This window comes from Pseudonaja textilis, chromosome 1 (genome assembly GCF_049901715.1).
Source record: "Pseudonaja textilis isolate UNSWEBS1 chromosome 1, rPseTex1.2, whole genome shotgun sequence".
In the NCBI taxonomy this organism is placed as follows: domain Eukaryota; kingdom Metazoa; phylum Chordata; class Lepidosauria; order Squamata; family Elapidae; genus Pseudonaja; species Pseudonaja textilis.
The window spans coordinates 113,938,898-114,227,255 of record NC_141990.1 but is presented as its reverse complement, the minus strand read 5'-3'; the positions used below and the strand labels follow the sequence as shown (position 1 = coordinate 114,227,255).

Sequence of the window (288,358 nt, the reverse complement as noted above, 5' to 3'; positions counted from 1 at the left end):
TCTGTCTTCTGCTGATCAATTACAACTATTATCTATCTTAATTTTTTCTGTTACTGTGCATGAGGGAACTATTAAAAATTAAGTGTAAAACCTCTGAAGCTAGTTGCTCTCTTAATTTCATCTTATATCATCTATGTCCCTGCTCTAACAATTCTACATAAGTTAACCATTTTTCTTTACTAACTGTAGCATGTTTTTTTATGCAGAGACCCATAAAAATATTATCAGGTATAGTCTGGGTTTGTCTATTCCATATTGTCAATATGGCAGTTCTAATATAATAATTCTTAAAATCTACATTAACTTTAACTTTATTGTATTATAGAAAACCATGCCAGCCAAACCTCAGATTGTATTCTTCTTATTCTAAAATTCTGTTGTTTCTCAATAGAACCCATCTATACAAGAAGGCTGTTGTTGTTTTAGTATGTGAAAATAATGAATCTCAACCAAGAGAAGGTGTATTTTATATATACATACATATTTGTATATTTTTATTTGTATGCAAATATATTTGTGTATATCTATTTGTGTGCAAATAATTCTATGTAATCCTATAGGTTAATCCTGGGCTGAAATCAACTTTTCTGAAAGTCTTCATCCTGACAAAAAATAGACTCTACCTCACCACCTCTTCTCAAGATGGTTTTATAATTCCTTTCATATTTGAAAACTGTATGCATTGGGAGACAGAGTAGGATGCTGGGATTATTAATTTTCTCTTCCTTATCCTCCAACTTTATTTTCCATATTCTGTGGGCCATCCATATGCTTCATTCAAAAAATAACTCCTGGAAGGAGATCCCTTAAGATATCTCTTCTTGGGATTTAATTGTTTTTGCAGAACATATTAGTCAATTAATTCAAAAACATTCCAGAAGTTTCCTTGAAAAGGGAACATGTTTTGTGAAACAAATCAAACCAGATAAAAACATTTTACTGACACTAGAGAATCCTCTCTCTCCCCCTTGTTTAATGTTAAAATTGTTAAGAGGTGGTCTGAAAATTAAATTGCTTGGGAAGGTCATGGACATTTTCCAACCTGCCTCACTTTTACAGTCCACTATAGATGTTTCCAAAACATCTCCCAGGAGCCACCATCTGGCCAGGAATGGGAGAAAGGAGTCATTTTAAGTCCTAGTCACAGTTATCAACAAACTGTAAAACATCCAAATAAATCTCAGAAGAGATGCTAGAGGCCATTTTATTTCTCCTAAGCTTCCCTCTGGAATTTCCATTTTAGCTGTGACAAATAATTTGGAACATTTATGCATGCAGTGTGGGAACAACATATTTTCAAAGAGAGAATGAAAACATGGATTGGATTAAACAGGTTATTGAATCAAAAAAACATTACTTTTCTGAAAAGCTCCGAACTCTTGCAGAGTTGAAATTGTGTAGAAATAAATAGGTTAATACAGGTAGTCCTCAACTTATGACCACAATTGAATCCAAAATTTATGTTGTTAACTGAAACATTTGTTGTGAATTTTGCCCCACTTTACGACCTTTCTTGCCTCAGTCGTTAAGTGAATCACTGCAATTGGATAGGTTAGGAACACGATTGTTGAGTGAATCTGGCTTCTCCATTGACTTTGCTCATCAGAAGGCCACAAAAAGTGATCACATGACCTTGGGACAGAGCAACGGTCATAAATATGAACCAGTTGCCAAGCATTTGAATTTTGATCATGTGACCATTTTGATCATGTGACTATGGGGATGCCTCAATGGTTATAAGTGTGAACAACAGTCATAAATCACTTTTTTAAATGCTATTGTAATTTTGAACAGTCACTGAACAAGCTGTTGTAAGTCAACTGAAGCAGACAACAGAAATAAAAGATGTGATATAAATACAGGTAATCCTTGACTTAAAACAGTTCATTTAGTTCAAAGTTACAACGGCACTGAAAAATGTATCTTATTTTCATTTTTCACAGTTACAACCTTTGCGGCGTCCCATGGTCATGTGATCAAAATTCAGTTGCTTGGCAACAGGTTCATATCTATGACCGTTGCTGTGTCCCAAGGTCATGTGATCCCCTTTTGCGACCTTCTGGCAAGCAAAGCCAATGGGGAAGCCAGATTCACTGAACAACTAGGTTACTAACTTATAATTGCAGTGATTCACAATTATGGCAAGAAAAGAAAATTGGTCAAAATTCACTTAACAAATGTCTCATGTAAAAACAGAAATTTTGGACTCAGTTGTGGTCATACGTTGAGGACTACCCATTTATGGAAACTGAAGTGTTTTCCCTATTGCAACACACATTCGCCATTCTTGTAAAAATACACTCAGAATATTCTCAAAAGATGTAAGAAAAGTCTCCTAATTTCAACGGAAGTGTCAGCGTTCCAACTAACCAACTCCAAACCAACTATGAAATCCTCCCTCCCAAATTCCCAGGCACTGAATGTGGCAACCTCGAAGTTCCCAAGTAAAAAATGGCTTCCAAGGCTGACATGAAATTTCTGGCTCTTATGTCAATATCGACAACAAACAGACTGTCAACTCATAAAATATTTCTATGGTCTTTTTAGAGTTACCAACAGAAAGGGACGGGGGGAACAGTGCGGCAGCTTGCAAACTGAAAGTGCCTTCCATAAATAGTTTTCAAAGATAGTAAAAGATAGTAACTAGATGACTGAAGTTTCTGCCGCACAAAATTCTAACTGGAGAGCATGATTGATGACTCTTGGCTATGGATGTGTCCCATTGGAGAATATGAATTACAATACACCCAGGGAGTGGGGGAAAACCTGGGTCAAGGGTGACAATGAATTATGTGTCTCAGAGTTGGCTACACCTAGACAGTGCCAGACATTTTAACTCCCAATAAATCCTTTTGAAGTTTTGGAAGTTTGGCTCAAGACTCATGATTTAAATAGGGGTAACTTCCAGAATCCTGACACAGACCTTGTTTAAACACTACATCAGGTAAGACCTAGTGGCCATGGGTAAATGGAACCTCAGGATCTGGAAGCGTAATAGCTGTAGTTCCGCATGGCCCCACCCACTCTGACAGAAGAGACGTGCTGAGGATCCTGTTGGCCGAGAAACTTTGGCTGGTGGGGTTCAGATTCAGAAGAAGTCCTTTTTATGCCATGGCTCCCATGCTCTGGAACATTATGCTACTCAAGGTGAGATCTGCCCTCCAGTTTCTTGGCCTTCTGAATGGTGCTGAAAATATAGTTTTGCCAATTGGCCTGAGATCCTGATAAGGGTGTCACTGTCACACTCTGGAGATAGTCAGTAGGCTAAGAAGAACATCACATCTCCAATTCACTAGTGTAATGGTTCCTATCTTACACCGTTTTTGTTAACTTTTTAATGTTTAATGTTTTAAAAATGTTTTATATTGCTGTTTTAATGATGTTGTAAGTTACCTAGAGTCCTTTGACAATGAGATGGGCTGCATATAAATTTGAGAAATAAATGCCTTCTAGCATTCACTGATATTCATATTCTGCATTCACATTATGAACTTTTTTAAAGGGAATGTTCTGCTTCTTAATTACTTAGTTGAAGACTCCATCAATGACACGAAGGAGCCATCTAGTGTGCTGGAATAGATAGATCACTAGTTATTTCTAACTTGCACCTGGCCCATCATAAATTCTTTCAGCTTAGATTTTCTTACTTAATAAATGTCAATGAAAATTATGTTATTGGGAGAAAGTAAATCATTTTTTTTTCACTTTCCTGTGAAGACAGAGATACGGTTTCACCATCACCAGTTTCCAGGGTCAGTTTTTCCTTTGGGCAGGAAATCCAACTGTTGGAGAGGAGGTGGAGGTGGAAGAAGAAGAAGATGGAAGAAGAACATAGAAAATAGAAGACAGAAGGGAGGAGGAGAAGGAGAAGGAGAAGAAGCAGAGAGGGAGGAGGAGGAGGAGGAGGAGGAGGAGGAGGAGGAGGAGGAGGAGGAGGAGGAGGAGGAGGAGGAGGAGGAGGAGGAGGAGGAGGAGGAGGAGGAGGAGGAGGAGGAGAAGAAGAAAACTGTAAATGTCAAGCTTTGGTTGTAGAAATAGCTTGATATTGATACTGGACTACATTTACCGGTACCTCTTCTTGATAAATTCTGTTCCGTCTCCCCTTCTGAAATAATAAAAACAGAAAACAAACCACAACTATTTTAACCTTTTCCCAATCACTTGAGTTAGAAAGGGAAAATGGCAGAAAGCTATTCAGATTTCACTGTTAAAAAAATTAAAGATAGGTGTGCCTTTTCAGTGTTCCTGTTCTATCAATTATAATATTTTTTTAAAAAATATAGCCTTTCCCTTTTTCTTACTTCATCCATGAACATATTATCAAATGCCCCGCTTTTTATTGTTTCATTGGTGAATTTGTAAATTAAAAAATGGTCGCGGAAACCACAGCATGAGGGAACCTATGAGGAGAACTGTAGAGCTATTTGTCCACAAGGTTTGAAGGAACAGCAGGCAAACCAGCAAACACTGCTTGAATCAGAAAATGCTACTTTGCTGTGAGGCAGCCAAAGATGAATGGTGGCTGCCTTCTTAGAGCAGGGGTCTCCAACCTTGGCAACTTTAAGACAAAGCTGGCTGAGGAATTCTGGAAGTTGAAGTCCACAAGTCTTAAAGTTGCTAAGGTTGGAGATCACTATCTTAGAGGATTGGGGACAAGTAGAGGAAGCAGAGGTGGTATTCAGCAGATTCTGACTAGTTCTGGAGAACCAGTAGTGGAAATTTTGAGTAGTTTGGAGAACTGGCAAATACCACCTCTGACTGGAGATTTTGCAGTATCCTTCCCCTGCCACGCCCACTAAGCCACGCTCACAGAACCGGTAGTAAAAAAAAATTGAATCCCACCACTGATATTTTTTTGCCTTTGAGAAGTGGTCCATCTATGGCCAAGACCTGTGTGGCATAGTCCTATCTGTCATGCTTTATCAGCCATATTATTATATTCCCTATTGTCTGTCATATCTATACTAACTACAGCAAAATCTTTGCAATCTTGTCTTCAGGTCATCTCTTAAGACCAATGTATTTCTTTGGGGTAACAATTTCTGAAATCTGAACTTTTTTGAAAACAACAGATGTCCCTCTGTTCATCTGTTTTCATGTAAGCTTTGTGTGCGTGTGTGTGTGTTAATTGTGGGATATTCTTGATGATCAGAGTCTTTAATCTGAGTATTAGCTTCTTTGAATGTAAATTATAGAAAAGTGGGCCATAATTAGATTTAAATATTTGTGGCATTGCCTGGAGGGAAAAGGAGAAATGAACATATTTTTGCTTAATTGCTCTTTGCATCACTGGTAGCACACTGATATTTAACAAGCAATAAGCTCTTGGGTATGGTAAGAATACTGGGGGGGGGGGGGGAGGAAATAAGGAAAATCCATTTGCAGAATTTTACAAATATCTAATGTTAAATCTCAGCATTGAAGTATGAAGGAATATTAGCTATTAGAGGGTGATACCCATGGCAATGTAGGTACAGTAGATACCCACAAGTGCAATGGGACTTCTCTTCCTCTCCTCTCCTCCACCTGCTTAGAAAAGTCCTTCAATTTCCTGGATGTTTTACAAAATCACACCAGGGTCTGCAGGAGAAAAGGTGCATTCCTACAGTCAAAATTTCCATTTTATGGCTGCCCCAAAGCCTGGTTTTCACTTATGAGAGATCATCCCATCCTGAATAAGAGAAGCTGCTTATTCAATCACCTGAAACATTTGTAGCAAATTATGTTGTTAGGAAGGCAGCAACATTAATTACATAAACAGACAACCAAGGTCAGCGCTGCTTGGATCTCCCTCATTAACTGCTAATTGCCAACAGGAAGAGCAGTATCGTTCCATGGTGACTTCAGGCAATCAAATACATCTCTTTGTGGCTGCATAATTGAAAGCAGAGTAGGGGTTTTTTTCCCTTTATAGATAAAAAGTGTTCATTCTTTTTATAAGGTAATTCTTTCCCCACTTTGGCAAATGCATTGAAGTCTAGATTTAAGCTCAGTTGAAAACTTTCATAGTTTAGTGATAAGTATGGGATCCAATAGAATAAAATTGACAGAGCAACAATTATCCATCACCCTCTGAGTGCTATCATCCCTTGAGATATTTTAATACATGTCCTCCCAAATTTCTTCAATTATAACTTTTTAAGTTATTCTTCTCATCTTTGTTATCAGTAGTTAGATATCTAAATATGCAAGCGAGGCTTTGTTCCACAATCACTCTGACTATCTAGAGAATGTAATCCCATTATAAATTCATCATTGCCATGGAGTTTGCCTTTTACTGGAGTTTGCATTGTTTGGCACAATGAAAGGTTGACTTCCAAAATAGACACGTTTCCCACACCCATCGACCCAATCCCTTCTCCCAGTTGCCAAGTGTCAACAATCAAAAAAAAAAAAAAAGAGGAGCAAATCCAGTCATGAATAAAAGCATATTGTTATGCATCATTTTATCAATGGGCTGCTCCTTTCAAGCTTTTCTTTGAGCCCATTTCTGCTACCTGAAGGATGGAGCCCTTAATTATGATTTTGTCATTTCCATTGTCTGAGGCAAATGACTAAGTGGCTTATTAAGGCAATTAAATTTGCCTCCACTCTAACTAATCTCTCACAGAGCACGATATCCTATTAGGCAGCCCGAGGGGAGGGGAGAGGCAGAGGTTATCTTTGAAACCTTACAATAATAGTGGGAAGCTTGTTAATTAATTATCTCTGATCATTCAGGCAGTTTGAAGCACGACTCCTCCTACTCTCTTTCTCTTTGTTCCCAGGTGAGAGGAAACCTTTCCAACAGGCAACACTGACATGAAGGAGAACAATTAAAATCACCCCTCCTTGCAACATTGCTCTTGTGAAGCTGCTCTGCACAACCTGTGTAACTATTATAATCATCTGTTAACTATGCCAAGAGTTATCCCCAATCATTTCCTTTCAGTCACTTTAGTGTAGTGGTTAAGGTACTAGGCTTAGAAACCAGGAGACTGAGTTCTAGTCCCCACCTTAAATACATACAGCATATGCAGTAGGAATTTTTGGCCAAATGGCAAACCACTTCTGCAATCCCCTTTGAACGACCACATAATCCCATGCAGGGTGGAGTTTGGGCAACTGAATGGAACTGAGTGTTTACTGGCCAGATGCCCTTCTTGTTGCCAATGTGGAGTGTTTTTTCAGCAGACATATTCTCAGTGTGCCCAGGGAGAGAAATATCTGCCTCTACCTAGGATCGAACTCACAGCCTCCTGATTGTAAGGCAAGAGCTCCACCTCTAGGCCACCGCACCACTCGCAAACCACTTTTGCAATGTTACCAAGAAAATGGCAGGGACTCGTCCAGGCAGTTTTCAAGAGTGAAGATTTCCTCAAAGACACACAACTGCACAAGACATTCTTTCTTGACCAAACAGCAGCACATAGTGGAACGTTCCTTGTAATTATGTGGGAGATTTGTGTTGTTGGAGAGCAATTCCTCATTCTGTCATGTTCTTTTCTGCCTGTCCCTTTCTCTCCTCTCTTCCTGCAGCAATCTTCTTCTGGTAGCTGGGTGGAAACCGCAAGCGTTGCTTGCTTCCTTTGACGGGACTTAATAAAACATACTTAGGAGATGGATGAACCTGAAACAGACGGATGCTTTGCGTCCTGGAGGAGCTCCCTATGCCCAGGAAAGCACTGTTACATCCGTGACTCTGAAAAGCACAGCATACTAAGCACCACACATTTAGATTATCAATGCTGCTGTATTTCAATCAACATTTTTAGAACCATCTGGATGTTTCACAGTTCCCTTCCTGTGGCTCTTGTCATTATGTACAAAATCATATCTACAGCATGCCAAAAATAATAATAATTCCAAGTAATCCCATCTGGAGCCCTGGTCAGCAGAGGAATAGATGCTCTCAGGAGGTGGAGAGCTCTTGTGGTTAGGCTGCCATCTGTCCTGGACACTGTAGTTTCATTTTACATTGCAGGTCTTAAACTGGGCTGGGGACTGAACTGAATGAATTCCACATTCCTTTTTTTTATGCCATTATTACATGCTGCCACCAGTAATCCCTAGAAAGAGACGGATAGTTGCCAACAAAATAACTCTGGATATGGTAGCATGTAGTTGAAGTTTTAAGTGACATATTTATTTAGCGTATGGTATATCATAAATGGACTAGCAATATATATTAACATTTCACCTAGGGGGCGGTGCTCATCTCTGTTACAAAGCCAAAGAGCCAGCGCTGTCCAAAGACGTCTCTGTGGTCATGTGGACGGTATAACTAAACACCAAAGGCGCATGGAATGCTGTTACCTTCCCACCAAAGTGGTCCCTATTTTTCTACTTGCATTTTTACATGCTTTCAAACTGCTAAGTTGGCAAAATCTGGGACAAGTAACGGGAACTCACTCCATTATGCGGCGCTAGGATTCAAACCGCCAAACTGCTGACCTTTCTGATCGACAAGCTCAGCATCATAGCAGCTGAGCCACTGTGTCCCACTAGATTAGTAGAATGCATCAAAACATAAATGTTGAAAAGATTTATGATCAAATACCAATGTCTAAAGTGACATAATACACATCTTGATATAATATAACCTATTCGTAGTTGTATGAATTAAATCAACGATCTGGAAAGCTTTGGGATTGCACAGGACCAAGTTCCACTAAATTCTCCAAACGGATGCATGAATTGGACTGAAGTCTTTATTTATTATGTTTTTAGAAATTACTTTGCAGCGTTGGAAACTTTGCCTGCAAGAAAAAAGATGTGTGAAAAATTTAGTCTCATTCAAGCAGAATTGATCTTTCAGAGAATAATGTTTTCAGAGGAAATAATCTGTTTCAAGATCAATGAAGAGAACACTACAGTGAAGTGGCTACTGCCTACCTCTCTTGCTTCTTTCAGATTTAATGGCCCCAGCTGGAAACAAAGTGAAAGGCCCAAATGCACCTTGCTGCTCTTGTTGTGTCATAAGAAGAACATGATCCTTCTAAGTAGAAAATCTATTTACAATTCACAATCAGTTGTGAGATTGGAAAAAAAAAAGAACCATCAAGACTTCCTAACAATAAAAATTGGGAATGAAGGAGAAGAAAATTAGGTAAAACAGAAGAACAAATGAAATCAAGTTTTCTTGGTTGGGGAAAGCATTAGTTGATGAAAGTGGGGAAAATTTTTCAAATAAGGGGGAGAAATACCAGACACATTTTCCAAATTCTTCACATCTGTTTCTATAAAAGACTGAAACTATGTAGTCCACAAATGAGAAAGACTATTCTCCATTGCCAATATTTTTAGTTAGGAAATATTCTATGCCTGAACTCCATTTTCACTTCCCAAGTCTTTGATGCAGTATTAGAGACATCGGGGTCCTGAGGGCAGAATTAGCAAGAAAGAAATATAACATTTCCTGGCATTAACATCAGCCCTCTCTATAGATGTGCTTCCTTAAAGAGTAAACACTCTTGATATATTATTTCTTTATGTGCTGCCCCACTCACTCAAACACACACACACACACACACGTAACTATGGTTTAGTGACTTTATTAATACTCCCCTGCAATTCCCTTCACTAAGACTCAGAACCAGTTAACAACCGGTTTCTGACCTAATGATTTCTTCCAACAACCAGTTCACCAAACTGCTCAGAAAGTTAACAACCAGTTCTCCCAAACTGGTGTGAACTGGCTGAATCCCACCACTGCTCAGAACTGTCCCAATTAAGTCCAGTCACAAGCAGGCCAAGATTAGTCCACAAAGCAATGGCCCAATAGTCCACAAAGCAATTGAAAGTTGCTCAAACAACTCCACCAAACAAATTTAAATCCACACACAGAGAGCTCATGAGGTAAGAGAATTCCAGAGTCTACAAAGCACGAATCAGTTCCAAACATGGTGTCCATCCAGAGGGAAGCAGAAAACACGGTGACCAAAAACATACAGATAGAAAACAAACACGTTGTTCCCAACAATACCCCACTCTGTCTGCTGTGATAAATAGTCAGCTTTCCAGTACAGCCCATCAAGTAGTCTGGCTGACGTCCGTTGCTCCTGCCTTTTCTCTGCCATGCATGCTTTTGGATCAGTCCAGAAGTCAGTTCCTCCTCCTCTTCACTGGCTGTCTCCCATTGCAAGCTTACCCCAACAGAAGCATCCTCTAAATCTCTTCCAGCCAGCCATTCAGAGCCATCAATCAACTCAGTTCCTGATGTGCCAGGAATGGGCTGAGCTGATATCTGAGGAATCTGGGGAGTCATCCAAGGGAGACATCACACTTTGAAAGGAAAGAGTAAGCTAAATGGGCATGGGATAGTCTGATTTCTAGACAAAATCCAGTTGACCAGGCTTATGTTTTGCCTTCCTTACAAGTTGCTAGACACCTGGGATTTTTCCTAGATAATGAAGTGGTGATGAAAAACACTCTTTTCTCTGCTTCCACTCAAAGAGAGACAATGAAGAAGTGTTGAAGAAATGTATTGCAGACTTCGGCAGCATTTTTTAAAAAGTCTCGATGGTTATTGACTTTGTCTGACAAATCTTGCCTGGATAAATATGGAGCCTAGAATCACCAGCTGATATTGGATACTAACAAGGGCTTAATGAAGTATGGACAAAAACATTAATTCCTCTTCCTGGCAAATTATTAGAGTCTGTTTTTCATTTCTGAATTAATAGTAGTACAATGCATCATTAGTGTTCCTTTATTCAGTTAAAAAAATTACTGATAGCTATGAGTATGAGAACAACTATTACTAATAAAAAGATCTGATTCAACACATTGGGTGTTTACATGGTGCAAGCTTAGAAAAGGGGCCCACAATCTGCAAAGCCATGAAGGGAGCCTCTATGGCTAAGACTAGACTAGGACGTGAGTCAATCCAATACCAGTCCAACCAATGAGCCACACTGGATGTCCTGTCCCAGTCCATAGACACAAAACTTGGAGCTTTAAAGACTTTATTGAGATGCCACATTGTCTTGGATGAAAGTTGTCCCCAGGTCCCATTCACACCAACTACAAAGTTCTTACTGAGTCCAGGTCTGCTCAGCCTAGGCATAAAGTTGCGAAGTCCATAGGCAAAGGCACAAATCTGCAAATACTTATGCATGCCCACACACGCACGCACGCACGCACACACACACACACACACACACACACAGAGTCTGAAATCCAGACATGATTCAGAGTCCACACATGATAAGTCCAAGCCAAGGTACACGTCCAATGTTTGAGAAGCAGGTCTGAAATCCAAACACAAGTTCACCAGAAGCACAGGTCCGAAGTCGTGAGAACAGGAGTCATGGATTTGGAACACACACAAGGCAGAGAAAATGGGTGCTTGTGTCCAACATCACATTGTTCCATACGTTGGGCTAAATAGCTGCGCACTGGTGTAACTCATTAGGGGTGGCGAGGCTGTCTCCTTGCCCTTCCCTCCATTCATTCCTATGCATCCTGGGATCTGATGGAGGAGGCAACTCCTTCTCATCCATGCTAACGAGCTGCAGCTATCCACCCAACACTTCTGACTGGGTCTCCAAGCCCTCCAGCTGTAGCTGCATCTCTCCCCTTTCTTCTCCACCCATGGGCTCATCCAGTCATTCCCCTGATGATCCCTCCGAGGTTCCCACCCCTACTTCTTCCTCCATCCCCGGAACACTTGGCTCAGGGGTCTTAGCATCTTCCTTGTGCTCCTTCTCGCTCCCCTCCAAAGTCCCCAGAGCTGGTCCTTCCTTCTCATCCAAGCTGGCATCAGAAGAAGCCATCACGCTGAATCTCAATTATTATCAGAATGGATTAATCAAGGTTACTCTTGCCAGACTAATAGTGTCTTATTTTTAAAAAAAACCAGGTGGCTTCCTTAATAAGCCCTGGGAATGCCATCATCCTCTCTTGATTTAATAAAGCACTCTATGGCAACCTGATTAGCAAGCTGGTTAAGTGCAGGCTGGATGTCTTAGCAATTAATAAGCTTAAAAAATATTTCAATGGCTCTTCTTCAATGGCTCCTTATGAAAGAGGAGTCGGTTGTCAAGTGTCATAAAATTCAATTCTGGGTTTTGTACTTTTCATCATTTTTATTCATGCCTTGGATGAAGAGGTGGGGCAATACTGATCACATTTGCAGATCATGAATGAAATAGTTAACAACCTAGAAATCAGATGCAAAGTTTCAAAGAGTCCCATTAGAAAAATGGCTGGAAATAACAGAGTGGAATTTGTCAGAGACATACGCAGAGGGTTGTGAGTTTTTTTCCACATTACTACTATTGCTACAAAGATGCTTTTTCAAGAGGCAACTGGACTTTCTGGTTTTTCTTTGAAGACATATCACTTCTCATTCAAGAAGCTTCTTCAGCTCTGATTGGATTGCCTGGACTGGAGAATCTCCATAGACATACTACTACTTTGTAAGCAACGAAGCACTTCCAGATTGAAAGGATTGATAGATGAAATCACCAATGCCTGGGGGATGCCCAGTTGGGAGCTCCTTTCATGTCCCCATTAAGTTGCCCACTGAAGTTTATTTACTCACAGTCACCCAATTTCAAACTGCTTGGTCGGCAGGAGCTGGAGCGAATGATGGGAGCTCAGCCGATTCTGCAGCAACAACCGGGTCTCAAATGTGAGCCTGCCTATCATCAGCCCAGCATCCTAACCTCATGAGTCACCATGCTTCTTTACCCCGTTTAGGAAATAGAAATCAAATGCACCAGCATAAGAAGGAAACATCTGATTTAATAATCAGGTTTGTTGACTGGAAATGAAACGTGAATCAATGTTATAATGTGGTTGCAAAAAAGACAAATGAAATTTTATCAGAATGCTTTACCAACTTGCATGAATTAATATTTAAAGTGAGTCTGATCATTCAGACACCTCTTCAAAGATTGCATTCATTGTCAAGTATCATATTTTAATCATTTCTTTTGTTTGTTTTTATTTTTCTTATATGTATCATGTATTCATAGCTATGTTTTTACTTATACCTATTATCTTGTAAGCAACTGACAAATAAAAATAAATAAATAAAACATGAAGCGGTTCAGAGAAAAAGGATGAAGATGATCAACAGACTGGAAACTCAGCCTTAGGAGATTGGGGGGAGGGGGGAACAGAATGCCAATTTTGAGAAAAGGCTGATATTATATATAAGAATTTAACAGTCAAGATATATTCTCCATTTAACTTCCAGGAACATGACACAGAATAATAGATTTAAGTTACACGAAGCAGATACCTTAATTTGGACTCTTGCATTGAGCAGGAAAGTTGTCTCATAGTTTAAATAGTCCCTTCCAATTCTATAGATCAAGGAGTTAAAAATAACGTGCCTTGGGGTGATACATGAAAAGATACAACTTCAAAATTTGGAGAAATTTTATTTGAAAAGTCTCTTTGTATTTCATTTATAAAAATTCATGAATCCTTCAGGGAGACGAAATCCAAAGCTAGATTCTTTTTACCAAGCTACCCATAGTCCGCCACGCTGAAATAAATCAAATCAAATAACATAGTCTGTTCCACTGAAATAAATCAAACAAAACTTATAGTTTGTTATGCAAGCAAAATAAGGGGCAAAAATCTGTATGTTATGCAAGCAAAATAAGGGGAAAACATCATGTATGTTTGCAATCTGAATTGAACTATGCCCAATTATAGTACACTCCATAGTTATGTAGTACATTTAAGTACAAATACTTACTAAGATTCCTCCTCTAATCTAGAAGTGGGATTCAGCAGGTTCTGACCAGTTCTAGAGAACCAGTAGCGGAAATTTTGAGTAGTTTGGAGAACTGGCAAATACCACCTCTCACTGGAGATTTTACAGTATCCTTTCCCTGCCACGCCCACCAAGCCACATCCACAGAACTGGTAGTAAAAACAATTTGAATCCCACCACTGCTCTAGTCATTTCTTAAGGACTGAATGTTTGTATCAAATTTCTGCAATTGTTCCCCCACCTCTAATATACCTTTCCATTTTTTTTTTCCTTTGGGAGAACCCTATCCTTTTACATTACTTTAAATAATCCAGATAGTTGTGTTAGAAATTGGCGTAATCATTAAATGTAGTTAAAACTTGATTCAGCCTAGTAGGAATTTCCCAGGGTAAATGTAAACTTAAAATGTGGTTACTCCCGAGTATATAAATTGCTGCATTCTGGACTCTCTTTGAGGGCCGCTTCATATAAAATACATTGCAGTGGTCCAGTCAGCTTCATTGATTCTCTTTTTCTGCAGCTGTTTGCATCCTATTAAATTCTGCTCTCAAAGACCAAAGGACAATCTTGCGTAGGTTTTCTCAAAACATGAAAAGCTGGAGGGGAAACCCTTCCTTCTCTTGCTAAATTAAGCATTTTTTGCGCTCTGTGCATACAGAGCACAAAAAAGATGTGCACACAGAACGTGCATACGGAATCATAAAGAAACTGCCTGAACTAGCAATTTAGATCTCCTGCTATGGAGGTCAGATTGTCTTGTCCCTGTTCTCTGTAATAATTATGATATCATCATCAGTGAATTGTAAAGTAATAACAACACTCTCTAAATTTTGTACAGTGGCTATTCAAAGAAAATTAAGTCAAACATCACATAGATTTTTGTGACTATCCTGGGATTAACCGAGTAAAATCCCGACAATAGGTAAATCTAGTTTTGTAACCTGTAAGTATTCCTAGAGAATTGGACTGAACACACGTCGTAATCTATATTAAGAACACAGGGTGCAATGTTTTCATGCATGGCAATCAATTATTGATCCCCAATGATTAAATTTGAACAGGGGTTGAATTTGCTGGATTTTTTTTTAACTAGCTCTACTAATGATTCAACAACAATTGAAGGCTTCTTGGTGTTCTCTGAGCTTGGTTGTTTTCTTGCAGACGTTTCATTACCCAAATTAGGTAACGTCATCAGTGCTATCCCAAAGGTGCTTTTTAAGAGGCAACTGGACTGTCTGGTTTTTCTTTGAAGTTGTTTTGCTTCTTCAGCTCAACTTCTGGAGGCAAGTTGTTCTACTGCTTAATTGTTCTGTCAGGAAACGTCTCCTTAGTTTTGCTTCTCTCCTTGTTTAGTTTCCACCCATTGCTTCTTGTCTTGCCCTCAGGTGCTTTGGAGAATAGCTTGAACCCCTCATATTTGTGGCAGCCCCTGAGATATTGGAACACTGCTATCATGTCACTCCTAGTCCTTCTTTTCATCAGACTAGACATACCCAATTCCAGCAACTGTTCTTTATATGTTTTAGCAATAGCAATAGCAATAGCACTTATGTATCGCTTTATAGTACTTTACAGCCCTCTCTCAGCAGTTTACAGAGTCGGCCTATTGCCCTCAACAATTTGGGTCCTCATTTTACCCACCTCAGAAGGCTGAGTCAACCTTGAGCCTGGTGGGATTTGAACTGCCAAATTGTAGGCAGCTGGTTGCAGAAGTAGCTTGTAGTACTGCACTCTAACCACTGCGCCACAGAGGCTCATATTTTAGCCCCCTGATCATCTCTGTTGTTCTTCTCTGTACTCTTTCTAGAGTCTCAACATCTTTTTTACACCTCCATAGATCATCAGTGCTAGTGATGATGTTACCAAGTTTTGGTAATGAAACTTGTCTTCAGGAAAATAAGCAAGCTCAGAGAGCACCAAAGACCCCCTAATTTCAATCCTGAGCTAAAAATAGTCTCCTTTATGGGTCAGCCATGTTTATTACCCAGTTTGGGATATGGACTACCATAACAGTTCTCCATTGGTGACTGTGAGTCCACACTGGTCTTTGAACAGATTAGATCATTTGTTGATTTATTTCTTTATAAGTTTAATAAAATTCCTGCTTTTGCTATACATGCTGCAATAGACTTCATAAGGACAATTTAGGTTGTAAACTTAATTTTCTGCTCTTTTATTATTGCAATTTCTTACATTTTAATTTTAACCTGTTTCATGCTAAAATTGAGTGTGATACTTGCATTTTGAATTTGATTATGACCTATGGCAGAAACACATAAAAGCCAAACAAACCGAAATTAAGGAAATGAAGCAATATCTTTGTCTTGGCTACTTCCCATCTAGCACAGGACTCTTCCTCACTGTCACATTAAAGATGCCATTGAACATTAGTTGTGGTTTCAAATCATAGCATACATTAACATAATGTTAGAAGTAAAGATAATAAAAGGCTTTAATGTGATGTTCAATTAAATTCCTAAATCTGGAATTCGTCATTTTATGAAGAGTTTTGTCTCTGCCAAGTTTGGAGCTTGGCAAAGAATATAACTGTATTTACATAAATGGAAGAAAACGTATTCTGCTGACATTAAGGAACGGATTCAGGATATGAGTCTTTTCTCTATTTTAGAAAACTATGTTCTAAAATTGAGAAATGAAGCAATGTGTTTCTATATATTTCATGGCAGACTTAAGAACTGTATTAATTCCACATTGATACAAAATGGAAATCATATGGATTTTTATTAGATTTTTATTTTTTTTGCTGTTGTTCAGTTTATTTCAAGCACTGTCGTATTTCTATTTAACCCCTAATGCTTTTGCAGAAGTGGTGATGATGGTAGCATTGCAGTGGTTTGTATTTCTCCATTAATAAATTAAGATTGGAGCCATGTTATTGTCATGGGTTCTTATTTTCTGTTACACATTTTTCCATTTGTCAATATTTAATATGTCATAAATACAGGTAGTCCTTGATCTATGACCACAACTGAGCCCAAAATTTCCGTTTCTAAGCAAGGCAGTTGTTAAATGAGCTGTGCCCCATTTTATGATCTTTTCTGCTACAGTTGCGAATCACTTCAGTTGTTAAATGAATGACTGCAGTTGTTAAGGAAATCTGGCTTTCCCCACTGACTTTGCTTGTTGGAATCAGAGGTGGGTATTCAGCAGGTTCTGACCAGTTCTGGAGAACCGGTAGTGGAAATTTTGAGTAGTTCAGAGAATCGTCAAATACCACCTCTGACTGGAGATGTTACAGTATCCTTTCCCCTGCCATGCCCATAAAGACATTCCCACAGAACCATTAGTAAAAAATTTTGAATCCCACCACTAGTTGGAAGCCAGCTGGGAAGGTTACGAATGGTAGTAATCACACAATCCCAGGACAGTGCAACTGTCATAAGTACAAGCCAGTTGCCAAGTGCTGAAATTTTGATCTGACCATGAGGATGCTGTGACAGTCATAAGTGTGAACACTGGCCTAAGTCACTTTTTTCAGTGCTGTTGTCAATTTGATCAGTCACTAAACGAACGGTTGTAAGTTGAGAACTACTAATTATGAGGGAAGTAGAATTCTAATAAAGCTAAATTATGTTCCCATGTTAAGTGAAGTTCTTAAACCCATAATATGTTGTTTTGTCTACCTTGTACTTGCTTAAATTCTTGTGGGAAATCATTTTGTGATCTCATCCAACAAGTTTACTTCTTACAGTTTTAACTTTGACAAAAGCTATTTATTCAAATTTTTGTCAATTAGAAATGGGATCCCCTCACTTCTCCCCCATCTATCCTTTTGCATCCAGGGATTCCTCAGAGGATATATATGAAAGCAGATGATACATAAGGCATCTGGGTCCCCCATCATTGTCAGGCGAAAGCAATCAGAACCATTTGCTAATTAGGGCATACAAAACCTTTGCCAGACCAATTCTTGAATACAGCTCATCCACCTGGAACCCACACTATATATCGGACATTAACACGATTGACCAGGTTCAGAGGTATTTCTCAACAAGAGTACTCCACTCCTCTACTCACAATAGTATTCCCTGTGCCTCCAGGCTTGAAACTTTGGGCCTGGACAATCTGGAACTGCACTGCCTGCGGTCCAATCTAAGCATAGTTCACAAAATTGTCTCTATAATATCCTGCCAATCAATGAATTCTTCAGCTTCAACCACAATAATACATGGGCAAACAACCGATACAAACTCAAGGCAACAGAGTGGTCGATGCCTGGAATGTCTTACCTGACTCCGTTGTCACAGCCTCAACCCCTCACATCTTCAACCTCAAATTGGACCTCACCCCATTAAAAGGGGCATGCATAAGTGCACCAGAGTGCTTATCGTCCCTGTCTAACTGTCCCCATTTATCTGTATTTACTTCCTTTGTTCTTGTTTATGTTTATACTTATACTTGTTATCTTGTACATGTTTGACAAATAAATAAATAAATAAATAAATAAAATTTGTGAATGGTCTCAAAGAAATGTTTTATTGCTAGTCCACTATGTTAACAAGAATCTTACCGGATGACTGCATTCCCTTGGAAAGAGTCAGATAAGGCTTCAAGGATTCAGGGGAAGTTCAAACCTGTGCCGTTTTCCTGCAGTGCAAAGACTCTAAACACACACACACACACCTTAATACTTCCCTCCAGTTTACCTGGAGATTCCACCATGCACATTATCGATTGCTCCCATCAACCACTTCCAACCAGCATTCAGTTCAGAGTTTGCCTTTGTCTTTGACCTCTGTATCATTTTTCAGCATCACCATTTTAGCCAATTTCCTCTGCCTTCATATACGGCTCATCCGTATATGAAGGCATACAACACGACGATGAGCTCTTCATGATTAATTTCCATTTAGTGCAGAGCTTACATATCACAATTAATTTTCATGATATGTATAGAACATTTAAATGAACGTGGCTAATTTATGTCATTCATGTCTTTAGCCCAGGGTGGCTTGCTGAAATCTTAACATTCCACCATGGAATAATCTGGAAACAAATATGCATATCAGGCCACCTGCTGATAAGAGAAGTTCCCCCATTAATATTAACCAGTTATCAGAGGAAGCATAAATAATGTTTGCTACTAGCTAGTCGTTTTGAAATATTCATACACGACCAATTGTTATCTAGAGGGTTCATCATTATATATAGCTTCAATGCTCTCACAGCTTTAGCAGCACTCATTGCTTATCAAACCAAGAGAAGAAACTGTTGAGAAATTAAATATGAATCCATATTTAATCCATATTCACAGGAGGAGCATTCATAGCATTTGTGATGCCTTGATTAAACTCCTCCATCCATGCAGAAGATGATGGATATGCTATGGCTTTAGAGAAAACCTAACTAAAGCAACTTCAGAATGCAGAAAGTACAAAATACTAGAGGCCCAGTTTGGTGTTCGGTGGTTGAAGGCGCTGTGAGATTGACTCCTGCTTTAGGCATAGCATCTGATTGGGTGACTTTGTAGCAGACGTTCTCAGCCCTAGGAAGAAACTCTAGCCCGTTTCTGAAAAAGGCTGCCAAGAAAACTACATGCAGTATGCCTCCTATTCATGAGTAATCTCCCTGATTTTTTTTTAAGAAACATGGAGAATTTTATACAGATAGTCCTCAACTTACAACAGTTCATTTAGAGACAGTTCAAAGTTACAGCAGCGTTGAAAAATGTGGCTTTGACTCTTTTTCACAGTTACGAACATTGCAGCATCCCCCTGGTCACATGATCAAAGTTCAGACTCTTGGCAACTGGCTCTTATATTTATAATGGTATCCCAGGGGTCATGTGATAGCAGTAGCAATAGCACTTAGACCTATATACCGCTTCACAGTGCTTTACAGCCCTCTCTAAGCAATTTACAGAGTGAGCCTATTGCCCTCAACAATCTGGGTCCTCATTTTACCGACCTCAAAAGGATGGAAGGCTGAGTCAACCGGTAACAATCGAACTGCCAAACTGCTGGCAGCCGGAAGTCGACAGAAGTAGCCTGCAGTACCACATTCTAACCGCTGAGCCACCATGGCTCATTATCCCCTTTTGTAACCTTCTGACAAGCAAAGTTAATGGGAAAGCCAGATCTGCTTAACAATCATTACTAATTTAACAACTGCAGTGATTCACTTAACAACTGTGGCAAAAAAAGCCATAAAATGGGCAAAATTCCCTTAACAAATATCTCACTTAACAACAGAAATGTTGGGGTCAATTGTGGTCATAAATTGAGGACTGCCTGTACTGATTTGATCGAGGAAATGGCACAGGGGAAAATCCTTAACTGTTTCCTCTAAATAATTTTCCTGATCAAAATCACCCCTTCACTGCCCTTTGCTTTTTAATAGGAATGGATCAAACAGCAGTTTAAGAAAATGTAGATCTAGAAAATAGCAGCATTCGATACTCTATGGCAGCGGTCACCAATGGGTGGTCCATGAACCACTGGTGGTCTGTGTGAAAATTTTGATAGTCCACAGAAAAAATATTTGCATTTTTTATATTGCACTAAATCAGGGATCCTAAAACTACAGCCCCTGGGCAGGCCAGCTGTGTGCAGTGAATGTTTGTGTTGCTGCAGAAAGTCTCCCCCCTCGGGGTCTTTTTGTGTGGGTCAGAGGGGGCAGAAATTCTGACTTGGGGTCTGCTTCATCTTCCTTGGGTGGGGCCTTGGGCAAAGGCTGGAGGGAAGCACCACTGAAGGCCAAGAGCCGGAGGGCCTTGTTCCAGTGGGACTGCATCATGGCCTGGAACTGGCTGACCACCTCAGCCTGCTGAACTTCTAGGTGATGGTATCTCACCTGGCACTTCTGCAGATCTTCCCTCTGCTTGGGAAGTTTATGCTTGTAGGTGAGGTGCTTCTGCTGAATCTCCTTCTTGATCCAATCCAATTTGAACTGAGACAGCTGTTTGGCCAACTGTTTCTCGTGGTGGCTCCGACAACTGCTTCCTGTTGGGGCCCTAAGGAGCCCAGGGCAGGCAAGGGAGGAGTGGGCTGGGAGGGAGGGGCGAGAAGAGGCCAGCAAGGTGCTCTCAACTTGAATGACATAGAGTTGGCCATGCCCACCCAAACACATGACCACCTAGCCAGAGGTGGGCTTCAAAAATTTTAGCAAGGGGTTCTTTGCCCAGTTGCTGCACCCAGCTTGGTCTAGACGGCCTCCTGCACCACCGTGGGGGGGGTCATTTTTGCCCTCCCCTGGCCCCGGAGGCTTTTCTTGAGTCTCCAGGAGGGTGAAAACTGCCTCCCCGAGCTCTGGAGACTCTCTCGAAGCCGGAAACAGACCTCCTCAAACTTCCGTGAGGCCTGTTTTTCACCCTCCCCAAGCCTCCGTGCACGCCCTGTGCTTGCCTACATCTAAAACGGGCCATGTGGGGGCTCCTGGAAGAGGCATGGTGGATGGATGAGGCCAGCCAGGAGTGGGATTTGGGGGTTCTCTGAACTGCACAGACTAGGGGCTTTCCTGAACCCCTGTGAAACCCTAGCAGCACACCCCTACACTTAGCCACGCCCACCCAGCCAGTCATTAGGCAGATCATAGGAGTGGTCCGCAAGATTTAAAATTATGATTGTTTTGGTCCCTGAGGTCCGAAAGGTTGGTGACCCCTACTCTATGGCTTCCCCACCAAATTAACTCCACCATTACACACTAAATGACAACTGCAACTCATCATACATTTAAATATCAGTACTATATTTAATAATCAGTTGCAGATCCCTGAGCAAATATATGCATGTTAAGAAGGTCTTTATTTTTAAAAGTGTTCCAGATGCAAGGTGTCGTAATTTTTCTTTCTTAATATTAAATAGCTTGCTTCATCACAGTAAATCAAAGCCCAAGAAAGCTAATTTGTATTTATATTTCAACACAGGAAAGTGATACATTTTTATTCCACAATGGTGCAGAGACCTTGGTGTGGAATCAAAAGAAAAAAGTCAAAAGTGCAGAGAATATATTGATTTTTGCATCAATAAGCCCTTGAAAATGCATAGAGTATCCTCTCTAAATGTGTAAAACATATTGTATTGGCAGTTCTAGAGTCTTCTTTAGTTTTTCACTCATAAGAAATTCATTCACTGAATAATTCTGTTTTCCTTTATCAAATGGTCCATAGCTAATCTTTAAAAGAAATTCAACATTTGAAATTTTTCCTAAATGTGACCCTATACTTTTGAGAGCAGAAAAATGTTAGTTATTAGTCTTTTATTCTGGTAGGGCCAATCAACCAGTATAGCAAACTAACACTTTACTCTGCTACATTAACTGGGAAGACATCCAACTAAGACTGAATTGAGTAATTTATTCTTATTTATTCCTACTTCATTCAGTGCAACTTGCTTTCCTGCCTTAACAATATGCATGCATAAAAAGTAAGACCTTGGAACATATATTCTTCAAACAATATTTCCCTCAACTGGTTGACTATAATAGTATGAATAAAATGCAGGTGCACATAAATTTGCTGTTAGATGGAGATCTTATACAGAGCTATTTGTAGACCATACTGATGTTAACATTTTTCTCAAATGTCTGCCTAGGAGAATTTTTCCATGCATAAGATAAATACATCAAATTCTTTGTTTCATAAAAAAAATATTAGAAGGTATTACTAGAATCAATCCTGGGTAGAGCTATTAAAAAGCTGTATTTTCCCTCTCTCTTCTGCTTTCTTGAGACTTCCAACTTATGCAATATATGCTATACTGAACCATGCTATATGCTATATATTAAGGTCAGTTAGAGTATATATAGAAATTAGTTCTTCTAACGGAATGAAGCACGTGAAAGCATTAGGGAAATTAAGATGTAATCAAAGATATTCAAAAAGCTCATGACCTTCCTTACCTCTGCCCTCTGCGTTTAATTCCTCTGCATTGAGATTGGAATGAGAATATGGATCAGCAGGTTCTGACCAGTTCTGGAGAGCCAATAGCAGAAATTTTGAGTAGTTCGGAGAACTGGCAAATACCACCTCTGACTGGCCCCACCCCCATCTATTCTCTGCCTCCTGAGTCCCAGCTGATTGGCTGGGTCTTCTTTTGTTGCCCTGCACAGGAGAACAGAGCTGAAAAGCAGGTTTGTGGGGTGGGGAGGGAATTGAGATTTTGCAGTATCCTTCCCCTGCCATGCCCACCAAGCCACACCATGCCCACCAAGCAGGGTGGGATTCAAATTTTTTAACAACCGGTTCTGTGGGCGTGGCTTAGGTGTTGGGCATGGCTTGTGGTCATGTGACTGGGTGGACATGGCTTGGTAGTCATGTTATTGGCTGGGTATGGCCAACTCAATATCACTCACATCAAGGCACACATCTCCTCTCATGACTATGGGGATGGTGCAACAGTCATAAGTGTGTAAAATGGTCATAAGTCACTTTTTTCAGTGCCATTGTAACTTTGAATGGTCACTCCACACAAGCAAAGTACCAGCAAATGAGGGGAAAGAAACTCCAGAGACGTTCCTGAGACAGGAAGTCTAGTCCTGACAAGAATGTAATAAGGATTAAGGGAGAGGCAGTTTCTGTAAGCAACACCAGAATGTTTCCTTCCTGCCTTCCTTACAGGATTAGACCAGTAATTTCTTCAAACAACCAGTTCTCCAAATTGCTTAGAATGTTAACAACCAGTTCTAGTGAATAGGTGTGAACTGGTAGAATCCCACCCCTGGCACCAAACCATGCCTACAGAACTGGTAGTAAAAAACTTTGAATCCTATCACTGATATGGATACTCCATCCTTTTTCCTAATTAGTCAATACAGCCTGCTTTCCTGGTCTTGCCAGCAGTGATCACGTTTAAGGTACCGGATAGAAACCAGGAAAGCATGAGTTTTGGTCCTGCCATGAGTGTGAAGGCAGCTGCTGACTTTGTGCCAACCTTTCTCTCTCAGCCCTGGGAAAGAGGTAAGGGCAAATCGCTTCCAAAATACCTTGCTGAGAAAACTACAAGGATTAATCCAGGTGGTGGCAAAGAGTGACTCAAAGTGGCACACATACCTATGCACACTCACGCACACAAGAAGGATATAATAAAGAGATGACTCCTTCTAATTATACTGCTCCAGACTGGAAACGGTTTCATAACTTGTCATTCTCTAGATCAGGGCTGTCAAACTCAATTTCATGGGGAGCAGCATCCGGGTTGTGTTTGACCTTGGCAGGGAGTGGCCAGCTCGATGTCACTCATCGAGGCTCTATTTTTGGCCACATCAGCCCTTACAGGCTCCGTATTTGGTCACAAAGGCCTCCTGCAGCCCCCTGCCAGTGAAAATGGAGCTCAGGGAGGCCACAGATGTCCCTGCCCCAAGCTCCCTTTTCACTGGCAGAGGCACTGTGGGCCGGTCCTTTGCTGTTTCCAGGGTGGGCCCGCAAGCCAGATCTAAGCACTCCGCAGGCCGGATCCAGTCCCCTGGGCCTTGAGTTTGACATCCCTGCTCCAGATTGACAGTCGATGACAAGTTGATAAAAAAAAAATAGCCATGAAAATCACACTTGTGGTTGCCCTCACAGTCAAAGAAAGATTGAAGGGCAAGAGAACAGATCTTGACACTGGATGGAAGGGAGCAGCAACTATACAGGAACCTGGCAGAACCAATTGGAGCCTCAGGTATGCTAACCTGGAACAATTTCGAGCTACTTCCCCCATTGCATCACCATGCCTTGCATTGTTTACAAGTAAAAGGATAAATCTACTTCTAAACTCAGCACCTTAAACCTGGGAGTGGATTATGGAACAAATCCCTGAAAAGAGCAAGGGGGCTCCTTGAGATAGTAACTTGAAATAGATAGTTTCTTGCTACGTGCTGACTTGTTTTATTTTATTTTAATATTTAACTTTTATGCTGGTCTGTGAATATAATAAAGATTGATTGAGATTGATTGATTGATTGATTGATTGATTGATTGATTGCAAGTGGACCACCCTTGCACCAGGGCAAAGAGATTGTCCTGAGTCACCTTCTACATTATCACCTGGCTCCAAGGTTGTGATTTTTTTGTCAATTTATTCAAGAATCCTCTCTTTTCACTTTCATTTATTAAATTTGGCTGCATTGTATATTGTATATGTCTCATGGAGAAAAAATACTGGGGTTACGAGTAAAGGAATATGCAATAATGCATATTGAAGAAATTAGTCTTAATGAAATAGGACAGGTGTTTTTAATTTGGATGTGTATTGTTTTAACTGAAAAGCATCATTCTGTGGTTAGCTAAAATGAGTCCATAACTGAGGCACATGTCCCACACACAGATTAAAACACCTTGTACAGCTTGCTATCTTCCCACAAAGGAGAAGTACTCTCTTTCTTTCAATAGGCCTTTAGACAAGATGCAAGAAATAGACCATTACACATCTTGAGCATTTTCAAAGATTTTTTTAGACAGCCCACTTATACCTACTCATTCATAATAACACTACAAAGTAAATAAAAAGATAACTAGTTACCCAAGGGGGGTAAGGGAATCTATTGTTTTATGGTATCTTATTATCACACTGTTTCTCAACCATGGCAATTATAGAATAGAATAGAATAGAATAGAATAGAATAGAATAGAATAGAATAGAATAGCTTTATTGGCCAAGTGTGATTGGACACACAAGGAAATTGCCTTGGTGAAAATACTCTCAGTCTACATAAAAGAAAAGATACTGTTATGTATATGTGAATAACGTAGTTGGGTTGACAATATATAAACTACAAATATATATGTTTGTAGCTTTAAGGGAAAATACTGTAATGTATTATGCTGTGTTCTGGTTGGTTAATTACACTACAAGTTGCCATAAGAGGGAGCTATAGATCATGGTTTAATTCTCTTTCTCTTTTTCACTGATGATCTCTTGATATTGATACTGACTACGGACTGATACTGACTAATCCTGTTTATTTTGATATTCTGTTGATATCGAAAGTTATTTGTTGCATTATGGTTTGATATTTGTCTGCTCTAAAAGACGTGAAACCGGTAAGAAGACTTTATAACTGGATATTTCTAGACTGTTTAAAACGTGTATGACTTGGACTGTTTATTGGACTGTGTTATTTCTTCAAGTAAACATTAATACAATTTGTTCAACTCTGTGTGGCTGTATATTTCTTCATAATTGTTCTCATAAACCATTTTCCATGTGCATATCCTTTTTATACAAGGGTTACTCTGCATATATCCTAACATTGGTTATGGGCCCAGAGAGATATTGAGAACCAGTGTGAATATACAGTTTCATATTCAGACAGCTAATTGTGGTTTATTGTTACAACGGCACAAGAACAGTCAACTAGTCTATGATAACCCAGTTGGATGGAACAAACTATGTTTCCTGGTCTATGAAGTGCAGCCCTCTTTTTGACTCGTGCAGTATACAGGTCCTTGATGGAAGGGAGGTTGGTAGTAATTGTTTTTTCTGCAGTCCTAATTATCCTCTGAAGTTTGTGTCTGTCCTGTTGGGTTGCAGAACCAAACCAGACAGCTATAGAGGTGCAGATGATAGACTCAATAATTCCTCAGTAGAACTGTATCAGCAGCTCTTTGGGCAGTTTGAACTTTAAGAGGAGTGGACTTCAGCTCCCAGAATTTCCCAGAATTAGAATGTTGATAAGATTGAGAAACACCGTTTATCAGAATCAGCCCAAAAATCATCAAGTAGATTTTACATTCTCTATTTTGATCAGTGGTCTCCATCTTCAGATTCAGTCAAAATGAAGCTAATGCTTGCACCATGGTCACATCGGCCAATCACTTCATGCTTTATTCAGAGCAATCAGTTGAAATGCAAATACAGAGTCTCTAGATCAGCCATATCTTCTAGGAATCCTTTTGGCTCATCTTTTGGTTAAGGATAATCTTGAATCATATTTATGAGGACAAGGGACAGAAGCTACCACATTTTCAAGTATTCCCATCTGGTCTCTAAACCTGCTTCTACTCCTTACATGAATACAATGAGAGATAAATACTGGTATTTTTAGAAAATCCATGGGGGGGCGGGGTGTTCACACTTGTTTGTTTTTTTCTTAATTTCAAGTTACAAAAAAAGAAGCATATATTAGAACAAGATAGGCAGGAAATCTGTGCTCCAAACGTTTGGCACGATTGCATACAACACAGAAGACAATCACATATTTCATCAAAATACTTATTATGAGTCATGGAATACTTGGAAAGCCTTTGGGTGTTGTAACAAATTTGGGTTAACTGCAAATGCTTTCCTGCTTCTAATACAAAAAAATGTGACAGACAGTAAGTAGGTAGAAAAGATAAACACACAATGGTTGGCAATCTTCATGGCTGGCATTTTGTTGAGTGGGCAAACTGTATCATAGAATGGATTCTCCTTCTTTCCTGGGAAGAAAGTTTCCCTCTGTAAAAAAAATCAGCAGCACCAATAATGGCTGAATCTGCTTTTATTGCTCTTCTATTTGAATGTCTAAACCCGCTTTGAAATTTTCTTCCCTTACCTTCCCTTTTCCCAAATAAAGTTGCAATAGTTGTTGACTAACTTACTCACCAGTCACTTAACAACAGTTTGAAGTCATAACAGACCTCCCCGAAGCTTCTTGTGACCTGATTATGAAGTGACAATGGCCACAGACAGTCACAGCCCACATTCACATGATTGCATTTTGAACGCTTGGCAATCAGCTCATCATAAGAGCTGAGGTGGCACAGTGGTTAGAATGCAATATTGCAGGCTAATTCTGTCGACTGCCAGCAATTTGATTCTCATTGGCTTCATCCATCTTTCTGAGGTCATAAGTGGGGACCCAGATTGTTGGAGGCACTACGCTGTGTTCTATATCAGCATACTCCAAATAGTGAACACTGATTGGTCCACACGGACCGCAACCCAATTGGTCAACTGAATGGCCGTGATTGGTGCGCTAAGAATCAACCGTGATTGGCCGAGCCAATCACGGGAGATTCAAAGCCCTATCATTGGCTGCCGAGCCGCGAGCAAGCCCTATATGAAGGGCTGCTGCAGCTCCAAGATCTTGTACAGGACTTAACATTGAAATAAAGAGCTGAAGGTACACTTTCGGTCTCGCGTCTCTGTGGGAACCGATCTACCCGATCTAACACACTGACTCTGTAAACTACTCAGAGAAGGCTGTAAAGCACTGTGAAGCAGTATATACCTGTAAGTCTAAGTGCTATTGCTATCTTTACAGCAGTTTGCAGTGTCCTGTGGTCAGTTTGCAGCATCCTGTGGTTATTTTTCAAAGTTTTAAGTTGGTTTCTGATATTTATTTCTGATTTCCAGCAAAACCTGCCCATTGCTTAATACTTAACAACTGCTATGTTTGCTTAATATGGCATTTGCTTAACAATCACAAAGAAAAAAAATCTGAAACATCGGTTCCAATTATCTGATACCTCAGCTTATGAGCACAACAAACTGCTAGCAAAATTTTTGGTTCTACTGTGGTAATCAGTTGAGGATTAGCTATACTTTCCAAAAGCAGCTTTAAAAACAATTTTAAAATGTGTTCCATAATTATAGCATTATTACTATTTTTAATTTTTTATATTATTTCTTGAAGTTTACAAATACAAAGATAAAGTACTAATACTAAAAATAACAGGAATATAAAAAGTAAAAAGTGCATAGAACAGAAATAGAAATAGAAAATGCAAAAATAACAAAGAAAAAAGATAAATGAATTCTCTCGCAATCAAAACAAGGACAAACCATTTCAGTAACATATCACCCTCTCTAATATGTCAATAAATTATCTCTTCTTCCCATACCTCTTGCCCTTGTCATTCAGTCCCCATCAGCAAAAGCTTATTAAGACTTAGCAGAAATTATACATGCATACCCTCACAGAGAGAGGATATAGAAATAGAAATAGAAAGATAGATACAAGATATAGAAATAGAGATAAACTTTAATCAAATAAATCAGTCTTATATTCCTTTGCACCTTCTCTAAAACATAGGAAAATATCTTCTTCTCTTCTCTTATATCTTATGTATAAACAAATCTTTAAAGCATTGTCATTTGGACCTACTCAAGAAAAATCCATTGAGAGCTATCTGTTAAGTCTGGGCGGTGGGTCCCAAGGAGAGACGAGACTCGAAATAGTGACAACAGCTCTTTATTAGGAAACCAGATACTGAGACAAGACTCCCAGCTGAGGCAACTCCTTTTATAGAGCTGGCTGCGGCTAGGCAGCCTATGACATGCATTTGAGCTTGCCGTGCTTGATTTTACCCAATCGCGGCAGCCGAATAAGAACCAATCAGAACGCTTAGTTCTGTCCAATCACAGCCCGGCTTTTCCGGACCAATAGGAATACAGGCCTACAAGCCTGCTAGTATGGAACACTATCAGAAACCACAACATACATATTTTTAACCTTGATGGAACAAATTCACTTAGTATTCCTTTCATTTACTCTTAAGAATCTTGATCTTTAACCCTTCAAATAGTGTCCCACAAGCTGATTTCTTATCATTTTGTCTTTATCTCCTCTCAGGTTTAAATTGTTTAAATTATATCTCCTTCACAAGTTTAAATTGTCTGATTTGTAAATCCCAAGATCATTGTTATTCTTCTGATTTATTATTTGATGTCCCCTTTATTTATTTCATCAGTCACTTTCAAATTTTGCTAGCCTTTGAGACTGTAAAGCCAAAGTGCTTTCCTTTTTATATTTCTTTGCCCTGATGAGATGGCTCCCTTATGATAGGGCTTAAAAAATCCCAAATGTTCCTGAACAGCTTAAAGTATTCAGATGAAGATCAACCTCTCCTAATTCTTGAGGGTGAACTGCTAAGAAACAAATGGAATTTGCCAATAAAATAAAACTTCCTCTCCTAAATTCATCCAGTCCTCTCCCCCACCCCCAAAATGGGCCAATGAGCTTCAAAACTATGTGTGCTTGCATAAAAAAAATAGCTAAAAATAACACTTGAAAAGAAAGTCTATCTTCTCAAGTCTTAAAATCCACCATTAAATCTCATAGTATCTCTGAAGGTGGATCGAATTGTTGGGAGAATGTATCCAGAGTTTGTTGGATGGTGCTCCAATTATGTCACATTTGCAGCCAGACAAATAATGTTTTCAGACAACTAATGTTTCAAAACAACTTCTGTTTTAGGGTTGTATTGTATCATTTATTTATTTGTTTATTTGTCAGACAATTTTATAGCCACCCATGTACCAGAGATAACTCTGGGCAGTGTACAGACTAAAAACACAGGACCCTAAAAAATTAATAAATAAAAATACAAAACCATTTAAAATAATAAGCAATAATAAAACAATATTGAGCCCTCAATAAAATTCACATTCATTTAAGAACCACATCTATTCATTTACCACCGAGCATTAGTTTGCAAAAGTCTCTTGAATGATCAGCTTGTGAAGTCCTCAATCTCATGATTAAGATAGTTAATTACATTTTTAAAAAAAACCAGGGCATTAAACTGCAGGTTAATTGCCTTGATTTGTGGAGATCTAGGAGCCAATTAAAGTTCTTCCAATTACCCACTGAGATTCAATGATTGTGCTTGGACAAATTTATGAGCAGATATAAGAAGTCATTCTATTTTGGGAATATGATGAAAAGGATCGAGTGCTTTATGTCTTCAAAAATGATAGCTTTCAACTTCAGCTGACATTTCTGGAAGATGCATTTGAAGCCTTGAATATGAAACGTCAATAAACAAATCCTTCCTTTCTTCCTTTCTCCCTTCCTTCCTTTCTTTTTCTTTTACTTCCTTTCTCTCTTCTTTCTTTCTTTCTTTCTTTCTTTCTTTCTTTCTTTCTTTCTTTCTTTCTTTCTGTCTGTCTGTCTTTCTGTCTTTCTTTCTTTCTGTCTTTCTTTCTTTCTTTCGGAGTCCCCATGATTCCCGTTGGCAAGCTTTCATTTAAAATGAACATATTCACATAATAAGAAATAAACACGATGTCTTCTTTCTCATGACTTTGTTCTCATGATTTTCCTTGTGTGGGTCTTAACCAGCCCACATCTCTACGAAATAAATAGCCCAAACTGAGACTCATAGAAAAGCTTCTGTACTTGAAGCAACGGTTAGCTGTGTGGCTTTCTTAAGGGATACTCTAGTAATAATCAGCCCCAAAGGGTGGGGATTAAGAAGAGGAGGGTTGTGAGCCCTTTGAATCTGACAGGGTGCACCGTTATTATCAAGGAAACTTCCATCGATTTGTCTGGGAAATCATTAGAACTGAGCTTTTCTACAATCTTTATTACAAGATTGGTAGGAAATGCAAAGAACGATAAGACAGCATATCATACGAAAATTTATGCCAGCAGCTTTGCCAGACAGAAATAATATCAGTATCTATTCCAACAGCACAACTTCCATAAGGTAACAGATGGCTTTTAAGGAGTGGTGTGGGGAAATGGTCTCATTGGCATTTAGAATTCTTTGCTAAAGCATTTATTTTATCATTCTTTGCTCAAAGTCTCTTTCCAAACAAGAACGGAAGGGTTTATATTATCAAAACATATTCCATCTGCACTTGTTGGTTTAATTGGCTGTTTTATTTGGCGTGGTTTTATTTCCACTTATTTGGGCTGAACACAGAATTAAAACTCCATTTTATAAAGCTAACAATTGCATGGTGCATTGTAAATAATTAAGTTCTTCCCTTCCTCCCATTTCTCCCTCACCCCCTTCCACAGAATGGTTTAAATACTATTAGGCGATACCTGACATTGTTTTCCCTACTTAAACCATATTACTAAGAACACTTCTGAGGCCTGAGGCCTTGCTAGGAAAAATGACCCCGGTTATATCATTCCTTTTTTAGAACCTAGTGCTTGTTATTCTTAGGGGTTTGCTTGAAGGAGTTTTACTGGTTTGCCTTAAGGTGAGATAAAAAGGAAGTTTATTGTTTGAACAAGATATAAGACAGAGAGACTCTCTTTCTCCCCCTGCCTCTATCTCCTCACCCCCAGTAATACTAGAGTTTTTGCACAAAGTCACATGTCTGCCCTCCTTTCTCTCTTGTCCTGCCATACGCTAAATAAATAAATAAATATCTTTGTCCCCAAATAGTCACTCTGAGCATAGATAGAGAGGGCAGTTCCCTGCTGAATGCAAATGCTCTTCTTTTCTTCTTTCTCTCTCATCTTCTCTCCCCTCACCTTCCCTTCTTTGTCTACCTGCCTGCCGCACCCAAAACTCAGGTGTGAAATGGGTTTCCAGTGTGTTCACTCCCCTCCCATTGCCTGATTTTGTGGGATCGTTAAATTATAACCTGGACCCAGCATCTCTAGGCTGAACCACTTCCCATCATTCTCCAAAAATCTGCGCTGTTTCTCTGTTTGCTTGGTAGCTTCTAAATAGCCCAGCTACTTAATGCACAACTCTAACCTTTTCACACAGAGACACACAATCACAAACTATGGCAAATTTCTATGCATAATGTGATAGAGCCATGCTTTGTTGTAATGTATGTGCAGGAGGGACGTGTATGCTATAACTCAGGGTTGTCAAACTCAAGGGCCAGGGATCGGATCTGACTCATGGGGTGCTTAGATCTGGCCTGAAGAGCCGCCCTGGAAACAGCGAAGGACTGGCCTGTGGTGCCTCTGCCAGCGAAAATGGAGCTCGGGAGCCTGTTTTTACTGACAGAGCATTTGGGCCACCAAAGGCACTCCTTACACGAGTGACATCGAGCTGGCCATGCCCACCCTAGCCACGCCCCCTCACCCCCGAGGTCAAACACAATCCTGATGAGGCCCTCAGTGAAATTGAGTAAGATATCCTTATTATAACTAATAACTACATGTAAAAGGGGACAATGAATAAGATATTAAGCTTACATCCTGCTTAAAAGATAAAACTAGCCAAATATGTTCAACTGAATGAGTTCAATTCCAGCTAGCAATAAGACAGGTGAGCCCAAAACAGGAGATGATGGACAACTGATTTTCAAGCAGTTTTTCATCTCAATGGGTTTTGAGTCAGTGGATGTCTTATCAATTCATCCCACCTCTTGGTTTAGAAGGAGCTGGGGGTCTCCCTTTTTCCAAAGATTCAGGAGCTCAAAAGGCCTTTTGCTATATGAAAAATAGGGATAGAACAAAGAGGATTTTGACACTAGCTGTCTCAATCTTTGGTTACCTGATATTTTTCCAGATCAATTTAATATAGTAGTAGGATTTGGTAAGCATATATAGATGGGTATTAAGAGTGCAGTTCCATGTTCTTGTCCTTGTGGTGAGCTGAGGCAAATCAATTCAACTAATAAGGAAAGTTGACGCATTATAAATTGATATGGATGCTAAAATATGTCATTTTAGTTTCAGATGATGAAATTTTGTTTGGATGCCAACACTCATTAACCATAGCCAGTATAATCTTAGGTCAGAAACTGGGAGAAGCAATCCAATAAAAGTTTATAAAATCTTCATTTCTGGTTTAAACATTTCCTTTTGGAAGGAACAAAATGTTAAATTGCAATTCCTACACGGACAAAAGAAGCAATATTAAGAGCATTTATTTCTTTAATGGAATTTAGTATTGTACTATACTTTTTAAATAATGTGCCTGAGATGTGTGTTCATTTTCCTCTATAATCTTAAAGTACTGTAGTTCCATTTTACCTCTTTGTTGCTTCTTAAAGCTTTTTTCTCTTCACTTATATTTTCTTCCACCACCAAAACAAAGCAAAATAAACACCAATTAAAACTCAATACAACTATTCATCGATGTTTGCTTTATTGGTTTCACCTAATTAAAATGCTCTTTTAAGATGTAAAGATAATTGCTTTTTTACGCATTAGAATATTAAAATAACATGCAGACAAACACACACACACACACACATATATGAAAATATCAAGAAAAAACAAAAGGTGCAAGAAAAAATGTTGAACAAAAATAGAAAGAAAATTAATATATCCTGTGCAGAAGAATCCCATTAGACTTTTAATATCATCTCTCTCCGAATCTATTTTCACAGACCATAAACCTTTTATAATGTGTTAAAATAATGTTAGGATTGAACCTGCAAACCACAGACGTTCTCTTTGAGGCACTGAGGCATCTGCAATATTGACAGTTCGATTGCCAATGAAAGAATCTCAGGGCTTGTGTCCTCAGTATTTCATTAGCAACAAAACACTGGTCAAATCATGCAGAAACTAGCTTTGCAATAGCTGTCAACATATGGCAGTACTTAAATGTTACAAACCTTGCAAAAAATGATTTGTTAAGACAGCTGACAATTTTTTTAGAAAATGCTAAACATTATGAGGACCGTCTGATCTCTTAGCTTTGTTTTCCCCAGTTTGTGCAATATTGTCTTATTCTTTTTTAATTCATCATAATGAAAACCATGGGTAATATCCAATTTCAGAGGTGGTATTCAGCAGGTTCTGACCAATTCTGGAGAACCAGTAGCGGAAATTTTGAGTAGTTCAGAGAAAATACCACCTCTGACTGGCCCTGCCCCCATCTATTCTCTGCCTCCCAAGTCCCAGCTGATCTTCTTTTGTTGCCCTGCACAGGACAATGGGGCTGGAAAGCAGGTTAGTGGGGTGGGGAGGGAATGGGGATTTTGCAGTAATCTTCCCTCAGGAGTGGGGAGGGAATGGAGATTTTGAAATATCCTTCCCCCAGGAGTGGGGAGGGAATGGGGATTTTACTATATTCTTTTGCCACGCCCACCAAGTCACACCCACCAAGTCATGCCACGCCCACCAAGCCACGCCCACAAAACCGGGAGTAAAAAAAATTGAATCACACCACTGTCCAGTTTCCTTTGTATCCAGTATATTCCCTGTCAATCCAACTCAGATCAAGCATATAGACCACTCAATTTAACTGGCAAAAAAGTTTAATGATTATTATTGTTTTGATTATGTATTTATTTATTAAGCATCATCAATTCTCAAAAATATTTAACTGGCACCACATGACAAAAGGCAGGCAAATTTAGGGAAAGAGAGAGGTGAACAGTGGGAGGAAATGTAAATTATGTAGCAAAAGGCATAAGACTTTTCAAAGCCATTCTGCCAGAGGGAGAGAGGGCTGCCTTTGGTTAATCCAAATGTAATCATTTTACATAATGGCAGCAGAATAGGATGGAAAGTGGGTGATCCCTCTTCTCTTCTGCACCATGGAGGAAACAACTGTAGATTGCCCACCTACATTGTAATAAACAATTTTGATATACCATACATTTCAATAAAATGAATATCCTAATAGCAGGGGTGTCAAACTCAATTTCATTGAGGGCCATATCAAGGTTGTGTTTGACCTCGGGTGGCCGGGGTGGAACTGGCCAGGGTGAGCCTAGCCAGTTCAATGTCACTCATGTTGGGCGCACCTCTGGTGGCTTGAGCACTCTGCCAAAAAAAAATGGGCTCCCGAGCTCTGTTTTTGGCTGAAATGGCCTCCTGCAACATTCTGCCAGCAAAAACAGAGCTCAGGAGGGCCATGCACAGTCCTCCCGAGCTCCATTTTCGCAGTCACAGGCACCGTGGGCTGGTCCTTCACTGATTCCAAGATAGCCCTGCAGGCCAGATCTCAGCACCCCGTAGGCCAGATCCGCGGACCTTGAGTTTGACACCCCTGCTAATAGAGTAATATGGGGAAATAATTCCAAAAGGCAAAATTAGTACTTTTTAAAATTAAATACTATAATAAGTTTTCAGTATTAGGTATTTTAAAAGCCCTTTATGGAAATGAATTCCAGAGGAATGGGGGCCACAACCAAAAAAGCCCTGCTCCACGCTCCCATCATTTTCTGAGACATCTTCCTCTCCTGATCTGAAAGAACTGGAGAGGTTCAGCTCATGAGGTTGCAGGATAAGGGTTCAAGCTCTATGTATTTTTTCCATCAGTGAATGGACTTCTGGGTTTTTGCAGGCAAGATCTGGTAGTCCTAGACCAGCCTATCAGGAGATCCTGTCAATTTCTCACCCTGCCTTGTCTACCAAAGCACAGCTGGAGAAAACAGGGAGAACGTTATGATTATGCTTCTCAAGACAGATTGCTTTCCTTCTTTTCCTTTTTCAAAACAGAGTCTTACATTGAGCATTTTTAGCATAATTTCCAACGTCGTCTTCATCTGCTCATCTTGAAGTATTTTTTTTTTAATGATGATGAATATTTGGGATAGTTTCATCATTTACAAAAGTCTGTTTTTATTCATATGAATGTAAGCGAGGTTAGTCTGATGTTATCACAAATATGGCATGGAAAAGCTGAAGTGTATGTAACTTAATTATTTTGTGTTTTCCAACTTCACCTTTCCCGGAGGCAGCTCTTGGCTTATCTGTACTCTGGTCAGCTCCTTTTAAAAATGGTCAGGAAATGTCAGAGTGCTACGCATTCGGTTTGTTAATTTTCCATTCTCCCATCAGATAACCCAGAGCCATATCTGAAAACTCAACCGCTAAGTGAGATAAATTTGGCTGAGAATGGAATCGCTGGACTCACACAGCACATGAAACTGAAATGTGCTGTATTGGTTTACACTTAGTGTAGAACTATAGATGCAATAATTCAAGGTTCAGTGTACTGTGTCTATGCAGCTAATTGTGCCTTGTTCAATAAATTTTGATTAATAGCCCTTAGCTAAGTGTAACATGTGAATCCGTGCACTGAGTTGGTTCAAAATTATTTGCTTCTGTCCAAAGAAGTTCCTGGGCGCAGGCTGAAGCTAATAGAAGCTTATAGGCTTTGAAAGCTCTCAGTACAAAAAAAGCTCTCAGTACAACACAAAAAATAATGGATTGTGTGGAACTGGATAAATTCACAATGAAATTAAGCGGCAAAGATGATTCGGACTATTATGCAGTTTGGGATAGGTGGTACAAATGGGTGGAGGATACAAATAAGAGCTGATGTTTATGTATAAAAGGAGAGGTATGTATTAATAATGACACAAACACTGTTAATGTTGAATAGAGATTTGTATTTTTGTTTTTAAAAAATAAAATATTAAAATAAGAGAGCTCTCAGTATACAAAAATGGTACAATTGGATCGAATTAAGACAGATAGAAAATGAAGGAATTTAAGATAAGCAATTTATAGATTAAATGTATGTATTCGTATAAAATTGTATATATTTGTAAATATGCACAAAAGATAGAAATGTATGAGATTGATGTCACAGAACTGTTAACGTTATGATTATTTTTTTGTTTTTTTAAAAGACACAAAAGACTAATAAAGTTTATTAAAGAAACAAAGAAGGCTCTCAGTATACATCCAACCCATTTGTAAATACAATGCAATGATGCTCAAATCTCCAATGGAAACGTTTAGCAAATGAGACTAACTCTGTTTTAATATAGCTAAGTATGAATCACTCTTTTTGACTTTAAAACATTATTATAAGAGAAAGGCTGTCATTAAAGAAGAGATGTCCAATATTTCATTCAAGTCTTTGACGTCTCTCTTAACTTCATTCCAGGAGAACCATCACTCAGTAGACAAGACTGAGTTTGGTGGCTTGATTGAGAGGCTAATTGTTAACACTACAACCAGCATGTGATGGTAGTGTTTGGGCTTAGGTCAATGTATGAAGCCTTTAGTTCCTAAAATCGTCTATTTATTCACCATGGCTTATTCGGACAGAATTAAAGCAAACCTTAGCGTGAAATAGCATGAAATGTGAATTCTGTCTCTCTAGAGCAGGGGTGTCAAACTTGTGGCATCATGGTGGTGTCACATGATGTATCAGGACATTTTCCCCCTTCGCTAAACCGGGTGTGGGTGTAGCAAGCGTGTGATGCATCCGACCCGTGGGCCATAAAATTTGACAGCCCTGCTCTAGAGCACTCATTTCAAATAAAGGAAAATGCTGTGACTCCTCTCCGTATAAGTAGAAACCAACTTCTGTGCGTGGCTTATAATATGGTTGCTGGGTGCATTGATTGGGCAGTTAAAAGGCAGATTTGTTTTTGTTTTTTTATAATTAATTCTTTGTCAAAACGAGAGGTACCTAAAATTGGTCATTAATTAAGCCACACTATGTTCAGAACAAAATCAAGGGCCTTATTTTCTCACCAAAGAATTAGGTTCAGGATCTGTTCTGCACTACCCTTAATTGGAGATCACCTGTGAATTGTAATGGAAACACTACTGCTTGTTGTGGCACAGCAGCCCTTAGCTTCTCCATTTCTAAATGCCTGCTGAAAAAGACTGTTCTCCCCAAATGACTTTTAAAAAATTATATTCTGAAGAACTGCTCTTTTAAAAAGAAAATAGTCTGGACATATTGAAGAAAGTCTGATGGCTTGATTTGGTGATTATGGAAATAGTTCATGTGCCATTCCTATTTTGTGCAAGGCAAACAAAAAAAATGGCGTAAGCCTTTTGGTAAATGGCTAAGATTCAGTACCTTTTCTGTTTGTTTTTTGCTTGTTTGCTTGCTCTGTTTGAATAAGGGTGCAGTCATGAAAACCAAGATATTTGAGAGAAGACTGTGTGGTAAATGACAAAATAAAGGTAGCAATTCAATTGATTGGTGTAAAAGTTGGATTATTATCCAATCTACTCTGTTGATACGAGGACAGCTTTCCCCAGTGCTTCCCTAGTGAGAACATCACAACATGGTTATGAGCAGCATGTGGTCTCTAGCCTAAGTCCACCATTTCATCTAACCACACCCTCCCACTCATAGCCCACAGACCTGCCAAAAATTCTACCCGTCCTTATTCTGATGGAACAGAGAGACACGCAATTTTGTTGTTCTCTCCTACCCTATGTCTTTCCACTTTCGAGTTCCTCTCAGAACTGTATTAGTTCAACCTGCCTGTCAAAAATTACTGTCTTAAATTTGGTACATGCAAGATACAATTTTTGGCTAGATGGCGCAACTTGGTCTATCACAATCCCTTATCAACTATAGTGAGCTGTCAGAGTCTCAAAAGAGGGTAAATATAAGTCATTCTGAATTTTTTTATTAATTGGTTAGAATTCAGATTCAAAGGAAAAAAATGTATCTGTTCTTATATTTACAAGCAGCCACTCTAAATGTGGAGAATTATCAATTATCAAAGGAAAGTGAATCCTTTAAACGAATGTGTCATATGGATGCCAGGACATTTTTCAAATTAGTATGGCCTCTGCCTTAGATATCTAGCATATGTGACCTCCTCAAATATTTTGGGCTTCTGCTGACAGGACTAAAGTGTACCCATTAAATCATGTCAATTATTTTGTCAAAAATTTGAAAACAGGTCTTAAAAAGTATTCAATAAAGTAACTGAAAAACAAATTATCTTAACAATCTCTTTCTTTCTTCTCTTCTGGGGAACACAATACAATGTGTGACTCATGCAGCTACTGTAGGAATAAGCAAATTATCAATTATTAACAACTTTGCAGTATGAAAAATTGCAGCAAGTGTTATGTTCCTGCTAATGAAACTAGTATAATTAAATTGCATAATCCTTTTAGAGAGAGACTCCAGAAACCTTTTGGATATATACTCGTATTTGGTAATATGATCTGTTGCTATGACTAATAAAAACTCTGCAACATAGGCTGCTGTTCTGCATTGGAAAATAGAAGAGGAGAACTTAATAATATACCTTAATAAGTCAAAATGACATCTGCAACTGTGCAATCAAACCTTCAGCCCTTTGCTATGTGCATTGCAAGGCATGTGCAAAAGGATGAGGGCTTTGATTAGACAGTCATGGCTGCCATCTTTGCTTTTTGCACCCCACTTGGAGATGTTCTACAATAAGCTCATCAGCTTTCAATTCAGTCCTTGTTCTGTGTTCTTAATATTTATTAGGTGCTTTGTGTCTGACAAGGATCAGGCTTGCATCATTATTCTGTTTACACTAACCTGATCATAGCTTATACTCCCAAATAAGACCTAATTAAGACCCAACCCATGCCAACTTCATGTATCTCAGTTGTATAACCACAGGTCATTTGTTATAGTTAGCGGCAATTACTGGGTTTCTGATTTTGTCTGAAGGCCTTCTCCTCACTGAATTAATGCATGTACAGTATTTATATGCTGCCTTGTTTTTTTACAAATAACTTGAGGCAGAGAACATACATAATTCTCCTCCCTCCTATTTTTACCAAAACAACAACCCTGTGAGGTGGATTGGGCTGAGACAAAGTGACTGGCTCAGGGTCACCCTGCCAGCTTTCATTGCTAAGGTAGGATTAGATCTCACAATTTCCTGGCTTGGCCAACGTCTTCACCATTAGTCCATCCTTGAAAAGGTTGACCCTACTTCTATGGTCCCTGTTTTAAATCACTGTTAGATGGGGATGTCCTGATCATTCACAAGCCTTGTGTGAAAGGAAAGTGATTGGTTCAATCCTATTTTCCATCCTCCCTGCTTCACTTGTTGGTGAGGAAAACATTCACCAATCACCACGCCGGATGGTGGGAGGCTAACTGCAGCACTCTTGTCTCTCTCATCTCTATGTTCAGCCCAAAACCCTTCCTTACATTACTGTCATCTCTGAGTTGAACAAAAATTAAACACCAGATTGAGCAAATGGGGAACTGTGGCATTGTCCTATCACAGTTGGGCTCTTTCAGGTTCTTATTAAATCAAAGAAGGCCGTAGTGTGAAAATGCTCAGATACTAATTCTGACCGACCTCTCTTGCCAATTTACTAGCTGCTTGCTGTTTCCTCCATTCCATAGTGGAAATGCAGTGGTGAGAACTTTAGCTCATGTGGAGATGTAGGACAGATATATGTCTTAGGGCAAGGAACCATTAACAGACTGCTAGAGCAAGGCTGCCAGAGCACTATGCTGAGAAATTCAGCTGTAGCTCTTTGGCACACATGGAGGAACAGCACTGTATCCTAGCCTTGAGGGAAACAAGAACAGAACGGCAGCAGATTGGACTGTTGAAGGATGGTTAAGCCTGCTTCCTTCACTGAGGGGAGATTTGGCATGGAAAAACAAAGATGTCAGAAGGTGGGTTTGTTACCATGCTCAGATGCCAGCAGAGAAAAGTCTTGAGGCAGGAGGATTTGCAAATACTTTGCTATGCCCTGCTGCCTTCCTGTTAGAAGAATACATCTTACAGCCTTTCACTTGTTCCCTGAGACACTGCAGAAGACAAAGAGGTGTTGAGAGTTGTATACTTGATCAAATGGAAAACAGTACTTTGCTCCACAGCCGTGAATCAAAACTCCCTCTTGGCATAGAACAGAACATTTGCAAAATATGGGCAACTTCATTGAAATGGTTTATTCCCTATTGGTTTATTCCCTTAAAAGCAAAGAGTAAAAGGATGACTAAAGCTAAATAGAAAAGTTTCAAACCCACCATATTTTAATTTTGGCTGAAGTAAATGGAATATATATATAGAGAGAGATATAGATCTGCAGAGGTCTTTGGCTTACATATATAAGTTCCTGTTGTCTTGTCTTTACTGTGCCACAATAATTACAAAAACCTGCAGCCTATTTAATTTCCTTAACTAGATGGATCATCACTGCAGGATCCTGCTCTATGCTAAATTCGTGGGCTATTCAATCAAACCTCTAGGCTTTTAACCACTTTGGCTATAGCACAAACAAGCATCAAAGCCTATATGCCCTTCTTGTTCAAGAGATTTACAAGCAATTACAGCTAGATTAAAATTGGAAAATGGCTCTGCCATTACTGAGTACCCAAAAATTTAGTTTAATTGTTGATGCAATAGGATCAACAATTCGCGTTACTCAGTTCAAGCATCATGGAAAATGTAGTACTGAACGTACCACAGAAACCTGTCACAATGGAGAGAGGAGAGTAATTATATTTCTTTTAATCTTGCTTTTATTGGTTCACTGCTTCTGCACTATATGTGATTGTATTATGGCTTTATTGTACATTTGCTACTTTTCCCTCATTTTGAAACCATAGCTAATTAAACATTTTTTAATTAAAAAAAATGTGTATTTCTAATTTATGAATTTGAATACAGCAATGAAAAAATAAAGGTGAAACTCCAGACTGCTTATTGGTTTGAAATGGATTTTGTTACTGGATTGAGAATTGTATCATCACTGAGCATTACTGAAAGAAAACAGGTCTTTGAATGATTTGCAATAAATCTGCAAAAAAAAAATTTTACTTCCAGAGTTTAACATCAGTTCCAAAAAAAGGGATTCCCTATTTTAAGTTATACAAGAGTTAGATTTATTTATTTATTTAATTATTATTTATTTATTTTGATTTGTCAATCGCTTACAAAACAATAGGCATAAGTATATACAGTTATGAATACATGCAATGGGTACATATAAGAAAATAAAAGAAACAATAGGACAGGGATGGTAGGCACATTGGTGTGCTTATGCACGCCCCCTACAGACCTCTGAGGAAAGGGGTGAGGTCAATAGTAGACAGTCTAAGGTTAAAGTTTTTGGGGTTTGGGGAAGAAACCACAGAGTCAGGTAGAGTATTCCAGACATTGACCACTCTGTTGCTGAAGTCGTATTTCCTGCAATCAAGTTTGGTGCGGTTAACCTTGAGTGTATCTATTGTGTGCTTGTGTTGTTATGGTTGAAGCTGAAGTATTCATTGACAGGTAAGTCATTGCAATGTATAATTTTATATACCATACTTAGATCAGACCGAAGACAGCGTAATTCAAGGTTTTCTAGATCTAGAATTTCAAATCTGGTGGCATAAGGTATTCTACAATGAGTAGAGGAGTGAACTCTTCTTGTGAAATATTTTTGGACTTTCTCAACTGTGCTAATATCAGATATGTAATGTGGGTTCCAGACTGATGAGCTGTATTCGACTATTGGTCTAGCAAATGTTTTGTATGCTCTAGTTAGTAGTGTGATATTACCAGAGAAAAAGCTACATAGGATTAGGTTAACAACTCTTAATGCCTTTTTGGCTATGTAGTTACAGTGGGCTCTAGCACTTAGATCATTAGAGATGAGTATTCCAAGGTCCTTTACAGAGCTTGGATTATCAACAAGATCTTGACTATTCAGCTTGTATTTTATTTTCTGATTTTTTTTGCCAATATGTAAGACAGAGCATTTATTTGTTGAGATTTGAAGTTGCCATTTGTTTGACCATTCTGATACATAGTCAAGATCTTTTTGAAGGGTAGCAGTATTGTCTGTGGTATTGAACAGTTTTACATCATCAGCGAAGAGAACGTAGTTGCTCTTAATATGATCACAGAGGTCATTTATGTAGAGTATGAAGAGAGTTGGTCCTAGAACACTGCCTTGGGGGATACCACTATTGACAGGTACAGAATTTGATAGGACATTCCCAATTTTGACCATTTGTTGTCTGTTTGACAAGAATGCTTCTATCCAGTTATGCAGGTGTCCATAGATACCATAAGATTTTAGTTTTAGGAGTAGTTTGTCGTGTACCACTGAATCAAAGCCTTTACAGAAGTCTATGTAGATTGTGTCTATTGATTTGCCCTTATCGAGTTGTGTAGTCCATATGTTTTTGCAGTGTAAGAGTTGCAGATTACAGGGTAGTTTTTTTTCTGAAACCAAATTGTTTATTGGAGAGTAGGTTGTTTGTCTCTAAGTGGAGGAAAATGGATTGGTTAATAATTGATTCCATGACTTTACAGGTAACGCAGCACAAGGAGATTGGTCTGTAATTTTCAACTAGGCTGGGGTCTCCCTTTTTGCAGATGGGATGACTGTGGCTTGTGACCATAGTTTTGGCAAGGAACTGGTCCTGAAAGATTTTTCAAAGATTATACTTAGAGGTTCTGCTATGGCAGTGGATAGCTTTTTTAAGAAGTAGGCACATATTCCGTCCGGTCCAATAGATAGAGATGTTTTTAGATTGCATAGTGCTTTTTCAACATTGTCTTCTGTAAAATCGATATGTATTAGATCACTGTAGTTTTCTGTGGTTCAGCTAGGAAATACTGGGCATGATCCATTGCTGTTTACAAATACTGAGCCAAAGAATGTGTTAAAGATGTTGGCTTTTATGATGTCGTCGTTGCATTCTTTACCATTAGGCCCTATCAGCAGTGGGATGGATCTTGAGTCTTTTAGTTTGTCGTTTACAAAATTGTAAAAAGCGTGGGTGGAATTGGTGCATAGAAGGTTTTCCTCTTGTTTAATGTGATAATTGGTGCATTCAGTCTTTATCTGGTGGCATAAATTTTTGTATTGGCTTTTGAAATTGGCAACATGACCAGATTTGTTTTTCCACCAGAGTGATCTCTTTTTGGATTGAAGTTTCCTTATTGTTATGGGTACTCTGTTTTTTGTTTGTTTGTTTGTTTGTTTTGGGAGTTGTTGATGGTACATATAGTTTGATGACTCTTTTGACTTCAAGTAAAAATATGTTGTAATGGCCTTCAACAGTATTGCATCCAGTGAATAGAGATTGGCAATCAAGGGATGAGAGATCGTTGTCTATAAGATCATAGTTGCCTTTTTTGAAGTTATAATTGGGGATTACGTCATTGTGATAATTTTTGTGTGGGCATATGTTGAGACAAAAGTCAATGATATTGTGGTCACTGTTGGAAAAGGGTTCTTTAGTTTGTATTCCGTAAATTAAATTCAAACTATTGCAGAAGACGAGATCGAGGCAGTTGTTAAGTCTAGTATTATTGGTTGCTAGTTGTTCCAGTCCCAGATTTGTAACAGCATTGTAGAAGGTTGCATGTATGGGTTCAGTTGTACATTCATTTAGGGTCCAGTTAATATGAGGTAGATTGAAGTCACCAAGAAAGATAAAAGCGTGTGGGCAGGATGTTACCCCTGTTAGTAGTGATTTAGCTTGTTTACATGTTCGATGTCATAATCTGGTGCTCTGTAACATAGTAAGAATCGAAATGTGATATTTAAGGATAGTTCACAGATGATGGTCTTAGGAAGAGCAAGCTCCTGGGTAACTGTGATGTTTTTTAGATGTAAGGACTTTTTATAGAAGATAGCAACCCCACCTCTTCTACGAATTTCACAATCTGATCGGTAAACATGATAGCCTCTTACTGTAGTAATGGAGTCAGGGAGAGATGCGTTGAGTCATGTTTCACAGACAAATATGATGTCGAATTTAGCCATATTTAGTAAGAGGAGAAATTCAGGTATTTTATTCACAAGGCTTCTTACATTGAGTAGCTTGCATTTAAGGCCAGCAGTAGTTGGAATTGAGGTAGATAGGGGCATGCGTGCCTAGTCTTGGGTGATGGTGGATTGGTTGAGGTAGGGTTGTGGTTGAAGGTTAAAGCTGAGTTGCGGGTTGTGCGACCTATTTTTGATACAGTCAGCACGGTAGTCAATGTACAGGTCCTTCTCTCCATTGTCTTGACGTTTTTTGAGTTCAGTGTGGAGTACACGGGAGCGGGCACGTTGCTGTATGGTTAGGTCAGGGTGAGAACGGAGGTTCTTATAGTTTGTGTTGCTTTTGCCAAGTGAATTTATAGAATAAATGAATTTACGTTTGCTTGATTCATTTTTACAAATGACCCTGCAGAAGCGTGGGGCCACAGAGCCATCTCCGTTTTTGAGCTCTCGGCCAATGCGGGAAATGTCAAGTATTTCATCAGGGGAGATGGTTGATGCTTGATAATCACTGATGATGTTTCAGACAGTTGTGATGTCATCATTGTCATTGATGTTCTCTAGACCAAATAAGATGGTGTCTGGACATTTCCGTTCATGCTCAATAGCTTCTCTGATGAGGATTGGGATATCATTATTTGTCTGATTTATGTTTTTTTGTGGATTGGGTTGTGGATTGGGTTGTGGTTGTTGGGTAGAGATGTGGTTTGTAGCTATTGGATGTTCAGGTTTTTGCATTGTGTGTTTTTTTTCAAGGTTGGATAATCTTTCTTTTAAAGTGTCCAAGGATGCTACTATGGTGTCAAGGGATGTTATTCATGATTCTATGGTATCAACTCTTTCAAACAGATCCAGTTTGGGTCTGCATGATTTGCAGAGATATGGAAACTCATTGGATGATTCTAGGTATTGAATCATTTGCTCGGGTAATCCCAAGCAGTCATGATGAGAGTATTTGTTACATAGAGAACATTTGATGGAATTTTCATTATCCTTTAGAGTTTTATAGCATTTAAGGCATGTGCAGGAGTCTTGTGGTTCATTGGTGGGGATAGATAGATAGATAGATAGATAGATAGATAGATAGATAGATAGATAGATAGATAATGGATGGATAGATGAATAGATAGAGAGGGAGAGTGGGAGAGAGACAGACAAACAGAGACAGAGACAGAGACAGATAGAGGCAGGCAGACAGAGGCAGGCAGACGGAGACAGACAGACAGAGAGACAGAGAAAGAGAGACAGAGAGAGGGAGAGAGTTGTCAAATAATTTTTAATGACCACATAGATAACCATGTAGAAATGTTTGCCATGAGATCTGTACCCAGCCTGGTCTTCCAGATCTTCTAACTGTATATCCATCACCACTATAACTGAATTAATCTGGCTTGCTGCTGCTTGTCCTCATCTCTTTCATTCCACCTTTCCCAGCATTAGAGCCTTCTTCAGAAAGCTGGGTCTTTGCATAATGTGTCTCAAGTAATATAATTTGAACCTGGTCATTTGTGTCTCGAGTGAGAACTCTGGATTGATTTGTTCAATTATCTATTTTGTTGTTTTCTTGGTTGCTATTTTTCAAAAATACACAAATAACAGAATAACAGAGTTGGAAGGGACCTTGGAGGTCTTCTAGTCTAACCTCCTGCTCAGGCAGGAAACCCTACACCATTTCAGGCAACTGCTATCCAATCTCTTCTTTAAAACCTTCGGTGTTGGAACACCCACATCTTCTGGAGTCCAATCATCCCTGTTTCTTCCATCTACTGAAATAAGAAAATGTAAATTTACCAGAAATGACTTAAATGAAATATCACGTTCCTGGACTTAGAATTCTAAATAAAATCTTCACACCGGGCTCTCATTGATGGATCTTAGTGTGCCAGTCAGCCGTTAAATCTTTTCTGCAAGCTTGAAGTCTTCCTAGGTGTGATATAGGAGTGTTAATGGTCAATGATATTTGGAGGGCTTCTCTGAGTGAGTTACTTGAACACTTTGAAATTTTTGAACAAGAAAAAGCAATCAGAGCAGGAACATTGGGGGGCATACCTCTTGTTCTTTACTAAAATAATTTACCATGGATGTATGTGTGGAAAGAATGGGGAGTAACTGTAGTGTGAAGTTTGGTAAACAAAGAGATAAACAGTTGTGTTTTGGGGGGTATATTAGTTAACAACTTGAGGAATTTCCATTGCTGAAATCTTATATGACCAGGGAATGAACTGTCTGTTTCAGTGTCTTCCTTACTGCTATACCAATATATTGGTAACTTAACTATTATAAAATACCATCAGTCTCCAATTATCTTTTTGCAAAGGAAACAAAATCCAGATAAGCTTTGCACCACTAGAGCTTCTCACCACACAGAGAAGAGAGACAAGTATCAGAATATATTACTATTTTAATAGATTTTTCTCCCCAAAGGCCTTCATCGGGATTCGGAGGAAATCAATCAAAGGGAGAGGCTTAAATAATTTATCCTCACAAGAACAAATTACTATTTCAAAACCCAACTTTTACAGAAGTGTCAGAATGGGGGAGGGGGAGAAGGAGAGGGAAGAAAATCCTTTTCTGTCTTCCTTGGATAGAAAAGGCAAAACCTTGCATGATGAATTGCAATATTTACCATATGTTGAAGGGCTTCATTACTGTTTCTTCTTGCAATGGTGTAGAGTTTCAAGAGAGATGATGGAATGACATGCTGTAATGAGTGTACTTAAATTCATTAATGAGAAACAGTGATGAGGAATGAACAAGTAAAAAGATATGACAAGGCAATCAATCATAAGAAGAGGGGATGGCAAAAGAGAGAGAGAGAGAGAGAGAGGAACTGGAAGTGATGGAGAGCAAACTAACAGGATAATGTTAAACATGCTGGTTGGGTGGACAGCCTTCATCTTGTCCACTCATCTTGGACCAGAAGCAAAGAATTAAGTTGTTATATTTGAATTCACAAAGAAAGAAACTTTGCAAAATGTTGTATCTCTACAGTGAGACAGACAAGAGTAGTATCCATTGTTGTTTCCACAGATACTTTAGCACAAACAGTTACTCTGGTGCAAGGACAAAAATAATGACATTTAGGATACTTTGGGCATACTGCTGTCTACTGGCCCTGCTGTAGTGATACTGAGTTTCCCTTTGTTGTCTCCATAGTCTCTCTCTATTCTTCACCCTTCCCAATATTTCTTTGCTATTTTACCCCTAAGCTACTGCTTCCCCTGTCTGTTGAAGTGGAAGCATTCTGTGCTTCCATTGTGTATTCCTGAAACCTGGAATCTGGCCTGAACAATGATTAGTGAGTCCAGTACTTATCATTATACCAGAAAGAATATATATGTGCAGGAAATGTATTCTAGGTTAGGCAAAGCCAAGCATTGACATAGCTACAGTATAGCCTATCAAGACAAACGAACTCTCTTTCTCTCTCTCTCTCTCCCCCCCTCTCCTTCTCCCCCCTCCCCTCCCTCCTGAGAGAGAGAGAGAGAGAGAGAGAGAGAGAGAGAGCAGAAGGCAGCAGTCTCAGATTAGCAATCTTTGGGACAAAGAGGACATTTAAGTGTGGGAAAGGGAATATGGAATGAATCCATAACTCTGTATCAACACTTTGCTGCCCCCTTGTCATTAGGTCATGAGGCACAGAAGAGTAGGTGCCATTGGACTTACATGCTAGCCTTTCATGTACAGCAGTTCAAAGCTGTTCAATAGCCCTTTAGCAGAAGTCAAACCGGTGCTCAAAATCAACCTTATCTGTCATCCTGGATTTCCTGACATGTTCTTTGTATTCTTTTTGAAGCAAAACTTTTGCTTCCTAGAGACCTTTATAATCATTTATTTGGGATTCCTAGATTGTATTTTAATTATGTTTTAGCTTTTAATAAATATATTTTTATATTATTTTTCATATTGTGGCCTTATTATTGTGACCCTGTTTGATGGAATCGCCCAGAGAATTTATTGTACGGCAGCTATATTCATCTAGCTGTGTTTTGAAATGGCACTGGTTTTAAAGCTGTTTCTGACTATTCTGTTTTCTTCAGAAGCTTCTGAAAAATTCCTTAACTAGAAGACCAGTAACAGTAGAAAACCTTGCCTGAAAAGCAGAAGGCACTTCAGAATTCCTGAGCCACATATGGACTCTGGACAAGATAAGTCTCACACTCAAACTATACAAGGTCAATAAATCCAGTTGTCGAGGTAGCTGGCACATCACAATGTCATCGTACATTTTAGAGTACCTTCTGCACTATGCACACTTGGCAACAAAACGCTGGATAGGAAAACATTTAAAAACCATTTTTGTAAAACCATGTAAAAGAAAGCTACCAGTAATCCTGGATCGTAGCCACCCAAGCTTTATTTCTCTGCCATTCTGTGCTTGAGTAGCTGCTGTCAAATCCTCTCCAAGGGGACAGATCAAGCAATATTATCAAGAAAGTATATTGGACAGGAGCTCAGCCGAAGGCTTCTAATACTTTCATGTTTTAATCTCAGCACTGAGGCTGGGAAGAAAAAACTGAAGGAAATAGATGGATTTTCCTCTCAGTGCCTGAAGCGAGGGAGCCATCTGCTGGTGATATCTTGTTCTGGCTATGGACCGAAACCACTAAATGAAGAATAAAAGATCCCTTTATATAGTTCAGCTTTTTTCAGTGGCAATTTTCCATGGCTGTGTTTTTCTCTTTTCATTTAGCCTTAATGCATTTGTTAATTAAATTGCAGTATTTTGTTCAGATTATATCTCCTTTGCAGTCAAACAAATCAGATAATTGCAGCAATTGGCAGGACACTCCCTGGCCCAGCATTTTGACTCATGGATTATGGTTAAGAGCCTTTTTGCTGGCCTGGGGAGCTTTCAATATGTTCCACAAGTAGCTTCAGTCTTGTCATTTCCGGGGTTATCACAGCAGAAAATGTCTTACCTTTATTATTGCATGTTGTCAAACACAAATTAGGACATGAAACCATTGTCTTTGTAAAGTTGCTTTTTTAAAAAAATGTCTACAGGTATTCCTCAACATATGACCACAAATATCAAATGTCTTACATTAAGATGAGAAAGTGGATGCAGAAGATACCTTCCGATTTGAACCTCCTGATCTATTATTTTAGGATGATCATACATTTTTGTTATGATGCATCTTGCACAAACCTCCACAAAATTACTATGTTTCACCTGAAAATAAACATTTGAGCTGTAGAACTCATATCTGCATATCAGATAAAGCTACAGAAGCAAAAACTTTAAGCAAAAACTTTGGGGAAGGAGAATTAGTGCAAGTTCTACGCAACTTTACAAGTTCAATGCACAGTGGCACACATGTGTCCCACTACAGACACCTGCATCTAAAAATATAATTCTTTTTCAAAGATATTGCATATATAAGAAATACCTAAATATAGTAAAGTGTGAAAAAAGTAAAAGGAAACAAAGAGACAAAGAAAAAAATATTGACGAATGTCAATAACAACCTTTCTCATAAGTCAGTTTGTCCATCTCAGCAATTCTGTCAATTCCATCAACCATGGATGGATGATATAACTCTTTCCATCTTTGTGCATTAATTATTTTGCCACAACAATCATATTGAAATAATGTTTTATAGCTCTTTTCTAAATGTTTATCCATTCATCCTAAAGAAAGAGGGGGGGCGGAATCTGGCTTCAGTTGAATACTAATCTTTAAACTCTTCTGTATCAATGTGTGATGGAATCTCCAGGAGACATGGGGTGCATTCCAGAGGAATAAGAGACAATTCAGTCCAAATATCGTGAGAGAAAAAGAGGGTGTAGACAGCCCCTGCATAATAGTTCTCAAAATAGATGATGGATGCAGATAGCAGAGTGCTCAGTCTAGCAAGATTTTGTCTGTAGGCATGCAAGCAATAAAGAACTCAGTTTCGAAGAATCACCATGTGTCATTCTTGGGTTTTGGACTTGATATCCATCATGCCAGACTAGGCAGTCCACTGCCTACTTCTATCACATACTCTGAGAAATTCTTTTTTCACTACTTCTTGCAACAAGTACTGTTTCCTTTTGCAACAACCATCTCATACAATCTTCATCTGAAAGAGCCATTTGCCCTTATAACAGTTAAAGTCAATGGGTTTGATTGGAAAGTCCTTGATAATAGCTCTGATGATTAATTGATTGATTTTGATTTGATTTATCCCGTCTCTGTTATTTTTACAAATAACCCAAGGTGGCATTAGTAGGAAAATATTAGAGATACAAATTGTATCTCTTATGGGAAAAGATCTATGTATTTCAGAAAAATAAGGCTTTCTTTGTATAACTGTTTTTTATATTTCTTTGTATAACTATTTTTTATATTTTCTATATTTCTACTTCAAGTTCCAAATTGTCCCTTAAATGAAAGAAAAACTTTACTAGTTTCCCTTGTGCATTTTTAAATATTTTTCTCGGAAGTCCACTAGGACACTGAGATTCCACTCCCAGGTTCTGCTCTTGAGCCAAATCCTACAATTCTATACCTCTGCCGGTGGTTTTGCTGTGGTCCACAAAAAAACTCCTAAAGAGAACCTGGCAATGTCTCTTTCAGTGTTTTCTTTACTAAAATATGCACTACATGCATACATTATTAGTCAAACATGCAATTTGTATAACTCTACCTATATTATAGAACATTTGTAAAATACATATGCTATGCAAAATTATGTATAAAACACTAATTAAATAAAATGCACTTTCTTTGCGGGAAATGGCACAAACGAAATTTAAGCGAAGAAATCTGAGAAAATAAATTTGGCTTCTTTTAAATACAACATTTGCTAAGGATTGCCAGCTGGAGTGAATATGATATTTTGCTTTAAATCTCTCTTCATACTTAATCGCTTACTGCTTTAGATTATTTTTAAAATTAATCATAGCTGAATTTCACTTCGGGTCTAACACTTGATTAAGAAATAATTACCATTAAAAAATAAAATTACCAAATGCAAGCTTAAACAAATATGTGAATTCTCACTGGTTAGTCCTTTCTCATTAGCTGAAGAAAAGAACCCATAACATCTTTTTGTTATAAAGATTGCAATCTCAATTTTGCGAAAGGAGACTATTTTTCTATCCTGGGTCTACTTACCCAGATAGGTTTGTAAAACCTGTCTTGGTTCAATATGGGATTCACCAGGGATTTCCAAGCTTTAATTGGTGGAAAACTGCTATATGATACTGGCAAAGCTACTTTGGGCTCAGTAGATCACAAAGTGAGCAATTGAAGCCTGAATGGGGCCTGAGATCCACCGGTAAGAAGAAAGTAGCGATAAATCTACAAATCCAAATACACCTGTATTTCTTTCAATTCCACCTTTTCCCCACTTCTACTTATATTCTGAACTACCTGGGGAACATAGATATCTTCTCAGTTGGGTCAAATAGCTTCCTACATTCTGATAATATTCAATTAAATGCAAGCTCTGAGTGAATTGGACAGTTTAGAAATAGAAATCATAAATAAACAAAAAAAGCTAAAACAGAAACAAGACTCATTTGTTATCAGCAGCTAGCTGGGGTAACATCGCACATGAGAGATATCATTAAGTAGTGATAGATAAGAGTCACATTTTTATTGCCATAGTTCCCACAGTATTAATCAAGGGATGCATTCAAATATATCCCAACCTATTTAACCAAGCACAAATGCACCCACAAACAAGTTATTTCATTCCTTCCCCCAACCAAAAAAAATCAGCCAAGAAATTCCTGGTTCTGCTTTGCCATTAGCAATAGGAGACCCAAGTACTGGACTTCACCAGCAAGCTGATCAGATGACTGAAATGTATTTGAATATAAATATGACTGCTATAAGAAGGAGGCAGATTTGATGTCTATGTAGTTAGCTATTCAGACTGCCTGTGGGAAGCAGATTGTTGTTCTCCTGCTGCTAATAGCAAACCAGCAAGCAGTTTACTCATGAGGCAATTCTTCATGCTGCTCAGTTGTCTAGTTTAGTGAGAAAATAAGTAGAGCCTTATATGGGTTCATCCACTACTGTTCTAGAACAGGGGTCTCCAAACTTGGCAGCTTTAAGACTTGTGGACTTCAACTCCCAGAATTCCTCAGCTAGTTATGCTGGGAGTTGAAGTCCACAAATCTTAAAATTGCCAAGTTTGGAGGCCCCTGTTCTAGAATATCAATGGTTCTTCTTTCTCTTTAGGTTTCCATGCATAAATTTGTAAGATAAAGAAACATTAGGAATATGGGATGGTGGCATCTATCAAACGAATAAAGTTCTGCTTGAAATGGGAGCTGCTTCCAATCTATTTGTTGACAGAGTAAGAGCATACATGCTCTGAGCTACAGCCCTTTCTCATTAGCCTTTTTCTTACTTTAACTCCATTCATGTCTCCTTCTTGCTGTGTTGTCATTCTGAAATGTCTACGCATGATGGATTTCATTATCATTTCTTAGCAGCTCCATATAACATCTTGCCTCCAAGCCTTCCACTCAATTTTCAATTTTCTCTCTTGATTGATTGGTATTTTTAATTTCCTACATAAGCAACCGCTCTCTGATCAAAACTATGATATAAAAATGTTTCTTCTTGCCCTACACAGCGTTTACCTATGAGAATACCTACAGCCCTTGGCTTAAAAGTCCTATAACTATATTGGCTAAGTCAGTGGTGGGATTCAAATATTTTTGCCACCGATTCAGTGGATGTGGCTTGGTGGGCACACTTTGTGCAAATACACACACTTTGCATGCATGCACGTGCCAAATGCACACTTTGCGCAGACGTAGAGGCGTTTGCACAGGTGCAGAGGCATTCTAACTTGCCTCCTGCAAGCTTGCACAATACCGGTCACTTCAGCAGCTGCCATGTAACACTATTCTGTGCCGCGCAAAGCAGCTGTACTTCAAATTTAGAGGATAAAGGTGAGTATGGGAGCCCGGGTCGCTGGGTGGGCCCAACAGCAGAATGGCGGAGAGAATCGGTTCGGTCTCCGCTGCTCATCACTGCTACTGGCTCGCCAGAACCAGCCCAAACTGGTAGAATACCACCACTGGGCTAAGTGGAAGGGAAGGAAAAGATAACACAATAAAGGAAAAGGAAATGTAATGGGGGGGAATCATTTAAGAGCTAGTTGACAACATTATTGAATAAATTTCATGTTAATGTTAAAATATTTCTCATTTTACAAGTGCAGATCTGAAATTACTAGTTTCAGAACGTAGTCTTCTCATCTGTTTTCTGCACAAAGCTTAAATTGAAACTTGTAGCTTAAATTTTATTGCATTGTTTATGAAGCCCAAGGTCTGTCTAGCCCTTTGTAAGGATTGCCTCTCCTCCTAACTCAAGAAAGTGAAAACTCTTGAAATGAAGTATTTCAAAAGGGGCCTTTTATTGAGCAGAAGTGATAGCAAGACATTCAAAGCAGAGTGTGAATTCCTTTAGGCAAGACAATTAGAATTAAGGCAGTAGAGACCCCTCCCTCCAGCCAGATGCAGATTCAGCCAATCCACAGGTGTGAAGATGTTATTGTACCAGCTGCTCTGAGAAATAGATAAGCAGGTATTCCCATGGTCATCTTCTCTGGCTTTCAAAGTGAAACAGCCCACATGGCCCTCCCCCCTAATACATTCCGCAAGAGGTGAGAAAATCTCAGGGCACTCTGGCACAAGGATACAAGTTATAAAATAGTAGTTGTTACAGGCAATAGTAATGAATCAAATTAAAGCCCGCCCCACTTCTCCCAATTGAATGACAGTATTGGTTTAGGGATCTAACACCCTTATTCAGTGGGAGGTGTGTTTTTGCTATGTAGACACAAACATTAAAAGCAGTCATGCTTTTTTGTTTTGAAGATTATGTTCTATCAAATGTAATGAGCATATATAAAAAGCAGTCATCAAAAGTTTTGCCAGAAGCACACTTTGTAATTTAATCATATTTGGCAGTGTTGCAAAACAGACAATAAATGGGAGCTGTAATTCTGCCTGCACTGGTGGGCTTAAATATTGTCTTGGAGTTCCCTGAGAAATTTTCCCCCTCCTCTAGAAGCTAAGGAAACCCATTGCTATCCAGATGGAGTGATCTATATGCCATAAATTGTTGCTTTAAGTCACAGCTGACATAAATGGAGCTCAATATCTGTTCATTGCAATCAATTTTTACAGCAATCCCATTTTATGGGTAGAAATTTTCACTGGAAAAAGAGAATATTGAAACATCGCTTTTATTTTGGGAAAGACAGGAAACATTCTTGTGTTGAAGTGAAGAAGATATATTGGACTGTGCAGAAATGGGCAGACTTACATTGAATAGTAAACAGAAAGAAGACACAGAATATTACCAAATGTGGAATTTATTTTATCAATGGCTGGAAAAAAGGGGTAAAAATTAGGAATATAATTTGTATTGTTAAGCAAACAAAATAACCCAAACAATACAATGTTTATTAAGCACTAATTAAATGTAATAAAACTTTATAAAAATAAAAAATAATACTTCCTAGTTATAATTTAAAGTGGCTTAATCATTTTTCTTGTATCTGAAACTGTTTGCATTCATCCCTGGTGTTCTAGCATAAAAACTTGAATGCTTTGTATGAGCTCATAGGTGTCGATTCTCTGCCATACATTGTAGGAGTATGCTGTAAAACATTGCCAATATGTTCCCTGTCAAAAGAGGTATACTGTAGTCCAGTAGTCACCAACCAGTGGGCTGGGGACCACTGGTGGTCTGTGAGAAAATGTTGGTGGTCTGCAGAGAAATGTCACCCCCAAAGCACTCCCCAAAGCAATTAATCCAGGCTGTGTGGAAACACAAGGCTGTGCCGCCCACATGGCCCGCGAGAACACAATGCGTCACTTGCATTGCGAACAATATGAGGTAGTGAAGGGAGGGGGGAAAGGGTGGAGGGGGATAAGTTGCCCCACACACCTTGCCTGGCCACCTTTCCTCTTCTTTCTTATGCTTTTGGCTGCACGCAAGGAAAGCAACAAAAGCAGAGATGGTATTCAGCAGGTTCTGACCAGTTCTGGAGAACCGGAAATGGAAATTTTGAGTGGTTCAGAGAACCGGCAAATACAACCTCTGACTGGAGATTTTACAGTATCTTTCACCTGCCACACCCACCAAGCCACACCCACAGAACCGTAGTAAAAAAATTTGAATCCCACCACTGAGCAAAAGTCTTTTTCTCCCCCAAACTCCACCAGAAATGAGTCTTTGGGACCCTGTAAGGCATCCTGCTCCAAGAGGCTGCACTGGCACAACAAGTCTCACAAAGACTCATTTCTGGCAGAGTTTGGGGGAGAGAAAGAAAGACTTCTGCTGCTTTCCTTCTCTCTCTCTCTCTCTCTCCCCCTGAGAACAGAGCTGGAGATGGTAACCTGCGATCCCAAATAAAGAAAGATCGATCAGTAGGAAAATGGGGTGGGGAATTTTCCTGCAGACTTTTTTGGGATTTTTCTCAGGGTCTCTGATCTGTGGGATTTAAAATTATGAGTTTGGTGGTCCCTGAGGTCCAAAAGGTTGGCAGGCCCTGCTGTAGTCTGTAGTTGCTATCAGACTATAGTAGAAATGTTGATTGATCCAGCAGTAGGCTAAAGCCAGAGATGTTCAGAGAAATGTCTACGGCTGATGAAAATATGAAGAATGCTATCTGATGGTAGATTTACAACATTCTTCATGGATGCTCTTGGAAAAAAGAACAAGGGAATTCTAATTAGGCGGATAATGTTATAGGGAAATTCAACTATTATAGCTTGTATAAGGTTATACTGTATTTTGTATATTTGCTGGTAATGTGTATAACAGAAATCTTTATTATTTTGAAAGTTTTTAAAAAATATATTGATATGAATATTGGAAGAAGGTTCAAGTTAGATATGTGCAAATTAATACAAACATTTTATGAAAATTGGGGGACACTGAACTCCAAAGAATAAAATTTTAGGGCAAGTAGAGGAACTGAGAACTAGGCCTTTTAAAATACTGCAAGGATTCTTTTAGCTGACCAGCAAAATTGTGAAAAGAAAAAACAGAACTACTTATTTCATAGGCTCGGGAGAGATCAGTTCCAAAGAATTTTATGCTATGATTATCCCATAGATTTTAACAAGCTGAATGATGGGTGTAGAAACCATTTAAATTGATATTAAACAATAATTTGAGCCAATTGAACTGGCGTATGTAATAAGTGTATTTACAAGATTTTTGTCACACAGTGAAAATGGCTGTAAATTGTTGTAAAAAACAGATACTGTTACAGAAAAGCAGGAAAGGAACTGAGAACAGAGAAAGTGACCGAGCATAGCTGAAGTGGAATGTGAAGGATATACACCAGGATTGACCAAAGAATCTGAACATTATTTAAATACATGTCTTATCATCCAATGTGAAAATAATACTTTTAAATTCATGGAGCTCAATCAGCCAAAACCAATTTATAGTAGTAGTTTTATAGAACAACCAAGAATGGTCAAATACTGCCGCCTAGTGGGAGAAATCCAGCAGTACTTGTATGAAACTTAAAGAAGCAGGATGCTTGGTAAATTCTAGATAAAACATCCAAAATGAGGAACCGTGAGAATCAAAGCTATATATGAAGTATAAGTCCAGAATGTTTTGGACAGATTAGTTCTTTTTTTTAAAAAAAATTTTTTTTATTGATTTTATAATTAAAACAAACCGACAACACATAAATAAATGAAAGACAGAAAAAGAAGAAAGGGAGAAGAAAATCGAAAGAAAAAAATAGAAAACAATTAAAAACATTCTCATCTTCAACAGTTTGTAAGACCTCTTTTTTACCCTTATTTTATGCCATATACACACACCTAATCCTTACATATATCTGTGTATCACTACTATGGATTTATCCTATCCTCTTTTGCCTTTTAGTGTGAAGTCTATCTTTGGTCTATCCATTTGTACCAGCAGTTCCAGCTGTTGTAGTATATTGAAGTGTCTTTATTTTTTAATGCCAAAGTTAATTTGTCCATTTCTGCACAACTTGAAATTCCTACATATATTTCAGACGATCCCAATCAAAGTACATAAATTTTTTTTGAAGAACTTAATAAAATAACTGTAAAATTTATCTGGCAAGGGAAAAAACCTAGAATAAATTTAAAGGCAATGCAGGATATGAAGAGCAGGGGAGGGCTCGCACTTCCAAATTGGGAGTTGTATTATAGTGCAGCCTCTTTAGTATGGTTGAAGGAATGGGTGAATTTAATCAATAAGAGAATATTATTCTTAGAAGGCCATGACTTGCAAAGGGGGTGGCATGGTTTTTTATGGGATGTAGGGAAAACTAGCCAAAAATATTTTCACAGACACCTAATCAGAGACTCATTATTAACTAATTGGAAGAAAATACGGAAAAAACACTATTTAAAAATACCAATTTGGATTTCAACAATGGAAGCAATGATTCACCCAAATAATCTGGATATCACTAAAATGATTAAATATAAGGATCTATTGGATACGCAAGGAAATTTGAAATCATGGCAAGAACTTCAAGAGCAGGGACTAAAAATTGATCAGTGGGCATATCTTCAAATTCAGAGTAGATATAAACAGGACAAGAAAGAATTTGGAATTAATAATAAACTCCAGCAATTAGATAAAATTTTATTAGGATCAGACAAAAAAAATATAACAAAATTTTATAATTATTTATTAGAAGTAGAATTAGAAGAAGAAATTGTAAAAGGGAACATGATAGCCTAGAGTAGGAATATAGGACGTAGCGTCACCATTACAAAATGGGAAAAGGTCTGGGGTAGAAATAATAAAATTACAAAATTGGTAGCTTACAAAGAAAATGCCTATAAAATGTTTTATAGATGGCACCTTCCTCCTTTGAGATTAGAGAAGATGCACCCCAATATGAGTCCGAATTGCTGGAAATGCAAAAAAAAAGAGGGAACTTTTTTCCATATGTGGTGGTCCTGTACAGAAGCTCAAAAATATTGGCAGAAAATTAGAAATTGGCTGGAAGAAATGACAAGAGAACAGATCGAATTCAAACCAGAGTCCTTTCTGTTAGGGATTTTTGATAAACAAATATCAAAAAAAGTGAAATATATAATAATACCCATTTTGACAGCGGCCAGATTGGCTTTTGCACAATGTTGGAAGCAGCCTCATGTTCCATCAGAGGAGATGATCATTCAAAAAATTTCAAGATGGACAGATTAGTTCTTGGACAGAGTTCTTCAGAGTATTTTGACAACCCATTCAATTATACAGATGTTCTTTCCCAAAAAGTTGAAACGAACACCGGGCCGTCTGACATATTCACCTGAGTTGTGGGGAGGGAAATGTGCAAGCTGAGCTGTGTGCTATGAATCTCTGCATGCCTGAGTATAGTTCAGTCCCGCCTGGCACATCAAAATGCAAACCATACTATGTGCTCATCACAGGTTGCTGGGATTCAATGCTTTTCAGTCACAAAGTACAACTTTTGGCAGAAAGCTGGATAATATGCTTTTTTTTCCTCATGGAAATGCATCTTCATAATCTGTAAAGGACATCAATATGTTATCTATGCTGTGCTTGTGATCCCTCTAGGAGGCTGGCTTTTATCTGCCTCAACATTTCTTTTCATTGGCAATAACTGTGAGAAAGTTCTGGTGTTCATTTCTATTATAGCTCTGTAAAGAAATGGGTCTTACTGCAATTTGATATAATTATTCACTTTCTCAACATGCTAGTACTGTAATTTTATGTAATGAATTCAAGCCTTTAAGTAAACTTGATGGAACATATTTTGGAGTAAACCTTTCTAGGATTCTGTAGTTAGATTTTGTGTGCAATAAGTCTTTTGATTAGGTTCATCAGTGATGTTACTCTCTCTAATATCTTAGTGTCATCCAGCCTTGCTGAAGTGATATAAATACAGTATTCATGAGTAACTGTGTGGCTCCACAGCAGAGGTGGTATTCAGCAGGTTCTGACCAGTTCTGGAGAACCAATAGCAGAAATTTTGAGTAGTTTGGAGAACCGGCAAATACCACCTCTGACTGGAGATTTTATAGTATCCTTCCCCTGCCATGCCCACCAAGCCATGCCCACAGAACCAGTGGTAAAAAAATTGAATCCCACCACTGCTCCACAGCTGTTCCTGGATCACACAAATCCTGCTGTGAATTAACTTCTAACCAAGACTGGACAGGTGGCTGTCCAGTCTTTTCTTAAAAACCTCCAGTGATGAAGCGCCTACAACTGCTGAAGGCAAGATGTTCCATTGGTTAATTGTCCTCACTGTTGGAAAATTTCTTTTTAATTGCAGGTTGCTTCTCTCCTTGATTATTTTCCATCCATTGTTTCTTGCCTTGCCTTTTGGTGCTTTGTAAAATAAGTTGATCCCCTCTTCTTTATGGCAGTCCCTCAAATACTGGAATACTGCTATCATGTCATTAGAGAAAATATTTTTCTCTAGACTGGCCATACCCAATTCCTGCAACCATTCTTTGTCGGTAAACATAAACTCAACATACAAATAGTTTGTCATGAAAGCGACTGTCTACGAAGGCTCCTGGATTGAGGCTGAAAGACAAAAGCCAAAGCAATATGCTCTGTCCCATAATTGGGTAGACCAGGTTGCCCTGATAGACCGGTGCCACCAGAAAAAACACTGACCAAGTATATTTTGAAAGAGATGTGAAATAGGGATGCAAATGTATTTCAGTATCAATCCATAAGAAACAATATTTTCCAGCTCCCTGACTTAAAATTCACCACTTATCAAGGTCTTTCCATGAATTCTTTCTTGGTCAAATATCCTACCCATAAGAAATACCTATTCATCCTATGAATTTGAACAGTTCCCTGGTTTTCTACTTCCTGTTTCTGAACTTTACTTTACAGTATTTGCATACCGAGGTCACCCCCACACACACACCAAACAAATCTTTGTAGTTTTAATTACTTGCAGATTTCAAATGTATGAATTTCAAAATTTGAATTTCAAAATGTTCTGCTTTGCTTTGATTTTATTTCCATACTGGGAACACTGAGGATTTTATCTGTCATGTAGCTTTCATCTCTCATTCTGTGCAGCTTTTATCTGTCATCTAGGGTTATTTTTCTCCTGTTATATAGCTACTTCATGTTCAGAAAACTCAGTTGGCTTCCAAGAATTCTTAAATCAGTCCTATTCTATAATTATCGGAATTACCACTCAGTTTGTTCCTACTCTTGAGAACAATACATTTTTATATTAAAGATTCAGAATAACAGAGAGAGAAAAATAACACTGTAGAACTTACATGTATTCACAGTTCTTCAGGTATGAACAAATACCATAGCTGTTTATAATCCACAAATTATATACATAATCAAGCACCAAAGCATAAGGCATACTTTAAAAATTAATTATGGAAAGCTCTGGCAAGAATTAATTTCCTTTTTATTTGCAACTTTATGACAACGGGGTAGACAAATTGACTGTTTTTCTACTTTCAAATAATCCAGGTTGAAATATTACTCCTGGTTCTCACTGTTTCCAGCTTTTGTGATGAAAAGCTTAAAAGCTTGGTAATAAATGAATAGTTAATGCCATTAATTTATTTAAAGACTTTAACAGTGATAACTTGAAAATATGAACATGTGAGTATTGATGATGAAAGTTGCCATAAGCTTAAAATTATCCTGACTAATTTACAAGTTATTTTCCACAAAACACTTTTGCCCAAGAGTATGGTTCAGAAGGAATTCAGTGTATTCTTATCGATCTTTTGAAAATCCCATTATCTGAATATTTGACATAAAATAAATTGCAGATGTTACTGGCTAATACTGGGAATTATAAAATTATAAAGGGATTAATTTGTATGATGTTTGGTAAAGCTGAGAACTGAAATCAGCCATCATTCAGGATCTTCCTCATCATACATATCATACTGACCTTGGCTTGTCCTAAAAAGTGGTCTCAGTCATAAACAAATAATGTAAGATCTAAAATAGAGTTGTTCCCTGTAAACAACATCTAATATTCATTATTTATATGTTTTTAGAAGACAGTGGTCTTTGGGGCATTAGGAGACATTAAAGTGTTGAATACTAATGAATCAAGAAGTCTGAGGGAATATAGGTAATATCCAATATAGGGTCTCTCCCTAGTTAATAAATCTAGTAGAAAAAATGTTAAGTGAACTTTGCCCCATTTAACAACTTTTCTTGCCACAGGTGTTAATGAATCACCTCAGCTGTTAATAACATGGTTAAGTGAATCTGACTTTCTCAATTATTTTGCTTGTCAGAAGCTCACAAAATAGCAATAGCTATAGCACTTAGATTTATATATACCACTTCACAGTGCTTTACGCCTTCTCTAAGCAGTTTACAGAGTCAGCATATTGCCTCCAACAATCTGGGTCCTCATTTTATCGACCTCAGAAGGATGGAAGGCTGAGTCAACCTTGAGCTGGTGAAAATCAAACTGCTGGCAGTTGGTAGAATTAGTCTGCAATACTGCATTTTAACCACTAGGTCACCATGGTTTCATGACTAGAATAAGCTTGCGTACAGATAATTCAAATAATCATGGAGTGAGGTTTATTCATTTTATGCAATTTCTTCCCATCAATTTTTACTAATGGCACCTAAGTGATGTGTGCACATAAACCCTACTTGGTTAGGGTAATATCATTCCACCCAGCTAGGAATATCCACTTTAGATCATGCTCTAAACACTGCGCCACCGTGGCTCAAAAGTTGATCACATGACCCTGTGACACTGCAACTGTTATAAATACATGCTAATTGCCAAGGTTCCAATTTTTGATCATGCGACAGCGGGGATGATGTAACTCTTGTGTGAAAAATTGATCATTAGTCACTTTTTTCAGTGCCACTGTAACTTCAAAGGTCACTAAATGAACTGTTATAAATTGAGCACTATCTGTGCTTCTTAATCCAAATCCAATTCTAATCCTCACTACAGTCAAAGGAAGGAGGCAGGAGGAGAAATGCTGCAGAAAGAGGAGAAACTAATGGCTACTTGGATTTTCAGAGAATTTAAAAGACATACTAACTTGATGTTCAAGTTATGTACAGGGGGCCAGAAAAAGATGATCAAATTCCATTAAAGAGGGTTAATAATTACAATTTTAGCTCTTCTTCTCTCCCTGGTCTTTTGTATAGCTGGTTGGAGCAACTCATAGGAACATAGTTTCACATCAAATATCCACATTTATACTTGAACTATAACTTTTGTTCTTCATTTAATGTATTGTACCGCGTAAAAATAAAAGTTAAAAAAAAAAAAACCCTTTGTGAGAAGGTTGTAAGGTAGCAATTGATTTAAAATTGGCAAATTCTGAGGGCTGAGTCAAGCCTACATGGATATAAAACAGAATCATATTTAAAAAAAGAACAGGTGCAGGGAATTTAAAATATCTCCAGGAAAGAAAAATGTGATAGTTATACACAAAAGAAACTTGCATTTATAACCATCTGTCTTCCTACCTCCCCTCCATTTTTGGATTATGCAGGATGATTCCTCTGCGCTATTCAGTGCCTATTTCCAATTAGGAGCATGGTCATTTTAAAATCTGATCTACTTATATGTCATTCAGGGCCAAGGTAGAATTTGAAGAGAGTCTAATACCAATGCATAAGAGCCTTTGTGGTGTACCAGTTAGAATGCAGTATTGCAGGCTGCCCACAGCTTGGAGTTCAGTCCTGACTGGCTCAAGGTTGACTCAACCTTCCACCCTTCTGAGGTCGGTGAAATGAAGACCCAGATCCAAAAAAAAAATCTTGACAGACTTGAACAATAGCACCTATCCAACAACTCGAAATTTAATGTGGAGAAAAGCAAGCTTTTACACCTAGGTAGGAAAAACCAAAGGTATTAGTAGAGATTGAGCTAAATAAACCTGGCTCAAAAACAGTAACTGTGAGAGGGACTTTGGAGTCCTAGTATACGATCACTTAAACATAAGCCAGCAGTGTGTGGCAGCAGCCCCCCAAAAAATCATACAATCCTTGGTTGTGTAAACAGAGGCATAGAATCAAAATCACGTGAAGTATTTGTACCATTTTATAAATCCTTATTAAGACCGCACCTGAAATGCTGAATTTGGTCACCTCATTATAAAAAGATGTTGAGATTTTGGAAAAAGTGTAAAGAATAGCAACTAAGATGGTTAAGGGCCTGGAGACAAAAACATATGAAGAATGGTTACAAGAATTGGGTAGGGCCAGTCTAGAGAAAAGGATTAGGAGTGACATGATCGCAGTGTTCCAGTGTTTGAGGGGCTGACACAAAGAAGATGAGATCAACTTATTTTCCAAAGCACCAGGCAAGGCAAGAAACCGTGGATGGAAACTAATCAAGGAGAGAAGGACTGGACAGCCACCTGTCTGAAATGGTATAGGATCTCCTGCTTGGGCAGGGGATTGGACTAGAAGATCTCCAAGGTCTATTCTGATTGATTGATTGATTGATTGAGAGCAATATGCTGACTGTGTAAACCACTTATAGAGTTGTAAAGTACTATGAAATGGTCTTATTGCTATTGCTATTTACTTGCATTCACAAACACACAGCAAATCCCCCCGAAAAATTCTACAGGTTCTGCTTTCACTCTGACATTAAAGATCAAACACCCTCAAATTGATCTCATTTCAGGGATGCACACAAGGTGTGGTCAAAAAAGTCAAGATGGAAGCCACAACAGTATGATCAAAGTTATGGCTGTTTGTGTTTATATGGAATGCATATAACATCTTTGACAGTATTCTGTGGACACCCGGATGTTTCAATCAGACCTTTTTTTTCACATCATGTCTATCTCTCATACTGCATTTTTCTTCTATTATATTACTACGACGATGACTACTACTTTCCCCACCCACACCTGTTTTCATTTGATATACTATCCAGTATGGAAAAAGAGTCCTGGAAAAATTGCTATTTTGAAACTTCTTTGCTAGTCCTTTTAACTAAGCAGTAGAAGACTACTGAGATGATTACAGTCATTCACCTCCTTCTCTTTGAGTCCCTTTGCACCCAATCATTATTTCATAGGGAGGAGATTCACACACACACACTTCTGTTGATGGAAGCAAAGCAGTTTTATCAGCAGAATGTCTTCACTAGGATTTTGTAATAGTAAGGAATACTCACCTTGGTTTTGTTCACCTTCTTTCCTAGTTAGTATAAAGCCCAATTGTACAATTGAATTCAATGGTAGAACTGCTTTATTGGTTTTAAAAACCACAGTTCCTTGTGCTATCAGTGCAATGCATACCAACCTGACATACTCTATATCTTAACCTTTAGCAGGCTCTCTGTTTTCAAGGAGAACTTAAACCAGCAACTAATCATTCAATAACTTCAGAACAAAGGGAAGGAGAAAGGCCATTCATATCACATAGATCTAAAGCTTTGTTGCTTTCCAGGAAAAGTTCTTAATAAGCCCTGCAGTCTCCTTTTTCCCACCAGTTCCCATAATATCTGCTGTTGGGAGTCTATGGTTCAAGATCTCCACCCAGCTTCTTCTTTCAAACTCTCTCTTTTTTGTTCAGTCACTGACCATCATAGAATTCAAAAGTATTAAAATGCTACATTCATCACATTTATGTTGAGTATTCTAATTAATGCGGCTGACAAATTCTTATTGCGGTTTGTCTTAATACAAAAACTGGAAACGTACAGTATGCCTGTATATGTTTAGAGAAGGAAAGTAGAGTGTTAAAACCTTTGGGGGCGGGGGGACTTTTTAAAGAGGTTTCCTGTGGTAAAATGCATATGCATACAAATAGAAACCCTGTTAATGAGGCCTAATATTAGTTACAATCCTCACTGAATCCTCACTGGAAGTCTTGGGGTTGATCAATATTCAATTGTGTTTGACAGAAACCGTCTATCCACATCTGTTCTTGGGGAATCAAAAATCCTCTACTCTCTAGAGCTGAAAGAACAAGTTGACTAGATACTGGACAATCTTCCTTTGAAGTTAACACTCTGAAGATTCTTCCCCATGATGATATTTATGTGTGATGCTCCAGTCCTTGATTGCAATGCTTGATGCATTCTGCTTTGGGCATGAGGCTGGTGTTGTCTTTACAGTTTAAATCAGGGGTGGGATTCTACCAGTTCGCACCTATTTGCTAGAACCAGTTGTTAACATTCTAAGCAGTTTGGAGAACCGGTTGTTAGAAGAAATTACTGGAAGGAAACATTCTGGTGTTGCTTATAGAAACTGCCTCTCCGTTAACCCTTATTACATTCTTGGCAGGACTAGACTTCCTGTCTCAGGAACTTCTCTGGAGGTTTTTCCCCCTCCTTTGCTGGTACTTTGCTTGTGTGGAGTGACCATTCAAAGTTACAATGGCACTCAAAAAAGTGACATGACCATTTTTCACACTTACAACTGTTGCAGCATCCCCACAGTCACGAGAGGCCAGGCGAGGAGATGTGTGCCTCTATGTGAGTGATATTGAATTGGCCACGCCCAGCCAATAACATGACCACCAAGCCATGTTCACCCAGTCACATGATCACCAAGCCACGCCCATCACCTAAGCCATACCCACAGAACCAGTTGTTAGAAATTTTGAATCCCACCCCTGGTTTAAATGCAGGATAAGTTATAGAAATAATGTGTAGGTCTGTTTGCTTTATCTCTTCTTCCCCCCCCACCCTCCACTGAGCATATGATAAAATTGAGATAATTTATCCAAGCGCCCAGATAGTGCATTCAACCATGTTTTGAGTTGGTCAAGTTTAGCTCCACACCTAATTTTTAGCACAATTCTAATGCCCTTTTGAAAAAAATCATTAAATCCATGTGTTTATAAATAAAAATAAAAGTAACTGGCTGGCAGGCAACAATGGAGAAGGCACACGGAGTGAATCAGGAGATAATTCTTCCACAGGATCAAGAAAGCTCCCTCCCCTAAATCTCAAAAGATTCCAGTGTCAACATTTATAAAACTATCAGTGGCTGCCACATTTAAATAAATGGTTGGGTTAAGTAAGTGGAGTTAAAGCAGACTCAAGTGCAACAGGGCAATTTGTCAGGAGGATTTAGCTATTGTTACAAGTAGTTGCTAAAGCCACAAAAAGGGGCAACAGCAAAATGACTACTAAGAGTTTTGGAGGGTTTTTTTAAGTTGAAGAGATATGGAGAGTCAGTGAAATAGTTTTGAGGAGCTGGGCCAAAGAGTTGGACTTGAAAAGGGTAGTATCAGATTATTGTCATGATTCTTTGAAACTCTCATTAATGTAGTCGAAATAGTAAAATGGAGTGATTGATTATAATCATCAAGTTGTTTTCAATTCTTAGTCATCACATAGATTTTCTCCGTAGTGATCTATCTCTTAACTTGTTCAAGTTTCTCAATGTTACGCACATTGCTACTGTAATTGAATCCATCCACCTTGCTTTTAATCATCCTCTTCTTTTTTCCTCCATCTTTCCCAGCATTAGAGCCCTTTCTAGAGAGCTATTAGGACTTTGTATGATGTATCTGAGGTAGAATAAGATCAACCTGGTCATTTGTGCCTTGGCTAGGAACTCTGGCTTCATTTATTCAATGACCCATCCGTTTGTTTTCTTGGCTGTACACTGTATTCTCCGGAGTTTTCTCCAACACCAAAGTTCAAAGGCATCAATACTCTTGCTGTGCCTGAGCCCATGTCATCAGATTCCTATGAGGCATCTGGAGACTGCTCTTGTCAGTTTTATAACTAGCAGCACCAATCCTGTTGCCCTTTTCAGTCCACTTTAAGAGGATCCCAAAGCCCCATTTCAGAATCATTTCCTGTCAGTGGATTCCAGTCAAATAGGCTTGGGGTTCATAAAAGATAGGATGATGGCTGATCAACTGAACCATAATCAGAGGAAACGAAGGTTGTGTTGGTGGAAAGTCAAAAGATACCAAACAAGTGGGTAGGATCAGATATTTGGGGTGGGCTTGCCTTCTTCTCTAAGAGATTACAATTTATGTGTGGGAATCATTAACAGATTAACAGAGTTGGAAGGGACCTTGTAGGTCTTCTAGTCCAACCCGCACCACCGAAGCAGGAGACCCTACACCTTTTCTGACGGATGGCAGTCCAGTCACTTCTGGAAATCTCCCAGTGATGAAGTTCCCACAACTTCTGAAGGCAAGCTGTTCCACTGTTTGATTGTTCTCACTGTTGGAAAATTTCTTCTTATTTCTAGGATGTATCTCTCCTTGATCTGTTTCCATCCATTATTCCTTGTCTGGCCTTCAGGTGCTTTAGAAAATAACTTGACTCACTCCTCTCTATGGCAGCCCCTCAAATATTGGAACACTGCTATCAGCTGTACTGTTGCCATTTGCAGTCACAGATTCATTGGTTTGTTGTGCTGAAATGCTAGATCTGATTCTCATTTTGAGACATCCAAGTGGTGTTACTTGCACTTTTTGTAAGCTTAAGCTAGCCAGGGGTTTTGGGGCTCTAGTAGACTAGAAAAACACAATGCATTTTCCTGAAAGTTGATGGAAGCTCCCACACTCCCATTCAGTAAAATGCACTGTATTTCAAGACTGATGTCTTTGAAAATCACAGAAAAATCAGAATACAGTACATAGTTGATTTGAGATCCACTCAGGAAGCTCAATTAAGCATCAGTGGCATTGCTGGACACTCACTATTATACAAGAGCCTAACAAGCTTCTGCTGTGATGACACAAAGCCTCAGTACCATAGTAACAGGCATTGCAGTAGAAAGAGCCAATTCTGTGCCAGTATTCTTATGCCAGGTTTCCTAGGGCTAAGCACTCAGTTTTCCTTGTGAATAAATATGGATACAAATGCCCTCTGTATTATTTTCAAATAAACATGAATGAGGGCACTAAACATTTTCTCCAAGAATGAATTTAACAGTATACAGTATTTCCTGTGGTAATTGTGGATACTGTCCAGCTCTGATTATTGTAGGTTTTTAACATGCTAAATGGGCAAAGGTCACTAGCTGACTTTGGCAAAACTGGGAGATTTGGATGGGGAACTGCCTGGGGAATCAAAGGTGTTGGCTAGAATGGGAAGGGAGGAAAGCAATCTGGGAGAAGACAATTGAAAAGCATCTCTAACACTGCCAAGAAAAGAATGTGTTAAACAAATGTCAAGCATGATTTGAGGGTATCTTGACCTTTTAAAAAAAACATTTGCTGTGCAAACCACATCTATAGTCCTGCTGGACAGTAGTACAAAATGTGAGTTGCCAAGAGTTGCTTTTGATTGCAGTTGTATGCAAATGGGTTTAATGAATAAATGCAATAAAATCTAGTGTCTCCAATTCTGGACTTTCGGGCTCCTTATTCACTAAGTCATATACATGTCCACCAAAATGTACCGCTCTGCCAATGTACCGAAACAGCTCTGTGGTTGTGATGATGGCTGAAAGTCCTATAAAATGCTTTCTGTGCCAATGTTGATCCACTGCAATTTTCCAATTCAGATCCTTAATGTGTCAGCTCAATTCTCACCTATTGAGGGGTATGATTTCTTAATATATGGAAACAATATTTCCCAATTCTTGGATGTGAACTGGTTTTGGACTGATTTTAAATTAAAAGATGTGCAGAAGGCAAATACTGGCTAACTGCATAATCCAAGAAGGAATAGCTCAGTACTTCTTTCTATGGCTAGCTTGTACAATCCCCATCCATTCATTCAATGTCACATCTTCCTGTTCCAGGTGATCTTCAGAGTAGCTCAGAAGATTGAGAAAATAAAGGCTGAGCATCTTGGTACATAGACCAACTGAACACAATTTAACTTCGGCATTGAATGCAAACTTTCCTTAGGTCTGCTATGCTACACAGTCTGACAATCTTTTGTAATAGATGTAAACATTATTTCTAAGTAGTCTTTTTTAATCCCTTTCAGTAAATACCTGTATAATAGCAGAATATTTTAACATTTGAAGCCCTTTACACCTTCAAATTCTGTATAATGATATACTGTAGTCTCTTGGTATGTGGTGTCAAGAGCAGTTCATAGTGCAATCAATTCCCCAGAGGTTAAGGTTTCCTTTTCACTAGAGGTGTTCAGACACAGCACATCTCATTGCACTAAGAAGGAGTTGGATTCCACAGCCTCTCCCAGCTTTATAATTCTGTCACTCCAGAAGCAGCCAAGACAGCGGTTGCATGGAGATTCACCCTAGTGGCTCATTTAGTTTAGCTTTTAATGCCCTAACAGCCTAATAAGACTGCAGCACAAACACAGAAATAGACACAAACCCTTAGACTGACTTCAAAGTTCCATTCTGTTTCAGAAGACTTGAATGCTTTTCATGTTTACACATTTATTATTATTTTGCAGTTCAGATGCAGGAACATAGCTCTATCTCCCAAATGTTAATTAGCGATGCATAAACATGATGCATACCAACAACTGGTTTGTAGGTGGGCAGATATACGAAATGAATGAATAAATGAATGAAGTCCAAGCAATTTCAGTTTATTCATGCTTGTAAATTATTATTTTTAGGTTCATAAATATCAGGTGGGGTCCCGTAACCCACTGAGTGAACACCATGATCAACTGTAATTCTGGAGTCAATTACATTCATAAATCATAGGCTACCTGTATTACAATGAACATCAACATAACACAGAGCATAGTTTTTATGGCCATTTCTGGTTGCAATCCTCATCCTATACCTGATGGGTTTATTGAATAAACTGTTTTATTGAACAAATCGTTATTCTCAATGTTTTGTCGAATAAACTCCGTTTTTCTGACGACATCACTAGGAATTCCGTTTATGTACACTGAGAGTATTTACACCAAGACAAATTCCTTGTGTGTCCAATCACACTTGGCCAATAAAGTATTCTATTCTATTCTATTCTATTCTATTCTATTCTATTCTATTCTATTCTATTCTTTGTTCTGTTCTATTCCATTCCGTTCTATTCTATTCTGCTAGGTCATAAATCACGATTTAGAAACTGCTAGCTAGGGTCATCCCGCCGCCACAAGAGCGAGACAGCATCCAACTTAACACTATGCGAATGATAGAAGACGCTGCAGATCCCGCCCCTCTTCAGTTCGGGGCGGCGCTGCGGCCTCCACGCGATTTTCCTCGTCAGAACTACAAGGACCATCACGCCTTGGGCGCGAGGGCTCGCGGCGTCGCCTCCGTTGCTAGGATCTCCAAAGGGCCCCTTTCCTTTCCTTTCCCAGCCAAATGCCGTTGCCGCCAACGCCGCTCTCTCCGGCGCGGGTGTTCGCTGAGTTGGTGTCCTCGCCCAAAGACGATGAGCCGCCCAGAGCCGCCGAAGGAGGGCCGTTTGGGAGGGAAGTTCACGTGAACGGCAGCGCGGAACTCAGCGCCGGACCAGATCGGGCCAAAGTCACGGTTTATTTGAGAAGCAGGAAAGGAGAAGCTGGCGCAGCGCGCGGCAGCGTCACTCGCAGACTTGATTACGTCACCCAGACAGTTCGTCAGCGCGGCGGCATCTCGGTGGGTGAGAATAAAAAGGCCCCCCTCCCCCCGCGCGTGCGCAGCCGCAGTAGGTCTCCCGCCGTTTGTCAGCGTGCTCAATTCGTTGGGTCTTAAATCCACAAGTCTTAAAGTTGCCAAGTTTGGGGACCCCTGATTTAATCCCACCGTTCCCAGTAGAGGAGCCGCGTCTTAGCTAGGGAGACCGGTTAAGTAGCTTTCGGAGAATTTTGGTGCCGCCGTCCACCAAAAACCATCCCCTGTGCTTCATGCCCACCTGGTTTTAGTCTAGCTTAGCATGGAAAACCCAAAGGTAGTTTTTTTTTTCAAGGGGCAACTGGACTTTTCTGTTTTTTCTTTGAAGATGTTTCGCTTCTCATCCAAGAAGAGAGAAGTTTCACTTCTCATCTGAAGAGCTGAAGAAGCTTCTTGGATGAGAAGCAAAGTGTCTTCAAAGAAAAACAAAGTCCAGCTGCCTCTTGGAAAAAAAAAAAAACACTTTGGGGACAAACATCACCTGGATGACTGAGAATCTCCATAGACATCTAGCGTGGGGGAACGCCTAGCCGTTCTGCCTACTGGCTGAATTCGGATAAAATACGCTTTCTGCTCATGGGTGGCTGTGTGCTGTACGCATAGAAATACTTGGATAAAGGGATCATCTGGATCAGGGGTCTCCAACCTTGGCAACTTTAAGACTTGTGGACTTCAAGTCTTAAAGTTGTCAAGGTTGGAGACCTCTGATCTGGACAGTCCCCGATCCATTCCAGAGGTAGGCGGTCGTAAATTGTTTTTATAATGCCGTGTAGCTGCAGCTGCTAGTAGTTGATCTCAACTTATTTTGATTTTAATCTCACTTGTCAGTCAGGAGCCTGGTTTGGGTGAATGAATATATAAACCTAGGTTTAAGTGTTTGCAGCTTTAAGCACAAAAACTGCAATGTAATTTGATAATTAAGGGTGCGGTTGCAAGCAGCAGTAATAAGGCAGTGAGAGAGATGTAACACTTCCTGGTTGCTGATTCCTGGTCTGGTTCCTGGTGTTACTGGTCGCTGGTCTGCTGGTCTCTCTGATCTCTGCTGCCTGCTGTTTTACTCCTGTATGAGACGTCTGCTTGTTGGCTACTGTGCCAGATATCGTTTCTACTGAACAAAAGGACTGTTTACTTGGTGAGCTGTGCATACTCAGCGTTGTCTTTGAGAGAAAGGTATCGGGAGGAGAAGATTTACAAGCAGATAAAGACATTGTATTTACTAGTTAATGGACTAGGTTACTGGATGGATATATTGGATACTGACATATGGACTGAATGACACTTCTTAATCTCTGTGTGAATTAAATAACTATTTTAAAAACTACAAACAGTGTTTTTGTCTCCAGTGTGTGTATACTCTTGGGCCCAGCCTCTCTCTCATTTGGCTGCCTGGCTTGACTGCTGCTGTGCACTCTGCTTTGGGGGTTTGTCCCCAAACACTAACATTGGTTATGGGCCCAGTGAGCACAGTCTAACTAACCAGGTTATAGCAGTTAGAGGTGGGGTGAGTTGCACATTACTGTAAATACAAACTGTTTGTTGAATAGTTATTTATCTGAAGAGCAATGGCACAAGTAAATTTGCCAAGTCTGTCCATGATATCCAGATTAGATGGAACAAACTATGTTTCATGGTCAATGAAATGTAGTTTACTTCTACGAAGAGAAGGTTTGTGGGACATAATAACAAACCCACCAGATGTATCTAATTTAGATCCTAATGATGAAGAGGATGCCAAAAAGATACAAGACTATGAACGAAAGAATGAGCAGGCTTTGTGCATCATAGGACTCACTCTCTCAGACCAGCAACTCATTCATATCCATGGAGAGCAAAATGCTGCTAACTGCTGGGAGAATCTCAAGAAGATTTATGTTCGAGACAGTGTAGGAGCTCATATCAATCTTACACGGAAGCTGTTTAGAACACATCTTGAGAAAAATGGAGACATGTTAACTCATTTAAACTGTATGAAAAGCATTTTTCAAGAACTACAAGAAAAAGAGCTTATATTTAATGAGTTGCAACAAGTATACATCATACTGTCTTCTTTGAATCGAAGCTATGATGATTTTGTGACTGCTTTAGAAGTATTGCCAAAAGACAGTTTATCAGTAACTGAGATTACCGGCAGGCTATTAGAAGAAGCCAGAAGAAGGTATGAACGTGACCAGCTGAGGGAAGATAAACCTAAGAAAGAAGAGAAATTATCTTCAAAGCTTGAAAGAAACCAGCTATGTAAAGTAAAGCACCCGGAGGAAGAGAATTTATCTTCGACGGCATACACAATTAAAAAGTGTTTTAATTGTCCTCTGCCTCCACAATTAAAAAGTGTTTTAATTGTGGAGGCAGAGGACATTTGGCAAGATTCTGCAGAAAAAGAAAAAGCCAGAATGTAAAAATGCCAAAGAAATCCTTTGAACTAGCCACGTTCAGCAACTGTGATGTGAAGAGTGATTTATGGGTGGTGGACAGTGGAGCATCCCACTGCATCACGAGAGATAAGACAAAATTTATAAAAATGTCTACAAGCTCTCAGCATATATCACTCGCGAATGGCTGGCACCTCAAGGCCAAGGGTGAAGGTATTGCATATTGTCCATGTTTAAACCAGAATATAAAAATGTTGTATGTACCACAGTTAAAGATGAACTTACTTTCTGTAAGAGTATTAGATAAACTAGGTTATGTAATTACATTTAAGAATAATAATTGCATAATTGAAAAAGATAACAAAAAGGTAACTGCAGCTTTAAATGGAACATTGTATGTCTTACATGATAGTAAGAAAGGGGAGGCACAGACTGTATTTAACAATATCAAGCCTCATAATGAATGTATCCATTTATTGCATAGGCGTTTGGGGCATGTAAATTTTAAAATGCTAAAACGTACAGTAGAGTTATCTGAAGGAATAAGGTTAAAACCTTGTGAGAAATATTTGCGTTGTAATGTCTGCTGTGAAGATAAGAGTAAAATATTGCCTGCAAATAGGCTAAATGGTTTCAAAACTAAAGAACCTTTAGAAGTAGTATTTGCAGACATTATAGGTCCAAAGAAACCCAGTATGGGGGGTGCTCGATATATACTGAGCATTATGGACCATTACTCTAGATATGGGTTTTTGCTACCTAATGAAAAGCAAAACTGAAACATATCAACATTTCTTCAACTGGTTAAAGTTTGCAGAAAGAAAGACTAAACGGCAACTGATAACCTTGGTGACAGATAATGGTACGGAATTTGTTAACAGCAAATTCCAGAATAGATTAAAGGCAGCTGGAATAGAGCACAAGAAATCTGCACCATACAGACCACAACACAACGCATTTATAGAAAGAAGAGGCCAAACACTACAGGCAATGGTTAGATCAATGTTAACTGATTCTGGATTACCTGATTTTGTGTGGGGGGAGGCTGCAATGTGTGCTAATAACATATTGAACAACGTTGTTAACTCAACTACTGGTGAAATACCATTCACCATGTGGCATGGCAGGAAGCCTGATCTGAGTTACCTGCACACATTTGGTGCACCAGCATGGGTGCATATCCCTACACAACTCAGGCATAAAGGGCAACACAGAGCTAAACAATTTTTCTTCGTTGGTTACCAAGCTAACCATAGGGCATATAGATTTTGGGAGAAAGGCACATCTAAGGTGTTAAGTAGTGCCAATGCCCAATTTCTAGAGCACGTAGGATGGGATAAGTTAGAACAGGATAACAATAAAGAGGTAATTATTGAATCCTACAGAAATCCCATTAAGTATCCCTGTAACTTTAAGAATAAAGTAAAAAGAGAAGTACAGGAAGAGATAGTGCCCATAGAAGAAGAAATAGAACCAATAGCTGATCAAGATGAGGAACAGGAACAAGTAGTAACTCAAAAAAGTCCTCATACAAGCCCTGTAATTCCCAGAAGAACTACACGTATATCTAGACCGCCTGATAGATACCAGGCTAACACAGTGTGCCAGGAAAATAGAGTTCCATCTACTGTGGATGAGATAAAAAAGTATCCTTCTAAAGATCAGGAAAGTTGGTATGCAGCAATGAATAAGGAATTGAAATCCTTGAAGGATATGAAAGTATATGAAAATATGAGATTACCTGTAAATATAAAACCCATTGGCTGCAAATGGATTTTTAAGATAAAAACTGATAAGGATGGAAAAATAATCCATAAGGCAAGATTAGTAGCCCAAGGTTTTAGACAAAGTGCAAATGACTATGATGAAGTATTTGCACCTAGTCTTAAAGCAGCAACATTAAGGGCAGCTTTAGTGTGGGCAGCAAGCAAGAAATATATAGTTAACCATTTAGATGTGGAAACTGCTTACTTGCACGCTCCACTAAGACATACTGTATATATGAAAAAGCCTATTGGATTCAAAGGTGAAAATAATAATGATTGTTGGTTGTTAAAAAAGAGCCTCTATGGTCTTAAACAATCTGGCTATGAATGGAACCAGTATATTGTAAAAGAACTGAACAATATAGGGTTTAAAGCTGGTTTAGCCGACCCATGTCTGTTTAAAAGGGAGACAAATGGGAAAATATCATTATTATTATTGTTCACTGATGATATTGCCTTGATTACTGAGACTAATGATGAAGCAAATAAAATTATAGCATCATTAGAAAAGAAAATAAAAATCAAGCAATTAGGGGAGATAAAGAAATATCTAGGTCTGAATATACTGAAAACACAGAAAGGTTATAAGATATCTCAGGAAGATAAGATATCTAAATTGCTAATAGATTATAAGATGGAACTTTGTAAGCCTGCAAAGACTCCAATGAGTCAGGATATTTGCAAAATGGATACTCAAAGTCCCAAGTTTGATAAGGCAATATATCAATCTTTGATTGGTAGCTTATCATACATTAGCAATTGGTCAAGGCCAGATATTGCTTATAGTATTAATCAGCTGGCACGACATAATAATGATCCGCTTCAATGTCATTGGAATGCATTGAAGAGAATCTTAAGATATCTTAAAGGAACATTACACCATGCACTGTATTTAGAACCAAAAGGTGATCTCATATTGAGTGCTTATGCAGGTGCTAGTTTTGCATCAGAAAGAGACACAAGAAAGTCGACTTCAGGAACAGCCATAATGCTGGGTAATACATTAATAGGTTGGAAGTCAATAAGACAACAGCATATAAGTTTGTCTACTATGGAGGCAGAATTCTCCTGTTTATCACTATTATGTACTGAGTTAATTATGTATAAACAAATGTTGAATGATATGGGTATAACTGTAAATTATCCAATAATTGTACATGAAGATAATCAGGCAGCAATTCAAATGGCCACAAACATTGCAGTAAAAACTAGGAGCAAGCATACAGATTTAAGGTATCTAAACGTTAGACAATCTGTAAAGAGTAAAATGATACAGCTGGAGTACTGCATGTCAGAGGACAATATAGCTGATAATTTTACTAAAGCCCAAGGTGCCATTAAGCACCTAGAGAGTTGTGAAAAATATGGGTTTAGAATGTAAGGGTATTATATATTTATATCACCCAAAAGGGGAGAATGTTGGGTATATGGATACACCAACTGGTTTGGGTGAATGAATATATAAACCTAGGTTTAAGTGTTTGCAGCTTAAAGCACAAAAACTGCAATGTAATTTGATAATTAAGGGTGCGGTTGCAAGCAGCAGTAATAAGGCAGTGAGAGAGACGTAACACTTCCTGGTTGCTGATTCCTGGTCTGGTTCCTGGTGTTACTGGTCGCTGGTCTGCTGTTTTACTCCTGTATGAGACGTCTGCTTGTTGGCTACTGTGCCAGATACCGTTTCTACTGAACAAAAGGACTGTTTACTTGGTGAGCTGTGCATACTCAGCGTTGTCTTTGAGAGAAAGGTATCGGGAGGAGAAGATTTACAAGCAGATAAAGACATTGTATTTACTAGTTAATGGACTAGGTTACTGGATGGATATATTGGATACTGACATATGGACTGAATGACACTTCTTAATCTCTGTGTGAATTAAATAACTATTTTAAAAACTACAAACAGTGTTTTTGTCTCCAGTGTGTGTATACTCTTGGGCCCAGCCTCTCTCTCATTTGGCTGCCTGGCTTGACTGCTGCTGTGCACTCTGCTTTGGGGGTTTGTCCCCAAACACTAACAGAGCCCATGGCAGTGGATGTAGCATACAATTTTTAACTGCAGCAAGCAAGGCTGTGAAGTAGTTTGAGTTTAGGGAGGTTCATTGGCTCAGAATCACCAGGGAGCTGGTGTTGGACTAGAAAGTGAATCTTCTTGCTTGCTAGTCATTTCAATACCAAAGGTGCTTTTTCAAGAGAAAACTGGACTTTTTGGTTTTTCTTTGAAGAAGTTTCTCTTCTCATCCAAGAAGCTTCTTCAGCTGTTCTTCAGAGCTGAAGAAGCTTCTTGGATGAGAAGAGAAACATCTTCAAAGAAAAAACCAGAAAGTCCAATTGACAAAGCACTTTGGGGAAACCATGACTTGGATGACTAAGAATCCCCATAGACATTTAGTCGTCCAGTACCTTTATCATTAGGGTGCTGTTGCTTGAAAGCCATCTATCAGTGGTAATATACCTTTCTTATTTATCCTGCCAGATCAGATACAGAGCTGTGGTTCATACCTTCCTAACTAAAGACTTTCCACTCCACCATTGTGTCATGCTTTCCCAATCCACCGTCCCAAAGGAGGGGTTATTTCCTATAATCATATATATTACTTAGCCATCATGAAGGAGTGTCATTGGGCAACTAGCAACAGAGTTATATACTGATCTAAAAGTCATAATTTTTCCTGAGTTCATATGGATGTAATTCCAACCTGTTTCAGACCTCACTCAGCTATGAAACTTACTGAGTTCCTCTGGATTAGTAATAGTTATGATAACTATTACATCTAACCTAGAAATAAGATATAACACTGTTTGTGGAAACAATTTTGAAGGAAAAAGCACACAAATAAAATAGAAAATATATGTGGCCTTCAAGTAAATCAGAACTCTTGGTCACCTCATCATCAAATTCATGCAATTTTTAGGGCGCTTTCATTTTCAGAGGCGCTTTTTCATTGCCTTCGTTCTAGGGCTGATAAGGTGATATCCTAAAGTCAGCCAATTGATGCTAGCATTTTTATGCTAGTATTTTTATTTTAGTTTACATCAATCACAGTTCTTAATATAGTTCAAAAAAATCTTTGAGAATAATTTTGTTTCTTTTGAATAGTTTGTTATGCTATGAGTAACACACTTAATTACTGTCCTATGCATAACAGGTACCAGGTAATTTATTTATTAAATTTATATTTGCTGCCCATTCGCTCATGGCGACTCAAGCTGGCTTACAGAATTTAGGATATTCCTGATGTTGCAAATCTTTCAAAGCATAATTTATTAAGTATTTTTGGAAATTGTTCACTCGGTCATGCTTATTAGGATTGTTCAGCCCTTTGAATTTCAAGGCAAAAATATTTTTTACATGATTCCAGGAAGGGGCACAACTGCTTTAAAAAAATTGCAAAAAGGTTTACCCTTCTACTTTGAAGCACTTTTTTACTTTTGATTCAAATAAATGGTTAAATGTTTTCATGGTAAAGTATGGGTTAAAACATTGCTTAAGAAAGGGTGTTAAGTTTGGGTCTGGACTTGATCCTTATTAATATAACTTTGTTAATTTTAGTGAGTCTGCCCAGCTCCAACTCACTTTTACTGTTTTGAAATACATTGCCTTATTCTGTTTTTTAGTGTGCCTAAAAGAACATTGATTTTAAGTAGTGGACTTAAAATTATCATTTTTCTTCCCCAAGGAAAATGATGTGACTGTGACAAAAAACTTCAGTAGAATAGACAATGCGTATAAGATGGAAGCTGAGGCAAGTATCTTAAATAAAAGCACCGTTAGTCTCAAATATGTTTGTTTTGATTTGATAAAACTTTTAAAAGTCTCTAGATTTGAATTGTTAATTTTATTAAATTCACTCATTTGCTTTTTCATTTAGCATTGTATCATGTTAAAGCTAATTTAGAATTTTAATGGGAAACTTAATGGAAATATTCTGAAATATGTCATTAATTGCTGTGGTATCTTAGGACAAATGTCTCTTCTACATATCTAGTATTTTGATATATTAAAAATGGGTAGTTTTTTTCAAATAGTAAAATGAAGTGAGTATTGAAGAGATGTGTTGCTAAACTGTAGCATAGATTCATATTTGAAAGTGCATATTTAAATTATGGCTTATCTAATGAAAATCTCTCTCTGTAGATTACCATGGCCCTAATCTAATAGTAAATACTAGCAAATGGTTTAAAATAGGGTATTTTAAAAGTATTTCAACACCTTAAATGATGTTCAAAAAATAATAATTTTAAAAATAAATCATATTGAAAAATATTTTTCTCTTCATCACTTAAGTTGTTGAAGTATTTCTCTATTTTTAATATTCACAATTTTCAACCGCTTGCATAGTTCTCACTGACCTGAACTTTTAGTGTTAAAAGTTAATGTTTGTTCAGGGTCGCCCCACAGCACTGTAAATCATTTTATAAGTTTATCCATTTTTAGTATTTTGTTTAATATAATTAAAAGAAAAATAAGCTATGTGTTTACTTGACTACACTTTGCAGCCCTATTAATTAAAGCCCAACCTTTAATATTTATATATATATATATATATAAAACATTGCTTTCCAATGCTCCAAGATTGGATTTACTGCATTGGAATACCAGCTAGTTGCATCAGTTGTATCTTTTCAGATAATACCCTAGCCAGTAATTGATTTTTAATTCACTATACTTGGTTTATTTTGCAGATTTTGAGCCAGCTTTATAATAGTAAACAGTGTGAGAAAGTAAATAAAAAAGTGAGAGGCTAGAAAAGATCCATATATATCCTGCGATCTTTTGTTTTGGTCATCTTGCAATTAAACCATTGAAAAAAGGCTTTTATATTTTTATATTCACTTACAGGTCTGCATTATATTTACTGATTTTGGGAAAATGCAAGATACGTGTAATCACCTTGTTGAGAAACTAGATAAATCTGTTATCATCAGCTCACCACACTTTTACCACACGATGGAGGCTGTAGATACCCTTCGGTAAGTTTCTCAATACATTTCTCAAAAAGATGTATATTTCTGGCTTGCTTATTTCACTGTGAATGTGTGTTCCAAGCAACACAAGTAAAAATACTATTTTCTTGCTCAACTTGAAGAGAACTGACAGTGCCATATATAGAGATTTCAGCTTTAATAGCTAGGGCCAGGGTTGTCAGACCTAAAACTGATCATCTGGTTCCTACCAGCATTTCCACATAGCTGCAAGAGGAATGCAATCACTACTATGTTACTAATAAAAAGACTGGAGTCACTATGGGAGGTTACTACTGTAATGTGTATTTCTTTCCTATCAAGTCTTGGAGGCAGGAGAGGTTGGGAAATACTGTAGAATGTCAGAATGAAATACTGAATTAGATTCAGACAAGTTGGACACATTTTTCATCTCCCCAACCTTCCTCCATAATTTAAGAAAGAGAATAATATTAAAAAAGCAATATTGAAACAAATAAGGTTATTTTTATTACTATTGTCATTCTTTTCATTATAACCCATTTTTATTTTTTGTACTACTGAAGTTGGGTAATGTTGTCTCCTATTTTCCCCACAAGAAGAAACTTGTGAAGTGGGTTGGGCTGAAAAAAAGTGAGTGGCCCAAGTCACCAATCTAATCTCTAGAATGCTTTCTAGTATTGTAGCACGCACCTAAATTAGGGAAGCAATCAGAATAAACCAATAATTTTTTTAAAATGGGGTTGTATATATTTGAAGTATTTTTAATTTGCTCTTCATATTTCCAGGATTGTGTGTACGGAACAGTGGTAAAGCAGACTTGCCCTCAACTATACAATTACCACTGAGTCTTGAAAGCACATGGTTAGAATGCAGTTACTGCATGCTACTTCTGCTGACTGCCAGCTGACTGTAATTTGGCAGTTCGAATCCCACCAGACTCAAGGTTGACTCAGCCTTCCATCTTTCTGAGATCAGTAAAATGAGGACCCAAATTGTTGGAGGCAATAGGCTGACTCTAAACCACTTAGAGAGGGCTGTAAAGCACCGTGAAGCTGTATATAAGACTAATAACTGAATGCTATCATAGTTTACAAAGAAAAGGGAATAAATAAGAAAAAAGGCAAGTTTAGTTCTTAAAAATTACTTCAGCTTTCTTTCAGAAAAGAACAGATCTTTAAACATACACTATTAAGGGAAAACTTGTAATTATGTGGAAGTATGTGTAATTATGTACCTAGATGTGCAGTTATGTGATACTGAAGTGAGTTATTATGTATCCTGAGGCTTCACTTTACCTAAAAAGAAATGTCATCAAATTCTGAGTTTGACAAGCATAAAACTGCAATTAAAATAAGAACCGATTAACTAAGTCTTGCCGCTCTTTCTTTTCAGGCGGCAGGTATGCGTTTCTGCTGTTAGAAGTGCTCAGCAAAAAGCTCAAGAAGTTTGTCAATTGTTTGGACACTCCGTAGGGAAACCCCTGCTAATCAAGGAAGAGGAGGTAAAGGAGTCAGAAGGTCATCTTGAAGATCATACAGACAATTCTTCAGGTTTATTCAGTTTTCAACAGAAACTCCAAAGTGCCACTATCCACATTTCTTCAAGGGTATTTGCTATTTTTGAAATAAAGGGAGAGAAGAGGAAGAAGGCTGCTCTGATAAAAGGGAACTAATTAACCTCTGAAACCATTAATTAGACTTTGTTTTTCCTTTATGAGGAAGAATGTACTCAGGAAGCTCAACTTGATTTTCCATAGTCTTAAATTTAAAATTATAGTTGAAGTAGAAACTCCTTCTATTGAATGGGATGAAAAATGTGGATCCCTGCCAGTGTTTTTAAAAAGTCATTGCTATTCAGATGTATCTAAAATTAAGGGAAAGTCTATCTTACAATTATTATTAGCAAGTCATACAATTCAGGAAAAAGCTCATTGAGCATGATTTTGAAGCAATTACTGAATCATTCTGTTGCTCAGCAAGGCAAACAGGTAGGTGTGCCTTTCAGTCCACCTCCCCTTGTCAGTGGGTTACGCAAACTGGTTTATCTAAAAAACATACAGCAGCCAGTAGACCTAAAAATTTATTCTGTTATTCATGCAGCAGTACACATATTTGGTTTGGTCCAGAGCAATCTATTGAAATAAAATATTTGTACAACAGCTTCATTGTGGCTTTCTTACTGTTAAGTTGAAAATGGTTTACAATTAGGCTTTTGTTCAAGACAGTATTAAGGAGATTGTTTTTCTCAATGCTTTATAAACAAAACAAATTAGTGCAGTACTTTGTACTGGGCCACCAAATTGTGCTTACCACTGAATAGGGAGAAGAAAAAGGAACACACATTAATAAATAATAGACGTTGCAGTTGGTTCACTAAAAAACAACTTATGGATTAATTTGCATATATTATGGTAGTTTCCTTAAGTAACTTCTTACCATAATCCAAAAAATCGCGTTCTATTTGCAAAATTTGAGAGGATTCCCTGGAATATTTTGGCTTTCAGAAATGATTATTTACTGTTAAATATGATAGATGATTTATTCCATATAAAAATATAGGATCTAAAGCAGATAAAAGAAAATACATATTAAAATACGTATGTGGTAAAGAATCAACATTCAGATAAATACATTGCATTTACAGGATACCCCAATCTGCTCAAAATTAACAGGTTCTTTGCTCATCTTCCTTAACTATAAATTTAGCAATTCTGCTCACAAAGTTATACATTTGCCCAGAAGGACGTAGGACTATGCAATTTAGATCCCAGTGGGCTGTTCTTTCAAGTAGGGATCTAAGCCTAAGAGTGGATATAAAGGACTGTATATTGGATGTAAGTCATTTACAGTCATTGAATGCCTGAAGTCTGGAACCCATAGACACGATGATATGCTAAGTCTTCTTTGAGATGCTTTGCCATGCCTTTACTGTAGCTGCCTTCAGCCATTGCTTGTTTGTGGTTCTTTTTGCCTTCAGTCTTGTCTTCAGTAAGTGGATAGCATACTTTATTGGGTTATGATCAGGTCACTGACTTGTCCAATGAGGAACGTCTCAATTCTTTGCCTTGAGAAACTCTTGAAGTGCTTTTGCTATATGTTTTGGGTTGTTATCTATCCTCAATATGAAGCCACATCCTATCAGTTTTGTAGCATTTGGCTGAAACTGAAATGAGTATAGCCCAGAATTCATCCTGCTACTTTTATCAGCAATCAGGTCATCAATAAACACCATGACCTAGTTCCACTGGCAGCCATCCAGACCTATGTCATAACACTGCCTCCACCATAATTGACTTATGAGTTAGGCTTCAGATAATGAGCTGTTCCTTTCCTTCTCCATATTTTTTTCTTTCCATCATTCTGGTACAAGTTAATCTTGCTATGGTGTCATTAGTCCAAAGAATCTTATTTCAGAATTGAGTAGCCTTTTTAAAGATATTTTCTGGCAAAATCTAATCTTTCTGTTCTTGAGCATTATCAGTGGTTTCATTGTGAAGCCTTAGTATTTACATTCATGCAGCTGTCTCTTAACTGTAGACTATGACAATAACACTCCTACCTTCTCAAGAATGTTCTTGATTTGGCTAGCTGTTGTGAAAGGGGTTTTCTTTATCAATGATCTGACCACCAATTCTGTGGTTTGTTTTCCGTGGTCTACCAGCCTTTGGTGTTGCTGAACCTACCAGTTAATTTCTTCTTTTTAAGAACATTCTAAACTATTGCTTTGGCCATTTCTCCCCCCCCCCTTTTTTTTTTTTGCTATCTCTAATGGGATTGTTTTTTCAACCCAATAATGGTTTTTTTCACTTGCATAGATACCTTTTGGATCTTACGGTGAATGTTCCAGTGAATACATCAAATGCAAATATAATACTCATAACCAACTCCAGTTCTTTATCCGCTTGATTTGTCATGGACTAACAAGAGAACAAGCCACACCTGGCCATGAAACTGTCAGCCATTTGTCCTATCATTTATGAGCTACCAAAATTGGGGGTCGTGTATTCAAATGGCTGTAATTCTTCTTAATGTCACACTTCTGTCAAGCCCCTTGAATATTAAAGTTGAAAATCTTCACTTTGTCACATCTTAACTGTTTCATTTCAAATTCAATGTTGTGATGTACAAAGGCCAAATGCCACAAAACCTATCATTGTCATAATATATACAAACCTGACTGTATACATCCTCTCACGATTATTGCAGGTAGCAGAAGCACCCACATTTGGCCAAGGAATCCAACTACTCAAATCTTGTTCTAGAATAGGCCATTAGATATAAATTTATCTGTAGTTGGGAACAACTAAAGTAGCAAAAATGACAGGGATTTTTTTAGAATAGCCTTAGTCTGAAAAATAATGTTGAGCAAGAGCATTATGTCTGATGTAGCAAACCATGTTTTGAGTATTTTGGCTCAACTTGGGTAAACCTATAGTGCCTGATGAAAGAAACATTGCTCCACTACTTCTCCAAGTAAGACGTACCGCAGAATATATAATTTGTGGCTCACAGATGAAGATTCTGCTCAAACTGGGAAATTTTATATTTTTCCACTGATTTCAAGAGGAAGAACTGTCTTGTGGTAGGAGCAAGATAATGCAATCAGTTGGAAACCTTGAATAATCAAATTCTTTCACATCCATTTTCCATTTTGAATTAATGTCCACCAATTTTAATGAAAAAAGGTAATCTTGGGTAGGTTAATTTTGTTCAATTTTGATTCTTCCACTCGTAGAAATATTTCCTGTAGGATTTCTAAGATTTTTCAGATGAAAGCGTTTAGGTACCCACATAGGTATGATATGACTTCCAGTTCTGCTAAAATGGAAAACAATCTTCATACATACTGAATGTACAGGTGCATATGGAAGATCCTGAACCTCAGGACATATTGCAGGTATGACGTGCTCCTTAACATATTTCCAGTGCATCTAGTTCAGAAAAATATCTGAACATGGCTATGGTATACTTTGCACCAAGCCAAAAGTTAATTTGGAAGCTCAGCCGCTGTGCTTTAGAGAAGTAACCCACCCACCCACCCCCAAAAAAGGTTTCAACATAAAACTCCTGAAACAGCCTAATGAAGAATTGGAATATTTTTAGCAGTTATGCTAATGTGGAGTTTAATAGGAAAATTTTGATCCATATTCCACAGCCAATAATACTTTCATAACTCACCTGGCAGCCAAGTTATAATTTCTTGAAAGTATATTGGCTCTTGGATTATTAACATCAATCTTTATCATCTATCCATTATGCTAGAACGATACTATAGAAGAATATCACACAAAATAAAACTGAAAAAAATCTGGAAACAAAAGTTACACTGAATTGTAATTATGAGAAATCCTGAATCTTTCAAACTAATTGCAGGAGAAAATAAATACAAATATAATAGCAGACAACGTACATTGTTGCCAAGAAAACAATGTGAGTATGCCACTCTGTAATCATACATTATTTTCTTGGCAATATAATTTTTCCTCCTTTTCTGTTTGGGTGGAATTTCCCATTTGTTTTTTCCCTGTGTTACTAAATCCAGCATAATAAAATTCTGCAAACCTATAGGAACAAATGCATTTGAAGTTTTCCATTTCTAATTTCCTACAGCTGGATTATTTAGTAATGAAATATTGCATTAACATTTCTTTGAAAAGCAATATGTCTACCAATACACAGCCTTTTATATAAAAAAATCAGAAATAACCAAGATTGGACCCACATTTGTCCCTCCAGAGAATGCTCAGCAGAATTGAGATAAAGCAGAGTAACAATAATTCATTTCATTTTTCTATTCAACCTAATACTCAGCATTTCCACTCACATTGTTTGGTGGGAATCTCCCATTCAAGGGCTCCATGGGGAGCGGGTAAATAAACCAAGATGATGACAGTGATCAAATCTCACTTAAAAAGTATACTACCCACATGACAGATATTGAAAAGTAGTTGACTATCAGTGTTACCATCTTTATTGTTTTATATCCTCTGGATGTTGCTCCATTCCATTAAAGTAGATGAGATCTGCAGCATGGATTTTTTTTTAAAAAAAAATGATTCTTCCATTATCCGTGCAATTGTTTTTGCAAAATCTTCATTATATTCCTCCTGCAAGAACTTCATTAATGATAGAAATCAACACAACTTAGAAAAACGAGTTTTCTATTTATTTAAAAATAGGTTTGTTACTACATTGCAGTGACAGTAATTCTTACACTTACATTCTAGTTTGTATAAAAGGATTCCAAGTATTATTCATCAAAACCAACATAAGTGTTTCACATAACAATAAAAGTTTCAATCAATATATACAAAAAGAAAGGGCACTGTTCATCCAGGTGAGAGACTGCACTTTATAGTATAATTAAGATTTCTAGGGAAATTAATCTTGAAAAAACCTAAAAGTATTATAAAACATATTTGGGATTTACATATTGTACAAAACAAGTATAGCTTTAAATGTGTCAATTTTAAAACTAAATGTTCCAAGACAATTTCCTTATATTGTTCTATTTTATATATTTCACATTTTAAGTGACAAATGTTTTACTTAAAAATAAAGTCATGTGAACCGATTATTCAGATTTAACGAATTTTTCAGATTTTTTGCAGTGATGGTCCAAAAATGTAACAAATAATGTGTGACAACATTTCTTTAGGTGTATGTCTGATACATATGTTAAATGCCATCTGTGCAAGTGTACAAATTCTGTGCAAATATTTCATAAGTAATTTCTACAGCAAGCATTTTGTCAACAATTTATTTTCTATCACAGCACAGTTTCTTGATGTGTTTAATTGTACTTTAAAAAATGTATTTTCTAAAAACTCAGTATTTCATATCTATGCAAAATAAGTCATTGTTTAATTTCTTTTTGTTTAACAGAAATATTTCCTAAAATTATACATTTTAGAACAGACTTGAGGCTTGTTTCTGGTAATTCCACAAATAATGCCATTAGTGTCTTCATTCCACCCTATTCCTTTTAGATTTTTAAAAATCTTATATTGAGTTGAATCCCATTATATCCCTCCAGAAATTAGACTTTTCTTCTAGTGGGAACTGTTCTGAAACATACATAACAGGCAAATTCAATATCTTAGTTGCCCTTGCACAACAAAAACCACTAATAAACCAACATCAGCACTTTCAAAAGTTTACAATAACGTTAGATTTTATCTTTCATCTTTCTGAAATTAAAGTGTTCTCTTCAAAGAGCTCTGAGCTGAAAACAAAAACAAAAATGTTTTTCTATAGCCAATTGTAACTTAAATACAAATTGTGTACAGATAACACCTTAAAAATGCAATACCAGTGATTTATATTAGAAATGATATTCAGACTTGGCCATCATATATGAAATGTACATCTTTTTAAAAATATAAACATATGTACATTATTTACAGTAGAAACTGAGCAGCCCTTTTATCAGATGACTCCTTAGATCCAATTATATGAAGTGCAAGATTAACAGATACATGAAAATGTAGAATAAAATCCCGATCCAGTCGGTTCCTTACATTTATGCAGGATTCCCACAACTGAACTGTTCACCTGAGGGGGTTTTGCAGATTGCGGGGAGGGGTCAAAGCATAACTTCTCTGTGTGCCTCTTGACACAAAGTGGAAATGCAAAATGGATTCAATTGTGCCCTAAAACTTCATTAGATGTAATACATCAATGGGAAGAGTTTATGTCAGAGCAGAGGTGACAATCTTTAGCTCACTGGGCCAACTCTCTTTACAGAAAGCAAAACTCAAGACCCTTGATAAGGGGACTTTGATGGTTCCTTTGTAAAGTTATTTAAGACTATTAAAGCTTGTGAAACTGAAATCCTAAATTGGTACTTCAAGAACATTTGTATTATAGCATGTGAGATCTTTGTGTGTACAAATATACATGCCCATTTAAAAGCTGGTATGTAATACTCTTGCATGACTCTTATAGAATGTTTAACAAAGTTATTTTAAAATAATATTCACTGATAAAATTGACAATATGGTACAAATCATACTATTAATTGCTCTTAGGGGCAAATGTACCTTAAAGCAATCAATTCAATATAGGAAGACAATTCTTTCCACACTTCATTACTTCTCACTAACAAAAATGATCATTGTTTGATATCCACTATTAGGCTGGTGATTATTATAACTGCTAGGAAACAAAACTCAAGCCTGCTAGTTTTATTATTAAATTTGGAATTTTTTAATTTTTAAAGTGAAAAACTGTTGTTTTGAAATGAATGTGGAATGCTTTTCTATCAGACCACAGCATATTAACCATACTTAACAATGAAATAATGGAGTAGCATTTTGAAACAAATAGTCCATGCTGTACCAGAATTCTTTTTAGGTTATGTTAAATTTGCTTTTATGACTGTCAAGTTTGTAAGATAATAACTTGAATGAATATCAGTAAGTACCAAGAGATGATATGTACATAAATATTTATGCAAATGTGCAAAGAAATGTATTTTTCTAAAGATAGTATAATATAATCCATAATATATTTTATTATAGATCATCACAAATTACCGAACCATGAATTATTGCTTATCTAGGTTCTAAATGAAAATTGTTTTTGTTGGTACAGCAAGAATCTTGCAAATCTTGTTAAACCAAATCAAAGAAATTTAAATCAAGTCAAGCTTAATCTTATTTAAGGAAAGTAGCATAGCTACAGTGTTATACTGTATTGTTTGAAGAAAATTGCCAAATAATATTAGGAAAAAGATAGTCAGTAGGGCCTCTTAGTACTAAATAAATTCTTCAGGAAAAGGAAAGTGTTACAAAGACTTTAAATTTTTGTCATTTTTTCAGGTCCTATAATGGTCGTGTATATTATTCTTTGTTCCAAAATTATACCAATATTAGCATGCCAAGTGGGACATGATAAATGCAGTAGGACTACAACGATAATTTCCTATTTGGTTTGAACTTTCTATTATACGCCAGTATAGATAATATGAGGAAACCAGGTAATTTAAACTTCCTACCTTCTGCAACAAAATCTTAAAGTGTATAATTTAATGTTTTTCACTGTAAGTTGTAAAACAAGTTTTCTTTGTACACAACTTGTCATCTTTTCACGGCAATGCCTCCAATGTTACCAAGAATATACATTAAAAAAAACATGTAGAAAAGTCCATTCCCCTTAAGAATCAGTATTAAAATATGCATGTGCAATTCTTTAAAATATTAAAGAAAATAAACATATTTTCATAATCATATTATACTGTGCCAGTATAATATGAAGATTGCCCAAACATCACAATGTGGAAATATGAAGTGCTATGGAACTTTTTAAGAATGCCATATGATGATGACATTACTTTTTAAGTTAGGGAAACAAGTTCTTACATGATGCACATTTTCTTATAAAGGTGGTTAGCTTAAAAAAATGTGAAAAAACTACACTTTTAAGTTCTATGGTTAAACCACAAATATACTTTAAAGTTGGGTTGCCACATAATTGGCTGGAGTTCAAAATGAATATTAAATATATTTGCATTCCAAGCAATCAATTTTCCTGCATCTGTGCTGAACTCTATTCAATTGAAATTTCCTTTGCACGGATTTGGCTGTGGTGACTAAAACTACCTACAATTCTCCAACTGTGTGTAAGATCAAGTAGCTGATCAATACCACAATCTTTGGTAGTGCCAATAATCTATTTGGAGGAATGAAACACTGAATTCAGTGAAAACATAGAAGCTTAAGATTCAGATCCTTACTCTTCAAACTGCACTGTCAAAATTAATCATACCAAGCATCTTTGGAACAGGCAACACACTGCTGTACATCTGCATTTTTAGATAATGTATTTCCAAATAAAATCAAACAAAATTAAATTGCCATCTTCTGCACATGTCCCATTTCCTGCAAGAATGTTAAAGTAAAAGTGTGGTTACATTTTTGTACCATACAACTGTTTACTCTGCATTTTTAAATGGACTATGATTTTAAACAATAAACATTGTATTAAGATTTTAAAAGGGATAAAATAAGTAAATGTACCATAAACAAATAAATAACTGTTTTCCCCCATAGCAGTACATACAGCAATACATTCCCCTAAGTCATACAGTCATCATTTACAATAGACAACTTAAGGTTACTAAAGATGCACAAAATAATAGAATACAAGGCACAATCATAAAGTGGAAATTTCCTTTAGGATGGATATATTGACTGATGTCAGCTTGGTTAAGTATACTGTAAAAAGTGCAGAAAAACAATGTGCAATGAGAACACTGTATAAAATATGATTGCATAAAAAGTGATTTGGCCTTTTTATTTTTAATAATGGAAAACAACCAATCTTCCCCCTAAAGTTTGACATTTAAAATTTTTAATATTGTAGAGCAATCTAAAAAATCCTGGAAAAAATTATACCTGGGTAATTTTATGTTTATGTGCTCGTGTATATACTCAATACATACATACACGTCAACTTCTTTTGAAAATAATTTTAGTCAGTTTAACACAATTCATAGAAGCAATCTGATCATAACATAAACATCAGTCTCACACTTTTCCTGCAGCTTAACTGAACCCTTTAATCAAATTATATTTTGTTTCAATATCTCTCAAAAGTTCCTACCACTGCATAAACTGCTCTTATTACAATGTACCAGTAGAGGTAATATTCCAGAATAATGTATACTTTGAACATGGAGTGATAAATATAATTGAAAATATGTCGCACTCATAGTAAAAGTTTTTCTCTATTCTGGTTCTCAGTCTTTGGCACAATAAACAGAGATATGATTGGTAGAAGAATGAAGGTCTGAAAAATTAGACGTATTAGTCAAACTTTTTCCAATGTGGATATATACATATATGTATATATATCTATATCTATATATGTGATCTCTCTCTCTCTCTCTGGCAGAACTTAGATAAAATGATCTGCCCTGTGTTTGTATAAAACTGTGCCCAATCACTATTGAATTAATGGTAACTAATTAGCAAATTTGGTAATTTTGTTTTGTTCTCAATGGCATTTAGTGCCATACTCTATGATCTTGCAAATACAGTTTCTACAATCTATACAAATGTACTGTACCTTGCTCATTCAAAAATAGGAGTTCTGTTTTCAATCTTTACATTAAAAATTCTACTATTCAAATAGAGGTTTATGTACTGCTCAAAATTACAGTAACATTTCTGGAAATCAAGGATTTCATTTATACCAACTGAACATACTGAATTGAAATGCATAACCTATTTGGAGAACAATAAATAGCAATTGTTTAAAATACATACTTCTTTCAAGAAATTTTCAATTTGTTTTTGCTATTATTTTATCATATTAGAACATATTCTCATCCGTAAATAGCAGCAGAAAGCAGATACCCTTAGGTCTATGAATTCCTCAACTGTACCTATTTATTAGCATTTTTAAATGCCAAAATTACCAACCAATCAGATTAGCCTTTGCTTTTTCAGTCAACTTTCGGACTCTGCCTCTGCTAGATGTTCCAAAAGTCAAAGAAGTGTCCTCAAACAACAGCTGTCTTTGTTCTTCTTCTGAATCATCTTCATTATAAAAGGCTGTCCTCCTACCTTGGTTTCTAGTTCTCATATGAGGTTCAGAATCTTTAAATTCCTCAGTCTCTTCTTCAACAGGCTCATCTATCTTTTTCCTCCTGCTTCTTGTCTGAATTTTAGGATCAGGAGTAAAAGTAAGTTCAAATGCTGGCTGATCTTCCTGGAGTTTTCTTTTAGGCTTTCTCCCACCACGCCCTTTTCTTTGTAACAAGTCTTCCTTCACATTGTTTTCAGAGACAGAATTGCATGCAGTAGAAACAGAGGCTTCTTCTTTTGTCAAATCTTTCATAGTCTGGTTTCTGTGCACCTCTGAATGTTTCTGTTCAGCAAGTAACAGGGTTTTGGGTTTTCTGCCTCTTTTCTTGTGCACCACTTCACATGTATTGTTGGTCTCAATCTTGGGTTTCCGTCCAGGGCCTCTCTTAAATACAGGTTTTGAAGATTGCTCCCCATGTCCATTTACTTGGATGCTTCCCAAGGCCAAAGCCATTGCATTATTCTTGCAATCTGCTATAACAACAAAGTAATGTGTAAGTGACTCGTCACAGCAGCCATTTTTAACAGCACAAACTTAAATTTACAGATTAAAATGTAGAATTGGAGTTATCAATCTGCTGAATCTATTATCTATTTTTCAACATCATATGCCACCAACTAATTATAGCGAATACAGCCCTTTAAGGGATGTAAGAATTGTGAAAGACCCATATCTAACAGAGAGGAAAAGAGGGAAGATATTCAATGAGGAGCCCATTAGGTAGAGGCTGGTTCCTTGATGAGGAATTAAGTCAGGACACAAATGGCAGTATGATCCTGGATATCTTGGTGGCCTTTAATATTACTGATCATATATATCCTTCTGGATCATCTGCAAAGGATCATCTGGAAGAAGGAAGCACCATTTTGTAGTGTTTCTCCTTTTTAGTCAGGTTGTTGCATTTTGTTACTATGTTTTTAATAGATGTTATAGATATTACAAATAAGCAATGAACAAACCAATGAAACTTACCTTGTGGATTGACCATAGCTGATTTTGGTTTACGTTTAATTAGTTTATCTTTTTCTAAATTTTCTCTTGCAGTATTATTCCTAGTGTTATGGATATAATTGGTTTGATTAGGGACTGGCAAAACATTCTGGTTCTTGGAATGCTTGGTAGAATTTTCTAGTACTATTAGACAAAAAAAGAGGGTAAGTTTTCATTAGAATCTAATAGAAATCTGCTCATTAATAATTTAATATTTTCAATATGGAATACATATAAAGTGCATACAAAGTAAGATGCTGTTCTTCATCCTCTTTTCATAAGATTTATTAAAGCTTTACTGTTTACACAATTACACTTTTATATTTCTGTAGAATGTAGTTATTTAGATCAAAATAAGCAAAGGTGCTTCAAATCCAGCATTCTTGCCATACCTGTCCTGAGCTCATACAGCATATGCAGATTCAGGAAATTATTTGACTTCAGGAGATATTACAGAGGCAGGGGCAGGTTGTTAGTGCCTCCTTAATTCAAATATACAAACTCAGGAAAATACCTCCTTTAAGAAACTGACAATGGGTATACAGTGAGGTTGCCCATTAAGAAATAATTAGTAACAACAATAATAGAAGGTCTAGTGTAGGCAAATAAATTTCCCAACCAACAAAACTATTTAAAAAGATCCTGAGAAGCTTCTCTAAGAAAGTTACCATCTCTTAAGAAAAATTCCCTTGTAACTGAACATTGTGAATACAACCATACGCTACAAATTCTGATTCTATAACAGAAATCGTAAGAAGGCAAATTTAGAATTAAAATTTTATCAACTAGTTCACCTGTTTTTCCTGATGTAGCAGCACTATTAGGTTTCAAAGTTACAGGCTTTGCACCTGAAGAAGTAGAAGGTTGTTCACTGATGGTTGTTTCATTTATCACCCTGGTACTTCTTGTTCGGACCAAACTCGCAGAGTCAACTACTTTCCCATTCATCTGAGCTGCTATGTTTCTCAATAAGGTTGGGCGCGCAGGCGCAGAAGAAGGTGTAGTGACGAGCTCAGCTTTCAGCTGCGGTTTTATTAATCTTCGTTTCCTATCCGGACTAAAAATAGATGACAAGTCCAATAACTGATGCTATTTTATAGAGTAAAATAAAAACAATATTTATTTATTAATAATATGTTTTGGTCATCAACCAATTTAATCCATGAGCAATTCCAGTGGAGATTTAATTCAGATGTCATCTACTTTAGAACTTAGAATAACTAGAATAACCTTACTCTTTCTTTATATTTTCCCTATAATTCAAAATGCTCTCAAATATCCAAAAGGCTCAAATCCAACTATATAAAGAACTACACGATATCTGGCTTACAAGTAAGTTTGTCTTTCACCCCTATCCCCACTTCCCAAAAAGCTATTCTAATTAAATAGTTGGAAGATAGCTAACAGCAATTAGAAAAAATCATCTGCACTGCTGTTCCCTGTCTCTAGAATGTTCCACTTAAGGAGGGTTCCCAGGAATGTAATTCACAAGCTTAAGATGTTAAACTTTCCATTATAAAGCCTTTTATCCTTCCAATGCTGCTGAGATTGAACATATTTTTTATCACTTGGGACAATTTCAGAACAATTCCATCTTCTCACTGAACTCTGCCACTCAAATATCTTAAAATGTATTTACAACAATGTATTTTGAGTTTTGGCTAGTCAATGGTCAGAAATGATAGTTATGATATGAAAGTCTAGTAATTAAGGCATCAGGCTAGAAACCAGGAAACTGAGTTCTAGTCCAACCTTAGGCATGAAAGCTGATTGGGTGACTTTGGTCCAGTCACACACTCTCTCAGCCCAACTCACAGGGTTGTGGGGAAAACAGGAGGAAGGAGTGCTAGGGTTCACTATATTATTTTATAAGTTATTCATAAAAATAATAAGCACAGGATAAAAAATAAATAAAAAATCATTGCTAAGGAAAAAGATCCCCTTCTACCTCTCAAAATCTCTACTATTATAGTGGTACCTAAATAAATAGAAAGTGGGCTGGACCTGAATCTACTCAAGGAAATAAAATGGCATCACATTTTTGAAACATTATATAGGGCTTATAGAAAGTAGCATTAAAATACTGATACAACTCAGATACAATTGAAAGAACTGTATCATACCTTGATGCAGCACTACTTGAAAGAGAACTGCTTCTACTTCTTTTACTCCTTTTCTTTTGAACTGTACTTCTTTTATGAAAGCGTAAGGCAGATTTGTAGTCAGATAAAATTGAACTAATGTGTTCCTCAAAGAAAGCAGACAGGCGTAGGCTCATACTATAAATCTATTTAAAAATTAAACAAGAAATTATGATATAAATGTTGAATGGATACATAAAATTTTAATTACTGCCTACAAAATTCATATATATGAAAGAGACAGAGAGAGAGACAACTTCCATGAACATGCTGATGTTATTAATATGTGATATCCTCAAGAGACCCTTACAAACATCCTTACTTTACAATTCAATGCAATATATGGTGTCAGAATGTTTTCAGTGATGAAAATGTGGGATAGAAAGTTCATAAATAAAGCACATACTAAGCCTTGCCCTATTTTCTAATTTAATTGTTTATATTTGTCAGCGCCACATGAAACACTAATATAAATTAAAAACCTACAGTATTCCAGTATATAGAATAATTTTGTATAAAGGAATTAATATAACATGATTCATGTAGCCATTAATAATTATGTGCAATATGTTTTCAAGGTCAAACATTCTCACCCTTAACACTCCTAATTATGAGCCCTGGTGGCGCAGTGGTTAGAGTGCAGTACTGCAGGCTACTTCTGCTGACTGCCGGCTGCCTGTAATTTGGCAGTTCAAATCTTGGCAGGCTCAAGGTTGACTCAGCCTTCCATCCTTCTGAGGTTGGTAAAATGAAGACCCAGAGTGTTGGGGGCAATATGCTGACTCTGTAAACCACTTAGAGAGGGCCATAAAAGCACTGTGAAGCAGTATATAAGTGCTATTGCTATTAAAACAAGAAAGTGTTCAAATTTAATTGACAGTGCCAGAAGAAGCCAAGCAGGACCATCCTGACTTATTTTACAGTTGCAGTAACTCATTTGAGTTTGGATAATTTTTGATAGAGTTAACTATCACCAAAGAACAAAACAGCATGTCAGGGCCTTAACATTTCAATGTGAAACATTCCTGCATACTTCAATATTTTGACCTAAACCTGTTCTAGAGCAATGATGGAGAACCTTTTTGGCACCGAGTGCTGAAAGCACGCATTTGCGCACATAGCCAAAATGCAACACGTGCGCACACCCTGAGCATACCCAAAATGCAACATGCATGCACACCCTGCACATGCACCCTGTCCCCCATCATGAGCAGCAGAGACACAAAGACCAGTTGGCTGGTGGGAGGTGCGCACGCATGCACAGCAGAGCTGAGGCAATGGCGCACATGCCCAGAGGGCTCTGTGTGCCACCTGTGGCATATGTGCCATAGGTTCACCACTGTTCTAGAATGCGCAAAAAAAATAAGCTAATAAAATAAATACTCTTGTCCACATTGAAAAATGAAGTGAAGGAAGTTAATTATTTTTAAATCTTTCCTATTTGCCCAATATTCATCTCTAAATAATCATAAATTCACATCATCAAGAAAAAAGCTAAAATGCAATAGGAGTATATTTGCTTTATTATAAGAGAAAAGGAAGTATTTTGGACTGGTCTTGGCCATCTTGGGTCAACCCAACCACAGTATCTTGAAAGATGAAAATGCTTTTGGGTCTGGAGTTCTTAATTTTTTTTATATCATTTGGTCCATGTGATATTTTATCATTCGGTTCATGTGATGTTCCATGTGGTATCATTTTGAGCAGTCACACAATTCTTTTTACTGTATTATGAATTAAGCGGCTGACCCAAGCTAATCACATTTTTAAAAAAATTTTGTGATGTCTAATTCAGAAGTAACTTCATACATATTAATTACTCCAATTTAAATAAATTCAACATTGAAGTTAAAGATAATGAAGCAATGTAGTTTCAGAAAATAAGTGTATGTAAACAGAAAGTTTCTATCTCTGAAATTAATGTGTACAAACTCACAAAAAAGGCTCAGAAACTTTCATTATCAAATTTAGGACTATCTGAGCAGAATCTTTTTCCAGATTCTGGAAAAAGATTATTATAATAAACCTTTACAAGAAGGAAAACATTTCCAATTTAATTATCAGAGGTGACTCTTATGAAAAGTTGCTTTTATTGGACTCTATTAATATGGTCTTTTGGTTTTTCACATTTGGTAAGTGACTGCCCATGCTTCTTCTGAAAGTAATTTTGGCAGAAGCACTCAGCTACAGGCAAAACATCATGTAATATTATTCATAACTTTCATAATACCATGTTCATCAATATTTAATAAAAAGACAATTCACCAAAAAATCAGATCTATAATATTCGGAAGGGCCACATCATTCTATATCAATATCCATCCCCCCCACACCCATGTAAAATTTTCCCTCCACAATCATTAGTACCGCAACATTGCACATGCCATCAAAATATATGGCAAAACAAAGTATCAGAGATTTCAAAAGAAACTGATTTTTAAAGTTAGTTGATGACAATGCCTTGAACTAATTTCTATAGAATTTTATCCATACTTCATCTCTTGTCTCTTAACTTTTTGAAATATTTTTCCTCTGTTAGATTATTATGAAAAGGAAGTTTTATTTTTCAAAATCTTGGTCTAGAACCAGGTACCAAGTCAAATCCAAACTGGATTGCAGAACTTCTCTATACTTCTGTTAGCCATATCAAACATAACAAATATAATTAACATTCAGAGGAATAAACACACCCCATGGTGTAATATTAATACATTTTAGATATAAACGGTGAAGCCATACCCTTGATCTTTTGCATGGTGTATAAACTTTGGAATTACTGAAGATAAGTCTGACATCCTTACATAACTCCGATGGTGATTCATAGTTTCCTGCTTCTAAGGTTTCTCGCACTGTTGCAAAATCCATTGGTGTATCAATAATGTCTCGGTAATCCTTTTAAAAACCACAAATGTCAATAATTAACATTAAAAAATAAGGTAATAAGAATAGTGCAGCCACACTGTTATTTAAAAGCTTTTTAAACATCACAAATCTTTAATCAAACCTTGAAAGTCCAAGAGCAAAATCCACATGTAAAACACCTGATAAATCTTCAAATTTAAATATTTGTTGATTACTTTAAAAAATAGGATAGTCATTCTTCTACATTTTTTAAGAGGAATGTTTCAGTAAAATGCTAACTTTTTTCAGTACTCACTGGATACTCAATAAGATCCACTGGTTGGCGAAATGGTTCAGAATCTTCACACTGAAAAATCAGATTTAGCAATTCCTGACACTGCCTCTTCCATGCCTGAATATCATATGACTGAGCTCTGTTACGCAGCCTTCTCTTTGGCTGATGCTCCTGTAATGGCAATTTTACACAGCTTTTATTATGTTTTTGTTACTATCTTTTATTACATATTTCCTTGCTGAAATTCCAACTCATAATTATCCAAGTTATCCTATAACAATTAGTTTTATAATTATTAAACACATAAATATGTGGTATTAAAAAACATATATACATAGATGGGGAGTAGCAGGCATGTCATGCAGACTCAAAATCTGAGCTGACTCGACCAATTAAATCAGAAGAGATTTGATTTAGCCTAAAATTAACTCAGCCATATTTATAGTTAGTAAAAGCCTCTCCGTGTGATGTGACAGTTAACTGTTCCTTCTAAATGACACAGATTCTTTGGAGATACCATAAAAATATACACCTTTGAGTTTCAGACACTGAGTGAATGAAAAATATCTCCACTGTGATACTGACTTAGCACATAATTTTTATTTAAAGAGAAGGCCTCACAACTTCCTTTGTAGCAGTTGGAAGGATTAAAATCTTGGTTGTTGGAACACTTGATGGACATCTTGGTCATGACTACAAAGTACTTGTAAGTAGCTCCATATCAGATGTGGGCATAGGGAAGAACTTATTTATTACATTTATATGACCTGTCTCATTCTGAAAAATGACTCTGGCCAGCTGTTCTAAGAACCATGCTTTTAAACATGTTATTAAAGAATTAAATGACAACATTCAGGGGTTGAGTATTAAATCCACAGATGACATAACACCGTAAGGATCAAATTAACATTTTATAATAGAGAGAACATTTTTAAAAAGCCAGCTTGAATATTGGACTAAAACAGGAAGAAAAGTCTTGCATTTGGAGAGAAAGGAAATCAAAGGCAGAAATAAAGCATAGTTACAAACTGTCCCACTGTACCATTCCTTAGTTATATCTCTTTTGAGATATTGTGTCAAGTTCTGTACAAAAAAGACATCAATACCCCTGAGCAAGTTTATGAAGAAACTAGAAACCAAATCCTAGGAAGGATGATTAAATGAATTGAATATCATTCAGTCTAAGAAAGACACAGAGATGCATACTATTTTCTATTGCCCTAGAGGGCAGAACCAGAACTAATGGATTGAAACTAGAAAAATATATTGACTATAAGACCCAAAGGTGCTTTTTCAAGAGGCAAATGGACTTCTTGTGTTGTTGTTTTTTAAAGTTGCCTCTTGGAAAAGCACCTTTGGGACAACCATGACCTGGATGACTGAGAACCTCCATAGATACTTGACTGTAAGAGTTATAAACCAGTGGAAAAATTTGCCTTCCTGGGCACTTTCGAAGAGAAATATCAAAAGCAAGGCAGCAACCTCAGAAAACAAGGATCATTTGGATTCTGAAAATATCTTAAATGCTAGTAGGATAACACAATATGAAAACCTATTAAAATAACTCTACTACACAGCCTAAAGCCTATAGCAAGTGTAATTAAGGCAGTGTTATGTTTGGTCTCTGTTTATTGGGCACCTGATACTGTTTCACACTTTTATCCTTCCCTGGATTCATGAATCTTGTTCTGTAATAACTCTGTTTACACTCGTCTCTTAACAGTTGTGCTGCCTCTTCTATTTCCCAAACTCTGTTTCACCAGGCAGAAGCTGGATAGTCATCTGTTGCAATGCCTTTGTGGAAATTACACTGAGCAAGGATTAACTTCTGAGGCTACTTCTAATACGATCATCTTCTGTGCTCTCGGTACATAAAACTAGTCAAATGATTGTGATATGGAACCAGGTGGGTTATTCATGCTATGTGAGCCCTCCTATGTCAAATTTTATTTTACTTATTAAATTTTTTGCTGCCCATCTCCTTTACAAGGTGACTCTGGCTGCTTAACAGGTTGTAAATGCACATTATCAAATCAGAAATATAGATTTAGAACAAAAATTACCTTCCTCTTTCTTGTGGAAGTTCCTGGCATGTCAGCATCTTTTTCTTCTTCCTTTGGGCAACAAAATATCCATTATATGATGTAAAAACATTCAGCATTTGAAAAATATTTCACTTTGACACAACCTTATTGTTCCTTCTTAAATTTATATCAAGGAATTATGTGCTTCTTCGTTTTTATTGTGTGCTAAAACATATATGGCAACTGCACAACCCATTGATTGTAATCAAGTAAATGGATGTCACATGTTTTTGGAGAGAAATTATCACCGCACAATAAAATTCTGCTTGCCTATCACTAGGCACAGCACACATTTTGCTATAGTTGGTTCTATTAGATTCAGCATTTCTCACTTCTCTGTGTATATGATGCCAATGCTACAAACGTACAAATTATACAATCCATTTTGCAAGGTTTAAGCAGGAATGGGGAAAACATTATGATAAAAACTGAACAAAAAAGCAAAGCAAAACATAATGATCACCATGAGGTAAAAAAAGATGTTGAGACTCTAGAAAGAGTGCAGAAAAGATAATTAGGTAACTGGAGGCTAAAACATATAAAGAACAGTTGCTGGAATTGAGTATGCTTAGTTTAATGAAAAGAAAGACATAGGGTGACATGATTCCCTTATCTCAGGGGTTGCCACAAAGAAGAGCTATTCTTCAAAGCCATCTGAGGACAGGACAAGAAGCAATGGATGGAAACTAATCAAGGAAAGAACTAACCTAGAACTACAGAGAAATTTCCTGACAGTTAGGACAATTAATCAGTGGAATGACTTTCCTCCAGAAATTGGGAATGCTCCAACACTGGAAATATTTAAAAAGAGATTGGACAACCATTTGTCTGAAATGGCATAGGCTTTGAGCAGAGGTTTGGACTAGAAGACCTCCAAGATCCCTTCCAACTCTGTTATACTAAAATAAGGAAATGCCTTCCTAAAGTTTCAACATGTGGATTCTAGAAACTAGTTTATGGCTAAAAATAACGTCTCTTTAATACTAATCTAGTTTTCTTTATACCATCATAAAGAATAATAAAACAATAATTCATCTGCAATGATTGACTATGTGAAAATAATACTGTGAATATGAAAATTGCAGCATCACAATAAACATTCGGGTTTCTTCCAATTTTATAATAATATATAAACAAGCTCAATATTAACTCTGGGATTCTATAAAGCCAATTTTTTAAAAGTACATGACAAATTAAAGCCATTTCTGAGTTTAAAGTTTCTATGCTCTTTAAAATTTGAGATTCTTACAAATGCCTGTACTAAGTCTCAGAGCAATCTGTGTGTGTGTGCGCGCGGGGTGTGTGTGTGTGTGTGTGTGCACGTGTGTGTTCTTTGTTCCAAAGTGATGTAGCCTTTGTGTACATCTTCATTTGGAAATTATAGAATTACAGATCAACTCTTCTGTTTTGTTTTACTCTATTCTATCTTCTATCAGAAAGATAAGATTCTAAGAAATAAAATCAGTTTGCAGATAGAACCCCTAAAGCTCATACTTGGGGATGTAATACCAGCTTTACCGACCTACCGCTTATCAACTACCTTGTGCATTAACACAAGTCGCAATGGCTCTGAAAAAAAACTTTGCAACCAAGATGCACATTTACAACTTTGCAATTTCTGTCACATGTTCATCACTGCAGTCAACAAATGCACAATGCCCTGTACCTGACCCATTTTTTTTTCTTTTGTTCCCACCTTGCAGAAATTGTTTAGACAAGTGATCTCTTCTTGAGCTGCTTTTCTCCCCAGCACTTCTCCCAAAGGTGCTAAATGCAAGTTAACAAGCTCAGCTCTGTAACCTTAATTAGCCACCTCACAGCTACTGCTTGTAAGATTTTAATCATGTCGCAACTTTGGCTTTTGTTTGCCTAGTAAAGGGGGTGGGGGGGTGAGCTAGGCAGACAGTTTCCTTTCTATGTGTATTTCTCATCATGGCCTGCTTACTCTCCTATAATCCCTTCCTTGCCGATTAATGTAAATACAAATATTAATTTCCTTCTTGATAATCATCCAAACTGGGGTGAGCATTCCAGCTAGGTAACAGAAGGTAAGGAAAGCTGAAATAAAATCCTTACCACAGTTGTGGTCATGGGACCTTCTGTTCCAGTTGTAGTCCCTACACTATCTGTACTCAGATTTGGCACAGCCATACATGTGAACAAGGATTGGACTTACATGACACTATTAACAGGCATTTATAAACGGCAATAGCAGTCATTCTTATCTAAAGATGTCTTCCCAATACAGATTTTTTACTGCATTAAACTTTTGTAATACAGATTGTTGTTTAAGGTATTGTATTTTATTTCTATTGCCAAGTATTAATTTTAGGTTGAAGCATTGGGCTGAAAAACAGAATTTTGAGACAAAACCACCACTTTCCTTTAAAATGTATTGCATGTTGAATTAACTTACCTCTTCTGAATCAGACAAGACTTTTTTCTTCATGGCATTGTAGAGTGGGATTATATCATAACAGGCCTGATCCCTGTTCAAAACAAACACTAGACATTAATGAACTTATCTGCATCCACTACTTTATATTTTTGTACTTCCAGTGTACTACAGCATTAAAAAAAAATCTAAATGTTTCAATAACTGATATATAACTGTTCCAACAGGAAATTAATATACTTGCAGCAGGGCACTGCTTGAGTTTGTACATGATCACCAAGAGATTCAGCCAAAGGAAAGAAATCAAGTCTTCATGTTTTTTAAAGTGTAATTGAGAGGTAAATATTAAGAATTATTACAAAGAAGGCACAAAACAGTCCTTCCAAGAGATGATGTGATAAGTACACACATTTTTTGCACTATAAGAGGCTCCAGTCCAGACCACAAGATGCACCTAGCTTTGGGGAAGAAAACAAAGCGGAAAAATCTGCTTCCTTGCAGCAAACAACCTGGTCAGCTTCAGCACAGCCTGATTTAGCAAGAGCAGCTGATTGGCAGTTGGATTGGCCTCCTGGAATACCACTGATCAGCTGTTCCAGGCTGCAGGGATCACGGCTATCCATCACCACCATCACTGCTGATTGCCGCCACCTATTGCCACCTCTGCGCACCCCATTTTTAGTCTCCACGCATCCCATTTTCAAGCCTCTGCACATCTAGTTTTTGGCCTCTGTACACCCCATTTTCACCCTCTGCGCATCCCATTTTTGGCCCGTTCCATGTGGCAGTGATTGGAACAGGTTGAAAACAGGACACAAAGAGCCCAAAATGGGATGCAGAGGCCCAAAACAGGATGCACAGAGGCCGAAAATCAGGCATGCGGCGTTGGCGATCTCTGCAGCCTGGAACTGATAGGCATTATTCCGGGAGTCTGATTCAATTGCCAATCAGCTACTCATGCTAATTCAGGCTGTGCTGAAGCTGACCAGGCTGTTTGCTGCAAGGAGGACAATTGCTGGGAGGCAGAGGCCAGAGGTTGGGGACCACTGGGTTGGCGGGGCTTCGGCAACATTCTCTCTATAAGGCGCACACATTTCCACCCAGTTTTGCGGGGGGTGCATCTTATCGTGTGAAAAATATGGTAATATTGAATGAAAAAAGACAACAACAACTGAGTTATGGGCAAACATGGAAATTCCAGTAGCAAGACACTCTTAATAATATTGCCAAAGATGCTAGAGTAATCAGGAATGATCTTCAAAAGTATTGCTTAGCAAATGTGAATACTAGCAATATTTGTCTCTGAAAAACACTAAAAATAACCTAGTCTTTTTTTATAATCCCTTTTAACAAAAAAGGAAGCCTGTGTGCATTTTAAGAGTAGAGGTCCTATGGAAACATATAATTTCATCCCTAGATTTAAGAAAGAATGGTGAAAGAAGCATTTGATTCACATGAAAACTTTTCACCAAAAAAAAACCCTAATTTAAAAAAACTGTATTCGGAGTTTTAACATTAAAAATTAGATATAGAAATTAAAGATAGGGAAAAAAGTGTAGGAATTACTCTGAAAATTGTCTATAATTATGAAGATTGAACTAAACAAAAAAATCAAGCAAAGCAAAAACAACCATTCCACTCTCTACTATGGAATGTCAGTAGTCAAAAACACTGCTTGGTAAATCAGATATTCTTTGTGTGGAAATATAATAAAATTCTTGATAATTTTTATCTTAAACAGAATGAAAAGTAGCTTATTCACAAGTTTGGGTAATTTCATGTTTCATGCCACTGATGTGCATACACTAGCCAATATGTGATGGAAGACAAAAATCCAAGTGGATCCTTAGTAAATATTTATACATTCAAGTTATACATGAAGTCTTTTGATAACAATAATGTGTTTTAATCTCCAACAGCTGCGCCCTGTGAGGAAATGGAAGCTACTTCAAAAGAGGAAGGAAAAATGCAGAAATTAATTCATTAGTATTCCTTATGTCTCAAAGTACACTGATCATAATCTGCATTACTCAGAACTGAAGCCTTTGAGACTTTCAAAAGAATGGATAAGGGTGACAGTTACTCCACTTGAAGTTGACCTGCTATTAGCAACTTTTATTTAATCATAAATATTGAAAGATAGAATGCGGCAGGTGCAGTAGTAAAAGATGAACCAATTCCATTCAGTTGTGGAAAATGTGTGACATTCACTAATTCAAGAAGCTCAAGAAATCCTTCATTAAGCAGCATCTTCATCCTTCACCAAAGGTGGTGCTATTGTGATGGATAGTATATTAAACAAAAGTACAAAGAGCAATAATCATTAAGTATCCAGGAGGAATACAGAGATGGTTTCAGAAAGTTGTGCTTTAGGAGCAGAAAAAACAGCACTGTAGATACTGTGTGTCTTGATGAGTTAAGGGCCTGGGGTATACCAAAATCTGAATCTGCTGAGCCTAAGAAATTTAATGAAGAAGTTGTGACAGAAGACTAACCTATAACATCAAGAAAATAAAACATACTATTATAGCAATTCATACTAGATTTCTTAGTCCAAAGATGTGATCTAGTTCAGTCGTATCCATTCAGTGGTGGTGATGAAGTGGAATGATCTGTATAATAATCTTGGATATTGATTCTGGACAAGACCAAATAATTATTTGATTCTACTACTATTAAATTGAAGGAGTTTCTGAATAAATAGTAGCATCTTATCTTTTTCTCTTTCCTCTAATATTGAAGGAAAGGGGACATTTCTTGAAGCTCTAAATTTGACTGTGAGAGACAAATCTGGAGCAAAAAAGCCTTTGATTAACGCCTGTGTGAATTATCTCAGTTTACCTGACTGCAAGTGTTTCAAGTGCTAGTATACCCAAGGTATTCATCAGCAGTTAGTGCATTCTCTCCTTTGTAAACATAAATATTATAAACTATAAATACGTAAAATATACAACTCCCACACAAATTAAAAATGTTCAATTATATTAAGATTTGTTCTCTGAACTTTATTAACTTACTTTATGAAGTGCAGCAAAAGATCTGTGACAAATTTGGCAGACTTGACAATAGGACTTCCTGGTTCATTGAATGTCCGTGTATTATATTCTATATACCTAACTTCCCACATAAGGGAAGAAAGTCGCCTTTGAATTTAAACAAAAACCAGTATTATTATACATTTAAAATATTGTTGGAAGTTAAAAAAAACAATTTTAGCTACTTATGATACAAATGTTTAATGAATTATTTTGTTTCCCTTTAATTACTAACAACTTGGAATATAGCTACATATTTATTTATATATTAATTAGGAAATCCAAGAAAGATGTAGGTATATGTTTAGACTTAGTGTTTTTATATTGTTCTTATTTCCTGAGACATAAAAATCTTTGCATGGTTCCTAAAATATAAAAAGAATAAAATTTGAAAATAAAAAGTTTTCAAGAAAAATGTGGATTGGAAATACTATAAAGCTAATATCTGGTAAACGAATAACATTTCTCAGCACTCTTTAGGAGCACTGATAATGTTACCTAGTTTGGGTAATGAAACGTCTGCAAGAAAACACGCAAGCTCAGAGAATAGCAAGGACCTCTCCTTTCAATCCTGAGCTACAAATATTCTTCTTCATTGGTGAGAACATTTCCTGTTTGAAGTGCCAGCACTAAAAGTGTTCTCCTAATAGCCAGAAGAATAAAATATATGTGCAAATATAAACAGTTTCAAGTGTTCTTGAATACTATTTGTTAAAATTCTCAAAGTGCATTAAAGGGAGCAGTTCAAAAGGGACTTTTGAGATTGTGCAAAGCTGGTATAAAACTGTTTTCTGAAAATCCTGTTAATGCAGTTTCTTAGGTAAATGAAATTAGGTTGCTAAATAAAGTTAGAGAACAGAGCTTTCACTGTCTATATTTTCATTTAATCATTTTTGTATCAACAGACTTTACAATTTAAAAACATTCTTTACTAAACCTTAACACAAAAACCAGTTTCAGGATAAAAAAACTGGCAATATAAGTTAGTCTACCTAAGACATTTGGGAGGAAAACCAAATAAAAAGCATACATAAAAATTATTGTCTTCACCAATTTTTGGAACGTCATTAATGAGGAAATGCAACAGACTTCCATAAGAATGAAATTCTAAAGCTTTAACAGGATAACTGAAATAGTCTTCTTCCTAATATTAATTTTTTAAGCAGCTTCAAAACATTGCTTTTAAGATCAATGGATACTAAAAATCACACGGGGAAAAATTAAATACAAGGTCAAGGATATCTCTACATGATATTGTGGCAAATACTTTAGTAAATCTATGCTGTAAACCAGGAGTATCAAACACGTGGCTCATGGACCAGATACTGCCCACATAGGCCACACCCATCCCAGCTCTGCAAAGGCAAAAATAATCCAGATATGTCACAATGTGGCCTGCGATGCAATTGGGTTTGACACCTCTGCTGTAGACCAATAATAAATGTTTTAATAATGCATATAAAACAAGTGGCATAAACAAAGTTTGAATAAAATGAACTTTAGAACAAACCTGTAAAATCTATTTTCCAATCTCTGCTTAATTGTACTGAGATCAGTGGGGTATGCAACAACAGTGCAGTACATTGGATAAGCCTGGAAATCCACTGGTGCCACAAAAGCGGAAGCAATATCTACAATAAAATGTTCTTAGATTTCAGAAAAACAATGTTTTTACAAATAAATAAACAAATGCATGTATGCTAAAGCAACAAGACACTTAAACACATCTAGATTTGGATTTTATAACTATCTGATATAAGAAAAAAGTTACTTGCCCACCGAGGTGGCAGTATTCATCCAACCTTGATGATCCACAAGGCTTAGCAGAGTTGGTTGTGTTCACATTGGATGGGACAAACTTCCAGGGATGAAGGTTAGATTGGGACATAGTACAGAACTTGGAAAAAGGAATTGCAAATCTTTTCTTTATAATGCCAAGAAGATTATATGGATACCTCCATGTAAGTTAGCAGGAGTTAAATTTGATTTGATTTGATATTCATTTAGAGATTGTGTGTGTGTGTGTGTGTGTGTGTGTATGTATTGTGTTGCTTCTGCCATACTAAAATTATTACCTAAAGTCATCAGTTGATTTATTCCTGAAATTATTCTTTCACATTCATCATCACGAGTTCTGGAACCCCATTCTCCATCCAGAGGTTTGTATATTAAAGATCTGCTTTCATTATGAGTTAAAGGAACACTAGTTCCAAGTTCCTCCGGAAACACAGCTGTAATAAAGCATGAGGTATAACAGTAATTATTAATACAAAATGCATTTAAGGAAATGCAATGTTGTTAATATTATCTCAACAATAATAGCCATGTGATAGAAATATTACAACTGGATTCAGCATATACATCTCTATTATCCAACCTCTGCCATTAACATACAATTTAATCAAGTTTTCATGTTAAAATAAAGGTGGAAGATGACTCTTTAAAAAGGAAATATTAATACAGTCCAGGTATTAAATTGCATAACTTTATTAAATTGACATGACTGCCATCTCGCTGTCCAAGGCAAATCTGAGCAGCTTACAATATAGTAAAAACAGAGATATAAAAACAATCAAAACTGCATGCTTTTCCACTCAAAATTACAATAAATTACATTGTTGATATTCCACATCTATGCCATGAAAAATGTTGTTCCTATTAAAAGAGAACCTCATAGACTGGAAAAGGGGAATTTTAGGAGTCTTGAAGCTGGAATATGTTCCTCCCTATATTTAAACTATGCTTTTTTTTAAAGCAACAACAAAGTTAAAAATGATGTAAGTCATGCTATTCAAATATGTTTAAATCTATCTGTTTTACAAGGTATTGCAGGATGAAACATATCCAAACAAATTATCTCAATATGAAACTAATATACTGGTAAATATTATTTCCCAAAACTTTGGCATCTGATTATAAGTACTGAGGACTTTGGATAAAGTGGTTAAAAACAGCCCTAGATCCTAGCATTAAGAAAGAGGATCTCCACTTTGTCAAGTCAATGGCGAAGCCTTCCAGATTTTGTTTGTCCTCTGCAGGATCTGATCTGCTTTACCCAACTCCAAACTTAGAGATTGCCCAGTGTCTGGTTCCTGACAATGAATCACATCTAACTGTTTCTGGCTGAGCAAGTTTGTGTGTTTCTCTCTACCTGAAAATGTACTCACTATGAGAAATCTCCAGAAGCCCCCTACTTAATTCTCAATCAAGTATCATGAGAGGTGGCTTCCAGTTGAAGCACTACAGAGCAGGTATACTCTGGGCAAAGCCTGAAGAAACTAACAACTTACCTAGTGGGGAAAATTTCTGCAGTACCCCTTCTCCACTTTTGTAGAAGGTACACGCAAATCCAATTATTGTCTTGAGAAAATGGGGAGAAATGGCTCCCTGTATGCTCTCCAGAGAAATGTATATCAAGGTTTAAAATGTAAATAATATGCAAAGTTGTTATCCTATTCCTATGGCCCCACAGGAGCTGGATTTGATCCTTAGGCCAAATTCAGTTTATCATTTCTGATTAAAAGAGATCCCTTAATAGCCCAAAGAATAACAATAGCAGACAAAAAGGAAATGTAGTTCGGAAAGATAATAACAAAATTTTCCAACTTTAAATAATGTAAAGTACTCTTTAGAACTTATAATGAATCATTGTTCCTTTATAACAACAGTTCCTACACCTCTTCACATGAGGTACTGAATTATGGGATTCTTTCTGTAAAAATGTACGAATTGTTTTAATTAGTGTTCTATTTATGAACAGGTTTCTATGTTTCATTTGCCATATTTACCAAGGAAAATATACTTCCCTTGTAATTTTATAACTGAAGAGACTATACCGATAGCAGCATAACAATTCTTTATCATTTTCCAGCAACTAATCAGGTTGATGTTATGAAGATAAAAACAATGCAGGACCAGAATTTTGGGCTTAACCAATAAGCCCAGCCAACTTATGTGTGGGTTTTCACACCTTTTAGGCAATTTATGAACCATACTAATCTAAATAAACAAAACAGGGGCTTAACAATTGAAATTATTACTTTTTTCCTACTGCTTCTAATTTAGTGTCAAATTCCTGGCCCATGGACCAGATGTATCTCATGTTGGCCCCACCCCTGCCTAGTTTAGCAAAGGGGGAAAAAATCCTGATACGTCATGTGATGCTGCCGTGACACCGCAGGTTTGACACCCCTGTTCTAAAGAGTTCACAATACTTTTGCCCAATGAACCTCAACAGTCCTGAAAACCAGAAGCATTAAACAAAATGCAATTATTGAATTTCCCACAATCATTTCATTAACCAAAACTAGTTCTCTCCTCTTTTAAAGAAAAATCAGTTTTTTAAATTATCACATCTGCAGACATTAAGTTCTATATCCTCTTTCTGTACATCAAGGAGAAAGCAGGCACATACCATTGTTTGGTATAGGCTCCATATCCCATGGGCTCATTTTCTCAGTATCTCCATTGTCCCAACTTCAAGGAAAAAAAGATAAAAAAAACATTTTGGACAATATTATTTATCTAAATATTTATTGATAATACATTTTGCCAATTTTAAACAGTAGATATAAATTATTGCAATGACATTTATCAGTTTACAGTTAAATGAACTTTATTTTATTTTTAAAAAAACAGAGAAATTAAATATTGCTGTATTGGCAATATACTAACCAGACATTGTAGCACTGAAACAAGCTGTCAGGATAATCAGGCTGAAGAGGTTCTTGACTTTCTATTGTTCCGAACCACCATGCATCATCAATTACTGATCTAAATCGATCACCTGGACAGGCATACCAAACTATATAATTAACCATCTTTATATGCATTACTATTTTTAATATAGGTTTGATTCATTCAATTAAAAACTCAAATCCCCTACAAAGGTAAATTGAGTTGATCCAGAAACATTATTTTAATAAACAAGGAAATTTTTCTAAGCATACGATTCTCTGTGGCTGAGGGTGATTGTGCCTTTGCCATGACACTATTCTGCAACATGAATTATACATTAGAGACATTTTCTATGTTTGTGGCTTCTACCAGGTGTCTATAAATAGAAGATAAGATATTATAAGGTCTTTTCATGTTGAGACTACCATCCATACTCCTTTTTCATAATTTAAAATGCAAAGGAATAGAATAGCTTTACATCTAAATAAAAAAGAGGAAGAACAGATTTTAAAAAATAATTTGTCTGGGGTATAATTTTAGCATCAACAAGACAGATGAATAGTACCAATGGGAAATCCATACTTAATTATTTTGCCATTATACAACTTTATTTTGCAACCATTCAAGCATCTGATGGAATACCAATTTTCCCACTGATATTTTGTGCTTATACAGAAAGATAATAGTGTAGTCCTACTAGTTAGTATACTGCACACTATCAAAAACTATTTTAATTCCGTGTAATATTTTCAAGTGTGGGTACTTCTAACTTTTGATTTCTTGGGTTTTCAAAGTTGTTTAAAATATCCAAGAGACCCAGTGGTGGGATTCAAAATTTTTTACTACTGGTTCTGTGGGCATGGCTTATTTGGTGGGCGTGGTTTGGTGGTCATGTGACTGGGTGGGCGTGCTTGGTGGTCATGTGACTGGGTGGGTGTAGCTTGCTGGTCATGTGACTGGGTAGGCGTGGCGAACTCAATGTCACTCATGTCAAGGGATGCCTCGTCTGGCCCCTCCTCTCCCAGCGATTCCTTGTCACACCCAGCCTCAACGTATCTATAGTTCTGTAAAAAACTTCACCTTTTTCTGACTTATTATCTACATACTACAGATGTACTTCCATGATCCACTGAAAAGAGAAAATGGCTCACATGCTTTGCCCAAGAGTATGATAGGCAACAGGCTTTTAAGGGGCTGCCAGAAAGAAGGGGAGCAATGTATTTTCCAAAGCACCAGAAGGCAAACAAGAAGCAATGGATGGAAACTGGGCAAACAGAGAGAAGCAACCTAAAACTAAGGAGAAACTTCCTGACAGTGAGAACAATTAACCAGTGGAACTGCCTGTCTCCAGAAGTTCTGGGTGCTCAATCACTGGAAGTTTTTAAGAAAAGACTGGACAGCCATTTCTCTGAAATGGTATAAGGTTCCCTCCAAGGTCCCTTCTAAGTGTTATTCTGTTATTCTGACACCTCTATTCAGGACCCTCGCAGCCTCCAGGCACTGGGGGAATCGTCTGGATGGCCTCACCTGACCGACTGGTCCTGCCCTCTGTCTTGTCAAAAGCAGCAATAGACCCTGCTCGGCCAGGCAATTTCATTCACATGTTGGCAGAATGTGTGAATGCTGTGACGGTCTAGGCGGGGGGAACTGGCTCCACCTCAACCCAAAGAAAAGGGTTTTTTTAGCCCACCTGCACTCAGACTGCTGCACTCTTTTAAATCCTCCCCCAAGTCAGAGGAAACTTTGTCTCTTCCGGATGTTGCTGCCTATAGTTTGAGGAGCAAAGACAGGCTGGACTTTTTCCATCCTATCCCCTTGCAATGTCCCAACAAGCAGCTCCAGGAGTTCCCGCTCTCCCTTTCGGGGCACCTCTACCACTGCTCACTGCACCACGGCCACTACGTGGTAGGGAGAGCTGGGAGAGCGCACGTGATGGCTTAGCCAGCCAGCCAAGCCCGGGGATGGCAGGGGGAGGTCCGGGACTGCAGGGGGAGGGGCTAACGAGACTCGCAGGCTTACCTGTGAGCAGGCAGATCAGGGCTGCTCAGGTGGGATGCAGGCACCACAAGGGGAAAGCAGGTTAGAAAGGCAAGCCACGAGGACCCAACGTGCTGCATAGGAGGGGAGGAGTGACTGGGCAAGACGAGTGGCAGGCAGGCGAGCGAGCATCAGGTGGGCTGGGCAAACAAGGGAGTGGCGACTGGGCGACCAGGTCAGGGGCATGGCCAGCCAGAAGTTACTACCAGTTCGGCGATGCCAAATCGCTGCTACCGGTTCTCCCGAACCAGTGTGAACCAGTTAAATACCAACTCTAAAGAGACCTTTTTTTCCTTTGATCCAACAAGTTTAGCATTTTATTTGTTAAAATGTTGTTTATGAAATATAAAGATAAAACCAACTCAAATAAAGAAAAGCTGTAAAACTAAATTGAACACTGAGAACTATTCATGAAGAAACCATGTAAGATTTTTTTTCAGAACAACAGAAATGGGGCAACCTCATAGGGTTGATGTTCCAAAGGGTAGGGCCATAGCAAAAAAGATCCTGCCAGATGGAACTCCTTAGTAGATAGGATACCCATCCTGCTCAACCTGTGGGAATGAGTAGATATAATAGGGAAGGGGCACTCCCTCAAATAACCTATTCTCATGACCAGATTTAAAGATCAAAACCTTATGGAATTAATTTTTTAAAAGCAAGTTTTTAAACTGGCTGGGTGATTTTCCAGTATGGGAGACAGTAAAGGAGTAAGTAGAAAGAAGAAAGTTAAGTGGGGTCTCCAATGACAGTGAAATCTGAATGCTATAAATTTTATGTCTGAAAATATTAAACATTTATACTACTTATTCCAGATATGAATGGCAACAGCCTGCTATTTCTAATCAAAGAACTATAACTGGAAACAAAAACATTATTCACTTGATAATATAATGAAAACTTTTATGGCAAGCTTTTCTCGAAAGAGCAATGATTTTTAATCTTGTTGTCTGAACTTCTAACACATGGAAAACTATGAGGATCCAAACACATGCAAAAGGATAGGTATTTATTCTATTGAAAACACAGGGAATTTTGACCATGAAATCACTGAAATGTATTCTAGAGAACCTACCTATATTCCATCTTCTGTGCTTTGCATCATCAAACTGCTGTCTTAAGACTAGGAAATCTATCACATCTGGCATATCATGATACCTAGATATAATCAAAATGAAATAGTATGAAAAATGTGTTACCTATCATAAATACTTTGGAGAACTCATCCATTCAAAGACATATCAAGAAATAGTGGAACAATCTCAACTAATTTCCATTTTTAAAACTAGAGACTAAAGCATATGTTTGATAGCAAAGTTCAATGAAAAAGCAGCTAAATGTGTTGTTTTCTTGGGGTTGGGGGATGAAAGGAAAAACTATAGCTAACTTTTTGCCACCTATCATTTCTCATCCAAAGTTTGGCTAGCAGCCAGTTTGTTTTTTCCAGCAAGAACTCCTTGTCTATAGATATCAACTCTAGATAGGAATAATAGCTTTTTCTGTCTATTATCTTTTCCCTGACCATTCACAAACTTGAGTTCTCAAGCCAGCTATTATTCTAATTCTATCCTTAGTTATACATTTTCAGCCTAGAGATATTCCATTATTAGGGAAAAGTTCTGTAGATGAAATCTAATGTTGTACAAGTTGACATGTCTAGTCATGCAAGAATGGAAAATTCATTTCAGAGATTTTCATCCCCCAAAGCAGGAATATTAAGGGCTGCAAGAAGAATAGAGATCCATCCTGCTGAGAGTTCCCTCTGTATTGGGAGATAGGCATAATTACAATCAAATAACGCTTCTTAAAGCACATTTTAGATATTTGCTTTAATAAACAATGCTCTCAAGTACACTTCTATCATCAACCAGTAATTGCCTGAATCTAATTCTGTCTATGATAAACTGAGGGGTTGACAACATTTTTAGGTGCTGTTTGCTGCTCCCCAAAAATGATCCCCCAGACCCCTCAAAGATTTCAGTAATCTCACCTGAGATTATATAAGACTTCAGCATTTTAAATAAAAATTAAAGTATTTTTTATTAAATGTGGGGATACCTTGAACCATTTAGGCATATTCTGGACATCATACTGTTAACTTAAGTAGATAATAAAATAAACCCAGTTATATTTATCCCATTTAACGATCATAGCGAGATCAGATTGTTTTCCCAGTCTGTTTCCCAAATGTATCCTGGAGGGTTGAAATGCATTGGGGGATGGAGGTGAGGAAGCACAGAATGGAAACCCTCCTTGTGTAATTAGATATTCTCAAATCTCCAAAACATCACCCCAAATTTATTATTTAAGCTCTTTAAGTGAAATTAATTTTAGAAACATATTTTATTTTGAATATATATAAAACACGTTGCAAAGGTGTATACGTGGGACATGGGGTGAGAAAGAGACAGAGACACACATAAATAAAATTGTATAGATGATCATTGATTTTTCTTACTTCATTGTAAATGATCCTCCAGTCAATTTACCCGTATCGGGGTCAAGAAAAGCAAGTTTAAGGCAACAAAGTGTAGGCAACCCAACTTCATACTTTATTCCAACTATTTTCATTAACTCTTGTTCCTTAAACAAAAATAAAAAATATTGATAGTAATTTACCATGATTTTCAGGTGGAAAACAAAGAAGGTGGGAGAAAAAGAAGAGATTCGTGTAACTTACACCTCTGACTTAAACCAAACAATAGAGCAAGAGCAGCTGGTGAACAGTCATGTTCTATCCTCCCTTACTAGGAGGCTGCTAATCATTGTGTATGATGTCCATCACAATATCCATCACAATACTTTGCTCAAAACGTAATCAGACATAAAATGGTACTTCAATAAAATAAATATAAATTAATGCAGGACAGTCTATGAACAGCTTCCTTATAAACACATGCAAAATTTTCCAAGATTATGATGTAACACTTTTTCAAAAAATGAGACCAAATATACTTATTATAAGCATTCTGTGATATTCCAGGGGATCTAACTGCAACGCTGTCTCCAGCCTAAAAACTGGAGAATAATCTTTTCTGTCTTTCTACCTAAACCAGGACAGTGTGTTCCTTGGCTTTAGCTGAATGGAATAAATTTTGGAACAAGTCAGCAAGCCACTTTGCACAGGAGGTATTGAGGGAGCCATTCCAGATCTGAAAGCTGTGGGTGAAAGACTTCAGAGAGCAAATAAGAATTCTGCAAGGGACTCAACCACTTGACTGGTCTCAGTAGTGGTGCTCTATCAGTATTGCTGAATATATGTTGTTATCTACCTGAGGCAACCCCCCATATTGTTTATTTCTAGTATGGTTTCTCTTTTGATCTGGGTTTTAAAAAGTGCAGTCCAGTGTATGACCAAGACAAAAGATTCACCAGTCTATCCCTATCCTTTTCCTTTTCAACTTTGCTCCCTGTTGAATATTAAAACAACATTTCCCTCTTGCCAGAAAACTACCCTCCCAAGATTATTTAGAATTAATTATTCTATTTAGGTTGCACATATAACTGGTGCTGATAGCACTGCCTTATTATATATACACATGCACAATTGCAAATAATTCACAACGCTCAATCACACACATATCTACCTATAGTTTTAAATAGTTTGCCCATTTCAACCCACTTTTTTTCAGTTTAAGACTAACTGGGAGTCTCCAATCTAATATTCTATTTTAAAAAACACTCAAACCAGCCATGCCTGAAAATAAGACAAGAGACATGGTCCTAGTAAGAGAACCAAATTATAATATATTAAGGGAGAGGCTTGATTGCAGTGCAAGATCCAGTTCTCCACATGCATGAAGAGGAGCCAGATGATAACTAAAAGCCAGATCAAGCTTGTCCAATTTTAAAATTCTATGGAATTCTATTTGTCACTGGCTCAAGAACTACTTGTTTATTTGATAAGTGTGAGACCACATATGTGAACATCAGGTGCTGCATACGTAGAATAGAGGCTATGTTGGACAAAATTTCTATATAGTATGCGCACTGTTTATGATCTTGTATATTTTGATGTAGTCCATGTTGTATTTTGCTACAATGTCATGCTTGAACTTGTTATGTGGCCTTTTTCTGAAGTTCTTCATCCTTTCATCTTTCAGCTATTAAAAAAAATTCATTTGCTATGCAATGGTTAGTCCATGACTCAAAATTAGCTCTTTTTTGTGAAGTTAAAAGTTTTATTACACATAAATGCAGGTAAATAGGAAAGGCTTCTCTTTTGGAAAGTGGCACTAATTGTCCCTCTCCTCCTGCTAATATTCACATCCACCAAACAGAAATTGTAGCCTCTAGGGGTTTTAGCAGCCAGTCAGTTAATATATTGCCTGCCCCAAGCCCCCAATTGTAAATACATCTGTGACTGGTGTTGCTGACTGTTTGCAATGCTTTGGTAATATATAGCAAGGCATGGAAAATTATATTAGCAGTGTGACTGAAATTCATTTTCTATCTGTCTATCTGGCAGCCCTGGAGAGTGTAATCGAATAGAAAATTAATCTTTTCTCACATACTTTTTAATTGGTATTCGCATAAGACAAAGTATATAGGAAACAAATAGCCTCTATACAGTTCCTAAAGTAAGAGTTTTCAAAAATGTTCCTAAAATAATCTGTATCCTCTATTTCTGCAATTTGGCAGGCTGCTTGTTGCCATCATTTAATGAGGATCACACAGGACATTAAGTGAAGACCTCATATGACCACAATGTCTAACTTCCTTTTTGCTTCCCCATTGACTTTGCTTCTGGGAAGCCAGCAGGGAAGGTTGCAAATTGCAATCACGACCACAGGGATGGTAAGTACAAAGTCGTCATAACTGCCACTTGTTCAGTGCTGTTGCAAAGTGGCCAGTGAAAGTGGTCATTAAATGAGGATGACTTATAACTCTTGTACACTTGTAATAGGCCTACTATCTTACTGTTTTGACCTTTCAAACATGATAAAATAATTACCTGGACTGTATGTGAAAATACACATATAGCTAGATCTAAAGGCTGAAACTATGTAAAATACCCATCTGTTAAATCTTATTTCAGTAGGATTTATTCCCAAGTAAGAACCTATAATATCTAAACTTTACATATACAAAGAATGTAAAAAGGAAAGAGCAAGGAGGACACATACCCGTAACTCCATCTTATGCCATGGCTGTTTTTTAGGATTAATGCTATATATTTTGTTTTTCTTTGCCATTAGAACATATGCTTCATGACCTTGCCGGAAATAGTAAACCTTCAGAAATTAAATATCACAGTTAAAGCATGGAATATCTGTAAATCTAAAAGAACCCAATACTATAACTGAAAGTATTAGCCAAAAGCAATTATTTTTCAATCTTTCAATTAAAAATAGTAACCTGTTGCCAATTAACCTTTAGAATAGTATAATCCTCAGTAGCATTTTATGAAAATATCTTTTGTTAAAAAGAATCTATTTGAAGCTTTGTTTAGTTTAGAGAAGCACATTTATGCACATTTTCATTAATAATATAACATAAAGCAGTCACTGTAAATTAACCAAGATTCAATTGTCTCAGCATTTTGTACTTACATGGTTTTTACAATGCATTATGTTGATTAGCATACAAAGCATCTGAAATAAAATTATCCTAATGTGTGACCACTGACTGATCAGAAGGATTGATTGTCATATTTTACAATAATTTGAGCTACATGTAAGGATGAAAAAAAAACAGTGTGTCTTCTTCCTTTGCTCCAAGTTATCACTCACATATAGGAGCATTTATATGGGATTTACAAATATATCTAATGAAAATGTTTCCAAATTTTAGTATACACAATAATATACACTAACCATTTCTATAACAACAAACCTATCTAATCAGCAAAACCAAACTCTCATTTTTTTTTCATCACAAGCACAAAGTCCAGAAGTAATTTCCAAATAGAAACAAAATTATTTGGATGAGACAATCAATTGAAATGTCTCTACTTTTTTTCCATGCTGTGGAAAGTAATATTTCTGTTTATATTTATTAATCTTTGTAGCCTGCCATTATTTATATTAGACTCTATTCCTTCGGATTCTTTAACCTTATAGGGAAAAACATTTAAACATCCATTTTAAAACACTAAACTTTTCTTTAAAAACACTTTTAAACCTCTTAGCTCCCTCTTGTGGTCAAAGAATAGATTTTTAATAAATCAGTTAATCCTGGCCAGTGAGAATTCATAAAAATTGGAAAATTTAAGCCACTCGCAACAAAACAATCCAACACTATAGATTATTTAAAAGTAATAAAATAGAGTCACAACTTCCTGTCTTTATATTTCACCATGAAATATACTTCATATGTCATAAAAACAAAGGGAACTCAATTCCTTGTTAATAGTTGAACAAGCTTTGGTCTGGAAGAACCTTCCCCTAGGTTGGTCAGTTGGCCATGTTCATTGGAAGTTTCCGGTGGCTGTTATAATTAATTAAATTTGTGTTTAAAACTTGGAACATTGCCATTTCTCAACATCGTTAATGTTATGGCAAGTTTTCAAAAAGGCACTCACTTTTCAAAGGTACAGTCTTGCCTAATCAATGTGGAAAGTGCCTAGGATATGTGAATTGAGTCTTGCCCAGGTCATCACCTGAACTGAAATTAACAGATTTAGTAATGATTGCCAATGGCTCCCTACTATTTCTTACATTCAACAGAAAGACAACTCAGAGTCTCTTTGGGGGAATACAAAAGGCTGCCACCTCCTTCTTGGCAATTCTTATTCATAATTGTTTCTTTACTTTATAGCCCACTTTTTTTTACAAGAAGCTCAAGGTAGTTCATTCTGAGATTTCTCTTCATTTTCCCCACAACAGCAATGTTGTGAGATAGTTCAAGCTTAGAGACTTGGACTGGCCCAAGTCGCCCAGGTAGACTTTAACCTAGGCTTCCTTGCTCACAGGTCATGATGCCAAGCAAATTATAATTCTATAATTCTTACTCTACTTTTCTGTCCAGTACTTGCAGGAGAGATACTATCTGGGACCATCCAACAGACAAAAAAAAAAAGGCAAAATAAAAGATGCAGAATGAAATAAACGAGGGGGAAAATCAGTTAGTTTTTGAGGAAAATAAATGACAGAGGAAGGAAAATGGGGTAGACGTAAAATAGAAAACCCTAAATTAAGTTGAAAGTATAAGGAACAAATACCTAGTTTCCTCTCCAAATGAGAGTACAAAATTAATTAGTGAACAACTACTATGTTAACAGTGGCATTAATTCATGTGTTTCAAGAATAGGGGGAGATACAACTATAGCACAACCCTTTGTACAAAGAACTTGATAACCTTTTATTTTAAAATGACCATCAAATTCTGCCATATTTTAGGATTTAAAAAAAAAAGTATTTGATAGAGAGAGGAAGCGATTCTTACTTGGCATTTTAATATACTAAAGATGAATGTACAGCCAAGATGATGCATAAAAATAAAAGAAAAAGTAAGTACCTCATCTCCCATTTGTGGTACAAAAGGGCATCGTCGAGGAACAGGATCTGTAATCCACACTGAAGGAAGCCACTCTTCTAATGTTAAGCCATTTTCGGTTAGCACCCCCATAGCCAACCTCTAAAGAAATATGCATATATATCCAAATTAAACTTTAGAACTTCTCATGTAATTTTAAGGTTTGCTTAAGCTTAGCTTTCTCAAAAGCATTTGAATTCAGTTTTAGCAACACAGGAACAAATCTCAGATACACATATTTCTATTTCCTCTTCCAATACAATTATCAGCTACATCATGTAATAGAAATTAAGCATGTTTACTTTTTCATTGCAGCCATATTGGAATAGGAAAGACGGTATGCATGAGACTCATGCATATTAAACCATCACAATCAATTTTCTATTAGCAAAATAAATAAATGCCAATCACATATGAACAGTTTAAGTATTTGATAAAATATCAGCATGTTAATTGGCTAATAACTAAGCATTTACTATATTTCTTCTTTCTATAAAAAAACAAGAGTTCACCTTGAGAGAACTATATTGAGGGGAAGAGGTATTTAGAGGGCTTTGCTGTTTCAGTTTCATGAAGAGAATAAAAGAGCATATTGACAAACCTTACACACCTTTCCTTATAGGCAAAGTTTGAATCAAAGATCTTACAAAATGTATACCCCTTAATTTGTAATTTTAATACATTAGCTATCTGGATAATTAAAAGTATAATTCATATGCATTTACATTAGTGAGGGATAAGCATTATCAATAAAAAGCCTTTTAAATTAGTATTCTATAATTATAGTACAACCTTTTGTTTCCTTTCTTTCGGTTTCCTTTTCTTTGGAGATGATGGTCCATCTTTATCTTCAATACCTTTTTTCCTTTCTTTTCTGATTTGTTTCTGTCTCTGTTTTTCAGGACCCTCTTCATCTTCTGAGCTGCTCTCTACTTTCTTGGTCTTAATTTTAGGAACTTTCTTTGGTGGTTGCAAATTAATTCCAGCATCTGCTGTCCAGTCTGAATAATCACTGGAATAATCACTAGAAGTGAAATAATTAATGAGTACATAATTATGCACTGACATGCAAATTTAATATCCATCAGAAAAAATATCTATTTCAATATGTTACTGAAAAACTAGCTAGGATGAAACAAGTAATTTTTGTCGTAAGTTCTTCTGGAATTAGAATGCATTTAGATAAAAAGCACTGAACAAACGTTACTTGCACTTTATACAGAACTATAAGGTATAAACTGTAAGCGTAAAACCAGGTGGGCCAGAACTAAAATAATCAAAACAAGAATTACCTAATAATAAAATGTTAATTTGGTGCTCTTAATTCCTCAGATGCTCTAATTATTTATTACCACTATACTCCCAAGAAGGGAATTTTGAAGTCAGCATTGTCAAAAACGAAAGATTTTTTCATTCAATCTTTATTATGGTCACGGACCAGCACAAGAAATGTTTAAATTATATGATGAACTGTTTTTCTGAAGCAAAGATGAATGTGAAAAAGCAGGCTGTAATATAGAAGACATTTTTGCCCACTGTCTGACAAAACAAATGTAAAAAAAAATTAAAGGAAAAAGAGCCATTAGCAAAATTCCACAAACCTTTGTGCAAAGTCCAAATGTTGCTATTTAATAGGTAGTTGCTAGTGTTTCCACTAAAATCAGTTACAGAAGAAACTATTAAAAACAGGCTGTATATTAAAAACGCATTGTTTTGGTGGTTTTTGAAAACATGCAGTTTACTCACGAAAGAACCCTGTACACCATTTTTAGTAATGGGCAGTCTGTTTGTAAACATTGTTGTTTTAAACATTCTTAAGACATTCTTAACCTGTATTTTTCAATGTGATGAATGAAAATGTAATGATATATCAACACTAAGTCCTAGAGATAGATATTCAGGAAGAAGTTTAATGGTGGCCCTTTCCTCCCTCACAGAAAGGCACTCCAAAGGACCCTCCTATCTTCAAGGTAGACAGGAATGAGACAGCTCCCATTGGAAAGAAGTGGCTGAAAGATCCCTGTTCACATAAGGTCCTTTGTTTTTTACTGGATTCTTTCTTTCATAAAGGTTTCTTAAACTCCTTGTTTTACATTTTTTACTCAAAGTATATTTTATGAATCAGAATAATTAACAAATATCTTACCATTTAAATCTCACATTCAGGTTTAAGCGTATAGTTCCTGATATTCAGTCACTTACCTAGAACTTCCATCACTATGCCATGCTTTTCTTTCATCTTCTGATGTTCCACCACTGGCAACAACAATTTCTCCTTCCTAAGAACAATATAATATTTAGACATTTCTTCCGACATGCTAAAACTTCCTTTAAAAGTAATGAAGTACTTCTAATTTCTTTAATAAATGGACTAAGTACTTCTGAATCCAGTTATTCAGTGACTTCATTTCACTCAATTTTGATGCCACCTTGGGTGGCTCACCAAAAAAACCCCAGTAAAATAAACCATGGTCAATTTATATTAAAAAAGTAACCACTGAACAATTTTCTTGCAAACTAAGAGCTAACCAAATACTGGCTCTTTAATTACTATCCACAAACTCACAACAGATAATTAGCTTATATAATTTATTTTCAAATGTAATAATACAGAAAAGCTGAAGTGGTTTGGAACCAGAATATCAGAAAGGCCACCTTCTTTGGTATACATCTGGGTATAACATACTGTAAACAACAAGGGTTTGATTACAACATGAAACACATCAAATGCCCATTTCAGGAAAAAAACTTCCTACATGGTTTTTGAACCTGGAGTAGAAGGTTCCATAGCACTGAAATTTTTATATTATATGTGATTGATGAGTTCTCTTCTATGTCATTGGTATTTTCTTCTTGAGTTACAATAGTTTTAGTTTAAATCACCATAACTGACTGGCTAGTTATATGATCAATAAATAAGTCTTTGCGAAAGGAAGTCAGATTTTCCATGTGTGATATTCGGAAAACAAAGTGTCTCTGAATATTTACTAAATAGCTCTTCCTAAAAAAGTTAAGTTGCATTTAACATGTGTAATATATGAATAATCTAGGAAAAACACCAATTTTTGTCTTTAAGAAATGAGAATCAAGTAACTTTAGGTATTATGAATGATTTTGCATGCAAACAATCTAGGGTAGGAGTTCCTAAACTTGTTAATTTAATACACCTCCCTGATACGTAATTTTAACGTAGACATCTCTCCTAAAAATCCAAACACCAAAATAGGCAAGGAAAACAATACAACAAAGCTTAATTTTAATAAAAATATAAGAAATAAAAATATTCACATCTCCCTGGATTCTATGCAGCTCCCAAAGAGAGGAACATCTCAGTTTGGGAAACCCCGATCTACTGTATCAGAACACAAGAAACACAATATAATTTTACCTCTGAGGAACTGCTTCCATTGTCATTATCTTCATTAGGCCTGACAGTTTCCTCCAAGGCATATCTGGTTCGATAGTTATGTTGGTTCGCCTGTTGTTTTTTCGAATCACCAACGTCCAATACATGATCATGTGAATGGTTCTAGAAACACACAAAATGACCATTAACCAGGACCATGAAAAACCTCTGTGAAACAGTACAGAGGTACAGCTCACCAGTGGGAAAAAAAGACCTCTGTGAAACAGTACAGAGGTACAGCTCACCAGTGGGAAAAAAAGACCTCTGTGAAACAGTACAGAGGTACAGCTCACCAGTGGGAAAAAAAGACCTCTGTGAAACAGTACAGAGGTACAGCTCACCAGTGGGAAAAAAAAGACTTTAGATAAACTAAGTCTGCTCTTCCTTATACATTCTGACATTAATATTACAATCTGAATGGCCACTGGTTAGAATTCACTAAACAGCCCCCAAAAGATTAAAAAAATGCAAGTATAACATAATAAATATCTGCAAAAATATAGAACTTATCAGATGAATTCCTTGTACAATTTAAAAAACCCACCCTACTAGTGCTATAATTCTAGAACATTTTACAACTTTCTACTGTCTCAAATAGTTTGTCCATTTCTTAAACTATAAATAAAAATGAAAATGATACTGCAGGTAATTGAAGGGTGTTTTTTCTCTCTCTCCTGACTGCACAGATGTTTAAATCCTAAATAGCTATTTAGGGCCTTTCAATGTTTTTTAGACTAAAAAGCTTGTTAATTAAAAGAAAAGAAAAACTGGGGATGCTAAGGAGGAGAATCTGGAGGAAGAGGAGCATCCTATCAATCAAGCCAAAAAAACCAACTTATGACCATTTTTCACACTTACAACCACTATAACATCCTTATGGTCACATGATCAAAATTCATATGCTTAGCAACTGACTCATTTATAGGACAGTTGCAGCATCCTGCAGTTATATGACCTTTTGCAACCTTCTGACTAGCAAAGTCAATGGGGAAGCTAGATTCACTAACTTAACAACTGCAATGATTCACTTAACAACGGTGGCAAGAAAGGTAGTAAAATGGGGCAAAATTCACTTAAAACCTGTTTTGCTTGGCATCAGAAATTTTGGGCTCAATTGTGGTCGTAAGTCAAGGATTACTTGTACTCTACATTATTATCTGCTTACACTGCTTACTTTGGGCACAGATGGTATCTTATTTTCTCTAGGAACATGACTTATAATGTGCTTTCTTCTCTCTTCTGCTCTGTATGTTCTTATTTCTTCCTCTCCCTTTGCTGTTCGCCATTCTTCTTGCCTACTGCAGGACAGAAATTCAAACATTAAAGTTAATTTCAAAGTATTAGAATTAGCTGGATTATTTCAATTTTTTTATTAGAAACCACACATTTGCATCCCGATCTCTTTGAGAGCACACAGCTTCATAATAACTATATCTACCAAACAGCAACAAGGGTTGCTTTACAATTTTAAAATACCATATTTTGTGTAATTCCCTCTAAATATAAAAACCTGTACCTATTAACCCTAAGTAACATGGTTGTGAATTCTACCTATAAAACTAAGTAGCACAAAATACAATATTGGAGCCCTAAGCTGAACTAATCTTATTCTCAAAGTGCCCTTCCTGTTAGCCTAGAGAACTGACCTATTAAAAATGAAACTACCAACATGGAAGCATTTATAGTGTAACTTAACAAAACCAATATTAAAATTAACAATTATACAACAATCCCATTATATCAGCAACAGACTGTAGATATTAAACAATAAGGGAGAAAAAAATGAGTCCTACAGAACCCAAAAGTCAATAACTCAGCCTCTCTTCCCTTATAACCACCGACTAGAACTCTCAAATAAATAAGGAGAAGAACCACTGTAGAAGAGTGCCTCTAAATACAGCTCTTCCAGGTGATCCAAAAGTTAACCATGAATAATGGTATCAAAGGCCAGATTCAGTAGAACCTGAAGGAGTGTGCAGTATATTAATTCAGATACAACCACCACAGTTGGTAAAGTTTCCATCTTGGGCCTAGTCTAGAACCCCAAGTGAAAGTTGGTCCAGACAGTTCACCACTTTTACTCTGACACCGTCTCAATAATTTTTGATATATATGGAAGACTGGAGACTGAAAGTTGTCAAATATGGCTGGCTCCAGGGAGGGTCTTTTTAGGAAATATGTACCACTCTCAAGTCCAATGGTGTCACCTCCTTCAAAGGGGCACTGCCATTCTTGCACCAACCATCCGGAAAAACAGCCCTCTTTATCCGTAAGAAAGAAAAGCCAAGCAACCTCAAAAATATGAAAAATGCAGTGTAAAGTGGCATGAAATCTAGTTGCTCATTTCTTGATAAAAAGAAGCTGGTAGCCCTGAAAATAACTACTTCAGAAGCCAGCTGATGTAATAAGAGTAAAAGTATGAATGCACCACTTCTCTTACAATCTCATCAGAAGCCTAATCTTGGCTCACGCCCATGCTCGCTCAAATCCACTTTTTGCATTTCTCAACCAGCACTTTAGTTCTTCTCCTGGAGTTCCAAGGAGTCATCCAGCATCAGCAAACAGTAAGAAATTATTCAGGAACAATCACATTAAGACAATTATTTCTTGTGGCTAACCTAGCAAATAACAAATTGCCTATTAAATTGCTGGGAAAATTCCTAAGAGCTTATCGGAATCCATCTAGATCCATCGGGCAAGTGGGGTGAACCAACTAAATTAGTCCCTTTCCCCTGCAGAGATCTTGCACTTCAGTCAATCCAAAATGACCTCACTACAAGAAACAAATACTTTCGGTATCATACCCATTTTTTGCATAACTGCACCAAATCAAAAACAAAGTCTAACGTGTAACTTTATTTAATCAACATATCAACTGCCGATCTCATATATATGAGTCTGTGTGGCTAACAATTAAAATAGGAGTTTTTTACAAAACAATAAAAATAACCAGAAACATGTATAATCAAGCCAAGAAATCCTGGGCAGATTCAGACTGGCCAATATTGTCCCTTCCCCAATCAAATTTTGGTTATACTTGCTCATGAGATCATGAATAATTATAGTTTTAGCGTAGACGGACCTGACATTTGCCATCAAAACCTTGAGGGTAAGGATATATATGATTTAAAACAAATATTTCAGAAATCTGTCATTATCAAAAAAAAATTAGTTAAAGATTATCAACTTTTAGTCAGAAATACCAATAGAGTAGAGGAAATGATACGAATATGCATGCATCAGTTTCCTGTCAGAACTCTAAACCAAGGAAGAGATGGGGCTAAGGAGATTTTTCTTTTTTTTAAAGGAGTAAAGATAAATTAAACGCTGATAGAAAATATAATCAGGAAAAGAGAACAGAACTAGTTACAAGAAAAGATTCAAATACTCAAAATCTATTCTGGACAAATAATGAAGAAGGGTAGAAACAAAATGTGGGCCATATGATTCTTGCCTTCATGAGCAAATGAAGTTATTAAGTTACACCAGGAAATATCCTCACACCAAACTGAAAAGAAAAATATATTTGTAGCAATTGCTCTTAAATGAATATATTTGTTATCACTTGTTCTATGAAACTAAGCATAAGCACACCATGAAATCTCGTATTAGTTTTGTGCTTGTTAAATAGAATGCTTAAGGTAAAGGTAAAGGTTCCCCTCGCACATATGTGCTAGTCATTTCCAGATCTGAGGGCAATGCTCTTCTCCATTACAAAGCCGAAGAGCCAGCACTGTCCGAAGACGTCTCCATGGTCATGTGGCCAACATGACTAAATGTTAAAGGCGCACAGAATGCTGTTACATTCCCACCAAAGTGGTCCCTATTTTTCTACTTGCATTTTTACATGCTTTCGAACTTCTAGGTTGGCAGAAGCTGGGACAAGAAGTAACAGGAGCTCACTCCATTATGCGGCACTAGGGATTCAGACTGCTGAACTTACTGATCAACAAGCTCAGTGTCTTAGCCACTGAGCCACTGCATCCCTATTTAAGCTCAGAGAAAAAGAAATCAGACAACAGTTTTCAGTATTATGGGCAGATCTGAAAGAAATCTGCCTGAAAAATTGGGGAGCTGTGCTGCACCAGCATAAAGAAATCATCACTGTTCTTCATAGTGGAAGCTTACTTAATTCAATGCCATTAGATTCATCTATTACCTGGATACTCCTGCTGATAATTCTGGTACCACAACCCTTCGACTCCATGCTACCAGATCCCGTTCAGTTGCTATTTCACTTCTTGGGGCATTGCTATGCATCTGGCGAACTCCTTCAATTTGTCCACTGCGTCTTAATCCCACATTTGGTGGTGAATGCACTTCTGAGGTAGAGTTTACTGAGCATAGAGAGAACAAAACAGAAGTGAACATTTTAAAACAATGTATTGCATAACCAAGAGGAAATTTAAAACTATTACTAAGTACATTGTTTTTGTGAGCAAATGTCTTAATAAACGCAACATATTTTATTATTGCAAAATGATTTAAATGCCATTATTATTAGGCTAAAATATTATTTATGTGATAAAATCACATCAAATTAAATTAGTGTTTTTCAACCTTGGCAACTTTAAGATATCTGGACTTCAGAATTTCCCAGGCAGCATGAATTTGAAAATTAAGGTCTATGCATGTTAAAATTGCCAAAGTTGAAAAACACTATGTTAAATTATTAAAGTTAATAAAATGAGGACCTTTTGTTTACCTCTGCCAACTCTATTTGTATTACTGTGTCCAGCTTCTCCAGACCGACGCTGATCTTGTTCTTGTTGAAGTCTCTGTATCATGCTATCCAAAGGACTAACTTGTTGACTCAAAACTTGATTCAATCCTATTAAAAGTAGAATTTGGATTATTTAAAATATATTTTTTACATTTATAGTGCATGTAGTCCATTAGAGTTCATAGAGTCTGTGAGAGTTCAACTGTTTAAAATATGTGTTTGGAACGAATGTTTTTATCATAATTCACTTAAAATTACACAATCCATATCAATTCCATTCATGCCCCCTAAAATTAACAGCACTGCTTCAACATCTGAGTTTGTATCTTAAGATCATACAAACAATGCAACTTGTTTTGTTACATGCTCATCTATATCAATCAGCAGGAAATAGACTTTTTTTCTCCTATGTTGGACTCATTTAGTTGAGTTCACAAAGACACAATAAACTAGATCTGAGTTTCTGATATAATTTGAAGTATAATGTGTAACAGTTCAGATCTTCAACCTGTGAATTATCACAAATGAATAAATTATGTGTAATTTCTAATCCTTTATATCTTACATTCAAATATACTGTTGGCCTTGTCTGAAACCAAAGTTCTATGAAACCTTGTCTTACTAAATGGGACGTAAGCCTGTAAATAAAATTACATTCCTTTTCCATCTTTAAGAAATTAGTACCAATTGGGCAAATTAATCTTGTACACATTCTCTTTATATATTTTAACAAAAATAATTAATCTTCCAATAACATATGCTAATTTATATCATTCAGCAGGTCCTGATCTAATGAAAATTGTGAAAAAAGTGTAAAATTGTTTTAGACACAAATTCACCCTTCCACTACTATGTTCATTTCTTCAAGTGTTAATGAATCAAGTACTTGTTATTTACACACTGGAGAAAATGAACACAATTGCCTCAAACCTCCTCTTTAATACTGCTAAATTAATGCTTGCTATTTTTTTCAATGAGCCATTTAGAAATGCAAAGAAGCCTGGAAAATAGATTGGAAATTATCACTAACTGATCTTCAGATAATTAACTGAAGGGACAAGCAAACAAATTTTACCTATGACACCATTCCTCTTATTTCTTTTCTTTTTTTTGCAAAAGAAAAATAAATGTAGGAATAAACTCAGAAGTAAGAACAAGGTGATTCAATAGTTAAAGACACTGAGCCTGCCAGCTGGAAAGTGTGTATGACAGAGTGAGCTCCCATTACTTGCCTCAAATCCTGCCCACCAAGCAGTTCAAAAAGAATGCAAATGCAAGTAGATAAATAGGTACCACTTTGGTGGGAAGGTAACACCATTCCATGCACCTTGGTACATAGTCACGCTGCCCACACAACCACATAAATATCTTTAGACAACTCTGGCTCCTTCAGCTAAGAAACTGAAATGAGCACCACTCCCTAGAATCAGATACAACTAGACAGGAGAAACCTTTATTCTTACGCTTTTGGAACTGAAGCTGGTAAGAATGCTAAACCTCTCAAAAATCCTGGAAAACAGTAAGATATCATACAAAGTTAGAAGTTGTACATACCTGAGGAAGTTACCCCCATCTGAGGAATAAGCTGCTCTTCTCTACAGTTTTCACGTCCTGGAACTAATCTCTGAAATCTTGATGGATGAGGATTACCATCAACATCAACCAAAAATGGAGGTGGCATGAGATGGGGTGCCTGTTGTGTCTGTTCATCCAATACAAAATTATTGGCATCACGAATGAGAGGCCGATAATCACTGTGAAAGAACATCTGATCTGCTATCTGTAAATAAAAATAAATTTTTTGGAAGTATAGACTATATGTAATTGAAAGACAAAGTATATTTGTGAATCAACATCAAAATAGCTACATATTGCTAAAGTGACCTTTTCTAGGTAACTTTCCTTTGTAAAAAAAACCCAAATCTAGCTAAGATTTAACGAATGATTAAATATAGACTGCCATTAGTTCAAAAAACTGCTAATTATATATAGTATAGCAGCTAAATTAATTGCACAGTTCTTTTATAAAAAAAACTTTTATTAAGTTGAAATTATGTATTTGAAAGCCATGCTCCTCAAAGACAATGAGAATGCTTCTGCACAGGGATACATAAATACTTATTAATTCTCCATAAGGATATAGACTTGGTTAGTAGCAAAACTTGTTACTAGTGAGCTCCTTTTCACATCTATGTTAGCATCTTATTTTATAATGGAATAATGATATATCTATATATTTAAAACATTAAAAAAGTATTTCTAGCAGGAAAAATATGGTGAATTGATATAAGTGATATAATAGATCTAAGTAACAAGTAATGTTACACTTACTAGTAATTCAGAGTTGGTGTATTCAAATAATGATAATCAAATAGAAGTTTTTAAATTTTGGTTAGCGCTATTACAAATACATTCATTATCCTAGGGAATTAGGGAGGCCAACAAAAGAAATCCAAGCTCTGTTTTCTATTGTTACAAACTTTTTGAGCAAAATGGAGTTTCTAAATTTTTATTTTTAGAGATGTAGATGTTTTGAATTACCATATTTTTCAGACTGTAAGATGCTTCGAACTATAAGACACACCTAGCTTTTGGGGAGGAAAACAAGAAAAAAAAAATCTGCCTCTGCCTCCCAGCAAACAGCAAAGTCAGCTTCAGCACAGCCTGATTTAGCATGAGCAGCTGATTGTCGGTTGGATTGGCCTCCTGGAATACCGACAATCAGCTGGTTCAAGCTGTAGGGATCACTATCACCTATTGCCCGTGTGCCCCATTTTCGGCCTCCGCATCCAATTTTTGTCCTCCATGCACACCGTTTTCAGCCCGTTCCACGCAGCGGGGATTGGAACAGGCTAAAAAAGGGCCACCGGAGGCTGAAAATGGGGCACATGAAAGTGGCGATAGGCAATGGTGATCCCTGCAGCCTGAAACAGTTGATCGACGTTATTCCGGGAGGCTGACACAACCAATAATTAGCTGCTCATGCTAAATCAGGCTGTGCTGAAGCTGACCAGACTGTTTGCTGGGTAGGCAGGGCTTCAGCAACATTCACTGTATAAGACACACAGACATTTTCACATACTGGGGGGGTGGGGGTCGGGTGTGGGTGCTTCTTATATACCGAAAAATACGGTAACTATGTCATTAAAAATAAATCAATAAAAGTTCAGTTTCCAAGATAGGGTAAAATGACATTTCATTTACAAGGAGTTGATCTTTTTATAACAAATGTTAAAAACAGTTTGAAATTTTTGAAATCTTCTGTGTATAACTCATTCAGACAACTCTTCTTCATAAACTGAGGGCAGAAGAGAGATCCTGATTAATTCTTGAGCCTTTTTTGGAATTAAGTTGAAAGGATTTTGTAATTGGGGATTTATTTCCAAGTTTACATATTGTTGCTCCTTTAGAGAAACTGAGAATCCAGAGTATCAGTCAGACTGGAGCTCAGAGGATGTTTGGATTTACAATTGGAACCTGATTCTTCCAATCATCTTATTTCTGCATGGAGAAGATGGATCAGTTTGTGATAGTATTTTTTTTTTAATTTGTAAAACTGTCCTAAAGTATCATTAATAATTCCTTTATACTTTGAAGGCACTAAGGCAGTTCTTGACTAATGACCACTTAGCATTCAAAATTATCACAGCACTGACAAAAAATAGACCACACACCATCTGGAAACACCCTGTGCTCCTTACCTGGGACTCCTGGCACATAAAAGACCTATAATTTTGTTTAACGACAGCAGCCAGGAGTGCTGGAATTTTGATTGCTAAGCAATGCAGTCATGAGACATCTCACTTTATGATCCCTTTGCTTAGCAGCCAAAATTCCGCTCCTAATTAAGGTTATAAGTTGAGGACTCCCAGTATCTTTGTAAAAGAAAGACTATCTCAGAACTTCTCACCTGATCCAAAAACTTCCCAATTTTGCTCTGAATCAGGGTGATTTTTAAAGCAATCTCAGAAAAGAAAAAGTAATATTATCTTAGCCAGTTTGGTCTACTGGTTAAGGCACTAGGCTAAAAAGCAGGAGACTGTGAGTTCAAGTTCTGCTTTAGGCATGAAAGCCAACTGGGTGGCTTTGTGCCAATGACACACCCTTAACCCAATTAACCCCATAAGGTTGTTGTTGTAGGGAAAATAGGAGGAGAGAGGTATGGTGGATATGTTCACCACCCTGAGTTATTTGTAAAAATAATAAACAGGATATAAGCAAACACATTTTCATGTCATATGGTGACTATTATAATTTATTTTTTTAATTGGCATGAACTGCTTTTTCAATATTCTGAAATTGAATATGAGAAATCATTTTCCTGAATTTAGATATAACCAAAGAATCTTCCCTATCAGTTAAGCAGATGAAGATCTCTGTTCACAGCAAAGTGGGGATTAAATGACTCATTACAAAGCACTTAAAACTATCTTTTGTTTCAAATTAGAAATATAAACCTCATGAAATAATAAAACTATTTTATGGGGATTATAATACATTCTGCTTTCTTGTCAAAAAATTGCTGAAGCAGCTTTTTCATATTGGAACAATTGGACAGGTCAGAGCATGCAATGATTTTCTTTTCAAAAGATGAATACGCAAAAACAGGTGAAAAAGGAATAATGAAGTATTTTGAGAAAAGGAGGGGGAAGAAATATGAGGAACCACGTAATAGGAATGTTCTTAAAATTTGCTCCAAAGTGCAGAAAATATACTCAATATGAACCAAAAGTAGAGCAAGAGATGAAAAAACTTCGGGTGTAACATTCCAGCGTTTGGAGATCAGAGAGAAAATTTAAAAAAAATATTTTCCATACTTAAGAGCCTTTGAGTGGTTCAATCAATGAAACAGAAAAGAGGAATGATTATAAATACTTGGGTGGGGTGAAAAGTGCCTGAATTTAGGGCTTTACTATTTACAGAGGAAACTGGGAAAAAATAATTCACATAGTTCAGGGGTGTCAAACTGGTGCCTTTGCGCCAGATGCATCACATGTAGGCCATGCCCATCCCAACTCCGCTAAGGGGAAAAATCATCATGTGATGGCAACATGACGCTGCAAATTTGACACTGGTGACATAGTTCATTTGAGATAATGAAAGAGAATTGGAGTAGGTAATCACTGCACTTCCATATTTTTGGACTACAGTTTACCAAATTCCTAGACTTCAGCCAAGTTGGTTGAGATGAATTAGAATTTTATTCCCAAACATTTGAAAGACATTAAGTTGCCCATATCCAGCCTAAGAATATAGAATTTCTCTAAAAGAAATGACTAAGCATTCCTGTAATAGACTGAATCTAATATTTATTATTCAATATTATATAACATCTTGAGCTAGCAGATGAAACTTCAAAATGGTATTTCTGAGCCATTCGTTATAAAAGTAAAAATTAAGATTTAATTTGCAATGGAATATTTGAATGTAACTTTCACTCATACTGGAAATCCATACAGTAATTTGGTTAAAACTAGCTTGTATCTCTTATGCAAAAATTACAAATTAAGTAGTTTCTTATGCAATACCTTATCATATTTGCTACTGGAACCAAATCCAAATATTAAGAGGTGCCCATGGGAATCTGTACATGCAAAATGCTGGCCATCAGGAGAGCACTTGCAGTCAAACACAGCACCATGTCCTTGTCCTTCAATCTGAAATACAGCAGCACACAAATTAGTACTCAATACCAGAAATCTATCCCATTTTCAAAACGTGACACAACCTATTAAAAAGAATCCTATTAAATAGAAACAATCAATATATCATACATTTTTATTTGTAAATGAAATCAAGTTCCCAGAATTAGGAAACTACCTTTATATTTGATTATGTTCTTGATGGTTTAAGAAACCTGAAAATTAATTAACTATAAAGAAGACTCATCAGATTAACTTCTGACTCAAATTAACTTCTCACTAAACTTATTTCAAAGTAAACATGTTTAGAATCAAGTTATTTAATTCATTATTAAAATAAGCTGTAATGGGGGGATCCATCCTTAATAATATTTGCAATGGGACAATTTGCTATGGCCATGTCGCCACCGTCATCTCACCACAGCCAATTTGCTGTGGACAACTCACCAATGGCCAACTCACGATAAGATAGCAATGCGATAAATGTTATCCACTCTTGTTTCTTTGACATTATTTTCATTTTTGTCAATGGAAATAATGTCAAAGGAACAATGGTGGATAACAGTTACCTTTCGTGGAATTGTTCATCGTGAGTTGGCTGCAACAAGCTGTTCCAGAGTGAATTGGCCATAGTAAGATGAGTTGTCTTAGGCTTAGAAGAACAGTTGCCTACTTCTGTTTTTGTCTTTGCATACCTGAATTAACAGTCTATCCAGAATTCAAATATTAATAGCAATTTTCCTTTCTGGTAAGAAAAACTCCATGGTATTCTGTATAATTTACTTTTGCTCAATTTTCCAACTGCAGTGAAATGGTACGTATATAGCTAGTTGTTTATTCAGTTTAATGCAAGTACTATATTTGACTGCTTGCAACTCATCTAAAGAACTCCAAATATTTTAAAAAGAATTTTACCTGATACCTGATTTTCTGTTTTCCACTTCCATTAATCCAGAACAAATGGGTTTTTGTTTTTCCCTGTAACCTGTCAATCAAGCACAGGTGACCAATCACCACTCTGAACTTTCATACCCTACTAATATTCCTAGTTGCCAATAATTTTGGTAGCAGTAAGTAAATACCTGTTCCGCCTATCTATAGAAAGGCTATGAAATGCAGAAATGCATGTAAAGGAAATAAAAATTTCCTTCTACAAATCTAATCAAGTGAGCATTAAAATCCCGGGGGGATGATAAGGAATCTTTTGTCTTAACATGATTTTAAGGTCCTGATAAAATAAGCTGTTCTAGGTTATATATTATCAGATCCAGGCAGTCTACTAAACCTCAAGATCTTAATAATGCTAGATTGTATCTGACTATATAGAAGTTTACAACAAAGGTAGGTATGCTTCAAAGTAGCAATAAATCAAAGTAACAAAGAGACCATATCTGTATTTGTATCAAATGGAAATGATTTCCAAGTAATGCAGTATGGATTTAGAAAAAGTTCCTATTCAATGTTCTTTGCAAGTCTTGTCCATGTAGTTCCCAGTTGTGTCAATAATGACTCAGAGACAAAAAAAATCCCTAATAGGAAGAAGTTTAAAAACTTTAAAATTGTAACATTCTTTGCCTATAAATGTGCTACATATGCAGCATCTTATGCAATGTAATTAATTCCCTACTTCTAAATAATCTGGAGCACATCCATTACTTTATTTCAATATAGCCTCAACAAATCAATAAAATCAAAATATTTTGTTTTCTCTCTCTTTATAACAAAAGACAGGAAGTGACCTGTGTTGGTTTGTTTCAGTACACATATTTGTATAAAGGCTGTATGGCTTTTTTTTCCCACCTATTTTGGAGTTGCAAAAAACCCTAGCAAATTATAGAAAAGTATTTATGCAAAAAAAAAGTTGAAAGCGCAGCTAGATCATGTTATATTATTCTAATGAAGTTTAAAAATTGCACCAAGCACCTAAAATTCAGTTCAATCTGTCATACAATTTACATCTTTGTATTGAGAACTACAGTGGATATAAACGTCTATAAAATGCAAAGTTTTGAGATGTAAAAAAAAATCAGACCAAAATAAATCACTTCAGAATTTTTCCACCTTTAATGTAACATATAGGCTGTATAATTCAACTGAAAAACAAACTGGAATCTTTTAGGGGGGTAAATAGCAATAAAAACCATACAATAGTGTGGTTGCATAAGTGTTCATACCCTCTTACAATCAGGAACATGGCTGTGTTCAGAATTAACCAATCACATTCAAACTGATAGTAAATAGGCAGTATACATCTGCCATCAATTAAAGAGACTCTTATCAAACCCATAAAAGTTCAGCTGTTGTAGGAAGATGTTTTCTGACATTTACTCTTAGTTGCATTTTACAGCAAAAGCCATGGTGTGCAAACAGTTTACAAATCATCAAAGGACTCTCACTGTTGGAAAGTATCAGTCAGGAGAAGAGTACAACAAATTTTCCAACACATTTGATATATCATGGAACACAATGAAGACAGTCATCAACAAGTAGAGAAAATATGGCACAACAATGACATTACCAAGAACTGGATGTCCCTCCAAAATTGATGAAAAAAAAGAAAAAAACTGATCAAAGGGTTATATCAAGAGGCCTACAGCAACATTACAGCAGCTACAGGAATTTCTGGCAAGTATTAGTTATATATTATGTGAGACATCAATCTCTCGTGTTCCTCATATGTCTGTGCTGTAGAGTAAGGTGGCAAGATGAAAGTTTGTTCTTACAAAAGAAAACATCCAAGCCTGGCTACATTTTGCAAAAACGTACCTTAGGTCTGACAAAAACCTGGGGGGAAATGTATTATGGTCTGATGAGACCAAGTTTGAACTTTTTGGCCCTAATTCCAAAAGTATGTTTGGCATAGAAATCAACACTCCATATCACCAAAAGTACATCATACCACCAGCGAAGCATGGTGGTGGCAATGTTATAATTTGGGGCTGCTTTTCTCCATTGGAATTGGGGCTTTAAGGCGAAGTTGGAAGGAGTCATGAACAGTTCCCAAATATTAGTCAATTTGGGCACAAAACATCTAGGCATCTGCTAAAATGCTGAAGAATTTAAACTTTTAACACAACAGCAGCCCAAAGCATACCTCCAAATCAACAAAGAATGCCTCACCAGAAAAAAAGATCAAAGTTTTGGAATGGCTCAGGCGGATCTCAGACCTTAGTCCAATTGAAAATTAGTGGGGTGACCTGAAGACAGCTGTGCACAGATTTTCTTGCAATGTAACATGTCATGAAAGAGTGGGCAAAGATTCCCAAGGCAAGATGTGGCATGTTGATAGATTCCTACCCCAGAAGACTGAATGCTGTCATAAAATCAAAAGATGCTTCAACAAAGTATTAGTTTAAGGGTATGCACACTTATGCAAATGAGTCATACATTTTTACTGTTCTCAAAAGATTTCAATTTTTGAAATTGAAATTGAATTGTAAACCTTCAATGTTATGTTAAAAGAATATAAAATTCTGAAGTAATTTTTTTTTTTTTACATCTCAAAAACCTGATATTTTAATAAGGATGTGTAGACTTTTTATATCCACTATAACTTGCACATAGTATAGGAAACAGAGATGCAGAAAAATAAGGTAAGTTTAGGGTCCTCCCCTCATCCCTTATGTATTTATTTGGAAAACCATTATTAAAATATAAAGATGTGTTTTAAACAATATTGCCAGCTTAAACTACTCTATTGTCACTAGTGTAAGTACAATTTATGGATATACGTTATAAGGGCAAGATTTTAATGTAGTGGTGTTCCCCAAAACTCAATCTGTTTTGACTCTAAGCATCTTGCTATTTCTTAAACAGTTGACTTTTTCAAGAATCTACTTCTAAAGACGTTTAAAAAAACAAGCAAATTTGATCTGAACTCAACAGATACATGACGACATGAATCCAGATGAGTTCATGAAGCATATTTCTCCTCTATAATACATTTATATTCACAGTGCTGAATCCAAGGAAAAAACTATAAAGAACATTTTTCTACTTCATATTTCAGAGTTCCTATTTTCAACTGAGGTGATACTCAGAAAGATACATCTGATTGCCCAGTTTAATCAGTTTAACTTCATATGACATTTGCAATTTGAAGATGATGCAAGCTTACTTGGCACATCTGGCTGACTTTATGGATTGAAAGATAAAACTGGGTCAGGGCTGGCGAGAGCCAGAGTAATATAAGCAGTATCACCATGCAAGCTACTTTTCTATTAGTATTGTGTGCACATATGCCCAAAGGAATCAAGCTTGCAAAACTGTTTTTGTCATTCTGATGAAAGCAGCAAGAGCCTACTGACACTGCTGATCTAATGGGAGAGCCTAACAGATGATACAGGGGTTGTAAACTAATTTAGGAAGCAAACAAATATCCTGGAAAGAAAGTAGCAGCAAACCATTTCTATACTGTTGCCAAGAAAACCACACAGTTATGTACTTTCTGTTCAGAAAGACTTCCAGAGCTCGGGGTATGAACTTAGTAATATGGGCTGTAGGCTTATCTTTTCAGAGGTTCTACCGGTATAAAGGAATAAAAAGGGAGGGGGCAGTGTGTAGCAGAGTTTAATGTGCGGCTAAAGGAGTGGTGTAAAAGGGAAGGCTTTGGTTTTATTAGCCATGATGTCTGCAGCTGGTCCAATGAAAAACTGTACAAAGAGATGGTTTGCATCCATCAAAGAAAAGGACTGAGTTACTTGGCATTAAATTCACAGATTTCCTGGATAAGCATTTAAACTGAACAGCGGGGACAGAAAATTAATGGATTCAGAACATTTCTGTCCCCAGCAACCTAAAACTAATAAGGATATCAGTGCATGCAAAATAGATGTTTGTGCAGGTAAGATTACCAAACTCTATGCCAACCAAAACCAAGCATTTAATAGTGAGTGCCATACCATGTGCACTAATCAAACAGGTGGCAAGAAAGTAGGGGCAGGCAGGCACAACACAGGTTATGTAGACAGGAAACATAGTGTCAGACATAAAGATCTCAAGTGCCTATATACAAATGCACAAAGTCTGGGGAACAAACAGGGTGAACTCAAACTACAAATACATGAAGGTAAATATGATATAGTTGGAATAACAGAAACTTGGTGGGATGAAACCCATGACTGGAACATACTTATAGAAGGATACAAACTATTCAAAAAAAACCAGACCCCACAAAAGAGGAGGTGGAGTTGCACTGTATGTAAAGGACCACTATATTGCTACAGAAATGCATGAAACCAAAGATGAAAACCTCCTAGAATGCATATGGGTCAATATAAAAGAAAAAAAGAATGACATGGCCATAGGTGTATATTATAGGCCACCCAATCAAGCAGAAAATATAGGTGTCCTTTTTGCCAGCCAACTAACAAACATATGCAGGAAACACACAACAATAGTAATGGGAGACTTCAATTATCCTGATATCAATTGGAAAACTAATTCTGCACCAAGTGAGAAATCAAATAAGTTCCTAACCAACCTAGCTGACAACTTTGTTGTCCAAAAGGTAGAGGGTGAAACTAGAGGGACAGCCATACTGGACTTAATTCTTACAAACAGAGAAAAGGTGATAGAGGGAGTTGAAACTGCAGGAACCTTGGTTGAGAGTGACCATGTCATACTAGAATTCAACATAACACAAACACAAGCAACAGAACATAATGACACCAGAGTCTTAGATTTTAAAAGAGCTGATTTTAATAAACTCAGAGAGAACGTGGGAAAGATTCCATGGATGAAAATCCTAAAGGGGAAAACAACTCAAGAATCTTGGGAAACTCTAAAAAGTATGATCATAGAAGCCCACACCAGCACAATGCCACTGAGAAAGAAAAACAAGAAATCCAAGAAGAAACCAGCATGGCGGCACAAAGATCTCTCTGGCAAATTGAAAGAAAAAAAGGACAAGTACAAAAAATGGAAAGAAGGACATACAACTAAGGCAGAATATCAGCAGATAGCCAGAATCTGCAAAGACGAAGTCAGGATAGCAAAGGCTCAGAATGAACAAAGACTTGCAACAAAAGTCAAAGATAATAAAAAAAGTTTCTTCCAACATATAAATAACAAGAAAAAAATCAAGGAAACAGTTGGTCCACTAAAGAGAGAAGATGGCAAGGAAGTAACAGGCAACAGAGAGAAAGCAGAACTGCTTAACTCATTCTTTGCATCCGTCTTCACGCAAAAAGAAACTATACTTCAACCCACCAAAAACATAACTGTAAAAGTTAGACCAGAAATAAAAGTTAAAATAAGCAAAAAAATAGTAAGAGAACACCTGTCTGATCTTGATGAACACAAATCACCAGGGCCTGATGGATTACATCCCAGAGTTTTAAAGGAGCTGGCAGAGGTCATCTCAGAACTACTGCACCATATCTTTCAAAAATCCTGGAGCACCGGGGAACTACCAGAGGACTGGAAAAGAACAGGTATGGTTCCCATCTTCAAAAAAGGAAAAAAAAAACAGACCCAGGAAACTATAGACCAATCAGCCTAACATCAATACCTAGAAAGATACTGGAAAAGATAATAAAAACACAGATCTGCCAACATCTAGAAACAAGTAAAGTAATAACTAGCAGTCAGCACGGGTTTGTTAAAAACAGATTATGCCAAACCAATCATTTCATTCTTCAACACAGTGACTAAATTTGTAGACCAGCAAAATACAATGGACATAATATATTTAGATTTCAGAAAAACATTCGACAAAGTAGACCACAACCTACTTCTTAGGAAGCTAGAAAAAAGTGGAATAGATAGCACCACCAATAGATGGACTCACAACTGGCTGACAAACCGTACTCAACGAGTAGTCCTTAATGGGTCTAAGTCTACATGGAGGGAAGTAAGCAGTGGGGTGCCACAACGTTCCGTCTTAGGCCCAGTACTCTTCAATATCTTCATTAACGACTTAGATGAGGGAATAGAAGGGGAATTTACCAAATTTGCAGATGATACTAAGCTGGCAGGAATAGCTAACATCCAAGAAGATAGGCTCAACATCCAGATGGATCTTGACAGACTAGAACACTGGGCCGTATCTAACAAAATGAAATTCAATGTAGTGAAAAGTAAAGTCCTACACTTAGGCAAGAAAAACCAAAAGTACACATATAGACTAGGTGAAACCAGGCTCAAATAGCAGTAACTGTGAGTGGGATCTTGGAGTCTTAGTGGACAACCAGCTAAATATGAGCCAACAGTGTGCAGCAGCAGCCAAAAAAGCTAATGCAATCCTAAATTGCATTAACAGAGGGATACAATCAAGATCAAGGGAAGTACTAATACCACTCTATAAAGCCTCAGTAAGACCACACCTAGAGTACTGCATGCAGATTTGTTCACCACATTACAAAAAAGATGTTGAGACTCTAGAAAAAGTGCAGAGAAGAGCAACCAGGATGATTAGGGGACTGGAGACTAAAACATACAATGAATAGTTGCAGGAACTGGGCTTGCCTAGTCTAGTGAAGAGAAGGACCAGGGGAGACATGATAGCGGCCTTCTAATGTTTGAGGGGCTGCTACAGAGAGAAGGAGGGGGGTCAAGCTATTTTCTAAAGTGCCTGTAGGCCAGACAAGGAATAATGGATGGAAACTGAACAAGGAGAGATTTAACCTGGAAATAAGGAGAAACTTTCTAACAGTGAGAACAATCAACAATCAACTGCCCTTGGAAGTTGTGGGAGCGCCATCACTTGAGACTTTCAAGAGGAGATTGGACTGCCATTTGTCAGAAATGGTGTAGGGTCTCCCGCTTAGGTGGGGGGTTGGACTAGATGACCTATAAGGTCCCTTCCAACTCTGATTATCTGTTTGCCTATTTGATCTGTTTGAGTCATTGGGATACAAGCTACTCAGTAGGACATCTTTACCATAAATATTTAATGCAATAGGCCTTCGCTTTATGTGGAATTTAAATAGGAGTACAGCCTTAAGGTCAAGCAATTTCTTACAATTATTAATGTGCTAATAGTAACGATTAACAATCAAAAACATTGAATAGTTCATGTCTAAAACAAATCGTACTGCTGTCTGCTACATTTACATCAAAATTACGATAACACCCCCACCTACAAAAGCAAAATCCTACGATTAAAAACATAATTTTATTTTGCCTATTCACCCCATCTATAAAAGCAAAATTCTACGATTAAAAACATAATTTTATTTTGCCTATTCATGTGTATATATTTCTCAACAAAAAAACAAAAAAGTGAAAAATGCAAACTATTTTGTCAGTAATAGTGAGATAAGGAATTAACTTGTGTACCAGAAGCTTCTGCTTGATTAACAAAAACCCATTTGCTCTGAATTAGTAGATAGCGTATTATCCAAGGACAGTTTAAAATTATAACATTTCAACACTCTTTTAAATATGTCATCAAGATACAAGCAGTATATATACAAACTAGAAAGGGGACACATAGTTGTAATTCTTTAGTTGCCTGGATTAAAACTGTTAGAAATAAAATTGTTCTAGACAAATAAGAACATGACTATTTTTGTTTATTGTATCTCAGCTTAATAAGCCACAGCACGAACTATTTTTTTTGTGTGTACATTGAGCTAATTTGCTTTATTCTTTGACTAAGCAATGGTTAATACAGTAAACCTAAACAATTTATAATTTCCTGGATCCACCTAAACCATGGCTATCAAATAGAGGTGTAAAGTCTTTGGATCTAAAGCAAACAAAGATGCTATTATTCTGGAATGGGCACCCTCATACCAGACCCAGTATCTGTCAATAACCCTTTCAAAGAACTGAATCTTTTCCTGAACTTATAAGGAAGCTGCAAGGGCTCAGGAAAATACATGCTTGCTTTGAATCCAATTTCTACAATACCTCTGTTCCAAACTATTCACATTTCTAAGACAATTGAAGAGCCAAAGTTGTTGTGAAGTATTAAACTATACTTTTCTGATTATATATTGTATTTTGGTTATGCTTATAGTCAGGATTAATTATAAACATCACTGATTGATGTGCAACCTGAATGAAGACACTTCCATTCAGGTCTTCACACCGAATGAACAAAACTATGAAGCTCCTCCTCATCACCTACTGGGCAGGGATGAGGGAATGCTTCACAATTTTTTCCCCAATTTCTTTCTGAAGGCCCATAGTGTCTTTACGTTGTTCAAATTTAATCCAAGCTATAAATTATATCAGAACAGTCTGGGGGTTAAATATACATAACAGAATGGGCTGTCACAACTAATACTATGACTAAAAACATATCATTCCTCCTTCTGCACATTCCACATATTCTGGCGATTTTGGGAGAGCACAAAATAAGAGCTAGCTGTTCTACACATATGTATCTTATTACCCAAGTGATAAACAGGAGCTCCCAAGAGGAGCAATATTACATTTTATTATTGGGATTACTATTATTAATAATTTGAGATGTTTAATCACCTATTCAAAATATTTAAAGTAAAAAGTTACTTTTTAAATTACTTACTATGAATTATTAAACATTTACTATACAACTCTATCATTTTGCATTAGATTAATAACAGATAGAACAAACTTTTGCAAGATGTTAATACAAACAGTATATTTACCATATTGAAGTAAGAGCGAATTTTTGTTCCCTTTGCCAAATCCCACACTATAACATTTCCATCATGACCAGCAGAGAACAGAACCCTGGGATCAAAGGGGTGACTTTCAAGTACAAATACTTCATCTTCGTGACCCTAGAATAATTTTTTAAAAGTTGGAAATAAAATTCAGTTGAAGACATTGAACCAATTTACTAAATCAAAAAGTAACCAGACAGCCAATCAACAAAGAAAGGATAATGCAGTATAGAAGAATAGAAGAAAATTATCAATTGTCAAATTTTGCTATTTGCAATATACAAATTTTAAAAAACAAAATGCTGTTCAGCAAGAACTGTAGGAACTTCAGCTGTTGGAATTACTAGAATACAATTAAATAGTAGGATTTCTAATAGTGAATGTTCTTTGAATCCTCCTCTATAACCTGATGTAGTTATTCCAACTTGGTTCCCCTGCCAGTAGGAATGTTTAAACAAACAGGAAATCTCAATAGTTTAATAATAATGTAAACCACAATCTCTAGCCAGTTTCTCTAGTGAAAGGACAGAGTTTTAAACCAGTTCTCCAGTCTAAGGATACTAATTCTCACCCATTGCAAGGTTTCCTAATTCATTTAATTACTCCTGCTGGCAAGAACAACCAAAAAGAATCAAACAGTATACATTAAGATGTTTATTTGAACACAATAAGCTAAATATATACAATATCTAAAAACGTTTATTTTATGACTAAACAAAATAACTGTTTAAACTCCAAAAACTCATGCAAAAAACAAAAGAATGTGTTGGTGTTTTTTTTTTACTATATAATATTTTGAATTTAAATTCTATACTAAGTCTACAACCAAAACACCTCATTTTTAACTGATTATCAATACTGTATGAAGACAAAGCTATTTCCAGAAAGTAATTCCTCCTATTGTTTCATTACCAATAAAACATGAGTAAGTTGACCAGTGAAGGAATTCCAAACTTTCAAAGTCATGTTGTTAACTGCAGTAATAACAGAGTTGTCATGACGGTCCCATGCCACCATAGTGACTTTCAATTTTGTAATTTTGTCTTCTACTCCTTGTAGGGTTTGTCTACAATGAAGAATTAACAGAAAATAGAAGCATTATAACAATGAGAAAATTTCCAAAATATATCTAAAGATTTTAAAAGTTTTAGTTGATGACTATAACAAGCTTATTAATATTAGGAATGAGATATAAGAGTTTACTGGACAGGAAAATCACCGTAAATATGCAAGTCCCACTGGTTCATATGGGCCAAAGTAGGGAAGCAGTTTAGTTTCCTGCTGATGTGACTTACAATTTGTAACTATTGTACCCTATTACTCAAGAGATTGCAAATGGAGACAAGACTAGCACTTTTATTCATTCATAGAGGTACTGTAGAAGGGTAGGTTCCATGAATAAAAAAATGTACTACTTTCATTAGTTATCCCTCCTCAGAGAGGAGCAAGAAAGAGTAAAACTCTAATCACAGTATACCATTAACCGGAGAGACCACAGCCCCCAAATCCATGTTCTAATCCTTACATAATTAGACATGTTTTTATTTAAAGACCTTTGTATTGTATTTGCAATGTTCATTAACAGTATTCATCAAACAGTAGATCTGATTACAGGTAGTCCTCAACTTACAACCATTTGTATAGTAACTTCAAAGTTATTATAGCACTGAAAAAGGTGACACAACTGGTTTTTATACTTATGACCATTGAAACACCCCATTCCCAGTCATAGGATCAAAATTTAGGCACTTCGCAATTGGCATGTATTTATGACAGCTGCATTGTCCTAGAGTCATGAGATCAGCATATGTAACCTTCTCAACCAGCTTGCAACAAGCAAAGTCAACAAGGGAAGCAAGATTTGCTTAGATTCATTTAATAACTGCAAAACATCACAAAATCTAGTAAAACTTACTTAATAACTGCCTTTACATCTTTTAATTTTATCCATTCAACTCTTATTTAAACTTCAATATATACCTTAAGGTTGTAACATTCAATATAATACATAATACATAACTTCCAATTGAATTCTGCTTGGTACATTCTTATAATACACACTATATTCTTTTTAAAAAGGATTATAAATATATGTAATTAAAACCCTCATTCCATTCCAATTCAGTTCTATCATTAATATTCATTAAAGTCTTAACATCTTTAACATTTCTTTTCAATTAAATATCATACTTCCTTGAAGACACGTATAATCTCCGTAATTAATTTTTCCGTTATTTCTCTTCACATATGTTTTATAAATCATTAAATATTCATTTTATTACATTTATTTATTAACAAACATTCCACTAAATTACGACAACTATTTTATCAAACATTTTAATCATACATTGTTTCATATTTTCTGAAATTATTTCTATTTCTAATATAACAACACTATCTTATGTACCTTTGCAGAATCCCTTTTTCAATTAGATTTTCACCCATTATCTCTAAATAGGCCCTGTTTCTCTATATCTTGTTTCTGTCCTTTATAACTTATTTTCCTTTCTTTCTTCCCTCTCTTCTTCTCCCTCCCCTTTTTACTCCCTTGTCTCTCTACTTCTAATTCGCTCTTCTGCATTTCCCTCTTCTGTTGCTTTCTGATTTTATACTTATTTTTCACTCTATTCTTTTTGGGGGTTGTTTTTTCCAGTCTTAAACTTTCCATTCTCTTCCCCCCTTTCCTTCCCCCCCCCCCCACCTAAGATTACTTGTTCATTAAAGATGGCTTCTTCTTTGTCGCAATCTTCTTGTTCTGCAGGCATTTCTTGTTGTTTCTCATAGTTCCAAATCTCCATTTCTAAGAACTGAAATACAAAGCCAAAAGAACCTCTCCCTTCTTGTGCATCTTCTTTGTACTTTTTAAGTTCCATTTTCAGTTCTTCTAAGAGTGGAGCCATTTTAAATACTTTTAAACAACCACCTGATTAATTTTAGTCATTCAAATGCAGTAACCAAGAATCCAAAGATCACCAAGTAATCCAAATACTCCTGAGCTGTTTCTTCTTATTTCTTTTTTCACTTTCTCTTCCTGGGGTTTTACTATTTTGTTGCCATGTTTCAGTTAAAATGTATCTTTTAGAAGTCTTGTTGAGCTTTTACTGTGAGTTCTTTTTAATTCCAGGCAGTCTCCTCCCTTCGAGATCCTGCCCTTTTATTCTTTTTCTCTCCTTTCCTGTTTTCAAAAGCTTTTAAGTATCCACAAATCTTTATTATCCCTTTGACTTTTAATTTTCAGCATTAAATGCCTATTAATGTCAAAGTGGATTTTTTTCCAATTTCTTGCTTAAGTCTCTTAGCTGTCAGTATAGGAAAAGGAAAAAAAAACCAAATTCTTTCCCTTTTCTCTCTCCTTCGCTGCTTAAAGATCTTCTTTGGGAACAATGTTATTGTTTTTTTTTAATAGTTTCAATTCCAGGGTACCTTATTTGTTGCTTTTGCTGTTTGACCTGGTCAACCAAAACTTTCTCTTCTTATCTTCCTCCTGCACATTCTTTTCCAGTCAAGTTCTTCTTTGTGGTGGCCATTTCTGACCACCGCTACAACCACCTTCAGGAAAGGGAGTAATGGCCAGCTGGGGAGGAGAGATGCGGCTCTCCTCAACCCTGCAGGCAGTCTCCCCCTTCTTCATCACCTCTATGGGGGTGGCTGAGCCCCGAAACCAGCCGGCTCGGGGTGGTCCAGCAGCGAGCATGGATCGAAACCGGGCAGAGTCGCGGTTTCAGTCTGTCGCTAAAGAAGCTCAAACTGGAAGTCAAAAACTGAACATTCTTAAACTAGATGTATATGTTGAAAATTCTTTTAGGTTTTTTTAAATGATATATTCAGGATCCAATGTGCAATGTATAGCTCCAATCAAAGGAACCCATCAAACACCAATATGCTTTTGTCTATTCCTATTTTTCCCTATTTCCAAATGCCAAATTTTCTCAGGCTTCTTCCTCAGAGGAACACTCTGAATTCCCCACTTCACACATCCCAAGCTGTATCAACACTCTGGTTTTTTTTCAATTCAGGTTCAATTTATCCCCACCCCCCACTTCCACACAATTGGCACCAGTGTCTTTTCTATCTGTTCACACCTGTGTCTGTCTATGCCCTGTATAAGGAACTGGAGCGCTTGGCAGGTTTGGAATTCAATCTGCTGGGTTTCAGGCCAAACATGGCTTTGAGAACTGGTCAACTATATCTTCCAGGATCCTCAATGCCTTTGTGGAACAGAACTTTTGCCTCCTACCCATCTTTATGCAGCAGTGTATCTAAACAGTATGTGTTTATCTGTATTTTTCACATCACCACGAAATTGACAGAACCATAGTAAACCCATCTCTGTGTTACTGATAACTAAATCACCCATAACTAAAAGCTCTCTCATATTGGGTCCTTACTAGTTCCTTTCTTCTTGAAATGACAGCAAGGGAACTATGATTCTAGAAGTAGAACAAAACTATTAAATCTTGAAAAATCTCATCTACTTATCTCTCCATCTCACCCATCAAGCTTTCAAGAAAACCACCTTGTTTTCTAAGAGTCAGGAATTCACTGCACCACCACAAACTCAAAATTGAAAGAAATCTTGGAAATTAGTCCTAGCTTGTTTCCTTACCAAAAAATTATTTCTACCTTAACATCAATAACAGAAAACAGGTAAATACAAAAATAATTTACCCTGAGGGACGGGTAGCCATATCCAGTAAAATGCTTTTCCATTCCCTTCTCTTGAACATCCAGATACGTGCTGTTCCATCACGACTTCCACTCACAAATCTAAAAAAAAGAGAAAATATATCGTTATACATCATATGTGTTCCTATAAAAACATTTAGAACTGATCATAGAAATCCAAAATGTAGTTTAGCAATATTAGGCAGGTTCATGCATTTTAGGAACCAAATGAATGGGATTAAAACACAAGCATATCCAAAATAAAAGGCACTGGCTAATGAAACTCCTGGAAGAAACACAGGAAATCAAAGCAAGTAATACAGACAAGGAAATTAGTCAGTGAGTCTGTGGAGAAAACAATTCATAAACATAAAAGGCAACTGAGTACAGGTAGTCCTTGACTTACAACAGTCCACTTAATGACTAGTCCAAGCTAAAATGGCACTGAAAAAAGTGACATGACCATTTTTCATTCTTACGACTATTGCAGCATCCCCATGTCACTTGATTTACATTTGGATACTTAACAATTGTATGACGGTTGCGGCATCCTGGGGTCATGGGATCATCTTCTGCAACCTTGACAAGCAAAGCCAATGGGGAACCAGATCCACTTAACAACCATGTTACTAAGATAACAACTGCAGTGATTCGCTTAACAAATGTGGCAAAAATGTCATAAAATGGAGCAAAACTCACTTAACAAATTTCTCACTCAGCAACATAAATTTTGGGCTCAATTGTGGTCATAAGTTGAGGACTACCTGTATTATAGTTTTTTTTATTTTTTAAATATAATTTATAAAATTGGTATGGATATGGAACTACATATGACCTATAGTAATACATAGTAACTACATATGGTAATTACCTAAATGACAACAGCTACAAGTTTTTAAAATTAGTTTATAAATAGTAATTACAGGGAAACAGTTCCTAGTTCAGAAAAATTACCAGTAACAAAATTCAAGATCAATTCTTAATCATTTCTTTCTATTTCAAAGTGCAGGTGTTGGTCCTCAAAACCCTCAGCAGCTTTTCACATCTTGGCTTTGATACCAAAGTTTTTGAAAGGCTGCCTGCTCCAAATAAACCTACACTATTATTAAACACTTCACTAGAAAGCATGTCCAGTATTATTTTGGTTTTGGAAATGAGAAAGTAGCACACAAAACATTTTAAAGCTGTGAAATGCTGATAGGGAAATACTCTTTGTCTATTGACTGACTGATTGTCTGGTGTTTGGTGATCTTGAAACTATTGTCAAAGGTATTATTATTTATTCAAGTATCTAATCCTTCTACTTAAAACATTCCCTGACTTCTTCTAAGATAAATTGTCTGGAAATTGTACAGCAAAGAATTTAAATTGTGCTGAAGCAATGCAGAAAATATCTGATTCCAAATCAAAAGCAAACTTTCAAAAACAATGTGAAAATAATCTTTTCCACTTGATTTGTAGCAGTAGCATTCATTTAATTTCCCGCCTTTTTTTTCAAAAATAACTTAAATAACTCTTTCTTCCTCCTATTTTTGTCACAATAACAACCCAATCAAGATGAGTTGGTCTGAGAGAGAGTGACCGCAAGACATAAGAGTGAATAATGACTATTATCTTGCTTTTCTGGAATAGTGTTTGAGATTTAGAGACTTGACACTATTGGATAAGAAGCTAGGCTATTACAGGTAGTCTTTGACTTACCACAGTCCATTTAGTGATTATTCAAAGTTACAACAGTACTGAAAAAAGTGGCTTATAACCATTTTTTAAACTTATGACCATTGCAGCATCCCATGATAATGTGATCAAAATTCAGACACTCAGCAACTGACTCATATTTATGGAGTTGTGGTGTCCTGGGGTCATGTGATCCCCTTTTGCAACCTTCTGGCAAGCAAAGCCAACGGGGAAGCCAGATTCACTTAACAACCATGTTACTAACTTAACTGCAGTGATTTACTTGGCAACTGTGGCAAGAAAAATCATAAAATGGAGGATAACTTACTTAACAAATATCTCACTCAGAAATTTTTGGCTCAATTGTGGTCATAAGTAAAGGACTATCTGTATTACTAACTCGGGATAGTTGGCTTGGCAAGTATCCTCTTGGGAGGGAGGGAATCTCTTCATCACTGCTATACTTAATATATGCAATAATAACTCAGTGGTAATATTCTAAAATGGCATGATGAAAATATCTCAAGATAGGTAATCCAAAGAGACAGAAAGTGACAAAGAGAAGTAGCATTCACAACCTTGTTATCCCTAATCTTAAAAAACAAACAGTAAACATTCAAGCAAGCTTAATGATATTACTCCAGTATCCATTTCCTCCTTGCCAAAACACATAAACCTTGCCAAATCATGCCAAATATTTAAGTGAGGCTTCATCCAATAGCATGGACCAGATTGAACAGCCTTTAACCCATATTCAGAGTGAGGGCTAAATTAAATTCCCAACTGTGTAATATTCCATTAGCACAAGATAACAAAATTAGAATCTGTAATAGGCCACCAAAAAGAAGTTGTAAGCTGAAAAATTGAATGAAGACCAAAATAGGGTTTAACAAGGTGATAAAACTCATCAAATCATTCAAATCCCCTTGGCATCCTTTACATAAAGAAATGATGTTACAATGTATTATGTGCCTATTGCAACTCATGGTGTACTAAAGATCTCAAATCTTCACATCATTTGGTAGCTACCCGATTTGATGTATGACTTCAAAACAGGTTTCTGCTTTAACAGTATGTTTTTATTGAAGCTTTTTCAAATCAAAGCACCTTTTCAAGCTTAGCACAATCCTACCTATCCATGCAAGAATACAAAGAAAGTTTCAACTGAATTAAAGAGGGCTTTCTTACAAGACCTTTCAGAAACAAAGTTTGTTGTGAAATGTGTATATATAAGTATCTTTTTCATAAACAAACCTTAGGCAACTTCAGTAACTCAGCAAAAATCAGACATTGAAGCTATCAAATATTAATTAAAGCACAATAGCATGTACATTTAATGGGAAATAAGTTCTATATAGTATAAAATACGTTACAGAATGCAAAATCCAAACAATTGCTCAAGGTATGTCTAATTAGGTAAATTAAACTTGATAATTAAAGTAGCATGTTGAATGTTAACAACTATGTAACAGGACAGTTTTCATAAATGTAGTGGGAAAAAATATGAGATTAATATACAAGTAATTTGCTTACCGATTACTGGTATTAGAAAACTGAATGCTGTCCACTTTGTCCTGTGTGAACAAGAACAAAATTAACATCGTGATTATAGATTATTAATTTACTTCAAACAAAGAGTTAAACAATTTAGAGAAGGTATTTACAGTATGAAACTCCAACTCTGATATCTTCTCTGGCTGACCTGATCCAAAGAAATAAACCCTAATGATATGATCTGTACTTCCGGTGGCCAGAAACATTCCACCTAAAAAAAAAGTAAACATGAAAGAAGTATCACTATCAATTTGCTAAGATTTACTATAGTACTATAATCTTATACCATGTGTTTAATATTAGTTCCATTCAACTGCTAACAAGCAGTATATCACACTAACTCTCTACTACAATCATACATCAGCTTCCCTAAATTTATTCCAGGACGCTTCTCCCATGAAGAAACAGAACATGACTAAAATTATTTTCATTACACAACAGGTTTTTCAGCTAAGTATTAGAATTCAAGATAGCAAGATCGACTCAGAAACTATTACATGATTATTTCTAAACTTTCATAGGCACTATCTATTTGAGAACCAGCATATTGCAGAAGGTAAAGTGAAAACTCAATGGGTGGGCCTTTCTCTTGGTCAAACAACCTACCAAATAGGATTGTTTTGGAAAAACTGTGGAAGGACTATATATATGTCACCTTGAGCTGTTCAAATAAAAGCAGGATAGAAATGTATCAAATATGCAGGTAAAGTGTATAAGCATCAGTTAAGAATATTGCCATTTGGAGATTAGCAGGAAGAAGATCATAGTGGGCATTTTCAAATTATAAATATCATTGTATTGTATCCACTAATACAATTAATTTTGGGGAGGAGAATTGTGCAATTTACCAGCACTAAATGAAGAGCAGATCATTTGAACTCCGGGTCTTGGCCGTTCTGTAAACTTTGTTGGCCTTGGACTGCAAAGATTTTAAAAATATATATAATTAAATATATTAAAGCAATTTAAAATGATAACCAAATTAAACAACAATTATTAAAAGATTAAACACAAGAAAATATTTCTGAGAGAAAGTGAATGAAAATCTCCTTCAAATTTTCTGTTTTAGATTGGTCTATCATTCATAATAGGTATTTATTTATTATACATAAAAATATATTGGATATAGATACCATGTTTCCCTGAAAATAGGACCTACCCTAAAAATAAGCCCTAGCTCAATTTTCTCGCTTGCACCTAATATAAGCCCTACCCTAAAACAAGCCCTAGTGAAGGGACATTGGGCTTGGCCAGCATAGGCAGCCTGCATAGCACATTTGAGTATCTGTGCAACCAGCAGACAGAAGCAGAGACGCAGAGGGGAAGCAGGCAATCCATACAGGCAGAGGGAAAGCCGAGCAAAGGCAGGCTGGAGCAGTGGGTGGCTGCGGGAGGCTTATCTTTGTGTCTCTAGGTTTGACTGCAGACCATGCAGCGCATCAGGAAAGCCTGCCTTCCTTTCCATGCCTTCCGCTCTGCGCAGCCCCAGAGTGCACTGCTCTGGATACCGTCGGTTCCCCACACACTTGCCCGCACTTATATGTACACTTATGTGCACACTGGGGTGGGCGCCCAGCCAGGGTGATCACCCTGAAACCGTGTTTCCTTAAAAATAAGCCCTAGTGCTTATTTTGGGGCCAAAACGAAAATAATTATTTTCAGGGGAAAATGGTAGATAGCAAAAGCCAGTATGTTTTATACTCAAAATAACTTGGATTTAAAGAAATTTTACGACTGAAGGAAACTTCTGTTCAATATCACCAACTGGCATTAACATTTTGATTTATGCCCATTGAGTCAAACTAAAACCCCATGGACCTCTGCAGGATATAATAAAAGCTATTGAACTATATACACTGCATACCCACAGGTATGCATTATTTGATTGCAGCCTTTTTATATTCTCTGATGTCTATTTATTGTATATCTCTGAATATATATATCCAACTCCACTTTTTCAGTGCTCTATTATAGGAAAACTAAAGTATACTAATTTAAGTATATTTAAATCATTAATTTAAATTATGTTTGACTTAAGTCTATTTCATAATTAGTATATATCCCGAGTAGAAATGCATACTATAAGTGTATTTTTTTACAACTAAGTTATTTCTAAAGTGTAAATATAAACAATCCTATGGTCATGCAGCTGACATTCCTTTTAAACCGCACAATTGCACCATTTTCAAGAAACTGAAAAGAGTTTAAGCTATAAAATTAACAGCTCTCCACTTAAGAGTCTCCTTTGAATTAAGCTTGATTAATGATTTCATGCACACATCCACATATATTTCTTGGAAATAAAATGGAAGTAGTTACAATACTTTTTTCTAGAATATATGATTTCCCTTTCTAATCAACAGACTATGCTTTTTTCTGACAATCATCTGTACAAATATTAATCAGATCTAACTCTGATTTCCTTTTCAAGAGCAAATAAGGTTAGCTAGGTGTTGCCACTTAGCTACATCGAATGGTTGGCTGAGCATCAAAAAAGTTATCAGGAGAAAGAATGGGCTATAAAATGCTTAGGATTTAATCAGCAACAGATCTACTTGATCATGTGGGAGTGAAAAGGCAGCTGATTTATGTCTGTTATGGTGCTGGTGATTGGTACTACATTCATACTCCACATTCTTCAAAGTGTATTTTGGATGCCATACCTGAAGTGCTCCACATCCCTACTAATAATTAAGTTGTGTGTTTTCCAAGACATAGAAGTAACCAATATGACACAACAGTTGATATAATGTCAACTATTAATATCAACGCATGATCTACTGCATGTATAAATCCTAATCTTGTAATTCAGAAATCTGCCCCATTTTTCTACAGAAATTTTTTTACTGTTTTTGATAAAATAGTTTTAGTTCACAGACGAATGCAAACAAAATGCTTCCAGCTTTTGAACAGTTTTTTCAAAATACTACATGTAATCTTACAGGAATACAAGATACAAACTAACTTGATTTTAAGTGTGCCAGCATCCCACAACCAAAAACATATTGTGCCATCTGCACCAGTTGAAGACAAGTATCTCTTTGAGCCACTGCATAGGGGAGAAAACTGCAAAAAGAAAAAAGGTAAGAAAAGAAAAGTAAAACTGTTAGGTAATTTTTTCTATTTATAGTAAACAAGGAAACGAATAATCAAGTGATTTGGAATATACTAAAGATCATTACCACCACTTCTACAAAAGGTAGTTGCAACCAAATGCAATGCTCTGTCAGAAAACTATTTGCAACAGAAAATAGAAAACTATTTTCTCTCTCATGCACAATATTTTTTATGTACAAGCACACATACACTTTGCCTTCTTTCCTAGTTTCATTTTTTCACAACAGTGAAAACCATGCATGCATAGTTAATTACAGCACAGTCCATGAAAAGGAATATGAAGCATAAACTGTTTTACTTCCTTATTGGTTATTTTGCCTCCAAAATTTTAAATCTTAGTCATCTATTTTACCTGTAGAGATGTTATAGATGCACTGTGTCCTTGTAGGACAGCCAAAGGAGCACATGTTCGAAGACACCACACTCTGATCATCTTGTCACAGCTCCCTGAAGCAATCATGGTATTCTCATAATTAACAGCCATGTCTGATATTTCCGCTGCATGCCCTCTTAAAGTAGCAAGCAACCGTCCATCATCTGTTGCCCAGATTTTCACAAGACAGTCATCAGACCCCTATAAACAGATTAATCATCAATATATATTTATTTATAAGGTAAGCTAGGCTATGAGATCTTCCCTTGGATTCAAGGAATACTTTAGATAAGGAAGATTATTTGAAATCCCCCACATGTACACTGTATAGCATAATTTTAACCTCCCCAATATACTAGATACCTTTTTCTCACTTTGTCTGTTGAAAAGTACACACAGATAAAGGTCTGCTGTTTGAATTTAAGTGCTTTAAATGCCCTGAGGTTTTATGATTTTCTTAAATCTAATTACATGGAAGTAAAAGAAAAAGCTATTTATATAACACTGACATGCCTCATTACAGCTATTACACATGCTAAAAATTAAGGAAGAGCAACACTGTTCATTCCAAATACTGCATTAATTGTCAGAAACTCTGTTCAACAAGGACTAGAAATATTTTTTCTCATTATGTTAATACAAAGATTTCCCATCACTACTAGTATTTATACATTCCTAACAGATAAGTAGAAAACAGCTAAGCAAAGAAAAACACAAATGTTTTTTCAGACAGACTGTAATTCTTTCACTGGAAAGCAGTATAATAGCAGTTTCTTTCAATGTTATGTTCGTTCTTTATTGCAAATGTTGCTTACCTATCTTAATGATACCTAGTAAAAATTAAAATAAAATCACCTCAAGCATTATCACCATCATTTACTTCAACTATCCAAAGGAAATGGTTCAAGCTTATTATGTTTCTTTCCAGACAGGTATGGGGAAAAAGGTAGTAGTATTAGTTAAGGAAAGTAAAGGAGACTTTAGGAATGCATTGAGTTTCAAAACATATTGTTTGTAAGTTTAAATTGTCAATAAAAATATTGTAATGTCTATTTCAGCCCTTTTGTTCTTACTAAAGCCTAACCTTCCTTACATTTATGTTTCAATTCTACTAATTCGTATCAATTACATTCTCCCTTTTTCTGTTGGTTTCTCAAACATCTATTTTTCTTTCATTTTATTTGTTAATTTGTACTCATTACTCTTTATTCCTCTTACATTGCAGAAATACATTTTTAAAATATTTTCATGAATCTGCACTTACTGTGAATATCCGTCTACCAGTCCGATCAAAAGTTACACAATATACTGAAGACAAATGTCCCAGGATTCGTTTATGCATTTTCATGTGCTGATACACAGCAGTTGGAATAAGATGTTCCAGTCTGTATTTTCCATTAAGCTTTCTTGAAAAGAGAGTTTCAGCTATAAAATATATATATATATATACACTTAGATATATATTCAAAAAGAAATATATTTGTTAAGCAATAAAGATTTAAGCAGTTATTAATATGCATAATTCGTGTAAATAAATGTTTGTAATGAACAATTACAATAAGCCACTTAAATAGATTACAAAGAAAATCTATCATAACTTCATTCCATGAAGGAATCTCATCTCCCCCAGATTTCTCAAGTCATATGAGACATATTGCTACACAGTAATTTGTAAGAATGTAACAAATACAGGTAGTCCTCAACTTACAACCACAAATGAGCCCAAAATTTATGTTGTTATGTGAGACATTTAAGTGAGTTTTGCCCCATTTTACAATCTTTCTTGCCATAGTTGTTAAGTGAATCACTGCTAGTTGATAAATTAGTAAGCTGGTTGTTAAGTGAATCTCTACCTCTCCATTGACTTTGTTTGTCAGAAGGCTGCATGACTCCGGGACATTTCAACAATCATAAACATGAATCAGTTGCTAAGCATTTGATCACATGATAATCAAGGGGATGCTTCAAAGGTCGTAACTGTGAAAAATGGTCTTAAGTCACTTTTTCCAGTGCCGTTGTAACTTTGAACAGTCACTAAATGAACTCTGTCGAGGACTACTTGTACATAGGTATATATACCATTTCATAGGTCTCAACAGTAATTGAAACGAACAGAAAAATTATTGCACTTTGAAAAATCACAGATTTGACCAATATTATTTCCCTTAGACCAGGGGTGTCAAACTGGCCGGATAAGCTTTGCAGTTCTCCTCTGCGGGATGGTGGGAGGTTGGCATGTCCCATTTTCAGCCAGTTTTCCAGGCCATTTTGGCCCTGTTTTTCGGCCCATTTTTCAGGCCATTTTGGGCCCATTTTTGAGGCTATTTTTCAGACCATTTGGGGGCAGTTTTTCAGCCGGCAGAATGCTGCAGGATCTGGCCCGCAGGCCTTGAGTTTGACATCCCTGCCTTAGAGTGAAAGATCCTCAGCCATCCGTGTAAGGAGAAATTGGAGTAATTTTTTTCAATTTCTAAACAGACTGCAATGTGAAAATACCTTTGCGTATAATTCAACGAATAATGCATCTAACTAAAATATAACAATTACATTCTTGTTCTATTTGATCAAGTCCAAGGCAACTTAAGGAAGTACTTTTGCCTATATAGATGCCTATGCTCTTTTAGACTTTATGTTTGGAAGTAAAACCGCAGCTTAATTTGCCATGGATTAATTTGCCATGTGTGCAACTATTTCAATAGATTGTCTGTGTCAGGGTTCCGGCGATTGCCCTAATTAAATCATGAGCCTCGAGCCAAGAATAGGGATGCTTTACAAGTTGACAGTCTGATTAAAATTTTGAATGTCAGAGAAGCACTCAGGTACTTCTTCCTTAAACATCATTTGTTCTGTAATCATTTAAAATTATGTGGTCACATTATTAAAATGCAAGGACTTGGCACACTATCGGATTTACAGCAGCAGGGGCAGCCAAAAGAGCAGAGATAGTGAGAGATAAGTAGCTGGGGGGAGGGAGAGAAAAGAAGAGTGGAAGAGGAGGCAGACCCTCGCTTCACCAAGATTCAGAGCAGGAAGCAATGAGGCCTGGAATGTCTTGTATAATGGAGGGTCCTCATTTAATGACTGGTGGAATTTAGTTAACATGGAAAACAGGGAAAGCTGAGATTGCTGTTGCTTAGTGAAGTCATGTGCATCACTTAGTGGTCCCAATTAAATCATAACTTAAGGGCTATCTGTATGGCATTTTGGTTTGTCAAGGATTTAGTGATTATTACCAGTTTTTTCTCTTACTAGTTATGCTTCCGTTCTAAATACTATAATTAATTGACTTTGTTCAATGGAGATAAACATATTTTTATTTATATACTTGTATGCCATGTCAAGCCAAAACTCCTTGTTTAATAAGCAAGCACATGTGGGCTATTCAGCCCCATCTTAAGCATTCCTGGTTAAAGCATCAAAAAGCAATGTTTTATATTATATCTAAACTCTGTATTAAAATCATAATCTAATTTTTTATTTATTATATAAACTTCAATGTCACTCAATTTATTCTGGATTCTGTTGTCATTAGCAAAGCATCGTAATCATACTTAGTTGATATCGTAAGAGCAAAATCAGAGTTTTTTTAGTTACCAAATAAAACTACCAAAACCATAAGAAGACAAACTATTCTGGTAATTTCCTAAAAATTATTCTTTAAATAGTTGAAATTTACTCTTTTGTTTCTTCAGTAGAAATAATCAGCATATATTTGACATGTCCCATTTACAAAATGATCTTTTACATTTCCTCTTTTCCAAACAACAGTGTTTGGTTTCTATGTTACATTATCAAATATTCTACAATTAACATATTTGATTCCATAATCGTAATGTACTCTGTACACATCCCATACTGACATACAATATAAACTGTTGCTATATGTTACAAAAAAGCCAGACGCAGTCCAAGGCTGCATTAACAGAGGGATAGAATCAAGATCACGTGAAGTGTTAGTACCACTTTATAAAGCTTGGTAAGACCACACTTAAAATATTGCATCCAGTTTTGGTCATCATGATACAAAAAAGATGTTGAGACTATCTAGAAAGAATACGGATAACAACAACAAAGATGATTAGGGGACTGGGCATACATATAAAGAACGGTTGCAAGAATTGGGTATGTCTAGTTTAATGAAAGGAAGGACTAGGAGTGACATGTTAGCAGTGTTCTACCCTGTTTGTCCAACAATACAGCTTCCCCCAATAGGAAGTCCCAGCATGTTTTATAGGCATGAAATGAAATTAAGCCCCTCCCCCCCAAATTAAGGCCTATATTAAAACATGCGAAATGGGGGGGAATGGTGGGGGGGGCTTGCCATTAGGAAGTACTTTTGTTGCACACCTGGATATGGTGCTGCCTGCGTTGACCCTGATACAAAGTGCCCCACCAACGCCGAGGTCAACATCCAAGCCGTTGCCGCCCACCTACCCAAAGATGAAAAGAGGGGGAATTAAGCCACCTCCAAAAAGATGGCCTAGCCATTTTTTCAGGGCTCAAAAAAAAATAAGACCCGGCCTTATTATATGAAAAACACGGTATTATCTGAGGGGCTGCCACAAAGAAAAGGGGCCCAAGCTATTCTCCAAAGCACTTGAAGGCAAGACAAAAAGCAATGAATGGAATGAGAAAGGAGAGAATCAACTTCAAATTAAGGAGAAATTTCCTGACAAAACAATTAATGACTTGCCTCCAGATGCTGTAGATACTCCAATACTGGAGCTTTTTAAGAAGGGATTGGACAACCATTTGTCTGAAATGTTAGGGTTTCCTGCTTGAGGAAGGGTTTGAACCAGAAAACCTTCAAGGTCCCTTCCAACACTGTTATTCTGTTAATTTGTTTCTTTAAAAATCTTAAACAGTTTTGTTCAGCTTCAAAACTGATTAAACTAGAATAGCTCCAGTGGCACATTTATACGTTAAGAAATTTATGTCAACTATCTTAGCTAGTAATTTTAATTTTTAAGAGCAGACAAATTTCAATTAATCCTCTATAACTCAAATTGTACAGCAAATTCTAATGTAATTAATATGCCTATTCTAGGTTATTAAACCACAAATAAATGCAGCAGCAACAATAGCAACAAAACTGTTTTCTTACTCAAGAGACTAGTCAGATATAATCTAAAGCATAATTTAGAAGGGCACAAACTGCAATGCTTTCCCCCAACTTTTTCTGCCATGTGCAAGGATAAAAAATATCAAAATATTCTATTTATAATATTTTACAAACTAAAGTTCTGAATATCTGAGATTAATGAACTGTGATTATTTAAACTTAGTTTAACTTCAATTCAGCCAAGGCAGGAATATCAGTCATTGGTATTCTCTTAGTACATCTCTGTATTAAGTAATTCTGCAATTCAGACATAAACATGATTTCTGGTTGTTTTTTAAACCAGGGGTGAACGATCTGATCTGAAGCATACCAAGGAAGATTTCTCTACAGTGTAAAAACTATCATTACAGATACAGTGTTACATTGCCAACATTCTACAATTATGTATTAACTTTCTTACCTATACTGGGAGGACTGCCATAATTTATTGGTGACTCTGGAGGTCTCCCACAATGCAATGCAGCAAGAGCAGAACCCTTCCACACAACATGTTTGCAACCTATTTACATACAAAAAAATAAATATAAGCATAAAAATATACACTGAAAAAGATGATCAAGCCACTTTTCCTTTTGCATACTCATACTTTTATTTGTACGGAGCAAAGACTGTCTTCCAGCTCCTAATAGCGTTTGAACTCCTGGGACGCTTTGAGGAATTTCTTGCTCTAGAAGAGGTCCAAGTCGATGGCATATTTGCAGGAGATGATCAGGTGCCAAGTGTCTATAGTATTTTACCTGTTAATAAACCAAAAATTATTTGTACAATGTTTACTCTCACTTTTTAAAGTGAAAAAAAATATTTTGAAAATGAGATGTATTTCGTACTTAAGGCATTGTTTTTATACCCTACAGAGAGAACAATTTAAAACATAGGTTTTTAAACAAAGTATATACTAAATTTAAATCACTCTCTCTGTGATTTAATCAACCCATCTTGCAGGGTTGTTGTTGGGAAAATAGGAGGAGGGAGGTGTGTAGAATATGTTCACCACCTTGAATTATTTGTAAACAGTTAACAGTTCATAAATCATAACATCATTTTCATTTTAATCATTACAAAATAACAAATACAGGATAACAGAATAACTAACAATATTAGTATCATAAAAATAATGTGCATAATATTTATAATATGAAGCACATATATTAGCAGTCCCATTTCTTTATTACACAACAGTAATTGGAATTAAGACATAGAGAGTTACTAATAATCTAATAAATTCATGGAAATTCATGAATTTTAACTATGAAGTTCCTAGTTTCTACTACACATTCCAAGTAATTACACTATATTAATGACAGTCCTACATTAATAAAAGGGTGCTTGCTTGCTTTACTCTAATATTTCAGAAACTGTTTTCTTGAAAATAAAACTCCCTTTTCAAGATTCTGTTTAAATCCTTTTGACAATGTTCACAAGACATTTAAATGTAAGCTATAAAGGTGAATAAATTCATAAGACATTTCACATGATATAGTACCATAATATATTCTAATAGTTACTGTAATAAGTGAAAATTCTGTTATATGAAGACATACAAACTCTATGGTTAAAACTTTGTGTTGACTAGGTAATTTCAATCAGGCCAATGTGAATAAGCAGAATTTTACTCAAACTAAATTGAAGGTTACTTCCTTTGACTCAGGAGTCCATTTGAAATTAGATTTTTGCCCTTTGTAATCTACAACAGGAAAACAACAACTTATTTTTTAAAAAAAACTTTTCTCTGAAGAAGTAAAGTATCTATAAAATCGTGAGGGATTTTTAGCAGAATGAAGTTACATTTACTGGCTAACCTACTACTTCTCTACAGATAAAATGTATTAAATTTCAGACAGGTGAGATTTTTTTAAGGAAGTCTTTATGGTTCAACTAGGTCTGTGAATCCGGCCTGGTTCTGGGTACATAACACTTATGAAAAATTTATATACGGTATTTATAAATGTGCCATATGAACAAAAGCATAACTAATTACAAAGAAACCAGAATTTAGACTCACTTTTATTTAAGTTCAAAAATATTATTAGTTGTTAACATGTGTATTAGTTGTATACTTTTTAGGTAGAATTAGACAATATCTGCTGGCAAAGCTATCTCTTCTGTAGAGACATATCTTCCTAAATTTCAGTTAAGAAGAAAGGGAGGTAGATGATTAACTTGGGGTAGTAAAATATATATATATATAAGACTTGGCAGTTATGAAAATGGCACATATTGTAAAAGTACTCTACTTTTGCCCAGAAAGGAATTTATTTCAATGGATCTATTTGAGTTGTACAATTTCCTACATAAGTGAAAGTGTAACTACTTTAGAATTTACATCCATTACATCAATTCAGTCTAGAATCCTGTGAAATATAATGGTAGATATTACCCATTCATTCGAGGCATTTCAGCAAATCAAAGAGTTATTAAAGTAAAAAAGAAATGTGCATTGTGATGTCACAAAACATGTACTGCCCACTTATATACATTTTATATAAGAGGAGCCTCTGAGGCGCAGCCAGCTGCCTACAATTTGGCAGTTCAAATCCCACCAGGCTCAAGGTTGACTCAGCCTTCCAAGGTGGGTAAAATGAGGATTCAAATTGTTGGGGGCAATAGGCTGACTCTGTATACTGCTGAGAGGGCTGTATAAAGCACTATAAAGCAGTATATAAGTCTAAGTGCTATTGCTATTATGTTACTATGTAATAACAAAAAGGGTGGAATTTGTATCATTAATATTGGAATCTTTCTTTCTTGTGGGTATCAATGCTTTAATAAGTGGTTGAAATCCAATGCCACCTTTTTATTTTACAACTAGTTCTCAATACAAAAACCCCAAGTGCAAAAAGTTCCCCTAAATGCAAGCTTCAAAAATCAAGATTTTAGCTGTATTCAGAAAATTTTTAACAAATGGCTTCCCTGAGTGAGCAATTAGGTAAAAAAAACCCAAATATTAAAAATGTGTCCACATCTGCATGTCTCTTCTCCCAACAGCATTTTAGTTCTAAGGTTAATGTATTCTGAATCCAAGAAAATGCAACACTTCTCTCCAGATAAAAATATGATTATTTTAATTGTCACATGGAAATGTAATTATCCAATTATCAGATATCTAGTGAAGTCCGTTTACATTATAATCAGAAACTCTCTGCTCCAGAAGTGTTATGCCTTTTCTTTAAGGGCTTTTCCCTCCCAAGGATTTGGCTGTGTTAAGCTCTCTTACACTGCAGAACTAAAGCAAAGGGAATACCTAACTGATTTTTGTTTTGTTTTTAAATTTCTTTTGTAATCCAAGTTTCCTTGCATTTTATCATTGAATTGTATGCCCAAATGACCCAATTTGATCAAACCAAATCTGAATGAATACTAAGAGGAAAATAAATTTAAGTAAAGCTCATTCAAGGTAGCTACTTCTATAAAACATACTGGCTATGTTTTTATTGAAGTCCATGCAAACTACCAAACTCATGTGCATATAAATCACATCACTCACATTCAGCATGTAAAATAGCTTCTTTTGAGAATGCTGTACAATATAAATGCTAAGTCTTTGTACATTTTTTAAAAAATACAAAAAAATCTTGATTATATGATCCATGACAATTGGGATTAGCACCATCAGATGAAGAAATGGTAAAAAGACAAGCATGACTGGCAGCTGAAAATTTAAATTGTTGTACAACTGTGGATAACTTTGCTTACCTTAATCCAATAAAATCAAGTAAGACTTTATTACAACTTTTCTTTATGTTTTAAAAATTTAGGGACAGGTGTCAAAACTATAAACTAGAGATGTCTTTTGAACAGAATTTCATACTCCCAAAAATACAGCATGGAGGAAGAGTTATTCCAACTCTTGGGGTAAAAAGCACAAGAACAAGGAAAGCCAACAAATTCAACTACAAGAAAAATAGAAATCAAGATTTGCCTGCTATGAACAAACTGGGAAAGGGAAAATGCAATTTTCTTTGTTATTTTCTATATTTTTTCCACAAAAAAAGCAAGTTTGGGAAAATAATACTTTTTATTAAGTGATACCTAAATATGTAAAATGTTTATATAGTACATAACCAAAATAATAGAACATGAAGATTTTCATATAAGAATTTTAACAGTACATCACAAAAATTCCCATACATGTTGTCAAACTTTTTGGTAAAACGTCTGAATGTAAGGGCAATCATACTGACTATTCTCAAGGGGACGAAGAACCTAATCTTTCCACCTCTGAAAAACACTTTGACAACCAATACTGAATATGCCAACTGACCCCTAAGAGAAATTTGGTCTAACACCAATATTCAAAAACATTGGAATCTACCAAGATGTTTAAAATTGCAACTCTCGTAAGCAAAACCAGAAGTGATCCCAACGAAGTAGCAAATTCACTTATTCCAGACAAAAGTAAAGACTAGAAACCTGATAGGACTTGTAAGTAGGAGCATGATGTAGAGAGCAGTAGCTGATGCACACTGATAGGAAAAATGCTGGATAGAAACACTGCTAACACACTGATGACTTTGCGTGGAATGCATTGCTCTGAAAAGGCTCTACTTCCCACAGGCTAAATACTAAGTTACCAATCAGAGCCAAGTTTTGCATCTCTCTACTGAATGTCCTGGCATTATTCCAACAGTGAAAGACCTCTGATATAGGATACAGCTTTCTGGCTGATGCTGCTAACTAAAATCAGGTATAGAGTGAAAAATAATAGTTGATCATAGACTTTAAAGTATCATTGGTCATTGCACATCTGTACATCTAGGCAGTTGTAACCATAACATTTATCCAGCCTTTGTCAAATGCTTGAAGGGGAAAAAAAAAGAGCACTCTGTTTTGTCAGAATCAAAAAAACAACTATAGGATAGCAAGGATGGTAAGGGCAGAACCATCATAAGCAATGGTAGTTTTTGTACCAAATCTCAATGGAAAAGTAACATCATTACAACAACTATTCTTAATTCTTTTCGGGTCTCTTTCACACATATCTATCAGAGAGTTAAAAGCACTTGTTCACTTTTTAAAATCAGACAGCCAAGTGGGAAAAGATAGGAATGGCCCTTATTGATGGTGTATATAAAAGTATAGGAAGGAAATACTACAAATCCTCCAAAATACTGCTACAGGGAGGAGGGTTTAAAAATCACACATACAGACGTACACTCCACAGACTCTTTATTGAAAGGTAGTTTTTGCTCTGCAATACATGAAAATCCAATAGTTGGTATTATGGCTTCAAACTCAAAACAAGCTTTCAATTATTTCTTTTATTTCTTTAGATGTCAAGAATACTGAAGGATTCTAACCATCTGTAACACCATTACATTTTCCAAGAATATGAAACATCAAATTTTCTTCTTATAATGTAAACTATAAAATAAACTGCTTTCTACACTTTTAAAATATAGCACGTTTTCTCCTTTTTCCTGATCTTTTTTCTCTTTTATCATGTTATTTGGAGTAAATATTTTCTTTAGAATGGGAATGCCATAAATTAGACAAATTCAAATAAATCATAGGCATTTCTGCATCCTCTTCTTAAACTTCAAAAGAGTGACTAAAAAGAAAATCTGGGTTAAACTAATACATTCCCAACATAAAAGCAGCTGGAATTATTAAACTCAATGAGACTTATTATAGAGCATGCACAAATTTGTTTCTGTATAAACAAAAATAATTGTCACATGAGGAGTCAGTTAATTTTCTAAATGGGATTTCTCACTATTTTGATCTATATCCATAAATTTAACAAATATTAGTTTTATTTCACATAAATATTGCTGCTATATATGTATATATACACACATGCACACACAAAAGTGATAAGCTGGTACAGAAGCCATACTCGCCATATTAGAATTAATTTTGAAGAGAAATGGAGGGGGGAGGAATAAAATTGGGACTTTGCTATATAGTTCAGGAATAAGATAATTCATTTATTTTACACTATCTGCTTATTAATTATTATCAGCTTGATAAGGCTGAATTCCAGTACAGGTACTTGATTTACAACAGTTCATTTAGTGACCAGTCGAAGTTACAACAGCATTAAAAAAAAGTTATTTATGACCATTTTTATACTTAAAACCATGGTCACATGATCAAATTTCAGATGACAATTGGCAATTGACTTATATTATGACAGTTGCAGTGTCCTGAGGTCATGTGATCATTTTTTGTGATCTTCTGACAAGGAGTCAATATGTTGTTCACTTAACAACCTCATTACTAATTTAACAACAGCAATGATTCACTTAATAATTGTGGCAAGAAAGGTCATAAAATGGGGTAAAATTCACTTAACAGCTAACTTAATAGAAATTTTGGGCTCAACTGCAGTTGTAAGTTAAGCTGTACTACCTTACTGTAATAAGAAACAAGTCCACCTATAATTTCTTCAGGTCAAGATACTGAAAACTATTTTCCATATTCAAAATATGTAATTTAACAGTCATCTGTTGACCACTAGCATTTTCTATTGAGCCATACTCTTCTTAGAATATATCCTAAGTTTTCATTAAACGTTTGTTTTCTATGCTAATTCTTTCTTCCTGAACATAACCATGTAGCAGAAGAGAGTCTAGAAGAGAAAAATCAGTGCCAGGCCAGCAGAAATCTATGAGTTAACTCTACATACTTTTTCACAATGTCGCATCTCTCCCCATCTGGCTAGGAAAGAAACTAAAGGTCCCCTGGCTCTATTCCTTGTATGTATATGTATATACATGTATGGTATTCACGAAAACTTAAGAAAACAAATATGTATATACATATATACACATGCAAACCCAGACACACATACATTTGTTATTTATGTATATTAACTCTATTTATGTATTTTATACACCTTATTTAATTCCTCTTCACTCAATGCAGCCCAGGCAAGCCAAAAGGCTGGACACAGCTGTTCTAAAGTGTTTTTTTAATGGGTTTTTTTTTTTTTAAATAATGCAATCATCCATGACCATAGCACGCTATGACTGTACTGACAAAACTTCTGTTGTACACAGGAGAAGGGAAAAACACTTGCTGCTCTTTTCAGTCATCCCTGCTCAACTCTCATAGATGAAGCACAATTTCTAGACATCAGGAGTAGTGATTATAGAGCTTCATTACACCCCACCTCTCCCATTACCCTGCTGGATAATATTTCCCCAAAGTTCAGCTTATGGCTGTTCTGTTAGACATTGAGGAAAAGTGGGTTGAGCTCCTACCAGACTCACAAAAAGGTAAAATTAGATGGTGCCCATCCGTGATTTAAAGATAATCAAGTATTTCAATGTACAGAGTACATCTGAAATTTTAATACACGTTTCCAAAAGGAAAAAAAAAGGACTAGATTACTTAAATAAATCACTATTGGTTGTATACACAAATTTACAAATCATGGTAGCTGCGTTTATACAATCAAGTAAGTATCAGAGTTAGTGTCGAATCCCACAGTTGTCATGACCAAAATAGCAGGAATTGCTGTACCAATATAGTTGGCAACCTTGAAGCTGACCTGACCAAGGTCATTTTGAGGCTTCAGTATTGCCATACTGGAGCTGAGGGATAGGGAGGGGGGAACAGAGATAGCTGGGGTCTGTAGTCAAAGCAAAATACTTTCTCCTGGGAACCAAGGACATTCCCACAGGTGGTCGGAAAGGGGAGTGAAGCTACTAGGCAACTGGACAACACCTTGATTGGACCATGTGACTGGGGAAGGGGGGAAAACTTTTACTTTTAATTAGGTGAAAACCGCAGGAACATTCAGAGTCGGTTTTCACAAACCTGTGCCAATATAATATATCCAATAAAACTACTCTTTGAGGAATTTACCTGCCATGTTCTGTTTGCTATGGGTATATTACTTAGAACCCTGACAATAGGGTAAAATGGAATTGAAGAAATTGAAAAAGGAATTTCACACTTGCATTCACAGTGAATTAATTATGATAGACCTGCTTTGAAATGTTTATTCCAGACTTTTTTCTGCCTGGCTACATAGTTTATGAAATAAGCTGCCAACTGACCCACTCTCTATTTTTGGTCAATTCCTTTCCCAACTTCCCCCAATCTCTCATAGTTAATATGTGTTAAGTTATTGAATTAGTCATCCCTGAAGTTTTAGCTATTGGACATTCCATGGTAAAGCAAAATATTATGCCAGAGAAGGTTCCCATCATTTTCTCAAGACAGTTTCTGCCATATTGAGGGTACTTCCAAGTATATGAAAGGATATTTTTTAAATCTTCTACTATGACAATAATATTTTCTTAGTTTTTAGATTTTTTTAATCTTCTACTAAGGTTCAGGGAAGTTTAATAATAAAATCAGAAAAGGACCCTTTAAACAATCTAGCCATATCCTCCAAAGGAACTGAAGGTATAAACTGAAGATTATGGCTCCACATATAATCCAACTGAGATTATTTTTGTCTCATTATGTGATAGAATTTCAGTGAACCACACGGTTTTGCCCTCAGTTGTATTTTCAGCTATCCTTGGTTTAGCTTCCCATTCCTAATATTTTTTCTTGCCCAGGTCCCATCTATTTAGCATTTCACCTAATTAGGGTATCTGACTGTTCTAGGATCAGATTTTCCCTACATACATCTGAATTGTCAGATACTATTGGATTTCCTTGCAAAGCAGGATTTTGAATCTGTAAATAGCTAGCTGATCTGAAGAAATGCTATGGATATGCCATTTGTTTGTATTTTATTCACAATAAGGAGAACACGACGAAACATTCCTGTGTGAATCTGGTCCAGTGTGTTCTTCCTATCGCACAAACGCCAGAGCAAAGGATTTAATTTTTCTTTCTGGCCACCTGTTGTCCAGCTCAGTTCCCAAAATTTGGCAACTAATATACAAGGTTTGAGATGCACTCTGAAAACTTTTTTCTTCCTCAGGAAGCATAATCAACAGATCCAAGTTATAAATGTAAGCTGATGGTTTGAATTTCATTTATCAATTACTGTTATAATAAACAGTCTGTTTATATAATATAGTTGCAGACTGTTGATCATTTTCCAGGTTTAACTTTTCAAGAAAAATGAAATCATGGTACACGTATGGTATTAAATCCCATTTCACAAGAAACTGTCACTAAATAATAGAGACATGTGCAAGATTGTACCGACTCCACCATATATTTACCTTTTAACTTATAAACAAAAGTTGCTATTCGAAAAGTTCTAAGGCAAGCAAAAGTTGAAGCTAAATGTCTGTAAAGCCAAATCTATTCACAGATCCACAGAGAACAATTACTTCTTCCTCATGTGCGCTCTCAAAATATGGTGAAAACGATCTCTTGAAACCTCAAATTTTAAGTGCATAAGTAGTTACATTTAAATTAATATTGTACTTCCATTGGCAGACAAAAAAAGTATTCTTAGCAATATTTTACAGTAGCAGTATTTATTCATTTAGAAAAAGTAAATTACTTTCTAGATCACAATTTCTTTTTATTACAATGTAACTTATATACCTGTAAAGAATTTAACAGCAGTGAACACTATATAAAAAGTAACAAGTCTCCAATTCACAAACATACAGACCTAATCTGGCATCTAAGGGCAGCACTGCATCTGTGTACTTCCCCCGAGGTCCTAATAGAGTTCCTGAATCATTTCTTTTTTCTTGAAATTAAAATAACTAGGCAGTAATTGGAATACATCAAAGTGAAGCTCAAGTCTAAAGCTGTTTACTTCCAACCATGCTACCAGATCCCACATGGAGCCTGGAACTATTTTAGAATATAAAAAAGGCAGGTAAATATGAACAAGACTTTTGCTTTAAAATGTACATAGAAAACAAGACACACTGAGAAATACTAGGAAACATCTTGAAAGGTTAAAAATGATGCAGGGGAGGAGACTATGTCTATGCAGTATACAGTTAGCCTTTGGGAATATGTTTGGGTTTTGTGGGCCACTAGAGATAAAAGTCACATTTGGTTTTAATGGTAGTACATATTTTGCCTCACTGTATTTCTCAGATTATCAACAATGTACTTTCTGTAAAATGGATTTTCTACTAGGTTTTATGTACTGTGATTTTTAGGTTTCACACCTAAGCTCTCTTCATAAGTCCACATTCTTCAATATAATTGGGAATTAGTTTTATTTTCTTTTAGCCTTTACTAATTTCTCACCACCATTATGGCAGTCATTTTGTTAGAATATGATTTGTTTTCTCAAAATTATAAATATGATCACCAAGGCGGGGGGAAACATTTTAAATAATCAGCAAAATGGTTTTCCAGATTGGAACATTTAGCCCCCTGAAGTATGAAATTTTTAATGATGGTCCTATATTTGCCCCACAGAAATACCAAATAAATCTGAAAAACTATTCTGGAAATACTTAACTTCTGCAAAACAGTATAACATACTTTCTAAAGTGTGTAAACTCTTCACGGGATTATTGATGCTGCCTACTAACTCTCTTGCTGAACTTTTTTGTCTTTATTAACTTTGATAATAGTACCTAAAAGCTTATTTTACATTAGTTTCATTTTCACCACTTTAAAGTATCCAGTCCTAAGAAAAAATACATATTTCCTGCACACTGAAGAAAATTATCAATATTTAATGTAGATGTTGCATTAAAACCACGCAACTGTTTATCTAACACTTCAAGACCAGTACTTCAGTGCGTGTGGAATTTTTCCAATGTTTCAAAAAAGAAAAAAAGAATGAACTGTTTTGGATTGGTATATTATACAATCCCTTCTGAATTTCAGCCTCAACAATTGTGACATACAAAGACTTGTAGAACTATGGAAAGTATGTATGTCACCTTGAGCTTCTGGAAAAAGGTGGAAATGCACACACACACACACATTGCTGTTTTATTTTTTAAAAAATAACATGTCCTGGTCATACCAAGTTTAAAAGACAGGGAGGAGAAAAATGGGTCTCTAAATCCTCTAAAAATTAGAATACTTTCAGCATTTGATTAATTTTAAGGGTCAAAAATACTACATAATATAAAATCACTATATCATGACCTACAAATTATAGTGCCTAAATTCCATAACATATTAACCCAGATAACTCACATTATTGCTCAGCACATCATGTGAACCAGATCACTAGGCTAAAAATTTAAGTAAAACAATCCAGATCTGAAATAAGGTAGACATCTATTAATAATGTATACTTCCATTTATTTTATTCTTCAGACTTCTATGATTTTGGATCTATAATAATAAGCACAGTTGTCTTCTTATTCTAAAAACTCCACTGACTTAACTGGGAATTGATAACTGATTCTTATCAATATTTTAAGCAGCATGCTAAGATTTTTGTTTTTCTGCAACGATTATTCCTTTGTAATATGATCAATAAAATACTTATACAGTTGAAAATAAATTAATGGATGTAAACAGCACTATCCTTTTAACTTTTCTAAAGTTTGCTGGTAAAGCTGAGAGTATTGCTGCCTAAGAACACATTAATTTGTAAAAATTCAAATACCAGTTAAGATGTTAGCTAAACTGAAATCATCTGTTTAAAAAAGCTACACGTGCTCTTTCATTTGATTTTTATAGTCGGAACTATGCTATTTATATAAGAAAGAAAAGTTCATAATACTGCTGTTCAACTGAAATAAACTTTAAACATGAACAGCACAATTTAGCACTAAGTTAAATCAATGATAAATGCTAACATTTATATAAGAATAGAGATTAATGTTTCAAGTATGCATAAAAATATTCAACAAGATTAAAACTACCTTTAATAGCATTTATTTATAAGATGCATTTAAAAAAATCAAAAGATAAATCTTGCACGTACAACTTCCGACCCATCAACCTAAATATATTACTTTAGCTACAGATTTTGTTCTAACAATTCTTAGTAAACTAAGTTTTAAATAAGCATTAAAATATGCTCTGCAATCAGCTTGGCTAAGCCAACTAGACCAAAGTGATACAATTTCTAAATAAAATAAAAATGTATCTTTACTAAATGAGTATCCTTATGATCACTGATTTCTGAAATTGAAGCAGGTAATCAGTAACAAAATGTTGCTTTAAAAATGTAAGTAGCTGTATATACATTTTACTTTGCATTTACCTTCTTGCATTCCTTATAGTCATGTACTCTATTTAAGTAGTATTATCACTAGGCAATATATTTCAAAAGCTACATTTTCTAAATGTGTAAAACCGTACTACCCTTAAAATTAGAACAATATATGAAAAGTCATGAAGTTTAATTTCATACTTAAGTTTGAGACGTAATATAAAATCCCTTAATCTTTTAGCAAGCAGTTCATGTTCTCCAAATATTTTCTACCAACAATGCCCAAACTAAGATCATAAGAAACTATTTTGTCACAAACAATAAATTAAAAGCTGTTGTGAAAAAGATGCCCATTTGGAAAAGTCATTTTAAACTATCTGCATAATTTTCTGCTTTGCAAAAAAACCTACAATCAGCCTTTACTACTACAAAATTCATGTGAATTTTTCTGCATCTATAGTCCAAAATTATTAAATTATCTAGGTATTGGCATCAGAAACGTATCTGTCTTCAAAGGTGTCAGATCATCGTATCACCATGTGAGCTTATACTCTGGGGCGACTTTCTTCTACTTGTCAGACAAGAGCATTATAATGAATCAGAGGGAGGGGATGGGGGAAGAAGGCTGAATCTAGTAAGGCTAGTGGCTTTTAACAGTTTTTCCCATGAGAGAAACTTGTCTTCCACAATTTGCTGTCCAACATATAGGAAAAAAAACCCTAAAGGTGGCATTGGTATATCAATATGAAAAAGAATCAAGCAAAGTTTATCTCTTTCTTGATTATTAAAAGTCTAGATCCAAACCATAGCTTATCTATATATGATGAAATAAAATTTATTTGGCTAAAAATGGGACATGTGACTGATTATAATTCAAGGGAAAAAGTCCTAAGAAATCCATAATCAGAGCTCCCTACCTGCTCTACAAGTGAGTGAGATGTTTTGCTTTTACCCTTCATTTAAAATCAAACTCCTGACATTTCTGCTGCATGGGGGGTGGGGGTAAAGAAAAATACATTCTATATGCCAGTAAAAACTTCCTTGAACTACCAAAAAAATCCCCCTGATAACTATCCCAAACAATAGTCTATCAGAGATCCATAAGTTTCCTAGCTTAGTTCCATAGATGTTCCTTCCTGAATGTGAAACAAAAAATGTCTCTAGTCAAAACGGACAAATAGAACCACAAACTGATCAATTATACACAGTGCAAGCTAAGTGTGCCTTAAAACAACAACAGTTCACATGTTTGTTTTTGTCAAACCAATATCAGTTTAAGAACAACACTCTGCCCACCACCACATTCAGACAGAGTTAGCTGTGTGATCTTAACATTAACACTATCCGCCAGGGTAAGACCAGCAGCTTTTCTCCCGGCCTGTTTTGCTTTGTTTTCTTCAGCAAAATAAGAAATGGAAAACAGAGATTTCGTCTATAAAGACTGCTTATAATTCCTCAATAATTGCACAGCCCTATTGTGTTATGTGAAATAGGACTGCATACAAGAGAGCGCTCCTACAGGCCTACTTGGCTCCCACAAGCTCTCTCGTTTGCTCCTCCCCTCCCGCCTCCTGCTCTCCCTGCACAACATCCATGACGTACCTTTATTTCTAGCATAGTGACTCTACGGCTCTCGCATTAGTAGGATTATTATTATTTACCCTAACTGCAGGACCCCAGACAGATGACTCCTGAGACAACACCTGCTCTACTTAACAAAACAACCTGGCCTGTTCTCGGGCAGAAAGCAGGAGTTTAAAAATTGCCCTTATTTTTTTTTTTTAAGTTGTTAAAAAAATTGCGGGAAATTCAATTTTTAAAGGGCTGCTTGCAAACTTTCCCTAGTACATCACACCGCACCACGCCGCCTGGCCGCTTCTCTTACTAGGCTCTCATAGCTCCTGGGATGCTCCTTTCCAGTCCAGTCCGTACGCTTGGGCAGCAGCTGGGGAGGGAAAAAAAACATCGCCCGTCACTAAGAGAGACCCCCTTCCTTTCCCCCCACCCCCAGAAAACAGCCCCCGGAGCGCCCGCCCGCCCCCCGACGAGGGAGGGAGGAGGCGAGGCCGCCGCAGCCGCTGGCACTCCGGCAAGCGGGCGGGCAAGGGAAGAAACGCGGGGAAGGCGCTGCACCACTCACCTGCTTCTCGGCGACTTCTCGGATCAGGACCTGGAGGAGCAACAAAATGGGGGAAGAGGGTTAGGGGCACCGCGAGGGAAGTAGCCACATTCCCAGGCCCGGCCCCGGCGACGATCCTTACCTGCGCGGCTTGCTGGCAGGGTCCGTCCTCCAGAAAGCGAGCGATGAGGAAATAGAGCTCTGCAGAGGGGAGGGGGAGAAAGGGGGGGGGAAACACACACACACACACCGTGAAAGCACGGACGAGGCGAGGGGCGAGGCGGCCTGTAAGGCGGCAGTCCCGGCCCGGCACCCACTTACCCGCTCGCAGCTCCGCCGAGTGCCTGCCGCCGCCGCCGCTAGAGCCGCCGTCCCCGGACATGGCGAGCGGAGGAGCCCGGCTCGCTCAGGCCGAGCTCCTCGGCGATGGGGCCCTGCAGCTGAAAAGCACGCTCCCCCAGTGGCTGTCACGGTTTCTTCAGCAGCAATGAGAGTCGGAGCTCCACCATTCGAGCCCCGGGCAGGAGGAGGAGGAAACAACAACTCGCAGCAAAACCCGCCGATGCTGCTACTGCTGCTGCCGCCGCCGCCGCTGCTCCTGGCCGTTTGCCTCAGCGCCAGCGAGAGCGATCCCTCCGCCGCGACAAAGAGTTCCGGCCCCCTCCCTGAAGGCGCGCACACCCCCTTGGCCCGCGCACCCCTGCCCCGCGTCGCCTTCGACCCCCCCAACAACCCTCCAAGGGCTGGGCTGCCGGTCCTCGGCGGGCCGGGGCAGGCGGGAAAGACTCGAGTGCCGGCTCAACAGTGGAAGGAAGAAGAAGATGTCGGAGCAGCAGAGGCGGGGTGGAGGGTGGGCGGGTAAAGCTCGCTCGGCAGAAAGGCGCTTTCTCTGTGAAGAGCTGGGAGGCCTCGGCGGAGGGATACCTCGCGCGAGAGGGGGGAGGGGAAGAGGCCCGTTGGCGGCGGTGGCGCTGGAAGTTGCTTAGTTTCAATGTAGCCGAAATAGGAACCAAATGAGGCAAAAATGCCCCCAGGGACCGTAGGCCTCACTGGGTGAGGCGGGCATGAGGAGCTCCACTTAGCCCTCGTTATCAGGGCCTTTTGGAAAGAGGGAGGGAGGAAGGTTGAGCAGAGTCCTGCCAGGGTCTCTTGCTTTCATGGCCCTCCTTGCCGCCTTTATATGGTACAGCTTTGCATCTGCTTGTAAGTTACCATGCCATGTATAAATATATACATATATATGTATATAGTTATATGTATATATTCCTGTGTGAGTGTTCCTCAGTATGAGTGGGAGAATCGGGGTGAGTGACAAATAAAATGTCTAGTTTTGCTAAGCGTTTTCGGTAAATTGTCCTTTGTTGTTGTTGGGGTTTTTTTCTCTCTGGTTGAGATAATGAATAATATCCTGTTATCAATTGTGCTTAATTTTAGCCTCAATATTCTTCCTGGTCGCTGCCAGTTTAGTAATAGGAGATGGTGGGCTTTCCCCCCGCCCCATTTTGTACGAACAATACAGTTTTATGAAAATGTATATACATTGAGAAGGATGGAATGGAAGTATGGTTGCATTTCTGGTGAGGTAATTTACAGCTGGATCAATAACAAACAGAAGCGTTAGGCGAGCTAAATAGTCACATTTCCTTTTTGTCTTTCATGCTGCATATAGGCAATGAATAGACTTAATCTGCCAAAAATGACCCCTTGTGTTTCATTGTGAAGAGCAGGTTTATTTATGTTCTGCCAAAAGCATACCGGTACCTATTGATTGTTTGAAGAATCTATGATTGGATAGTGAAAATAAGATTTTTTTGGTGTGTATTCTGCCTCCAATAAGAATGATATGTAGCCACTGAAATATTTGGGTTGCATTAGTTATAGGCCAATTACATTTACACTTTGACCAGTGAATATTTAACAGTAAAACTAATCTAAAATGCTTTTTTCCCCTTACTGGAAAACTAATGCAAGCTATACAGCGTTTAATTAATAACCAGTTATAGTATTGCAGTCTGTTTATGATGATTTTAAATGAAGCTATAGATCAAGTTACTCAGAACTGGGCCCACAAAAGGAAACAGTTACTACACAAATGCTTGTTTTAGCATAAACTGTTGCTTTAAGAGGAATGATAGCAATAATGTTTCAGCTTCATTTTACACTAGAAAATATGTACAGGAAAATTAAATAAACTATTGCATGTAGTTAATCCAACACAATTTAGGTTACATCTGGGGAGGGGAAAAGAAACATTGTATTTATGGTACTTTGATTACTATAAAATAAACTAAAGTTACATGTATTTCAAATGTTACTTTTGTAACATTTTAACTGGTTTTAGTAGTATAATAAACCTATTATATCAATCATTTTTGTACAACTATTTTATGGATTCCATTTCATTCTAGGTTGTAATATTTGCCTATAATATATATTAGAATACAAATGTTACTTCCATTGCTCTTATCCATAATTTTCTTTTAATTAAGTATTCTGTAACTTTATGATGTAGAAAATAAAAAACAATTCTCAGAAATTGTGGATAGATTTAGAAAATGGTCATACCTCTTTTTTAAATTGCTTATGGATGCAAAATAAGCTTATTCTAATGAATTATGTTTATGTCAGATTGAGGGTATATTTAATTATTTAATATGAAAAGATTTATTTTTTTTACTTTGAAATTACTGTTTTAGTATTGCATGTTGCATAATCTATTTGAATTCATATTGCATAATTGAATTTATATACACAAATAATTCTGTATCAAAAATATTAATCATATAAGTGAAGAGTTACAGACAAGAGTTGTGAACTTTTATTCTTTATTATTCTTGTATGCAAGTTATTTTTTCTTCCATAGAAGATTAAGTATTCTTTTGGTATTGTAACAAATTGAGATTACTGGTGATATTTAGTTCTGAAATTATAACATATTTTGTTAATTCAGTTTGCAATGTAATTTTGTGTAAAGTACTTAATCTCAGTAAGATTTTCCAGGTTTCCTTACAAAGTATTGCTTTTGAATTTTATTTCTATCCTTCTTGTTTTAGTTGTACTGATTCATTGTGATGAGATGATTCTTTGTGAGCCAATTCTGTTATAAATGAGCCTTGCTTTATATGAAGAACATTGTCTCTTTTAAATTAAAATGGCTGCTCAAAATATAGTATGTTATAATTGTGATTTTATAATTTTCTACAAAATCATATTGTATTTATGGGAATCTATTGTTGACATATGATTTTGTTTTAAGTTTTCTAAATATGAGCATCTCATTTTTGAGGTCATTAATAGGATATTTATCATTTCCCATACATAATAGTACTGCTGGAAGATAACAGCTTACTTTATAAAGAAAATGACTTATCTTTAAGAAATTAGAAATATTAATCATAAAATAATATTCGCTGTTCTTTATATCCCCTAACATTTAATGTTGAATAATTTGATTTCTATACAATATTTTCTGAAGACTATTAAGATAAAGTTCATGAATGAACTTGTATTCACTTAATTAGGACAATTATATGAACTCTTTTGTTAATACCTGTCATGCAAAACATATCTAAACTATAGTACAGTATTTAAATATGATGTATTTAGTCACGTGATAATTCTGTAGGCCACATATAGGAATAAATGTTGGTTTAAATACTTTGTCTATTATAGAAGTCTTACTAAAAATTAGGGATTTATGCAATTTTGCATTGCATGATTTGCTTTCCAGTGCAGAAGTAATTATATCACAGCTTTTATGGCTTGCTTTGTAATAGGAACTTGTGGCACCTAATTTATTTGGATTTGCTTTGCAAATATGAATAGGATATTAGCAGTGAACTATTAAATATATGGGATAAAAAGCCTTTTTGTGAAGGGAAGAACTTTGATACATAAGCAAATCCTGAAAGGACAATGAAGAGAGAAATTTGTTCCAATTCCACCTCCTCTCCAACATTTTTGCACTATATCCCATGCTGTTTTTAAAAATGTCTAACTTTCTCTACCAGATGTTTGCCTAGTCCAGAGAGAATCAATTATGCTTCCCTGTTCTGTGTATAGCAACTGCTTGTCCTTTTCAATTCAGCCTCTAGGACATTTGATTTAATCTAGAGAAATTACAATAGTTAAAAATTGCAAATGGCTGTACAGTATATACTTTAAAAAGTTGTTCAAGACTTGAAATGTCAAAATCAATTCTAATAGTTCCGATCATTTTTCATGGAAAATATTTCTACCTAATTATGAACTTTCATAAGTAAAATGGATATTTGGGGGAAATGATTTTTGTAAAATATGTCTGATTATTATAAATTATATATGTGTGTAGTATTGGTATTATATACCATTGAAGATAGTTTTAACACTTTCTATTTAATTTAAACATTACAAAATTATTTTAGATATACTATCAGTGCATTAAAATGTTTCAAGAAAGAATCCTTTACAAAACTCTGAAATGTAGATTCTTGCTATAAATGCTTAAAATTTTTGTATAAAATACTTTTGCAAAAAATTATCTTTTACCTGACATGAATTACATTTTTGAATTTCTACATTTTATAATGAAGAACAAGTGATAGTCAATCTGCATAGTTCAAGGTGTTGTTAGGTATTAAAACAACCAAACTAAGCATACTTTGAAGCATTATACTAGACATATTTTACTTTATTTTCAATAAATTAGGTAATCAGATATGATACCAATTAGTTTTTCTTCATTATCTTTAATATTAATTTTCTTTTTGCAAGGTGATGCAATATGTAGACCAGATGATTTACCATTTATATTTTGATGTATCTGTGAAAAGAGTAATGGTGATGCCTGCTATTTTTTCCCTCTTGCAATTGCCTATGATATTTTACTGTGGTTACCAGAAAAGCAGAAGGAACAAAAAAACTTCATGATGATATAAGAAGTAGCAGTGTATTATATCCTACAGTAAACCAATATTATGAGACATTGTAATGATAATTTAAGTGTATAATAAAATGTTCCTGGTGTTTCCTGATTCAGCATGTCTGCTTTTAAAATCAAGACTTAAGTTTCTTATTTTATTTTATTTTTTAGAAGAAGGGAATTTTCTTTACTAACACAAGATTCTGAGGGGAACCCTGAATGAAAAAATTTCAATAATAGTTATAAAATGTCGCTCATAGCAATAAAAAATTAAAAATTTGAACCTTTTATTTGTTTATTATGCAATTGATATTGTGTGCCTATTCAATTTTCTCTGGGCAGTTCAAATGAAATAATACACTTCTATCCAATAAATACAAAGAACAAAACAAGCAAAATTTGTCTAGTTCTTAGCTTATAACACTTAAGTTATTGAGCCATAGAACATCATTTATTGCATAGCTTTTGAGATATTAAGAATCACTTTGGAATAACTTTTAAAATATTCCAATCTGTCTAGAAAGCTTTTTTAAAAAAACTTAGCCTTTGTCTAAGAAGTTAATTCAATTCATACTTTTCACAAAAGGATGATACATTTTAAATATTTTAAAATGATCATCACATTTATGTAGCTTAAATCTTTCAGCATTTTTCAACTTTTTGGGGGATTGGCCAAATAGCCTACCCTGTAATACAATCATTTAGCTGTAGTATCAGGCAATAGAACATGATATTTAATGCTGCTGTTACATGTATCAATAGTTTCTATTCTATGCCATTAACAAATAACACAACAGTTATACACTATTGTGACTTAAATTTTGTCACACAATTAGTCATATAACCTGTTTATTGCTTCTACTTCTGTGATCCCCTTCAGCATAATAAATTGCCTATTTGAGATTAAGTCAAAATTTATTGTTTATGAATTTTGGTTAACATATGTTCAGACTGAAGCATCTGAGCTAATATACAAGTGGAGCTAGGGAGCAAGAGGAAACACTCATTATAAACCTTGATTAATTTAGGAATAATTAACTGTCTGATCTACCTTTCAAGCATGTTTTATTCCTTCATTCTGTAAATGGTTAGACTTTCTATATAAAGATTCAGTTACATATGGGTAGCTTTTTGAAGAGATAATTCTATTATATGTATAGTGTATAGAACAGAGACAATCATGTTCAGTAGAAGTGATATTTTAGTGAAGTGTGCACTACATTCCAGGAAGGTGAGGACCAGACAAGCATTGTCTTATAATTAAATACAATTAGTATGATTATTTCATTGTGTTTAATATATTTCTGCCACATTTGAAATTGTTTTCCTGTGAAAGCTCAGCATACAACAGCAGAAGGGTACAACCACATCCAAAACTTTGGGAGGGTCCCAGAATGGGCACTACTGGCCCTATAAGATCCTAAGGATCTTAATAGTCTCATCTCTACAAAAATAAACATGGACATTGCTGGTTCACTTATATGATTCTGCATTAAACTTTCAAGTGTTGAGATTTGATAATTCAGATCATCTAATCAACTACTTTTTTCATCTTGAACGTGTTTTTTTTTTTAAATTTTACCTATAAACTGCCCGGAATTGAGAGGGGCAGAAAATTTAAATAATAAATAAATGTAACATTTTCTATAGAGACATAGGTATTTCTTGAGAAGAAATGTTTCCAAAGTTTTACATACTTAGGACATGCTTGTAGATATGAGTAGAAAGATGCTTTCTTGCAGATGCCATCATCAAATTATATACCAATCTCCACCTTTTCAAGACCAAGTGTTTGAAGAAGCCTGATTTCACTTTGCTTTTTCCTTAGTTACATTAGTTTAATCAAATAATTACTCTAGTTTATGTCTTATCCCAAATTAAGTTTATAATCAAATAATTACTCTAGTTTATGTCTTATCCCAAATTAAGTTTATATATATATAGTACACATTGATTCTGTCTAACCAAACTTCTTAGAAGTTACCTGATTCTAAAATATATGCCAGAAGTCTTGAAGTCCATTTTAATTATTTTAGAATTCATTAAAACACTAAAAGATTCATGTATCTTTAAATATAAAGCTTATGTCTGTTAAAGAGCAAAAATAAGTATAAAATATATACTAAAAATAAATCCTGTAGCAAAAGTACTTTATTAATAAGATTTACAAAATATTTGTAGAAAAAAATCAATTATTGCTATTGGTTCTGTTGTGTACATTTGCTGTCTTTGGAGATTTAACTCGTTACAGTCATTGTGAAATCAATTATATATGGGGTTATCTACCCATTAAAGCTTGTTAAGACAATCATCTGACCGCTAAATAATTTTTAAAAACCTGTATATTTGTATATCTTTAAAGTTACGCTAGAATATTGATGGAATTCTGAGAACATTTAGTTTAATCTCAGTGATTACTAGTTCTAATAATCATTTTAGTGTTTTCCTTTTATGCATATTGTGTAATAGGCATACTAAACTAAACTTGTATCAAAAGGACTGTGCCTTTAATATTTAGTGCCTGTTACCGGTTAAATATTAGAGATACATCTTTAGTGTAAAAATATTGTAAAACTAGTGATATATTTCACATATGAACAAAATACAGTAATATATGTATTATCCCTGTTGGCCATTTCAAACATAGCATTTTAAATGTGTGTTAGTAATCAATAAGCTAAGATTGTCCTTGTCTTAACAACACATGTCCGTGCACTAATAAGAAGGAGCAGCTCTCAACTGCTCCTTTATATTAGAAGCTTCCTTCATGGTCTTAATTGCTGCATTTATATTCAAAGCTTATTTCACTTGTTCAGTGCATTTATATAAAAGCACTAGTAACTGAGAATATTTGCATTATGCAACTGCAAACATATAGTTTTAAAATTGTAATTTGTTGCCTCTGCCTCTTTTATTGGATTTCAGTTGTAATTTTCATCCAAAAAGTGAAGCATTTTTACTTACATATACATTTATTCTTTGCAGAGTGAATGATCAGACTAATCTTTTTAAGTCATTAAGCCAATGGCACTGTAACACATCATATGTTCACAGTGACATCAGAGGGTTAGGCAAGCTAGTTCTTACCCTGAATTCTGAACTGAAAGAGACACCAAGTCTTCAAATGTTAGGTGAGGTGAACTAAAATAAAGCAATAGAAGTTTTAGCTTTTGTTCAAGCTCTCTTTCACTTTTTGAACATTAACTACAAAAACGATATTAAAAATCAATGACTTTTACTTATGTTTCCATAATTTGGAATAATTTTCCAATTTGACATTTTTTCTAGGTAGAAAATTACCTGATGAAACTGAAAGTAAAATGAGATCTTAAGATGAATAATTTATCAAGCAATATATCATAAACATAATCATTCAGAAGCAAGCCCATTAATTTCAAAAGGAATTCCCATTCAAAACTGATGGACATATGAATAATTTGTTGTGCTTAATTTAAAGATAGAGACAACTTTGGATCAAAGACAACTCCTGATGACTATATAAATATGTCCATGTGGCTTTCTTGGGAACAGTATAGTTGTGGTTATTAGCTTTTTCCAGAATATTTTTCAACTTCTCATTCTATCCTATGGTCCTGAAATCCCTGATGTTCTCCCATACAAAAATACTTAATAGGTCCAGCCCAGTTTAGTATTATGCAGAGTAGCATTATTGGTAAATACAGATTTTAATACTTTTTCACAATCCTATCATTAATTGAAAATAAACTGTTTAATAAACATACATTTATCAGTGTTAAATATAGGTGATTCTCACTTAATGATCACTTGTTCAGCAACCATTCAAACTTACAACAGCACTGAACAAGTGGCACTTCTGACCAATATTCGTAGTTATAACCAACACAGCGTCTCCAGTCACATGATTGTAATTTGGGTGCTTTGCAACCCACTCACAAGATGTTTCAGTGTCCCATGGTCATGTGATCACCATTTGCAACCTTTACTGCTGGCTTCCAACAAGCAATGTCAGCAGGGAAGCTGTTAAGCATGATGTCATGTGGTTGCAGGAAGTTGCAACCAGCAACCACCTAACAGGCTTATCAACAGCTATTGGAACTGCCATTGCAAAGCAGAATCGTCATGTGACTTCACACTTTATGACAGCATCGCTTAGCAATGGAAATTCCAGTCCCAGCTGCCATTGTTCCCTGTAATTGTCAATATAGAACAGGACCTCTTCAGACTCTTTTCAAAGGAGTTCAGCTGAAGAATATAAGTTAGTATATGGTAAATCAGTTGAAGTGTAAAGTTAGGGATAAATACCTGCCAATTTTTTTCAAATAGTTCCTTTTTAAATTTCCTTTATCTTCTCTCCCTCCCCCCCTACCCCCCAAAAAATTCTGCCCAACAATATCAACATAGCGGAGACTTAAGCTTAAACATCTCATATAATGCATTTTGCAACTTTTTGTCAATCTTATGTAACATTAATATTATAATTAACCTTATGTTAATGTCCTAGAAATATTAATGCTGATCTAATTTTTGTCTCATCTTTTAATATTTAATTGATCTAAATCATAGAGCTAACACTTTCAAGTTTCTATTGTATAAGCACTATTCAGTTACTATCTGTATTCTATAATGCATTGTTCATATTTTGTAATTATTAAAACAGCTAACTTGGAAAAAATAAAAAATAGCATGTTAAAAAAGTACAAAAGAATTATTCGTGTTAGAAAATAGAACAAAAGTTAAGTTTGATGTAATACCTTGCATTTCCTTATCAAAAGCTAAAGAGAGGAACTATAGTTAATATTCCATTTATTTTCTTTCTATTTTATGTAAACTATTATTTAATTTCCCTTTAAAATTCTAGCACTTATAGCAGCAATCATTGATTGTGAATTATTGTGATTGCAAAAGTTTGTTTCTTTTTAAAAAATCCATCAAATCTCAGTAACTAAGAGATGAATTAGAAATTCAGACTTTTTTAAAGAAATTGCAAAGTGTTTTATTTGTTGGTCTATAATCGAAAGAAGATTTGATTTGGTTTGATCTTTAGAACTTATGTGCAACTTATAATACTTTACTTGTTATGGAGCTACATCTAACATCACATGAGAACTTCACTTCCTACAATTGGAATTCCATTACTCTCCCTATGTGAATCTCAAATCATCTGAAATTCGCCAACTTTTCAGAGCATACTTGAAGTGTATGAAAACAAGAATAAATTCTATTTACTTATAGTATTTTATATTTTTGGAGATCATGGTTACCCAACACCCATACATCCTTGAATGACTTACCTTTTAAAAGTGTGAAACAAAATTAGAACAACAGATACCAGGGGAGGGGGGGAAAAGTCCAACCTATTGGGGGATGGGGGAGGGACCAACAGAGGCTCCACAACTGTCATAACCCAGGCCTGGAGTAAAACAACGTTTCCAAAAACTTTTTAAATGTTTGCAGGCTGGGACTCTTATAGGACAGAAAAGGTGCGCTTCTAAAGTCTGACGAGACATTGGTTCAAGGAATCTGGAATGCATCCACTCTGCCAATTCTTGTGTGCAGGAAGAAATTATTGAAAATGGGAAGTCCCTCAAATAACAGGCCTTATGCCATGAAGTGCTTTATAAGTGATAACCAAAACCTTGAAATGCACCTGGAAGCCAAATGGTAACTAATTAACTTTACAAAGCAGTGATGGCTCATGGGCATATTGTGGCATGTTCCTCATTGATGTTTTGCTGTACTCTGAATCAGCAGTAGTTTTCAAGGGCAGCCCAAAGTAGAGTCCATTGCAGGAGTCTGGATATAAGTAACTAAAGATGCTCCTACTTTAGGAATGTGTGCAATTGGCATGTTAGATGTGCCAAGATCCTCTTGGCTACAGCAGAGTTCAAAGTCCAGTATGGTCCTTGGATTTTCAAGTGATAAATGATTTGCTGGCGAATGAAAGTTAGGGATAAAGTTAGGGATAATGCCTTAACCATTCTTAGTTCTACAACAGACTTTTCTAAAATCCTAATATTCCAATTTTATTTTCAAATTTCATTCATGCATGACAAGCTACCTTGTCACTTTCATTCATGTTCTCCTTGTCACTGCTACTAGGTTTTTTAAGTTTTTGCTAGAAAAACAGAGTTCCAATATTTTATCTACCATTGTACAAATATATAGGATTAATAGTTTGCTTTCCTAACACTTGCCGAAAGATAAATGTTGAACAGCTAACTTCAATGCTTCAGACATGTATAAATCATAATAAAAGAAGTCTAAGCAAGCTATTTTACATAGTGTTCTTTTGAAGTAATCTAATTTAGTTTTCAATTCCTAATCAGCTGTGATAGAGGGGGGGGGGGGGAGAGAGAGAGAAAGAAAGAAGAAAAAGGAAAGGAAGGAAGAAAGAAATACCTTGGGAATGGAAAAAAGATACAGTGTGGTATTGGCTGACCAGTGTATTGCAGAAGCAAAGCTGAAGACATTTCTATCTTCAAATATAAATAATATGTTGCATAATTCTGTAAAACATTCAGAATTATTATATAAAGCATGTATTAATTGTTCCCTAAAACTGTCCACTTGTCACATAATTTCAATGAGAATTGTGGGTTCTTTTATACCTACTCTTTGTTTAGTTATTACCTTGGTTAGTGACCATTCACAAATTTGATGGTAATAAAGAAAAATTCTAATGATACACATTTACAATCCAATTTTACATACCTGATAATACGTGCCGTGGAGTAACAGATATGGCTATGCAAAAACATTTTCCAAATGAAATGGCATCAACCGATAATTTTTGCAGCCTCCCTCTCCCTCTCCCTCTCTCTCTCACACACACACACACAGACACAATAATTTTGCACAACAATCTGGTCAGTGGAATGAAACTTGAACTCTAAACAAGGAGTGAGTATATACCATTATTTTCTAGCTTTATTTATTTAAAAGATCCGTATGGCTCAGTGGTGGGATTCAAAAAATTTTTACTACCGGTTCTGTGGGTGTGGCTTGATGGGTATGGCAGGGGAAAGATCCTGTAAAATCTCCAGTCAGAGGTGGTATCTGCCAGTTCTCCAAACTACTCAAAATTTCTGCTACCAGTTCTCCAGAACTGGTCAGAACCTGCTGAAAACCACCTCTGGTACGGCTGCCTTATTACAACACTGGGTGACTCACACCAGCAATACAACTAAACCAGCAGAACCATAAACCAGCAAAACCATAAAAGCGAGAACCTAGTGCCTTTCCCATCAACAACTGGCTTCTTCTGTTTTCCAATATGTCAGAAATTAAAAACGGCATGTTTCCAACTATGTATCTTCTTAAACAGAAAGCATTGGTGGACTAAAATCCATGCTAAAAATATTAATATTCAACTTCAGTGCAGCATATTGGGATTATTTTCACATTCAACATTTATAGTTAAGGCTAAATTAGTGATGCCAGACGTTGGTAATAATGATGGATTTTTCAAGTATATTCTGAGTGAACAAGAAATAAAATCAGAGATAGTCAGGATGGCCTCCAAATTGTTATCTTCTAAATGTTAATGAATATGCTGAATTGAGGATTATGGAAGGCGAAATCCCAGACATCTGGAATGTGGTACGCTGGGAAGTACTGGCCTTCGTGATAAATGCTATCTTTTCGTGAATGCTTATTTGAATAACCATGCTTTCAGGAGGCTTTAAATCTTTTAACAATTACTGTACTTTTACTTTGTATGTGTGCATGTGTGTGCTATTGAAATAAAATTCTTTGAGTTGACAGCAATGATATTACATTCAAGACCACATTTAAATAATTCAAAATTCTCAGGTTCAAGGATAAAAAATTACCAAACGTTGTTTCGTACAGTGTGCTAGTGGTGTCTGCTTAAAAAAAATACTAACTATATAGAAATGTAACACAGAAATGTAATTAATCACTGCAATCTAAGCAACTTTGCTAAAATAGTAGACTGCCTGCATACCTGAAAAGACATCGACATCCGTGGGCTTGTTATATGGATCTCAAAAAAGAAACAATTACATATAACTAGAAATTAAGTTTATATGGATAAATTAATGTTACTTCATCAATATCTGCATTAATATGTAACCAAATTTAAATATGTATATATGTTCTAATACAACTCTGAAGCTGCCCAGTTATACCTGTTTTAGAGATGTTCATCTGTTCATATTTAATAGGAAATATTATATTACAAGAGACCATAAGGGTTTCTTAAATAGAGTCATTTGTGCTTATTAATTTTCACTTTCTAATAGGGTCCTAAGAGAGCAGCAGTCTAGATCAGTAGTTGCCAACCAGTGGGCTGGGGACCACTGGTGGTCCGCAAGAAAATTGGTGGTCCACAGAGAAATGTTGCCCCCAAAGAAATTAATCCAGGCTGCACAGGAACACAAGGCTGTGTTGCCCACATGGCCCGTGAGAACACAAGGTTTACGTCGCTTGTATTGCAAACAACATGAGGTAGTGAGGGGAGGGGGGAAAGGGTGCAGGGGGGAACTTCCCCATGTGCCTGGCCTAGACACCGGGCTGCTGCTTTCTTCTGCTGCTTTTGGCTGCACGCAAGGAAAGCAGCAGAAGTCTTTCTTTCTCTCCCCCAAACTCCACCAGAAATGAGTCTTTGGGACCTTGTAAGGCATCCTGTTCCAAGAGGCTGTGCCAGCGCAACAAATCTCACGAAGACTCATTTCTGGAGGAGTTTGGGAGAGAGAAAGAAAGACTTCTGCTGCTTTCCTTGCAAGAAGCCAAAAGTCTCTCTCTCCCCCTGAGAACTGAGCTGGAGACGGTATCCTGCAATCCCAAATAAAGAATGATCCATCGATAGGAAAACAGGGTAGGGAATTTTCCTGCAAACTTTTTTTGGAATTTTTCCAGGATCTCTGGTCCGCGGGATTTAAAATTATGAGTTTATTGGTCCCTGAGGTCCAGAAGGTTGGAGAACCCTGTTCTAGATGATTCAAAAACTCCTCCTGAGATTAAGACTGCTACATGCAGCATACTTGCAAAAAATGAATATAGTGAAATTAACTACTAAATGAGAAATGTGATAACAAAGGAGATGTGGGAACTGCAAGAATGCACAAATTAGATAGAAATTTGTGTGGTTGACTAGTTATCTTGCCAGGAAGTAAAGCATAATTTTATGAACCAGACCAGCTTTTAGTCTTTCACATACCTACTGAAAGGTATTAGCCATTTACCTAGAAAACAATATTTAAGTTTACCTAAACAAATCTTGATGGTACGCAAAGTAGTAGTTGTCATTGAGCATAAGAAAGAGTTGAAATTATATTTGCTTCATGTATCTGGATTACAAAGAAAGCAAAAAATAAAAGATGGACATCCCTATTGACATAGCAGTTATACTCAAACTTCCACTCTCTAGTGGTTCCCAGGGTGAAAGCATTAATGTGTCTGGCTAGAGACTTATTTCAGGCAGAAAAGCAGAGATACAAAGCTGAAGCAGATAAACAGCACCTGCTCCCTTATTAGAAAGACAGATGATGAAGTGGAGTCTGGTGTCTTCCTGTTCCCTTAATGCCACAGCAAGGGATTTCGGAAGCAGAGTAGGAAAGTTGAATGCTCCTGTTTTCCTCGTCCTCGTACAGTAAAATACTTTGGTAATAATCAGGGGTGGGATTCTACCAGTTTGCACCTATTCGCTACAACCGGTTGTTAACATTCTAAGCAGTTGGAGAACCGTTCATTAGAAAAAATTACTGGTCTAATCCTGTAAGGAAGGCAGGAAGGAAACATTCTGGTGTTGCTTACAGAAACTGCTTCTCCGTTAACCCTTATTACATTCTTGGCAGGACTAGACTTCCTGTCTCAGGAACGTCTCTGGAGTTTTTTCCCCCTCCTTTACTGGTACTTTGCTTGTGTGGAGTGACCATTCAAAGTTACAATTCACCTTCAAATGAGAAATGCCAGCAATGCCTATCTCTCACATTTTGTAAAATTCTTTTATGGACTATTAAAGCCATGGGTATTTAATAATTCTTATTTACAGTGATGCAGAATTTCTTAATGCATATACTTCACATCAACATGTTCTTTTAAATCTCAAAATGAGAGGGCTTATTATATTTTTAGTATCTTTAATACTGCTAAAATTATCTAGCTACCAATCAATTTTAATTCAAAATACAGGTCTTTTAAACCCTATATCTCAGGACTCAAGTTACTTGAAGAATATTTTCTGCTACAAAAAACTGCATAGTTATCATCCAGGTCTCCCTGCTATTCAAGGTCTGAAAGGTACAGTAATTTTACTTGAGATGTGCCATGAATGGAATTTTCTGTCCAGAGAAATTAGAGGCAAACAGGTGTATTTTTATGAACACTGAATTCTACTAGTCTTAATACTGTTTCTCTTAACTCTGAGGTTTTGTGGTGATTTCTGCTTTGTAATTTTGGTTTATAGATTAAACTTCCCTTATCTTCAAAGTTTATTTCAGTTCCTTTTAATCTCACTAATTGCATAGTTTTCCTATTTTCTTAGTTTGCAACTTTTCCTGATCTTTTCTTGATCTCAATCTTATAAAAATAAGGTATGCATTTTCTCCCTTTGACTTTCTCATCAGCGAGGCCCACCTACATCGATTAATTGCTATTTGGATCTTTGCTTCTTAGAACTGGATTTTCTAATAACTGTTGTACAACGTAATTATGCAATCACTTATATTTCTCACACAATTTTACTTTTTTAAGTTTACCTTTTTGTAATTATTTCAAACTGTAGAAACGTCAAGTGCTATGAGAAAAATACTCTTCACTACCGACCAAATATCCTACCTCGTCACCTATACATTAACTTAACGGTGTGAGAAAGGATGCTGCCAAAAATTCTGATGTATGCTTCAATGGTGCAAAGAATTGAAAATTGAAGAGGAAGAACTGTAATGTAAAAGTGACAGTTCTATTCCATTCACCATCTCCGCCTTCTGAGTACCAAGAGTTACCTTTGCTGACTTTGTGTTCCATTGCAGGCTTCAGGCTTCTTATAAACCTAGAACCTTAATTTTAGCCTCTGCATGCAAGTGAGGTTTCTACTTAGATGTTTACCCTATAGCCTATGTCAGAGTCCATATTGATGGAAAATGATATTTGGGAGGGTCAATGCTTGCCATTACATATGTTCCCCATCTCTCCTCTATTACCATGTGTGAGTAAAAAAAATGTCCAAGTAGATGTTAATTTGTGTTTTCTTAGCAAAGAATAGTTCCATCATAGTACCACTGTATGTGTTCTAAGTAAACTGAGACAATGTACGCTTTACCTCGTCATCTACCATTTCTTTCTATGTACTATCTTAAATGTAGGTTGTTAATTGCTATAGAAAAGAAATCTACACTAAATGGGATTCAAATATACTTTTAAAAAGGGCTTTTGAAGAACACTTAACATTTTAAATATGGAGTGCTATTTTTGATCAATAAATAAACCAGCTTTACAGATTTTACCTACAATTGTGCATTACATAAAATGTATGGCCCAATGTAATGTATTTTTTCAGATCCATCCAGCAAACTAAAATTGCGTTTTGTATAATTTGAAATCTGTATAAATTACACCTTATCAACCAATGGATAATTAGTAAAAGAAGTTTTAAAATATATTAGACATGGGGAGAAATCATGGACATGTGATAATAAAGTCTCTAATTATGACAGGAGCATTTGATTTAATTTCTAATTTTCCCATGAACTTTTTTTTGTTTTCTTTTTTTCAGTTTTAGGGCAATGTAAGTACTATTCATTCTTTTTCTTGTATTAGTAGAAAACCTTTAAAGAGAGGGCAATGAACCTCTTGTGTCTTAATTATCTAACTGCAAAATGGGGAATAAGAGCAACCTACATCAAAAAGATGCTGCAAAGAAATTCATTAGTGTTTGTATGTCATAAATCTATTATTAGTTTTTATTGTGATAAAAGCTAAAGAAGAAAATCAGTAGGGTTTTACTCTAGAAAACAATCACAAATTGTGTTATGTTTTACTGTATGAAAAGATTGAGCTGCGTATTATTCAAAATGCTTTGAATCTTTGCAAAATGATATGGACTAGGGAAAAATCATTTTCACATAAACACATCTTCAAGCTTTCAATGTATAATATTGTATTTATCATGTATATCCACACATGAAATGTTTTTTTATTACATTATATCATATATTTTCTCCAGAAACATAAGTCTAGAAGAGGAACTGAATCTCTTTTAAAACAAAGTAAGATTTGTAAAAGTAGCTAATCATTATTGTTAGTATTTTTGCTAAATACTAAATAAAGACATTTGGATTGGATGATAATTACTTTATTGGTTGAAACATGCATATAACTCCAAACATTATGGCCACAAGTGCAGCAATAAAAATGTTATGAAGAAAATTTTTCCAAACCTTCAGAAAATAAAAGTACTCAAATTTCAGCCCAAAAGAAGAGAGAAATAACTAGATGCTTACAAGAGCCTAAAGCAGTATTAATATGAGTTAGAAAAAAAAATCCCTATTTTAACATCATTACAATTATAGACTCCTTCAAAGATATTTTTATATCATTGCTTCATTGCCCAGTGTTTTAAATCTCCATTTCGATATTAAAAAATTAAGTAAATGCAAAAAAGCAACAGAAAATACTAAAGGTTAAGCTGAGAGGAACTGCATTTTTCATAGTAATATCTATGTATATGGATTGGGAAACAGTTAAGAGAAAGATACAAAAGTGAAACAACTGTTCTTTCAAGAAAGCATAAACTAATTTCCACTTACAATAATGTAACATGAAACAGTGCTGAAAAAATAATTTGTTACATAATCCATGGGCCATTTACGTTTTTCTGTACAAAGTATAAGGCGTTCAAGATGTGTGAACCATCCAGGTGTGTAAGATCGCTCATCAGACTCTAGTTTTGCATCCAAGCTTTGGGTGTTCTGGTATATTTGGCAAATAGCTCTGCAAAGGGGGTGGCTGCCTCTTAAAGCTCTGCTAGTTTGCTTAAAATGCATGAATTGTAAATATTCTTATCTCTTGTTCCTAAACATAAAGTCAATCAATTTTTTTGCATTATGTTGTAAGCCCCGTTTTCTACAAGCTATAATCTTGATTCTGAAACAACTGGTATATCAAAATTTCTAAACAAGTGTGCTTAATATTTTTCTGACAAGCATTACAAGGCATATTTCTGATTTAGAAAGGTACTGATGAACCTCATTTGTTAGCATTGACACTTTGTTATTTTTAAAAAACAAAAAGGATCCAGATGGGCAGCAGGTAGCCAAATGTATACATGTTTCATTAAAAACACTTAATCCTTAATTACAAAAGCACCACAGATTATTGCTCTAGGGGGAAAATGGCAAAAAAATATCTAACACCCATAGTAAAAACGTCACTATATGCACCAAGACTTACACCTCTGAAAAGCAAATATATGGAATGCTTGTTCAATTTTATAAATACTTTTGTTTTCCAAAAGTTGTGTTAATGATGCTTTTTTTCCCCTTAACTTGACAACGTTGGGAATTTCTAGAAGTACTGATACAGAAGGAAGAAGTGTTCATATATAGTTTATCAACTTATTGTAAGTCCTAAAAAATTAGCATTTACAAAATCCTTGATAAAAATATCTTTTAAAAGTTGTCAAGAGGTACATAAAAACATCCTCAAATGTTCATGTCAGTTCATATGCACCTGTCATCTACTGATTCAATTCTGTGCCTGTAAAAGGGAAAAGGGAAAATGTTATGCCAGTCTGCCTTTTATAAAGAAAGACTAACCCTACTTCATCTTCTCTAAACAACTTTTCAGCACTCGCCATGTTTCTTTGGCTACAAAGGTTTGAAGCAGACGAAACAGGTTATTTTACAACTATTGTATTATAGACAGGACAACTATAAATATTCTTACATTTACAGGTTCCTGGTTTGTAAAAGCCATAGAAACCTTACCTGCTAGCTTCCATTGTTCACAATGAAAAGCACCACACTACTACCTGCTCCTATTCACTGCATATTCAGATTGCTCTACTGTACCCTTAAAAATTTCACTGTTTCAATCTGCCCTTTTACTGACATGTGCTGGGTGGGATACCTCTGGATGTTGAAACACTAACAGCTGAGCGAGAGATGAGAATCTGTAATAACATTGCGGGGGCAACAAAAAAAGTATTATGAACATGCTTTCAACAGCTCAGAAACTGAATTGTAAAACACTGACTGAATCAGCAGGATATATAAAGTACCTCTTCAGCTTTACTTTCACCATTTTCAGATGGTGTAGTACCTTCCTTTGCAGCGTCCTGTTTTTCATCCTTCTTCCCTTTAGAACCTTTATTAGCCTTTGTTCCAGGTTCCTTCTGGTAACAGATCAAATGTACAGAATGATTGATTACACACTGGAGAAAATACCTAGGTAAAACTCTCTTCGCTCTATTTCTTTGAGAAGACAGTACATGTTTCTGAAATTATGCAGAGCCATAATAAAAGTTACAGAGATGAGATAATTTTGGTGAAACCCCACTCTACTCTGATGCACACCTTCAAGGTATCTTTTGCTGTCATGTCATATTTGGAATTTGACTCTTACATTATTTATAGCTGTCATAGTGTAAACTTTAGTTAAATCAAGACTAAGAAGACTACAAGAAGAAACCAGCATAGAAAATGGCAAATAGCAACTCTTGTTACTATCTCATAACTAAATGAGAATCCCTCATCACATGAGAAATACAGAAACGATTGAAAGGTGAGATAGTGAGGCTCCTTATCTTTATAGAGGAGATACCTGGCACAGGCCAATAAACAGAGTTAAAACTATGCTGGCTGGCAAGAAATACTAAATGACATTTTACAGCAGGGATGTCAAACTCATATCACAGAGGCAAATCATGTGGCTAAATCTGGCATGGGCCTGGCCAGCCTGTGATGCATCCGGCCCACGGGCCATGAGTTTGACAGCCCTTTTTTACGGGAACAACAAATGACTAGCTTCTGAGCAGCAATAATTGTGACCTCCCATGTTTTTAGCAGGAGAATGAGGTTAGTAGTATTCCCCAAGAAGCTCAGTGTGGTAGCAGTATAACTATCCCAACGTTACAGAGAGTAGCATTAGGACAACTGGAGTTAGGTCTAACATGATACCCTATGACTTCAGTAACCACCAGTTTCTCACAAAAATGCAGTTTATATTCTTTTCTGTAATTTGAAAACCATTGATAGGGAATGGAATGGTAGGGGGTGCATGAAGAAATGAAACCTTGCCAAAGTTTTCTCACATCTTGGATGTTCTGGACTGAGCTCTGACCACAGATAAATACAAAATTTTGGACAAATAACCATGTTGCTCTTACAATTAAAAATAAGTTTTTAAAAACCACCAAATGTCTTTTAAGTGGTTAAATTTTAGCAAAGAAAATCTATGTGATTTGACACTGTTATAAATTTTTCATACCATTAAATCTGAAAGATATAAAAGTGTATTATACATTGCCCATGACTCTTTGTACTTTTCCCTTCTTTTGGCACACTTTCAAGAAGAAAAGGAAAAAAATATTTAAGGTATTTAAGGAGTATTAGATATGTTTGCTCCCTTGAGTTATTTATTAATAATAAAATAGTATAAATAAATAAACAAACACATTTCTATCGTGGGAACATGTTTCTCTCTTTTGTGTACAAGAAAGGAAATGAGATAACTCATGCTTTTTTCTCCCATCTCCAAAAGAAATGTAAATATGTTGGTTAATCTAAGTGTCTAAAATATCCAATATGGGGTCATTTTACCATATCAAATAATAAATTGGAAAGTGTTTATAGGTAGAGAAAATAATTGAAAAGAACATGGAATATGCTTTGGGGTAAAATTTCAAGAAATAATCCAAAGCAACATTCCCAGCCTGTGGGTTGTTTATATCTCAGATTAAACACACTTAATACAGGATTAGATCTGGATCCTGCCTCATATAGATGAGAGCCTTCAGATCCAAGGAAAAATTTTGCTGCAGAAAGGAAGAGTGCTCATTGCACTCCTTTATATTCTACTTCCTGGAGACCTCCTAAAAACAGAGAGAAACTTTGACCTACAAGCCGGAAAACTGCTGAAAATCACACTTAGATTATCCTTTCCATTCAGAATTATTTGTTAATGGAAAAGAAGCTGAATCCAACTGTTTGTAAATAGGGATTAAAAGAAAATGGGACTTATTGCCAGATCAGAGGGCAGAAGGTTACACCCTATAGAATGTTGGAATGGTGTCACCTTAGGTTGTACAGTCATCCTGTGATATATATTTAACTGAGTTTAAAATGGAGATTTGTTTATAAACATGCATAGGAATCCACTGTGAGTACTCTTACACCAAGAAGGCCATTCTAACCAATTGGTTAATTATGTTTAACAAGTTAATTACTAATGTTCCCCATTGGAAGACCTCAATTTATACTAGATTAGTGGATTATAAATCTCCTCCCTTCACCATTATTGGAGATTTCTCTTTAAAATTGCTTTCTTTTGCATGGTATTTGGATTGAAAGGACTGCTATGGGTTCTTTCCCGTGCCAAGCTTTTTATTTTTATAGGTGTGCGTGTGTGTGTATTATGTATATGTGTGTGCGTGTATACGTACGTACATATATAGATGGGGAGAGCTTGAGCTTTGATGTAATATTTGGGAGGAAAGTGCAGAAGGTAGACTAAGTGAAATGTGGGACTGAATTTAAAAAGCTGTAAGAACAAATTAGATTATTATAGAGGGTAGACCTTGTAACTATTTTATAAAATATGTCTTTCATTAATTGTGAGGCTTTTATCACCTTATTATCTTACCTTGTCATGGCTGCACTCAAAACAAATGGCATTGTCAACTATGATATTTATTATGTTTATATCCTGCCTTTGCTCCATGAGCTTCAAGAACTAAGTACACTTTTCTTTGTATTTTATCTCAAAAAGACCTTCTGATGATAGTAACTGGCTCAGCAACACCCAGTGGGTTTCCTTGGCATACTTCATATTAATACACATTAATTATCAACGTACTACACTCATGTCCTTCCTAGTTGGTCAACAGTTTATAAGAACGGACAAGCAGCTGGGTCCAACCAGTGGCGAATGCTTCCTTGCAAAAAGGAAGGTTTCCACCTGCCCTAAAAGAAATAATGGTTTCCCCCCTGCCCAAGAAGTCATCCCTGGATGCAGCAGTACTGGATGATTTCTGTTTAGTTTCTACTTTTCCCTTTGGGGAAAATTGTTGAGAAGGTGGTAGGCCTATAGCTCTGTAGCCTATAAGAATGAGATGCGTTTGGGTTCTCATAATAAAGAAATTTGTAATTTGTACATTTACATCAGCAATAAAGAATTATAACATCTTCATAGATTTAAACTGTGGAGAAGTATTATAAAGGAATATAAAGATGATTGGAAAAATGATACATAAAAATGTATGTGTGTATATGAATGTATTGACATTTTTTCTTTATTTCTAACTGTTAAAAGATTGGACAGAAATGTATGTCAAAGAAGAAACACCACGTTCATATATCTAATAAAATTTATATCTAATAAAAATTATTTTTAAAAAAAGAATTATAACATCTTTACCTTGGAAAGAAAAAAAATACAACTAATCTACTTTCCATATACTTGTCCAGACCATGTCCAATATATATTCTACAGTTTCCTCAGTTATGATTTCATAAAATAGAATACATTGATTTATTGCTCCACTTTCCACAATGATTAGTCTTTTCTCCTCTGAGTATAGATACAGGTGGTCCTCATTTAATGACCACTTGTTCAATATTCAAACTGATGATGGTGCTGAACAAGTGATACTATGGCTGGTCCTTGTACTTATAATGGTTGCAGTGTGACAGTGAATGCAAACTGGGGGCGCTCAGCAATCAGAACACAATTATAATGTCAGAACATCCCATGGTCATATAATCACTGTTTGCCATTTTCTTTGCTGGCTTCCTAAAGCAAAGTCAATGGGCAAGACAGGAGGCCATGAATGGTGACCACTTAATATTGTGCTTAACAAATGCATGGGGTTTCTTAATAAAGGCAACCAGAAGTGTCAGAATTTCCATCATTAAGCTTTGTTGTCACCTAACATCATGCTTTGTGACTGCATCACTTTGTGACAGAAATTCGTTTCCAATTATATTTGTTAAGTAAGGAGCACCTGTATAGTCTATGCTCATAATGATGCCTTACATGGCAATAATTTCTGGCATAAAAACCTACAATTCATGATTATTATTTCTACTGTTAACAATAATTGTGTTTTAAATGCCGGTGGAGAAAAATCTGAAACAATGATCAGGTGACTGGAGAAATCTAATTCCTAGCCTTTATGAATGCAATGTTCACTGAGTGAATTTAGGCCAGTCTCTATTTCTCTCCCCAAACTATCTCAAGAGAATCCTTAGTGTGAAAATGAAATGAGGAGTGTGCCCTACACATACCACTTTGAGTTTCTTACAGACAGACTAAAACTAGAGCAGACCAAAAAGGATGATTAAGAAAATATGAAAATATTCACTGCACATGGTAAAAATCATGAGTGTTTTACCTTAGCGCTTTTCCTCGGTTTAGACTCAGGTTTTGGTGGAGAAGGTTTCTAGAAAATATATTCAGAGAATGCAATCATTAGCACAAGTAGTAACAAACATTAAGTTACTCCTTCTCCTTTCCTTCTTATTGTAATAAGGAAAGAGCTGATGTAAAAATTAGTTCCTATACCTTCTTCAGAAACATTTGATGTTTCTTTTCCTATAAATTATAAATATTTTGCAAGAAACTCTTCCTGGTAATCTGAACTAGATATAACACTTTTTCCTTCTTGTTTAAAAATACTATTTCCTGTAAAGAAAATAATCAACAAATATTTATCACATTAGTCATCATTGCTGTGAATTGATTTGTTATGAATAAGCCTGGACTTAACAAATCAAATTTAATGGGACCCAAATTTAACAGGACCTGCAATGTCTTCCATATATCCTGAAATTTGTCTCCAGTCAGATGACCTGTGGGAATGTTAATGTCCCAGTGTTTTGCCTACGGCCACATTATGTCCACAAGAACTCCTCATGGTACACACAGAAGAGTCCTTCTTCAAGGAGATGAGATGGTGGTCTAGAAACATGAATATATGTGCGTGTGTCTCTTTCTGAAAGTAAGAGGATTTTAACTTTTTTCTTCTTTTAAACTTCTTTGAAAATTGAGCTAGCCTGTGCATTTTCTTTCTTTGGGACTATTTTTCCAACCATTTCCAAAGTCCAGACTGGCTCAAGCACCCAGAAAGGTTTTGCCTCATGACCTGGCTGCTTGCATTCTGAATCTGTATCAACTGAGGTGAGGGTGAGGGTGGGACCTCCAGCTTGAAAGCTGGGAGACAGCAATACTATAACTGCAAATAATTACTTTTATTTGTTATTAAAAGGGAAAAGAAAAGTAAAAATTGCTTTGGTTGATGCTGCCATTTAAGGCCAAAAGGCAAAGTAGACAGCAGGAAGAAAGAAGAAGAAACAAGACAAAAGGAGTTTTTCATAAAAGGCTGTGGCTAGCCAGGCTTCTGAGGCAGTTAGATTGTGTTTTCTTATCCTGCAGCCATTGGACTGAGCTGGCCATCACATCTACACAAACAACCAAGTGTTTCCCCAGAACCAAAAAGGCAAGGGACCTCTGTTCTAGTCTTTGGGGGTAGACACATTCCATCCAAACAAAGGAAGAAAATTAATTTGGAGCTTAGGAAGAAAGAGGCAAAGATTTGAGTAAGAAATTCAACTTTTTGCAAATCTCAAGATTATTGATTAAATGTGCAGGAGAGTTTGTATTTGCCCAATCAGGTGTGCTCTGTATGTATATTTATAGATGTAGTAAATGTTATAACAGTGTCCTAGATGTCCAGTGTTCTCAACTTCAAAATAAACTTCAACTGTACCAAACTGCTTTGGGACTTGGAATGTTCATGGAAGTGAAAAATGCAGCAATCTTTGGTTATTTCAGATAAGACTTAATGTACATTATCCTCTCTTGTGGGTAGTTAAAAAATTAAGATATGATTATCTTACATATCTTCATATAGCATTGCATGGATTGGATTAAGAGACAGTGGGGCTTCATACTTACAGAAATAACTCTTATAAATACTTACAGCTGATAATCTTGCAGATCGTCTTGTTGGCTATAAAACAGAAGCAAAATCTCTTTGTAGATTCAGGTAAAAGGGGATTGGGAGTTTGTCGTTCATTTGCCAATAAAATAAAATATGCATCAAAAGCAGCAGAAGCCTTTTGCATCTTATGTTAAAGTATTTACATTATTTTAGATACATGCAATGTACTTAATAGGATAATTTAATTGTTATTCTTGGAAATTTTACCTTCCTTTTTTTCTTTCCATTGTAATGGAAATCTTTTGTGGTAGGATCAGGGCTAAAGATTTGACAGATTACACTCAAAAGTACAGTGCAAATCAATAGTATTTCAATTATTATTTTGATAGCCAAATAACATTTGCTATGTGACTTCTGGAGTTTTCTAAAATTGAAAAATGACATCTTTTATTAATGTTCCAACACAAGATAAGATACAGGTAATAAATATCTTGCATAAACCAGCCTTCCCCTCCCAACCTGGAATATTCCAGTGAGATCAACTACAACTCCATGCAGCACAGTTGTAGTTCAATGTATCTAGAAGACATTAGATAGTGGAAGGATGAATCCAGATAGACACAGACACAAATAGCTGAAATATAATTTCTTTATTTCATAGTCTAAAGCAGCCGGCCCACTGCTTACATGGCTCACTTCTGAACCGGCCACAACCTGGCAATGGGCCATGGCCCAGGGCTGGGGACCCCTGGTCTAAGTAGCACTGGTTATTAATATTTGGTACTTGTGACAATAGCTATCAATATTTTTTTGTTTGATTTACTATTTCCTTTGGAGTACAGCCTATGAACTTGAAAAGTTCTAACAGAATGCTAGTATTACATGTAAACTTACATTGAAAATCTTGGGAAATCAAAATTCATGAAATAGGAGGATTTCAAAGATTTGCTTTAGGATATTGACCTCCAAAAATAAAAGTTAAATACCATATTATAAATCTGGATCACTTGATTCTTTTTTCAAATCAATCAAACTTTTATTATCAATGCACAACATATGTACCATGAAATTGGAAAAAAAACCCTTCCATTTTAACCATTATGGATATGTACTATTAGTAAAATAACACTTTGTAACATTACTATACATGGGAGAGAAGACAAGCTCATATCCAAGTGGGGAAGGTGTTACTCCTGCTGCACTGCCTAAAAGATAGCTTGTTAGTGCAACAGGCAACACCTATGCCAATGATATGGCTTACATGAAACATCAAAATGAAAATACCAAAACTATAAAATCCATAGTCTTCTGCTATACTTCTGGTTCCTGAATGCATTAATTTCAGAAACAACATATTGCTGCAGAAGCCACTGGCCACATTTGGGAATATATTTTATGATATACTGCAAAGAATTTGGAACTTTGGCTTTGTGGTTCCAACCTATTTGTAGCACTGAAATATTCACATGTGAAAGAACTTGCTTGTTAATATTGAAAGAGATCACTGGAGGCACCATTCCCCAGGATTTCAAATACTCTTTTTCTCGATTTGTCACCCCCAAACCTTCTAACTAACATTCATGGAGTAGGATTAAAAAAGCAGACTGAAACTTGAAATTCAGTTCTGCCAGGCAAGGCTTTTAAACTTCCTTGCTATGCTAAAAATGATATTGCCTAGTTAGGTGCCTTTCAGTTTTGTGGGGAATTTTGAGAATTGTAGCCATCAAGCTGGGATAGGCTGTTACAGATCTTACCATTAACAGTCTGAATTGTGTTTCTTATTTCTAAAATTAGATTAAATTATTGCTGTATTGCTTGCGTATAGACCCATTCCTTCTGGAATAGAGCGTGACTTTAGTAACATTATCCTAAGCACATCATGGCAAGTACTGGTATCTATTTAATACATTTTTCCCTAAACGTAATTACTAATTTTTATTTCCATCATTTTCATTCATTGACTGTAAAATAGACCACTGCCTTGGAATTGATTGCCTCTAACCTGCAGGAGAGACTATCCAGGGCCTTCAGTGTGATGGAGGGGACTTCTATTCTTACAAACCTGTTCCATACATATTGTTCCTAGGAAGGAGGCCTCTGCTTTTCATTGACATTAGAATAGCTCATTTTTTCCTAAGTCATTTTGGAAACTAGTTTAAAGTTGAAGTGACAGTGACAGTGTAAACAAACGTTTTACAAAAAATGATAATCAGTTAAATGTCCAATATGTTGCCACTTTGGCAGCTATTTCAATACAATGTCTCAGAAATTGTATTTGTTAGTCTTTCCCTTTTGGGGTCTATGCAGCCGACAGATGTGACAGCTGTTCTACCAGTGGACTCATGCTGTATCAATTCCCCAGTTCTTAAAGTCACACAAATGTAAGATCGCTTTGAAAAATGCACTTTTCTTTCTAAATGTGCATTTAAAACTAGCAGTATGCAGGGAAAATTGTGTGCAAGTTTCTCCACTGTAATGAAAGTAACTATTATAGTTAAATGGAGATCCTATGTGTTTGTTGTGTGTGTGTGAGTGTGTATTTACAGTGAGGATCCTTTATCAGAAAAAGGATTATTATTTAACTGCAACAAATTAATAATTCAGCTTTTTTAAAAAAATACAATTTGCTGGTTTTGGCTAACTCATAGACATTCCAAAAATAAAATAAAACCTTACATACTTCTGGACATATTGAAAATATATGCACATGAACAACCCAGCTTAATCCAGTTAGCATCACAAATTTTTACATTTCTAGTTTCATACAAATAACAAGGTTTTTTTTTTTAGAAAAACAATCCCTAGAGAACACTGGCTTGATTAAGAAGAGAGGCAATTCATGGTTAATTATTCAGGAAAGTTGCTTTGGTAAATTAAAATGTGCTTTCAAATTGTCAGTGTTTTTTAAAAATAAAAAGCATGCATTCATTTCAGCTGATCTGGAGACATTTTTTCAGTATATCCTGGTCAAATATGCCCATTATCACTTTATTATTAAAAGCAACATCAATCAAATGTTCTTTAATGGACCATTAACTCAAAAATAAATCTGTCATAAAACCTATGTTCTACTGAACTAAGGGAAAGAACAACCTAGAAATGAGCCCCTGTGAAACAAGCAGGAGCTGTACTGTTTTGTTCTTAGAATGTAAGGTTAAAAAATCTGATTAAAAAGGAAAAAAAAATACCTGTAAACATTAATTAGGGCTTGCTTGATGTTTTGTCACTTGAATGAATTTCCTATGAACTATAAGTAATCTTCATAGTGAAGAAAATATATGTGTTCTGATGCGGTTCCCTGCTGTCATATACAAGGTATATGAGACTTAGAAAACAATGCCATATAGGTCAGGATTATTTTTATTTTAACAGTTTCAGTAACAGAAGTTTTGCAAATCTGAATGTACTTCTGTTTATCTTCATATGAACCTGGAAGGACTTTGTGTGAAATATTTTCTCAAGTTATTTTGAAGGCCTGGCTCAAGCCCTGCTTATCTAACTACTGTCTTGGTAGCAAGTTCTTCCCCCTATCCTTCAGGGCCATTCCCTACTCCTTCTACACATCTTATCAATAAGATCTTTCCAAAATGAATTTTCTTAGCTGCCAAAGCATAACATGCAATTTCAGGAGTATTCATGGGTATTTCAGGAAAAAAAGGGAGCACTGCAGAGATGATCAAAATATGTTTTGTTACATACTATGTTGTGATAGCGCATACAAATTCAAGCCTTTGTATTTTCCACAGAAAAACTACTTAGTTGAGTATATAAAGTGATATTCCGACAGATATTAGTGCAGAAGATTCTGTTTTAGAAGATTCTAGGTCAGTGTCACCTCTTAACAGTATTTTACCCAATATCCCTACTTGTGTTTTATTTATTTGATTATTTATACCCCACCTTTATTATTTCTACAAATAACTCAAGGTGGTAAATATATCCAGCATACCTTCCCTCCAAGGGTCAAGGCTAATCTTAGCTTATGTTGGCCCTGCTGCAAAGTAAATACAATTGTACTGTAATAGAAATACTTATTTCAAGACAGTCTTCTGATATTACTGCTGCTGCTGCTATTTTTACCAAATGGAGCTTCTGTCTCGTTTCCCTTAAAATCAATTTCATTTATAATTGGAAACCATGCAAACGAATGCAGTAGAGGTATTCTTGGTGGGAGGGGGGGGGGGGATTCTTTAAAAAAGGTGTGACAAGCAGAAAAAAGCTACTTCAAGTTATTTCCAAAAGATTCCAATATGAGGGACAATTCTAAGTCTGAGAAACAGATTCCTCATTTAAGCTGCTTCAGTTCACTAATGGAGTGAACTAACTTTATACCAGATGGGAATGAGTTCTCTTGCAGAGCAGACACGTCCTTGGAGATAAGAGCATTCTATCTCTCACAGGCTTATTTGCACATTCCTTCTGCTTTTAAAATAAGGAAGTTATATTTTCAAAACCGAGTTTAAAAATAGCAGCAGCTTACACTAAGACTATGGAACTTGTATATTCCATGCAAATATTAAAACAACTTGTGAACATTCAAATCAGTGGTGGAATTCAATTTTTTTTACTACTGGTTCTGTGGGTGTGGCTTGGTGGGCGTGGCAGGGGAAGGATACTGTAAAATCTCTAGTCAGAGGTGGTATTTGCTGGTTCTCCAAACTACTCAAAATTTCTGCTACCGGTTCTCCAGAACTGGTCAGAACCTGCTGAATACCACCTCTGATTCAAATGATTTTTTAAGCCGTTGGCCTTTGATCCTGTCTACAGTGACAGTTGTACTTGTATGCAAAGAATCTCTATAGTGGAATATAAAGGGGTTGTTGGGTTTTCTTGTTCTCACCTCTCATGGTATACATGAGCATGAGGGCATCTAGTCATGATATACGAGGCTATGACTGCCCACTTCACTGAGTTCTCATGGGCAAGTTTCTTACACAAGTGAATATTCTTTGATATCCCACCAAACCATTTCAAAAGGGGGTTAATGATACCAATCTGCTTTAGAGATGATAAGAACGACTAAATCAATGTGCATGTAAGTCCTTTGAACTCTCTGTGCATTCTATAGCTCCCTGTACATCTAGAAGGGAGCAAGTTGGAGAAAGTTATATAATAGCACAAATATCTATATTTTGGGATTTGGGAGCATAATACTCCCCAAATGCAATGAGCTAATTTGCACATGATGATTCTGGTTCATTACAAAAGAGCAAACAGATCAAGACATAGCTGTTTGCTTGCTTTTCCTGTTGGGAGATGTTCTCCGTAAGTTGTCAGAAGGGCAAGTCAGGAGTACCACAACCTTGCTTGATACCACTACTTTCAAACTGGGCCCATAAGTGTGCATTAAGGACCTATAACTCTGCTTCAAAATCTAAACAGGGAACACAGCGTAGTTTGTATAGTGATCACTACAGCAATTCTCACTTGAAACAAAGTTCAGTAGTCTTAGAATCTTCTCTCTCTCTCTCTCTCAAATCAAGCCTCTGACTCTTGTGGGCAATTTATTGAATTTCAGTCACTAGGGCAACGTGATTTGCAGAGGTCTGTACTGCCAAAGGTATCTGCCCCAGCATGTGGAAATTATTGAAGAAGTTCTTCCTGCCTGGGAAAGAAATTATCTCTCAATGTGCCCATTAATATAGTGGAAAAACTTTGAAAGGCCACCTGGGAACAACTGTTGTAAGCAACTGTAAATGACAGGACATTAAGCTTATCCACGGGCATCTATTCCTAACCAGAATGATGCCAAAATGACAAAACATGAACTTACAGTGCCATATCTGACATTTCAAACTTCCCTCATAACATTGCACAGAAGTTTCTAATGGGCATCTTTTGTCATTTGCTCACTCCTGTGTAGGAGGCTAAAAATCAGGAGACTGTCAATTAGGCTCGGTCAACAAGCTGGTTGGCCAATTCCTCTGGCAACCAATGGATCAACATTTATTGATCCTAAAAGAAGCAGACCCTGCCCTTGCAGGATCCTGTGGGACTTCCTGACCCACACAGACAGGCAGGTACTACCCAATCAATCAGACATTGTGATAGTAAACGAGGACATTGTTTATCAAAATGTTACATTTCAAGGAAGAGGATTTGCTTAAATATACAAAATATATGAAATGTTAAACAGCTGTTACAAAAGCACCACTGCACTTTATTAGATAGACGGACTATGACCAGAGAGGAATGTAATTGTTTTTGTCTCTATTATCTTGCCATCAATAAAAGAAAGAATTGAAACAATCAGACTTGCCTCTTGTTTTGTTATTTTTGCTGCATCCTTGGCTTCAGCACCCTCTGGGGACTAGAAAGAAAATTATACGATTAAGTACACTGCATTCTCCTTAGTTAAAACAGACAATCAGGAATATAGAACCAAATGGAAATCTTATAGGCTATACTATTTCAATAAAACAGACTGATATTTAATTCCATCCTAATTTCTAATGAGTTAAGAGATCCCCTAGCATTAGATTATTATACACTGAAGTGTTTTGAAGACAACATTCACCAGGGATTAGCAACTTTCTATTTTAAAAAAATATTTCTTTAAAAAGAGGCTAAGTGGCGATTTTAAGTACAGCCATTCAGTTACATAGGTGTTATTTCAAGTATAGTTTTCAGGTCAAATGAAAATGAAAAGAAAATCTATAATCCAGTTTTGATACAAAAACTCAGAAGTGCAACTATATGTCTCCCATCCAATTCTCAATAATGGAGACAGACAACGTATATTATTAGTTATACTACAAATTAAAATCTGTGGTAAGAAAAGAACATCTTAATTTTTCTTAAAGGAAAATTAAGTTTAATAGGACTAACTTCAACTAGGTATATTTAAACCTAGATTCTTACTGATAGAATAATGTTGCTTGGCTTGGATATTTTTATAAGAAGCTTTTGATGTTTAGGTGAACTATTTAAACTTCCAAAACTCATATAAATAAATAAATGTACATAATATTGCATTAAAACCATTTCAAAGTAGCAAAAATGTGAAACTAGTCAAGCCTTATCTTGATCCTATGCCCCATATGTATGGTAGATGATACAGGAGGACCTACACAACAGCTTGGAATATAATTTCAACACAATATCAGCCATGCAGGAAAGGGCATCTGCAGCAATAGTAACTGGATTCCAAATGAGTGACATGGCAGGACAGAGTATTTACAAGTAGTCCTTTAGCAATTGTCACGTTTAGTGACTATGCACAGTTACATAAATAATTGAAAAATAACTTTGTGACCTGTCCTTGTATTTGTAACCTTTTCAGGTCTGTAAAGCAAAGAAGATTGTAAAATCATGAAGTTTTACTTAGCGATCACCAAACTGCCAATCTTAATTAAATGTTAAATGAGAACTACCTGTATTAAACTTGGCTAAAGAGGGCAGCCTAAAATCACCTGGTCATTTTGAAGCACTGACCTTTGCTATGTTAATACTTTTGAGGGCAGAGAAATATATGTTGAGGTAATTCCCCGTTAGGAGAATGAGCGCATACAGGGAGACGTATTTGAGAGTAGTGTTGGAATAATACACACAGAGCACACAGATACACTGAACAGTAAATATAGGTTTGTACTTCCAGAAAGATTTAAGCAAAGTCCAAAATTAGCAATCCAAAGTCATTCACAAGTTAAATCAGTCAGTTTTCAATCCAGGGATAATCCAAATATCAAAGTCCAGTGTCAAAAAACAGTTCAGTAAGACTTACATTAAATCCAGAAATATCAGTTCAATTAGGAATAATGGAGGAACGGCAATGTTTTCCAACAGAAGGAAACAGAGATACTCACTCAGACACACTCTCTTCTGAGACTAAGACTAAAACAACCCAGGTTTCTGGCTCCATCTTATGGCCATTTGAGAAACCACACCCAACTACAGTTTTACATTTTCTTAAAGATACAGTTTTAAAATGTCATCCTGGTTTATATATTTCTAACCCAACTACCTGTTAGGTGACTTATATTCCTAACAACATAGTTATATAGGGCTTCCCAAACAACGCCTTTATCACCCAAACACTATATGCAGTGTTTTTTATGGAAAAGAATAAAATGAAAAAAGATAATTGATTTCTACAGTTCATGTTAGTTGGCTTTTCCAGGTTTCTTATAGCTACTACGGATAGATTAAACAGCCTTTGGTGCATGAAGTATTGGAACTACAACTCCCAGAATTCAATAACTACAAGCTGTCTATATCTGCAATACTATAGTACACCACACCTCATGGATTGTCCTGACTAGGACAGAGACTACTACACAAGCTGTCTCCAACATTTCTTAAAATAAATAATGGCAGGTGTGTTACTCCAGTAGTTCACACAGCAACTAAATTTGTTAAAAATGGAAGGCAAAGTAAGCAAAGAATTTGCCTGTCATGCTATGGTCCATGGGGTTGCAGGGAGTCAGACATGACTTAGTGACTGAACAACAAATTAGTATCCATTTCCATTTTTAAAAAATTCAATCCCATATTGCTATGTGAAATCTCAAACCAACCAATGGTCTGCAGAGTGAACTTTCCCCAAAATTTAAAGCAACCCGCATTTTCTCCCACAATCAATAAAAGATTTCTCATCCCTAATTTGTTAAAGTTGATAATTATGAGTCTTCTGGTAGAAAATGGGTTTCAACAGGAAATGCTTTGATGACAATCTAATTTGAGACTGCACTGACTCAGTTGGATCAAATCTGATGAATTCATCTACAGGTAGTCCTTGATTTACGACTGGCCATTAGCAGCTATTTGAAGTTCTAATGGACCCCCCCAAACGTTCCAAAGTCCTTAAAGACAACCCCTCCCTCCCCAAATGTCTCATGACATTTGGGATATTTAGAAAGTCTGCCTTTACCACCGTTTGCAGCATCCTGTGGTCATGTGATCACAATTTACAAATAGTCATATAATTGGGTTGGTCTCATGAGTGCTATCTTACACTCAACACTATTCTCATTGCTTTACACTTTTATTCAAAGTAAATGTGTGAAAGAGGTTCCAGCTTTATGTCTCACTGGATGAATCATTTTAGCTACAGGCAAGAATGTACTCTTCAAGAAAAACCCTTCCTCTAATAAAGAATGTGTTGTGTATAATTATGTTTCTCCCCCCCCCAGCCTCTCTCTCTCTCAATTGTTTAAATTATCCACTTATAAACCATTTGTTTAAATTGTATTAAATGCATTAATCTTAATAAGAATGGAAGAAACAGAATGTTTTAAATTAAACTCTATCAGCACATTGCTGAAGCCTAAAAAATGTAAAGTCAAACAACTTTATACAAATTATAAAATAGATGCTGAATCAATTAAGAAGCCTGTAGTACAATACACTGGGCTGGCTTAGGATCCACTATGCGCACACACACACCCCAAACAGAAGAGGCGGCCTTCTCACCACAGGAGGCATTTCAGATTCGGTAAAAGAATGTCACTGTGGAATGCAAAGAGAGGGCATGGTCTTCCTCTTCCCATCCCTCCAACTAGTAGTTGTGCTAAGTTTGGGGATTCTCTCTACCATCTGAGGTTCTTCCTGGGTTTTTTTTTTTTTTTTCAGGCAGCAACATCTGCAGATCAAAATCTATTCAGGCAATCCTTCAGCCAGTGGAAAAGAAGCTGCGGAAGAGAATATCAACTCCATGATAGACTGTTTTATGCAAGGATTAACAATTTAAAGCCTTGCATTGTTGCAAATGTTTGGTGCAAATGTCAAAGTTGAGGGCTGGGAACTGAAGGAGGTGAAGGGTGAAATTGGATTCTCCAAGACTATCTTATCTAATTGTAAATTATTCTTTTGTTGTATCTCCTGAATTTAAATGCAATGTTGCTATGGGCTGGCGATGAGGCAAAATGTATTGATAAGCCTTGCTTTATTAACTGCTTCAATTACCATTCCTGCTGACTGAAGAGAAAATATTCCCAAATCAGGCAAAGAGCTGAGCAAAATTGTATCCGTGGAAAAATGATTTTAAAAATGTAATTGTCATTTATCTGACCACCCTTTAATCGTCTTCAACCAGCAGATCCAAGAAAATACTTTAGATTTTTGTATCCTACAGTTTTTTTAAAAAAAGTCTTTGTTTATAGTTTTAACTTCCTTGTTTCATTCCTTTCACAACTGCAAAATTAAAATGGCTTGCAAGGTATCATCTGGCACAAGTTTATTTTGTCAACTTAGTTTGAGGTATTACTTTTTCAAAAGCAGGCAGAACATCTCAAGGTAGTATAGATAACTAGGTTGTATGTGATCAAAAGATTTCCAAGGAAAGCCAGGGAGGGGCCAGTCAGTGTCCATGTTTCTTTTGTTTCCTGAGCCAGCTCATTGTCCTCCATTGTTCACCTCTCCTTTCTGCTCTGCACATACATACACCTGGAACAGACCTCTGCTGTTGCTCCATCTCTGATTCCAAAGGCAGCTGCCTTTCTGACTGGGAAATGCCGGACGGCCCTGGCTCTATCTCTGTGTCTGACGCTGAGCATCCATCAGAGCCTTCCGCTAGCTCCGCTGGCAGCTTGCAGGCCACAACTAGTTCTTCCATGACTTCATATTTCCCCCATTTTTCTTCATCTTCTATGCTTATTGCATTGACCCATTGGGAAAGGACTCGTGATATCACAAATACCAAATATCTCATGGTACAAGGGCCCGTTGTGGGTTTTTATATTTTGCAATAGTAATGGCAATTAAAAGTGAACAGAGAATTGAAGTAACAAACTGAAGTCAGTTGGTGGAGGTGACCAGCAGAGCATATTGCCCTTTGTTGGGGCAATTAAATAATTGCCATAAGTTCCAAGTAATGGTTCAATCTTTAAATATGTCCATTGTGATAAAATAAAGTGCTTACATCCAAAAGGTCCTTCAGAATTCTCCACTATGTCTCATATCCTTCTAAGGGAGCCCTAGCCCTCAGATCCAGTTTGATGGGTGGTGTTGAGGAGCTGCAAATGAAGACTTGGAATGCATCCTTTTATATGTGGAAGACCACTTGAGGTTCCCAAGATAAAATCCAATGACTTCATTCACAGATAATGCTACACCAAGGCGTTTTAACTATGTTCTTTTTAATGAATCAGACCTCATCTTATAGATGAGTAAATAATTGTAACTTATTAGCAAACTCATATAATATTAGCTAAATGAAAACGGTTCAAAAACAATACAGAACTGCACTTTAATGTTTATACTTGGGAAACAACTATATATTAAATGTTCATTTTGATCTAGCTGTGCAATGAACCGTAACTAAAATAAGCAAAGGTAGTATCAATAGTAATAGGCACTTTGCATACAATCCCAAAACAACTGGAACACCACTTGAATACCTCTGGCCTTGACAGAATCACAATTGGTCAACTGTAAAAGCAGCTTTACTTGGAACAGCTTACTTCCTGCAATTATACCTTTAACACCATCAAACACCTATGCCTATCCCAGGTCTTTGGGAAAGAATCAATAGGTGGATAACAAGACCAAATCCAGTCCGAACACATAGCTAATTGTACGATGAACTATAATAATAGTTTATTGATTAGGTATAACATTTATTGAATATGTCAAGTTAAAATGCTATCTCATATCCCTAACTGATTTAAGACATTTCCAAAATTTGCCAGAAAAACAATTCTGATGCAAGATATTCTCAAAAAAAACTCCATAATAGGTATAGAGTTCAGTTCCAATTAAAGGCAATAATAAATAACTATTGCCTCTACTGTGCCAAAAATCGCCTTTTCTATTCCATTGCCAGTTTTTACGCTATTTTCCTTTTGTGGTACAAATCATGAAAAGGCCTGGTTTCAGACAAGAGCTCTTATTTTATGCAGTAATAAATCTATACTGTTCTCATTCATTTTATAACACATTATTGACATACTAATAGAGACCTTCCACTTAGCAATCCACATGTCTAGCATGACACAAGAGGGATTAGCCACCTCTGGAAAATCAAGAAAATAAATTTGAACCCTGAATAAAATAATCGGGATTATATCATTTTTAATTTTGCTTTATTAATTAATTTTAATACATTTCAAGAATATTTTTTACAAAACACATAAACTGAATTGGTAGGCATCAGCCTGAGCTTGGCAGATTGAAAATTATACAGTTTTAGTAAACATATTTAGATATTTTTCAAACCAGACAAAACAGTGTTAGAATGGCTATACTAAAACAGAATACTACCATATATATTTCTAAAACTAACAGGGTCATACCCAGTTAATTGCTCTCTTTGTTGCCTTAAATGCATTTTTCTTCAAATACGAACCCCAAGGACAAGAGTAAGTGTGTTTTTGAGGATATACAATTTTGTAATCGTGGAAAACAAAGTAAACAGAAGCTTTATATTTAGCATATATAGTGGTCCTAAAATATGCAGCCCATATCATATAAGTCATATAAGACAGATGATAATAGATAAATTTTTATTTATATTGGCCTTTACCCATCCGATGCTATTTCCAGATGTACAAAACTGCTATTCTGACCATAGCTGACCAATGCAGTATTGTATTACTGTGTTAATTTGGGATGGTAAGAGTTATAATTGAATTTATTAGATTAAGACATGATAATCACACATTCCGAAATTCTATATATATAAAAGCGAAATACCACTCACGCATCACCACAAAATCTCCAGAACCATAAAGCCTAAAAACTTGAAATTTGGCACATATGTTCCTCTTGGCTTCTAAGTACTCACTGAGAAAGGATTTTTCAAAATGACCATCAGAGAATTAGTATTTCGTATATTACTATTAACACGCTCTGATGCTAAGGAGTTCTACACCCCCTCCCCACTTGAAAAGAAATCTGTTCTAAATGCAAAACACAGAGAAGAGTTTCAGTTTCAGAGCAGCAATCAGCTTTAGTACAGAACAGTTGAGTGAAGCCACGCCCAGGCTCCTTGCTGTCTCCTTCTTGCTCACTCAGCAAATACAGTTTCAGTTTCCATGTTTCAGTTTCCAAACAGTCCTCAACTCTTTTACACATTGACAGGACGTTAGCCAGATGAATACCATTGAATGCTGGTAGGCAGAGGCACAATTTTTCCCCTTATTTTTCTCCCAAAAAACTAAGCCCGGTCACATAGTTCCATAGTGAAGCATGGGTATAGGGCTAGTATTTCTATATATCTAACAGTATCTATTTGTTAAATATCTAACAAATATATAGATACTGTTAGTTATAGAGAAATATTTAAGGTATTTATATGGGGAGATTCTTATGTTTTCATATACTGTACATATACATACACACATACATATATATACTATCTATCTATCAACCCATCCATCTACCTTACTTACCTACCTACTTATGAGTCCTGCAGAATTGGACTATTGCCCCATCTTGTCTAACTGACTATCAAACAAGTCAACTGAATTCATTTAGGAAAATCAGAATTGTGGCCAAAGAAATGGTCACCTTCCTCTGTTGCTTCCCAGCAACCAGTAAGGCATTCAGGACATAATAATAATTGAGCCAGCACCATTAGTAGCTACTGATAGCCTGGGACCAGAGGTGGTATTCAGCAGGTTCTGATCAGTTCTGGACAACTGGTAGTGGAAATTTTGAGTAGTTCAGAGAACCGCCAAATACCACCTCTGACTGGAGATTTTTTTACAGTATCCTTTCCCTGCCATGCCCACAGAACTGGTAGTAAAAAAAATTGAATCCAACCACTGCCTGGTATTCCATGAATCTGTCCAGTTCCCTTCCAAAACAATCCAAAGTGGCTTCCACTAGCATAACAATGCATTCTAGTTTAACTGAGTGTAGCATGAGAAAGTCTTTCTGTCCATCCTAAATCTCTCCATGGACCCTTCTGTTCCCTAGTTGTAGTCATCTCGCATCATTTCCCTAACCTTTAAAAATTACTCTTTCTCTATGTATAACAGTAAACAATTAAAAAAGAAAATTCGAACCAATCATTATGAACTTTTTCCAATTGAGTTTTCAAAAATCCATAGGGTATATTGCTGTGGGTTGGGGCATTCTTTTGCTTTGTTGTTAAAAAACCAAGTTAAAAGCCTGAACAACACAGGGATTAGGACATGTAGCTCTCCAGCTCTCGTGGCCTACAAGAGGTAACGCACAACTAATGGTCACGGCTTACTTCTTTATGCTAATCTTGTATGCTGTGTTATTTTTCCACTGCAGAATAAGGTTATTACTAAATAATTAACAAACCATAAAGCAAAAAAATTCAAATGCATGTATGCTCTAAGAATAAACGCTGGATGCAGAATCATTGTTTTTTCCTTTCAAAGAAGACAATGTCAACACCATACAATAAGACTTTCTTGAAACGAAATTAAACAAGCAGTTCAGTCTGGGCTGATATTAAATATTAAGAATTTAAAAATAATACCTGTATGTATAATTAATTCACAGCCAACAGAGAATAAATTAAGACTGCATTGTTTTCTTGGGTTCACAAGTAAAGATGGATTTGGTTTGCTGGAGAAACAAAGAAAAAATTAACTCTAGGAAGGAAAGAATGACAACTTTCGACAAGATCAGGAAGAACGATGATATCTCTGTGCAGTGCTTTATACTAAAAGCAGAAAAATGCTTCAAGGCATGCAAGGTTAGGAATGTGGCTATATCATTGTATGGCATTCCTTAACCAAATGTGTCTTTTACCAGGAAAGGGCACAGCTGCACAACCCTAATCTCTTTGCCAAGAAATATCAGGGGTGAACTGAAGATTTGCAAAACTGTTGCCAGATTTCAAACTTCAGGACTGCTTTATCAAACAACTTCACAGCAACTACAACAGGAAATCTGAGGAAAAGCGGAGTGTATAGGATTATAGATAAGCTATATTTATGCTATTGCATCCCCCCCAACCTTTTTTTTTTTTTTTTTGCAAATCAAATCCAAACTACACTGCTCAAAAAAAATAAAGGGAACACAAAAATAAGACATCCTAGATCTGAATGAATGAAATATTCTTATTAAATACTTTGCTCATTACATAGTTGAATGTGCTGACAACAAAATCACACAAAACTCATCAATGGAAATCAAATTTAGCAACCCATGGAGGTCTGGATTTGGAGTTACACTCAAAATTAAAGTGGAAAAAAACACTACAGGCTGATCCAACTTTGATGTAATGTCCTGAAAACAAGTCAAAATGAGACTCAGTAGTGTGTGTGGCCTCCACATGCCTGTATGACCTCCCTACAACGCCTGGGCATGCTCCTGATGAGGTGGCGGGTGGTCTCCTGAGGGATCTCCTCCCACACCTGGACTAAAGCATCCCCCAACTCCTGGACAGTCTGTGGTGCAACGTGGCATTGGTGGATGGAGACATGATGTCCCAGATGTGCTCAATTGGATTCAGGTCCGGGGAACGGGCGGGCCAGTCCACAGCATTAATGCCTTCGTCTTGCAGGAACTGCTGACACACTCCAGCCACATGAGGTCTAGCATTGTCGTGCATTAGGAGGAACCCAGGGCCAACTACACCAGCATATGGTCTCACAAGGGGTCTGAGGATCTCATCTCGGTACCTAATGGCAGTCAGGCTACCTCTGGCAAGCACATGGAGGGCTGTGCAGCCCCCTAAAGAAATGCCACCCCACACCATTACTGACCCACTGCCAAACTGGTCATGCTGGAGGATGTTGCAGGCAGCAGAACGCTCTCCACGGCATCTCCAGACCCTGTCACTTCTGTCACATGTGCTCAGTGTGAACCTGCTTTCATCTGTGAAGAGCACAGGGAGCCAGTGGCGAATTTGCCAATCTTGGTGTTCTCTGGCAAATGCCAAACGTCCTGCACGGTGTTGGGCTGTAAGCACAACCCCCACCTGTGGACGTCAGGCCCTCATACCACCCTCATGGAGTCTGTTTCTGACCATTTGAGCAGCCACATGCACATTTGTGGCCCGATGGAGGTCATTCTGCAGGACTCTGGCAGTGCTCCTCCTGTCCCTCCTTGCACAAAGGCGGAGGTAGCGGTCCTGATGATGGGTTGTTGCCCTCCTACGGCCTCCTCCACGTCTCCCGATGTACTGGCCGGTCTCCTGGTAGCGCCTCCATGCTCTGGACACTACGCTGACAGACACAGCAAACCTTCTTGCCACAGCTCGCACTGATGTGCCATCCTGGATGAGCTGCACTACCTGAGCCACTTGTGTGGGTTGTAGACTCCGTCTTATGCTACCACTAGAGTGAAAGCACCGTCAGCATTCAAAAGTGACCAAACCATCAGCCAGAAAGCATAGGAACTAAAAAGTGGTCTGTGGTCACCACCTGCAGAACCACTCCTTTATTGGGGATATCTTGCTAACTGCCTATGCTTTCCACCTGTTGCCTATTCCATTTGCACAACAGCATGTGAAATTGATTGTCAATCAGTGTAAGTGGGCAGTTTGATTTCACAGAAGTGTGATTGACTTGGGAGTTACATTGTATTTTTTAAGTGATCCCTTTATTTTTTGAGCAGTGTATTTCACACACACCTCCAAAAAATGCACGCACTTGAGACTAATCTCCGAATAGCAAGTCATGGTGTCTACTTAACATACAGCAACCACAAGGTCCAAATTCCTTCCAAGCTTATTCTCAGGATTGAAAACAGCTTTATAGGACCTGACAATCTCAAAATATGGTTGCAACTGCAGCTCCTAAAATTTTCATCTTAACCACACATTGGCTGGAAATTCTGAGAGCTGCAATTCTGACATAATGGGTATGAATCAAAATAGAGCAAAATACTGTACATGGTGAATCAGGTAGACTGTTGGAATGAGAGCAACCCTCTAGTGGTAACTTTTAATTATACTTAATCATCAGTCAGTGTGATTGCTGCTAGATGATTTTTTTATTCTTGTCCTGGGCATTATACATATTCCAATCCAATAGAACTGGAAGTGAAAACTTAAGGAAATAAATTCTAAATGATGACCAAAATAAGGCTTTATTTTAAAAAATGCATTGATGTTACTAATGTAGATTGGATCAGAAATGTAATACTTTTCAATTAAGGTTGCACCCCATTAAATCAGGATTGCAACAGAATTAAACGAATTGTTAATCGATCACACAAAGGATGAATTATTATTCAATCAAAATGTGCGTACAAATGAAACATAATTTAATGCAGGGGCTCCTTTCGATGAATTTCAAGCCTTTCAATACATAGAAAAGCCTTTTCTGACTTAATACAGGATACCTGCCCAGGTGGGGAAAGCTAAAATACAAAAGTATGTTCTGTCTCTGAAAAAAATATTGTCTGGTGGTTCTTGATGTAAATTATTACCAGAAAATTGCAATCTCTTACGTGAACCGTTGTTTCATCTTATAATGTACCTTTTGTTACTTTTGGTATATTATTTTATGGAATTGTGCCACTGTCGAATTGTTAGGAGTACATGATGCCACAGAAACCTTCAAGAATGTATAAAGACACTTCAAATGCATGTTAGGAGATTTCCAGGGATGAGTGGCAAACCAAGGTCAGCTTCTTGGGAATATGAGACAAAAAGAACCTGGGTGAGACATTAAAAAAGAAATAAAATGACAATCCCAGAAAGCAATTATTAGAATAATTTATTTTTGCTGGATTTGCAAAAGAAGCTGTTTAAAGTTTTAAAGAATTTGGAAACAACAATCAATAATCATCAGAATGGATTAAATATGTTTTAAAAAGGGAAACAAAATCAGTTTATTTGATAAAAATTAAAAAGTTATTTTGGGTGATTCTTTTTGGATTTTGCATATCTGGACTGAAAAAATTTACAACATTGTATTTGCTTACAGTTTGCATGCTGTTCAAGTTTCCCCCCCTACAGTTTATATATTCTAATGCGATAGTGTTTAAACAAGTTTTGTACTTGAGTGTCTTTCCACTTAAAATATGGAATTTTGTGAGCTCATTTTCTTTAAAGGAGAAATTACCCTCTGTCATGTTAAATTTTACTCTTTTATTTGTATTAGAACACTAGGGTTTCTTTATGTCTCTTAAATTTTGATTTGCTCATAGTTAAGAGTTGGAAAATGGAATGTTTACTTGAATGGAACATGTTATTTGGGATGGTTCTCTTTGGATTTGCTGACATTTGGAAGAGGAAAATGATGTGCAGTGGGTTTGATTACAGTTGAAATGTTTAAACTTTTCTCCTTGCAGTTATTTTAGGTATTGTGATCTGATAGCATTTAAATTGGCTTGTATGTGGTTGTCTTTCTACTTAAAGGGAGCATGTTTTCTTTAAAAGATAAATCCTCCCGTTTTGTAGTTAAACTTAATTTTTTGTTTTTATTGAGATATCCTAGGATATCTAATGTCTTTTAAATGTGAATTTTCCCACTGTTAAGAGCTATGATCTGTAATGTTGAATGTTATATATATTAATGTTACCATTACTCACTGGATTTGCCTACGTTTAGCAGTTATGGGATGAAGAGTTTTATATTTGTTAATTATGGAGAGGTAGTGAAATTGTTTATACTTGTGATGAAGATGCTTTTTAAGGGTTTTTTTTTTTCCTATTTTTTTCTTTTTTAGTCTGTATTATGTTTTATTATTGGAACCAAAATTTTTAATAAAATTGTTATTTAAAAAAATTATGTTCATATTCTTTGGATCCACTCAAATATTTCTGAAGAAGTTCTGTCAGTTATTTGTAATGATGGGTTTTTTTCTGTGAAAGAATATAATAAAACAATCGCAAGACTTTGACTCTTCGAGAAAGGTAATTCTGCTTTTTCTCTGTAAAGCTCCCCAAATCTCCCCTCCCCCAAAGATTTGGGGATCCTCCAGAAGGTGTAGTGTAGAAAAAAAACTGTCTTTCCATTAATGGAAGTTAAAACTAGATCCAAAGTTTTTTAAATAAAATGAAGGACACCTTTACATTTGTAATAGCAGGCAACCTCTGCTAACATTTCCCTTGTGTGCAAATAAAATGAAAATCCCTTTTTTAAAATACAGCTTGCTGTAGCATCTAAAGAACCATTTTACCTTTGAGGGCAAACAGAAGATCAAACAGTTCAGTGAGCTACAGTCATCCAGCTCCCATAAAGGGTTCCTTTTCTACCACGGTCACCAGAAGGGTTTCTGAGGAACCCTGTCATGTTAAGAGATGAAAGGAAGATGATTTAAGTTTGATTTCAAGAACAGAAAAAAGAAAAGCAGAAAAATTAGAAGAGGAATAAACAGAGAATAGATGCAAAAGAAACATAGGAAGGTGCACTTATCAACTAAAATATCATTAAGTAAATGAGTACTGTTTTATAATTCTTTCTACTGTGTTTTCTGTACGTTGTTTTCATATAAGCCACCCAGAGTCACGAGACTCAGCATCATACAAATGTCAGCAATAACAAATTACAGTGCCATCTTTTTATTTTATAATCCTCCTCCCTTCTCAATGGATTTATTTTCATTTATTTCAGAACACACTAATTAGAGAGCCAGGGATTTATTGTTTAGAGAAATTGTTTATTCTGATCAAATAGAGCAGTGGAATAGATAGAGACCAGCTAAAGACCTCATACAGGGTTGGTTACTATCTGATATGCCTTTGCTTCTTCATGCTGTATTAACTTTATGTTCATTCTCATGTCTAGCAAATATCAGTATTTTTGGAGAAGAGAAGAGAAAATAGAAACATAATGCTACCATTCTCTAATTTTTCTGGAAATATTTAATTCCTAGCACAAAAAGAGCAACAATTGTGCTCCATGAATAATAATTCTGACAATGTGATGTATAGAATTGGAGAAATATAATCCAACAATGGAAATAGATATTGCCTCCATATTTTTCCTTTTGGTTTATTGGAAGCATCCAGAAACAGAACAGCTAAGGAATAATTTAATCCAGCAAGGCTGTTTTTCTATATTTCAACTGTATCCATTCTAAATTCAGTTATTGAAATTGAGGTCCCTTGGTAGATTCCACAAATTCCTAATTCTTGGACTTCCTTGCCATTAAATAGAACATGACAGAAATTTTGAATGTCTCATGACATCATTAATGAGGGAAAATTGCTATCATAATTTAAGATTTTAAAAATTGTTACCATTTAGATTTTTTTTATAGCAACCTTTCTTTTACTTCACCTAGGAGTGAAAAATTTCTGCGTACAAACATTAAAGACTTTCCCTGAGTTTTCCCAATTGTGATCTTAGCAATGGAGTAACCATGTTACCTACTCCTGAATTGGTATCAGATTTCTCCATAAATTATCCTTTTCCTCCCAACCCCCATTTGAAATTATTAGTGATCTCATGGCACTTTCTCTTCTCCCAGTTTGCCTTTTTTTGAGTATTTGATATGGAATGGGGCGTTGGTCTCATCTGATATGCCTCTTCTTAGGGAGTCAAAGGGAGAATCCAGGCTGGGCTGTCTCAAGCCTTATAGCTCTGCATACCAAGTTGAAATCTGAGGACATGGCTCCCTGGTAACGGTCCCCAGTTCTGAAGCGAATTCCGCTGTCCATCATCCTCTAAAAGATCATCCTCTCCATGAAATCCCTCTCCTGACTCTGACCAGACAGACCTCAGGGTAGGACTGGATTCTCCCTTCGACTCCCTGAGAAGAGGCGTATCAGGTAGGACCAATGCCCCTTCTCCACTGAGCCGAAGGGAGAATCCAGGCTGGGACATACCAAAGCTGGCTGCTGGCTGTCCTATGGGTGGGAATTAGTCTGATCTGAAGACCCTGCCTCTACATGAATGCCCTGCAGGACTCACCTGCCAAAGGCCGCCTCCACCAAGGCAAAAGAGTCAATCCGATAATGTCTGATGAACAGGGTCACAGACAACCACGTTGAAGCTCAACAAATGTCTAGAACCAATGCCTGCATTGCCCATGCCACATCAGTCACCGCACTTCTGGTAGAGTGTGCGGTGATTCTTCTGGGCACAGGAAGAGCCTGCAACTCATAGGCTTAAGCAATACAGGCTCTGAACCAGCGACCCACAATGGAAGGTGTCACCCTCTGGCCCAAAATTGACGGCTGAAAGGAGACAAACATGGACTCAGTCTTCATGAAAGAAGAGGTTTGCTTGATGTAGATGCAGAGGCCCTCCTGACGTCCAAGGTGTGCCATTTCCTCTCCAGAGCTTGTTTAGGGTCTGGACATAAGTCAGGCAAAATCAACTCCTGTGAATGATGGAATAAGGAGTTCACCTTGAGCAGAAAGGTAGGGTCCAACCGCAGAACCACCCTGTCCGCATGAAAAATACAAAAGTCCTTTCTAACTGATAAGGCTGCCAACTTTGAGATACGCCTGGCCGATGTAACGGCCACTAGGAATGACACCTTGCACATGAGCAGATGCAGGTTGGCTTCACGCAAAGGTTCAAATGGAAAAGAAGTCAGCGCCTGCAAGACCTTTGGCAAGTCCCAGGTGGGGTAATGATGAACCACTGGTGGTTTCAAATTCGTGGCTCCCCGGAGGAAGGCTCTCACCCTGGGGTGTTGGGCAAGAGTGATTGAGTCCTTGAATGAAAGCACAGAGGCCAAAGTGGCCACCTGTCTCTTTAAGGTATTGGGGGAGAGACCTCTGCAGAAACTCCCAACACATCTGCCATCAACACCGAAGTGGGCTCCATGTCAACTCATAAAACATTTTGTATACATGTTTTATAGTTGTCAACAGAAAAAAAGGGGGGGAGTTTCAAAGAGCAGGCAGCAATGTGGAATCAAAGGACACATTCCATTCATATTTTCCTCAGAGACTGATTAGATGACTGAAGCTTCTGTCACACAAAAATCTAATTGGAAAGCATGATTGATGAGTCTTGGCTATGGACGTGTTTCATTGGATGATACACCCAGAGGGGTGGGGGTGGGGGGAAGCAGGATCAAGGGTGACAGTGAATTACGTATTTCAAGAATTGACTACGCCCAGGCTAATACCGAAATGTTAACTTCCAATAAATCCTTTTTAGTTTTGAGAATGTGGCTCAGGGCTCATGATTTAATTGGAGCAACTGCCGAAATCCTGACACTCCAATCGGTGGCTGGCACACCAACAACAGAAAATCTTCCATGTGCCATCATACATTCTGGTCATGGAAGGTCGCCTGGATGCCCTGGATGACCTTTCTGGAAAACTTCTCCCATTTCAGGAGCCCTGCTCAAGCGCCAGATGGTCAACTGGAACCATTCTGGCTCTGGATGCTCAGATTGGACCCTGGCTGAGGGAGACTCTTTCTGGGGAATTCTCCAAGATATGGAGACCGACAGGTCTACCAGATCGGTGAACCACGGTTGCCTGGGCTAGCAAGGGGCTACCAACAAAACCTCCGCCCTCTCCAACAGTACCTTTCTGATTGTCCCTGGGATTAGGAGAAGCGGGGGAAGCATACAATAACCCCTGTGACAACCTGCACCGGAGAGTGTTGACCCCTTCTGCCCCCGGCATTGGAAACCTTGCAAAAAACCGCGGGAGTTGCGAGTTCTCTGGAGAGGCAAAGAGGTACAGAATCAGTCAGCCGAACCATTCCAACATCTCTAGGAACAGACTGAGATGCAGTCGCCACTCCGACTGATCGATCGTGGCTCTGCTCAATGAGTCAGCCTACACGTTGGAAACCCCCGAGATGCGTTCTGCTTGTATCGATAACAGGTGTCTCTCCACCTACCAGCACAATTGAGTCACCTTCTGCATCAGGGATCTGGAGCGAGTACCCCCCTGTTGATTTATGCGGGCCTTGAGGTCACATTGTCCATGAGAGAAGGACATGCCTTGTCACCTCCTGCCTTAGATCCTTGAGAGCTAAGCAGGCCACCCAGGGCTCTAGCCAATTTATGTTGTGGGTGAGTTCCTCCTGTGACATCTGCCCCTAGGTAACCTGGGTTCCTAGGTGAGCCCCCCAACTGTACAGACTGGCATCGGTGGTGATGGAAATTCTCTGGGACTCCCTGTACAAACACCATGGCCTGGGACTGCTACCAATGGAACGAGCAAAGTACCGCCACAGGCACTCGAACCCTCATCACTGAGTTGCCCCTGCCTGCCCTCTGATAGGGGAGCAGGAACTACTGCAGACTCCGCATGGAAGCGGGCCCAGGAAACAATTCTGATACATGAGATCATCTTGCCCAGAAGTTGAGACAGCAAGATAAGAGCCTCTCTGAAAGACAGAATCAGTGTTGTCATGGCCTTTATGCTCCTGGGAGAGAAAGACCTGCCCCGCCAAAGTGTCTATGATTGCCCACAAATGCAAGAGACGAGTCAACGGGACTAGATAGCATTTGTCCAGGTTTATCGAGAACCTGTATTCCCAAAGTATCCTGATTGTTATCAGGTCCTCCTCCACCTGGGGTCGGGAAGAGGATACTATCAGGATGTCGTCCAAATAATACTGGATCCTTATGGGTATGGACCTGAGGTATGCCGCTACAGCTGCCAGGAGCTTGGTAAATGTCCATGGGGCTGATGCCAGGACAAATGGAAGAGCTCTGTATTGAAAGTGACAGCCACCATAGCAAAACCTCAGGAACTGGCAGTGGTCTGGATGGATGGGCACATGAACGTAGGCCTCCATCAGGTCTACCGAGCCAAAAAGTCTCCCTCTCAAATTCCCTCGAGGATTGAATAAAGGGAGTGCAACTTGAATCTTCAGTAGATCAGATGCCTGTTGAGCCCTTTTAAGTTGAGGATTGCTCACCACCACCACCCCCAAGGCCTTTGGGATAACAAACAAAATTGAATAAAACCCTGTCTCCTCTGGTTCCCTGGAACCAGCTGGATGGCGTGGATGTCCAGCAAATGCTGGATCACAGATTCCATGACAGCCCTCTTTGTCAGGTCCCTCGAGACGGGCCAGCAAAAGCTTTTGGGGGGAAGAAACTCCAGGGAGTGCCCTGATCGTAAGGTTGTCAGGATCAAGCATCTATCATGGTCTCTTCCCACTTCTGCCGGAAGAGACCCAGATGGTCCCCTATGGGAAAGATGACTCTGACGTCACTCTGACATCTAAAAGGTCTACCAGAGCCTGGAAAGACCTCTTGCCCTCTGGCCTCTGATGGCCTCTGGCAGCAAAAGCCGGTCTGTCAGCCTGAGAAGAAGATATCTGGAAGAAGGGCCTATTTTGATGGGGAAAGCTTGCCTCAGCCTCCCCATCTAAAGGAGGGCCTCCTGAAATAGGGTGAAGGCCAGTAATTAAAATGCCTCCCCTGAGATGGGAGGATCTTACGCTTGTCTCTGGTCTCTGTTAAAAAGGGATCCAGAGCCTCCCCAAAAAGGCTGTCCTCCTTAAAAGGGGCTGACGCCAGTTTCCATTTGTTCCTGGAGTTCATTTGCTAATTTCATAGCCAAAGCCTATGAGCTGTTATAGAGGATGCATTGGCTCTGGATGAAAATTTGGCTGAAGAGAGCATGGCATCTGCTGTCAATTGAGCTGCGGCTATTATCTTATTTAGATCCTGATGCACCCTAAGGTCCTCAGGTGGAATTCTGCCCTGCAACTGCCTCAGCCACCACAGAGAGGCACGTATGAAAAATGAGGCAGTCGTGGATGCTCTGATGGTCCAAGAATCAGCATGCTGTGCCCAGCGGAGCACCATCTCCTCCTTCTGGTCCTCCGCCTTCACTGCATCCTCTGCGTCCGGTGGCATGACCAAGGATGCTAGAGCCACCACTGGACCATCCACCTTTGGCACCTCAATAATGTCTAAAAGGTCTTGATCTACATTAAATAAAGTCAACTCTGACCCACTAGGGCAGGTATACATGCCTGGGGAGGCCCACTGCCTCTTGATCACATCCAAAAACATCTGGGGCACAGGAACAGCATACACCACTGATGTTTTCTCAGTGAAGATATCCTCCTGCTCCTTTCCTCTGGGGGAAGATCTCTGGTGACCGTGTCCTTCTTTAGATGGGCCACGCTCTTACCCTTAACAAGCAGAGTCTTAAAGAGAGCCGGCTGGAAAATGCCCTTAAATGAGGGGGTGCCTGCTGCCTCTGTCTCATCTTTCGAAAAGTCCCTTTCCAGTAGGAGGTCTATTTCAGAAACACAAGACTGGCTCTTCCCCAATCGAGATGGAGAACGATCTCCATGGTAAGTCAGCTACTCCCTCGAGGATTGCCAACGTACCTGAGGAATGCCTCTGCCAGCGTCCAAAGATGATAACCGGCACTCCTGGTTGAATTCTGCTCGAATTTCTTGTCTAATTGCTTGAGAGAGCCAGGCTCTCATGAAGGCTGGCATCGCTTGCACCTGAGCCTCCTCTGAGTCCCGCCACTGTAGGTGTAAAAGTGGCCTCTGGCGCAGATCTTGTTCTGCTGGAGGATTGGCCTTCCAGTCCAGCAGCCATAATCCCTTCTGACTGCTCAGAAACAGAATAAGCAGCCTCTGCCATAATTTGGAGGTTTCCCTGCAAATTTTGCTTAACTGAGCTAGGTGACCAGACTGTCAAATATTGTGTTATTTGTCAATTGGTCCTGCTGCACGCTTTCCTGGGGAATCTGAGTATATATGGCACCGGTGTCAGCCATCTTGGATTCCCTCAGAGCCTTGTCAAATTCTTTATCTAAGGTCTTCTGTCTGCACCTAGCCTCTGTCCTAGGTATTTTAGGTGCTAGGACCCTGGCTCTAATTCTGGCTGCTGCCTCAAAACCAGAAGACCTGGGCTTAGCTGATTCTCTGGCAGCTAATTCTGCTGAGGAGCTGACAAATCATGATCAGCTCCCCTGGCTGCCATTTTGAGCCCGCCAAAATCATCTGTTAGTGACAGATTTTTTTTTAAAAAAAAATCAAAATCAACAATTAAATATAAAATCCTTTAGCCCAAGGCTGGCTGCTCTGGCTAATTCAGCAGTCCACCACTTCAGGAGGCAAATGTGACTAAGAAGCTGATGATTATTGTTAGGAATTGATAGGCACCTAACAGTTGGGTTGGAAATGTATAAACCAGGATAGACATTTAATACTGTTTCTTTAAGGGAATGCTAAAATTGTAATTGGGTGTGGTTCCTCAAACGGCCATAAGATGGAGCCAAAACCTGGGTTGTTAGTTCTGTTGTTGCTAGTTGCTAGATATTCTGATGGTCGATGTTTTTGGTTCTTGCATTTTTCCCTATTGACTGTTGCTGATTGTCATTCTTCTTGGATTGCTGTGAGTCTATTTACTGAACTGTTTATGATACTGGAATTTGATTTTAGATTATCACTGGACTGAATACTGACTACTTTCACCGTGTATGACTTGGACTGTTTATTGGACTTTGCTTAACCATTTACTGGAAGTAAAAACCTCCATTTTACTGTTCAGTGTATCTGTGTACTATTGTGTGTTATTCAATACCACTCTCACTACATTTCCCTGTGTGCACTCATTCTCCTAACAGGGAATTACCTCAAAAATTATTCCAGCGCAGCTCCTCAAGTGAGGCAGTTCAAAAGAGCCAAAGGAAAAAAAAAGTGGTCCCTTTTAAAACCGCAACAAGCCCTGACTTGTGAGCCAAAGCGCTGGCAGTACCACAATTAGAGAGAAGCAGGCTTAAGCGTCCCGCTGCTGCCACAGTACTCTGGGGGCTGCCAAGCGAACTGGACCTAATGTCCAGGTCCCAAATTCCCCCAAACTAGCTGCTTGTAAATTAGGCAGTCTAATGCAACTCATGGCTGCTGTGGCTGTCAAATGCAAGGAAAAGGGAAAAAAAAGTCCGAGACAAACTGAAGAATTGGTACTGACTCTGGCCTCCAGCCCAGGCCACACGGGTTCCTGGGGCAATCACAGTCCACAATTCACTCCCAAAACAGCAAAAAACACAATACGCACATGAAAGAATTGAAATATAGGGGGAAAAAGAAAATGGCACGGAAGAAATAAGGCATGAAAACACAAAAAGTGGCTGAACCGACAAAGCCGGCCAGCTATCACATCTTTTCACTAAGCTAATGAAGAGAGGAATCCAAGGGATAGAATTATTCTTCAATAAAGTCCAATATGTCAGAGCCCTTTTAGGGTGGTCTGAGCACTCTGAGACCAAGTGAAGAACTGGGGACCGTTTCCAGGGGGGCGTGTCCTCAGATTTCAACTCAGTCTGTAGAACTATGAGGCTTGAGACAGCCCAGCCTGGATTCTCCCTTTGGCTCAGTGCAGAAACCATGTTTGCGCTGATCTTTTCATGATCATTTTGCAGCTGCAATAACTAAGTAAAGTAAGAAATAGGCAATACTTATTTTGTTCATGAGATTCTGTGGAAAGTGACTGATCCAGGATTAATATTTCAATTTGAGACAGGCAGATACTGTATGTACATCTAAACAAAAGTATATAAGAAGTATGCTACATGTATTACGTCAGATCCTTTCGATAAATCAAAATGAATTTTACTTATTTTATGCAGGGACATCGCAAAAAACTTAAGATTCTAGCCAAACATTTTGCATGGAAGCTATTTTGAATGTCATATGCTTCTTCAATAGTCATACTAAAAGGCATTAAATGACATGCTTTCTGTATTATTTCCAGAGCCGACACTTTCATTACACACCAATCAATATCCAATCATACTAAAGCATTTACAATTGTTAATGAGAACTTAACAGCCTAAAGTTGTAATATTCTACACATATTCTTCTTGGGTCTACATCTAATGTAAGATTTACTTCCAACTGAGAATGTTTAGAGAAGTGTTATGAAATATAATTGAATTGAAGATGGCAACTGACACCTTGACTTTCTATTAACAGAAATCCAAAGTAGGACACATAATTGTTAACAGCAAAACCATCAGAAGGCAAAGGAGCTGAAGTTTGCAATGAAGACCTTCTCTAGTACACAGGGTATTCCCTGCCTTGCAGCACAATTGGCTCTGCTCACCCTTAAGCACTAAACATGGTTTAATTTCAAGGCCTGATCTTCAGAGTAAGAATTGTAAAAACAAGAACATTTTCATGTTCTGTTTGTGAAACCCTTGCTTTCCTATTTAAGTATAAAACGTCTCAATGCCTAAACATGTTTCAGTTGTTAGTTTTCCTACAAAAAATTGTGGATTAAAAAAATGTGGATTAAAAAAAAGAGAACCCTCTAAAATGGCATCATTAATAGAAGATTGGTAGAGCAGAATTTAAAGAATCAGGGAACATCTGAAACCAGTTTTATCTGAAGAAAAGCAGATTTATAAAAAAACATTCTGAGTAACAATCTCCATTTATAACCCAGAACCACAATTTAGAATAGAGTGGTTATTTCTTGTCTCCTTTTCTTAACTGACTAGGAAGAAGTCACCAAAATTGAATTTTAATTAGCAAATTCATGATTTGTCCCAATATGCAAGCTAGGTTTTGGGGTTAAAAAAAACCTTGAGTTAACTTAGCAAGTAAAACAATCCAGGGGTTGTTGTTGAGCTGTTTAACAAATGAGTAAGATAGAAAAGTTCAGACTTAAACTATACCGTTTTCAGTTAACAAATATGTTAAAGAGGTAACGTTTTAAAAAATATTATTTTTTCTTTCATGTACACACAACCACTTGTCACATAGTAGAATTCCTTTTTTCTGAATAACTGATGAAAAAATAAGTCATACAAAGATCAACTGTAGGTCTAATCTGTTAGTAATGGTTGCTTCATTTTCAATAATATGTTTTGCAAGGATTTAAAATGTAAAAAAATAAATACAAGATACTGGGACATAAACAGCATAGAGAAATGCTCAATGTGTTCTTTGTTTTATATGCTTTTTATTACATGGCAGTACAACAACAATATATGTGCAAGTTTGACTGGAAGTTTATTTCAGTTTTATAATAAATAGCTCCTTCTTTGCACAAATGCTTTGCACTGCCTTTTCCAGTCCTCTGGGGATTACCCATATTTAAATATAAACTCAAATTCCATTAGAACTGAAAAATTATGGTTTAAATTGTCATATTTCTCTATGTAAGTGTATTGTCTGCATATCCATTCATCCACAAAGGGAGCGTTTTTCAGGCATTATAATTATATATAGTCACCAACTTAGGGGATGGGGGACGGGGAAAAAACCCATACAATACTGTTAGAAATAAATCTTACCAGTTGAGTTGAGAATAAAGAATGCAGTTCCTTGAATCAGGGGAAAAATTTCAAGAGCACAATACGTAAAAATCAGTGGTTGTGGGCAGCCACACTCTCATAAAAGCCCTTTACAGGTAGTCCTAAACATATTACCACAATTGGACCAGAATCTCCATCACTAAGCAAGGCAAATGTTAAGTGAATCACTGCAGTTGTTAAATGAATCATGCGGTTGTTAAGCGAATCTGGCTTCACCTATTGACTTTGCTTGTTGAAAGCCAGCTGGGAAGGTTGCAAATAGTGACTCCATGACCTTGGAATGCTGCAACTGTCATAAATATATGCTGGTTTCCAAGCACCTGGATTTTGGTCACATGACCATGACCATGCTATGATGGTCGAAAGTGGAAGGACCAGTTGTAAGTCACTTTTTAGTACCATTATAACTGAACAGTCTCTAAACTAATGGGTATAAGTCAATCTTACACAGAAAAATCTTGTCTTTATTCCTCAAAAACGTACAAAATCACAGCCACTATGAATTCTAAGGAAATGCACTTAGCTGGCATTATGAGAAGGAGCACCTCTGCAGTCAAGCATGCTGCTGGGCTGTGATTTAGTATTTGGTGAATAAAAATATTTTGGGGGGAAGGGGTCTTTTTTAATTTGATGAAAGAGATCTCAAGTTGGAATCGAATAAATCTCAATTTAGGATCCGACAGAGAGTAATGTTCAACCTATTACGTTTGGTATTTTGTTCAGAGTATTGCAGCATAAATTCAGCGCCAGAAAAGTAAATACAGATGACTGAGGCTTCATTTAACTTCTTTATAAAGACCAAGTAAATTTTATAATACCAGTTGTAGATTTCTCCAACAAGGAGCAAACCCAAACAGAAGCAGACATGTTACAGGTTCAGATCAGAGCGCTAGTTTTCAGCAAGCAAGCAAGTTTCTTTAGTTCAGCAGGCAAGCAGAGGAGAGAAGCAGTTTCATCTTCAATAGACAAAGCTTAACATAGCTTCAGAGTTGCAGAGCTTAATATAGAGCCATGCGAAGGCTACTTCTAGTTTTAGTTTCCAAACAGTCTTCATTGGCTGACTTAGTTGCTATATCTATTCATTGGCTGACCTTGTTACCATACTCTATTCCAGTTCATGAATATGCTGACATATTTTCCATTGCAGTTTGATTTTTTTTCTAAAGCCTATTTCAATTTGTGATTTTGAATTAGAGAAGGAAGAATGACTGAAGAGGGGATTTTCTTCTCACGATACTCTCTCAATACTATCTCAAACTTCATCTCACCCTCTACATTTGAACAATGAATATGTGCAACAAGAGCCTTATCTGGACATTCCCTTGATTTTCTAGGATTTAAAATCCTATAGAGATTTAGTTACACAAATATATATGTAGATAAAAAGGATTCAGGAGAGGGCAAAATACTGGCTGACAGATGTCTGGAAAAACAAAGATATAACTTTAAGCATTTGACCTTTGCCTTTGAGCCTAGTAAGTAAAGCAGAGAAGAGATATAATTCAGAATCTAATAATATTCCTAAAATGCAAAATCTGTTTAGAACTTTATCTTGAATATGCAAAGTTAATATCACAGTATGAATGCTAGGCTAAGATATTCTTACATAATTTACATGCAGAGAAATCTTTGACAAGGAGACACTATAAAAAACAAAGCATTTCTCATGTGGAGATGGTATCATCCTGGATATCTGTGATATATACACTTTCTGCACTTCTCTCCTATATTTTTCCTTCTATAACTATGCCAATGTTATTTAGCCCCTAAGAATCACAGGCTTTCTCTTATGCCTAGAATTAAGAAAAAGTTCACATAAAAAGCGAGAAATACCGCAGGACATAAACTTTGTACATGTTGCCTGAGGTCATAATTTAACATCATAGACTTCACTCCTATTCATTATTACGTTTCTTTTAACTGACACTGCTTTCTTCCAGTATCAATAAATGTATATATTTATACATCCAATTTGTATGAGATGGCTCGTCATTCTGGATAAAAATTGCCAAGAAAAGAAGTAAAACTAAAGACAAAAAAGACAAAACCCCCACAAAGGAACTTAATCAAGTATTTCAGAAAGCTGTCAGAAGAAACAAGAAGCAATATTACAACATCTGTAAAGACACTGATGATGGGAAGACACACAGAAAAACAAGGGAAGTATTTCTAAAACATCTCTACACTAAGAAAGAAAGTCCAACTTTGAACGGGTATGCTAAACCTTTTGGACCTCAGGGACCACCAAATTCATACTTTTAAATCCCGCAGACCACTAATATGAATGCAGATGCCGCTCGCTGAAGCATCTGGGCTCCCACTGACAGGATGGGGTTCTTCAGGAACTTAGCTTGGTTGCCTGTTTCTGCAACCTTAAATCCTCAGAGTCATTTGGACCAGTTTCCCATAGAAAACAAAATACCAGGATATATACATACATACAAATATGTGTGTGTGTGTTTTCTTAAGTTTTCGTGGATATTTATATGTATGGTATTCAATCTACATACCAATGCACTACTAAAGAAAATGTACACATATTGAACAAAATGTACACATTATCACACTTCTAGCAAAACAGCACATCTTCCAATGTACATTAGATTTCCTACATGGGAAGGAAAATATACACTGGATAATTAAGAAAGCCAAAGAATATTAAGTGTATTGACGATATCAAACAGTATTTTTCCAAAAAAACAGGAATCTCATAGCAATGCATTGTCCTCAGACAAAACCCCAGTGAGAGAGAGAGAGAGAGAGAGAGAGAGAGAGACAGACAGACAGACAGACAGACAGACATGAAGATACGTGTGATTTTAAAATTGGAGGAAGAAACATCAATAACCTGCCTTATGCTAATGACATTACTAGCCTAGCTGAAAATACAAATGATCTGCAAGCTTTGGTAATGAAAGTCAAAGAGAAAAGGGGGAAAATGGGACTAAGGTTAAATATAAAGAGGACAACTGAGGACAATAGATATAGCAACCACTGTACAATAGATATAGCAACCACATTGAAGTGGTTGATAGTCTCTGCCTTTTAGGATCAACTATCAACAGTCACCACAAGTCAGGAAGTAAGTTGCAGACTAGCTCTTGGTACAGCATAAAGGCCTTGAAAAAGTTATGCGTATAATGCAATTGTTTATATATCAACAAAGATCAGAATCCAGCTGCAATGTTCTTTCCTCTGAAGTTCTATGGAAGTTGAACTTAGAAAAGAAGAGAAATAATATTAATACTGAACTTCTTTCTTTCTTTCTCCCCTTCCTTCCTTCTTCCACACATCTCCCTTGGATCCAGAAACCCAACTTCTAGAATCAGAAGTAAATCGATCATATCAAAGTTCAGCTTAAATTTATTTTTTCACACCCTGTCCTTTATAATTTGGAAATCTGCACAAGTTCTCAAAACATCCACTAAGAAGTACATCGTAGTATCATCAATACCCTGCTGACAATTAGTCTCAAGTCAATGTGTGATTCTGTCCAGTGGCTTAACTTACATAGAGACACATGAAAGAAGGCAAAAATTTACAAAAAATTCCAGGGAATCAAGGATGTATCTCTCAGTTATCTCTTCCAATATCACCACCATCATAAAGTGGTATAATTAGACTCCAGCTTCTTCAAGTACATCATTTTTTTAGTGATTAATGAGTTCAACACAGTGGTGCTATTCTACTGATTTGTCCTGGTTCTGGCATACCAGTAGCACCAAAGATCGGCTGAGACTGAACTGGTTCTCTCTGCTGAGCTGCTGTTGGGCCCACTGGGCTCCCATACTGACCTTTATTCCCTGCTTTTGAAGCGCAACTGCTTTGCATGGCACAGCAGATTGCCTCGCGTCAGCTGTCGAAGCTACAGATTGCAAGTGGCGAGTAGGACAGCCTCTGCACGTTTGGCAAAGTGCGCATTTGGCATGCACACACAAAATATGTGTGAGCGCAAAGCACGCCCATCAAGCCACACCCACCAAAACAATGGTAAACCTCTTTGAAATCCACCACTGGTTCAACACAAATGAGAAATCCCGAGATTCAATAAAGTTGCCATCCCCTTCCCACTCTTCCAGGAGAAAGAGATAGTCAAGGGCATTTGTGTGCCAAGTCTAAATCTTAATTCAGAATACAATGAATCAAGATTTCTTCTAAGAATTCTAATCCAATAAACCCATCCATCAGTCCTTGAGCTATTCATATCCAGTGTGTTCTAACAATGACCTATTTCTAGATTTCTATGATATGATATCTCATCTATGATATCTGAGGCATTATACACATATGCAGAACACACATGCACAGGAGAGCAAACAAGGTTATCAGGGATAAAAATAAATCTAAGACAAGAAGAATCATAATACAAAAAAAAATGCAAGTAAGTCTCCGGTAAATCTGTACAGTTTACTATAAAATTCTATCTTAATGAAAGCTAAATCTTTACTGAGATCTACCGGGAAGTAAGTCTCCACTTAATCTTGAACAGATATGCAACACATGGTTTTAGCCTTAAAATATTTAAATATTTCAACTAACTTGAACTTTCAACCAGTAAAAATCAAAATTGTAACTCACTTCCCCAAAGGGAAAAGCAATGGTAATTATGAAGGGACATGTGGTAACTGTATATATTTTCAGACAAAAGATGAAATTCCTTCTACAACTATTTAAAGTCCAATAAGCAGCTTAGTAGTAGTATTTATTTAAAGGAAGCTTAAAACACTGGATTGCTAGTCAAAATGACACTTATTTCACTTTTATATCCAGTATGGCACACGAATATATTTCCATAAGAATCATGCAGAAATGAAATACATAATTTTTGCTATTCCTTCAGTGGCATTAGCCTAACAACATTTTTGTGTTGTATTAATTACTGTAGTGGAGAATATGTAAATATAAAATTAAAGGAAAAGCATTATGTAGATAAAATAATTAGTAGTACAAAAGTTAGGTATTTTTATCAGTTCAACTTCTTAAAAGTCTAATAATCCATAAAGAAGTAGCTGTGCAAATTTATTTTTATTCTTTCTCTGAAGCAGCAAAACAGTTATCTTTCCATCATAGTCAGTTGGGGTGCAATTTTGTTGCTTGCTTTTTTGTTAGTGTTCTATAGAACCATCAGTGCCCACAACGGTACATTTCACAGTGGACACCAAAAACAGCTTCGCACATCAAGGTCTTGCATAAGGTTTGGAGGATGACTCCCACAAAGCCTTGTCTTTGGCCATGTTGGCTGGGACTGACGGGAATTAAAATCCCAAAGCTTTGGAAGACACTAAATTTTATATCCCTTATTACAAGCACATCTAATCCTTACTCTTAGGAATTTATAATCTCAGCTGCAGCACAAGGGATTATAGAAGCTCCTCTAAATTTGAACTGAATAAACCACACCTTCAGTTACCTTCCTGGGTTCCTATCTTTTTTAGATGCATATCCTGCTTTTTCTCCAGGAACTCTGTCAGCATACACACAATTTCCACTCCGTTTTTTTTTACTGGTAACAACTCCATGGGATAGGTTGGACTTTGCAGGAATGACTGATCCATCCAGTCGACTTAATTAAGGACTTGTACACTTCACCCCACATTCTCAACTTCTCCCAGCACATTTGTGGGAGCCATTTAACCCCATGCAAAGCACCTCTCACTCTTTTCAGAATCTACCACGAGGTTGAATAATCTCTGACGACTTCAACTTCAGATGCAAGTTAGAATTTACAATCAGATTGCCTCTCAATTTATACACCCGAAGCCAGAAAAAAAGACATTTTTATTTATCCCAGTCAAATGTGACCAAGAGCAGAAATCCCTATCTTTGGAGCCGAGAGGAGAGACAAGAACCGCAGAAGTCGCTGAAAAATCCAGCAGCCGTTCCGCAGAGGAAGAAAAAGAAAGGCAAAGGAAACGGCGAGGAGGAAGAGAGACGTCTCGGCCTCATGCAACTCTCTCTCTCTTGCAGCGGCTCCTTCGCGTCTCGAAGGTGCAAAGCTCCTCCCCATTGCCTTCCTCGGGAGCCCTTGGGGCTCTTCAGAAACTCTCTGCCGCTGCCTTGGCATCGGATTCCGCCGCCACCACCGCCTCAGATGTGACGGTCAAAGGCCCAGCCTCATCAGCCGCCGGCCCCGAGAGACCCGAGAGTTGGCACAGATGGGTCTGCCACTACGGAAAGCAGGGAGCGGGGTAGTTAAATATGGCTCTTCCCTGCCTTTACTTTCCGCCCCCTCGCGCTCTCAGGTTACCTTAGCAGCCCCCCCCCGCACACACACATACACACCGTCCCCAGGGCGGCTCGAGAAAGGCGCGCGCGAGCCCGAGCTAAGAGTTCCCCACCACCAAGGGGGGGAAAAGAGAACTCTCGGAGCGTTCCTTTCGTAAATACGCGCGCAAACACACAGACACACACTCCCCCAGCTACACACTGCCCAGAGCTGCTCGCGGAGAGAGTTTTTTGCAAGCCCTTCGTTTCTCCTCCGGGGCGTAAGAAGGGCGAGCAGTCTCTGCCCAGCTCTCGCTCTCTCTGTGATTGTGTGTGTGTGTGTGTTGTGTGTGTGTGAGAGAGAGAGAGAGAGAGAGTGTGTGTGTGTGAGAAAGAGAGAGAGAGAGTGTGTGTGTGTGTGTGAGAGAGAGAGAGTGAGTGTGTGTGTGTGTGTGTGTGTGTGTGTGTGTGTGTGTGTGTGTGTGTGTGAGAGAGAGAGAGAGTATGGGCGGCGGGGGGTGAAGGGGAGAGCCAAGCGCTCTTGACGTTCCTGGGAACGAGAACGGCCTGCGGAGACTGACACCGACCTGAGTGACGGGTCTTCTCCGCGCGCCCCGAAGCCGTGCGCACCGCTGCAACCGCATAGAGTACGAATGGAAATGCGGCCGCGTTAAATTGCAGAACGCGAGAACCTAGCGCCCTATTTTATTGCAACAGGCAGTTAAGGTGGGGGGGGGGGTTAGAGACAGATCTTGCCGCGGCCTCCCAAAGTGAAATCAAGCCCGTGACTTGGAAGGCAGTCAGCGGGTGGCGAAAGGCTGGCGGGGGAGGGTTGCTACCTTAATTTTAGGGGGGGTTGTCTTATTTTTCTAGCCCTCCCCGATGTGGATCTGAAAAGGGGAATCGAGGCTCCGGCGTTACCTTTCTCTTCGGCATGGTGTTCCCTCCTGCAGGCGGCTGAAAGCCCAAGCGAGGAAGAAGCCACGGGCTCTGCTCGTCGCTGCACCAGCAGCCCCGGATCGCTCTTGGCAGCCTCCGGGAAATTAATTGCCCGCCTCCCGCGATCACCAGAGCTGGCAGGGCAGCCTTGCCGCTGGGTTGACCCCTCCCCGGGCAACAGCTGAAGCAAAGGCGGCCTCCGCCTGGCGACGCCGCTCAGCGCCCACCGCTTCGATGGGAGAGCAGGAAAGGCGGGTGGGTGGCTACGGAGAGGTGCAGCTCTCGCTTGCGATTGGCTCCCCAATTCGGTTTCTCCCCTCCCCGCCCCCGATTTGGGAATAGAACCGAAGGAGGGGAAGTCCTTGCGGTTCAGAGGCAGGACGCGCTGGGGCGAGGCGGGGTCCCGTGATTGGCCAGCGGGCAGCTCTCGGCCGCTGCCCAAAGGAACGCGCCGAGGTTGGAAGCGGGAGAGCCGCGGCGCGCCGGGTAGGTAGGTGGCCGGATCGATCCGAAGTGGCTGCGAACCTCGAGGGCTTTGCGTAAAGTTGTATTTCCCCAACCTCAGACTACTTAGGACCGAGTAGGTTACGATGTCGCAGTCCTCTGTGTTTTGCTAAGAAGATAACCTGTTCATTTATCTCCAAAGCTAAGATTGGGTCGTGATAGATTTGGATCTGTACAAATTTCTATTTATATAAATTCCGATTGTATGAACAAACGTTGGTTTTAAAATGATGCTGGGGTGAATAACCTGTATTTGTGATCAATGAAATGTTGTTTCTCAGTAAATCGGTCGGATGAATTTATTCCTTGCAGACGTCTTATTCAACGTGCATTGGATTGGTTCTGTCTTAAAAGAGATTTGATGATCATTTTTGCGAAATGATATAGGCCGGATCTGCTGCTTGAGCAGGAGGTTTGACTAGAAGACCTCCAAGGTCCCTTCTAATTCGGATATTCTGTTCAGAGGAACCACCAGTGCCTTTTAATTGGCAGTGGTGAGACAGTCGGTCGGGTCCTAAACGATTATTTTAAATTGCCTATCGTTTGCGAAGAGGAATTGCTGTTTTCATTATTGTCAGTGTATTTGAGATATTGCGGGGATAGGCACTAATAGATTATTGGCGTTAAGACAAAATAAAATTATTAAAGCGGAGCCATCCCTTGATTTATCCAATAAACAAATAGCTTTCCTAAGTAAGTGCTTATAAGCAAACAGTATCTACTGGACTTATCTGCAGTCTGAAGCTAAGCAGGACCAGGCCTGATTGGCATTTCAGTGGGAAACCCCAAAGGTGCAAGCTAGGCTGAGAATTTAAAACAAAAATGGAAGAGGACAGTGGGCAAACCACTTCCACATGGCTATCAAGAAATTCAAGAAAACCGTGTAAGACCTTAACCTTCACTTAATTTTTTTCAAGGAATAGGAAGCAAAGCAGGATACCATCATAGTGCTTCCATTTATATGACTAGGTATAGTAATTTACTCCTGTATTCCCCTTTTCTCCTGCTTATTTGCATCTATATGTGTTTCCTACTTTGTATGTTAGTTTCTGTTTTATTTATATCATATACATATGAAAATATTTGAATATCTTAGTATAAATCTAGTGCTAATAATAATTTTATTGTTGTCAGAGGTTAATAGTTTATCACCAATACATCACTTGATGGATGAGTTTAACTCATTAAATTACAGATTTTGCAGGCCTAAAATAAAAGGAAGCTATGGTTTGTTTCATCTTTGCACATATTCCTGTCCTAGCTTTGTACTGTTAACAGCATAGAAATTAATAATGGAGATAGAACTTCTTCCTGTCTTCCAATGGAGCTGCCAATATTTCCTCTGCTTTTTCATAGGATTCTTCTAGTACCAAGGGTACTTTAATGGGCAACGGATTTATTGTCACAAGCTTTGTGAGTTGAATGCTTTTTCATGGGATGCGATTGTCTCAGTTAACAGTTTTGGAGAGGCTACAAAAAGCTGCAAGGTCTCTGCCTGTTCCAGTTGACATTCATTTCATTCCCCTCAAAGGATCTTGTGATTTTTAACCCTCTTTTGTTCCATAATCAAGGTATTGTCCTATTACAGATGATTGCATTTAGTTGTATGCATTATGGTCAACCCAGGTATCTTTGCTATCACTAACAAAATAATACTATTCAAGATTTAAATCTTGTTTAAATGTAGGTCATTAAATTCTTATCTCTTTTGTCAGGTCATGACTGACCAGATCTGTTTATAACTCTTTTTAGTTCAACCAATAACAAATAAAACCAATAGTTTTATAAATATACTAGAATGTTTTGGTGTACAACATCCAGCATGCTACATGACTTATTGAGAAAAAGAAGGGAGGAATTATTAATATTGGTTTAAAAATATCCTATTAACTTCAAGATCTCAAGTAACCATTCCCAGATTTTTTTTTAATGCAACCAAGCAACAATTACTTTCTGTTTTTTTGGTAAATGCAGATTCTATAGTAACTGGCAAGAGTATAATATTGAGATAATACCTCTCTTTGGAGTTTGTCTCCAAACTTTGACTTCAGTTAACCTCAGTATCTAATATATATACATAATAGATTCCCAGTGTAATAGCCTTCAAACATGTTGGGCTACAAATTCCATGCTGGTTGGTATTGATGAGAACTGGAGGCAAGCAGACATTTTCTGGACCAATAGCATACTTGGGAGGAAGATGAAAGTTGATATTCATCACACTTGAACAGCAAACAGGTAGAAAAAAATCTAATGTATAAATTACTATTTAAAGAAGACACTTTTAAAATATACAGCTGTTGATTTTCCTTCCCTCCAGCCAAGTGGAATTAATTGAATTTTCTGAGAAACTGCAGGTAGGATCTGGTTTGGCACAAGCTGTGTAGATTGCTAAATAAAGAGACAGGAAGTTTGTGGGCTTTTATTAAATGATTCTTCTTTGGGGACGAGCCAGTCCTGCCTATTTTTCTAATTTTATTTTCTTAATCCCTTCTCATCCTCATTCTTGACACAAATAGATTCTTGTCAAGATATTATATATATTTTCAATATCATCTGATCCAAAATAAACTTTGAAAGCCTACCTACTGAAAATCAAAAAAGAGAAACAGTATTCTGCAGAATTGCTCTGCAAAGAGAAGTAGTTCTAGATATGCAAAACCACACCTGGCTTTACCATTCTAGCAGCCTGGGAATAGCAAAATTCAAGGAATTAATCCTATTCCAGAATAAACGCTTGCATTTGGGATGAATCAGCCATTTTAGCTGCGGTAACTCAATAACAAAAAAGTTCGAAGCCCAGCGAAAATGGGAAAATGCCTTTGTTGTATTCAAAATAGTTTTTTTAGTCCAGTTTCCAAAATGGCCAGTCTTGGAGATTTCTAGAAGTTGTAGTTGCAGTGAATTTTGAGGTCACCAGACTTTGGAAAGGCTGACAAAAACCAAAAAATGCTGGAAATTATATGCAATAGGTCAAGGGTCTTCAAACTTGACAAGACTTGTGGACTTCAACTCCCAGAATTCCAGCGCTAACATGACTGGAGGAGGCATTCTGGGAGTTGAAGTCCACAAGTCTTAAAGCTGTCACATTTGAAGAGTCTGGCAATAGATGCAGTAGAGTGCCTATTAAAACTCCTATGTAGATTGGCCAGGAAGGGCTTTCTTGGGAACTGTATGAGAATTTTTTTAAAGGCAGATATTTCAGTAGTTAATTATCAGCTATTAAGAATTTATATACATTGGGTAGTGTAATAATTGGATGATGGAACTGCCAATCAGGGCAGAGGATTACACAAATCTTCCTATGTTATATTCTAAGAGTAGTAGGAAACTTAGGAAAAAAGTGTCTGTGGAATCCTTGGTGCTCCCTGAGCTTGGTTGTTGTCTTGCAGATCTTTCATTTACTCAACTAGGCAACATCATCAGTGCTAGAAGGGAGTGAGGTTTGCTCTCCTTTTCCATAGTATACCTGTCACTGTTAGTGGGAGTGTTCTTGGTGGTTCCTGTTGTTTACTAATTAGCTTGTTTGCCTGAGTTGGCAGGGCTTTAGTTGGTTTGTATGCTGTTGTGAAGCCACGTGGTTGTAATAATCAGTTGGTGGTTTCTGAGATGTTTTTAATGTACCAACAGCTCAACCCTGAGCTACATATATTCTCTTCCCTTAGAGTGGGATTTAGAAGGTGGGGGTTGGAGTGGAGGTTCAGCAGCCTAGCCTAGAAAGACTTTAACCTGAAAACAGGGTTAGGAACCAATTTGCTGTAGACACAGATAGGTATTGACTGGCTATAGGTATATTGTAGAGTTAAGTGAACCTATTCATAAATAGTGGAGAGATACTCAATTAAAGTCATTTAAAAAAAATAACACAGTGACTGCCGACATATACTGTATTTCCCCCACATTCTACTTCAGATGTCCCCAAACTTGGCAACTTTAAGACTTGTGAATTTAAATTTCCAGAATTCCTCAGTTGGAATTCTGGGAGTTGGTCCACAAGTCTTAAAGCTGCCAAGTTTGGAGACCTCTGTTCTACTTAGTCATGTTTCCTCATAGGTATAAAAAAATAAAGGAGAAGAATGGATGAATTTCTAAACCAAAAGAGTAGCTTAGAGATAACAGCAAGGACAAATAGTTTCTGTAGATATCTTCCATTGTTTATAGGATTTCATTTATTTAAAGAACAAAATTGTAATAAAAAAGGACATCCACAGCCAGAAAGGTATATAACAGTATTAATTTACATTTTATTCTAGAGTGAAATATTTTTTTAAATCTTTACAGACAGTATCTTCACATTGTGTTGTCTTACTACAGCTGAACTTAAGGATTTCAAAAATCCTTAATCCTCATTCAGTTAGTGTCCTGTTCCAGCACATACAACGGAAAGCAGCACAGCTAGGAAGCAAAATATAGATTATAAAATAAAATTGTCAAGCAAACTGAAGAATAAACCTTGAGGACAAAGCACCATATCTTCTTCAAAGTTTAGTCCTACATTATTTACTTGCAGATTTTTTTTTAGAGATGAACAAACGTTTGATAAAACTTTTCCAAAAAGCATTGTGCATGTGAAGTGGCTGTGACAAAAATCCAGATGCACAGCTGTTAAAAAGTTTTTAACAGTTGTGGAATAAATGATAATTCTCTTGCAGATGAGCAATTATTTAAAAAAGAGAAAGCAGAAATCAAGAATAAATAGTAAAATGACTTTTTAAAGTAGTAAAAAGAAAGAAAATTTCCTTGGAAATTGCACAGAGAGCAATATCGCTCAAGAAAGAGGTAAGTCATATGTGAAGTGGATAGAAAAAAATATTCTTCCCCTCTCACAATATTAGATTTTGAGACCACCCACTGACACAAAAGTCAAAGGTATTCAAAACCAAGAAGAGGAAATGTTTTTTCTACATTGTACATAATTAAACTTTGGAATTTTCTGTAACATTGCAGCCAATTTGAACATTATGAAAAAAAATGGGTCCGTGGACAGGCTATCAATAGCTGCTAATATTGCTAGCTGTCTAGTCCAGAATCCTAGACTTCGTACCTTAAAAACTGTTTGCTGAAAAACGGTGGTTAGAAGAGGTGCTCTGATCAAGGTATTGATTACCAAGATATTTTCTGTGGCACTATCATGTTTCTCCAACAATACTCCCCCCACATAGGAAGATCCAGCATGTTTTCTAGGCATAAAATGAAATTAAGCCCCTCCCCCCAAATTTAGGCCTAGTTTAAAATATGCGAAATTGGGGGGGGAAGGCGGGGGGAACTTGCCACTAGGAGTACCCTGCGGGCAGCTACGCCTCACCATCAGCCGCTCCTAACACCATGGTGGAGCCCGGAGGGCTCCCTTACCTCTCCCTTACCCGGGTCAGCAGGCAGGCGGTATCAGGGTGGATGTCCGGCAGCGTTTCAGCTGCTTCTCAGGCCTCCGTAGCTTCCACGGTTCCCACCGGTGCTGGCGCCTCTCTCACCAGCGCCGTCTCCAACAATAGCGTCTGAGTTGTTCCCACTTTTCCCCCGTCCCCGTAACAACAGGAAAAAAAACATTTTGAGGTACCTGGGAGCGCTGCGCTCTGCATTTTGGTTTAATCCTAAGCGGCTGGGTGGGCGTGAGAAGAGCTGAGCGAGCATCTCTGCTGCTGCTATCCTTGGTGCTTCAGCCTCGGGCTCTGCAAGTTTGCAAAAGGCCCGGAGCGCAGCCCGTTCCTGCATTCCAAGCGCCCAGGCTGAGCTGCAGCTGTCCCTCTCTTGCCAGTGCCGGCTCCAATAACAGTGGCAGCAGCAGCGGGAACCATGAAAGCGTTTTAGCCGCTTCTCGGGTGGGGGAGCCACCTCCATAACTTCCATGGTTCCCACCACTGCTGTCACTGTTATTGGAGATGGCACTGGTGAGAGAGGGACAGCTGCAGCTCAGCCTGGGCACTTGAATGCAGGAACGGGCTGCGCACCGAGACTTTTGCAAACTTTCAGAGCCCGAGGCTGGAGCACCAAGGGTAGCAGCAGCAGAGACTCTCGCTCAGCTCTTCTCACACCCACCCAGCCGCTCGGGATTAAACCAAAATGCAGCATGCGGCACTCCCAGGTACCTCAAAATGTTTTTTTTCCTGTTGTTATGGGGACAGAGGAAAAGCGGGAATGACTCAGACGCTGTTGTTGGAGATGGCGCTGGTGTGCGGGGGGGGGGATTAATTCACCCCTGAAAAGACATCCTAGCTGTTTTTTTGGGACTCAAAAAAAAAATAAGACCTGGCCTTATTTTGTGAGAAACATGGTACAACCACATGTGGCCCTGGGTTCCTCTCTTTACTATAATACCCAAATATTCACAGCAAGATTGTCCATTATTTCTAGTTGAAAGCTGCACAAATTTTCCATAGAGCTGTTCCGAGTGTCCAGGTTGGGAGGAGCTCCAGTCTCGGCTCTTACAGGCTGAGCTTGAAATTGAGGAACGCCTCTCACCATCATGTGGTCCTCTGGGCGCTCCCCAGTTTTTTGCTCAGCCTCGTGGCAGTCAGGCTGTTTTTTCTCTCGCTCCCTGGTCGTTCAGCATTTTAGAGTTCTTTTTGATTCAACTTGGACCCTACTATCAGCAGTGCAGGAATTTGAGGTTGGAACTCCCTAGGGAGTCTTTCTCCCCTAAGGGGAATCGCTTTCGCCGTTCCTTCAGGGGAAAATCCAGCGCTTCGAGCGCTGCCCCCCCTCCTTCGTTTGCCGCCTACTCGCCTCGCGCGAAGCCGCTTCGCTTCTTTCCTGCCTCGTATTCTATCCGCCATTTCCCCCCCCCGCGAACGCCCTCTAGCCCAGGGAAACGCTTCCCTGTCTCTCCCAGGGTCTTTTTTGTGGCCTGCTGGTCTTTATTACCAGCCTGAGAGATAGCCGCCGCTGGGGTTGCTCTTGCTATCGCGGTCTCCATTTTGGGCTCCCTGTGGCGTCCGCCATCTTGGGTGCGCCCAGGAGCCGCCGCCATTTTGCGTGTGGCTGCATGGCCGTCCGCCATTGCCAGAGGCCCATAACAGGCTGCGTTTCTTTATTTGATTTCTAGGCAGATTTCGGACTGCCTACATCTTAGCCTGCACGTCGATCTCCCTGTCAGGCCCCTCCGCAGAAGTAAGGGCCCGTCGGCTCCGCAGCTTTTCCCCCAGCAGGCGAGGTAGCAGCTCTGCCATCCCCCTTCCCCGGTCCGCCCGGCAGGGGTAGCTGCCTGGCGTTCACCTTTCGGCTAATTGGCTTCTGGGCTAGGCCCTGTTCCGCACCAAATCTTTATTTTAAACAAAAAAAATTTTTGATCAAAAGGGGGGTGCGAAACGTGCGCTGGGATCCCCGGCCTCTACGTAGGCCGCATCCAGATGTGCCAACCGTCTTGCATCACCTCTAAATCCATTTCCTTTGTGGCCTCATGGCCGTCCGCCATTGCTAGAGGCCTACCTGCAGGCTGCGTTGTTTTGATTTACTGGGCAGATCCTAGGATTGTCCAAATCCTTGCTTGCTCCTTGAAAACCTTGCCTTGGTACTCCTCTACACATAGGGGTCCTGTTGGCTCCACAGCCTCTCCCCAGCAACGCGAGGTAGCAGCTCTGCCATCCCCCTCCCCCGGTCCGCCCGGCAGGGGCAGCTGTTTGGCGTTCATTTCCGGCTGATTGGCTTCTGGTCTAGGCCCTACTTCTCTACAACTTTCTAAAAAAAAATTTCTTGATCAAAGGGGGGTGCGAAACGAGCGCTGGGATCCCCGGCCTCTGCGTAGGCTGTATCCAGAACGTGCCAACCGTCTTGCATTAATCAAAAGTTGTACTTTTTTCTTCTTTCCAGATGGCAGATGACAATACATCTCGTGGCACTTCCTTGAAGGCCAAGTCAAAATCTCATCACCTGCGCAAGCAGGCACAGGAGGTATCCAAAGCCTCCCAAAGGGATGCCCTTAGGCGACACAGGGCCCTTGAGAAGGAGATTGACAGGCGCTCTAAAGAGTCAAGCTCTGTGCCCCTGGATCCTTCCACTCCCAATCCCTCAACCTCCACCCATCCCCCCCCCTCCTCCCCTGCTTCTTCCTCTTCCTCACAGCCTGGTCAGGCCCCTGAGGCCACCTTTACCCCCACTGCTGCAGGACTGCGCCCGGAGGAGCCTCACCCACCCCCCACGGTGGAGATCCCCGAACACCTGAAGCAATGGATGGAGCTGGCCATCCGGCAAAGGTTAGCGCAAGAGATTCAGCAGCTGGCCGGTCTGGCCCCTCGGCCTGCGGCCCCTGAGGCTCAAGGAGCAGCGGCCTCGCATGGTCAGGTAGCATTCCACAGGGACTTGACCTTGCCCTTGGGGATGGAGGAGATGGAGACCCAGGAACCCGGGGGCCCTACCCTCTTTGGGGACGAGGAAGACCTCGAATTGGGATCCATCATAGACAGTGAGCTCCTCTCGGGAGCAGGCCCACTGGAGGGGGACATGTCAGAGGACGAGGGCCTCACTCCAGACCAGCCCGTGTTTTTGGGGCTGTTTAAACCGCACCTGTTTAGGTCTCTCCTGTTCAAGGCCAGGAATACCTCTGGCCTGACCCCTCCCGCTCCACCCAACCAGCGGCATCGGGGGAACCTCCCGACTCTATCTTTTCCCAGCCCGTGGTGGAATCTGAGATGATTCCTGTTCCACCCATCTTTTCCGACATGGTCTCAAGGCAGCTAGCCTCCTCGGGGCCCCCCCCCCCCCCAACGCTCAGGACAAGAGGTTTTTCAACCTTGAACCGCAGTTCTCTACCTTGCTCGACCCCCCTCCTGTGGACGAGCCCGTAGTAGGTCTAGCTTCCCGCTCTACTCCCAGCGAGTCACTCGAGGCACTCCAGCCCGAGGACAAATGAGCTGAGCTGGCCCTGCGCCGCGCTCACCTTTCTGACGCCTGGGCAGTCAGGGCTTCCACTGCCGCGTCCTTTTTCATTAGATCTTCCATCAAGTGGCTCCAGCAGCTCAAACAGCATGTTCCCGCATCTAACCTCAGAGCGCAGCAGGACATCGCTAAGATCACGGCCGCGGCCGAGTTTTCGGCTGATGCCACCTTTCAGGCTGCAAAATTCTCTACCAGGGCCATTTCGTCCCAGGTTACCACCTGTCGCCTGCTTTGGCTCCGCCACTGGCAAGCGGACGTAAAAAACAAGGCTAAGCTAGCTTCAGCCCCCATCTCCGGGGGGAAACTATTTGGAACGGTTCTCAATCCATTCTTGGCCGAGACCCGTAACAAACGCAAGTATCTCCCCTCTCTTTCTCGGAGGCCTGACTTCAGAGGTTCCTCTCCCTCTTTTCGCCAAGGCTCTTCCCGTTCCTCCTCCTTCCCCCCCAGGTACTACCAATCCTCTCCCTACAGGCCTCCCGACCGGTCGGAGCCAGACAGGCCCAGAGGTACCTCTTCCAGGAAGCCCTCCCGGGGATCCGGGAGCGGTCCGTTCCGTCGTTCCCGATAATGCAGTCACCCCCAGGTGGCTGCCCCCCCCCAAAAAAAAGGGGGGGAAGGAGAAAGCCATATCCTCTTTAGGTTTTCGCCTAGTCAGTCACTGATACTCAACCCCTGCAAAACCATTCTTCTCTTCAGCCTTGCCCAAACTGTTGGGGAAGCTTAATCCTCATCCGCATTACCTCTATCTCAAGGTTCCCGGTAGGCCATACGGCACCACGGCTACAGGCTTCTTGGCTGGGGCACTTCACCCTCCTCATCTTGCTCCAGGGCAACTAGTCGGCAACACATCTACCCCCATTCCATGCTAGCTGGGGATCCTCGCTGCGCTCCCGGCCTTCCACAGCTTCATAACCCAGGTACGCGGACCTCTCGCTCTGGTCCTCACTACATCTCATATCCCCAGTCAAGGCGGCCCTCTGCCAGCAAGGCTCTTGATCGAGGCCGATCGCCTTGCTGTTGGGCGGAACCGAACCTGGCCTCCACCAGGACAGGCCACAGTTCGGGAACACTGTGCACCTATGCAACTTGGCTCCCTAGGGCCATCCTGCTCCTAGCAGAGGGGCCCCTCCTCCCCTCCCATGTCAAGGAGGTGGCCCGTTGTCGGGCTCCCCACGGCTTATCCCTGCGCACCCTTCTCAGCGCCCATCCCTAGGTTCTCCCACGGATAACCCCCCAAGGGGCGGGGAATCCCACGACCCCTGGACCTTGGATCCTAGGGCTCCTCCATGCCCCCCCTTTCCATCGCTACCCTCGCAACGGTGGTTCTCCGGTCATTGAGGGTTCATCCCCTCAACCCCGTCTGGGTCTTCCTCAGGGGAGTTTCCCATCCTCGCCCCCGCCCAGGCACCTTCGACCCGGGTCCTTGACAGGGCTCTGGCCGCTCTTACCTAGCCCCCCCGGAACTCGCCAGGGAGGTTTTCCTCCCAGGGCCCCTCTCTCTGACCGGGCCTTTCTCGTGGTCGTCTCATCCGCTCGATTGCGGAGATGGCAGTCTCTCCTTAGACAGGCTCTTGCGTTTCTCATCCTAGCCTCCTTCGTAGTCAGGGGCTCACTGTGCCCCCTGATCTGCATCCCTCGGTCCCATTGTGGTGCCCACATCCATGGGCTACTGGATTGGGGCCACCTCTGCCAAAGTCTACCAGGCCCAGGCCCTCTCCATGGGTACCATAGACCACACCACTAGAAGTGCGGCCTCCTTGCTCCACGGCCCCAGTTAGCCTCCATCGGCATCACCTGCAGGGCTGCCATTTGGACAGCCCTATCTCCTTCATTAGGCCTTCTCAGTTGAGGCATTGCACCTGCCGAGGGGTTCTCCTGACAGGCGGGTTCTCCAGCGGGTCCTCGGGGTTCCAGGAGAGGTTCCATCCCAGACGGGAACCCGCCCGCAGGACTAGCCAAGCTTTGGTATGTCCCAGCCTGGACACTCGGAACAGCTCTATGGAAAAGGGTCATTGGTTCTTACCTGATACGCTTCTTTTCGTAGAGCTGTGGAGAGTGTCCAGCCCCACCCATAGGCCGTCTGGTGGGGAACCTTGCTGTTCGACCGAGCAAACTAATATTTTTTTAGTAAGATGAGAATAGGGTCTTCCTTCTCGTCTTCGCAAAACACTGGGGAGCGCCCGGAGGACCACGTGATGGTGAGAGGCGTTCCTCAATTTCAAGCTCAGCCTGTAAGAGCCGAGACTGGAGCTCCTCCCAACCTGGACACTCTCCACAGCTCTATGAAAAGAAGCGTATCAGGTAAGAACCAACGCCCCATCTGTACCAGAGGTAATAGATAAACAAAAAAACAAAGACAACTCTAAATCTCTAAATTATGGAAATGCTTAGATTTGATACTTCCTTGTTCTTTTCCATCAATGCTTCTCTGACTACAGTCCTTATGTACCAAAGATTAGGGGTGTCCATAGTTACTTTTTATTTAGGTTAGTTTTTCTCAATCTTAGCAATTTTAAGATGCATGGACTTTGACTCCCATAATTCCCCAACCAGTATGCTGGCTGTGGGATTCTGGGAGCTGAAGTCCATGGATCATAAAGTTGCTAAAATTGAGTAACACTGATTTAGACACTGCAGGAAATTTTAGGATAATTTAAACCTTAGAAGAGAGGTCTCCAAACTTGGCAACTTTAAGACTTATAAACTTCAATTCCCAGAATTCTCCAGCCAACGTAGCTGGCTGAGGAATTCTAGGAGTTGAAGTCCACAAGTCTTAAAGTTGCCTTAGAATGTGTCTCATAGTTGTGTCTAGCCTAATGTAGTCAGTTTCCAACTTCATTCAGATTCCACTATGGATTGATATCAGTATAGCAGTTTATCTGTATAGATTGAAATCCATGCCTGAAATGTGCTTTGAACTTTTTGTTACTTGCTAAGAAGAAAGGAATATCAGTGTGTCAATCAAGATACTTTAATTTACTGGATATTTTTCTGAATTTTTATTCTGTCTTGTACGTACATGCAAAAATATGCATATCTAGGCCCTTTCCCTTCAATAAGAGGAGTGTCTATATCTGACCTGGGTGAAATGACTAGCATTCTCTAGCTTTCCATTACTCATAATTTCTTTAGAGCTTCCAAATACCATCACTTCATTGCCAGCGTTTTTTCTAAATTCTTGATTTTGATGACTCATTTTCCGCCCAGCACCTCAAAGTTTAAACTCAAAAGAGAAAAGTGTACATTAATTAAAATCCTTTCGTAGCAGCCTACTTGCAAATATCATTTCTACTATTCTTAGAGAGGCAGTATAAGAACCACTTATCTCCTTTTGGTGACAGTATTGCCAAATGTGCAAGATCAACCGCCCTAGAAAAATGCCCTTTTGACACCCCATTGAAATCTTGGCTTCTACTCTTCTGGAGGACAGGAGGTAGAAGCTCCTAGTAGTCCTTTGGTCTCCTTTCAGATGGAGAAGGCCACCAAGGGCCTTCCTTTAGCAACCGGTATTAGAAGGCCAGAACTTTCTAGCAAGAAATAGAAAAAAGTTTCTCTAGAGCAGGGGTGGGGAACTATGGCCATTTTATGGCTTATGGACTTCAACTTCCAGAATTCTTGAGCCAGTATGGCTAGCTCAGGAATTCTGGGAGTTGAAGTCCACAAGTCATAAAGAGCCTTTAGTTCTCCACTCTACTCTAGAGGAAGCAGTTCAATCATTATCTGAGACCAGGCTAATCTTCCTTGTGTCTTGTTGATTTTTGGAAGAAGCAGGGGGCCTTATTTTCTATGAAACCCAAAGCGGTCTTCTTGAACCAGATCTTTGGTACTATTAGAGGGAGAGAAGATGATAATTCCACTGGTACTTCAGCATCTCTTCAAAGTTTTAATATTACTAAGCTTATCTTTGGTTCAAGACTTTTATTTCTGTATTTTGCTTGAGTTTTGACTTTGAGGTGCCTTTTTTTTAAAGAATTCTCTACTATAATTAAAATGCGTGGAGACTTCTAGATTGAAAAAACACACATGGGAGACAGGAGGGTAAGTGGACAATAGCCTGATCTTTATTCTGTAAACAGCAAATCTTCTTTTGTGGGAATCTCTACACTTGAAGTTTTTCCGTTTCAGTGCTCCCTCATCATCCTTTCACTGTCACTCTGGGTTGAGAAGCAATTCCCATTCAAAACAAAAGGGATAACATTTTTTTTTTCAGAGAAGTAAAGCAGCTCCAAGTTATAAAATGAAATTTTTAAAAACTCACCTATGTATATTTCTAGAAAGGTTTCTAGAAGGTACAAATCTGGCTTCAGTATATTGACTTTGATGAGCTAAGTAAAGTAGTTTATGCAGACAGTGGACATTTATTTCTTTGATTACTATCATAATCCAGCATAAATTGAGTTCAGAAATCCTAGTATGAATAGGAGGAAATTTAAAAGAAGTCAAGGTACATACTAATCTTTTGAATTGGATCCAGAGGAGTCTAAATTATAAAGTTAGTGTGATTAAAATATAGGAAACTCCATGCCTGAATGTTTATTTGGCCAGTCACATAGCATTCTAAGCCAGTGAAGCTACATCACAATTATTTGTAATAGTTTTAAGAAAATTCAAATAGTAAATACCCTCATAAAAAGGGAGAAGTTTAGAGTTATGTATTAGGATATTAAATATTAAATTAATATTAGTAGGATAATTCAATTAGTAGCTAGCTAAATGTATAATGGGCCAGTATACACAGTTGTGCTTGATTGATTATAGAGGGTTGATGCCTGCATGAGGCAATCTGGGCTGTGATTGGTTGCTGTGGTGGGTTTAAAGGCGGAGTTTCCTTTGCCCCTGCATTTTTTCATCCCTGTGCTCTGTATGCTGTATGATTTGTCTCATGATGTTCCTGTATTCTGACTATTTTGTCTGTTGTAAATATAAATGTAAAATACGTTTTATTTATAGAAAACTACAAGTTCATATCAGTGTCTCTGACATCATTTGGACACTTGCTGCACAATTTCTTGATAGTGGTGCTTGTTTTATGGGATAAATGTTTAAATATAAGCAATTCACACATAGGTAGTCTAAAAGATTTTGTTACTTGAGTGGAACAGCAAGTGGATATTTCATCTTTCTTTCCATGAATAGGGAATTGCTGGAACTTACAGATGACTCTACCTTCAACACAAGGGATGGGAAGATATCTTTCACAATAGTTCAGGGTAGTGGGGCATAGGGCTCTGTCTTCCAACATTTTGCGTTGATTTTTTGCCCACAAGCATCTGCTGCTTGAATACATCATGTAATATCTAAAATCGTATGAAAAGAAGCATAATGAAACCTCATTTTAAGGGACTTATTGAAGAGAGGGAAGAATGCATCATGGCAATTTTACATCACTTGAATGAATTATGTAATTATGTAAATGACATACTTCACCATAGAATTAAGTCTCTTGAATGCAAATTTTTTGTATCCATGTCTTATAACTTGAGATTCCACAGTGTAACTGCTACTGCAATAAAATGAAGAAGATAAACTAGAATATTTTTAAACATGTCTTATCGTAATTTTATGTTGAGAAGCAGAACAAATGTTTACAGAGCTTGCACAAAACAAGGATTAGTTTTGGGGTAATGATACTGTAATAATATCTATAGTTTATGTCTATATTTTTGATACTAAGATTTATTATGATTATTCTGCTTGTTGGACCTATTGGAAAGCATGCATTTAACACCTTTGAAATGCATCCTAAATCTAGATCTAAATCTAAACCACCTTCCATGGTTCCTGAAATCTTAACTTCTTTAATAAGAGGTATTAAAATGAGAAATAGTCAGTTTTAGTTATATATTTGAATTGAGGCATGACAAATTGGAATATCCTGTTTTGGAAAAACAGTGGCTTGAAATGTTAAAAAAATTAAATATACCTCTTAGCAGGAGGTATGAAATTTTTTGGGGGGTTTACTGGATCCCCCCAAAAAGATAGATAACTAGGATAATTTTATGTAATTGGAAAGAAAGTTATTCTCTGAAGAAATGGATTTAGAATGTGAATGTATTACCTATTTCTGAAAAGTCTCAGCAGTCTAGACCAAGTCTAGACATGAGGGGTTAGCAGGTAGCTAAGTGGTCTATATTTACATATCATCTTAATTATTGAATTAACTATGTAGTTAATTGAGGTTATTGCATAGGTCTTTTTCCTGTTAATTTGAGATTTCTTGTTGTTTTCTTTTATTCACTATATTTCCTGGTAATATAACCCTTGTCCTTTTTGTTGTTGATTGTGGCAACATAGAACTTTGTTGTATGTCATTTTAAAATAAATATTTTTTTAAATGAAAGAATCATTAAAAAAAACACTACATGCTGTACAGGATGTACCATCATTACACATACAAAATGCTCCTGGATCTGCAGTTGCAGCTGGTAATTGATCAGTTAAATGGTTAGTTAATTTCCTATTAGCAGATGGCTTGCAAGTCTTAACTCCCCCAAATCATTAAACAACATCACTGATGTTTTTGCATATTTTTTGTTGGCACCATATTTTGTTAAACATTAGAACTTGATTCCCAAATAATTATATTGATTTGTGACATGAGTAACATTTTATTTCACAAAGATTCCCCTAAAGGAATCTGAGGCATCACTTCCAGCAGTAACAGTATCAAATCAGAAACAAGATATTTTCTACAATATAATTCATAGTCTTGAACATCTAATTCTCTCTCTCCCTCCCTCCCTCCCTCCCTCCCTCTCTCTCTCTGTGTGTGTGTGTGTGTCTATGTGGTCCCTGTATACCTGTTTTATTTTCCAAACTGGCAGGTCTGTTGTTGAACTTACCAAAAAATCATTACATATATTAACTTGCTTTTGAGTAGGTTTTAATTTCAGATGTCTATACCTATATGGAAACTAGGGGCTGGAAAATGGAAATAGATGCAATTTCTACACCATTCTTGCTGTCAATATATTGTTCTTCAGTATGGAAAGATAAATGTATGATCCCAATTACTTGATGAACTGAAGACATGATATTAGTTGTTGCTTATGAATTAACAATAGTAGACTTTTGAATGAACAATTATAATGAAATGTTGTCATCCTCTGTTGAAACAATTGTATAAAACTTTGTAAACAAACAAGAGATACACATACAATACATATATACCGGTATGTACAATTTCTTTATTCTTTTTTTGTGTCCTGTTAAATAAACACAATTTTAATGAAATGCTGGCATCATTCATTTAAGCCTTGCTGAGTTAATATTGTGTGGTGATTTAATTGATCAATAGCAATTATTTTAGAGGAGGTGAGGATGGCCTGTGAACATATCCCTTTATGAACTAGAAATAAGTAAATTTAATCCTAGAATTGTCTAATATTGTAAGAAATCTGAATTTGCAAAAAACTTACTGTAAGTAAGTTGCTGCTGCTGAAAACCAAACACAATACCACATGTGGGGAAATGACCTTACCTAGGATACAAGGATAAAGGGATGCGGTGGCTCAGTGGCTAAGACGCTGAGCTTGTCAATAAGAAAGGTCGGTAGTTCGGACCCCTAGCACCGCATAACGGAGTGAGCTCCCATTACTTGTCCCAGCTTCTGCCAACCGAGCAGTTCGAAAGCATGTAAAAATGCAAGTAGAAAAATAGGGACCACCTTTGGTGGGAAGGTAACAGCGTTCTGTACACCTTCAGCATTTAGTCATGCTGGCCACATGACCACAGAGATGTCTTCAGACTGCGCTGGCTCTTTGGCTTTGTAACAGAGATGAGCACCGCCCTCTAGAGCTGGAACCTTTACCTTAGGATACAAGGAAAGGTAGCATACATTTCCTACTTCTAACATGATTTGTTTCATTCCTCTCCATTTACATTCTATAGAAATTTAAGCAGTATAAACACAGTTGGAATTGAACAGTTCTTTTTTTTTGATAATGGTTGTATTTTTGATCCACAAATTAACTTAACCATATTTGAGCACATTGATCCACAAATTAACTTAACCATATTTTGATACAGTTAGTTGTATAGACCCAACTTTTAGCTTTTGCTTATTAGTATATGAGGTTAATCTTTTAACAAACAACTCCATTAAATATGGACATTACACAAACAAAAATTTAAGAGTTGGGGTTAATAAACAGAGAATGTATGGTTAAAACATTAAGATGTTTCAGGCCAGGGTTTGGGTGAATGTTAAAAAGTTCCAGAAGAAGCTTCATGCAAATGACAGAACTGATTTTTTTTTTCCTGCAAAGACCAACAGCAGAGTTGGAACTAAATGAGCTGTAGCCTTTGTGGAGGTGGATGACTGAAACACAGTACAATAAAAAGACTGACAACTCTTCTTGGAATGAGCTTTCATTAGTACCTTGGCAGCTTGCCCATGTGTTTCCAAAAAACTCACATTTGGTTCACACTTTTTTTCAGCAAGGCAAAGAGCTGATGATTGCAGAAACATGCCTGCTTCTCCAGCATGCAAGCTGGAGTACAGAATGGCAGATGAACTTCACAGTTTCTCCATTGAGGCAGAGAATTATTTGAAATGTTAATCTAGTTAAAATGGTTATACCGGAGCCTCCTTTCCTCCTAATCTATTTTGTACTCATAATATTGTGAACAATAATGCAGAATCCCTTGTTTTGAGATAACTGTTTCGGAGTGAACACTGAATCCAGCAGGCTCCACAGAAGCCTAAGACAAGATTCTGACAATTAGACGACTAGATTAAAACTCTGTGTGTGGCATAAATTTTAATTTCTAAGCATTAGACTTTCGGGGGATATAAAACGTCATTTAGTTATTTTTTCCCTTAATTTTCAAATTAAATTCTTATTGATGAATGTGTGTGTGTGTGTGTGCGCACGCACGCACGCACGCAAATGGAAGAATCCTTCCCTCATCTGGAAAGTACCATGTTGGCCATGATGACACAACATAAATGGGAGCCAATTCAGTGTAGCAATTCAGTAATATGTGTTGGACAAAAACTTGGGACACCCAGGTTCAGATCCAGATCCACCTTCAGCCAGGGAAAGTAACTTAAGACTAAACATTTGCTGTAGTCTCCCACTCCAACCCACTCACAGGATTGTTACAGGGAAAAATTGGAAAAGGCAAGTGTTCATCACATTAAGCTCCTAGGGAAAAGGCAGGATACAAATCTTTAAAAATAAATATGCGACTTTTGATGACAAAGGGATGGAGTGTGCCATTAATGCTCAAGATACAGCCACTCAACAGAAACCTTTAAAAAGTACAATTTTTCTGCATTGATTGACACATCTCCAAGTTGATCGTCTAACTCATTGACTGAAACTCATTGACTGAAAGTTTATTAGCACCTTCCCTGTATAGATCAGTTTACTCAGTGGCTTCCTGTTTGAAATTGCCCACTTCAATAAAATATTCCCTGTGTTGGGATGCAAAGTAGGCCCACTCTGCTGGAACAAGTAGGATGAGCTTGTCCTAGAAGGATGAGACAGTTATGGACAGAATCTTGCCAAACTAAAGCTGGAATCATGTAAACTACTAGATAATATTCTGAGAGATTCTAAGTGTAGCTACCCTGAACCTCTTCACTCCTGCCTCATCCTGTTTGAGACTGTGCAGTCTTTTAATTGGGGCTTCTCTCTGGGAAAGCTCTGTGTTGCCAATACTGCCCTCACAACTGCTTCTCTAGCTACATATTACAGGCATTCATTTTGGCAGGCATTCAAGATTCTGTTATAATTCTCTAATGGCATTAAAGTGTATTCCAAGACTTCTAGTGATTGTTTCCTGACCTCCATCTATATTGAAGGGGTGACAAATACGTTGTATTATGCCAAGATTGTTGAATAAGCCGAAATGGCTATGTTTGTAGATAATTCATACTGAACAATCATCACACTGAACAGAGCAAAAGCAAAGAGACTTTGTGACTTAGATCTGTCTCATGAGTATTTAAGCAGCAGGGAAGCTGCACGAGCCATTTCACCTTATTTACCTAACAAGCTGCTATTGATTCCATGTGCAAAATGGAATTTAAAAAATATTCAAGGTAAAAATGGCTCAAAGTACATTTGAATTAATATCATGAGGATTACAGTGATGTAAATATGTGAACAGATTTGTTACTTTCATAAACACAATTGTCATGAGATCAAAGCTAGTCTGTTCCCCATTTCATATCCTTGGAATTAAGTACAGAAATGTTAATGTTAGCAAAAATAGAGTACTTATGCTTGTTTGGGTCAGAAATACAAATACTTTAATAAAAATACATATTTTTCTAAAAATCCAAGTATACTGGTACATAAAATATAAATCTATAAAAAAACAAATAACATTTACATTTTTCAACCATTAGTCAAAATGCTAAAGTGTGTATGTGTGTATGTATATAACACAGAACTTGTATTTCTTCTCAGTGAAAACAATTTTTTTACAGAAAAAAAACCCGAATCTTTGTGCATTAAAAATGTAAAGATATCTAGTTATTTCCAAAAGAGGTACTAATAATCAAAACATAATCCTACCATCTTGGCTCTAATTGAAAGCTAGAAAACATCTATGATATAAACCAAACCTTGTGTGTGTGAATTCTGGATGATTACAGAGTAGAATACTAAAACTCAGGGTGCACAAAAGCCTTTTGTTTTGCCAATGTGTCACAGGAGAATGTTTCCCTAGAGTCCACTGCACTCTTTCTCCAAATGCTCAAGTAGCCTGGAGGCTAAACTAGCAGTTTGGGAAACAAGTAAAACCTAAATGTTACTTTGGTATTGCCCGAACCCACAAAATCTGCCGGTAAATAATATTGAGATAAATGAACAGTAATGGAAATGGGAACTATGCAGCATGATACTGTTGGAAATGGAAAATTTTACTGATTTCCTGTTTCCTCTTACTTTTCAACTTAGTTCTGTGGTAACCAAGAGCCTTCCCCTTTATATTTCCATAGCTTTGAACTTTACTCTACACATGAATGTTTTTCTTGCCTTTAGCTGCAATTACTTGGGATCTTGTGCCTTAAGAGATCATCCGCATGTAATAAGAACATCTGTTTAAATGGTTTGGCTATAAACCTTAGGTTAAAGAATTCTGTACATTCATAGTAATGCATCAACATCCTTCTTGTTCCTTCATTTTCTGTGTTCATGTGAAGCATAGAAATGATGTCCCCTAGGATAAAACAATTGTCTGTAGCCAAAATGAAAACAAAACAAAGTGTAGATCTAATTATGGGCTTCGGGTCTTCAGGCTAACCAATCCCTTTGCTCATCTTTTCAAATTATTTTTCAACTGAATGTTTTATATTGATATGACATTTGGTGCAGCTCTCTAGGAACATTAGCGTAGTCACCAAAGTTTCATTGTACAAACACTTCACTTTGCTAAATTGATTATATTCATATCATTAATTCACAATCCAGTTATTGTGTTGTAGTTTTTAATAGAGCTGGCAGGGTACAATTAAAGTGGAGGTAAATTTAATGGGCATATATTTTTTGTTTCTCAATTAAATATCATAAGTTTTCCAATAGGAGATATAACAAATTACAACGTTGTCTATATTGCCATCAATCTTAAATAGTCAATTTTATTCTATGACAGAGGTTTATAAACATCTATTACATTCAAAGCAAACATGTAGGTGTATTATGCAAAACTAGAACATAAACTAAAGTTACAGGGACAATCCAACTTTTTCTGCAGTAATTGTTTTGCCTGCACCCTCAATTTCAAAACATAAAATTCCTCATAAAGGAAGCACTCTCTACAAGAGATACTGGTGGAAAGAGGCCTTAAATAAGAAAGGATTCAAATTCAGAAAACATCCCCATTTATTTGGATGTGCTAGTGAAATGTCAATTTGAAGTGACTGATGACAAATATGTAGATAACACTACTTCTTTCCAAGAAGAGGGCCAAGTGATTCTATTAATAGAAAATAAGAAAATAATTATTGAGTACATCTTGTTTTATCTGTTAATTGTCATCATTTTTGTGTAGGGCATTACATAAAAAGTTGCATTCTTGATCATTCTCGAAGCTATATAACTTAACTTCAATCACTTTGTATTTATAAACTAAAACCAAACTAAATATAACTATTTACATATTTTACAGAATAAAATCACTGCAATAATACTTCCTCAATATCATCTTCTAAAGAATCAAGTGCCTTAACTGCTGGTCTATTTGCTGTGTGTTGCAGTCGTTGTCTTTGGGGTATAAAGTTCTTTCCTTCACTAAAAAAAAGATCAGTGTCATGTTTAATGTTGACCATGGTTCCTTTAGCCTGAAAACCATTGTTTGTATTACCGTCTTGTTGAAAATCATTTCTCTTAGGTGGAGTGATTGTGTTGACACTGCTACCAAACAGCTGTTCCATTAAATTAGACTTTCTCTCTTTCTTAGTATCAAGACCTACGTTTTCCTTAGTGAGTTCATCTAAGAAGTCAATTTTTTGATTAAGCCAGCTTGGCTTCCCTGACCCTTTCCCAAAGGAAGGTACATAACTACCAAATATCACATTGTTGTTTGTACATGTGATGTCTGTAGACTGCGGTTTCTGGATTTCTTCTTTGACAACTGTACTAACTGAACTGTCTGGTTCTGGCAAACCATTAGACCCTTTCTCTGTTGTCTCTAACAATTGGTGTAGTCTCTTATTTTTTTCCAATGTATAAGGTACAATAACAGTATCTGTGGTAAGCTCTTTGGAAGCCGTATTTATATTGTTTTGAGTTTCCCTGTCGATTTCATACATCTTGGCAAGCAGAATTTCTTTCCGTCTTTCTTCCTCTGTTTTGTCATGATTCTGTGTTCCTTTTTCTGAAATATATACTTCTGTCTCTATCTTCACTTTTTCATTTTCAAGCAAATCACTGTTTTCTTTCTTCTTTCTGTCTGATTCTTCTTTCTCCCATTCTGAAGATTAAAATACAATAAATTTACATCTACATACTGATTGCATTGACATTCACATGTGATGTTAAACTATAGTTTAGTATGACATAAATGAGTTGAAACAAGCCAATTTTTTCTCCTCCAATAAGACTGGGAAGAGATTCGGAACTTTTATGCTTTCCCATAATTGTATCTTGTCCTCTAGATCAAAAAAATGCTACTAATACTATACAATGGTTCTTAAAAGTATGTAAACCCTATTGAAGTTTCAAATTTTCTATGTAAATATGTCCTAAACATGACCTATTCTTCATACCACTCCTTAAACTAGATAAAGAAAATCCAATTAAAGAAATAAAAACATTATCCTTGTTCATTTATTCATTGATCCTAGGCTACATCTTCCTGTGTGACAAAAGTCCATTGGAAGGAAAATTATTGTTAAGTAACAATTAAATGCAATTGCATAATTCAACGTTAGCTATGATTTACAATTAGAATATAATTGATTTTTAAATAATCCAATGAGTAGTATTTACATATTTCTTTTAAGGACAAATATGCAAAGCTGATTTTAAAAAACGCTTTCTACAATTATCGCTATGCATGTGTATGAGGAGAATGGACTTGGATGTTAATAGTTCTATTGACCATGGTATATAAAAGTACTGTGATGAAAGGGCAAAACCACCAATTCCCATGGAAAGGTAGATGAACGTACACCTACAAAGAGGATGGTATCTCTGTTCTTCCATTTGTACAGTTCAGATACATATAGCAAAATATTTAAGTGAAAGTTCATGGAGTCATAGATATCTCCAACCTAGTCCAAGAAACCACCACTACAGCATCCCCAACGGATAACTATCCAGCCTTTATTCAGATACCTCCAGCAAAGGAGAGTCCACCAACTCCCATAATAATCCCATCCCCTCTTGAACAACAATTACATTAGAAAATTTGCCCAGAATTTATTCTCTTCTACTTTAAACTCTTAATGACTTGTCTCATTTTCAGGAATATCACAGAACAATTCTGCTACATTTTCTACATAAAAAGTCAAAAATATGTGGTCCATAAGACTCCTGAGTGCAGCCTGAATCAGATTAAAATGCAATTCAGAAATATTTAAAATAAAATTAAAATACAATAAAACACAGATTCATGCATTTTAAAATGAAATAATAATAAATTATATCACCAAGCATCATAAAATACTGGCCCTGTGAGAGTCTTGCACTAGTTTACCACATATGCACACAGAGAGAATAGAACATAATTCTTTATTGGGGAGGGTGGAGCTGGCGTCGCGACGATATGGCATGCGATCTTAAAGGTCTTAGATCACTGCTGATATCTTTGCTCCTGGATGGTCCAAACAGATCTAAACTGTCCCGAAGAGACGGTGAATGTAAAGAGCACACCCTGTAGATCCCAGGGATACTGCAAAGTCCCTAGTAGATCCAGGAGAAGCTCTTTTTGCCAGCGGCAAAGAGGCAGCCATTAAAGCTGCTGAAGTTGGGACAGCTCCAAAACTAAAGAGAATGGAAAGAAAAAGTGTGCCGGTTTGGTGAGAATTTTTTTTTTTACCTTAAGATTTAAAAGGACACCTGAAGGAAAAGAAAGAATCTGTAGAATCTTAGACAGAAGTGATTAAGCGGCAATTTTAAATGGGAAGTCAAATTATTTTTTTCTTTTTTTGCTGGACTCTTCATATATGATTTTTTTTACTTTGAACTGGATTGGTCTTTTTTTTTCTACCTTATTTTTTCTTTTTTGTCTCTTCTTTTTGTCTTTATAATATTTTAGGCTAGAGATTCCCTTTTAGCTTTTTTTTTTCTAAACCTTTTTCCCTTTTTAATTAATTTTTATAATAATTTGTTTGGAAAAGGAGGGGGAAAGTGAAAACAGAGGAAACTTTGTAACACTGCCAACTAGAGGCTTAGAAATATTGTTTGTCTTCTTTTCTCTTTCGACCAGACAAAGCTGAGAAAGAATTCAGACTTCTTTTCAAGGATTTTGAGCCTGTCTGATAAGATAGAGGGAAGAGCAAGGGAGAGTATTATTGCAGGTGCTCCTCTGGGTTTCTATCAGTAGCTGGAGTCTGGTGTTGAAATTTACAGAAAAAAGACAATAAGACTCTAGAGAACAGAGCTATAAAACTCAATAAAAGCCTTGGATAACTAAATAGGTGTAGTGTGTTCTTTTTCTCTTTCTTAAGCTGGGCTATTCCTTACTTTAACAAACCCCCTCCTTGTTAGTTTATTATTTGTAATAGCTGTTTAGATCTTTGGCCTCTTGGAACTTGTTTTTCTCTTTCTTTTTGTTTTTGCAGTCTAATTTTTATGTCTGCATTTTATTTTAAAGGAAAAGTCTTAGTATTAATGTTTTCCTTCTTTTTTTAAAAGGGAGTAGTCTTTTTTCTTTTTTTCTCTCTCCCTCCCCTATATATTTTTATTTACTTTCCATATTGATTTTTTTTGTGGCTTCCTTTTTTTTGTATAAGCTTTTAATACCTGAGACTTTTTAATTGGATTAAGGTGTTGAAGAACCTGAAGAACTTTTTCTTTCTTCTTTAGTTTTTTACTTTCTATTTTTCCGCCTCCTGCAAGATTTAACAATTTTTTCCTTTTTCTGTTTGGTTTTTTTCTCCTTTTTTGAGTTTTTACTGCTATTTAACTAATCGATTGGATTAAGGTATACAAGAACCTAAAGAAATTTTTTTATTATTATTATTTTGCTTCTTTTCCCCCACTATTTTTACTTGGAATTACAATTGGTTATTTCACGAGTGGATTAAGGTTTAGAAGAACCTGAATATTTTGAATTGTCTGAAATGAGCAGGAAACTAACAGCAGCTGGTTCTTCAACTTCTACTTCTTCCTCTTCAACATCTGGAGGACAACGCTCAATACAGATGATGTTACAACAAGAAAAAGAACAGGAAAAGGTGACGCTGCAAATGATTATGCAAGGAATTCAAAATATACAAACAAGAATATAGAAAAGAGAACAGAGAACATTGAACAAAGAACAGGAAAAACTGATGAAAAGGTGGAAAACATTCAACAAATGATGATGAAGTATGACGGGAGATTCCAAAAGAGATAAGAAGATTGGAGATATTGATAGCAGATTAACTGTGGTTGAACAAGATAAAAGTGGGATGCTGAGATGGGAGATGGACAGATCAGAATTTTATCTCAGATTCCAAAACATAGAGGAAGAAAAGGGACAAAACCTAGCTGAGATAATGATAGAAATCTTGGCCGAAGCTCAGGAAATAACCAAAGAGAAGATGATGGATGGAATAGACGAGGTTTTTCAAGTCTTCACAAGATATGCAATGAGAAATAGCTTACCAAGAGAAGTTCACATCAGATTTACAAAGAAAGCTATTAAAACGCAAATATTGCAAGTGGCAAGAGAGAAAACATTGAAATATAAAGACAAGGAGATTGTGGTCCTGAAACAAATACCCAGAAGAGTGAGAGAGATGAGAAGAGAATACCGATTCCTGACTAAAATTCTACTTAAAAAAGAGTTAAATTATAGATGGCTGATTCCAGAAGGTTAGTTAGGTTAGTTCACATGGCAAGAACAGAGACACAGAATTGACTCAATTGAGAAAGCTGAATTATTTTATACAGAATACTTTGGAGGGAAAGACAAGGAGACAGAAAAAGAAATGTCACTAATTGAATTCCAAGGACTGCCAAATAGCGACTGAAAAAGAAGAAGGTGCAGTAGGCAGAAAGGTGGAAGTTAAAGAACAACGTGAACCAAGTTCTATGAGAGCTGCCAAATCTACCTATAAAGTATAATCATGGAAGAGAAAAAACTGATTACAATTAACATAAATGGACTTAACTCAGCTGTTAAAAGATGGAAAACTTTCCATAAATTAGAGAAATTAAAATTTGATATAATCTGCCTACAAGAAGTACATATTAGAAAGCAACATGAACAACTGTTGATACAGCCAAAGTTAGGGAAAATATTTACTTCTTTGACACAATGCAAGAAAAGAGGAGTGGTTTTATACATTAAAGATATTATCCCAGCAAAATGATCCATACAGATGACGATGGAAGATTATTAATGGTGGAAATAATGGACAATAATATGAAAACACTCCTGATTGCAATCTATGCCCTGAATGACAATCAAGAAGAATTTTATAGAAAACTACACATGAAAATAATTGAACTGGACTATACTAATATAGTTCTGATGGGAGACTTTAATGGAACTGTAGACAATAAATTGGATTATACAACACAGAAAACAATAAAGCAAAACAGAAAGGATTCCCTAAATCCTTTTTTTAAAATGATAGATGAAATAAATTTAAAAGATACATGGAGATAAAGAAATGCTAAGACTAAACAATACACCTTCTATTCAAACAGATATTTATCATGGTCCAGAATAGATATGATATGGATGTCAACAGAATTGTTAGCTAATATCCAAGAAATAAATATTGAAACAAGTACTTGGGCAGATCATAATCCAATGACAATTAAATGGAAAGGACAAAGAAGAAGATTTAGATGGACGTTAAATAATACTATACCAAAAGAAAAAGACTTCATACAGAGGATGGAGAAAGAATTGGTTTTTTTCTTTAAAGAAAATAAAAAAGAAGACACATCAATGCAGAATGTATGGGATACAATGAAGGCATATGTTAGAGGCTTGATAATAGACTATATAAGGAAAAGAAATAACATGAAAAGACTAGCCTCTAAGACATTAGAGGATGAGTATAAAGGACTTGAAAAAGAGTTACAGAAAATGCCACAGAAAAAGGACATTAAGTTAAAAATGGATATAATTAAACATAAAATGGGACTAATGGAAAAAGAAGAATTAGCACAGAAAATCAGAGGTCCGAAACAGAACTATTTTTGAAGATGCAAATAAACCAGGTAGATGGTTAGCATGTAAACTGAGAAAGGAGAAAGAATCAAGGAAAATATTGCAATTAATAGATGATCAAGGCCAAGTTTGCTATGAAAGTAAAGAGAAGAAGGAAATTATACGAGACTATTATGGGAAACTATACACACAAGAGAATACTGACAAGGAAAGAGTTAAACAGTACTTACAGAATGCTAATCTACCCCAGATACCGAAAGGTTGAAATAATGTTAGAAAGCAATATAACAATGATGGAGTTAACTGAAGCAATTAAGAAGCAAAACAATGGAAAGGCACCAGGCCCAGATGGACTTCCGGCAGAATTCTACAAAACACTACAAGAATCATTGAATTTTCCATTCCTAGAAGTTATGAATGAAGTTATGTTAAAGAAGAAGATACCTAAATCATGGTCAGAAGCTTATATTACACTTGTCCCAAAAGAGGAGGCCGACCCATTACAAATCAAGAAGACCTATTTCCTATAGGTCCTATAGGAAGACCTATAGACCTATTTCCCTATTAAACATAGATTATAAAAATTTTCCTTCAATCTTGGCAGAAAGCCTTAAAAAATACCTAAATAATTTTATCCATCCTGATCAAAATGGATTTCTGCCAAAGAGACAAATTAAAGACAATATGAGAGTAATCTTGGACACTTTGGAATACTACGAGGCACACCCTGAAAAACAAATGACTTTGATATGTTTAGATGCACAGAAGGCATTTGACAATGTGAATTGGTGATTCATGTTATTACAGCTGGAACAGATGGGCTTTGGTAAAAAATTCATTCACGCAATAGAAGCTATATATCATAACCAAATGGCAAAAGTAATGATAGAGGAAGAATTGACAGACTCTATTGACATAAGAAAAGGAACAAGACAAGGGTGCCCACTGTCACCCTTGTTCTTTGTGTTAACCTTGGAAGTGCTAAACAGAAATATTAGAGAAGAAAAGGATATAAAAGGGATGAAAATTAAAAAGGAAGAATTTAAATTGCAAGCATTTGCAGATGATCTGGTTTTCATTTTAGAAGACCCACTAGAAACAGAATTAAAATTGATAGAAAATATAGAGGGAAGGTGACTCGTTTGAAAATAAATAAAGACAAAACAAAGATTTTGACAAAGAATATGTTATCAAGACAAAAGGAAGAATTGGCAGATGTATTGAAAATCCAAGTCACAAATAAGATCAAGTACTTGGGGATACATTTGACAGCAAGATAGTACACTAAAAGAGAATAACTATATTAAACTTAAGCAGCACATAGCACTAGATTTGGTGAAAGGGGAAAATTTACAACTGTCATTAATAGGGAGAATATCAACAATCAAGATGAATATATTACCCAGAATTTTATATTTGTTCCAAACAATTCCAATTAGGCTTGGAAAAGATTATTTTGAAGATTTAAATTAAATTGTGTTGAAATATATATGGCAAGGTAAGAAAGTGAGGATAAAATTAAAACTTTTGCAAGATGCTAGAATAAGAGGGACGATTTGGTTTGCCTAATTGGGAGTTGTATTACCAAGCTACAAACTTGATATGGGTTAAGGAATGGATAACATTAAGAAATACTAGATTGTTGACATTAGAAGGACATGATCTGCTGTTGGGGTGGCATGCTTTTTTATGGTATAAAGGAACTAAAACACAGGGATATTTTAGAAGACATTATATACAAGAGCCTCTGTGGTTAAACGGGGAGAAAACTAAAAGGCATTGTTATTTAAAAATTCCGGTCTGGCTATCGACTATTGAAGCATTTTCTTATCCTTTAATATACACTGCTCAAAAAAATAAAGGGAACACTTAAACAACACAATGTAACTCCAAGTCAATCACACTTCTGTGAAATCAAACTGTCCACTTAGGTAGCAACACTGATTGACAATCAATTTCACAAATGGAATAGACAACAGGTGAAATGTGCAAATGGAATAGACAACAGGTGGAAAGCATAGGCAGGTAGCAAGGCATCCCCAATAAAATAGTGGTTCTGCAGGTGGTGACTACAGACCACTTCTCAGTTCCTATGCTTTCTGGCTGATGGTTTGGTCACTTTTGAATGCTGGCGGTGCTTTCACTCTAGTGGTAGCATAAGACGGAGTCTACAACCCACACAAGTGGCTCAGGTAGTGCAGCTCATCCAGGATGGCACATCAATGTGAGCTGTGGCAAGGTTTGCTGTGTCTGTCAGCGTAGTGTCCAGAGCATGGAGGCGCTATCAGGACACAGGCCAGTACATCAGCAGACGTGGAGGAGGCTGTAGGAGGGCAACAACCCAGCATCAGGAACGCTACCTCCACCTTTGTACAAGGAGGGATAGGAGGAGCACTGCCAGAGCTGTGCAAAATGACCTCCAGAGGGCCACAAATGTGCATGTGGCTGCTCAAACGGTCAGAAACAGACTCCATGAGGGTGGTATGAGGGCCCGACGTCCACAGGTGGGGGTTGTGCTTACAGCCCAACACCGTGCAGGACGTTTGGCATTTGCCAGAGAACACCAAATTGGCAAATTCGCCACTGGCGCCCTGTGCTCTTCACAGATGAAAGCAGGTTCACATTGAGCACATGTGACAGATGTGGCAGGATCTGGAGATGCCGTGGAGAGCGTTCTGCTGCCTGCATCATCCTCCAGAATGACCGATTTGGCAGTGGGTCAATAATGGTGTGGGGTGGCATTTCTTTAGGGGGCCGCACAGCCCTCCATGCGCTTGCCAGAGGTAGCCTGACTGCCATTAGGTACCGAGACAAGATCCTCAGACCTCTTGTGAGACCATATGCTGGTGCAGTTGGCCCTGGGTCCCTCCTAATCCACGACAATGCTAGACCTCATGTGACCTCATGTGGCTGGAGTGTGTCAGCAGTTCCTGAAAGACGAAGGCATTGATGCTATGGACTGGCCCGCCTGTTCCCCAGACGGGGAACAATTGAGCACATCTGGGACATCATGTCTCACTCGTTGCACCAACACCACGTTGCACCACAGACTGTCCAGGAGTTGAGGAATGCTTTAGTGCAGGTGTGGGAGGAGATTCCTCAGGAGACCATCCGCCACCTCATCAGGAGCATGTCCAGATGTTGTACGGAGGTCATATAGGCATGTAGAGGCCACACATACTACTGAGCCTCATTTTGACTTGTTTTAAGGACATTACATCAAAGTTGGATCAGCCTGTAGTGTTTTTTTCCACTTTAATTTTGAGTGTAACTCCAAATCCAGACCTCCATGGGTTGCTAAATTTGATTTCCATTGATAAGTTTTGTGTGATTTTGTTGTCAGCACATTCAACTACATAATGAACAAAGTATTTAATAGGAATATTTCATTCATTCAGATCTAGGATGTCTTATTTTTGTGTTCCCTTTATTTTTTTGAGCAGTGCACAAAAAGGAACAAACAGTTAGATATGGTGAAATATTGAACGAAAAGGGTAAACTTAAATCTATGCAAAAACTAGAGGAACAAGGTATAAAGATGAATTGGTTTTCATATGCGCAAATACAGTCAAAGTATGATAAGGATTCTAAAACAGAAGCTTTTTATGATAAATTGAGTGATTTAGGTAAGATTTTAACAGATACTGATGAAAAGCTGATTAAAAATTGTATGGACATTTATTAGAAATTAAACTAGAAGAAGAACAAGTCAAAGAAACAATGATTGCTTGGGAGAAGAATTTTGGATATGGGATTGATCTAGAGAAACGGCAAAAATTGTGGTCTCAAAATTATAAAATGACAAAGTCAACAGCATATAAAGAAAACTTGTATAAGATGTTTTACAGGTGGCATTTTTCTCCCCAACAAGAATAGCAAGAATGTTCAAGAACAAATCTGAAAAATGTTGGAAATGTCATCAGGTACCTGGCTCATATTACCATATGTAGTGGACTTGTGCGGATGCCAAAAAAATATTGGACTAAAATCCACACATGGTTGGAAAAAATGACAAAAAAGCATATAGACTTGAAACCAGAGATATTTTTATTGGGAATTTTACCTGAAATATATAGTAAAGAATTGAAATGTTTGATTGTAAATGTATTAATAGTGGCTAGTATTTGCTAAAAACTGGAAAAATGAGAAAATACCAACACAGGAGGAAGTTATTAAGAAAATAATGGAATGTGCTGAAATGAGGTGGTTGACATTTGAAATCAGAGAACAAGAAGATAAACAATTTTATAAAATTTGGGATCTATTCTATCAATGGTTAGACAATAAAACATGGCAATGAAATATGTAGATTTTTAGAACATAATGAATATATAAAGATGTATTTTTTTTTAATTATATCTACAAAATGATTATAGGATAGATTTGAGATGGAAATATGAACTATCATAAAACAAATTAAGTAAAATATGGATTATTTTGCAAAACATGAATGAATAATAGTATAGTCAAATGATTGATTAACAATGATATTAATGTATTTAGGAATATTTGTTTGACAATATGAGAACATATACAATGTAATTGTGATTGAAGGCTACAGAGTGGAAGCACACTGTATGCACATATATGGAAGATGGTTTGATGTTTTTATGTTGTGTTTCTTTATGTTTGTCTTAAAAAAACAATAAAACTTTTTTTAAAAAAGGAACATAATTATTTATTGGCCAAGTGGGATCAGATACACAAGGAATTTGTCTCTGATGTGTACATGGAAAGGTAAAGGTTCCTCTCGCACATATGTGCTAGTCATTTCCAGCACTAGGGGGCGGTGCTGATCTCCTTTACAAAGCCAAAGAGCCAGCGCTGTCCCAAGACGTCTCCGTGGTCATGTGGCCGGCATAACTAAACGCCAAAGGTGCACGGAACACTGTTACCTTCCCACCACAGTGGTCCCTATTTTTCTACTTGCATTTTTGTGTGCTTTTGAACTGCTAGGTTGGCAGAAGCTAGGACAAGTAACGGGAGCTCATTCCATTACGCAGTGCTAGAGATTCGAACTGCCAAACTGCCGACCTTCTGATCGATAAGCTCAGTGTCTTAGCCACCACGTCCCAGTGTTTAGGATTGCAAAAAAGTGTAAAAACTATATCTCTCGTGGTAGTTTTATACATATATTCATGTACACACACAAATACAGTGGATATGTACATACATACACATACACTCATTTATTTATACTATACACACACAGATATATATTTCCTCTTTCCTTAAGAATTCCAGAGGTTTATACAGAAACTAAACAATGAAATGGTAAACTCAGTACAATAAAACAAATTTCAAAGGAAAATAACCATTAAAATATAGCATAGAGCTATGCAGTTGAAAAAAGTGTTCACTTAAAAAGTATCTGCTTCTGAATTGCCATCTTGAAAACATCTTGAGAACAAGCATTATCTTTTGAGACTATATAATATGGGGATAGTCTATATTTTTTCCAAGTGAGAGTATCATAACTGTGTGACATAACCATTTTATTCCTCCTATTCACTACGCTGCCAAATCTACAGGTAGAACCATAAAGAGTAGTTCTCCTGCTGTTCTTGACATATGAGTTGGTTTGTATTGGGAGGCAGGTTTATCTAGATTATTTGGTCCTGAACCATTGAGTTCTATGGAGACCACCATCATTACTGCACTGAGCCAAGCACTCGAAGGAGATAGTGGCATCTAACAACCATTTGTTTTAAAAACAGCTAGGGAAGTCAGTCCTCTTTAATACTTGGTTTGGCAGCCACAAAAAAATCCTAGAGCTGAAGGCTTGATAAGCGAAAAACAACCAGAAGATGATATTGGTAAGCCACTTCCATACAGTTACTAAGGACACATCCAGGAATTGTACTCGAGAGGTCTTATCTTTTGCCTAGAGGTCCTCAATACAATGCTTAAGGTTCTATGTCAGTGATTCCTAAACTGCTTCATCCAATTACCTCTTTTGCCTGTCTCTAATAATGTTATTATGCCATTGTAATAATATTCACATCCATTGTTTTCACAAGTGTCTTGGCACCAAGGCAGTTCCAAACTGGATCCTCAACTCATAAACAAGCAATTACAAATTGCTCCATTATCCCCAGGACATGTCCAAATTATCCCACTGGGGGTAATTACCTCCAGTTTAAGAACCACTTGATTTATGTCATAGGATTCTGTTTCGCTGCCCCACAACAATCAAAGATAAAACCTCATCTATAATATTTACTTATTGCAGTGTAAAAATAAAAAAGTATTTTGTTTATTATTCGAGAATAACCATTATATAATAAATATAGCTGATAATAATTGGAGGAAGGGTATATATTACATGACATTTTCATACATAAATCCTGCAAATGTAAACATTTCTACTTTACCTTCTCTTAGTTTCTTGGCTCTTTCTTCCAGTGCTTGGAGTTCTTGTTCATTTTTTAGTTTCTCTTCTCTTTCTCTTTCTTGGTTCTGTTCCTGCTTGAAATCCTCCCTTTGTTCTTTCCAATCTTTAACTAGATGTTCCTAAAAATATAAACGTAGAATGAAAAGCTCTTCAAAAACCATTGGGATGAAATTAGAACAAATACTGTCATTTCAATTCATTTGCAACAAGTTACATTAACTAAAAATATCAGCAAATTATGATCAAAATACTCTTAGTAGGAAGAGTAGAGTATACTCCTTACCTACTTAAGGAAGATGCTACCACCTGCTAATCAAGATCCCTTTTAGCTCAGCCACCCTCTATTCCATTCACAAAGGACTTTCCATTCTTAAGAAAGGCTTTTCAGGGATATAAGAAGGACTCTCGCTTAACGAAGCAGACAAAAAGATGCTGCCTGCTTCCTCCCAATGACTTCTAGCTGGATTCAACTCACAAAATTTTCAGATCTTAGATATCTGAAGAAACCTGGGCATTCCTATATTTTATCATGCTAACACTTAGATTTTCAATTTGCAGTTACAGCTAGTCCTGGACTTGCAACCAAATTGGAACCAAAATTTTCATCGTAAATCCTTGTGGTCATAAATTGAGTCGAGCCAATTACATGACAGTTTTATGGTGGTCATTAAGTGAATTAGAGTGTCACTAAGCAAGCAACGCAGTCATTAAGCAAATCCAGTTTCCCCAATCAGTGGTTTTTGCCCTAAAAAAAGGTCACAGATTTCAATCACATGAGCACAAGATGCTACAAGGGGTCATAAATGCACACCAGTTGCCAAATGCCCAAATTGGGATCATGTAATTGCAAGGGTGATGCAATGGTCAGAAGTGCAAATAGAGATCATGTCACTTTTTCTGACTTATATTAAATGAATGGTTGTAAGTCGAGGACTATCTACTTTCACTTGAACACAAACATTTTCAACGACATTGGAGAGAAGCTAGTGACTAACAGAAGACAGTAAAAAGGGAATTTACAGTTTCAACTCACCAATTGGAGATGCCCATCTTCTTCCTTTTTCTGGGCTATTTCATCAGAAATGAAGTCTGGTGGCAATGGAAATTCTATCAGGGAAAGGAATCCAGTAGTCTGTACTCCTTTTGTGTTCTGTACTTCTCTTACAGTGTTTTTCTCAACAACTATAATAAATTTTGTGCCATATTTTAAATAGTTTTATTTAAAACGGTTACAAACAGTTTCAGGACGTTTACACCCATTTGTTTCATTAGTAATATGAATGACTTGAATGTATATCAAAAGAGAGTCCCTTAAAACATCTGTAATGGAATATGGAGCTGTAAGAAGTCTGGAATGCTGACAGCAATAAAGATTTAAAAACCTCTTAGCCAATTGCTTCTTCACACATAACAATACCATTGCATAATAATTTATTCTTGTTTAATCGATCTAAGAGTTGATTTGCTTCAGTTTTCAAATGCAAAAATTAGAATAAAGATCATTCACTCTTCAATTGATTAAACACTAAAAAGGACAGGCAATGGATTCAATATGCTAGAAATACGGAAATACTGAGAAATCACTCACCGAGTGATATCTTATTTAAAGTAAACCTTCACAATTTTGCATATAACTGTTAATATAGTATTTACCTTTTTTTCTTGGTGTGATATCATCATGCTTTTTGGGTGAGTGTTTTAACATACGATTAGCATATATATTTTTTGCATCTAATTCTCTCTCTTTTTCCTAATAAAAATAGAAGCACACAAATTGTCAGAAAACTAAGCAATTCTTACATTTTTAGTTCTAGTGCCTCGTTAAGATTTTTGAGATATATGCCCAATATTTATATTTCAATTTTTATAACAAATATATGTCTTGGAGTTGTATGTGAGTAACCAGATAATTCTGAAGTGTTCAAAGTATTCAGCCCAGATGTTTTATTACTTGATGATACAATATAATACACCCTCTCTGCCCAGAATATAAACTCTATACTCCGGAAGGCAAAATAACTTTCAGATGTGGAATGGGATGACATAAGATTATGTAACAAAAACTGTGCACTACTATTCAGTTTTATAAGGCATAAATGAACCTGTGAAAGGAAGGATATACTTTGACCAATCTTTAAACAGATCGTTATCAGGTTTTTACAAGGGTTGTACTATACATCTGCAGTCTAAGGAAGACTTCTTTTGAATAACATTATGTCTGTGTTGCAGCCCTAATATGACTAATGAGCCTAACAATTTAGACAAAGCCGGAACTTAATTTTATATCACAGGGATTCTCAAACTCCATATCCTAATTGCCTAAATCACCAATATTAATTTGTGTAACCCAGTGGCTAAGATGCTGAGCTTGTTGATCAGAAGGCTGGCAGTTCAGCAGTTCGAATCTGTAATGGAGTGAGCTCCCGTTACTTGTTCCGGCTTCTGCCAACCTAGCAGCTCCAAAGCACTTAAAAAAATGCAAGTAGAAAAATAGGGACCACTTTGGTGGGAAGATAACAGCGCTTCGTGCGCCTTCGCCGTTTAGTCATATCGGCCACATGACCATGGTGACGTCTTGGGACTGCACTGGCTCCTCAGCTTAGAAACGGAGAAGACAACTACCCCTAGAGCCAGAAATGACTAGCATACATATGTGTGGGGATCTTTACCTTACCCAAAAATAAAATTTAATTGCTTCATTGGGAATAGGGTGGATATGTATATCTATTTACTTTTAATAATTACATTTTGATCTTTATACAGAATAAAACTGTGAATCTTACACATTAGTAAAATAAGATTGGATAAAGTAAAATTGGGATTTAGTTTTGCTTAATTCCAAAATTTAAAGTCATGTTTTTAACAAGGATTATTTTTCTTAGTTTTGCATAATTTCTGAAATTGATTATGAAGGCAGCCACTGTCAATCATTAGGCTGAACGGTGGAGGGAGTACAGGTAGTCCTCAATTTATGATCACAAATGGGAATTTCTGTTGCTAAGCAATGTGGTCATAAAGTATGATGTCATTTGATCACATCACGTGGCGACAGCAGTCCATCATTAACCAAATTCCACTGTTGTTAGCCATGGACCCAGCTCAGTCCAACCGTTCTGGACATCTCCCAGCTCCGAGTTTTCATAAGGAAAAGGATTGCTTCCTCTTTAACTCTCTGTATCACCTGTTTCACCGCCACCACCATTTCTGCTCTTTTGGTTACACTTTAATCTAACTTGCAGGGTAGCAAGCGGTCCCAGAACAAATGGCTCAGGCGCTGCTTGTCATTACTGTAGCTCAGAGGCTTTTAGTGCACTGCAATTCTGTAGCTGCAAGAAGCCACAGACAATTCTGAAACCTAAACCACCCTAACAGTGTGGAGCAAACTGCCATGCCCTGAGAAACCCCAGCTGTCCTCGCAGTACAGTGCAAAGCTGCAGGTAACTCAAGTTGCCCTTAGCAGCATGGCCAAAGCCACAGCCCTCTCAGGAAACCTAAGCAGCAGCTCACGGCATCATGCCATGAGCAGCAGCACTGGTGCAACAAACCTCACAGGGTCCTGCTGCGAGCACGGCATCAACACGGTATGTGGCATCTGCCCATGAGCAGTTGTGAGCAGCCGCAGAAGAAGTCAAGCAGCGGTGCAACAGACATGGGAGGCGTGGTTGCGGTGGTCCTAAGGTAAGTGGGTAAGACATCCCCTGAAAACAAGACCCGATGCTTATTTTGGGGCCAAAAAGAAAATAGCACTGGGTCTTATTGTCAGGGAAACAAGGCAGTTATATTGAACTATGTGAGATATGGAAAAAATATTTTGGATTAGAAGATATGTTATAAACATGTTCTATGCTAGACAATACCAATTTTTACCTTTAATTTTTGTTTCAATCGTTGGACTTCCTCTTGAATAATCTTATTTTCTTCTTGTGCTTCATAAAATTTCTTTTTCATAGAGTGCAGTTGTCTTTGGAAACTACTACTGCTAAGATCAAGCTTCTTCTCAAATTCCTACAATTCAGTATAATAGTAAAATCATGTTTTTGGTAAAAAATATTTTTGAAGGACAAAACTGAGGAATTGTTTGTGTTCAAATACTTTTCTACATGAAATATTTCATTCCATTTCATGGCCTTTCTCAACCCTATCAAAATATTTAAATTATAAAGAATTTCACAAATTTCTCTAATTTGTTGATGTCACGGGTTGGATGCAATATGCAATGGGTCAGAAATTGAAAGTCTTGTTTATTTTCATCATGACAAAATGTCACCCAACATCTGATGAACTGAAAGGAAATATAAAGATGCATAAACTTATCAATGTATCTTATAGAAAGTCTGAACTTCTACTCAAGAGGCACCAAAACAGATTGTCTATGGAGATTCTCAGTCATCCAGGTCATGGTAGTCCCAAAAGTGCTTTTTCAAGAGGTAACTGGACTTTCTGGTTTTTCTTTGAAGATATTTCACTTCTCATCTGAGAAGCTTCTTCAGCTCTGATCCCAACCATCTAGTCAGAGCTAAAGAAGCTTTTTGGATGAGAAGCGAAATATCAAAGCAGAAAGTCCAGTTGTCTCTTGAAAAAGCACCTTTGGGACATCAAAATGAGCTGCCTTTTGTTTATCATAGGGTTTGAACGGAGATTCACGTTTTGCTCTCCCTGGACAAATGCTGTAAGTACAAAGGCAAAAAAAGAAGACTTGCTCTCTTTTCCAGCTCTTTATTACTGAATGCTAATTTATTTTCACACAGCATAAATTTCCACTAACTTTCCATTGCAATTTAGAGAAATAGCATATGGTCATATGTATGACTTTAAAGAAGAAATAACTTGATGAAAAGTTCTAGATCCTACGTTAGCAATACAGTATTAAAACTTAATTCCTAATCAAGTAGAGATTTTATCATGGTGGTAAGAAGGAGGCTAGAAGTGGTTGGAGACTTCTTGCCAATTTTATTCAGTTTTATTCAGCTTTAATAAAGTTTCATGTTTCCATTGAACATTCATATTATTCTATTTCCTTTTTCATTCATTTAGACCCCTATGCTACAATTTTCAACTCTTGGTGGATGGCAAATAATAAGAAAAGATCCCCACTCCTCTGCTGCTCATCCTCTTGGTATTTAGTTTATTTAATCTTCCTAATTTTAAGTGTTTTTGTTGCCTTTCTTAACTTTTATATTATTCTGTAAACCTTCCTTTGCTTGAGCAATGCAATGGGCGGCATACAAATTTAATAATAAATCGAGCAAAATTAAATCAATTTTAACAACAGCACAAAAATATTATACACATAGTCCCATAAACTTAACCCTAAAACTGCATTAACATTTGCAAACACAGTGACAAAGTAACCTTAGAAATTTTATCCCTGTGAGTTTGATGAATGAAGGGCCTTAAATAATGGAGGGATTATTATGAGAAGATTGAGGACTATTCTCACCAATAATCTGTCTCTGCATCACGTCTATATAATTCCAGAAAAATCCCATTCTATAGATCAGGTTTTCTTAGAACATAGGGAAGTTGGTGAAAACTACTTCATCCTTTTCTATTAGCAGGTACACAAAGCAGGCTTTCTGTGAACTCTGCTCCCCTCTTAAGGATCCAATTAAGGATTCTAATGAATTAGTAGTATGTCAAAAGAAAATTAGTACTATGTCAAAAGAAAATGTGAATTTAGAATTTGGAAATTTTATACATATTTATTTAAAAGTATAAAGTATGTTTAGAAGTAACAGTCCCACTGTTTACTGGCTAGGATTTTACAACTGTGAATTATAATGGCAATGTTAGTAAATAACATGTGATAATGGTTCTTTATCAGATTCAAAGAAATCACAAGACTAAATTGGCCTGTTTCAGTTTAAGGTTTTTTTCCTGTGTATGAGTAGCCAGTAAGTGTGTAAATATGGCACGTACCATAGAATGTACAAAATAAAACGTATCTTTTGAAATGCTTTTTTAAAGGGCTCTCACCTTAATTTTCTTCTCACTATCTTCCAATCTATTTTCTGCAATTGCCAGCTTCTTAGCCAGCTCATCACGTTCAGGGAGATTCTTATCTTCTGCAAGTTTTTTCAGTTTTTGCAAACCACTTTTAGCTTTGAATAGCTCTTCCTCTGAAGCCTTGAGTTTCTTCTCAGTTGTTTGTTCTCTTTCTTGTGTTTTTCTTAAGCGCTCCTTTAGTATTCTCATCTCATCATTATGCCGCACCAGAAGTTGAGAGATTTCATTTTCTGTACCTTCAAACTTATGAAGGGCTTTCTCATGTCTGTACTGAAGCTGCTTTAGTACCCTATTTTCTTTCTGCAACTCATCAAGTTTGACATGCAACCCAGACAGTTCATTACGAAGCTCGTTAATTTTCAGCAGCCTAGCAGAAAGCACTCTCTTTGTAACAAGACTGATATCTTTGGCAGGAGACTCCCTGGTGAGGCTCTGGGAGTAAAAACCCCAGCGGGTTCTCTTGCTGGGTGCGTATTTAGAGTAAAACTGCTTTGTGGCTACAAAGAAATAGAACAAGGTTAAGATTACAATGAAAATTAGTGAAATCATCCCAGGACTGAAATATCCTAGATGTACAATTTCTCATTGCTTGCAAACATATGACAACAATCTCTCCAATATTCACTATGAAATCAGCATATATTAACTCTTACACCGTTTATTCTTTTTAATCTTGATTTTCTAAAAGCCTACACAGTCTTTTAAAATGATACCAACCTAACAGAGTTCAATATGTTGGCACAGTAAAGGAGAATGTGAATCCTTCAAATCATTGTAAAGTTTAAAAGCACTTATGGGTTGGGGTAAGAGAAGAGAGGCAATAGAGTTGGACAAAAGTAAGCAAGGAGAAAAATTAAAAATAGATGCCTCATCTATCTAAAATAAAACTAAAATGAAACTAATACTGTATCTGGTGTGCAAAAAATCTGAATCATTTAATGGCAGTCCATCTAGTATCTGAATTTTTGCAGCCCAAATCCCTTGTAAACACCTTATGACTAACTAAATCTTGAGTCTGTATTTAAAAATAGAGGAGACCTTTATCAATCTTTTTAAAGAAAAGCAAGTTATATTTTATACTGTCTGTTCATGCAATATTATTGCTAAATGAATGTTTAAATGGTCATGATCAGTTGATACCTACTCTCTCTACTGTCTTGTATCTAAGATGCTATACTATGAGTGAAGAAAGGAGATATTTATAACTGACTATATTCAATTAATACATATAATTACAAGAACAAAAGTATGTACCAATTTAATTACAAAGAAAAAGCAAGCCAGGGTACTTTCTGTTGAGTAAATTGTACTTTATTTTAAAACCTAAATGTTAATTTTTATTACAAATGTCAGCTCAGTTTTGAAATATGCCATATTTCAAAGGAAATAATCTTATTTTCACATAATTCATTTAACACTATGATACACACAGACACACACATAATAAATTGTATTTTGCCAATACATACCATGATAATCTGCATGGCTTTTCAAGTTCTGTATTTTATTGCTTCTATTTACAGTTTGTATAGATTGAGTGCTGATGGTTGGAGACTGATCAGAAGCATGAGATGAATCATCATCTGAGTAATAAGAATTACTGCTTTTATCACTGTCTGATTTTCTGCTATGCCCAGAATCCAGACTCCTTCCTCTTTCCTCCATTACGATAAGCTTTTCCTCAAATAGTCATTTTCCAGATGAAGGCTCATTACACAGTCACTACTGGCTTCTTGTCAATTCATTACCTAAGTTTAGAAGAGTTGCTGACATCATTTTGGCAATCAATATTTTTCATGTATCTTTTAATCTGAATTCAAAGAGGAAAATGGAAGCTAATTATAATAACCATTTTAAAATGAATGACAGTGACCAATAATTCTTCCATTTAATGTTTAATTAAGTCTTATTTATGTACATTTGTGACATGAACTTCTGCAGATTAGAGTTTGTTAATTATAACTGATGTTACACAATACCATTTTATCATTACTGGTAATACAACAGAGAAATTTCTTCAAAGGAAAATGTTAAAAAGCCTATGCAGAAGGGCAGCATATCACTTGAAAAAAAATACTTTAATAATAATTTCAAGGAAATAGATATATGAATAAATCATGTTCAATATGAGAACATTCATAATTGTATAAATTATTAATTTATAAATACATGAAAGTCCTTTGATTTGAACATAGACAAACATTTTTAAAGTTAAGCAAATATTTAAGATGATCTCAACTAGTTGTTTTGTTCAGTATTTTAAAGTATCATCATATACAGACAAATCTAAAAAAAATGTGTTCTTACTAAATCAGACCAGACTTAATCTACAGCAAATATTCTCTTTCAAAATGACTAATTATAGGACATGCTGTTGCTGCTGAGTCCTTCATATTCCCAGTGATCCTAGATTTTATACCATGTAGAACATAGACTTCATATTTTTTTTATCATTGATAGACTTGTTCTCCCCAAATTTGTCTACTCAAAATCTTTAAAAATAAATCTAATTGTGAAAAGAACAGTGGTGGGATTCAAATTTTTTTACTACTGGTTCTGTGGGCATGGCTTGGAGGGTGTGGCATGGCTTGATGGGCATGGCTTGTGGGCATGACAGGGGAAGGATACTGTAAAATCTCCATTCCCACCCCTCTCCAGGGGGAAGGTTAATGCAAAATCCCATCCCCTCACCACCCCACTAATCTGCTTTCCAGCTCTGTTCTCCTGTGCAGGGCAACAACTCGGGAGGCAGAGAATAGTTGGGGGTGGGGCCAGTCAGAGGTGGTATTGGCCGGTTCTCTGAACCACTCAAAAGTTCCGCTACCAGTTCTCCCGAACTGGTCAGAACCTGCTGAATACCACCTCTGGAACAGAACTATTTTTATAGTACCATAGTAGTATAGTATATAAACTAGATCATACAAACATTAAAAGTCTGGTACTCAGTGGAAAAAATACTGAACAATGAAACATTATTTTGACTTCCTTTATGACAACATACAGTATTTCATGTTTTTTCATTCTAATATGACAAAGAAGACTCTCCATGTTGTTTAGCATACGGAAGTTTGCTATATTATATTTTAGTCACTAAAATTAAATGTCTCAGAGCACAAACTGTCCACCTATGACATTTTACCTCCATACTTTACCGTTAACTCTAAATATCATTTCTTCATTTCATTAGTGCAATTTCCTATCTTTTAAGTTAGCAGATGTGCATTTTCTCAGTTTAATGTTCCTTCTCAAGTCAGATGTAAATTTAACCATGAAATTATGAAATTAAATTCACCTTTATAGAGTCCACCATTTTTGCTATAATTCTGACCTCATTTAATTTAAAACTACTTCAATAAATCTCCACAGATGCCTTTTGGAACAATTCCTGCCTGTAACAAGATTATTTCAATCTTAACGTTCATTTGACAAAATAAGAAAATGGAAGCTGTAATTAAAGAGAAATTCGGTAGAAACTAGACTGCCTTCCACAATAAGTACATCGCAGAGAAATGGAAAACAGAGGCCTGAATTTTAACACATCAGTGTAGATTGCAATGGAAAAATGTGTTTTCAAATTCAGGAATTCATAGTAATTTGGAATGGTAACAAACTGATACAAATGTATATATGCCTCATTTCAATGTATATCTGTGAGCAAAATTTTATAATTAAACTCAATTTACAAATGCAGCTTAATAAAAATTGTAGAGTTCTAATAAGTATCTCTAAATAAAATTTTATGTGGGAATGTATTTTTCCACATTTACATTTACTAAACAAGCTATCAGAAATAATGTTTTAACATTAGTGTTATAATTCTAGGCCAATTTTTTTATCTTACAAGTTCGATAGAATTTAATAGGATGTACTTTTGATTATATCAACATAAAGTAACAACCACAAAGCAAAAGTCATAACTTACTAATAATTGAGGAAAGCTTTCATAAAGGTAATGATGCAAATGTTCTCAGAGAAAGATTTTACAAGTCTAAAGTTGTAAAAGCACAATGTCTATATTTCCTTATAAATTTTAATTTTCTTTGAAGGTTGTGCTATGGATGTGTTTTCATAAGAGAGATTTTTAGCATTAACATTTCCCAGTAGAATGAAATGCTCATATTGTGGAAATATAGCCTTAAGTGTAATTAGTTGCAGTAAAGATGCCCTCAATTTAAACTTGATTCCTAGGGACCACAGCCATGCAGTTTTCTGGGCAGTATTATAGAGGTGGCTTGTCGTTATGTTCTTCTAGATGTTTTTTCCCAATGATCCCATGTAGCCTGCAACCCTAGAATTCCCAGGCAGTTTCTCATCCAATTACTTGCCAGGGCTGATCCTGCTTAGGTTCTGAGATCAGCAAGGACTGGGTAGGTGGGTAGGTGCTGCCACCTGCTGAGGCAACTATTACAAGCAGAAAAAAGTAATGCTTATTTGAGGAAAAAATCCTTAAATATGTCTGAATTCAACAATAAATTCCTAAACCAGAGCTCTTCTGCATGCTTTGGTGGCTTGGAACTAAGGTATGCAATTATTTAAAAAGTTATTTTATTGGCTCTTTTAAAAAGCATTTTATATTGCATTGAGAAATTCTTAAACAACAAGCACATTTTTAGGAAAATATAATTTTCTATTCTTAATATTATTCTCTTCGTTTACTAGCGAAAGTGAAATTTACTAAGAAAATGCCAATAAATATATTATCAAGATGAATCTCAAAAGAAGCTTCTGGGAACTTTTAAAAAAACAAATACTTGTACGGTAGTAGCCTGACCATTATTATTAGTCAAAGTTGTCTTTCTAGAAAAGGGGTCTCCAAACTAGACAACTTGAAGACTTGCGGACTTCAACTCCCAAATCCTGGGATCCTTCAGCCAGTCATATTTCTATGCTGGCTGGGGAATTCAGGGAGTTTAAATCCACAAGTCTTAAAATTGCCGAGTTTGGAGACCCCTATTCTAGAATTACTATCTTTCTATAGTTTTGCAAATTAGTTAAAGTTACAAGATAATAAACATTTAAGAGCACCGCAGGCCAACCTCAGAAGACACCTACCACAAACTGTGATTCACCTGCCCTCAGCAATAATTTCTTGCTGGTTCTGCACATATCCACGTGGACACCCAAACAAAATATTTTTATTTGTTTTGCCAATAGGGAGACGAGCACAAATATTACTATAAACCCCTAAAGACACAGGTCTCATAGGAAAGAAAGGGAAGCAGATGTGCTGGTTTCAATATCGGATGCACACTGACATCAAAAGTGAAGTCACTGAAACTCTGGCAAAGAGAACTCTGAGAAGGACAAGCAGGGAAATGAAGGGAATGGCTGTCATCTGCAAAGGCTAAAATGGGCCAAGACAGCTGTAATGCTGTTGAAGATGTGCTGCTGGTTTCAGTTCAGAAAAAAAGTGTGGTTTGGGGGCTAAAATAGATTAGGCAGGGTTTGTACTGCTAAAGGCTTGTTAATACAAGTGTGATATAAAGTCCACAAAGTTTTTGAGAATACAAGTGGGGAAAGAGTACTGGAGAAGAAAAGGAACTGGCATGTAAAAAAATGTGCTTCTGACAGAGGACCTTCAGCGCATTTGAAGATGAAAAAAAGAAAAGAAAAGGAAGGGTCTTATTTGCAAAAGAATAATTAGCTAGATGAAGGCCGGTTGCCAATTTGTCTGAGAGAGATAGAGGGATAAAGATAGACAGAGGGAGAGGGAAAATATTGCAGCTAACACTTGTACTTCTTCAACTCTTCAGTAAGTTAGAAAAAGTATTAGAATAAAGTACATATTTATTAAGCTTGTATCCTGACCTAAAATACACATATTTATAAGGTTAAGAGATCAGGGCTAACAACTGGAGTTCAGGAGAAAAAAATTCTCTAACATTTAATTTTGAAAAGACTGTCTTATCTAAAGGGTAAGGAGAAACTGTTGACAGTAGAATGTGGAGTAATTTAAGTGAATACAAATTGTACTTGCAAATCTGGATAAAGAATTGAAGCTATTTTTGCTTTTATTGGTAGTCTGAATAAAGAGGAAAATCAAAATACTGCTTTGTGCTCTTTTCAGTCAGGTTCCTTTAACCCTCAGATATACCCTGTAACACAAACCATATTTAAATTACTGTGGCATTAAGAGTGTGATCTATTTATTCAAATTTTCAAATAGTCTTAAGAGCTTCCAACAATATTTATTGCTTAAACTTTTTACATTTTACATGAAATTAAGCATAGTCTGCCAGGCTCTGCCCAGATTAATACTCTGCCAACTTTTAAAGTAATTTCATCAGGCTAAAGAAATGTTAGTTTTAGAGACTATTCATGGCTTTGATATTTCTTTTACATCCGTAATTATAAGGACTTTTACAATTAAAAAGCTTTAGTTATCATGAAACTTTCATTTGTTTACAATCCTTTTATTTTCAATACACACACACACACAATTCATATCCTGAAGGTTATCTATATTTTCTTGAGTCCTGTGAGAACATATTGTACATACTTTCAAATAAGCTAAGAATTTTAGCTGCCACACACACACACCCTTCCTCCCCCCAAAATTGGGTTGCGATTCACTGATGGGCTTATCTGAGAGAATATACAGGTAGTCCTCAACTTACAAAAGTTCATTCAGTGACCGTTTGAAGTTACAATAGCACTGAAAAAAGTGACTTATGACTGTTTTTCACACTGTTGTAGCATCCCCATGGTCACGTGATCAAAATTCAGCAGCTTGGCAATTCGCGTCATATTAATACCAGTTGCAATGTCCTGGAGTCATGTGATCACCTTTTGTGAACTTCTGACAAGCAGAGTCAATAGGGAAGCCAGATTCACTTAACAACCATGTTACTAACTTAACAACTTCAGTGATTCATTTAATAACAGTAACAAAAAGAATTGTAAAATGGGGCAAAACTCACTTAATAAATGTCTCGCTTAACAACAGAAATTTTGGGCTCAATAGTGGTCATAAATTGAGGCCTACTTATACTTTATCCATAAGTATGATGTATAAAGTAGTCATGTTTTCCACATATACTTGTGAATAAGCACATTTCTGGATAAATTGATCTGACCAAAATACCATGAAAATATATAATCTGTCAATTATCCATAGGTAAGTAAACTGAAAATTAAAACATACAAATATTTTGATGGTTATCTTATGTTGAGGTAATTCCCCGTTAGGAAAATGAGTGCATACAGGGAGACGTATAGAGAGTAGTGTTGGAATAATACACATAGAGCACACAGATACACTGTACAGTAAATGTAGGTTTTTTACTTCCAGAAAGGTTTAAGCAAAGTCCAAAATAAGCAGTCCAAAAGTCATTCACAGGTAAAATCAGTCAGTTTTTCAATCCAGGGATAATCCAGTCCAGTGTCAAAAAAACAGTTCAGTAAGACTTACATTAAATCCAGTAATATCAGTCAATTAGAAGAAATGGAGCACACAGAAGGAAACAGTGATACTCACTCAGACACACTCTCTTCTGAGACTAAGACTAAAACAAACCAGATTCCTGCTCCATCTTATGGCCATTTGAGAAACGACACCTAATTACAGTTTTGCATTTTCTTAAAGATATAGTACTAAAATGTTTATCCTGGTTTATATATTTCTAACCCAAATAGCTGTTAGGTGACTTATATTCCTAACAGCTTATCTGCGGCTGTAGATTTTTTGAGGGTCAACTTATCTATGAATGTATGTGATAAGTTTAAAATTCAGATAGATTTTGGCTAGATGGGGAAACTAGTAAAACAACCCAGAGGAAGAAAATGGCAAATCACTGTATGAAAAGCTGCCAGTTGAGTTTGACTGGTTGAAATTTTAATGTGACTGGAATGAAATTAAATTTATAACAGCTACAACAGCATAGTACACTTTAAAATCATGAAAACCTATTTCTAACCTTTCAGAATCATTGTATAATTTTTCCCTCATGGGTTTTATTTTCAATTATGTTCACAGTTATATAGAACATGATGTACTTCAATGTTTGTTTCTTCAGGAAATTGAATAATAAATATAAAAAGGAATCAAAAAGGATATGCAGCTTCACTTGTTTACTTTGATGCAATTTTCTTTCGACTTTACCATTCTGACTATAACTGAATTCTCAGGCTTCAATTCAAGTACAAATTTGATTAAATTCAATGCAGTTTCAGTTTGATTTAATAGCTTGTGTACTGGACAAATAATACAACAATACATCAGTTCTTACAATTCAGCACAGAATTGTTTTGCTCTCTCTATTGCAGATGCAATGACTTTGAGAGTATATGATTGTCATTACAAAAGCAATATTTATGCATACCTATCCATGAAAGAAATTAAAAAGCCTAGTAAATGATGCCAAGAAGCAAGTTAGAAAATATATGTTCTTTTTAAGATGTTACTTGAGTGGTAACACCAGGTATTTTAATATATTTATAATGTATAAATATAGCAAGAGAAGATGGAATGTCTCTGAGTTGCATATTCTGTGATATTTTTAAATACATTTACTTGATATTAAACTTGGAAATTGATTTTAAAAATATTACTATCCCAAAATTTTTAAGCCCAAAACAAAAAGCAATCACCTAAATAAATAAGGATAAAAGCAAATTTCATTCAGTCCAAGTTTTCCACCATGTGGTAATCTCAAATGAATCCACTGTGGATATTTTACCCCATGAGATACCATAATGAAAGCAAGGCACATTTTCCTCTTCCTGCCAGTGTAAAACAGAAGTACTTCATACTAAATAATATGGAATAATCTAAATCATTTATGTTTATTCAGAAGTAAATCCCAGTGCTCAGTGAAGTCTATTTTCTAGAACATCTGTTTATGATAGCTTTTATATTATAAATATAATATGTAAATATATTTTATGTATCTGATTTCCTACCACCAATTTTTAAATATAGTTAAATTAATCAAGTAGCAAGCATAAAAAAAGAAAATGTTTTGCCAGTAAAAACATAAAGCTGCTAAGAACTGTATATTCTTTTGAGTGTACCTACCCAATCTGAATACACCTAGTAAGAAAGAAAATGGAAACAATATACTAATATCTTGATTTTCCCCATATTATAGAAGACATTGTATGTATCTTCTCATCTAGTTTTTGAAATGTTACAGGAAGAAGAAAGGACCATCACATAATTAGAGTAAAAAGATGTTTTGTTCTCATATTAACTTTCCATGGTGCTCACTCCACTTCGAGACACTTAGGTTTGATGCTTTTGAAATCTTAACCTATTTTGGTTGCAAATTCTGGTCTCATTAACCTCCACTGAACTCAATGAGATTTAACTGTAAGTAAGCACAACTAGGATTGCATTACTTTGCAAATATTTATGGTCCTTGAACTATTATCTTTTAATTATCCTGGGTATAGGTAAACATAAGAGTGATAGAAAGGAGTGGGGGGAACTGAACAGCAGCTTTGCCGTGGAAGAAGTTCCATTTATGACATTTCTACCCAAACTTCACTTGTGGTGTTATATTTCTATTCCACTTTTCCTCCAAGGTAACTTAAGTCGACATCTTTCCTTCCACTTTTACTTCACCATAACCCTCCTGGGTAGGCTCGGCTGGGAGAGAATGATTGTCCTAGGATTACCCAGCGAGTTAAATAAGAGGTAGACTCGTAAAAAAAAAATGCATTAAGTCAGATGGATCGGGGAGGCAACTGACCCTTCTAAGTGCCAGCCAAAAGTGTCTTATCACTGGCACCCCAAATAAACCGACCCTTCTAAGTGCCAGTCCCCCTGTCTATCACTGGCACCCCAAATAAAGCTGCCTCTGGCTTTAGGGAGTCACCAGTCGTTATAGAGTGTATGAAAAGAAAAAAGAGCACTGACAAAACGAGGATGCGGGGGACGTTGGAAGCAGTCATTTCCCAACCTGGGAGCTAGAGGCTACCAGCGAGGAACCGAGACAATGCGAGTGCCAAGAAACCTTGCCCCGTAATGCCAGCCCGCCCGCCACCCCCGGGTTTCCGGCTTTCTCCCAGCGAGCCCCTCGCCCTACCTGACTCCGGGGGCTCTACATCCCCCACCCCTGACGGAGCCGGACGGTTGCCGGGGCTCCCTTAAAGGCGCCACCGCGTCACCAAGGTGCTCCCGAATATTTACAGCAGGTTCCAAGGTAACGCGGGTGAAGAAGAATAAGAAAGCAAAGGGGCGGGGATAAGAGGGGAAAGGGGGGGGGAGGAGAAGGAGGAGGCTCTCAGGGTCTGTCTTATTGGCTGCCCGCTTCGTCAAAAATCCTCACCTGAAAAGCCAATCCTCGCGTTTGATTAGGCCGGAAAGGGCGGGCAGAAGAGGAAAGGCGGCGGTTTTTTCATGGGATAGGGCGCGAGGCGGGGTGGGGAGGGGTGTGGAAAGGGGCTGTGCAGGGAAGCTTGCCTTATTGGTTCGTGCACCGGAAGATTCCGAAAGAAAGGGAAGTCTTCTGGTCCCGGCGATACAGGCGGAGTGGTTTTTATTCCAGCTGCGAGGTGCGAGTTGTCAGTCTGGCGGAGGTGTCGGTCTTGTGTTGCGTTTCCGCTGCGCTTGTCTCGTAGTAGGCTTATCGGTTCAAATTCCCTAAACACTTTCCTCTTAAGCTCTTCAAATGTGCTTTTCCTAAGCAAACTTTAAAAAAATAAGGTATATTTGATCAGTATTTATCTTATTAAGATAAATATTAAGATATATATTGATCAAATATTAACTATCAATATCTTAAGATAAATAAATATAAGATTCTTTTTAACGATCTCTCTTGTTGTCAAAGGAATGACACCAAAGAGCCATACATTTTAATGGCAGTGAGAGCTCGATTTAATAGACGTCTGTGATACAGAATTTGGCGTGAAATTTTCGGGGCCAGTCATTTTACAATTAGAATAATGTCATCTTTATGCAAATGACCCAAATCGGTGCAGTGCTGTCTCTTTATATGTAATGGATATTTGTAAAAAATGGAAAGCCTCTTAGTACATGCGAAGTCAGTACAGTGTGAATATTGATCGACGTTCATTTAACACAGCTTAAAAGTGGCTACTTTTTGTTGTTTTGGCTTTATATTAATCCACTCAGTGGTTCAAATGCTGTACACTCCACACTTTTTATTATGAGTGAAATCCCTATCCTTATTTTATCTGCATATATTTTTTATTGTTTTTTTCACCTAAAGTGGGTCACAGCAGATTTTTTTTTAATGTGGAATGCAGAGTTGAAACTAATCTTTGAATTTCAGCCCAAACAGTATATGTTCTTTATTTTCAAAATACAGGTAGTCTTCAACTTACGTGACTGAAGTTAAAATGGCACTGAAGAAAGTGATTTATGACCATTTTTTAGACATATGACTGTTGTAGCATCACCATGGTCACGTGATTTACATTCAGATGCTTGATAACTGACTCATATTTATGACAGTTGTAGTGTCCCAGGATCATGTGAACATCTTTTGTCACCTGAGAAGCAAAGTCAATGGGGAAATCAGATTCACTTAATAACCAGGTTACTAATTTAACAACTGCCATGATTCATTTAACAAATGTGGCAAGAAAAGTCATTAAATGGGCCAAAATTCATTTAATAAATTTCTCACTTAGCACCATAATTTTGGATTCAGTTGTGGTTGTAAATTGAGAACTATCTGTATATGCAAGATATAATGTGTCCACACCTTGTATAAATAAACCTAGAAAAACATTAACATTTTTGCCATTGCTATCATTTCTCAAACTTGAATATGAAACAACATAATTTTATAAAATAGTGAAAAGCCAAAATTTAAATTTAAATACATTTCCTGCTTGTAGAAAGCAAATAAAAATAGATTTCACCTCATTTCCAAGAAGGCAATCAGCAATTCAATCCATTCTGATTTGAATAAATAAATCTATATATGAAAGCAAAATACCACTCATGCATCATCACAAAATCTCCAGAACCGTAAAGCCTACAAACTTGAAATTTGGCACATATGTTCCTCTTGGCTTCTAGGTGCTCACTAAGAAAAGTTTTTTTCGAAATGACCATCAGAGCAATTAGTATTTCGTATATTACTATTAACACGCTTTGATGCTAAGGAGTTCTATTCCCCCTCTCCACCTGAAAAGAAATATCTTCCAAATATAAAACACAAGCAGAGGAGAGGAGTTTCAGTTTCACTTTTGCTTTCTCAGCACCAAGCAGCTTTAGTACAGAACAGTTGAGCTAAGCCATGCCTAGGCTCCTTGCTGTCTCCTTGCTCACACAGCAAATAGTTTCAGCTTCCAAACAGCCCTCAACACACTGACAGGATGTTAGCCAGATGAATACCAATGGATGCTGGTAGGCAGAGGCAGAATTTTTTCCCCTTATTTTCTTCCCCAAAAACTAAGCCCGACCTCATAGTTTGGTAGCGAAGCACAGGTATCGAGCTAGTTCCTTATAATTTCCATATCCATTCCATTTGTTCTTTCTTCTGTGTTTTTATTTGTTTACTTGTCTATTGCATGATTTGCTCATCTTCAAATTAGGTTAAAAGTCAAATTATACATCATAACCTAATAGAATAGAAATAGAATAGAATAGAATAGAATAGAATAGAATAGAATTCTTTACTGGCCAAGTGTAATTGGACACATAAGGAATTTGTCTTGGTGCAAATGCTCTCAGTATACATAAAAGAAAAGACACATTCGTCAAGAGTCAAGGATTATAAGGTACAAAACTTAATAATAGTCATAGAGTACAAAAAGCAATCAAATCATACAAGGAAACAGTCGATAGCTGGTTTAATTTATTTAAAAAAATGTCTGGACTGATGATATTGAATGCTGAACTGAAGTCTACAAAGAGGACCCTTGCGTAGGTATTTGGAGATTCAAGGTGTTGTAGGATGTAATGCAGAGCCATATTAACAGCATCATCTGTCAATCTATTTGCTTGGTATGCAAACTGCATGGGATCTAACAGCGAATCCGTGATGGTTTTCAGGTGGGACAGCACTAGCCTTTCAAAGATTTTCATAACTACAGATGTTAGAGCAACTGGTCATTCAGTTCCTTGATGGAGGGCTTCTTTGGCACTGGGATGATAGTAGAGTGTTTGAAGCAAGAAGGAACATAGCACATCTCCAGTGTTTTATTGAAGATTTGGGTGAAGATGGGGGCCAATTGGTCAGCACAGACTTTTAAGCAAGGAGGAGTATATTAGCTTCACTGTGTTACTTATAACTTCCATCAAATTATTTTATAAAGTACAACTTCAGTTCTGCTTTTAGTGATGGCATAATGTTTTTATTTGGATAACAAATTGATACTTCACATTACATAATTGTTGAATGGATCATTGTTTTTGAGTTGTGTACATAGGTAGTTCATGGTCTTGAGTTATTAATAAAGATAATAAAGGCAGGCTATAAATAAATACATAAAGGAAGGGATGGGATTCAATCGGTGTTACTACCAGTTCGGTGATTACATTTTATCCTTGCATATTATTTTTGCTTCTATCATGTCCATGCAAACCTTTATACTTGCTTATTCTTTAAGCTTCTACTGGTAATCTCTGGGTTACGAGTGTTCTCTTAATGAACGTTCAAAGTTATGCGAAAAGTGCACACTTAGCATTTGCGAACATGGCCTGAAACTACAAACCTTGCAGCACCATGGCAGTTGTTTGCCTTTATGAACAATCACAAAGGCTCTGCAACATTCACCCGGTCTGTTTCCGACCAAAATGGAGCTTCTAAGGGGAGGATGCGACCCTCAAAAGCCCTGTTCATCCCTCTGTGGAC

At 37.1% G+C, this 288,358-nt stretch overlaps 4 protein-coding genes and 2 long non-coding RNA genes across 14 annotated transcripts; 2 read left to right on the top strand and 4 right to left on the bottom strand.

Annotated features, from left to right (window-relative positions):
* The first annotated feature begins 70,749 nt into the window (after positions 1–70,749).
* IRAK1BP1 (interleukin 1 receptor associated kinase 1 binding protein 1) lies at positions 70,750–82,422 on the top strand. The gene is made up of 4 exons (XM_026726508.2): positions 70,750–71,167; positions 78,998–79,063; positions 80,161–80,291; positions 81,657–82,422. Exons 1-4 carry the CDS (start codon positions 70,892–70,894, stop codon positions 81,934–81,936), a joined length of 753 nt encoding a protein of 250 aa, XP_026582293.1. The 5' UTR covers positions 70,750–70,891; the 3' UTR covers positions 81,937–82,422.
* A 7,755-nt stretch (positions 82,423–90,177) lies between these two features.
* PHIP (PHIP subunit of CUL4-Ring ligase complex) lies at positions 90,178–174,687 on the bottom strand. Of its 4 annotated transcripts, none has more exons than XM_026695125.2 (40): positions 174,155–174,687; positions 173,976–174,034; positions 173,855–173,884; positions 173,600–173,659; positions 160,291–160,441; positions 160,105–160,203; positions 155,847–156,007; positions 154,562–154,783; positions 154,058–154,158; positions 151,941–152,011; positions 151,203–151,303; positions 151,072–151,112; positions 147,865–147,963; positions 144,109–144,262; positions 143,179–143,313; positions 133,484–133,612; positions 129,510–129,735; positions 127,938–128,063; positions 127,392–127,569; positions 124,407–124,530; positions 123,215–123,355; positions 122,029–122,105; positions 120,619–120,850; positions 119,809–119,928; positions 117,477–117,584; positions 114,809–114,933; positions 113,426–113,508; positions 110,311–110,422; positions 110,051–110,112; positions 107,712–107,867; positions 107,147–107,267; positions 105,619–105,744; positions 102,623–102,695; positions 100,186–100,236; positions 98,144–98,293; positions 97,726–97,878; positions 94,969–95,132; positions 93,640–93,902; positions 92,828–92,989; positions 90,178–92,328 (listed from the first exon to the last, which is right to left on the bottom strand). In XM_026695125.2, exons 1-40 carry the CDS (start codon positions 174,213–174,215, stop codon positions 91,682–91,684), a joined length of 5,454 nt encoding a protein of 1,817 aa, XP_026550910.1. In that variant the 5' UTR covers positions 174,216–174,687; the 3' UTR covers positions 90,178–91,681. The 4 variants fall into 4 exon arrangements, with proteins under 4 accessions (XP_026550910.1, XP_087771158.1, XP_087771165.1 ...); XM_087915032.1 differs by having other exon boundaries at positions 124,398–124,530; positions 174,155–174,664; XM_087915039.1 differs by having other exon boundaries at positions 90,178–92,325; positions 124,398–124,530; positions 174,155–174,664.
* Positions 174,688–174,715: 28 nt separating this feature from the next.
* On the top strand, positions 174,716–208,911 carry LOC148127777 (uncharacterized). Its single transcript, XR_015739854.1, has 2 exons — positions 174,716–175,036; positions 208,408–208,911. It is a non-coding gene; the product is annotated as an uncharacterized LOC148127777 (long non-coding RNA).
* HMGN3 (high mobility group nucleosomal binding domain 3) lies at positions 191,016–235,251 on the bottom strand. Of its 3 annotated transcripts, none has more exons than XM_026695123.2 (6): positions 234,998–235,251; positions 205,097–205,147; positions 198,877–198,906; positions 197,290–197,337; positions 192,958–193,071; positions 191,016–192,434 (listed from the first exon to the last, which is right to left on the bottom strand). In XM_026695123.2, the coding sequence occupies exons 1-6, from the start codon at positions 235,010–235,012 to the stop codon at positions 192,423–192,425; spliced, it is 270 nt and encodes an 89-aa protein (XP_026550908.1). In that variant the 5' UTR covers positions 235,013–235,251; the 3' UTR covers positions 191,016–192,422. The 3 variants fall into 3 exon arrangements, with proteins under 3 accessions (XP_026550908.1, XP_026550909.1, XP_026550907.1); XM_026695124.2 differs by having other exon boundaries at positions 192,999–193,071; XM_026695122.2 differs by lacking the exon at positions 191,016–192,434 and having other exon boundaries at positions 192,749–193,071.
* LOC148127776 (uncharacterized) lies at positions 213,233–217,930 on the bottom strand. Its single transcript, XR_015739857.1, has 3 exons — positions 217,831–217,930; positions 216,183–216,361; positions 213,233–213,318 (listed from the first exon to the last, which is right to left on the bottom strand). It is a non-coding gene; the product is annotated as an uncharacterized LOC148127776 (long non-coding RNA).
* A 20,568-nt stretch (positions 235,252–255,819) lies between the features above and the next one.
* On the bottom strand, positions 255,820–284,851 carry LCA5 (lebercilin LCA5). 4 transcript variants are annotated; one of them, XM_087914983.1, is made up of 8 exons: positions 284,612–284,851; positions 276,053–276,331; positions 274,554–275,080; positions 272,445–272,582; positions 270,231–270,327; positions 269,611–269,684; positions 268,558–268,696; positions 255,820–257,320 (listed from the first exon to the last, which is right to left on the bottom strand). In XM_087914983.1, exons 2-8 carry the CDS (start codon positions 276,246–276,248, stop codon positions 256,524–256,526), a joined length of 1,968 nt encoding a protein of 655 aa, XP_087771109.1. In that variant the 5' UTR covers positions 276,249–276,331; positions 284,612–284,851; the 3' UTR covers positions 255,820–256,523. The 4 variants fall into 4 exon arrangements, with proteins under 4 accessions (XP_087771109.1, XP_026550903.2, XP_087771101.1 ...); XM_026695118.2 differs by having other exon boundaries at positions 269,611–269,759; positions 276,053–276,393; positions 284,612–284,801; XM_087914975.1 differs by having other exon boundaries at positions 276,053–276,393; positions 284,612–284,801.
* Positions 284,852–288,358: the final 3,507 nt, after the last annotated feature.

Excerpts from the sequence above, each read along its gene's own strand:
- IRAK1BP1 (XM_026726508.2), top strand. The coding sequence starts at position 70,892 with ATGCCGTTGCCGCCAACGCCGCTCTCTCCGGCGCGGGTGTTCGCTGAG. Across the intron at positions 71,168-78,997 it reads GTCAGCGCGGCGGCATCTCG|GAAAATGATGTGACTGTGAC; the intron begins GTGGGTGAGAAT and ends TTCTTCCCCAAG. Across the intron at positions 80,292-81,656 it reads GAGGCTGTAGATACCCTTCG|GCGGCAGGTATGCGTTTCTG; the intron begins GTAAGTTTCTCA and ends CTTTCTTTTCAG.
- PHIP (XM_087915032.1), bottom strand. The coding sequence starts at position 174,215 with ATGTCCGGGGACGGCGGCTCTAGCGGCGGCGGCGGCAGGCACTCGGCG. Across the intron at positions 156,008-160,104 it reads TGGCAGTCCTCCCAGTATAG|CTGAAACTCTCTTTTCAAGA; the intron begins GTAAGAAAGTTA and ends TATATTTTATAG. Across the intron at positions 110,423-113,425 it reads GCACAGAAGATGGAATATAG|GTGATCGATTTAGATCAGTA; the intron begins GTAGGTTCTCTA and ends ATGCCTGTCCAG.
- HMGN3 (XM_026695122.2), bottom strand. Across the intron at positions 197,338-198,876 it reads GATCTGCAAGATTATCAGCT|AAACCTTCTCCACCAAAACC; the intron begins GTAAGTATTTAT and ends TATATTTTCTAG. Across the intron at positions 193,072-197,289 it reads AACCGAGGAAAAGCGCTAAG|AAGGAACCTGGAACAAAGGC; the intron begins GTAAAACACTCA and ends ATCTGTTACCAG.
- LCA5 (XM_026695118.2), bottom strand. The coding sequence starts at position 276,248 with ATGGAGGAAAGAGGAAGGAGTCTGGATTCTGGGCATAGCAGAAAATCA. Across the intron at positions 268,697-269,610 it reads AAGATGGGCATCTCCAATTG|GAACATCTAGTTAAAGATTG; the intron begins GTGAGTTGAAAC and ends TTATATTTTTAG. Across the intron at positions 257,321-268,557 it reads AGCCAAGAAACTAAGAGAAG|AATGGGAGAAAGAAGAATCA; the intron begins GTAAAGTAGAAA and ends TTTAATCTTCAG.